At 46.3% G+C, this 226009-nt stretch overlaps 7 protein-coding genes across 15 annotated transcripts; 3 read left to right on the top strand and 4 right to left on the bottom strand.

Annotated features, from left to right (window-relative positions):
• Nucleotides 1-11345: 11345 nt before the first annotated feature.
• LOC126521356 (uncharacterized) lies at nucleotides 11346-35004 on the top strand. Of its 3 annotated transcripts, XM_055065929.2 has the most exons (9): nucleotides 11346-11475; nucleotides 12281-12452; nucleotides 16320-16408; nucleotides 17420-17633; nucleotides 24495-24716; nucleotides 27435-27566; nucleotides 28643-28734; nucleotides 33351-33558; nucleotides 34838-35004. In XM_055065929.2, the coding sequence occupies exons 2-9, from the start codon at nucleotides 12354-12356 to the stop codon at nucleotides 34934-34936; spliced, it is 1155 nt and encodes a 384-aa protein (XP_054921904.1). In that variant the 5' UTR covers nucleotides 11346-11475; nucleotides 12281-12353; the 3' UTR covers nucleotides 34937-35004. The 3 variants fall into 3 exon arrangements, with proteins under 3 accessions (XP_054921904.1, XP_054921905.1, XP_050025999.1); XM_055065930.1 differs by lacking the exons at nucleotides 17420-17633; nucleotides 24495-24716 and adding an exon at nucleotides 22835-23042 and having other exon boundaries at nucleotides 11347-11475; XM_050170042.3 differs by lacking the exon at nucleotides 24495-24716 and having other exon boundaries at nucleotides 11348-11475.
• Nucleotides 35005-41882: 6878 nt separating this feature from the next.
• LOC126521357 (chitinase-3-like protein 1) lies at nucleotides 41883-51824 on the bottom strand. 5 transcript variants are annotated; one of them, XM_055065716.2, is made up of 10 exons: nucleotides 51655-51822; nucleotides 50665-50688; nucleotides 49292-49333; nucleotides 48361-48495; nucleotides 47408-47643; nucleotides 46397-46518; nucleotides 46173-46287; nucleotides 44923-45084; nucleotides 43778-43894; nucleotides 41885-42659 (listed from the first exon to the last, which is right to left on the bottom strand). In XM_055065716.2, exons 1-10 carry the CDS (start codon nucleotides 51713-51715, stop codon nucleotides 42510-42512), a joined length of 1164 nt encoding a protein of 387 aa, XP_054921691.1. In that variant the 5' UTR covers nucleotides 51716-51822; the 3' UTR covers nucleotides 41885-42509. The 5 variants fall into 5 exon arrangements, with proteins under 5 accessions (XP_054921693.1, XP_054921691.1, XP_072144610.1 ...); XM_055065718.2 differs by lacking the exon at nucleotides 44923-45084 and having other exon boundaries at nucleotides 41883-42659; nucleotides 51655-51824; XM_072288509.1 differs by lacking the exon at nucleotides 50665-50688.
• Nucleotides 51825-52033: 209 nt separating this feature from the next.
• On the bottom strand, nucleotides 52034-72105 carry LOC126521564 (uncharacterized). The gene is made up of 10 exons (XM_050170261.2): nucleotides 71980-72105; nucleotides 71836-71877; nucleotides 71700-71744; nucleotides 69851-69988; nucleotides 65868-66109; nucleotides 60427-60545; nucleotides 58698-58812; nucleotides 57662-57817; nucleotides 55287-55406; nucleotides 52034-52817 (listed from the first exon to the last, which is right to left on the bottom strand). Exons 1-10 carry the CDS (start codon nucleotides 72095-72097, stop codon nucleotides 52674-52676), a joined length of 1239 nt encoding a protein of 412 aa, XP_050026218.1. The 5' UTR covers nucleotides 72098-72105; the 3' UTR covers nucleotides 52034-52673.
• Nucleotides 72106-72607: 502 nt separating this feature from the next.
• LOC126521563 (uncharacterized) lies at nucleotides 72608-91696 on the bottom strand. Its single transcript, XM_050170260.2, has 14 exons — nucleotides 91333-91696; nucleotides 89513-89572; nucleotides 84238-84297; nucleotides 82573-82608; nucleotides 81882-81941; nucleotides 79705-79746; nucleotides 79460-79597; nucleotides 78566-78706; nucleotides 77760-78001; nucleotides 76213-76334; nucleotides 74819-74933; nucleotides 74082-74252; nucleotides 73096-73212; nucleotides 72608-72631 (listed from the first exon to the last, which is right to left on the bottom strand). Exons 1-14 carry the CDS (start codon nucleotides 91337-91339, stop codon nucleotides 72608-72610), a joined length of 1335 nt encoding a protein of 444 aa, XP_050026217.2. The 5' UTR covers nucleotides 91340-91696.
• Nucleotides 91697-96697: 5001 nt separating this feature from the next.
• Nucleotides 96698-117188, top strand: LOC126521361 (uncharacterized). 3 transcript variants are annotated; one of them, XM_055065926.2, is made up of 8 exons: nucleotides 96698-96807; nucleotides 97854-98027; nucleotides 99707-99795; nucleotides 107380-107587; nucleotides 110465-110596; nucleotides 111696-111787; nucleotides 116158-116365; nucleotides 117025-117188. In XM_055065926.2, the coding sequence occupies exons 2-8, from the start codon at nucleotides 97929-97931 to the stop codon at nucleotides 117121-117123; spliced, it is 927 nt and encodes a 308-aa protein (XP_054921901.1). In that variant the 5' UTR covers nucleotides 96698-96807; nucleotides 97854-97928; the 3' UTR covers nucleotides 117124-117188. The 3 variants fall into 3 exon arrangements, with proteins under 3 accessions (XP_054921901.1, XP_054921903.1, XP_054921902.1); XM_055065927.2 differs by having other exon boundaries at nucleotides 96805-96876; XM_055065928.2 differs by lacking the exon at nucleotides 110465-110596.
• Nucleotides 117189-118596: 1408 nt separating this feature from the next.
• On the bottom strand, nucleotides 118597-159022 carry LOC126521562 (uncharacterized). Its single transcript, XM_055066069.2, has 9 exons — nucleotides 158845-159022; nucleotides 156735-156859; nucleotides 155958-156162; nucleotides 155142-155317; nucleotides 134472-134524; nucleotides 134200-134402; nucleotides 129741-129865; nucleotides 125132-125336; nucleotides 118597-119244 (listed from the first exon to the last, which is right to left on the bottom strand). The coding sequence occupies exons 1-9, from the start codon at nucleotides 158893-158895 to the stop codon at nucleotides 119065-119067; spliced, it is 1323 nt and encodes a 440-aa protein (XP_054922044.1). The 5' UTR covers nucleotides 158896-159022; the 3' UTR covers nucleotides 118597-119064.
• Nucleotides 159023-195348: 36326 nt separating this feature from the next.
• LOC126521561 (transient receptor potential cation channel subfamily A member 1 homolog) lies at nucleotides 195349-225459 on the top strand. Its single transcript, XM_055065925.2, has 22 exons — nucleotides 195349-195707; nucleotides 198209-198383; nucleotides 203630-203706; nucleotides 204189-204368; nucleotides 205538-205732; nucleotides 207139-207247; nucleotides 208062-208257; nucleotides 208951-209134; nucleotides 209749-209856; nucleotides 211984-212072; nucleotides 212758-213016; nucleotides 213874-214019; nucleotides 215627-215748; nucleotides 216799-216969; nucleotides 217993-218093; nucleotides 218673-218872; nucleotides 219349-219481; nucleotides 219540-219671; nucleotides 220378-220578; nucleotides 221472-221711; nucleotides 222768-222938; nucleotides 225158-225459. Exons 1-22 carry the CDS (start codon nucleotides 195615-195617, stop codon nucleotides 225350-225352), a joined length of 3477 nt encoding a protein of 1158 aa, XP_054921900.1. The 5' UTR covers nucleotides 195349-195614; the 3' UTR covers nucleotides 225353-225459.
• Nucleotides 225460-226009: the final 550 nt, after the last annotated feature.

Here is a 226009-nt window from a genome sequence, read left to right as displayed (position 1 = left end):
GATTGCGTTGTCCATGGGCAAGAAAGCCCTTTGTAAACAAAACGCAAAGGTACTGTCTGTATAAACTTCTGAAAGAAATTTATTAGCTCGCTCTCTGCATTGCTTTTTTTTTTGCGATGTAACCGTGTACACTATCAACATTGAATCTCTTGGTAGCTCGTTGTCACGGCGTTACACGAAGCGATGAATTGAAATCAAACGCGTAGTGGAACAGTGCGAAGGGCCTGCTGAAGCGATCATGATAAGTACGCATAATCCCCTAAAACCCGTATTTAGCGAGTCAGTATAACTTTCCTGCGGAACTCAAAACCCTGTGAAAGGCACCGATCGACTGGGCCCCGCAGGTCGCAGGTATACTGGTCGATGTTCTCGTTTACCAATAAGAAAAAAAGGAATAAAGAAAAAGAAACGATGCCGAAACGATATTACATGGGTCTACAATTACTCCATCACAATCTAGCTCTCATTATGCCAGGCGTAGGTGTACTCGCACCCCTTGCTGAAGAACCTGCTCACCGCTATGAAAGATCAACGCCAGGATACGGAACATGAGCAACAACAAGTGTTCTCGCTTCACCGTGAGCTTTTATTATTTTTTCTTTTTTTTTTTTTGGCGGCAGACATATACTCGCTTATCAAGCACCACCTACACACCGAAAACCTCTCTACTCCCGTCGCAAAGAATACCGCAGTTACTGACTCGATCCGAAAAGTGTTCGCTGCGCGACTTCCATGAGAGACGAGCTGCTCCGGCGAACTTTGCCCACGATGCGCTCCATGTTCTGGGCTCGGGTGCCTGGCCGAGGGACCCGCGATCCGAGTTCGCCACCGACGTTTGCCGGGTCCCAAATGCAGTTGGCGGCTCGCGGTGCGCGCGATGGCGCAACGCTGCGGCGTGCACCGCGGAGCCCGACAGCCGCCTCGGTCGAGCCCTAGGGAAGAGAGCGGCGCACGGAGGGGAAGCGCGACACTTGCCCTTGCTGTAGCCGGTGGCCCCCTGCGTGGTCATGGCTGCGCTGGCGGACGAAACGGCTATGGCGATGCGGATACGACGCGGGCAGCCCGGAAACGTTTACTTCCTCACCTCCCGCGCGGTCACCGTTGGCGAAGAGGAGGAAGCACGAAGCCGATGCCGGAAGTAGGCGAAGAGGAAGAACTGTACGGCGCACGAAGTTTACCACGGGCTTAACACGAACGTAACAAAATTTTAGATCCTTACCCCCATTTTCTGAACACATAAGCAAAGTCTGCCCGACTCTTGGCCAATCCCCGCGAGTGGGTAAGCGCCAATCTCATCAAGGACATCATCATCATCATCAACGTTGGTTTGGTATTCTTGGGTGCCTCGACTCGCGGACACAGGGATGAAATAAACTCGCGCTGCAAATCAGTTCATTCTTTTAGGTTTTACGCTATTTGAGTTTGCTAAATTTCGACCTCAATACGTCAATTTTCGTTTTGCCAAAATTAGTGTTGGTGTCTGTTGTATTTATTTGTTCTGATATACTTCCTTTTTATAAATATGTGTACGACAAATTCTGGATCTTTTGTTTGTAAACCACCTAATTTCAATGTTTTAAGTCTTTTTAAATCTAATTTTATATATTATAATTTTGGGAGTTACCCGCTGCTCGACCAATCTCCCAAAGTGGGTACGTGCAATAGATGCACATGCCTATACATCTACGTCGTCAACAAACATAGAGAAACTGGTATGTTCGAGAGGGCACGCGTGGTGGCGGTGCTTATGTGAAGGCGTCTTAATACGCGACGCCGCCTTGGTATCTCACCATCAGATGCCAACTTTGCTCTTAATTCCGACCTCACTGATCACTGCAGGTGCTGTATCTTGAAGGAAAGAAAAGGAACTGAACGGTGAAAATGAAAAGATTTCCACGCAGTTCGACTGTCAGTGTGCAGTTTTCCGCAAGTCACGTCGTCCCACGCCCAAGCACGTGTTCTGAGAATGTCCAATCATAAAGAGACACGCAGGAAACAGGACGACCATCCCGCACTACAGTGCCTCCCCCCGATCGGGGGACGGGCTCCACAAGCCTTTACGTGTGACGTGCTCCTGGCCTTCGTCGTCGAGTCCGATCCGCTATTCTGTAACTGTGAGACTCCCACACGCACACCGGGCCGACCGTTCTCAGAGTTCTATCCGCTCCCATGCCTGAATTATCTTCGACCCCAGCCAAGGTGTCGCCACTCTTTTCAATGAAGACGTCACGTCCAGGGAGTCGTTCGGTGTGTTTTGTTGGACTCCTGGGTGCGGCGAGGGTGTAATCTTAGTGAGCCTGGTAAGACCCACTAGAAACAAGGGGAGTAAAATCAGCTGCTGATCTGGAGTGGTGCACGCCTGTTAAGTAAGTGAGGAGAAAGGAAAATGGGGGCGACGACGATGATGTATAGCGTTAAACTTCCGCAGAAAGACTGAAAAGGAAGTCCGGAGAGGTCAGCCGAAGAGATATGATTGTGGCCCGCTGCTCCTCGTTAGAGTGAGGAGAAAAAGGAAGATAGAAGGAGGATGTGAGATGATGAAACACCACCATGAATCGAACCCACAATGCATAGTTTACGCAGTTGGGAGAGTAGTTGCATGCCACTGGATGGCGCGTGCGCTATGGAAGCGTTGCGTGCATGATATTTGCATACAACTCCCAAGCCTTTACAGTGAACCCGCAGCACTGATTGGATTGGATTGGAAAAACTTTAATAAATGTCCTGCAGGACGCACGTCAGCGCGCAGTGGGCATCTCCCACGCCGGGACCGACAGGGAGTACCTGGCGGCCACTGCGCGAGCCGGCTGGACGCCACATTGCTGGTCTTGTAGGGGCGGGCTTCGTATGATCTTCTCCCACTTGTCGGAGGTAGAGTCGGGCGGAGCGTTTCTGCACTCCCAGAGCACGTGTGCGAGTGTCGCCGTGACACCGCACGAGGAGCACGCATCGTCGGGGTAGACGTCCGGGTAGATGATGTGTAATGTGGCGGGGTTTGTATGTGTCTGTAACAATCGTAGCGTTAGCACATGCGGCCTGTTCAGTTTGGAGAGTGGGGGCGGAAAGAGACGTCGTCCCAAGCAAAAGTGTTTGGTGATTTCATTATACGTTACTGGGGCGTCCCTGTTCGCCTCCAGCTCATCGAGACGCGGTTGCCCGGGGGTGACGGCGCGATCGGTAAGCGCGCGCGCAGCGTCGTGGGCTGTCTCGTTGAGGTTGGGCGGGGCGCCCGGGATCCGACCCAGGTAGGCGGGAAACCAGATGACGGTGTGGTGTTTGAGGGTGCTCGGATCAGCGCCGCGGAGGGCGCGTAACGCCTGGTCGGAGACGACTCCTCTCTCGAACGCTTTGATGGCCGGTCTCGAGTCGCTGAATATTGTCTTTCGCTTTTCATCGAACATTCCCAGGGCTATGGCATCTTGCTCCGCCACTTTGGGGTCACGTGTGCGTACAGTGGCGGCGTTTAAAGACTGTTGCGAGGACGAGACCGCTACCGCGGCGAAGGCTCGGTTGCATCGGTAGGCGGCGGCGTCCATGAAAGCGACGTCGTCTGCTTTCTTGTCTATGGGCTCCCGATCACCACGCCGACGTATCGACAACTCGAGCTCGGGGTGCACAATACGCTCGAAGAGATCGCTGAGGCTCAGGAGAGAGCGCAGATGACACGACTTACGATGACCAAGACCGGCCGTCACACCTTGCGCGAGCTCGGCTACTTCCCACCAAACACCCAGGATCCACCGGAGTATGCGCCGGTTCCCCGCGAGCTCCGCGACCTGATCACGATCGCAGCCATTCCGCGAAACGTACATCCGGAACACAATGGAGGCATGCGCCTAGCCCGGGCCACCGCATTCCTCAACCACATCACTGATAGTTCTGACCATTTTGGGTTTATTTTAAATGTGCGGCTAAATATAAGCATATTAATGCCTTGGCACTCTGTTCTCGTAGAAGTGAGACTGCAGCAGCTGCGAATTCAACCCATGGACTCGTACTTGTTGTCCTTAGTTTTTTTAAGTGTTTGATTTGCACACGTAAAAACAATCACAGAGAAGAGGAAGAGAGCTAGCTGGGCACCTGTCACCCGGAGGAGCACAATGCCTGCTGGCTTTAAAGGAGTTGTTAGTAGAACGCCATATATACTCGACAGTGGCGTAGCCAGAAATTTCGTTCGTGGGGGGCTCACTTTGCAGCTCGGCCTCCTCTTTAGAATTAGTCGCGGGATATATATATATATATATATATATATATATATATATATATATATATATATATATATATATATATATATATATCTGTCATTCAACAACCTTGTTTACATTTTCGTACATATGCAACGACCAGGGGAAAATCTCAATGACGCTGTCCTTTGTTAAAATGTATTGCGCAGGAGCAGCTGTCACCGCTCGTGTATTGCGAGCACATGTAAAAAAGCAGGAGTTCTGCAAAATATACGAGGGCGAGTCAAATGCAAGTGAGCCAATGCGAATATATGATAAACGGGGTACTTTATTTAAAAGTAGTCACCATGAGTATTTAGACACTTGTCCTACTAACGAGTCGCGTAATTCCCGTCTCATAAAACTCCTTGAATTGCTGCCTCAAAAATCTGTAAATGACTACACCTCATCTTCCGACACGAATCTGGTTCCCTTGAGCAGTTTTTTTCAAGTTTTACCAAATGTGGAAGACGCAAGGCAACAGGTCTGGGCTGCATGAGGGATGTTGCAACGTTTCCCACTTGAACTTTGCCAGTTTCGTATTAACCACATCAGCGACGTAGGAACGGGCAATGTTGTGAAGCAAGATGTTTCCAATGCTCAATTTTCCACGCCGTTTGTTCTTGATTGCGACACGCAGCCGATCCGACCTTTCACAATATCTGAAATGATTTAGAGTCTCTCCAGGTTTAGAAAATTCGATCAATAATGGCCCCTAACGATCTAAAAAGAAGTCAACACTTTTCCGGCAGAAATGACGGCCTTTGTTTTCCTTGGGAGGGGTGAATTCAAATGCTTCCACTGTAAGCTTTGCCGTAGTGTTTCAGGCTAGTAGTAGCGGCACCATGAGTCATCCCCGGTCACAATTGCAGACAAAATGTCGTCACCCTCATCTAGGGTTCTTTGACGTGCACTTAACTCTAAATACACGGGTGTTTTCGCATTTCGCCTCCACCGAAATGCAGCCGCCGTGACCGGGATACGATCCCGCGACCTCCGTGCTCAGCAGCCCAACACCATAGCCACTGAGCAACCACGGCCTTTTCAATTGTGTTGGGGATGATTGCACGGTGGCTTTGGCCCGGCCATGGATAGTCTTTGTAACTTTCATGTCCTTCTTTGAACAGTTTGCTACAATGCTTCACAGTGGCCAATGAAACGCAATGTTCAACGCATACGGCAGCCATATGGCGAATAATTTCTTTTTGGGAAACATCTTCATTTGTCAAAAACCTCACGACACCAAGCTGTTCAACTTTTGGAGTGTCCATTATGTCACGTAACCCTGTTCAACCCAGTGTATGAGAACATTAAAGAACATTTAACCTCACCTCTGTATGTCACTTGTAAATGAGATGCGTATGTGCTACGCGCATGCCTCGAAAATAATGAACCGAACCATTATTGAGCGGGGCGGCTTGTCTCACTTTCATTTAACTCGCCTTCGTACATTAGAAATTCGAAGATACAATGGAATATACAAATGTGAAGACACAGCGTGGTACAGGGCAAAAATTGGCAATGGAAACAAAGTTCACTGCGCATATAGAGAAAACCTCGCAACAAGATGTTTAAATATGCGTATAAGTCTCCAATAAATCTACGTACCTAAGAAAAAGTCACTAAATATAATGCGTCAAACAAGGCAAATAAACAGGTTGCGCAACCACAGATTCACAGATCACAGCACCCCCCCCCCTCCCTCCACTCCCAAAATGTATCGCGTGCGGCAGAAGGCGGCGCGCTTCCTCCCCGCTTTTCTCCCTTGCGCACACAAGCGAACGCGTTGCAATCCGTCGAGTCCCCGCAGTGCTGGCGGCGAGCGACTATGCATTGTTTCTTTTTCTCGTCTGCTAGCCAGAAAGCGTCCAAAACTCTGCCAGGTGAAATTGCAGTCGGCCAGAGAAAAACGTACTTAATTAAAACTTCTTTCTGGGCGAGTTGGTGCATACTTGGCATAAAAATTGTAGCAGCGCAAACACATGCAACCACTAAGTAGCAAAGACGAGACACAAGCGCTGTGACACAAGCGCTTGTGTCTCGTCTTTGCTACTTTGTGGTTGCATGTGTTTGCGCTGTTACAATTTTTATGTCAAGAGAAAAACGAACGCGCATCCAAGTGCGCCGCGCGGTTGTCGATGCAGCACGAGAAAAACGCATGCGCTCTGGCTGGAACGGCAGCCCGCGGGTTGCGAGAACAAAAAAAAAAAAAAAAAGATGAGAAAGAGACCTAATGTATCCTCGCGAATTAAAGTTTAGGTAGAAAAATCAATAAGAACTTAGTTACAATGGTGGCTTTAATGTCTTGACATGGATGCTTTGGCGCAGGTGAAAAAAAAAATCATATTCTTTTCTGTGGCCTGATAGCACAAATGAACCACCACAACGCTTTGTCTCATCGGACCTCGCTGCGTGCTTTGTCAACTCGTATCCCGATGTACGACTTTAGAAAGGTCGATGCACCTTTGGCGTCAAATGTTTACAACAGCATTAAACCCACAAAGTTCCGGAATCGAACATCTAAAGCACGACTTTGGAAATTTCAATGCAGCTTTCGCATCAAAATGTTATTGGAACTTTATACCCACAAAGTTTCAGAATTGAAATCCAAGCGCTCCGTAGATTCCGCGGCCTCCACGAGATGCCGAGACGAGCCCGCTCGCCATCAAAACGCCCTTGAAATTTTGTGCTCGGTGGGGCTCCTTGCGTTACGATATGTGACTCCCCATGCATCGGCGTTTCCGCGAAATCCAGCCCGATTTCGCAATGTTCGCGCTAAAATGTCTTTTCGAGCGTGAATTCAGGACGTTCTAGACAAAATCGAGCATGATTTCCGGCGCCGAGAGTTGTTTTTCTCGGCGGCGCATGACAGCACGAAAAAATTTCGGGGGGGGCTCAAGCCCCATAAGCCCCCCCCCTGGCTACGCCCCTGATACTCGACTGTCACGGTGCATAAAAAGAAAAATATATCACACGGGGACGAGTAAAATTGTGGTCGAGGAGACTGCGGTGGCACTCGAGGCACTTTCCTTGGAGTTATCCTACGAACTTTCTCTCCTTTTCCCCCCGCTTATTTGTAGATCTCCATGGAGTATTTTTTTTTTCACCTTTTCATCCGATTTACCGTCCCTGTTTCTCTCAGTTTCTTTTTAATGACTCCAGGTTGTCCCCTATTTGCGCTTTCAATCACCCCGTTCAAGCGACAGGCAACTCCCTCTCGCGACATGTGTTGCAAACACGTCACACAATAGTATACAAGCAGGTGGGCCCGCTGCTTTCGTCGAGGTTTACCTATTAAACCTGTTTCACATAATGCGATTTTCGTCGCAACGGAAGTACGCTTTCCGTCATTTGCGATGAAAATCGCAGTCGCACTGCCGACCCCCCGATTTTCGGCTGCGACCAACCGGTTGGTCGCGCAGTCGCACCGTCGCAGCGATTGCTGCGATATTCCGTCGAAACTGCGCGGAGAGCTGTCATGGAGCTATTTCGCCGGTTTGTTTTGGAAAATGGCTTCTCGCACGACAAGTGCAATGCGCGGAGACGTGGATTACCGAATTCGGTACGTACGCGAAGGGAGAATAAAAAAAACTTGTACCGCGGATTCCATTCTCCCATTTCTACGCGTCCGGTGATACGCTACGCAGCAAATGAAGTGCATTTTCACGTTTGCTTCGTACACCTTTGCGAGTTGCCACGAGACGACATGGCCTTTTGGGGTCTTAACAATTTTCTCTTGTTGAACAGCATACAAAAATCGCGCGTACGGAGCAGCTCAAATAATTTCAACCTCGGCAGGGCAAATGACAAGACAGCAAAGTACCCAAGTTTCAACATTGTGCTCAACGCGATACCGTTCAGTTGCATTTTCTTGTCGGTTTTCAAGCGTGAATTTCCTGATGCATCTTGGAAGGTTATCTTACCTCACTTACTTGTAAATGTAAGAGAGCAAACATGTAGGCTATCGTAATGAATGTTCAACGATAGCATTAACTCCGTGGCTTGAATAAACAGCGTCGTTAATTTGTTTTTGAATATTTCATGCACGTTAAGCTACATCTCTGCAGAATATTTTTCCTTGCACAAAAACCAATAAACATTGAATATGTTGCGGACTTTGTATCCTTACTGCACCTGTATAAACATTTGCTTTGAACGGTAATTAACTCTACCGTTAGCAAATTAAGTGAATTATTCGCTTGCTATTGTGGCACAGTGACAACGTACCGTCATGTAAAACTCGTGCAACAATGCGAAAAGCAGGCAAAGAGCCTGTTCTTGTGGAGATGAAACAGTAGAAGACGACACGTTCAAGAAAAGTAAATCAAAACCGTGCAGTGAAGTCAGCCAGTTGCATCCCTTTCTGTGAATCTTTGAATTTTTTAAGTACAAAAGGTTCTTGCACGTTCACAGCTGATCAAGTGTGCAGAAACATCCATGCCTTACATGTTTCTAATAGCATTTTCTAAATAGTTTGTGATCACATATATAAGTGTGTAAACCCATGTAACGATGTCCACTGTGATTACTACTTTATAAGTATTGAAGTACCATGCTACTTGCAAGAACTGGGATTTTAAAAAAAATTTCTGCATTTCAACCATACGCAATATGCAGTTTATTCAATAAAGGGCCACAAACAGCTTTTTTGCTCTGACACACTTATTTGTTGCACTTCTTACCTATACACAGGCAAGAAAAAAAACACAAATCTGTCTTGTTCTTCAATTTGTTCACTTGCCACTGTGGCTATGGCATTCTGCTGCGAACACAAGGTGAGGGGTTAAGTTGCTAGCCGTGGCAGTCACCTTTCGATGTGAGTCACAAGTAAAAAGAAAGCTCTTGCACTTAGATTTAGTTCATCCTTTATTGAACCCAAAGGCCATTGCATAATTAGGGCATGCATATGCAAAATCTAACAAGAAATAATAGCAACACCAACCGAAAGCAAAGGGCACAATTGTAAAACAAGCATTTTTCCTGATACTTCGAATGCGGAAACATTCATTACATGAATATGTATTGTTCAACAGCACTGCACAAATAAGTACGTTTCGATGGGGGCGAAATGCGAAAACACCCGTGTATTAGATTTAGGTGCACGTTAAAGAACCTCAGGTGGTCGAAATTTCCAGAATCCTCCACTACGGCGTGCCTCATAATCAGAAAGTGGTTTTGGCACGGAAAACCCCATAATTACCAAATAAGCATGAGCAGTATCCCGGTAATCTATCAGGTAGCTGATTCTACAGATGTATAAATGTCAAAATACATGAATGCTCGTACTACATACACTATGCACACAGCACAAAGTAAACCTTCTTCAAGAGTTGTCCCTTCTGGCAGATATAAGTGGGTCATAAGCAGCAGAAACTTTATAACAGGGCATTGTGCAATACTGCTTATGAAAGCATGAAGAGAGTGAAGAGGCTTTTAACAGTAGTACCTCATGCTACTCTAATAAGAGGAACGATGAGCAAGAAAATTTCAGGTAAGAGTTGGAGGTATATTTGGTCCAGCCACACCAACAACACAGGCATACTGAAAGAAGTACTAGAGTCTATGGGAAAGCTATATTAGACAGAAATCAAGAGGGATGCAACAAGCTCTCCACAACACTGCACACTTTCTTGGCCAGTCTGGCCTCTCGCATTCTGATAAATCAGCTTATATCCACGTCGGAAAAAAGACTAGAGTCAAGAACTACCCCAGATTGCACATTGTACTCCACATAGCTGGGAAAATATATCCGCAAGTCAACATCCACAAATCCTCAGCTAGTGTGGGACCATGGCGGCAGAGCCAATACGTGGGTGAAACAATTATGCCATGCCTGGACGCAAATTCTACAGCTGGTCAAAAGAATAATCTGGTCAAAAGAATAGCCAAGAGACACAGGACAACAAAGTGGCCGAGAAGCGTGTCTCTTAGAATGTCATGATACCACGTACAGGTTCCTACAAAAGTGACGGTAACTGCTCAACAAATTTGATGCGTCGGCTTTTGCGCCTTTAGAAATATTCAGAGAGGACTCCCATATATATATTCACAGCACAGGCACCGCGATGGACTAACCAGGCTAGCGCTAAGGTTGTATTTCACAATACAATTTTCATTCCACGTCCAGTATTCATACAGATAATTTGCGGCTTCGTCCAGGGGCAGACGCAGGCTTTCGGGTTGGTGCTTGTTGTTGTGTTTGGTGCAAGAATATGGCTAAGAGCAGGCACCGCATATGCGCAATTACGAACAATATGCACACATCATTTCTCCAGAAGCTGACGCTGAGCACGGGTAGCGCGTGGATCTTGTAGGGCTGACACGACGACTTCGTGGCAGCAGAATTCCAAATACTGCATATGCAGTGAGGGTAGCAACATGAACTTGTTGATAGGTCATCTGATAGATCAAGAACCACAGCATGCCAAAGCTGCGAACAGCTGTTTACGTGCCCGTGTAGCACTGAACTTAAGAAACCGCCATTGCGCACTCCAGAACAAATCTTAACCTCAACACGTTTTTAAATTACAAAACGCGCATATTATTTGTTCCTCACAAAGAAAACTCACCAATATCATAATGCAAACGTTTTATTCATTACAATAAAATAATTATGCAGCGTGTGCAACGAAACCTTGCAGTAAGCAACCCTGGGCTTCGCACCAGTCGCATTGTTGAAATCGCAATCATGTGAAATGGGCCCTCTTAAAATCGCATTGCGACGCCTGCGACTGCACCGATTTTCGTCGTTCCAGTCGGAGCATGTGAAACAGCCTTTAGTCGGCGCCTGTGTCGTGATTGACGTGCGCCGACCAACGGTGACATTTAGTACACAACCCTCAAACATGTACCTTAATAATTCGAGGTAATGAATTGTTAGCTCCATGGAAGGCCTGCTTAAAGGTGCATTTCTCCCGACTGAGTGATTGTTAATTAACTTTCCATTTTCCCTACGAACCGTGACCTAAAGCCTCTCACTATTTCGTATTGTGATAAAACCAGACATGGAGTTCGTAATGATTTATCTGCGCTTCTTCCGCGCAAAGCGAGCCTATTTGACTGGATGGCAGGCCGACGTATTGCTCGTTTCTTTCCTCAGCAGCTGTGAAAGGAGACCAGCATTTATCTTTCCTTGGTTGCTTCCAGAAGGTTCGAAGAGAAAGAAAGAGCGGTTCCTTGGAGCAGACTGGTTAAGATTTGTTCAATATTGGGCATAGCGGGACCGCTATTTCAAGAATTGCAGAGGGAAACTGTGAGTGTTGCCAAAGAAATCTGTGCCGTGGAAGTTCGACATAAAATAACAGGAAGCGCTATCTGCTAAGTTATTTTGCTTTGCCATTTTCTCCTTTTCGCTTAGCACGTTTCAGGAAAGTAGCGATCATAGACAAAATAATATCGGTGGAGTGCTGGCTTTTTAAAAATAGCCACAGGGAGAACATATGAAACAGTGAAGAATAGTATAGATAAGAAAATTGAAAAGGTAGTGATGACAGAACAACACCTTCAGGCAGTGCATTCAAATCATGAATACGTCTCGGGAAAATTCAGAATTTGAGCAAGCGGGTCCATACGAAAGCCGCCTGTACGTTACGGCTGTACTTAGGACGAGATTTATTGGGTGTTTTACGATACAGGCATGCGTCTTACTCGAAATACTGTCTCGTGAGTTCAGAGGTAGTTTTATTTTATGTGCCCTGCCACACCACTTACACCAATCATGGCTTTCCTCTTACAATAGTTGGCAACCGTAACAATATTGCGCATATATTCCTAAAACATTCTAATGAATTTTTATAATAAATACCATTGAACACATCGCAGAAGTCCTACTCCTCGCGATCCCGCATAAGCGGGCTATCTCCGGAACCTCAAGGTGCATCCGATGCTTGCCGCTTTCAGAGCGTCACACATTCCTACATTAAGGAGATTCTCGGAGAAATATGACTGTCGTTCTATGCGCAGGAGAAGCGAGCACCTTGAGTTGAAGATATACGCTGAAAGATTTCGCGGAATTTTCGCGCCTGATCACAAACACTGAGTCTCATCTCCACCACCAGGTGCCAGCGGCTTCTCCCTGCGTGTGGACAGTTAACGGCATCTGTCGACGGCTGCGCATCGCCATTTTGAAAAATGAGCCACGTCCTCGGGGATGCCGCGTATCACAACGAGGAGAGCAAGAAAGAGTTTCAAAGTGCCAAGGACAAGCCCGGCATTCATATCTACAATCCCGTAAGTAGAATTGAACATACACGACCAGTGCTACACCAGCACCCCACCTCTAGGGTTGCAACTTGGGGCATGACAAAAAGGAAAGAAAGAAAAAAAGAAAGAAAGAAAAAAAAGAAAGAAAGAAAGAAAGGAAGAAAGAAGGAAAGTAAGAAAGAACATTAAATTAAATTATGGGGTTTTACATGCCAAAACCACTTTCTGATTATGAGGCACACCATAGTGGAGGACTCTGGAAATTTTGACCACCTGGGGTTCTTGAACGTGCTAATAAATCTAAGTACACGGGTGTTTTCGCATGTCGCCCCCATCGAAATGCGGCTGCAGTGGCCGGGATTCGATCCCGCAACCTCGTGCTCAGCAGCACAACACCATAGCCACTGAGCAACCATTGCGGATAGATAGAAAGAAAGAAAGAAAGAAAGAAGGAAAGAAAGAAAGAAAGAAAGAAAGAAAGAAAGAAAGAAAGAAAGAAAGAATTTGGAGAAGCTAAATTGAATAAATTAAAGAATAATAAACTTCAGAAGGTAACAATGAATTGGAGAACAAACAGGTGCTGATGATATTATAGTTATAATTAAGAGGAAAGAGTAGGGCAAGTCTTGTGATGCTCAGTTGAGTTAACCGGCGGAATAATTAGAGCATTACAGTGGATTGTCCAGGGAAAAGAAAATCAGCCTTGGACGTTGAGAATTAGGTGGTGGGATAAAATTTGAAAATGAAGGCAATTTTATTTATCTGCGGTGAGGTCCCCCTGTTTTGTCAGCAACGTATCACCTGTGTTGAACAGCCGCAGCTCTGTGAACGTTACTGATGCAAAATACACGTTTTTTTTTACCTAATGTTCAAAGTGCACACAGAGTTAAAGAAAGAAGAGACAAGCAGGAAGTGAAAAAGCGCTCTGTCGCTCTCGGCACGTCACTTACTTCTGTGATCCTACGTGTGCTGTGAACACCATAAAAATTAACCGTCACTACAACTCACTTAAGCTTTCAGGATTTCACGTCATATTTCTAGTTCACTGCTTATATCACCGAATAGAAGGGTCGATCTCGGAGCCTCATGTCGCCTCATGTTCTCGCGCTGTATCCTGGTGGATTGAATTATACAGGCAGGAACACCATGACCCATTGCTCAAAAAATATACTAGCCATCGCGTGCTATCATCTAACTTCCCACTGATGTATCGTTCCGGAAAAGCTCGGCTATACATGCAGCCAGGCGTGTTGTGGTGAATAGCACTAATGTAGTTGCCGCATATTCTCCCAAAACATACACAGACACTCTAAGTAGCTTTGCTTACTCAGTGCGCACATTAGCAGTGCCTCGATTCTGCTTCTGCCATCGCTCTCAGTAGTAGCAAGCGCAAAGTATGGACCGCGCACTCGCGTGAGTTTCCATGAAGAGAGAGAGAAAGCATGCAAAGAAAGGCAGGGAGGTTAACCAGAGGCAGTTCCAGTTGGCTACCCTACATGGGGAGAGGGTGGCAATAGGGAAAAAATAGGAGAGCGGAAGGGGGAAAGAGAAACAAAGACGATCACAAACAAACCGCTTCCTCTATAGAGCAGTAGGGGGGATCTTAAAATCTATCGTGAAGCCCCGTAGACCACAGGAATCTTAGTAGCGCGAATAAGACTTTCTCCGCGGATGTTCTTTGGGAGAACTGGCCTAGAGCTCTCCTTTCTGATGGTGGACAATTGTCCAATTGGTCCATCTCTCTGCACATCACTTAGTGTATCGCACTGTACATGTGCCCTAACTGTGCAAGCCCTTATCAATGCAAGCTAAGAAACGCCGTCGCTGCTTGAAAGTAATTGGGAAAAATTAATCAGCTACGAAGCCTTGCTACACGAATAGTTCCAGTTGGAAATGCGTTATGCATGTGAAGGCCTGTATCACAATCAAAGCATAAATGTGGCATAGGAGACCTTTTTAGTTCTCGTGATAGAGAGAAAGAATGCAAGATGAAGTCACGGCTCCAACGTCAAAATAAAGCACTTTGCATTCTCGACCAAAAAAAGAAAAAGATAGTAAAAATGTGGGGGGGGGACCTAAAATATGTATAAAACGTCGTGAAATCCCATGCAGGCGCGCTCAGAATTACAATTAAGAACGACTCGTATCAGACGCGCGATAAATACGGCGGTGTACGCGGACTCGCTTGACTTGATAAGCGTCACACCTACAAGGGATGAGATCGTGCATGCTTCTAGTTGTGGGGATGGTCACACAATTGAGTCAGGGACTGCTAGAGCGATCATCATTTCCCCAAGTGACAGTTTTCAGTCAGATTTTGAACCTCTCTGGATGACGTCATACGCCGAGCATATAGAACCACCTCATATACTGCTTCCCGCCACACTTAGGACCAAAGATCGGCGACGTCCCCAACCTTAACGAGGCGGCACACGAGGCTGCGCGCGCACTTACAGACCGCGCGGCTTCGCCCCACCCCTCGGAGAGCAGGGACGCCCCCACTATATACAATCAAATCACTAAACACTACTACCTACAACGTAGAGAGTATAGCACACCACACCGCAAGCTCACTCGAGCTCAAGCGGTTACAAATGTTGCTACAAACAGACACATACCACACGCAAAACATACTACACCACTACATGCCGGAGCTCTACAAGTATAATTGCACTAATTGCAATACCTCACTTAGCGTCTATCATTTACTCTGGCAGGGCTCGCAAGCTCACATAAACTCCGAACCGAGCAAGCGCAAGTTTGAAGAAGCAATCCGGAGCGAAGAACTCGCTCCTCAACTCTGGGCCGTCCAGCAGGTCCACGACGCAGCCAGGAAACTCAACCACCCGGTTCCGTCGTGGGAGACGCCCACTCCATGAGAGCCCAAAGCTCTCGTGGCCTGCAGGACCTTGAATAAAGTTGATTTCCTTCCTTCCTTCATAGTATTATGTGATACGGAAGATGTTGACAGTGCTTGCGTGCCCTGTAACCTGCCTCTCCACGATGGAAGTTGAACAGCGCAAGGAGAGTATCACAGCTGGTGGGACGATGATCGGTAGAACAAATCCGTATGCGCAACGACGCAGCTAAGTGGTTTTGCTCAAAGCGGCGAGCCTAGATCAGCTCACAGTGGGCATGAGCGTGTGTACCAGGCTGGATGGCTGTTGCTTCCGGAGGTGCGAGGTAAAGAGAACCATGCACTAGATTTCTCGCATTGCAGCATACTAGGCCACGAGAAGGCTCATTGCAGTGCGCCCACACGTATTAGGTATAGGAAACTGTGAGCCGACAAGATGGCAACGAGAAACGCACACGATGGATGAAACACTGCAAACGCCTCCTGCGGTGCCACCTCCGTATGTACTTCAATAGTATAGGAAATGAACTCACCTGCTGAGCGCGCTTCCTGAAGCTTTTCTGCCAAGACAGAACCAGAGCCCTATAAAATGCGGTCATTCATGCGCATTATAAATGCTTGCTCAGCACGGAAGTCTATCTGCGGCCGCGCACGACAAGAAGCTGATCAGATTACCAACTACAACAGGACAAGTAGCGAACCAAGTTACTGAGAACTCCTGCTTCAAAGAAAACCAGAAAAATCGAATTTGTGCGGTCATGTGGAAGGAATTCACGCGACAAGTCGCTTTATCGCCTTTTATTATTACGTGGACAAATGGTCACCTGAGAAATGCCCGAGCACCGACTTTTTTTCTTTCCTTTCTTTCTTTTGTGATGCTTAAGCAGACACGTGATTGAACGTCGTCATCCAACCCCCCCCCCCCCCCCCCCCCCCCCCATTTCCACCCATTTCCATACCTGAATTCTCTGAGCCCCTTACCATTGGTCATAGGCCCTTGCAATAAAGATGTCATTCCTTCATTCTTTCTTTTTCAGAAAACACCGGTAGAACTGCATCTCCCAGGAGGAATACAGAAGTTCAACGACGTCTTCATGGAATGCACCTTTCGGAAGGATATGAAGACGTATACTGGCAACATTTGTTTCAGTCTTCCTTTTTCGCTTAATCTACGCGATTTATTTAACCCACCATGCACGTTACACTACGCTTTTGCAGGGCACTAAAACGGCATTCGTGCATTTAGGGAAGTGCTTAGTGTGGCAGGCAAAATGCTTTTACTTTACGAACCTGCTGCGTTGTAGAGGGATGATATTAGGTTCACCGGCTTCTCACTCTGGATTTAATTTTCGTTATCGCTGTATACACCGGACGTTATTTCACGATCTTAATTATTACAGTTCCTTCACTCACGTTTGTTTCTTAAAGGACGTGACCAGGTGTATTCTTTCTTATTCAGACATGCCCCTTCTGTCGCGGAAGAAAAATTGGCAGCAGAAAGAAGGTAGACGATACTTAAAGCCTGCGTCATTCGTTCATCAGTGGTGCCGTCGTTCCTTTTTTGTTTTATCTGATTCTTGGTACATGCGTGCAGGTAAAATACGCGTCACTGGCCGTATGCATCGCGTCTGTGGCGGATTTGCACCGTCAGCGTGTATGAAAATATACAGCAGCAAGACAAAGAATTTTCACTTTAAGAGTGTTTTGATGTGCCTGCATATGTGCACGCACGAACTATCAAGCATACTTGAGTTGCGGTAACAATATCGACTATTACTTGTGAACCTGCGCTTGGCGATCAACGAGTCACTTCATAAATGTGCCCAGTGAATGTCAAAACAACAATAGAAGATAACCCACCATGTGACGACATACTCATATTGCCCCAAAATCAATATCTGCCTTGCAGCTCCTTTTTTTTATAAAGAACTTGACTCATATTAATTAACATTGTAGAACATGTAGACCCAATTAATGTCCCAGTATGTATTCGATGTGTTCTAGAGGTCATTATTTTCACTTGTTCTCGAGATTTTTGAGGCGTTATCTCGGCTTGTAGAACTGTAACAGCAGTGCCTGAAGTGGGGGTACACCAGAACGTATGCTAGAAGGCATCGGGGTGGCGCCCACTGCGCAGCGTGTCCTTCGAGTACTGGTGGAGTGCGCGGATGGACATGCCGCTGTTGGAGCTGATCACGGAGCAGATCAGGCCGGGGGTACTGAACCACACGCTGGACGACTACGACATCAGGCGCTACATGATACCCGAGGTCAGCTACAAGTTCGAGCTGGGCAAGAGGCACGAGCTGCAGTTCCACCTCGGGATGAAGGAAGGATTCCCAGTGTACTCGGTCAGTCGGTCGTCCTGCAGACGTGTGTGTTAGCAGCATGCATGAATTTGTCAGTCACTGTGGCGTCCCGACCAGCTCGACCGTTGAATTAACGTGCGGGGCGGAATGCGAAGGGGCTCGCGCACCGACATCCAAGATCTCGGCGCATGTCAAAGCACCTGAGGGGGGTCAAGAGTCAAAAGTCAAATGCAAAACGGCTCGTATATAGGTATCTGAGATTCGGGGGCACATCAATATACCTCGGTGGGGGAAGAGGCAAAATTCATCCGAAGCTTCCACTACTATACACTCCTTTCGCATACCACACCCATAACGTTCGGGCACAAAACGTATTGCAATAATAACAGTGCAACCAGGGAAAAAAATCGATTCTGCCCGAGAAAACTATATGAAAGAAAGGCGCGTGAACACTGTACCAGCTCAATAATAAAAAAAAGCAGGCAATCATGTCGGGCATTTATAAGAAGTCTGCACATGCTACACAAGAATATCGCCCATATAAGCGTGATTACAGTTATTGTCTGCTTGCAAGTAGGCATGAGCAATTGTGCCTTCGTAGAACTTTTGCAACCTTATCATCAACGACTGGGTTCCAGCTCATAATACTGCCTAGGTTCGGCAGGCGGAAACTGATCCAGGGCAAAATAAGTTCAATTATAACAACGGGCAACCAGCGGAACTGACTTCGCATGTCAACAGAAGCGCCGTAACACGCCGCACAGTGAGCGCAGGAAGGCGTTTTCAATACAGCAAAAATTGTGAGTTCGCGTCAATGAATTCCCCGTTTATCCGAAAGCACACGTGCCTAGCTCCTCACCTGACTGGGAAACGGCGTGCTAGACCGCAGAAGCGCCTGCGCTTCTGACAACGCACATGGTTGTGGACAGAGTTAAACTATGGTTAGACTATGCATACTTCGGCCCTATATAAGCAAGCGTTGATGCAGGCGCGCGTTTCTTACTGGTCAAAGTGTCGTATCATTTTTCATGTGATTCCTACCGGCCGTCGTAGGCACATTTCAGTTGCACACTCAAGACTGCTGTAGCACCCTCTGGCCAGCGCTGGTTCGCCATACCGACCCACCCAAACCCAGAAACTATGCTTATAAGAACGGTAACGTGCCACTCCTAACAAAAATATTTTCTCTTTATAAGGTACTGCTTTCTTTTTTTTTGCAGGGCAGTATACCGACGAATTGTATTATTTAGTAATGCTTTTTATTATAATGTGAGGAATTAGCGTCGTTACAGGGGAATTTAGCCGCTCCACCACGAGGCGACGATACCGCGAGCTCTCATTTTAAGTATTCCCGCGATGACGCAAGCAGTGACGCAAGTACTATGTACGGTCAATGACTGAACTGCGGCGAGTAACGACGGAAAGTCAAAACTCCGCGCACAGGAATAGAATCGGCTAACTTACGTTTCGAGTTTAACAGTGAGTTTGGTCACAGTGAGGCCGTTCGTCCGCATCTATCGAACGGACGCGTCGGTTCCATGGGTAGGCTTATAATTTCACTCAGCAGTACTAGTCACTGGGCTGTTTGTTACACATTCACTGGAACCCGTGCGCAGAAAGAGGACGGCGAAGCAGCAGCTCGTCCACTCCTCTTTCTTCGTCCGTGTTCCAGGCTGCGCTCCGCCATGTACTTACTGATCATAACTTCACGTTTTATTTTTGCGGCTTCTTGCATAGATAATTAAAGTTCGAGGCAATTCTTTGTCGCTTGAACACGCGCCGTTGTCGCGAACGCAAAGCGGAGTCTAATAACTTCGGGGCTAAATTACAATCGACACTTTAGTTTCACCGCGAATAATTGTTATATGCACAGAAATGCCTCCATAATTGACAGCTTCTATAGACTCACATATACTTAAAACTAATCATGGAATTCAAAGCATGTATTGGGCCAATAAAAAGAAAGATAGTACCATTCGTGCATCATGTGGCAGTTAGGCGCGTATATACTATTTACTAGACATATTTTAAAAGAAAAACAAAGCCGTCCCATAGAACTTGGATATCATATCAAGCGCTAAGCAACGCGAACACAAGCAAGACACATATAGACAGGACGGGCCCTAGACATCAACTGAAGGTTTAATAATTTATTTCTCTATGGTTTAATGACGAAAGAACAGCAACATACGCACTTGCGCAGAAACCTTCAAATAACTCTAAAGGATTCCTGTGCCGCTTTATATACTCTTTCTTTTGCATGAAATTCTAGTGAAGGCGTACTCACACATTTAGCAGCTTCGTTGCTAATGCACAAGGCCTCGAAGATTTTCCTAGCTTGCTGCATCGCAAAGCTGCGCGGGACACGGATGCCCTGAAAGTCTGGCATGCATGCACGAGCACCGCCGGAGATCAACAGCCAAATATCCGCCCCCCCCCCCCCCCCCTAACAGCATTACCAACCTAACCTAACCTAACAGCATTAACAACAAACTGATAAATGCATGAGGAAACCTTCACTGGCCTTAATTGAATGAGCAAGAAAAAGAGTATCTCAAGTGGCACACAAATTATTTAGAGTGACAAGTGCGCCTTCTCCTTCTTTTTGTAGGTTTATGAACAAGTATGTATGTCGCTGTGTTTCGTAATTAAACTTTCAGTTTATATCTAGCGTCCGTCTTGTCTATATGTCTCTTCCTTGTGTTCGCGTTCGTTAGCGCTTGTTATGATGTCCGCGTTCAGTTATCACTAACTTTCCCAAACTTCTGCGTTGAATGCTACCATAAAAGTGATGCTTGTTTAAGCTCGCAGCAGTTTGGAGGTGCGGGTTTATGTCTTTTGTTCTGGAATTAACGTGTTCAAATAGTTATTATGGTGAAAGTACCTACCTCTATATCAACACTGCTACGTTTCTCTTTGTTCGTAAAGTGCAGCAGATGAAGTAGACTTGTGTAAATGTGTAACTATATCATCTGTGATAATGCGCTGGCGCCTTCTGTTTAGGGAGCGCATTTCGATTCATGGACGTAACCTTGACCCGGCCTACTGTTCATTAACGTGCACCGAAATATTGCTGTAGCCGAACTGCGAGGCTTTGACACCACAGAATTGTACTTAACTCTGCACGCAATATGGCACGTCATCTAAAGAAAAACTATGTGACTTACGAAAAGTGAAGAAGCTGCAGCGGCAAAAACCACGCGTTCTACTCGGATTTTGTGTTCATTGAAGGCTCAGTGAGTCTACTATACTTTGGCGTGACTCTAGGACTCTTGCGTAAAGCGCCAGTTCTCGACAGTAGGGTTCAATGGATCTTGACGGCAGACTTAAGGACATTGAGGTCGTTATTGAGTGACCTTTTTTTGTTGTATATATCGACTTTTTCACATCTTAATAAAAAGCGAGAACAGCAACAACATTGTTATTGACGAACAACCAGAGCAATAGAGATTCACTCGACGGGGTAAATCAATATTAGCAACAAGAGGTGTCGGCCCGTCTGCTCTAGCGTTGCTGTGTTAAATTACATGAGCGCTGTCAAGGGCTCCTTCCTCGACATCGATTCAATTAAATACTGCTGTGCGCTCTAAGTCCCAGAAATTCTGACATATCTGTATTCTGAAAAGAACAGATTATGTGGCACGTCAGAATCACAGAAGAAAACTGCCATTTGTGGTGCAGCACGCAGTGGAGATTAGTCAACGTCCTAGCATGAAATCGCTGTGCGTCTCGATCATCTGCAGACAAGATTCCAATGATCCAACGTTATGCTTCTGCCAATCCTTTGCTGGAAACATTGTGGCTATGAAATGTAGTGAACTGGGTGAAGTACTGTCGTCATTACAGCAAAAAAAAAAAAAAAAAGCGAATTGTTGAATCCGCTTTTTTTTCTGCCTCAGTTCATATATGAAATGATTGCCCCCGGCTTACATCGGCGATTTTCACGCCAACCCTGCACTTGTTTTCTGATTACTTACCTCTCCTTTCATGTGTCAGATGCTTCCAACGTCTCCTATAGCTTCGCGCCCTCATCACTTGTAAAATAAAGCTGCTGGAACGCTTTTCTGTCCGCAGTCAAGGGATGTTTCTTCAGGACACATATTTATGTCAAGAGGTCGGTGAACCTAATAAGAGCCCCCTTTGGACATCCAAGCAAGGTATTAGGTTACCTTGCCTGGAACAGGCAATAGACATTACATTGAAGACACGTTCTTAAGTTGCATTATCAGCATAAAGAAAAATACACAGAAATATTGTGGCCATGAATCACGCACAAGATTCATGGGCATATGCAAAAAGTGCTATTTTTACCGATAGTCTGTGTTATGATACTGACAAGGACACGTAACCTTAGAAACAACACAGCGAAAAAAAATAATCCTTTAAGCGAAGTTACATAGTGAGGATACAATTCTGTTTCCGAAATAAACGGGCTGAAGCATGGAAGGTCTACCCCACGGTTAAACAGTACATTTAACAATACTCGATGATGCAGTTTGATTACTTGTATTCTTGTAGGTTTTAGTGGTGATGGATGGCTAAAGTTTTTCAGTCTCAACGAAGCTCATTGTAAAGCGAAGCCACAGGCTGCTGTAATCGAAATAATATTGAGGCGTTTACCTGTTTCGTCACCGGTGCGTCAACACGAATCGCGACCCATGCGCCGCTTTTCTGCCCTCTCGTACGACTACAGATTCTTCGTGAACAGCGTGCAAATGAAGAACAGTCATTGAGGAGATAGAGAAAGAATGAAGATGAGAATCTGAAACTGTACTGACTGAATAGCGAATGATTTGGAATGGCATTAATTGCAGTAGACAGCGTAGAATTCACGGCGAACCAGCTTTTGCAGTTCTTGAGTGGCGCGATATAGAAGGCAATAGAAAAAACGACGCTCGGATTGCAACGGGTGGCGTCAAGCAAACAGCATTAGCCTCGTTAGTACGGTGCTACGTGGAGATAGCTAGTCGTGTTTTCTTGTTGCAAACAGCTTTGCGGAACTGACACGTGGTTTCGTTGACTCCAGTCCTACTTTTGTTAGCTTTACGGAAGTGAACGCTGTAGCGTTCAGTCTCATCTCCTAAATATTCTTCCAGTACACACCATTCTTTCTGCTTGTTAGCAGTTTTCATTTTGACGCTTCGCGCACATCACGCGTTGAAGTTTCAAGCAAACGCCACCCGAGCACCCGTGAACACATATGTTTAAAGTGCTACCTCGTTTAAGAATCCAAAACGTTTCAGCGTCGTGTACGAGTGGTGGTGGAGTAAGACGATGGACTTCCCGCTGTTCGAAGTGACGAGCGAACAGTACAGGGAGAACAAGCTCCAGTACTACATCGAGGACTACAACACCAAATCCAAGGACGTAGGCAACAGCGATTTCTACTACGTCATTGGGCAGGAAACGCGCACCAAGTTCTATTACGACGTCAAGGACCGCTACCTCGTGGTCAGTACACGATATATGTTACGTTGTCTAGAGGGGAAACGCTCGCTCTTCCACGTGTGGTGTCCGATAGGCTGTACTTTCATCAGAGGGAATTGCGTTTGTGGCACAAAGGCAGTTGTTTCGGTGCACGTTAATGACTAAAAGGCAGCAAGAATCGACTGGCCGCTTTTCATTCTAATGGGTGCAAGACCAGATGAATTGTTCAATGCTCAAATTATTGAGCTCAACAAAAAGGGTACTGAAGGAATACCCTTAATTAAACCAGGCTAACAGGCGATTCCTCTGGACACTGTAAAACATTTACACACTGCTAAAATATTGTTTTTTCTTTAATTCTTACAGGCTTCCACGCAGAATAATACGGCAATTAAACGAAATGAAGCAGGCCTGCTTCGCACACACTTTATGAACAAAGAAAGTGGTATGAAAGTATCTTGCGGGATTACGTGCTTACCCTATATGCTACTCTTACTTTTGAGAGATCTAGCACTGAAAAACTGCCCTGTCAAAGTGGATGTCTGGTATATCATAAACGGCGGCTGATTGAGCGCGTTTTATTTTTTAAGTCAAATGCAGTCATGTTACGGCAGTAAGTGAGGACTCTGCGGCAAAGTTTATAAAGCCAATATTCAAAATTTGTTTGTCTTGTGGGATGAAGACCCACTGCCCCCACGTGGCAGCGCCAAATTGTAGTTGGGGCCAGCGGTGATCACAAGAGGTGCTTGATGGCAGCTGTCGATGCGGAAGCCGCAGAATATGGGCAGCAAGATGATGAGGTGAGCGAGTTGTTTAGCATTCGTTTACAATGTGCCAACGTGTCACCATTTTTTTTTTTTTTTGCTGTTTGTTCGTTCCTCTTGTGTTAGGCGTTTAATATGGGGAGCTGTCCACAAATTCTCCACGGATGCTCTCTGATGAAACATATTTGACCAGGAAATTAAGTGTCTCCACCGGAATTGGCCTCTCTAACGCCACATTCTCCCGGCCGGTGCGGACATCTGGGCTGTTAAAATCACATGATAAAATAAGAAACCGCGTGATGAGGCGGAGCGTCTTCTTGCGTTAGGAGTAGTCACCCGGGGGATAGCTTGAGAAGTATGCAGCTTGCAGAGTCGACTTCTATATATGCAGAAATGATGTCACAAGAAATACGACATACCCGGAACGGACCGGGCGCCTGCGTGCGGCCATGTAGCGAATATCGACGGCCAAAAAATAGGTATTATAATTTTCGGATCTCCGTAGTAGCCGAAGTGAAGTTTGTCCGTATTATCGTGCGCCCGATATCGGTGAAGCGGACGCAGCTGTCAACAAGTGCGTGGCACTCCTGAGGGTAAGAAATTCAGCACTGACCTATGGAACCGGTGTTGAGAGGCGAAGCACCTAAGGAGCGTTTAAGATTAGGTTCCAAGGCGCGAAAAAAAAGCCTTAACCACTCACTTGTGCGTGCAGCTCGAGCCGCTAGATTCTGAAGGGCATGAAGAGTCTGAAGAGCCTGAACAGCCTGAAGAGCCTCAAAAACCTGAAGAGCCTGAAGAGCCTGAAGAGCCTGAAGAGCCTGAAGAGCCTGAAGAGCTTTCCGAGGACACGGAATCTACTGCTCCTAAGTTTCGCCTGAAGAGTGTCTATCAACCAGGGATCGGATATCCAGAGAAGCTGAAGAATATATTGTCCGTGAGTGTGATTTACTCGGCCCCACGATCGTGGGAGTTCTATACCGAAGGGGTTGAGACGGACCCCTGGTCAACTACGTGAAAGCTTACCGGCTGCTGCAGGTTGCATAAAGAATGGCTTAAGGTCCGCAGCTTCACAGCGTGTTGAGTGGAGCCTATTGGAGTTAAGAAACTGGTGTTTATCGTAGAAGCCTGGTAACAGGATATTTCTGTCGAGGAAGCAATGCTCACTGCTTCCTCGTTGGTACACTCAATGCAGGCAAAATCTCTGACTGCGAAGTGCTAGGATTTAGCCGAATAGCGAAGTAACTGGACAACTTTGGTGCGGCGCGTCCTCATCTTGAGGAAGATTGTCGTGTAATATAATGTACACGCATGGTGCGTTAGCTGCCCAATTTACATTTGCCGTGACCGTGGCACAGATAATGCACAACGGGTAAGCCTATTTAAATAGGTGCAGGTAGGTAGGCGTGCAAAGAAACAGTCGACGTCCCGAGCTGTTGCTCGCAAGGGGCATGCAGTACGTCTTCTCTGGTGAAAGTGTCAAACCTACCTATTGACACCATGCGTGGGCTATATCGAGCGTTTCCTGTGACGTAGGTGTCTGCTGCTGCAGGTGGTTTTGACGCTCTAGATAAAGTTAAGTTTAAAACGTGACGCCAATATTAAAAGCAGTTATGTGAGTGCCGACGCCTTTATAAGGTATAAATTCAGCATGTGCACATGTATGACGCTGGCATAGTGACTCCCATGCAAGCGTGATTTGGCGATATCAAGAAAATATCCTAGTGACGTCTTCATAAAGTTCTAGAATAGTTCATAAGGCAAAACCTCCAGCCATGGCGCTGTGTGCAATTTCTCTGCTTCGATAGCTGCTATCAACTCCATAATGATGATTGGCGATTGCCTCCCGATCAGGTCATTGACTGGCCGTAGAAGACTGGATCACAGCGTGACTTAGAGGCTTCGAAAGCACATATAATATTGTAGGAACAATATCCTAGCAATTTGTCTCGCTTCATGTGAAATGATGTCCACACAGAGCGCATAAAAGTTTATAAAAATGCCTTTAGACTGCCGCTTAGCGGTTACTTGATTTTTAAGCTATTTCTATCTACAGAAAAAGCGCTGTTGTGGAGGTGGGGGGGGGGGGGGGGGGGCGACGCAGCAGCAGCAGGCGGGAATGGCTTTGCATGCTTAGCCGGCAATTGTTCCACCTGAGCTTCTTATAAATTTTTAACAAGGGTGTATCAACAGACTTTGCGAAACTGTCATCTTCAGTCACGTTTGATATGTCATTTTTATCCGCTATTGATGCGCTAACTTCTACTTTCATTATTTTTGAGATGACAAGAGTGTGCACCCACTTCTACAAAGATACTTATTATTCAAAACTAACCATAGTCAGCGCATTTAAATGGATGAATTCGATTCAAGTGGGTGTAGTGGCTGCATACGGACATCATTTTGTGCTTTTCACCAGTGATTGATCAGTGAAGACCTTCCATGAAGATTTTTTTCACAGGAATTTCCATATTTCTAAACTTTCTCCTACGTACGTTATGTGCACGATTGACCACCGCCGCGGCGGTCGCCACGCTGTCATGCCAGTCGCTGCCTTTAGTGGTGGGCGCCCGAACACTTAGCGATTCTCTTACGCACGTGAGAGCAACAAACTTCAAAAGTACAGGCTGTTGATAGGTGAGTTGGTGCTCTATTGTGTGATGTAGTATTGCATCACATAATTCAGTACCAACTAGCTAAATATTACGTCCTTTGGAGCTGCTTCTAGTTCGACGGCCCCTACACTGTCAAAATGTTTACACCCTTAAGGGTGTTGTCTTGTCGCACTGGTAACACCTTTATCACTAGGGCCAAGCAGAAATTTATAGAGGACGACAGCGGAGCCTTAATAGACGTGCGATGACGAAAGACATGTTTGACATCTTTCTGACAGCCTCGGGCGCATAGAAATATCCAACAGGAGAGTTACATATCTCTCCCTGTGAAATTCTCTTGTCGGATATTTCTGTGCTCCCAAAGCTGCCAGAATCAACACGTAGTTTTAAACTACGTGCTTGTCATCGCAAGTCTAGTTACAGCTCCGCTGTCGGGCTCTATAAATTTTCGTAAGGCCCTAACGGTCAGTGTGTTACCAGTGGGACAAGAAAACGCTCTTAAAGGTGTAAACATTTTTAGAATATACCGACAGCTCTTTCTGTTGATCCAAGAATTCTCATCTCGTTTGCCGCCCTCGGTGTGCTGCGCTCCCGTTCGCTATCCTTTATTCGCATCCGAACCAGACTGCACCCGCCATGTGCTGCTGCTGCTTGGTGGGTTTTTGCCTTTGTTCATGAAAGGAGGGTGCGAAATGTATTCAACGTCTCGGTCGTCTTCCGTGCGCGGTTTGCACTACACGTCACGTAAGAGATGTTTCGTGGGTACGACGCCAGATTCCAACACAATTTGATTCTAGTGCCACTGAGTACAAATGTAGCGAGGCAGTCTATGACAGTCTGGTATGCTGTGCCGTTTTATCGTAGTATTCCGCATGGAAGGCAAAAAACGTGTAGGTTACTGTGTACGTTATTCCCTTTTTGTGTTATTTGCTGAGGAAGAGTTATGACATTGGCGTCACGTTGGTTGAAATTAACTTGTCCTTAGTGGTTAGTGCATCCTACTTCTTTCCTCGCAACCTAATGAGTTACTGTATTTCTAGGTAAGAATCGACGGCAGGTATTCTCTGTTTGAGCTCCTCGAAAGGTACGCTGACGCCTCACCCTACGACCGCTTCTACATAAAAGGTGACCTTGACATAAAATCGATCAGAATTCCTTACGAAGACCCTCTGGTAAGTATAACGGAGCCTCAGTACTATTTGCCACATGTTTGATTGCTTTCTGTGCTTTTGTTGGAGATCTTTGTAACTGTATCGCAAATAATGAAACGCTCTAACGTTTATTCACTTTGGCTGCGAGTGATTATACAGATGACATGTGGTCGAAAACGTTTATTTCCGTTTCAGGCACCTTAATCAGATCGAATCAAAACAACAGATACGAGGAACACTCAAGCATTTTTCTTTGTGATAATTGTTTGCTACTGGCCTGCACCTTGGCTAATGAGATGTGCGCTATCTTGTCTTGACCAGTCGATGATGAAAGAATGATGATTTAGAAAAAGATAAGGGGTGGTATGGTGTGACATGACAAATGAGGCCCAAAGTGGCATACCACGTTGGGTTAATTATGGCTTTCGGGTGGGCTTGATGGGAACAGAAAACAATTTTGATTTGCAGGTTATTTAGAAGGGCATTGCTTCGCGTCTTTCTCCCACGGTGTATGTGGAGAAAGAAGAAAGGAGAGAGTTTAGTGTTATCTGCAGTGCAGTACTCATTTAACAATTCCACCAGTACGTGCGTTGGGAGACTAAAACAAGAAAAAGTTGTATGCGCTTTCATGTGATGAGGGCATGTAAGCCTCGACGAACACTGCGTTTCTAGAGAGCATAAATGAACAGCGCGAAATACAAAATGTACATTAGAGTCGAAAAGATCAAGTGATCAAAATGCGGGAATGCGTGGAAATAAGCTCCTTTGCAGGCTGACAAATAATGTAGTGACTTTGCGGGCTTTTGCGTGAAAAGATCGTCAGGCTTGTCAAAAGAAAGCAAGGGACTTCATTTTATTGCACTTATATTTAAAAATAATTCTTTATCTGAATCATCAACACTTAAGCAGTAATCAAACAGGACCCTAGCTCTCTCGGCATCCAGTTGACGAGATTCCTTGATGAGCATGGTGCATGGCATAAACTAGCGATGACCATACTGTTGGGTGGAGCTACACACGTCTGAATCATTACCACTGCCCTACGTGTCCGCGTTGTTTGCGAATACGCTTTTTGATTCTCGCACATTTCTTCGCAGCCGGTGCCTCTGTCCCTGCCTCTCACCTCAGCGGGAATACTGAAAGGTGACCTTTACGAGATAAAAGGGAAGAATCCAAGGAACGCCGAAGAGTTGAGTACACTGACAACACAATACACGGTGGCTGCCACAAGGATATGTTAGACCCCGTTACCGCGTTTCGAGATCCTCTTCCTTTCTTTCTTTTATTTTTTCTTGCGACATATTACCTAGTCTCTTTCCGGTCCTTGGATGGTTTAAGGTAGGTTCTAAGCATGCGAGACGTGCTTGCGAGCTGCAGCTAGTAGACAATATACACTAGCTGGCAGGCGTGTTATCGGATTTTGGCTGGGTGGTCTGTGCACACGATAAGCATACAGCGTACACAATAATTTACAGTGTTCTCATTTAGTCCGGTCTGAGGCTTTGCGAATGATAAATTGCTTTTCTGTATAGTCAATAGGTCGCCAAACGAACTGAAAGCGATGCAGAACAGAAGTCACGCGCCTGCACCCCTCTGTTGAGGCATGATTTAGACATTAGTGTGGTTATGCCAAAACATCATATACGTCAATTCGCAACGCCCGCGACCTGTAGGTGGCACGCGTTGTAAGCCAAGGTGGCTGTTCGGAGGAGGATCACTGGCGAGGATGAGGGCACGAGAATGTTTTGTGTAGCACGCTGTGACGAATTTGCGGCAGCATGCCGCTTTCACTGCGTGACATTATGAGCTTTTTCGAAACGGAACTGCGGTCATATACCTAATTAAAAGTGAAATATCCGTGGACGCGTAAGCACTTATGAGTTGTGAACGCGCAAGCATTAATGTCTAATTGAATGCCGCTGAGTGTTCCTTGGGTTTATGAACTCCTCGAGGGCAAGCGAGCGCGTCGAAGCGCTCGGTGCGTTCTGATTTGGTTTTAGCGAGGCGCAGTTAAAACGCAAGCGACTGCTTGCGTGGATAACGCAGGCTTCCGAGAGCGAAGGCGACATGGCGTCGCGGCGATGCCCTCTCCCCTCGCACAACACCTGGTTCGCTAGCGCGGCCAGTGGGTGCTCCCTCTCGCCCGCTCTGCTACGTCGAGGCGCACTGGTGACGTCGCGTCGCAGCTTACGGCAATGCAATTTTAGGCACCGTTCCGCTGCTACAGACGACAGACGCCGTTTTTTTTCGCTCACTGGGTCATTTCACGCTTTCGCATCAATAAGTACAAAAATAAATACTGGCTAACCCATTTGCTACTAGTGGTGTACATGACGGTACAACGAGAGGATTTTAAGGGTAGTGGCTTAACAGCCACCGCCCGTGCCCTACTTCGCGCTTTGTCACTCAGAAAAAAAAAAAAAACGCTGTAATCTGTAATACGTGACAAGTAATACTGTTTCATCTCTCAGCTATTTCAAACGCCCTTTAAGCATGAAGTGGTTATTCAAACACTTGCATATGTGACCTTTATGAACATTACGCAGGTGAGGAAAGTCATTAGCCGGTGTCCTCAGTAATCTTTATTATCTGAACAATCGTTATTTCACATACTTCATTATTGTATGCTTCCACTCCGGGCAAATGTAGTGCAACTCACTCACAATGTGACAAATACTAATTAAAGAAAAGAACTGCAGTCTATTCGGAGACATAGTGCTTCGAGTTCATGCAAGCCTATTAGGAAACAAGCAGCTTTGAACTTAATGCATGCAACTTTTCGTATGCCGCATGAATTAGAATGCGTTGAGCATATGCTAATATATGTAAGCCTATTAAGCACACTAGAAAAAAATTATTCGCTTAGTTTGACTGCCCAGGATCATACAACCGGTGCGCCGACAAACACAAGAAGCAAAATATAAACTAAAAGAAGTGCAGACACAGCCCCGTGCGCCCGCGTCTGTCTATTTATACTCTCTGTTCAGTTCAAGCTGCAATATGGTTCTCAAAGAAGAAGCCCGCCGCCAATTCCTGGAACGGCCTATAATCCGCCTTAAGCTTTGCTCTCCATAGCATCACGACCTATTTCTCTGCGGATTTTGCCAGAAAGAAGACTGATATCGCTCTGGAAAAATCAATTTGTGCACAGGGGCCTTGCAGCACATGCGCTTACTACTGCACTTCTTGACCGTCGCACGCGCGAAAGAGGTAAACAAAGGCATGTGCTTGCACGGCAGGTGTTGGCAAAGCCCGGTGAGAACGTGGCCATGCCGTGTTGTCGTCGGCTCGTCCTCCTCGAGCCGTTTCTCTCCCTCATCACTACAGCGCGCTACCGCCTACTGGCATTGCGAATATGCTCAGCAATTCACTTCAAAACATCTGTTCGAATGCACGAACACAGAACCCCATATTCTCGGGACAGATGTACGCACCTTGCGCTGAAGCTTTCCGCAGTCGACAGAAGATCTAGGACACGTACCCTTGCGCATGGTGGAATTTAGAACGACGCATCACATTGCCTTTGCTCATGCAGACGGTCAGGTCTCCACGGTGACCGGCGCGCTGACTGCAGGACGCGGGTTCCGGATGACGGTCATTGCAGGGCGTCACTGAACTTTCCGAACGATGCGGGATTACATTCATTTCTATAATTTCATTTTTTTACTATGCGCTAAGGCTACCCACCTTGAAATAAAAGAAAGATGAGAAAGACGCGATTCACATTCGCGATTGCAACTGCGATTGCTTATCGCAAGGCAAGAGTGCCCTACACCGGCAAGTTTCCAGATGCGCGCTAAATGCGATGACTTGGCATCGCTGCTATCGCGCGCTGAAGCACGAACATTTCCAAGCTTCGATTTAAATAGTACTTGGCGTTGGGCTAGTTGCTGCCAAAGACTGAATGGTCCATTCCTTATGTTCTCCCGTCTATATGATCTTCTTTTTGGCGCTAAATGCATTATATTTAGACTTCTATCTTCTCGAGTAAAACTCAGACAAGCTGTGAAACATGGGCGCATCTCTTGTCGTTTCATACCGCTGCATTTACTTCGCAGCCTAGCGTTTATCACTGCGTACGTCATAAGCATCACCCAGCACTTGGAGTAGCATGTCAGGTCATCAGTCAGGCTAACATCTCCAGCATATTATTAAAGCTTGTATCTCCCTCTCTCTGGCGGCTTGTGGCAGCGACAATGATGTCAAGAGTGGTACCGTCATCTGGCTGGTCAGGAGTACATGTATAGCAGCAATACCGTAGTCTCGGAAACTGCATGATGCATGGCGCAAACACCGAAGAGAAAATCTTTGACGCAATAACGCCGTAATGGCTAACCTAGTTTCGGCAACGACCATACTTTCGCAACTTTTGCTAGCTGAAAACAGCTCGGCGATGACAGACGAGAAGCGAGGTAAACACGGGCATTGCGCTTTGCTTTGCAACCCGCTTTTGTTAACGCTGTTTTTGACAAATGGGTTGAGAACTTGGACTTTAAGCCACAGGCCGGCTCAATTGTAACTTCGAGCTTCCATCGTGTGCAGGCATTAATGTATGAAGTTTCGACAAACTCAGCGCTTTTCACGGAATTGAGCACCAATCGCTATAAAACCTGGTTGATGTGTGTTAGTAAAGGGCTGCACGAGCAAATTTTTTCATCGCACAGTGTTGCAAGGACGCTGCTTTCAAGGCGCCTCAGAAGTAGCAGTTCGTCGACACAATCGCGCCGAACAGCATCATGAAAACAAGAGCAACAGAAATATCGGTTCGATGCACGGTCCGTTGCATGAATGCATTAGTGTGTTCAGTCAAGTTGAGCGAACTATGTCAAGACCTGGGAATGTGTGTTTACCACAGCCGCGCAGCTAAGCTGTTAAGGCTATGGGCTCTTCCACTGTGCACGTGTAGAACAATTTTGTTTCACACACACTCATGCAATGATCAACAATGCACTTTGAGGAAAGTTTGCACTCTTCGGGGCTTATCTTGTCCCCAGATAATATTCGTCGCTTATCTTGCGTACCTTTAATTTCTTTAGCGCTGCAGGCCCGGCACTTACAGGTCACGAGCGGCATTCGCGTTATCAGCGTGGCATAGCATTATTTACAGGAAAGTAAAGATCACAGACCAGCCGTGGTTGCCTAGCGGCTATGGTGTTAGGCTGCTAAGCACGAGGTCGCGGTATCGAATCCCGGCCACGGCAGCCGCATCTCGATGGGGGCGAAATGCGGAAACACCCGTGTACTTCGATTAAGGTGCACTATAAAGAACCGCAGGTGGCCGAAATTTGCCATGCCACCCCCCCCCCCCCCCCTATGGCTTGCCTCATAATCAGAAAGTTGTTTTGGCACGTAAGACCCCATAATTTGTAAATGATCACAGAGTTTTCAAGAAAGATAGCGCAAGCAGGACAGATATGACGCGATTGTCGTATGGAAAGAAGCTCCGAAGGGTGTAAGCGTTCTTATAGTGCGGTCGAACAAGAAATGCTTGAGGACGGAGCAAACGTTTCGACAAAGCAAACTTGTCTGACCAGTGCTTCAGTCACACGGGACACTTTCCATCGCGATTGCCTGGTCTTTGCAAGCTGCGGAAGAGAGCCAAACGCAATGGAGAAATTCGATCCTAATCGAACTTGATTGCGATCAAAAGTGCCTGCTGTTACTGGAGTATAAAACAAGTTGGCTCCATGCCCAAGCCATTTTTTGTACGATACTGTTGGTCACCTCAAATGTCCATGTTCCTGTGGAAATCTGTCTTTCGACGAATATCAACTCAGTTTCATTGCGTTGTCTATCCTACGCCAGGTTTCGGCTCGTGTTCGGTGACCAGTCGCTGCAGGTTCCTCTCGGCGCCGAACACGAGGAGTTCGCTCTGGAGGTTACGGGCGAAGAAGACGGCCTTTGCACGGCAAAACTTAACGGTGTCGAACTGCCGGGCGTCATCAGCATGGGTCCCTTCCTCGCAGACAGAATGGTCTTGGAGGGCGACGTGGACTTCCACTGGGTCATCATTGTAAGGAAGCTTCGCGAAGCTTGCTTGGAAACTTGTCTCCTGACTTTTGCGTTCTGGTAAAATGTGCCTGAATACCGCGAAATATCATGTTTTCGTTGCGATCAAAAGATCGATTCCGTATAAGAACGAAGCTGTGAGATTCTATGTTTTCGTCGCGTAATACGCAACCGTACGTTGGAACACTGGACCTAACCAGATCGACGACGCAAGCGATTACACAAATGGGACCTAGAAATGAAATGTTGTATGCCTCACAAGTTCAGAAGAAGCCACACGAGCATGGTGCACTGGATTCGCCTTGGTGTCGCATTCACCAATAGTTATAGACATACGATAGGTACCAGTTATATTAGCCCAAACTGTGAATACTGTGAGGTGCCAGAAACACTTGAACATATATTTTGCGTGTGTCCCGCGTACGCGCAAGAACGACAGCGACTTGTCTCATCCATTGCAACGATCCATAAGAGACCGCTATCAGACGAGTTTCTTTTAGATCCTTGGCCTAATGCAAACAGCGCAGCCCTGCTAACAAGTGCTGCTGTAGCTTTTCTCCAAACCACTGGGCTGGATGCAAGGCTTTAGAGATGCCACAACTTTGCGAATTTGTATATACGCATCTCGTCCTTATACCATCATCATTCATCAGCCCTTTCCCTCCCCGTCTCTTTTCCCCAGTGTAGAGTAGCAGGCCAGAGCAAGTTATAGCTCAGGCCGAGCTCTCTGCCTTTCTGTCAATAAATTTCTCTCTCTCTCTTCTACGTTTTCCCACTAAGTGTTGTATGACAACAAGCTTCACGGTATAACTCGAGGCCGTTTTCTCGGTGTACTTGTAGATATTCTGACACCAATTGTAGTGACACTTGGGAATATTGCTTCTATTTTGTCAGTATCGAGCGCTTCTACGCATACGCCCAACCTATTTGTCTGTATTTTTCAAGCGATGGAAGCGTGAATAAGCAAATTATACTGAAATAAAAACTGCGGGAATACTCAAGGTTTGTTCAAGCTTCTAACGATTCGAAGTTTCAATTAATCTGGCCTCGCTCAGCCATCAGCTAAAGCCTCGGAATTAGCTAAGGTTGTAGAACGACCGCACCCGAAAGGCATGGGTCCCGGGTTTGATGCCCGGATGAAATTTTTGTAACTGCGAAGTTGAGTTCTCGGACATATCGAAATGGGTCCCTTTGTAGCATCTTATGTCACTCATGATGATGTACATTTTTCTTTGCTTGAAACTTCCTGCGCCTTGCTTTTAAATAAACATGTCTTTCAACAGACCAAACCTGGCGGGCCTGAAGCAGCGATCGAAGACAGCAAAGAAAAGGATCCAGCAAAGGAGGAAACCAAGGAGAAAGATGAAGACTCCAAGGCCTAACATGACAGTTGCGGCTTCAGCAAGGCATATCTGCCTCAATAAAATAAACTAGGGTTGGAATCAACAAACTGTCTAAATCATTAAAATGAACGCGACATTTGCAATTGTTTCGAGAATATTATGCGCTTCAGCTTATGAAAAATGTAGCTTTGCGAGAGCAAGAGAGCGGTAATAAAACAAAGGCAGGGAAATTAACCAGACAGGGCCAGGTTATCTACCCGTCACTGCGGAAGAGGGAAAGGGCACTAAAAGATGAGTAGAAGTTTTGAGGCAGAGATGACGGGCTCCGGACTGTGCCCAATGTTATATATCGTGCGTGTCCCGGAGAAACAACAATAATGCGACGTTCGACATGACCTGACGTTAAAATCGACGGCTGAACCGCGAAGCGATTTGTAGACGCATCCTCTCTGAAACCAATGGGTTGATGTTCGTTCATGCAGTGCATGATGTACCGTCCTGCCGGAGTGTCGTGGTTCTTGAGGCATTAATTTCCCAGCTAAAACCTCGAGAAGCGCACTTTAAGTATGTGATGAGGTATCGGCGATTCTAAACTAAAGTAAATAAAATTCAACTTTTCAGAAGAAGCGCATAAATGTGCTTCAAGTTTTAAACATCGCGCGTTTAACAGTCCGTAGAATACAACATAGGCATGATAAGCGATGCACGTGAGGATATTATCAGTGAAGCTGCTGCTTGGAGCGACTGACACACTTAATGTTGCGTCTGAAGCCTGAGCATCAAGAAAGGTTATTGAATTAGTCTGAACGTGAACGGGCGTTATTTTAGTTCTCATTGCAGACTGTTAAGGTACAAAACTGAACATCGTTCAAGTGGTGTTCACGGGATGTTCACGTGGATACATAAAAGCGCAATTAGTCCTTAATCTTAGGTGACAGTATCATCCGTGCATTAACATTCATACCCACAACCCCATTTTCTGTCGTAGTTTTCCCTGTATTGATCTATTCATGTCTCTACAACTTGGTTGCTTCCCCGGCCCATGCTAAGAAACGAAAACCGGTGCACCATACACGAAATGTGCTGCTAGCATTCTAAACAGGACGCTGTCATGGAGACGCAGGAGCTATAATAGTGCAGCATAGCGAAGTCGCAAGCAATATGCTGGCAAAAAACGAAAATGCACGAGTCGGAAAGTGTAACAGCACACGTGACTTCATTGTCGGTTATAAGGTGTGCACTGTTAAGCACGCATATTTTATGCGGATTGTATTCCATAATGTAGACGGTTGAGAGAGGGCAGGTTAATTGAACACCGATGAGAGAGGGCTTTAGTCAACTGCAAATAAATAAGACAAGAACGATATATGGCAGGCCAAATGGTGCTCTCCGCCCCATTTGGTAGCTATGAAGGACATATAAGATTCTGAGAAAACTCAGTTTCAAACTTATCACGGTGAGGTAGTCCAAAAAGAAGTGTAACACCTTCACAAAGTCACAGTAAAAGCACTTCATGTTGTTACAGTGAGCCACCTTTATCTCGGGCTACATTTGTTTATGTTAGTGCCGCTTTTTCAATATTCTTTTCCTCACTGCACACATATAAAGTATGATGAAGTCTTGGGCTGCATTTGGTTACGTTTCACCATACCAAAAAAAGAAGACTATTTGCGTTTATTCCTTTCCCACTTTCTCGAAAGTCAGCGATTTTATCCCACGCGTCTACACTTGAGTGAGACGCTCTTCGGTAATAAATTTGGTACGGCACGTTGAAAATTATTAACGCGCCTTTGATCACTTGGTGGCCTGCGACTGGTCAAGAATTGGGTAGCGACAAAATCGTTGTACGACAGAGCGAGAACAGGGTATGGTGAACGCCGATGCAATCGCCCGTTTCTGTAAAGTCGAGGCGAACTGCTGAGTGAGAGAAAGTGCGACGATCCTTCTTCGTTTTCGATGTCGCGGGAGCGGCGTTACATGTGTCTCGTGTTGCCGAAGTTGATTGCCGCTCGCGTTGGCGCCCTTGTTTGTGCCGTACTGGTGGTTGATGATGATGAAGTGAACACAGAAGAAGACGACATAGTTCAACGTTCTGCAGCAAAATGGTCCGAATGTTTCCAGCCTGTGGCCATTGAATACGCAAACACACACACCGATTCAGCAGAAAGAACTTTAATGGATATCGAAAACATCAATCGAAAACATTTCACCTAAGCTATTATAATGCTTTCGTATTCCCACACGTAAGCAGCCTTAACTGTCTCTGCTGAATTCATTCTTTCTTCGTTTACTTGTTTACGAGTGCTTTCGTCGAGGTTGAAGCCGCTGTTCCAAACCAAGCCTTCTTCCAGTCCTTGAGGGCCAGGTCGCACGCTTACGAATGCCGAAAGTAACTGCACCGTGACAGAAAAAGAACGTTTGGCAGTCATCTAGGCCCTTAATAAATTCCGGCCATGTTTGTATGGCTGCCCATTTGATGTCGTCACGGACCACCAAGCACTTTGTTGGTTGTCGTCACTGAAGGACCTCTGAGGCCGCCTCGCACGTTGGGAACTTCGCTTGCAGAACTACGATATTCGCGTGCTCTACCGCCAGAACTCTGACGCCGACGCCCTCTCGCGTTCTTCCTTGCTTGACGACAATGCCCACTGCTCCGTATACCAGCTTGCCGTTTCTTCCATCAACCTTCGCACCATCGCTTCCGAATAGCACAATGATCGCTGCATCGCCTCGCACACAGACTTGCCCTCTGATACATCGGCACAACCAACCACTCGCGCGTTACGTCGTCAAGCCCACCATTTCGCCATTCGCGACGACTTACTCCAGCAACGCAATTACCACGCCGATGGCCGCTAGTGGTTTCTAGTAATACCCCGCAGTCTGCGTTCTGAAATATGCGCGTCATTCCACTCTGACCCAAAGTGTGCACACTCGGGAGTATTCAAAACTTACATGGACATACAACAGCGTTGCTACTGGCGCGGGATGCACAGCTACATTTAGAAGTTTGTTCGCTCGGGCCCCGATTGTGAGCGCCGGAAATCTTTACCGCGCCTCTCGTCAGTCCGCCTGAAACCATTACCTTGCCCTACCCGGCCGTTCGAGCGTGTTGGCATCGATTTGTAAGGGACAATTCCCCTGACATCTGCTGATAACCGCTGGGCCATGGTGGCTGTTGACCACCTCACCCGATACGCCGAAACTGCCGCTCTCCCATCGGCTACAGCGCGCGATGTTGCCTCCTTCCTGCTTCGCTGATTCATACTTCGTCATGGTCCACCACACGAGTTGCTCAGCGATCGCGAACGTGTCTTCTGGTCGGAAGTCGTTGAAGCCATCCTCAAAGAGTGCTACGTTGGGCACCGCACAACTACTGTTTACCATCTGCACACCAATGGCCTCACAGAACGCTTTAACCATACGCTTGGCGACATGCCCGTAATGTGCGTAGCCTCCGACCAAACAAATGGGGATGCTATTATTCTGCCCTTCACAACCTACGCCTACAATACCGCCACTCAGTATACCACTGGCTTTTCACCCTTTTTCTTATTGTACGGTAGGCACCCATTGCACACAATCAACACAATCCTTCCGTACAAGCCGGATGCATCTGAATGTGCGTCTATTTCTGCCACAGCGGGCCCTTACTAAAAATGACCAAGAGCACCAGGACAGCGTTTGCGGTGACGCCATGCACATTTATGCCCACGTTCCTCCCCGGAGCGCTTGTGTGGCTCTCGGTCCCTTCCACTGCACCTGGCTCTCGTTGAAACTACTGCCCAAGTACGAAGGCCCCTATACCGCGTCGTCGAACGCACATCTCCGGTCAACTATGCGATCGGGCCCGTTGAACGGTCTTCGAACATGCGCCGTCATGGACGAGACCGTGTTAACGTCGACCGCCTCAAGACCAACAATGACCCTCTGATAGTCGCAAGCTGTTAGGTGGTCGGATGGCTCCCTTTTCGTTCCCGGGGGTAATTGTAGGGAAGGATTGGAACGATATAGCGGGTCGTCCCCTACAGCGCTTTCTAGTGGGTCGTCGTCATCAGCGCTTTTGCTCGTGAATACCGCTCGTGCTGAGAGGCCATGCCCTGCGCTAAAAGTCGGCCCCAAGCGCCGGTGACTAATAAAGACTTTGCAATAGGAATGTTAAAGTAAACTGCAGGTTTTAATGTCACGGAATGGCACAGTGGGTTACGAGAAACGCCATAGTGGAGGGATCCGGATTACTTGACCCCCTGCGGTTGTTTACAGCGCACCTAAGTCTAAGTACACGAGCGTTTCTGCATCTCGCCTCCATCGAGGATGAAGCGATTTTAATGAGTAGAAAAGATAAGTGGATCAGGAGAGGATGTCGCTAGCCCTCGATACCTGATTGTGCTAAGGACAAAGGAGGACGTAATAGGCATGTGACTATGCTTTAGTACAACGAGTCGCAACATGCACGTTGTCCGATATGTGGATGTGCGCTATTGATGCACTACGTGCAGGAGTAATATCTCCTCGCAAAACGTCCTCGCGCAAACACGTTTTGCGCGATCTTCACACCACACATGCTCTAGGGACGAGCGTCTAATCCCGTCTCACATGGAAAGTTCAGCAGGTCATGGCGCGTTGGTCATGATCGTCGAGATACGGCCGCCGCCCGCCAGCGCAACCTTTAACACAGCGCTGGCTATCAATGCTCCCTTAATTGATCGACTATATCATCAAGGTCATGTTGAGGCGAATAATCAACGCCCTGTACCTGCTGCTTCCTGGCTTAAATACACCAGTGGCGCTAACAGGTGCGAACATTAATTATTTAGGCTATAGACAGTCTCCTGGCTAAACTGCAGTAACCACGACATCTGCACGCGAAGACGCATACGCTGTGAATTATGCATATACGCTTCGCCCAGAAACAGTGTACTGTGCAGCTCTCATCATCATCAACTTCACCATACCATCACTCTACTTCGTTTTCATATCTTTTCATCGTTGCTTCCCCAAACCCCTTGCCCAGGAGGGGATCGAGTATTAGGCTACACTCAGGCCGACCTTTCCACCTTTCTGTCATTAAAGATCTCTTGAGTGTTGTAGGCTTTCGTTGGAAAGCAAGATGAAGAGGGTATATATATATATTTGCCTTGCTTGCGAAATGCTTCCGTACACTAAGTTTATGGGCGTGATGCTAATGAGTGACCATCACCACGTTAGTATCACCGTTGGTTCGACTCCCAGCGGTGGTGTTCAGTTTTCTATGTCTCTACTTTCATTCTATTTCCTTCCTTTCAATTCCCCTCCCCGTATCATAAACAAACACACACACACACACACACACACACACACACACAAAAAAAAAGCAATTTCGCTATAAGAATCTGAGTTGGAGATGCATTGCTTGTCCTCTGTGGTCACTGTTTGTTTCTTCAGCCCTGACCTGGTAAGCAAGGTGATAACCTTGATGTGCATTAAAAGATGAAAAATGAGAAAAGAGAGAGAGAAAGATAGAAGGAAAGAAAGAAAGAAAGAAAGAAAAGGGGGACCTATGGCAAGTAGGTTCGACCTGATTTGGAGCCATCTGGCAAAACACGAGCGTCGCTTTAATGTAATGGAGGGGTGAAACGTGATTTCGCCATATACGGCCCAGGCCAGAAAGTGCGGCAAATAGCCGGGTCGGTATTAATAAAAGAAAACGCGTTTATGCTTATGACTGTTCGTAAGAACAGATGCGAACCAATCATCATGCTGAACAAATTATCAGCGAAGACGTCCAGGCAGTATCTAAGAGCAAATGAAATATGAACGAATAGCTTTGTGAATTCTATGCATTAATTTGATCGCTAAGAAAGACGAAGGGAACAGTGAACACGTGCAGAAGGGCATGTCGGTGGGCTGGCCGGTGCTTACTTAATGACATGACGTAGCACAAGGGCATAGCCACAAAGAAGGCACACAGAGAAGACGTCACAGACCCGCGTTTTTTCTTTGTGTTTGTGTCCTTGCGCTACGTCATGTCATTAACCAATCATGTGCTTTCTTCGCCTATTTTCTCTAAGTAATTGTTTTGTTTTCAGAATGTAGTTAAACTCACTGGCCCTACTCGGATTCTACAACTATTACCGGCATACGAACGAAAAAACCCAGACTTGTGTGTCTTGTAAGCGGGTTTAGCGCTGACCGACGAAATCTAATCAAAGTATCTAATATACGGCACCTGATCTCGAGCGTATCTCGTATGCTTTCACCTCCGGTCGACGTAGCGCATTAAAATTACTGCATTTGCGGGCAAGTCTGAATGTTATAGCGGACACGTAATACAGTTCGGAAGAACAGGCTGTATGGAGTACTGCGTTCCAGGAAAAATCCTATTGATACGAATTGCCTGAAATTCACACTGACCTCAAGAAAGGTCTGCTTTAACAACAATATTCCTGCTTGAAGGAGTACCGATGTGGCATTTTCAACTGTTTGTATTTTTCTTCGAAAGATATGGGGGCGAGAGATAAACTTTTATTGTAGTACCATCACTTTATGATGGCCGGGCCTAAGCCTCCCATGAGGGGACGTCGAGGGCTTGCCTCGCCGCCGCCTCACGGGTGTGCTGGGCCGCCCAGGTTTGGTCGTCGAGGGCGGAGCTCCGAAGAGCCTAACGCAACCTCGACGAGAGGGTCGTGGTGTTAATGTGTGTGTACTGCGCTGGGCACTCCCACATCATATACGGAAGCGTAGCCGGGTGAGTGCCACAGCATCGGCAGTTGGGGGTAGTTTTTTCATATATATGCTGGTAGGCTTTTTTATGAACCAGCTTTCCTACAGAGCCAACTTCAGTTGCGAATCACAAGTGTGTGTGTCATGACGTTATAACGCACCTCCTGGGAAACGTCACCGAAGCTGGTTCGCATAAATGCTATTATAGTAAATAATTAGGACTCTCTGCCAGTATTTTTTTTAGGTTTCGAGGCTTAGTATATTTATTTAACCAAATAAAGAAGGATAAAGGTATGGAATATTATAAAAGAAAAAGCGAAACGACTAATTTCAGAACGCACTGTCAGCCTTCCTCGAGTACTGCAAGTTTCCTATACAATAATAACTAGAGGGAACTAGAGTCTATACGGGGACTGCAAACCTGGCGGTAGGGGAATGATGGTTAGTACATGGGCTTCTCGTCCTTATGGCTTCGAACGGCTTTGAGACTCTGTAGCTTTGTTGCGTTATAAATGTGACATTTCGCCATAATTCTGCATGTGCGCACAGTGTTATTTTCTGCCTTTAAAAGTATGACTTCGAAATATGGGCCGACAAAGGCAGATACCGTGCTGTAAGTAAATCCGCAAGAACGTACGAAGCTACAAGCACAAAGGCCAGACGCATGTTCACGTACTGAACATCATTATATATTATTCCCATGGTAGCCGAGCGATCCCAGCGCCATAATTCCCCCTAGTAACTTTAGTACAGTATCTACGGTGTACTGTACTCGAACTGCCCGCTCTATTGCAGCTGCGCACCAACAAGTGCGAAAAAAAAGAAAAAAAGAGAGAGTCGTGTATGGCGAGACATGTGAGCATCTTCATTTCAAGGACTGCCAGTGATGCGGTTGGGTGACGCATGCCGTTCATCGCGTTCTGACTTGATCGAGGACGTGTCGCAGAGCCGTAAGTCGCGGGAACGTCTCGTTCTTTTGGCACAGGCCCTGGTAATCCTCGTAGTCCACATAGTAGGCCGCAGCGCATACGCTCGGGTTTACCTTCAGGGCAAGTCGCATCTGGTTAAAAATGCAAAAAATAAAAATGAAAGGAAAGAAAGAGCGATTTTAGTTATGTAAATTTTCAGACATTTTACGAATAATTTACGTCAAGCTGACAAAGCCCAGAGTATAACTTTTGGTATAGTTAGTCCCATATGTCAAATTCCCCGAGCACAGCTGCCTGGGTCGTCCTTAAAGAGGGGGGGGGGGGGGGTGGAGTTGGTTGGGAGGAGGAGGAGGAGGAGGAGGAGGAGGAGGAGGAGGAGGAGGAGGAGTTCGTGTGGAATTCGACCTAACTGTGCATTGAGGGAGGCGCATAAAATAAACTAGTCATTGTAGTGATCAACATTTTCAAGTTTATTTACGCATGGTTCAATTCCTTTGTACAAAAAGAATCTCCTTGTAACATTTGATAACAACACACAAACACGAAAGATCTAAACGATACATTCGGTCTTTCCTTTTCCCTTATTTATGCGCTGCAGCTTGTTGCTTACTTTCTAAAGCACTTCACCCACAAGAATACCAAAAGAAAAAGTGCGACCCATTACAAAGTTCAAGAACACGCATTGGTAACAGGCAATTAAACTCTTTTTTTCTTTCAGCTGTTCTTGCGAATTGTTGTCTGAAAGGTGCATTCGGTTGTGCAGTCCCCGTAATCGACACTTATGCTCCAGCCTAACAGTAACTTGGGACTCCGTTCACTCCTTGATTTACTGTATATTTACTGTAAGGTATTTGGTTGCATATGATCCACCGTGGTTGCTTGGTGGCTTTGGTGTTGCGCTGCTAAGCACGAGGTCGCGGGATCACATCCCAGCCACGGCGGCCACGGCGGCCGCGTAACGATGGAGGCGAAATGCGAAAACACCTTTGTACTTAGATTTGAGTGCACATGAAAGAACCCCAGGTGGTCAAAATTATTCCGGAGTCCCACACTATGCCTTGCCTCATAATCAGATTGTTGTTTTGGTACGTCAAACCCCATGATTTATTTTAGTTATTCATTTGGTAGAGAGAGGGAGATAGAGAACCCTTTTATAATTTGCTAGCATATACAACTCCGTTTACTGCTACTCCTCCTATTCTTGTTGTATTCAGATTTTTTTTACCCCGCACGCGTGAATCGATCTTACCATTTTGGTGATGCTGTCCGGCGTGAGGAAAGACTGCCACTGGTTGTTTCGGTAGTGGTACGCCGCGATGGCCCGCTCGTCCTGAATGGGGCCCACCCAGTCGTCTCTGGAACATGTCTGCACGTAAAGTGGCGTCGTGTAAAGACGAGGCCTTGCTCTTGCGGAAGTGCACACATATTTTGTGACGTCGAACTGACTGCTTCACCGACAAAGCACAAACCTGCTTAGCTTAGGTGATCACACGGTTGATGGCCTTTGATGATGGACACACGTCTCAATATCCGTCTCATTTTTTTTTCTTGCTTATACAACTAACCAAGGCAAGATACCGCTGATTTAGGGACATATAACCTAAAATCTAAGAACATGTAACCTATTGTTAATATGCATTTCCGTTGCGTCGTATCCGTAGCGATTTCGTGTACTCAAGATAATCGACGTGCCATCATATCATACTGCTACAGCATTGCAATAAGACAACGTTATGCATTGTGACGAAGAATACAACATAGGGGTCTTAATCCATTTTGACTTCACAGTTGCATACAACCGGCAAACAGCCTGTAAACATTTTAATTTGTTTGTCTACCTGTAAAAATACGTTGAACAGCACGCGTGGCAGAAGCGATGGTGACTACGATTTTTAATACGTGTTCTCAGAAGACAGTGACGTCTCGATATACGTTGTCATTCGCACTTCAAGCGCATAGTGTAAACCTCTTCGGCGCTGTAGAACGCTTTGCAAGTGTTTACGTATTGTTGACGTAATGCCTCAGCGAGCGCAAGGTGTTCGAGTTCGCGCGAGCGACTGCTACAAACCAGCGCATGCGATTTCTGCCTGAACCAAGCCATGCACTGCAAATTTAATATACATGATATCTAAAGCACTTGGTTGCATGTTAAGCACAACCAATTCTTCAACTATTTCATGTTTCCCGCTTTGTGAGAACTTCCGCTCTCAACTTCTTGTGTTATCGTCTATTCTTAATTGTATACATATATATGTTGTGAATGTATGTTTCAATGCCCTAAACGGAACGGCTCGAATACAGCCGCTTTTCGGTTTGCCTGGTCTTAACATAAAATTTAAAGCCTCGCTTCGTCGTTTAGCCTGAAAGTGAAGGCAAGCGCAGTAGAGCACGTGCCTTGTTGTAGGGAATGAGCGTCTCGCCGTCACAGGGCGCGCCCACGTTGTTGGTGGTTGTCTTGAGCGTGTAATGCAGTGAAGCCAGACTGAGCGAGAAACACAGTTTGGGCAGTGGCTCCACGCCGTTCTGCAGCTGCTTGGTCCACTCGAGCGCCGTCACCTGCACGCATTATCGTTACACGACACTGCAGCGTGCCTTATCACTCCAGAAGGCAACGGAGCACTGGAAGCTGCTCGTCCTACATCCAACTTCATTTCGGACAGTTCTGCGGAGCGCTGTTCCAGGAGCGTGCATCGTTTCGGAGAAAAGCGCCGATCATGCTACTAGTTAAATTATTGAAGAACCAGCGATAGTGCGGCTGGGCTGCTTGTTCGTAAGCCTGGTGTCAGTGCGCCTTGGCGTCGAGGAGCTCGATGTTGTTCTAGGTCACGAGGGTACAATCGGTGATTTTCTGTACCATATCCCTTTTACACGCGCTGGTGCATTCTCTCCTTTTTTTATTTTGCCGTTCTTTTTTCTTTGCTACCTCTTGGTATTTACCTTCAACGTTATGCATGTGTGCATGATTAAAGTACGACGAAGTTAGATACCGCGCTGCGTGTACTGACACGCGTACTCGTTTGTCCTTTTTCCTGGAACCACATTTCACGTCCTAACACATTAACTGCTAACGTTAGCGCTCAGCGCAAGACGCGCATTTATGTGTAGGAAGCTTCTCAAATGTTATCGCTGGCTCTGTCTACTGCTTGTGTAGTCGCCAAGCCCTGTGTAACCAGATTGTGTGCGCGACGTGAATATGTATGCACATTCTAGCACTTACGCGAGCACCAGCGATTACGTTGGAAGGTTCATTGAACCAAGCGTAAATAGCTGACAAGTCTGATCCGCACATCAGAGTTCGCCGATCGACGAGTGTGCTCACAGCTATCAGTGCGCCGAGTGTTGCTTGTTTTGATGGGCACAGTTTCGTACGATGAACGGTTAGTTTTGTGACTTGCGTTGTACCACTGGGGTTATTACCCGTCTGCACAACGTGACAATATGCGTCTCTTTTCAACGTGAGTAGTATCGGTCTTGCTCTGGTTTTATTTCCTAGATTCGCTATTTCAACTAATATTATGTCGTGCCCTCTGAGAGTGCACGGGAGCAACGGTTCGCCATTGCAATCTCGGAGGCCACGATTCCGTTAGCCCCGATGCGGCCTTCGCTGCGCTAGTCGTGACGATCGTCACGATTCGGATACTTACCACGGGCACACTGTCGGCCAGGTCGCTGTACTCTCTAAATGACGTAGGTAGAAGAGCACTGCATGTGGTCAAAGGCCTCGAGTGGTGCGTCTCCAGGATGGTGTAGTCGACCACCCTGCAAAGAGAAGTCATTTCGTCAACCCGGTGAATCAGAAAGTTATGTACGCAGGCTTATGTACCTGTGCCCCACTTTTCTCCGCGTTTGTGTAGTGAAGAAATCTTACTTGACGATCTTCTGCAGATTCTGAAGCAATTCGACGGAAGCTGACTTGTAGTTCTTCACCTGGATGGCGAACATCAGTAAAAGCGACCGCGGCTGGTTCTCCTTAAACGCCTCGTGGAATTTCTGCATTGAAAGTGGCACCCAGCGCTGTTTCTATTAAAAAGATTTATTACTATTATTCGATGCAATAAACGTTGCGTATGCGAAGACCTGATCGTTGAGACGCCGAGTAGAGGAGTCCCATAAACGATGTTAGATTCATATATACCCCGAAGAGTCCATCGCGTATGTGCGAAAAGTTTTCTTTTTCTTTTTCATACCCCTGAACAACTGGGGAGGTATTCTGCAAGAGTCCACCTGTGGACATGTCCATTTCGTCTGCTGCTCAAGTGCTGATTGGCTGTGGCGTCTGGTTGCTGCGGACGAGCAGCCCAGCCCAGCCAGTCAGAGCTTCCACAGCAGAAGAAATGGACGAGTCCACTAGGTAGACTCTTACAGATTACCTCCCCTACAGACGGTGGCAGCGGTATAAAAACATGTCGAAATACTTTATCAGATTACTCATCTCTTCTGAGACGCTTCTGGAACATACAACGTACTTTATCGTATCAAAGAGTGTGCTGAACTGCGCTAGTTGGTGCAATCTTAGAAGGCAATCGAACAGCGCTTCAGAGAGAAGAAAGTAAAGACAACAGCCACATCGATGTGCTAGCATGTACTAACTGAATGAGCAGTTATTTATAGGTCGAACTTTTCTTGCGTTCTTACCAGGCTTCGTCCCAGCACTTAGAGGAAATGGCTGTGTTTCTACAAGCCGCAAGCACGTGCTTGCAATTTTCAGCGTCGTTGCTTAACAACCATCACCATAATGAAGTTTTCCAAGAGCTTTGAAAACACAGTGCTAGGCTCCAGCAATCTTTAAGCTCGCTCTAATTCCTGATTCAGTGGATCTCTGCCACCCTTAACTGCCGGCAAGGGCATTTTGTCCCTGCTTTACTCGTGCGAGTCTCACCTGAAGCATCTTGTGCAGCGTAGGTAAGCGGTCGTTGGGGACATGTACCCCGAGGAAGGCGAGCCCGTCGAACTTGTTCTTCGTGATCCACGACGAGGTGGTGATGACGAAGTGTGACAGCGCGAGCGGGTCCTTCCACTTGTCCACGCACTCGCGGATGTCCTCGTGGCTGACGGCCACCAGGTGGTTGCCAGAGCCGTTGGCCGCCATCGCGCTGAACAGCTCGAAGCCGGAGCCTGAAAGGCACCGAGAGATGATAGAGCGACCTCATTCGTGCGAACGATCTCAAGTTTATTTCCGTGAACAGGTATCGGTATGGAGGACAGATTCAGCTGAGTGTCGCTCATGCGGTCCACACCGCTAGGATTTCGCACACTAAGTCGCTGCAGAGAATGACGTTGATGTTGAATTTTTTGATGCGTGCCTCGATGAGATGGTAGCGACGCGCGATCAGTTTGAGTTAATCATAAACTGTGGACTTTAATGTACCGAATTAGCATAGTGCGTTGCCGTGATGGAGGGCTCCGGAGTTATTTTGACCACCTGAGGCTCTTTAACGTGCACCCAATTCACGGTACGCGTGAGCGTTGCGATTTGGTCCTGTTGGTTGTTCGTCGTTTCAGGGGAACGGCGCAGGAATCTGCCGAAATGGTTAGTATGTCCTCCTTGTGCTTCCTTTTGGCCGATTCCTGCGATGTCACCCTGCAACGGCATCCGGGTTCCCTTAACATGCACGCAAAACACGACAAACGAACGATTTTGCATTGCGCCCCCATTTGGAATGCGTCCACCACGTCCGCGAATCGAGCGCTCTACCTCGTGCTCGTTAGCGCAGCGCCATAGCAGCTGAGACGCCGTGGTAAGTGGTCAGCTTGCGTGCAACGGGACTTCGATGCAGTGGTTTCGCGACGCGTTGTGCGCAGACGCTGCGGCTGGGAAAGATTACCACGAACCGTTGGTCTTTGGCACCAGTTTGTCCTCCTGACCGTTGTACGTGAGGTCCATGAAGACCACAAAGTCGCAAGCTTCATTCGGGAACTGCTGCTCCACGCTGGTCTTCTCCGTCATCACGCAAATGAGGTTATGCGCTGCAAAACACGTGTCGGCGGGCTTGGCGTCAGTCAGCGAGCGAGATGAGGAGAACATTCTAAGACCCTTCACATTCGCGATCGTTAGTACGACATGTTTTCTAGTGCTTAGAGCGAAGGAACTTGTCTGTGCGTGTCTCGACTTCTGTCTGTTCTGCCCAAAGTTTCCGCGCTAAGCTATAGAAAAAGTAACAAGAGATTCGAGGAATGGTACAAGCTGGCATCATCGCAAATTGTTTAACAATTAACAACAGCAACAACCTCAACGAGTAGCCACTTCGCTGCCAATTAATCAACATAGCGCCGATCGAGGAAATACACGAAGAAATAGATGAAATACATTGGGTGATATTTTGTTCTCTCCTGCGCATATTCTTTTGTGCTTGGCATGCGAATGTACAGTTTAGACAGTCCTATACTTTGGTCGTGTATGTTTTGTTTTGCAGTGGTGTTGACATGTCGAGGCGCGTGTTCTCCGAGATCCTCCAACTTCTCCCATCCACTCTCTATCTGTACTACGTGACCACCTTTCCCCACTACACAAACATAAACTTTTTTCCGCTTTGGCACTCCTAATTTAAATGCATTAAGAAATAGATTGTCCAAATAAAAGATCTGCTTCATAGAGTAGGTAGATTATAACTTTTTCCTTTGAACATAAAAAACCACATCGAATATAGTGCACTGAATGTGGAGAAATACAATTTCTCAATTACCATTCATTTAGATACAAGCTTCCGAGGGCAAAACTTCTTAAATCGCGAGCATCGCCTTCCCTTCAGTCGGAGGTACTTACGGCGCCCCGTTCGCTCTTCTTCAGGCTTGCCAGTTGTCGCCTCTGGAAGGGCATTGGAAAACACGGCGCTTACTAATGATCTAACTACGCGGCTGCATTTCCATATAGCTGATCACTTTCAGGCATACTTTCACTTTTCCACGACCTAACCTTCAGGGCAACTCATCCCTGCAGCGGCGAGGCAGTGCTGAGATGTAGAAGCAAAACAAAGCGGTAACAGGAAGATGCGAGACGAATTGGCCGACATGATCAGCACTATGGTTCTCTTTTTGTTTGCATCTTGCCTGGCAGCATCACCGCTTTTTCAGTTGAGGTACGTTGATACGACACATTTGTGTTATCGCACTACCGCAGACGCTGAATTGCTGTCGTAAAATACCAAGTCAGAAATAGTGACTTATTTGATGGCTTCTCGCACTTTAAGCGACCCGCACCAGACACCGTCAGAAAGAGTGGTTATTCATTAGAAATCGTAAACCGGCGTCATGGGATCGTTCTCCTGCAAGAATCACACACACACACACACACACACACACACACACACACACACACACACACACACACACACACACACACACACACACACACACACACACACACACACACACACACACACACACACACACACACACACACACACACACACACACGTACACACGCACACACGCACACACGCACACACACACACACGCACGCACGCGCACACACACGCACACTAACAAAGACAACAATAAAAGGTTTAATGGTAGCCGATATAGCTGCAAGTGAAATCTCAAAAGCACTTGTGCGAGGACGCAACCTACCTTTCCCAATCCTCCCATGCCTTTCTCCATATTCAACCAGACGATCCACGTGACATTCATGTCACGATCTTTGCTTCCCCCCCTCCCATGTCATTCGTGCACTTGCTTAAAGTAGCATTTCCAGCGGCGGTTTTGCGCACTTGGGATTTCGCGGGAATTCCCGAGTTCGCGTTGCTGCTGGTTATTTCTGCACTCTATGCAGGCTGTTCACGTGAGGTCGTGGCGACTGCCTGTGACGTCGTTTCTGCCGAAAGGGAGGAAGGCTGCTCTGAGAATGAGAGCACGCGCGGGCTTATGCTTGGATTTTCAGCTGTTTCGATGGTTTACTTGGGTGCAGTACTTTTGCAACCACGATCGTCACCGCATGATCTAGGCACTGCGCTCGTCCGTTTAAAATGCTCAAACCTGGTGTGGAGTCCTTTAGTATAGATGCTGTGAGTGCCCCCGCGAGTGTAATTCAAAGGGGCGGAACGTGAAGTCTGAAGCCAACTACACGTGCTCTGCATGCTACTACGAGAGCATGACGCGGTTCCCTTTTCGGTACGTAAAACGACATCGATAGTTCCTTACCTGCTCCATGCCGAGCACGAGAATCTGCAAACGAAATGCATGGTATGTTGTGTGCCGCTACCTTTGTTTTTAAGTGCAGTCTATCTCTCCTTCCATTAATGTGAACATAGCGGACCGGTCTAGATCTAGTACATTGCAGTATTATACTTTATATGCTATATGTGCACAAGTTTTTACGCTTTTACCAGCAGATACTGCAAAAAAAAGAAAGAATTACTGCGACACTATTCTCCTGTGAGAGTGAACGAGACGACAATAGCCGAGGGGAACACGTCTCCTCCCAGACAAATAACCATAAAAAAGTGTAGATTGTGCCAACGGTGTAGTTTTCTTGCTCACCCGCACAGTGTGGTCGCATTTATGTTGGCCAAACCGATCCAACCTAACAGGCCCAAACTGGCTGAAAGTGGAGGTTCGAGATCCGGGGTTCGATCACCCCGGTGGCCACATTACGACGAGCGCGCAATGCAAAAAAAAAAGGGAAAAAAAAGAAGGGCAATGTTTAGATTTCCGTACATGTTAAATGGTCAAAATTAATCCGACGTCCTCCAGTACCACCTGGCTCAAAATCAGATCGTGGTTATCGCTAGTAAAAAAAAAAAAAAAGCTAAAATAATTTTATTTTTTTGAAGTAACGCCTCGATTGGTCCTGAGTACTGCGGAACGACAAATTAGTCACGTGATAAAAGTGAGCTAGTCCTCCCCCGCCCTTTCTACCCCACCCCATCGTCCCCGCCGTCTCAATAAATGTTCGGGATATGTTACTGAATGGTGACCAACCTGTAGATGCACTTAAAATGGTGACAATGGCCATTTCTTTTTGACAAACCAAGCTACAGGCTAGAGTGCGCAACCAGCTGAAGTGATAATTCGCAGTTGCGAAACTTGATAAAATTGAGAAAAAAGAGCATGTCTCGTCGTATAGACAACTTTTTTTTTCTTTTTAGCGAAGCACACAGGCATGCAAAAGGTATCGAAGGATTTGTTTACCTCCATTGTTGATCGGTGGTTTCAGCTCGACCAAATTTGCCACGGGACCTGCACAAAGCATTTACTATTAGACTAAACGTTGCACCGCATGACATGGTTGCGTAGTATTTCCGCTTATACGCGTACTTTCGTACCTCTGCGTGTTTGGATACTCTATACACAAACTTTTGCAGTGCTATTGGGGGCAATCATTTTTGTTAAAGACTGCTGGAAATGGGCTGGAGAAATGAAAGAACAATTGTAAATGATCTTCTTTCCTCTATACATCTAACACTTTTTTGTATACCGCGTTAAACCCACCCCCCTTAAAAATTAATAAAGATAAAAATAATCCTTTAGGGCTAATAATTCGAGTATCTTGCAGAATTTCAAAAGTAACGAAAAAGAAATCACTAACTTGACGGCAAGCGTAACGCTGTGAGGCGGTGTACAAAGTTTGCTGTGCAAGAGATTGGGGTCCTTTTTTTTTCTTCTTTCTCTACAAACTCTACAAAGCATTTTCAATGTCATTGTTCTTGGACAGCAAATGAGGTTTATTACGGAAGCTTTATGCCGAAATACGGCGCAAAAAGGACACGGAACCGGAACAGAGCTAAAGCTATCTTCGTGAAAGTCTACCGCAATGTAAGTACGCATGCGCGAGGCCAATTAGCGCACACGCAATACACGCGAGAAGCCCAGCTGTAGATAATAAATATACCGTCCAGGAATTTTTATTTCCAGTCATGAACTCCCCACGATACACTGCAATCGAACTACTATCAGTAATGCGTTACGCACTATTTATATCAGCCTGGTACGTTTCTGTCAGCACGAGCGCAAATTACGCCCCTTCTCTCATCGACGTCTTCGCGCGTCCAAGACATGTAAATGTGTACCAAGTGGCTGGGTAAATGTTCATGTGTGGCTAATTCTTATAGAAAGATTGCTTTACCTTAGTCGTTCGTTAACTCGCCTAAAATCTCGGCCGATGCTTCTACTAATCGGACAACGCTCTGTGCGCACCACGGTACAACGATTCAAGTGTGCTCGCCTCTGTTCAGTGTCTGGGCTATTTCGGATAGCCGCGAGAACTTGGGTCGGCAGAGGCCCATGGAGTCTTCGTATTCGAGGTAGAATGCAGCCACGCACAGACGAGGGTACAGGGTTACAGCCCTTTCCACCTGCGTGAAGGTAAGTTCACATTAACAGTCAAGCACGTCTTGTTTTCTTTTTGTATTTTTTTGTTTTTTTTTTTGTTTTTCTTAACAGGCAATAAATAGCTCGTACGTGTAGACTTCCATGCAACTCGAAAGTGGTCGCTCAATGTGGGCGCAGTTCGTGGAAAGCACTCGCTAAGGTTGGTTTCTCCACAATAAGGGCAATTGTAGGAAGAAGTCTGCTTACAGACGTTCATTTCAGAGGCGGCGTTTAAGCGGTAACGTGCTCGCGTGTGTGCGCGTGCGCGTGTTTGTGTGAGAAAGAGAAATAGAGAGAGATAGTGTGGGTGGGTGGATAAGCGCAGGTGGCTAATCGGAAGGGCTGGTTCATGCGTGATCTTTCTAATTGGTTAGATTAGCCGGATGTAGACTTCATGAGCACTTTCACGACGCCGTGGACGTCGTTTGAGTGTCCCACCTGTTGACTACACAACTGCACAATTGTACGCCTGCTGCGGACGACATTTCTGTTACAGATGTTGGGCGGAAAGTGTCTTGGCAACCAAGTCTTTTTTCTTTGCATCTTCGCTGATTCAGCGTGTTCTAGGGGTGGCTAGAACTAAGTGGCATTTTTACAGGTATTTACCTGGAAACGTGGCCTTATAACAAGGCTTCTGCATTGAAAGATAAGTATCCGTCACTAATGACTCCCGCGGCAGCAGATTACTGCTTCTTGTTTCTTGCTATAAAAATGCACTTATGTTTTCCGGTATCGGAAGTCTTCAGTGAGGTCAGTGAACGCAGAATTGACATTTATATTTAAGGAAATTCTTTGCAACGCAAGAATACGCAGACAAGGGGCAGGGAAAACAGGCCAGAGAAGCGCTGCAGAAGTGTTTTGAAGCAACACGGGATCTTTTTGAAGCAACAAGTGATCCGATCTGTTTTCTCGCCCTTTGTCTGCGCTTTCTTGCGCTGCTTGGAACTGTCTTGAATGCATACAAACACGCCCAACTTTCGGCGCTTCTGAGCAGAACTGACGCTGAAACCATAGGATCGATGAACCAGACACGATGTTGTCTGTTTTACACGTGGACAATACGACATGGCACGGGATTGGTGGAGGGTGAACGCGATCACGTGTCTCTTATCGTGAAAAAAAGATCTAATTCTGGTGTTTCACGTGCCGAGACCACAATCTGACCACGAAGCACGCCGTAGAGGAGGATTCCGGTTTAATTTTGACCACCTGGGGATCGTTAGTTTCCTATCGTGTCTCCCAGAAGCTAGACATCGCTGTGTCTGCAATTCTTCGTTCCTGTAATTCCTGCGCCGATTCTCGCGATACCTGTATGCCATAACTTTATAATTCTTACTTGGCCAAATCATTACCCTGTTAAGCTATTGTAACGTGAATTCTACATGGTACTGTAGAGTGGCCAACTTTGAAAGCACAGTTTAAAAGGAAGCTCTAGCATCGCTCTGATCTAGATACATTGGAATACGTGAAATTGTTTGTGCGGCAACGAACCCATTTATTTTGCTGAGGTTTGGTACATTTAGGTAAAAATGTAGGGACGGGAAAATTTATTTAGGCCTTTATTTTTTTTTTTACAAGAATTGTTGAGAATTGCAAGATAAAAAGAAAGCTCGACTATAAAGAAAAATAAAACGGAGACAGAACGCTAGTACAATACTCTAAACGGCACCTAATGATATTGTTGCGTGTGGAAAGACACAGACAGAAGAGGCTATTTACAGGCTATTTACACTGGAGCCAGGCAGCCAGGCCGACACTCGCTCGCGCCAAGCGCACCGACCAACTTAATCGTCATTCTCGCGGCGGCTCGTCTCTGGAGCATCGCTCGATGATATCGTAATAATATATATAAAGCGGACAAATTTGATTTTTATAGCATGCTCTGAAATATATTCCTTAATTTGTGAATATGCCTTCTGCAACACCCTCGTAAACATTGTAACAATATTGCGTAAGCTGTCGATTCGTATATCAAATTTGTCCGCTTTAGATGCCCTAACTGACGCAGCTTACAGAAATGCGATACGTGTTTTTTGTACAGAGTTACGGATTTGTAAACGTCGTGCTTATAGTTTCTTGGAACTAACTGTTTTTCAGCAATTTTAGTAAAACATTCTAGACCTTAAATCAAAATTCTGCTTCTATCATCAGAAGAATTTAAACTTTTCTCTCAAATGCAAGAAATCTCATTCAAATTGGTCAAGCGATTGTGTAAAAAAGCATTTCTGCGTTTGAGATGCACTTGAATAGCGAAACAGGAGTCGTTCTCCAGCTAAAGTGTTCTCCTAACAGATTGCACCACGTCAGAACTCAGTAAACTGACTAATCATTTTGGGGGTTGGCACGAGGTCCGGAAAGCTCTATGTATTTGTAGTCGCCGTCCACTACGCCGCCTAATAAATCCGCTCTGAAAAAAAAAAAACCTGTTATATGGTACAAAGTTGCGCGTTCACCTTTTCGCGAAGTGTGCCCTCTTCGTCGAACGTCTGCCAGGCGTTCTGGTTGTTTCGATAAATGCCCAGCGCCCCGTCCACGTGCACGGGAACCTGGTAGCCATCGTTGCCCGAGCAGACCTGCGGGGGGCACGCATTGTCCTCAGTCTGCGTCTACGAGTATTCTAGCGTCGTAATGTGCTAGTCTCATTATAATATCAGTGCCATAAACCCGTAACAGGGGCGCTTATTTGTCTATCCTCCGCGAATTCAGCGACTTCGTTATGTTGCACCTAAGGCGCTGCAACAACTTACGCTCTAAACAATTTTACACCCTTAAGCGTGTTTTAAGCTTGTTTTCTTGTCGCACTGTTACACCCTTACCGCCAGGGCCTTAAAAAATTATAAAGGACAACAGCGGAGCTCTGACTAGACGTGCGATGACAAAAGACGTAGTTGAAAACTATGCAATCATTCTGACAGGCTTGAGCGGACAGAAAGATCCGACAAGAGAATTGTCAGAATGATTACATAGTTTTCAACTACGTCTTTTGCACATCTCTTTAGAGCTCCGCTGTCGTCGTCTATAAATTTTTGTAAGGCCCTAGCATTAAGGGTGTTACAGTGCGACAAGAAAACACCCTTAAGAGTGTAAAAATATTTAGAGTTCCTAGCTTTACACCTTGATAATAAAGCTTTCGGACATAGTGGGATGTTAAATTAAGGTATCTGAGTGCTCCAGAAGTACCCAAGAGCCAACTTCGTGGAAGATATACGGATATTGTGCCTTATTTACTGTTTGATAACGAAGACCAAAGATCCACTCGCTAGCACTATAGTATGCTATGTGGTACAATATGACACAAAGCGTTCGTCGATTCCGGAGGTAGGTTTTTGCTCTACGCAAACAGGTAGCCGACAAATATAAAAAAAAAGTAAAGCGACGCATTATAGAACGACAAATGTGCTGTGTGAGCGAAGAAGCATCGGTAAAGCGAATCGCAAACTGCCAGGGCCGTACCCAGGAATTATTTTCTGGAGGGGTTTCGCGGGGTACGCATAGCGGCGGGCAAGATTTCTATTCACTTATGTTGAATTCCAATGGCGGAGTCGGAGCAAGTTTTTCTGCTCGTTTCGGAGCAAGTTTGTTCCAATGACAGAGTGAGGGCGGGAGTAAAGTGTTCCAATGAGAGAGTCGGAGTGGATTCAGAGTGGGAGTCACTCCGTGGAGCAGAAAAAGATGCTCCGCCAAAATCGGCGGAGTGGACCGGAACTCTGCGTGACGCATTTCCTTTACCACGTTTGTCTGCTGGGAGACGCCACCGGTCACGACTCGCTAGGAAGCAAAAGCTGCTGCACGCATGGCGAGATATCCATTCCGCACTTTTAAAAAAACTACAGATGAACGGCGCTGAAGAGAGAAGTGACCGGTGCGGCGGTGCTGGGAGCAACAGCTGAAGGCAATGACAACACGCAATGCATCCTGGGTAACTCGGCATAGAAGTTCCGCTTCCGCCTTGCTCCGGCGGCGCAGGTTGTGTTCCACTCGCGGATTTGGAGGCGTTGCTCTACGCCAGAGTCGAGTGCTCGCTCGCGGAGTCCGTCGGCTGCTCCGACTCCGCCATTGGAATTCAACATTAATTTTACGTGTAAACCAAGAACATCGCTGACATACATAAGACAATAAGGTACAATGCGTACACTGAGACGGAAATATAGTGACGTATATGTAAATTGTGCTGAACAGTATGGCGCCGAGGCGATAATTTCGGGAGGTGTCAGTACCCCCTAACCATCCTCCCAGTGGCGGGCCTGCACATGGTCTGTTTGTTGGGGGCCGCATTACGAAGTCGATTGTCGCGCTGGTCTTTAATGCTATTGCGGGGTCTCAATAGACTCAGCCGTTCCATGATCATCGTTGTTATAATCAAACACGTTTACGATTTTAGCACGGTTGCCGGAATCTCTACGGTCGAAAATGTGGCGCTGAGGGTCTGCGGGAGTTGCAAGCATGGCGATTTTACCCACCTGAGAATGACGGGCGCTATACGTAGTTGCCAAAACTACGTTTTTCCTGCTTCAAACGACTCTGCCGCTTTCCAGTTGGTCACATTCGACAAGCTACTGCGTTATAAAAGCAACAATTCGCAATAATTATGAGCCTGCGCAGAACGTATTGCCTTAATGCCTTTAGGAAAAAAGTATAGAAACAAGTTATGCCAATATTATGTCAAATATAGCGCAATGAATAAAGTAAAATAAGAAGTGGAGTGACAAGCGTCAAGATAAGACGAAATCCGTGTACTACCCATAGCTTCCACCGGGGTTCTCTTTAGTAATCTTATACAAAGCGCTCTCCACAGAGAATCACCCTTTTTCAAGGATCGGAAACATACGTCACGATAGTTGGACCACCGCTCATTCTTGCAGGTCAGGTTCGTGTCTCCTTTCCTCGTCTTGAAGTTGAGGGCGGCCATGTTGAAGGAAATGCAGAGGTGCGCTGACGTGTCGTTCTCCACATGCAGAATTCGCATCCAGGCAAGGGCCGTTCGCTGGGGTCAGAGAGAGAGAGAGAGAAAACAACAGCAGAAAATAAATTCAGTCACGAAATCCCGAACGTTCTCTGAAACACCCTTGTTCGTGACATTGCTTGTAAGGACGTACAGAAAAACAAGCTCGCATCTCAGGTCACTTTGATTCTCGCCAATAACGCCGACAAGGGAGAACCTATCCCAAATCAACATTCGCGACACGGCATGACATAGACACCTAGGAGGCCCCTCTGAAAGCTAGACAAAACAGCAGGAACACGTCTGAAAAAGCCTGCAGCACTTTTTTCGTTTCTCGCTTCTGGATATTCCTGGCTGGAGTGACTTGAAACTGATAACTTGTTGCGTATTCCTTGCAAGAGTTTCAGTATTTTTTTAACTTTGAAGCCTGCGTTGACGAGAAATGGGCCGCTAGGAATGTGTCATGATTGTTCGGGTTGAATATGACGACGGCTATCATTAGGGCTAACAACCCAAGCAGCGACTTCATTAGCCAACACTTCGCATAACAAAAATGCAAATACAAAAGTGCGAGAGGGACGCGTGCGCTTCCATTCAACTGAGGTTTACTTATCGGATGGTTTTGCCCTTCGTAATTCATCATGGACAATCCTTGAGAAAAAAAAAAACTTTGCCGCAACAACGCTTTTATCATGTCTACGATTCGCTGATGGGCAGCGTCATGAATGGGATAAAGTTTGTCATGTGAGGTCTACAATAAACATTACCCATGCTGTCTATAAACAACCTATAGAACTCGCCGGAAGACGTCTCTAGTACGTCTACAGGCTGTCTTATTAAGGCTTTCTTTTTTTTTTTTTTTTAGGACGGCGCTCATGGTTGTATTTTGTGAAAAGGGGCATATAGATAGCGGAACCCTTACGATTGGAACGGAAGATGTGAGCGTGCTGTCCTCGAGGAAAGACGAAGGCAGCGACAGCTTGCACTGACCCTGGCGCTTGACACGGTGCGTCTCCAGGATCAGATAGTCCGAGTACCTGCGAGGCCGGGCAACGGCTGTCGTTAAAGACGCGCTAAAGAGCGCGCACCAATTTAGATCAGTTCGTATTAGTAGAGATGTCACTTAAAAAGTATATTTTCATTGATTCCGTGGACAGTGGTTGATTGCAAAAGGAGACAAATATAGCCGAGCAACTTCTTACTTTCTTTCTTTGTTTTAATTTCGCGCGATACGTCAGCGGCGGTATACACCAGTATGGCTTCAAGTATTTCAAAAGGTTTACCCACATTTTTGGCAGTTTTGCCACAGAGAAAGTGCTAGGTTGTATCTTTGGTTCCAGCATAGAATCACAATATACTTATTTAGCTATTTACGACCAAAGAAACGCTGTGAAAATTCGTGATGCGGCGGCAAGGTGCGGGAACGTCGGGGTGACGTCGTTGCCTGCTTTTTGTTTTTGCGTCTTCTCTGACATACGTGGTGCCCTCTCGCGGGGTCAGTGGCCGTTTTTCTGTAGCGCAACCGTAATTCACAAACACGGCCTGGCTTACTATTCGTTTTCATTGTCCCTTTAAAGTTATAAGAATGAAATAAATGTAGGTTACATAATCATACACAAATGATTCAATTTAGCGTTGATAAGGAGAACACTCGTATTTGTGATAACAAACGATTAAATCAACCGATTATCCAGTTATGAGGCAATCATACAATATAACATGAGGCTTGCGTCCGCTCTTCTATAAGCAATCTCTTAACACAGCGCTGATATGCATTCTGCTTGGTTTACGGCTTTCGAGACCAGATGGCGTCTGGTCTTTTTCCGCGCGCTGTTTTTGACAGCGTTGCCATTGTTTTTTGCGGGAATTCTGCTAAAGACACATTCGAAGCTCGATACAATCTGGGCACGAATTGGACAGCAGCGCATCGTTTCTTCTAGGTCGTCAGCACAGTGCCAACGCCACGCCGTTTACTATATACACGCAGCGCATCAACCTTGATGCGACGGTTGATGCGGGCTACAGCGGGCTACAGCTTGTTTCCGCAGAGTGCGCCTCACCCGTGAGCGCAGCAAACGCCAAGTGTCCTTCTACGCGCTCACTTCCTTGATTTAACAAACTAGCCATTCACGTGAATTCGCTAGAGTCACATGACTCACAGGACTCGTAACTATGTTACATGAATTCGCACTTTATTTTCTTGTAAGTGCATGCGTGGTCTACACTGCCTCCCATGTATAAAATGGACGCAGTGGCACAATAAACTTAGGTGAAAGGTTGCGCTTGGTGTGTCGTCTTCTCTCATGTCCGTGTCGTTTTTTTCTTTTTTTGTCGCGCAATATCATTTAACTAATCGACTTCACCCACTCAAGCTATACCGATGGCTCGCGGGTGATGCGTCTTACCAGCGCATGATCCATGTTTACAAGAAATGCGGTGTGTCCGAAAGATGATATCAAGAGCTTACTGTCACATCGGTGTAAAATTATCTTCTGCTCAAAATTTCCACAAATCTGCTAAAATGCTAAGGAAAGCTTCATTCTGAAATCCCCATAAGAGCTTTCTATAGATCCGCCAAAATCGCACTTATGCCGACACGAACATAAAGGAAAACTCGCTACGATTACGACGCAGGGTGGTGGTATACATACCTCGCGATGTCTTCGAGTTGCTCGGCCACGTCCTCGGCCGTCTTTTCGTGGTCCGTGATGCTGAGGCCCACCACAATGAGGAGCTTGCGCTCAACCCTCGCGAACTCATCGTGCAGTCTCTGCAAGCAAACGTGATGGTATACGAGGACTGCATAGCACGATGCACTCGTGCATGTGGCTGTGAAATGTGTCCGACATTTTCTCCCTAGTCCTTATTTCTGTGTGTTTTGTTTCTGACACAATTTGAAATGGAAGAACTAAGGGAAAAGCCAAAGAAAACCGTTGCAGACATACGAGAGATAAGTGTACTCACGGACACAACTGAACTAACTGAAGCTTATATTGATCACATAAGCCTGCAAAAATAGCACCAAGTGCTTTCGCCATCACAAAGGCAATCTCACGGTAATCGCGATCGCATGTATCTCCTCATAGCGCCGTTCTAAAACACTCTATATAAAAGAAGAAGCAATGATACGTCTATCTTCGTATCTTCAGTCATCTCAATAGGCGTAGCCAGGGGCGTAGCCAGGGGGGGGGGGGGGGGCTTATGGGGCTTCAGCCCCCCCCCCCCCCGCAATTTTTTCGTGCTGTCATGCGCCGCCGACCAAAACAACTCCCGGCGCTGGAAATCATGCTCGATTTTGTCTAGAATGACCTTAATTCACGCTCGAAAAGACATTTTAGCGCGAACATTGCGAAATCGGGCTGGGTTTCGCAGCAACGCCCATGCTTCGGGAGTCACATATCGTAACGCAAGGAGCCCCACCGAGCACAAAATTATGAGGGCGTTTTGATGGCGAGCGGGCTCGTCTCGGCATCTCGCGGAGGCCGCGGAATCTACGGAGCGCTCGGATTTCAATTCTGAAACGTTGTGGGTATGAAGTTCTCATAACATTTTGATGCGAAAGGTGCATTGACATTTCCAAAGTCGTGCTTTAGATTTTCAATTACGGTACTTTGTGGGTTTAATGCTGTTGTAAACATTTGACGCCAAAGGTGCATCGACATTTATAAAGTAGTACATCGGGCCATACAACGAGACAAGCCAAATCAACATACTATCAGACAAGTTGACAAAGCACGCAGCGAGGTCTGGTGAGGCAAAGCGTTTGTGGTGGTTCATTTGTGCCGTCAGGTCACAGAAAAGAATATGAACATTTCTTTTTCACCTGCGCCAAAGCATACATGTCAAGACACTAAATCCACCATTGTAACTAAGTTCTTATTTATTTTTCTACCTAGACTTTTATTCGCGAGGATACATTGAGCCTCTTTCTCTTTTTTTTTTCTTTTGTTCTCGTAACCCGCGGGCTGCCGATCCAGCCAGAGCGCATTCGTTTTTCTCGTGCTGCATCTACAACCGCGCTGCGCACTTGGATGCGCGTTCGTTTTTCTCTGGCCGAGTGCATTTTCGCATGGCAGAGTTTTGGATGCTTTCTGGCTAGCAGACGAGAAAAAGAAACAATGCATAGTCGCTCGCCGCCAGCACTGCGGGGACTCGACGGATTGCAACGCGTTCGCTTGAGCGCAACCTCTCCGGAAAATTTTGTCTCGCCGGTGTAGGATACCGAGCAGTATGCGTATGGTTTTCTGTGGACCAAGCGTCACACGTTTTCTTCGCTATTCCTTCGGCAGCCACACTAGGTGCCCAAAGTAAGCATTTGATTGTAGCCAACATGATTTCCTTTGCGTTACTGTATTTCGCCGCACCCCGCCCCAAAAAAGAAAAAAAGAAGACATTGTTGCGGCGCAGCGAATTGTCGCATGGTGAAAGTTCGAGTTTGTTACTTCTTTTGCGGAAAGTAACGGGCCACGGGACGCTTCAGTTGCCGGATACTATTGCGATAGCAGCTATATGAAGACTCCAGAAGCATTCCTGCCGTTGTCCTCATGTTCCGTATAAATAAAGGCCAAGGGCGATAACATCGTGGCCGCGCGCCGCATGCTCTATGTGCGAATGAAAGCGGAGGTGGGGGGAGGAGGAGGGGGTGAGCTGACGATGAGTCTTGTGTGCGCAAGGGAGAAAAGTGGGGAGGAAGCGCGCCGCCTTCCGTCGCACGCGATACATTTTGGGAGTGAAGGAACGGGGGGGGGGGTGCTTTGATCTGTGAATCTGTGGTTGCGCAACCAGTTTATTTGCCTTGTTTGACGCATTATATACAGTGACTTTTTCTTAGGTACGTAGATTTATTGGAGACTTATACGTATATTTAAATATCTTGTTGCGAGGTTTTGTGTATATGCGCAGTGAACTTTGTTTCCAGTGACAATTTTTTGCCCTGTATCAAGCTGTATCTTCATATTTGTATATTCCATTGTATCTTCGCATTTCTAATGTACGAAGGCGAGTCAAATGAAAGTGAGACAACCCGCCCCGCGCAATAATGGTTCGGTTCATTATTTTCGAGGCATGCGCGTAGCACATACGCATCTCATTTACAAGTGACATGCAGAGGTAAGGTTAAATGTTCTTTAATGCTCTCATACACGGGGTTGAACATGGTTGCGTGACATAATGGACACTCCAAAAGTTGAACAGCTTTGTGTCGTGAGGTTCTTGACAAATGAAGATGTTTCCCAAAAAGAAATTATTCGCCGTATGGCTGCCGTATGCGTTGAACATTGTGTTTCATTGGCCACTGTGAAGCGTTGTAGCAAACTGTTCAAAGAAGGACGTGAAAGTTACAAAGACGATACATGGCCGGGCCAAAGCCACCGTGCAATCACCCCCAACACAACTGAAAAGGCCGTGGTTGCTCAGTGGCTATGGTGTTGGGCTGCTGAGCACGAGGTCGCGGGATCGAATCCCGGTCACGGCGGCTGCATTTCGATGGAGGCGAAATGCGAAAACACCCGTGTACTTGGGTTTAGGTGCACGTCAAAGAACGCCAGATGAGGGTGGCGCCTTTTTGTCGGCAATTGTGACAGGGGATGACTCATGGTGCCGCTACTAGTAGCCTGAAACATTACGGCAAAGATTACAGTGGAAACATTTGAATTCACCACTCCCAAGGTAAACAAAGGCCGTCATTTCTGCCGCAAAAGTGTTGACTTCTTTTTAGATCGTTAGGGGCCATTATTGATGGAATTTTCTAAACCTGGAGAGATTCTAAATCGTTTCAGATATTGTGAAAGGTTGTATCGGCTGCCTGTCGCAATCAAGAACAAACGACGTGGAAAATTGAGCATTGGGAACATCTTGCTTCACGACATTGCCCGTTCCCACGTCGGTGATGTGGTTAATACAAAACTGGCAAAGTTCAAGTGGGAAACGCTGCAACATCCCTCATGCAGCCCAGACCTGTTGCCTTGCGTCTTCCACATTTGGTAAAATTAAAAAAACTGCTCAAGGGAACCAGATTCGTGTTGGGAGATGACGTGTAGTCAATTACAGATTTTTGAGGCAGCAGCCCAAGGAGTTTTATGAGACGGGAATTACGCGACCCGTTAGTAGGACAAGTGTCTAAATACTCATGGTGACTACTTTTAAATAAAGTACCCCGTTTGTCATATATTCGCATTGGCTCACTTTCATTTGACTCGCCCTCGTATATTTTGCAGAACTCCTGCTTTTTATATGTGCTCTCTGTTGCGACTATAATTTCCGAGCAATTACTCGCAATACACAACCGGTGACAGCTACTCCTGCGCAATACATTCTAACAAAGGACAGCGTCATTGAGATTTTCCCCTGGTACGAAAATGTAAACAAGGTTGTTGAATGACAGACACACACACACACACACACACACACACACACACACACACACACACACACACACACACACACACACACACACACACATATATATATATATATATATACATATCCCTCGACTAATTCTATAAGGAGAGGCTGAGCTGCAAAGTGAGCCCCCCACGAACGAAATGTCTGGCTACGCCACTGGGCGTAGCATATTCACGATTCTGATAATGAGGGATGGATGTTGAAGTCTGCAGTACGCACTTTCAATTATTCAAAGCTTGTTTATTGAATATATATTCATTTTCAGTTAATGAACATTCACCTTTTGTACAAAACGGTACACCAAAACACACTGCTGTAAAGCCCGCTAATGTATAAGAGGCTTCCCGGTTTAGGTATAAATGTGGGAATGTGGGATTGCTTCTGTGCTGGATCATGAGCTTGATGCTTGAGACGGGATTATGATGTGACGAATAAGCTTCAGTCGTTAGACCAGCGCTTGTCATGCGCGCTGTTTGTCTCGGGCGTACCCATCCTTTCTCTTGCATTTCCTTTTTCGTTTTTGGATTCATCATGCATTCAGTCTTGCATTTATTTGTCTGTTTAGGCTATGTTTGCCAGTCTAATCTTTCAGTCTCAGCCTTGCGTTAGTTTCTCATGAATCCAGCACTCAGCCCTGTCCGAAACTGCAGTAAGAAATATTGGGCTTTCTTTGTTAATGATTATTCCACCATGACTCCGCTATGGATAAAGCGCATATACATGGAAAATCGGCAGCCACTTTGAAGCAGCACCAAGTTCGTAATACTGCGGAGAATTTGGCTCATTGGCACTGCATTATTTTAACCAAGCAATAACACAATGACGAGGTGATAGGACCGGATACCGCAATCCGCTGTACGATCAACAATATTATTTGAGAAAATAAGTATGCCATATAATCAAGCTACATGCCGCAGTCATCACACATGCACAGGGAGATAACGATTCGTATCAAAAACGAGCAAAAAATTCAAACAGTCAGTGCAACACAAACGAAGGGCTTCTCGCACTTGATAATTATCTATAAAAAAGGCTGTAGGCTGCAAGAGGCATGCACTAGAGGCATTCGATAAAGACAAGCATATTTTACGAGAAGCGTCTACACCCGAGGTTTTTTTTTTTTCATGATGGCTACACAATGGCACTGACACACGTCCCGCTTACGGGCTATATTTTCTTCGGCCTCAGGTTGCGCGTGAGGCGATCCTTATGTCTAAGCAGAATAACAGCTTCGTGGAGTGATGGGGAGCACCCACACGTTTTGCAAGGGCCGAAATCCGCCCTTGGTCCGTTCTTATTACATTGTACTGATGTTCCCTGAGCCCATAATTAAAGTATGGGCCGAAGTAAAATTGTTGGGATTAAGGTTGTACAATTTTACCGCTCTGTGTTTGCGCTTCAGTTATATAGCCGGGTACCAAGCTACAAGCGAAACACACAGAGATAGAGGCTCGCTCAAACGAGGTGTACCAGAGCCGCGGGAGGGAGAGACAGCTGTTCAATGTGAAAACCGATCAAGTTGCTTCTATGACGGCAACTGCCAGGCCTAGCTCATTATTCGCATTGAAAAACCATGACCTCCGAGATTGGGGAGTGGGCGCTCAGAGGGTATGCTAAAAAACGAATAACGTTGCGTGGAAGGCTGCGGCGATGCGCTGCCTCTGCACGTTCCGCGCAAACGCGGGCGCACCTTGACGATGTGGAAGTAGCGCCTGCCGACGTCGGCCGCCTTGACCTCCTGGTCGAGCAGCGCGATGCCGTCGAAACCTTGCAGGTTCAGCCACTCGATGGCGCTGCGCGCGAAGTGGCCCATCTTCGGTGGGTTTCGCCACAGCCGCGCGTAGAAGTCCGACAGCTGCTCGGCCGACACGCCAACGAGAAGAGGAAGCGATGTCCTTGCGCGCAGCTCCTTGAACTGCTTGAAGCTTTGCTCTGCAAAACGCGCCAGCCGCCGGTATCGAGAACTGAGTAGGACCACAGCCAGGAATCCAGAACTACATCGAGAGGCACCGCTACGACGTAACCCCAAATTGAGTAAAACTCCGCGTAGTCGCGATGCCGAGGTGTAACATGCCGAGGAATAGATAAATGAGCTTTTAGAAACTGGCGTTTTTTTTTTTTCTGGATGCAGCCATCCATCTTAAATCACTCCGCCTGTCTTCCTTCTTTCCTCATTCTTCGTTCATCATTGCTTCCCTTCAACGTTTTCCTTTTCTACTCAACTTGAGATCGCAAACCAAGGTGAATATCAACATCACATATAACTGACATGAGCAATGTGTATAAAATATACCGGTTCGGTTCGGGTTCAACGCTCCCCGTTTTTGTTCCGGTTCGGTTCCGTTTCGGAGAAATACAAATTTATGACGGTTCGCGAACGTGTTCACATACCGGTTCGGCGCAGTACATTCTATCCTGCCCAATGATGTACTATCGACTTGTCCGCAGGGCACATGTGCAAGTTTCATCAACAGGAGGCAGAAATTTATGAATGAGTTATACAGCTGCGTGGAAATTTTCACGTACATATTAACGACAGAGATAATTAGTGAGAATCCCTGCTTGCGTAGCTCCAACCCATTTAATTTGACAGCAGCACAGATGATTAATTTTCGGTTTGCTTGAGGTGTTTACTGCAGGACTGATGGTGAGCGAACTGTGGCATTATCTATGGTGCGGGAGAGAGAGCGAATTCACATTGTACTAGATAAACTACAACTTCAAGCTTCTAGTGTGTAGCATAAACAGAAGCCATCATCTAACATATTACTAAGCTTGGTGCTTTTATAGAAACAGGTGGGGACACTGATCCTTCTGACAGATGAACGAGGGTGGTTAGTGCTAAATCATACGTAGATTTTTCTTGCGCATCTGCCCGTGGTGCGTCGTCTTGCGCTGGCCAAGGGCGTACAAAGAAGTCACAAGAACGCACGTTGTGGCCCACGAATAATTCCTACTATTTTAAGAGCGTTGTAGTCTGCTTATCTAAGCACCAAACGTGCGCCATTTGGGCCAGATTTCTCGAGAGGCCGATCACGCAGATGTTGAAGAGAGCAGACGAAATGGCCGAGCCTTGCGGCGTGCCCCGTGGGCCCCGGGGCACCTTGTGGGTGACAAAGTCGCCGATCCGCAGCTTCGCTTTCCTCCCCGTCAGGAACGAACGGACGGTTATATAGCCTGGGGCCCAGCTCGAGGTCTGCGACGGAGGACAGAATGTATTCGTGGAGAACGTTGTCAAACGCTTTCTCGAGGCCGAGTCCTAGCAGATCGGGGGTGGTGTCCCGGCTCACCGAGTTGCCGATTCGGGTGGGGAACGCCTTGTCCGTGGTGAGCCTGAGGTCCATTTCGTTGGCGTGTTGCCACAGACCCGGGCCCTTGCTCGTGTCGTAGACGTACCCCTACACTCCGTGCTGTGCGTTGAAATCCCAGGCGACGACCAGGGGATGGGTGCCAGCTAGGTCGACGGGCTTCTTGAGTACCGTTTTGAACTGCTGTCGCCAGTCCCTAGGATTGCTGTAAATGTTGAGTATGAAGACGCTGTTTCTCCGCTGGTTGCGTTGTCTCATGTTGAGCAGAACCTCCGCCATGACGTATTCGACCTTGCAACTCGCCAGCTTCAGGTCGTGAGACAAGCGTGTAAGCCTCCTGTCAACTAACGTGCATACTCCCCGACCTTCGGGCTGCACGGAGACGGTACGATAGCCAGAGAGGGATGCGGCAGAGGCGAGGGTTTCCTGTAATGCTATTACTTGTGGTTTGATAGCTCTTGATTAGCTCTGTATGCTCTTGATTCGTTAGGCTCCCAAGGCCAGCAGGTTCTTCGAGTTGACAATCTTGCGGTCGAACTCCTCCGGGCCGTCACTCGGTGCGATGCCGCGGATAACGCCTTTGCACGTGGAGTTGGGCGCCGCTTCGTGCGCGTTCACCTCGTGCTGCTGACCGCCAACGGCGATGCACTCGACCCTGACGTAGCGGGTCGCATTCTCTCTGCGGGGGGTAATGATGACCATAATATTTTGTTGTAAATTCGGGCACATGGTGTCCACATGGGGCCGAAAACGACCGCTTTCCATATGGCCTCGGCCACAACTGTCGGCCCCACCTTGTTGACGTTCAGACCTCCCCTCGGCCTGACGATCTTCACCTCTTTGGACAGCGGAGGCATCCTTCCACCCCGAATAATCTTCCTTTAGCGCTGCCATGGTCTCGGCGATCCTTTGCGGTCACGTTGTCATATGGCTTAGCGCCGGTAGAAATGGCACCAACTCGCTCGACGGGCGCCGATTTGGCTCCGGAGCGCCTGGCAGCAACTATTTGCCATCCGAGATCCTTGGAAAATTCCTCGGGAGTCAGAAGCTCCCCTTCCACTTCACATTCCATCGCTGCAGACACAGGCGAGAAAAGCTGGCGCCGCAGCAGCACTTCCACGCGCTAAGCCAAGCGAGGCTAGGGTTAGCGTCGCAGCGGCGTGGTCTGGACGGAAAAGGCCGATAAAATCGCAACAAGGCCACCCACCTTCAAGAGTCGGGTGTCTACGGGATTGCCACAACTTAACGAGTCCGTTCGCACTAAAATAATCGAACTGGGCTCAAATTAAATCACCGAAATCATCTTCAGAAGCGGGCGAGGGTCTTCGCCGCTTTTTGGCACGTTCGTCGTCGTCGTTAAAACCCCTCCATACACGTTTCTGCCGACCAGGTTAAGTACCGCCAACCTGCGCTCTTCCTCCACGCTCCTCTCTCACTCCCCGCCTTGGCTTCCGGCGTCAAGCGGAACTAACGTAGCTGCAGCTTCCTGTTCCGAGTGGAAGTGACGTTATTTTTTTTAGCATTGTTTACTTTCGCGTCGATGGAGAGGCTTTAATTGCACCAGCTGCGGTTGAAACTGTGAATGCGATTCCATCCAAGAACCACTGCCTATTGTAACCAGCAATCTGCTCGTGTTCGCTGCTTCGCGTCAACCTGCGACGGGTTGTGGCACGAGCGACAACGTACAGTGGAATGTAGTGCCTGGTCGCTTGGAGACCACTGCCGTTTTTCGTGCATTTGAAAAACAGCAACCGCGAACTACTACTTCAGCGGAATACAACAGCTTGTCCCCTTTGCATTCTTCTTATGGTGACTGCAACAGCTTTGCTGAGCACGCGCGGGCGTCTCAGCATCGTCTAACAGCATTCAAAGCGGAAATTCCCGCAGCGCAGCTCCAGGGAGCGGAAACGCCGGAAGCGAAAATGCCGGAACCGGATTGGGTGTGAGGGGAGAAGGCGGCGCACAACAAAGGTTGTCGCTACTTAAGAAAGCGGCGGTGGCGCGTGGATGCAGGGGCTTTAGTCGTAGTCGTCGTCATTTGCCCTTTTGTGTGAAGGAAATATTTCTAGGAATACCCAGATATAACAACATAACGAGAATATTCAGTTAATAGTAAATTGTGGCGCTATTCCAACCCCATAACTCCGGTAGACACAGGTCTAGCCATATGGGCAACCAAGAACCTGTACCGTGTTCTCAAATTCGTTCACCTAACCACCACAACATCTTCCGTATTTACTTAGCTCGGTTTAAACGGACTTTAGATAGGCGGCACATGCTCACGAATCTCGAGTTTTTACTACCACCAAAGGCCCCGCCAACAGTGACATCATTTTATTAACGTAGTTTTCTTGGAAACACTCACCGTCCTCCTTCGGCATGAACCACTTGTGCTCCGAGAAGAACACCATGTCCCGGTAGATGAGGTGCGTGCAGTATTCGGTCGGATAGTGGTCCATGTCAGAGAGCAGGTCGCCCGCGACGCACAACACCGCCGGTTCACCTGCACCGCCGGTCGCCTGTTACGCGCACACATCGGGCAACGCCTTCGTTCGCAAGGCGTTCAAGCCGAGATAACCAACTCGCGAAACCGACTCACGTAAACGGCCAAACGAATAGACGTACTGAGTTCGGAACGTACCATAAAGACATCGAGCAATGCTGCTAGAGGGCTGGGATTTCTATGAAATTTTGTTAAATCCCGGTAATTTCCTAATTGCATATCTTTGCAATAAGAATAAAGGTAGTGCTTGTACCTCCTTTTGCGTAAGTAATTGCCTGTAAATGAAACACATTAGTCATTGCGTCCATACATCTGAAGAACATAGAAGGTAGCCTTTAGTTGCTGGCCGTCCTATAAATGTACACTAAAGAGCGACACCAAGCTTATTATACTGATACGCTATTACTTAAAAACTGTACTTTAATTAGTTTCGTGGTAAATTGTTCATTACTAATAGAAAAACTAATGGGGGCTAAAGTCCGGTTAGTTGAATTTCGCACCGAAACCACAGTGGTGGTGCGCCGCCGTGACGTGACGCATTTCAGCGTACTTTCGTATTTCAGCCACTTTGAGGAAAAGTTTTTGAAACTTTATTGCTTCGGTCTTTGGATCGTTTACAATGCAATGCAGACCTACCTTAGCGATAAGCAATTAGACTGCAGCGAACGCTGTCAAAATCTATGACATTCTGTCGGTGTGGCGTTGCCGCCCACTTTCAGTTTTAAAGTGACAGATACATTCCTTAAGCTAGCTAGTTCGGCCACCTTGGGTGGTTGGACGATCTTGCATAAACAATAGTGACACATACCGTGTGGCCCAAGTTGTCTACTAGCTTGAACCTTTACGTATGTTCTGGCTGCTGTTTTTTCGAGCAGATAACATGGGTCACTGGGAATGGGCTCCACTCGCTGTGGTGGCGTAGTCGCCTAGGCTTTGCGCCACTAAGCCCGAGGGCACGGTATCGAGTCCCGGCCGTGGCGGCCGCATATTGATGGGGGCCACATACATGAGGTGGTCACGATTAATCCGGAGTTCCCTGCTCATAATCGTATCCTGGTTAGGGCAAGTAAAATGCTAGAAATAATACTTTCTTTAATGTGCTCGAACAGTCTTTGGCATGGCGTATGTGGCATTGAATGTGTCCATTCTTTGCCAATCCACCATAATGAATGTGCCGAGGGGACACAAGGGTCATATAGTTATAAGTGTATTAAAGCGATAGCGCTCCATCAGCAACAAGTAATGCGTGTCGAGCTCTGCCGCTTGATGCACAGCCATCACAACGAATTTACAGCCATCGATACTACGGATAGTAGGGGTTGGTTGCTATGGAGTTTTGACTTGGGTGCTGTGATTGCAACGAGATATACTGTGTCTTGATATCAAGTGGCATTGTTTTCGGCAGTGGGATAGCTACTTCGTGTGTCCTGCTGATGTGCACAATACGTTTCGTCGTTCACGGATGACATAGGGATATGAAGCAGGTTACACAAGAAAGCTATGGCTTACATTCACTATCATCTTCGATTAATTCTGCCAGAATTCTTTTTTGCTTTCACGCCTCCTACCATGGTAACAGCGTAAGCTTTGCAATTGCCGAAGCATAGCTTACTGACGGGGTTTAACTTCAGATTCCGCCTCAGCGACCCCTCAAAAGGCATTTCTTAGAAGACTGGGAATAAGCACGCCAGCATAAAAATAGCGTACTTACTCGGTAAACTTCTGGACCTTTCCCGATCTTGAGAGCGGGGTGGCGCTATGAACAGCAAAGAAGCAGCTTTTATTCAGGAGCTGTATCTCCATAAGCTGAGCATCTCGACACAATGTGCCGATCAAATTTTTCTAACCTTTGTTTTCAACTCCGTAGAATTCCTTTTCCACGTGGTGCTCTGAAATTATAAAGCAGAGCAGGAGAGAAGTCTTAGAAAAATTTCCGTACTTTTTGTGTCATAGTTTAAACAAAAGAGAACTAGGTGGACAATATGGCGTACTCTGAACTTCCCGAATGGCCTGCAGCCTGGGGAAGCGGTTGATGCCGTCACAAGTGGCGGCACTGTCGTCGTGGTCCACATGAAAGACGGCTACGCAGACGCCGTGAAACACGTCCATCGCACGGCCCACCTAATGACGCGAAAAGGGGAGGCGGTGTAGAGCAATAGAAAAAAAAAAAGATGTGCTCTTCCTGATTCTTATCGAGAGTTGATGTCAACGCAAAATGCTTTGCAATGAATTAGCGTACAGCGTGCGCAAGCTGCTGCTGCCATACTGCGCTGCGCAGCCGGGCGAACTCTTACATTCCTTTGAATTAATCCGCGGTCCTTCTCGCGTAACTGCGAATGTTGCTTTTAGCAGCGACGTAGTTTAGAAATTCCATTCTCATGGAAAGTTGCACAATTACACTGAAAGAGTAGTAAAACTGTTTTTTCCTCATAAGGTTGGCAGCAATGTAAACATATGATGGGAAAATAAAATCAGCTCTGGAAAAATGTGCAAGATGGACGTAGACGGTTTTATGAAAGGAAAATTGTCATTCACCCTACAGCAGAACCAAGCCGCATAGGATACCAATACAGTTCATTCAGCAAGAGAGCGTAGCGGTCATAATGAATTCATCTTGGCCTAACTGAACCCGGAGCCAATGCCCTAGACCATGCAAAGGCGTTTAAACAAGTTTACCTTTGAAGTACTAAGTCCTTTTTCCGAGAAAGCCGCATGAACTTATTTTGTAGCATGGCACTACTTTGAGGAAGGTGACAGTATTCGATTTCATAAACATTCGAGTCGATGCATTGCAGAATTTTGCTTATCATTCATACGAATTCTCGAATCCGTTCTATTTTAGGGGAGCTCACACCTAGTGGTATCCTCTTTCCTAAACATGTGATTGTCGCTGGTACTGTGCTGTTTGAACAAGAGTTGCCAAACATCTGGCGAATTATAAATTTCTATAATCTTAAGCCCCCAAATTTTGTCGCCGCCACCGGCAGGAATAGAATGGATGATATTCTGCGAGTAGACTTGAACAATGCTGATATATTTCCGGGATGCACCTTGCACTCGTGTAGTTAATGCCAAGTTGAAGTCAAAGTGTCCGGAAGATGACGTGCCTTTTTCTTGATGGCGTCCTCGCTGTCATAGGCGAGCCACGTCTGCGGCTTGCGCCTGGAAGTCGACAGGGCTACGCGGTCCTCGTCGGGCGTCACCCAGACATTCGTGCCGCACATCTGGGAGTAAACGAAAAGCTATAGTGGGCCTTCTGTGCGTACATCGAGCAGGCGCGAACATATGGCGCGTCCCGAAAAGTTAGCCCGCGTGAACAGGCTTCATCAGAACCGGATAACTGCTTGCTATCTGCATGCCATATACATCCCGTTAATCCATTTGCACACAATGCGGCGCTGCCGTTCGGACGAAAAGAAATTTGATGAGTATCTTTGACCTTCATTTTCTCCATTGCAGCAGGTAACCCTTTTCCGCGAAAGAAATGGAAATAGGCTCTTGAAAGAATGCTCCACCAGCGTTAAGCGATTCAGTATTGGTGCTTGGCGTCCCTTTAACCTCGGTCCGTGGGAAGTTATAGTGTGCATTGCTCTCGATTACCTAAAATACTTATTACGGATATGAAGCCAGATGCGCACGGTGCTGTGTATGGATATTATTTTAATCGTATTGTTATGTTCAGATTTTGCGAAAAAATTACTATTTTTCAGTGTGTCGTCTCAGACAACGAGAAGTACCCGTGAAGTAGGAAGCACCCGCGAGATGACACGACATTCCAGGATATACGATCAACAGGTGAAGGTACCACATGATCGTTGTTTAAACAAAAAAAAAAAGGAGGGGAAGGGGCGAAAGAAAAAGAAAGAAAGCGTAATTTTTTTTAAAATATGAGGAGACGCTTACTTTCTCCACGTACATGGGGGATGCTGCTGTCAGCATTTACCCAGGGTGTTTAAGCAAAAGGTGCGATTTGTTCACGTTTGTGACATTCCAGCCACTTGCCACTTTGAAAGCGATTTCGTGTGTTAGCTCTCTTCGGGTATGGGGATGCCAAAAAGGCATTTTATTGACTGCGTGGGTACTTGTTGCTCACCTGTCCGTAATTGATCCACTTGCGGCCCGTGCACCATCCGCCAACGGTCGGTCGGCTGTTGGCTGCCACGTCGAACGACATGGTGGACATGTCTAGTGAGAAGCACATGTTGTGCGTCCCATTCAGGCCGTCGTCTTCTTTGACCATCTCCATCCAGAGCAGGGCCGATTTCTGCGGTACGCGCGGACATTTTGCGAGGAAGTCTGTTAACTTGAATTGGGAGACGCCAGTGCAGTCGACGAGGAAGGACGGGCAGTTTTCAAGGAATAGTAACGGGACAACTGCCGCAGATAGGAGCTTACGAAGAAACGTGACGTGACAACAACAAACACCCGTCCATCTGAACAACAACCAAGAAGGTACGAGTAGGTGCAAGAGCCACGTACAGGATTCAGGAGTAAGCAAATGGCCGCTTTCGAGAGGCGTGTTGCCGGGTCACTCTAAAATTCCGCATTTGTGATAGCGAATTAATGTACTGTCGGCGTCGAAACTTTACGGACGGCGGGACCTGAGAAAAAGCTGAATAATTCTGAAGTCTGGGTAGGCAAAATGAAATTCAGATTTCAAACGTATAGCAGTAAATGCGAACCGCATAATGGTGCACTGTTTTACTGGCTACGGTCACGAATTGCTAAGTATTTCAACGTTTCCTCAGGTCCCATATCTGTAAACCATTGACACCGATTGTACATAGGTTCCACAACGTCCGGCCTTATCTGTATGCACGTGGCACTTACCACAGGAATGCTGCTGGGTGTGTCGTCGATCCGAACGAAGATGGACGGATAGACGAGCCTGCAGAACTGCTCCTCTTCGTGATAGTGAGTCTCTATCACGAAGATGTCTGCGGCGCTGAGTCATGCGAGTGAAAAAGAAGTATAAAATGTGTCATGCCGCGATTTACGCATATCCTTCGGTAATTGTGTAGTATTTTCGGTGTCATTATCAATGTATCCAGGTTAAGTGTAGGCTGTGCAGCGAAACGCTCAATCTCGAACTGAAGTTATGTGGAACTACAAGATGACGCTGCCCTTGAGGCATGCTGTTTTTGTTGACGCTTGAACGCAACCATTCTCCGTTGACCACCAGCCATGTCAGACTGTATGCGCCGGAACCTGTCCCAACAGGAGCCAACCGGAACGCCAGTTGTTTGCTGATGCTGCTGAATGTGTGCTGATGCTGTTCGTTGGACGAGTGCATCAGCTTGCAGTTTTGTCAACTACGGCAGTGCTTCTTTTTCTGTCTGCATAGTGCATTCTCGTATCATCGCACCGGGTGCATACCATGCCTTTCTGCTCATTGGGAATATGATACCGTCGTGTGCCACGCGAACACCCATCATGTGACCATATTTACTTTAACCACGTTTAACGCTAGTCGCAATGGTGACGTGTAATAGCAGTTAACGGCTCAAGTGGTCGTGCTCGTCTATGTCGTTTCACGACGTGAACGTGTTGCCCCCGATGTAATCCTCGTAATGTCACTTCCGCCCGCTACCAGGACGCTTTCGGCACATATAGTCGTTGATAGATTGAGCATCCCACTGCCATTTGCTAGGATCCGAAGAGGAGGCACTATTACGTTTCCTAGCACTTAGCAATGCGCTACAGTTGGATGAATGGCACATTTTCCAATCATGAATCTGCATTGCATATTCGCTCATCTGAATGATAGTTTCAACGTGGCTTTGGCTGATACCTTAAAGAACTTACTATCATCACTGCGGTTTCAAGTTATGTGTAGTTGGGATAGTAGATACAGAAATAGTTATAGGAACTAAAATATATTGGGAAGATCAGATAGGCGTAGCGACAGGTGTTATCTTGCCATAAAGGGAAATATATATGACCCAAATATTTATTTATGCACTGACAAATTTACTTTATCCCCTTTCTCCCTCGATTCACCAGACTTCTCTTGCATAGTGTCGCGTCCGATAGTGCTTCTATCTTTTTGCTTTCGTCATCTATTTGTGACTGGAGGAAGCAACCATTCAGTGAAGTATGTCCCACCGTCTTTTTGACTTAGATGCAACAACGGGTAGCTAGCAATAACGTCACCAAACTACTTCCGCTGTTTACACCAGTGCCTACGCGCATCGCATTCAAATGGGCTGTGAAGAAGCGCTTACCGGAGATAATCCTTAATCCTGCCCATGATACTCTTCTGCGTGTACTGGTCATGCGATGCGTACCCAGAGTAGATAAGGGCAGGTTTAGGTTCTCCCAACTGCTTCAAGGCATCCTGGACGTTCTGCTCGAGCCACAAGGGAGAGGTGCGAAGGATAGATTAACGAACATACGCCACATGTTGCTGGACTAGAATCTTGTCGTTTACAGAAAGGAGTAACATTGGCATAGATCCAGTTGTAGCTTACGCAAGTGTGCAAAAAAAGAGTTTCGACAAAGGCGTGAACGTTTCGTGTTGCCTCTCGCTTCACTGAGTCTCGGAAGCTAGTGATGACGCGACCTCCAACAATAGGCGCGCGGGAATGCAGCACGCATGAAGCCACCAGCCGTCTAGGCTCGCCCTTAGACTCTGTGCCCGCTGCAAATTACCCCCAAGATATGGCGCGCGGGCCGCGTATCCCCCACCCCCTAGCGCGTGCTTGATCACGTGAAATGCAACAATGGGTGCAAGGCAAGATGGCGTGCATCAAGCCACGATCCCACCATCGTTCTCAGCTCATCCTCGCACAGTTTCCTTACCCCCCACATCTGATCGCACTCGGACTTCATACGGATCACGACGGCGACTGGGAAATTTCATCTGGAATATGTAACTACCGTCGGAATAAAAGTCGCACTAGCCGCTTTCAATACACTGTAATCAAAACTTAATGGTGATGATGTTGTTGAGCATCAAACCCGGGCTCGATTCCAGCCGTATTCTGAGAAGGTCGAAATACAGAAAAGTCCGTATATAGTTAGGAATTAGAGTCTTTTAAGTAGCCCTGATGCTAAAAGTTACCCCAGAGCATTCTTCTGCGGTGTCTCTCATAATCAAGGGGTGGCTAAATTAATAACAGCTCTCACTCTCCCCTGCACCCTCTCTCAACTCGCACTCTCATGTAGTAAGGATAAAAGACTCAGAACGATAACTTTTGCGTTTGTTCACCAGCACAAACAGAGGCACTTTCTTTTTTACTTGATTGCCTGCATCAGAGCGAGAACCTGTGTGACGTCCTTGTTCAAGCTTGTTGATTCTTTGATTCATCGGTTTTAACGTCCTAAGGAAACTCCGGTGCTACGAGAGATGCCACACTGGAGGGCTAGGGATTAATTTTGACCACATGGGGTTCCTTAACGTGCATATAAATGTAAGCACACTAGACTTCTTGCACTTCGCCCCCATCGAAGCGAGGCCACCGCAGTCGGGAATCACGCCGCCGACCTCGTTCCCAGCAAAAGAACACTATAATCACTGAGCCACAACTGCTGACATGTTCATGCTCGTGTTGTTGCGCACATGCACCCGGAGTACTGCGTTACTGAACAAACTCATCCAACTTTGCTGAGCGTATTGATCGAGTGCGAATTGATCGGTGCTCGCACCGATTAATAAGCGACGCGAACCCACGGAAACGTTTTTCCAGAGAGCTAGAACGGCAGAGACTGCATACGGTCACGGCAAACCGCCACCGCGGCGGGTGTAGAACAAAGGCCGCGCGCGCCGCACCTTGAGCACCGCCAGCATGCTCTTGTGTCGCGTGCTCGTGATGAGCTGTCCCGTGAAGGCGACGCCGTTGAGCTCGTTCTGCGAGATCCACTTGGCCAGCTGGGTGCACACGGCCGCCAGGTTGCGTTCGTCTCGGTCCCCGTAGTCCAGCATCTCGCGCACCATCGCCGGGTTCAGGGACACCACGAACTTGGTCGTCACGAAGCGCTCGCGCAGGGACATGAACTCGTCGAAGCCGGTGCCTGTGTGGAGAATGTAGAGTTTAATTAATAAATAATAATAATAATAATAATAATAATAATAATAATAATAATAATAATAATAAACGCCACCACCACAGATCAAATGAAAATATCGACTCAGCTAAAAAGCAGGCATTGTGGCCTAGCAGGGTCTTAAGCTGTCTTAACCTGTAGTAGAGAACATCGCAATGACTTAGACATGTTTAGTGATATGTCGTCTTCAGGTAAATTTTTGTTGCGTTACCTATTTTTGCTTTCTTAATGGAGTTAAAAGGTGCGGCGCTACCACGCACATTGCATCCCGTTACAGATGCGATCAGCCCAGCTTTAACTACTCAGTAAGAACGTTGCTCATTGATTAAGTTCGTTGTTTTTAAGATATGGTTTCATGATGATGAATTAAAGACATCATGCGTCTTGAAACATGTCCAGTTGTTGCTTGCATGTCTATATAGGGCGCTCGCCACATGTAATCGAGGAACTCTAGAAAATAGGCTAGCGTTGATTAGGTAGCGTTCATTTTCAGACAAACAAAGATAAAGTCTCCGGGTGAAACAAACGCACCGTTCTTGGCAGGCACAAATGTACGATTCTGCTTGCTCAGGGTCATGTCTCTGTAGACGAGATGGGTACAGTACTCGGCCGGCATCTGTAGTTTGTCCGTGGCGTTGTCCGACATAAAACACAGCAGGTGATTGGAAATGCCTGCACGCAGAGTTGAAAGCGCGGCCATTTCAGTGCTCTGTTGCACGATAAGCATCATAACGAAACCCGCTAATATAAAGGACGAAATGCGAAGTTCCAGCGTATCATTGAGGCAGAATGCGTTCTGCTTTCCCAAGCAAGTGATCTCAAGTTTATAAGTATTCTTTGTGAAGTTACTTTGTCTTACGTGCAACGAAAAGCTAAATGAGATTGTGTAAAACCGTTTCAGCACTGAACAATGTCCCCAATGCGCGCTGCCTTGTTGTGTAAGTGTTCCGTAAGTATATCAGTGCAGCTGGGGGGCGTGTCACACACACAAGATTTAGTTTTGGAACTGCCTAACACAAGGAACCAAGCACGCAAATAATCACGTGTTTCTCAAAATCACGTTCTCAAGTCATCTGCTGCAAACAAAGACGAGTATAACGTCATGTTTTCTTTTTCCTCGCAGAAGGAGAGTGGAGTGGAAGCGGGTGTTGTGGAGGTTGTGGAGATTGCGTCTGATATTGCTGTGCGCGAAGCCTTTACTTCGTGCATGCGATCGTAGCGATAAATACGAAAATAAGGTCTCGAATACGACTCCTAGGCCACTTCACGACAGTTCTCACGCGTCTAGATACAAGTGACATGCGCTCGCAGGCGCAGTGAACTTCAAAACATTGCTTTCTTTTAGACAACAGTGTTTCTTTTTATATACGTGGAGAACTGTACGTTGTTGAGTCATAGTCCTTAGACTGACCACATCTCTCTTACCGCTTGGTTTCAAACCCTTTACGGGCTCGTTCGACTGTTCGGTAGCGCTTGGAATCGCTTTAGGCTTGAGGGCCTTTGCAGAATTGTTCTTCTTCTTCTTCTTTTTCTTCTTTGTATTCTTGAGCTTCTCGTTGAGAGCTGCAAAGATGACGTCATGTCAAATTGCGAACGTGATTCCTTAGACATTCTAATAGCCACGCATGTCCCGTTCCACTGAAATTTCAAGCCCGTATTCGAATACTTACACTTCTGCTTCTCGGGGACGCGCTCTTGGGCACGAGGGCCATCTGCGTGCGCAAGAAAAATAATAATGATAATGTATTAGTGAGCAATTGAGACAGCGAGCGCTAGTATGCTGAAAATGCTGTACAAGTTAGGCACATTCGCGCTGTCGATTTACTAAGCAAGACGTTTACGTCGGCTGCAGGTTTGCATGTATTCCAAGCTGAGTCTCGACAAAAGTTCAGACACACAAACCTTGTCAAGTCAGTTTCTGAATGAATGAATGAATGAATGAATGAATGAATGAATGAATGAATGAATGAATGAATGAATGAATGAATGAATGAATGAATGAATGAATGAATGAATGAATTCTGAGGTTTTACGTGGCAAACCACGATTTGGCTATGAGGCATAAGTCATAGTGGTGGTCTCCAGAATAATTTTGACCACCAGGGGATGCTTAACGTGCCCCCAATGCGCGGAACACGGGAAGTCAGTTTCTCTTGCATGGCAGGGCTGATACGAATCTGATAAAATCTCCTGGTTTCTTTATAGATGGGAAGTTTTTATTAAAGAAGCGCGATGAATAAAGTTACCATATCCTTAAGCTTGCCAAAGTACATACTGCTTTTATTCCTTACACATGAGCACGGTCGAATGTGTAGCTTCCTTCAGCATATTCATGGGTTCGTGTTGCAGGCTGAGTTGTGAAATCTGAAGAAATTTGTTATGTCCATACAGAAAAGCGTACTCTTTTTGACGGGAAACGTCTTTCAATTCTGTCAGCATAGGGGGTCGCTTGCTAAAACCGCACGTAATGAAAACGTGTCATACTATTATCGCTTATGTCTGTGCAACAGTACTACCCACGCTCCTAGCTTTTGTATCATTGCATTGATGGAGAAAAAAAAAAGCCGCTACTCGACCATGCATTCGTGCCTTTATGTCAGTGTCTTTGACAGAGATTCTTTGTATTCTTGTGTCAAAATAAACATTCATTCATTCATTCATTCATTCATTCATTCATTCATTCATTGCTCGCGTGCACAGAGGGCGCCGTTGTCGTGCCACGCATGACGCAATTGGAACTAAATTTAGCCTCTCGCTCGGCGTTCAAAGAGGCACAGCGCGGCGGTACGTTTGCCGATCCGACCACAAGTAGTCCCGTTTGAGAGAGCTCAATCAGCATAGGTATAATTAATCAAACTCAAGCCTGCGCTCATTAGCAGCTATGGGGCTTACAAGTGTACAATTTGTTGCAGAAATTTGACGGTTGCTAGGCTATGGCGCCTCCGCGTTCGACACGTAATGCCAATAAATGGCGTGAAGAGACTCCGACAGCAAGACAGAGGAACGCCAGTTTTGCGCCCACCACCTTTGACCACGGCGGGCCCACTACGAATAGGTAGCGAGTACGATTGCAAAATTAAGAACGTAGAACCCCCCTTCCGCCTCCCCTCCCCCCTATAGGCATCATAAATTTGTGATTTGAGAGTATAAGCTTTGTAAGGCGTGAATAATTTCACTTGCGTACTTGGTTACGCAATTTCTGTAACTTAGGGCCCACACACCCTCAGAAGCTCGCACGAGACTTTTCACGTAAACCACTGCGTTGTCGATACAGCCTACTCGATAATTTAGGTATTTCTTTCGTTTTGCTTTTGGGGGACTAAAATTAGAGAGTACGGAAGCATGAGTCACTTTTCACGACAACCGCTAAAGAAAAACGATTATACAATTGACACGCGGCCCTGCAGGCCCTGGCTTCAAGTCAGAGTGTTTTTTTTCGTCCACCCCTGCAAGCACACTTGCAAAAATAAAGAACACAGGAAAAAATCGAAAGGAATTAAAACCAATGTTTATTTCCAGGTCGTTAGCATCTACTAAAATAAATTGCTTTTGAGAAAGAAAAAGAAGAAAAAACGGGGAATTCACTTGTCACTCAATATAGGAGCCTAGTACAACAGGCTCGTGGCGAAGTGTTGAGGTTTGCGAACGTGACGTGATCTAAAAGAGAGCATTTTCTTAGGAATGGTGTCCCTGAGAATCTCGAAACGGGAATAGTACAATATGCGCGTTACATCATGAGCATAATGCATATGGTTTCTTACGTTTCTCTCCTTAAAAAAATAAAGATATCGGCTCGGGGGATTGACTAAAGAAGTGAAGAAATGCTTCGTTACACAAAATGACTTACGCGTCCTTGTGTCTTTCTTCGTAGTCTTTGTTGCATGTTCATTTGAAGACTTGGGCTTGCCTGTAAAAGCACTTTTGTGATTAACATGAAACCTACCGGAAGAACGCTGCGCATCGAGAGTGTTACCGAAGGGTTGTCTTTCTTTTCCTGGCAAAATTATTGATATTACGTCCCTATGAAGAGACTGCTGCGTCTCTAAAGAGACTGGATTATTGAACAGAAATTTTCGATAGATAAATAAGGAGTGGTATGCGGCAACAATCGACCCATGTACACACGCAAGCATGCAAATGCAAACGCACATACTCCAAAATGCGCGGCTACGAAAACTTATGGCGCACGCGTCACGCTCACAAACGAGCTCCGCACGCACACACGTGCGCGCGCTCACATGCGCATGCGCACTGACGCACGGGAGATTTCAATCACGACTGCCGCAAAAGATTAGGCATACAGTCGGTCAACTGCACTGCACTGCTTAGGTAGCGCTCGCTAGGACGCTTTCGATTTTTTGCTGGATGCTTAGGCTGCGGGGATACTCGTCTTTTTCGTCGATCCCGTGTCGTGAAAACGTCGGTATAGTGTATTTCACATGGAGAACAGGCAAGCGGTACGTGCGAAGAGAACAATGCGTCCATCCATGCACGTCTATTCAAAATCGCAAAAGAATCGTCTGAAAGAGACCGCTTACGAGTCCTTGACATCCTGGGCTTGAAGGTTGGAGCTTCTAAAGAAATGAAAGCCAATAAAGAGATCTTATTTTAATTTGAAAAAAATAATTCGTGCTCAGCAATGGAGGCTGAGCTTAGGAATCTGAAAAATGCTTCGCTGTGTTAGTGAAATGGCTTGTACTGAGGCAAAATACAGCTGCAAGAAGCCTGTGCCGGGAACGTCGTACGTATGTGGCTCAAGATTAGTATAGATATGTTTCGCTACTAACAATAACAGTCATTTCGCATTGTCTTTTTTTTTTCCACACTAGCTTGTTTACGCACGTTGAGACTAAAATAGCATTAGTATACCAGTGCCGCATGTTATGCTACCAGAAGTCGTCAAGGGGGATATGCGCTGGAATCTGTGCGAGGTAGTGGAAGCCTCGTTTCGCTAGGCCTCCTGAATGAAGGCGAAGCAGCGCTAACAAATATAATATGCTAGTGCTAAGGGGCAGAAAGTGAGTAGCAGAGATTATGAGGACAATAGAACGTTGAGGTAGTCGATAATCATTTTTGGAGACAGAACGGCCTCAGTACGCATATGCCATGTCTACCAAGGTTTAGCGTACAGCCTACCAGGTTAAGGCGTGCAGACCACGTGGTTAGCAATTTCTAAACGCACACAAACGTGATAACGTATAGTGTAGAGTTTGACACGAAGCATTTGAAGAATAATAACCTTGTAGCACAAAGTTCACAACAGTAACAACAGAACGAACACTTCAAGTGCTTGAAGTTTATTATCATGGAATAATAACTAGTCTGCTCTCAAGTCTTGCTTAAGTACTTTAATTATGTATTCACAAGATAAATAATTTTATTCATGAAGTTACTAACCATTACACTATCATTTTTGTACCACTGCGAAGTTCTAGATCCAAACAACATAATGCTGTCACGGGAAGATTGAAACAGTATGCAAAAAAAAAAAAAGAATTCCGCCTCCATCTCATTTTTTGGAAGTGGATGTACAAGGAAGCTGCTGCAGACGCTACACAAGCACCACCACCACAAACGATGTACGTGACGCGCGCAAGCAAGTGTGCGCAAGTGCTCACTGCAAACAAACAAAATCACTCGCGTGCTATTCCCCCCTCCCCCAGCCTTCTCAATTTTCTGGGAGGGCAATTTTACGAATTTCCCAGCCCGCAGGTTGGTACGTAGGTATGCTCGAAGGATGTAAACGCGCCAGAAGGACAGCAACGAAACAGATGGGAACACTGGCTCTTTTGCATCAAGTAGGGGAGAAGTTCCTAACCCGGCATATGATGACAACCGCTTGTAAGAGTTCTCACATCGAGTAGTTTTTACCACTAGATGTGAATTTGGACCCTTGAATCTCTGGACCCTTGCATCTTATAAGTGGTCATGCGATATGTAGTCATGCATTCACTGCCGGATATGTCTTGTTCTGTTATGAATCTCAGACAGAAGAGACGGCTTTGTGAATAAAAAAGTAGGAGTCTTTAATCCAGTTATCTTCGTTCCTGTCCTTTTCTTTTTCCTTAGGTCGTCGTCTTTCCTGAGGGTGATCTTTTTCAGTGTCACCGATGTTCATGCTGACTGCAAGCCATCCCTCCAACTCGGAACAGCCGAGTTCGCATACATTTTTCTGTGTAGGCATTAAACTTTTGAAAACGTACCTAAACGCCGTATGTCGAGACTTCCTTGCATGCCCACGGCCTCTGAGTCCTTATGTGGCCCTGGTTTGGAGAGATGATAAAAAAAAAACGGAAATAAGGAAAGCAAAATGAAGACGAGAGAGAAATGGTAGGTGACTTGGTGAAGAATACAGTCTATGCAGACCGCGTGGTATTTTAAAGAGGCTTTCGTACGAAAATTATAGCACACATTTATGCTAATCTCGCGCTATCCGCTAGCGCATTCGGCCCCGGTGTGAAAGCCACGTAGCATCTGTAAAAACAGTGTATGTATGTTTTTTCAGGGCTGGCATTTCTAATGTACATTCCAATTAAATGTTCTACAGCATTCTAAGTCATTTAAGCTTTGTTAAGGGCACCCTCCTACAAATTTCCTTTTTTTTCTTTTTCTCTAGTCAACCCATAGTGTCACCGTTCCATTCAGCGAAAGGCGCCCGGCGCCTTTTTGCTTCATTGGCGAAGAAGTGTGCCATTAGACTCCTCCCTTCCTATAGTGAAGCCACTGGTATAACGCAATTTTAAGCAGTAGCGACAGGTAATGCCTATATTTCTACAACAGACAATGATTTTGAGATGGACTGACATAGTGCCATCGCTGTGTCTCTCAGCTAATACTATCATCAATATCGACTCCAAGAAACTACATCGAGATCTGCAGATGATGACAACTGCCCGTGACAGTTGTCGTATATAAAAGTTGCAATATATATATATATATATATATATATCGCGACGGCACAGTTAAGGGCTGACCGTTATTGAGCCTGAGAGACGCGGCGACGACGGACACTCGGTCCAGTCCACTATGATGATGTGACTACCCACACGATGAAGAGGAGCACACACATGATGGTGATAATGTACAGATGATGAAGAAGTGCTCAATAAATGCGCCCACTAATTTCCCCTCCGCGAGGGCGGCCATCCTGGCCGCAGCCTAGAGGTACGGGAAACGGCGCGTAAAGGGCTTCATACGAGAAACGTGGACCACTTTGGTAGAGCGGTAACGGCGGTCAGTTGAGGGAACAATAGGGGTCACACGATATTTAACCATTTCCAGGAGCGTGTATGGGCCAATATAGCGGGACTGAAACTTTTAGCACAACCCAGGAGTGTGAACTGGTGTCCATAGCAGCACCTCATCGCCGGGGAGATAGAAAACTACGCGATGAGATGCGTCATAATGATCCTTGCGATCCTGTTGTCTCGCTTCGGTCTTGAAGCAGGCACGCTTGCGACGATGGTCAAGGCGGGAAACATATTCTTCGCAGGAAGATGGAGATGCACTGACAGGGGCAGAAAAGAAAGAAAAGTCGAGAAAGGAACTGGGCGAACGGCCAGAGACGAGGTAGAATGGCGAGTAACCGGTTGTGCGTTGAACGGCGGTGTTATACGCGAAGGTGACGAATGGCAAAATTACGTCCCAGTTTCTGTGATCTGGTCGAATATAGGCGGCTATAATGTCAGAGAGCATACGATGAAACCGCTCAGTTGGTCTGAGGATGGTAACCTGAAGTAGTCTTGTGAGTTGTGCCAGAGTCTCTGAGCTCTGCGCCTACCAGTTCTTAAAGAAATGTCTTCTGCAGCGAGCAGACGAAGTGGCTGGTACTGTTCATCACCAAGCGAATAATCGGTGTCGGTCATATGTACGACACGTTGCCCACAACATATAGCAGCAGAAGCAGAGGCAAGGAAATCCCATCCTAAAATGAGCTGGTGGGAGCATGGCGACAGCACAGCAAACTGTATGTGGTGGATAATGCCGTCGATCATTACACGCACAGTACAAAACGCGGAAGGGCGTATAGAGACCCCTTCAGCTGCAACCAGCAGTGGTCCATCATAAGGCGTTGTAACTTTTCTGAGACGCTTACACAAATCAGCATGTATAACAGATAAAGTGGCACCAATGTCCACCAAAGCTTCAACTTGCACATCCTCAACGAACACAGACATCATATTACAAGGGCGCACTGGAGGAATTGTAGTAATGTCGGTTTCCTCCGAAAACTGCATTACTTAGTTTTCCGGGCGACGGTCAGAGGTGAACGTTGCAGGCCGGAGCGGTGACGAGGAGCGGCGGAAGGGCGAAGGTGAGCGGCGTCTGGTGCTGCGGTAACCATTCGATGTCTCGGTTGCTGCGTGCGGAGATGTGGAACGGCGCGGAGGGGACGCGTAACGCCGGTTTTGAGGAGATACCCCAGCAGAATACGCATCGCGTTCACTCGTGTCGCACCCGCAACGCTCATCTTGTTGGCGCTTGCAGCAAAAACGGGATATGTGGCCACGATAACCACAGTAATAGCATATAGGGCGAGAAGGTCGCCAAGGCGGGTAGTAGGGGCCGCTCGATACGCTGTGAGATAGCGCGGTCAGATGGAGCGATGAAAGCTCAAGTGGTATTGAGGGGACATTGGCCGGAGGAGCGACACCAACCGGCGCGTATGTGAGTAGAGACAACGTTGAACGGACGCCGGTTGGAGGCGCGGTAGCAACCTGGGCGTATGTTGGCAGGCGGCGAGCAGCAGGAGGGTCAACATGCGCAGAGCAAATGATGGACGCGAGCTCCTCCTTGATGGCGTCGCGCAACGCTGCACCAGAAGGCTGAGGAGGAAGTAACAACGGAGATGAAAAGCCAAGGGATTGAAGTTCCTCTCGGATAATCGCCCGGATCATTACACGCAGCTCAGGGTCAGCCATATAACGGTGTTCGCAGTCCGACTGCAAGCGTACGGACTCGAGCTCGTCGAGGCGCTGGCACGTCAAGACGATGTCAGCGACTGTAGCCGGGTTCCTCACGGCTAGCGCGTTGAAGGCCACAGTCCCAATGCCTTTAAGAATATGAGTCCGACTCAGCCATAGCATCATTGACTGGACGAATGAGTGCAAGCACATCCTCGATGTTCGATGTGTAGGACTCACCGGAGTGTTGTTTACGAGCATCCAGAGTTTTCTTCGCAAGGGCGGAGCGAACCGCCACCGTTCCAAATATTTGTCGAAGCTGCCACTTGAAAGTGGTCCGATCGGAGAAATCAATCTCATGGTTGAAAAACCAGGTCTTCGCCACACCCGTCAGATAGAACGAGACATGGTGGAGCTTGAGTAGGTCATCCCACCGATTAGCAGAGCTTACGCGCTCGTAATCGTCCAGCCAGTCCTCAACATCTTCGCCGCGAAGACCAGCGAACAGATGGGGATCACGCTGCTGGCCACTGATGATCAGATAAGGTGCGGCTTGCAGTGTTGAGATTGTTACAGCAGAAGCGCCAGGCTGCTCGTCCAGCGACATGCTGGCGGACAGTCGGCACAAGCGGCGACCTGAACGTAGCTCCAGGGGGTATGCCAGGCTTGTAGAGGTCGGGGGACCAAGAAGCACCTCCACCACTTGTGACGTCACAGTTAAGGGCCGACCTTTATTGAGCTTGAGAGACGCGGCGACGGACCCTCGGCCCAGTCCACTATGATGATGCGACGATGAAGAAGAGGAGCGCACCCATAATGATGATAATGTACAGATGATGAACAAGTTCTCAATAAATGCCCACAATATATATGTTGTCACGTGGTAGTGACGGTTGAGGACACAGCAACAAAAGTGTGAATGGCGAAACTAACTTTATTGGGCGAACCTGTGCCCAGAAACAAACAGGCTACACTCAATGCTCAATGAAAACGGCGAACCCAGGCGGCGATCGTCGAAAATCTGATCAGCGGGTCAAGCGCGTCGGCTTTTATACATCAGTCGTCGAATGTTCCAGAATAATCCCTGGGACCCGCGTGTCTTCCACAGAGTTCTACACTATTCGTGTGGCGCATGCATGCAATCAGATTACGCAAGGTTCAGTAACAGCCATCGGATGGAACATCAATAGCATTCGAGAAACTTCCGCTACATGCAGGCGCGTCCTGCGCTGTGCGATAACATGTTAGGCGGTGAAACGTGGTCGCCCGATAAAGATAAACAAGTACACATGTCAATATATTGCAACGGGGGTGTTCGCCTAGCAGCACTAGTAATAGGTTGCAGCGCTAGGCCTAAACAGTTCGTCGCTATATCGCAACTGGAAGCAAACACTCCTCGTCGTCTTCTTCTCTTGCACCAGCACACCAGCACCATGCCCACTGCCCAGTGCCTTCAGTACAATATATATATATATATATATATATATATATATATATATATATATATATATATATATAATCTATTTAGGTGCGGACACATCGCAACAAATTACGTCGCGAGCGCGTCCAGATAGTGCCCCTTCACGCCTCCTTCTTAAAGAGACCAATGATCGCAGTGTCATACGGCGAGAAATAAGCGCAACATTCCAGCGAAAAGTAGACTAAAAGGAAGTGGTCTCGTCGCCATTACAAGTGGCGCGCCCGCACGCACACACACATAATGGGGCACAGAAAACAACGTCAGAACAGCGGACATTTTCCCTAGAAAAGCATTGCCGCCTCTCCGTGAGAGCCTTATGAATGGAGGGTCATCTCGTTGCGCCTTTTCGAAATATGGCTGAGGAGTATATCTGCACCTAAGGAGTATATATTGCACAGTGTTGTACGTTTACGTTCGCCTTCACGTCAAAACCAAGAACCTCACGGCCTACACAATGTATTCTTACACGAGTTCTGCGCTACAAGCATGTTTTAGTCAAAACACAGGATTTAAAATGCCTGTGTAATGTAACCATGCAATAAGCGTCAATCAAAGCAGGTCAAAAGATGCGAACGATCAGTACGTATCGGACAATCGCCACAGTTCTTTGAGAGTCATCGCTTTTAGAATATTCGCCTGGCCATTTCAGAGCCAACTAGTGTTGCGATGCGGTCTTGTTGGTTTGGAATCTTGGAATACTGATGTAACGCAAACAGATGAGGACACAAGAAGGCGCATGAGCACACACATTCCTGGCATCGTGATGTGTGTTCATGAGCTTTCCTGTGTCCTCGTCTGTATGCGCTGTGTTAGTATTACGTCTCAGAGCACTCCAACTCTGTTACTGAGGTAGTATAGGGCTGCTCTAAAGCTGTCTTACGAGAATAAACCAATCCACCAGTGATGATTACAGTTTCTCATCGCCATTGAAACTGGCTTACGATCGCAGCGCAGATTAATTGCTGCCTTTATGCAATCATTGCGGTGCTACCAGAGCGCACTGGAACGACAAGTGGAATACGTCATTTCTATATAAAACAGCACTGGCCGTAGAGGTACCGCGAAAATTATGCAAATAGTGTGGACATTGCTTACATTTTGAGACATCGACGTTGTCTTGCATTTCATGCGCGTCGTTGTCGGCCATGAGTCCGCCTGGAATTAATGCAATGGTTTCGTCAATAGCGAACGCTTGTCCAAGGTTCGTATGAGGTGTGCTTGTCGATAGCTCGCTCTAGTCCAAATAAAGCGTTGTAGTGTCGATCGTCGCTTAGAGACGGATGTACAGTTCACCAAAAGAGGAATCGTGACCACTGCAAAGCTGTGCAGTGGACGACCGGTACGCGAATGGGGTTTTCAATTGTTAAAAACATACTGCAACATTCAATGCCCTATTAGGTTTGGTCATAGTCACTCTTCAGATAAGAGGGACATCACCTTAGGAACAGTGGCGTGTCGGTTACCATCATCATTCTTTCTTAAATTGAAGTAAATGTAATTTACTAATATGTACGAGCACTCTAACATATATGGAGTTTAATTTGGGTCATGAAGTTACTGCAGAAAGAAAAAGGCTTACGAACACTGTCAGAACATAGTGCATGAGCTCCTTTTCATGTCAGACGCTAGGCTCATCGCAATCAATTTGGTGCTAGACGTGTGTCTTAAACCACAGGTGCGAAATGCATCAGGCTAGGTTTTAAGCGAGACTTGTTGGCGATAGGTTACGCGTGGTCTCCGAGATCACAGTGGCGCACAAAGGTGGCCGTTGTAATCTCGGAGGCCACGCTTCATGGCAAAGTGCGCTGTTTGTGCCACCTGAGGAACTTGGACACACAAGCACTATAGGGGACTTATCTGTGTCTTCTTCGCGTCTACTAGGATGTATATTTGCGGCCCTCAGTGGCATAAGTAACGCTTTGCGATGAAGTTCCGAAGGTTTTCATCACGAAGAGCCCGAAAAGCTTTCGAAGCCTTTAGCGACAGAACTTACTGGAACGTTCTTGTGACAACACGCACTTGCTGCAACAGGGGCAGCTTGGACTATACTTGATGGCGGCACATAATCAAACAGTGCTAGAAGAGGCGATAAAAAAAAGACTAAACACACGTGGCGCTTACGTGCAACAGAACTGAAAGTTGGGCGCGAGCTGGCAATTATTCATTGTTAATCTGCAGGGCGCACAAAATACAAAGGTCACAGTTAGAGTTAACACGCAGGTGCTGACTCAGAACTCAGTTTATTCTGATTTTTTGAAAACGTGATACATACATACCCCAGCAAAATACAATGAACACGTGTAGAATAATGAATAGAAAGTTAAAAACAGCAACAGATAGCGGGGAGGTCACGAGGCGTTTAAATATACCTGTTATTTCGCGCGCTAACAGAACAAAGGTGTCACAAGAAACAGGTTCACAGTGAAAGCGTTTACAGTGGTTGGCTAAGTGTAAGTAATCATCTTTACCAAATGATCGGAGATGCTCTTTTAAAGGGGTGTTAACACACCGACCAGTTTTGTCTATGTGGACTTTACCGCAAGTTAATGGCAACATGTACTGCACCACACCCGTTTTGCGTCTTACAAACTTTGAAGTTCCTTTCAAAGTACAAACACTGTTGAGAGCAAGCGCGTTTGTTAACTTACTTGTGACCCTCGTCTTTTGTGCACGTAGCGGCTGACCAACGAATTGCAGGAAGGTTGAAAATTGAAATGGTTGGTACATTCTTTTTCTTTGTCCCTTCGTTAAGCGTTCCTCCAAACAGCTAACAATGAATGTTTACTTGCAACTCATGTCTGCCCAACGTGTGTTTCGTAGCTTCTTAAATTGCGTCTTCTCGTTCTGTTGAATCATTGATACCACCTCTAGCACTACGAAAGAAGGACATAAGAAGCCGCGACGATTGGGCATACTTGACATTCTGGAGTGGAAACTCTGGTGAATGAAGAATCCGAATATGACGGACAGCACGAGGGAGCACAACACCACCACCGTGCTCTCCCACGTGACCAAGTGGCCGAGCGAAGACCTGCGATAGATTGACGCCACGTCGATAACTTGCAATGCGGAACTGCGTGATGCACGTTTCCCTCACGATTCCTCTGGAATCTTGAATTGGATTGCGGTGGATTTATTTGAGTGAGTTGGACAGTGTCGTGCCTTTGCTAATAGGTCAATTTTTGGCGGCATTCGGACATATTGGTGCAACAATGTTATAGCGCTGAAAGCAAGCATGTGCACATTTAGAAAATAATGGAAGAGGATCTTTTGGGATAATAAAAGCGCAGACACCAATGCGCCATAGGCTGAATAGTTCATTTTGTTGGAGTGCGTTAATCATAGTGTTACAGAACATGTCGAACCGCTCATGGAATCAATATTGGAAGCTACTTGTATTGTTCCGTTTCTACGCCAAAACACGTGAGTGTTCAGAGAAATGGTATTGACGTATACTTACTTTCACATATGTAATTGGCACAACTCTGTAGATATTTTTCGAACACGTCCGTGTGAACTTTAGCGACGTCGTGAGCTTCACAAATTACGTTAACTGGTAAATATGGTTTCACATTGTGAAACCATATTCCGCAACCATTGTGACGGTTGCGGACGCTAGTATAATTTGAAAAGTCATCGTGAGAATACTTACGGTCTTTCATCGAAGGCTGAAATTAAAAAGACACTACCAAATATAGTACTGTTCGGCCAGCGAACTTGAGCAAATAGTTTCACCCATTCTTTAATTTTTATTTTATTTTATTTCGTGTTAACAACGTGATCGTACCTTTTGAAATGTGATCATTTGGTAAAAGGCACAGTGAGTGCCATCGGAATAAAAAAAAAAGTACGTGAAATATTCGAAAAGGAAGCAATGTAAGGATGAAGAGTCCTAAATTTCTACACTTTTCTCGACTTGTGAAGTTCTAATTAGGGGCGGACTTAAGAGGAAGCTTTAGCTCGGGTGCTCCGATCTAAATACATGTAAAAGGAGAATTCGTTTTTCTCGGCAACCACTCCACCAAATTTGACGAGGTCTGTTGTATTTAAAAGGAAAACTTAAAATCTAGTGACTGTTGGTTTCGAATTTCCGAGTTCGGTCGTCAATTTTTTATTAAATATTGGCAAAAATCAAAAATTTTCAAGAACAAAACTATGAAGTTTACAACTCTATAACTCAACAACAAAAAATTATAATACAATTGTATGAGATGCATTTAATAGTACATCTAAAGCAGACAAAATTGATGTCGTACACATGAATATAAAAAATTTAGTAATATGGAAATACAGCTTCTGCAGAACCCTTGGAACCAATGTAACAAATTCACGTAAAATGTAATGACATATCGAATTTGTCCGCTTTGAATGATCTAATGGATGCCATTTAGAAAACCGCGATATCTGTTCTTGATGCAGAGCTATGAATTTGTAACCTTCGTGCTTCTACTTTTTTCAAATAGTTGGATATTTGAAAATCTTTTTAACAAAATTCAACCCTTGAATAGAAACTCCGCTTCCAACAGTCACTAGAACTTAACTTTCTCTCCCAAATGCAACAGATTTCATTAAAATCGGTCCAGGGGTTGTCTCAGAAAAGCGTTTTTGCGTTTTACATGTATTTGCATAAGCCGCGTCGGAGTTGGGCCCGAGCTAAAGCTTCCTTTTAAGAGTTTATGTAAACGGGTGTGGAAATGAAAACAAAAAATGGTGGTACGGGTGGACGGAGAGATTGCGTTGTCCGTGGGCAAGAAAGCCCTTTGTAAACAAGACGCAAAGGTACTGTCTGTATAAACTTCTCAAAGAAATTTATTAAGACCGCTCTCTGCATTGTTTTTTTTTTTTTTTTTTGCGACGTAACCATCTACACTATCAACATTTAATCTCGTGGTAGCACGTTGCCATGTCGTTACTCGAAGCGATAAATTGAAATCAAACGCGTAGTGGAACAGTGCGAAGGGCCTGCTGAAGCGATCATGGTAAGTACGGAGAATTCCCTAAAATGTGTATTTAGCGAGTCAGTATGACTGTAGTACGTAACTCAACACCCCTATGAAAGACACCGATCGACTGGGCCCCGCAGGTAGCAGGTGTACTGGTCGCTGTTCTCGTTTACCAAAGAGAAAAAAAGGAATGAAGAAATAGAAACGATGCCGCTATATTACATGGTTCTACAATGATTCCTTCACAATCTAGCTCTCATTATGCCAGGCGTAGGTGTACTCGCATCCCTTCCCGAATAACCTGCTCACCGCTAAGAATGATCCACGCGAAGACACGGAACATGAATGACAAGTGTTCTCGCTTCTCGATGAGCTTTCTTTTCTTTTTTTCTTTTTTAGGGGCAGGCATATACTCGCTTATCAAGCACCACCTACACACCGAAAACCTCTCTACTCCCGTCGCAAAGAATACCGCAGTTACTGACTCGATCCGAAAAGTGTTCGCTGCGCGCCTTCCATGAGCGACGAGCTGCTCCGGCGAACTTTGCCCAGGATGCGCTCCATGTTCCGGGCTCCGGTGTCTGGCCGAGGTACCCGCGATCCGAGTTCGCCACCGACGTGTGCCGGGTCCCAAATGCAGTTGGCGGCTCGCGGTGCGCGCGATGGCGCAACGCTGCGGCGTGCACCGCGGAGCCCGACAGCCGCCTCGGTCGAGCCCTAGGGAAGAGAGCGGCGCACGGAGGGGAAGCGCGACACTTGCCCTTGCTGTAGCCGGTGGCCCTCTGCGTGGTCATGGCTGCGCTGGCGGACGAAACGGCTATGGCGATGCGGATACGACGCGGGCAGCCCGGAAACTTTTACTTCCTCGCCTCCCGCGCGGTCATCGTTGGCGAAGAGGAGGAAGCACGAAGCCGATGCCTGAAGTAGGCGAAGAGGAAGAACTGTACGGCGCACGAAGTTTACCACGGGCTTAACACGAACGTTGGTTTGGTATTCTTGGGTGCCTCGACTCGCGGACACAGGGATGAGTAAACTCGCGTTGCAACTGAGTTCGTTTTTTTAGGTTCTACGCTAAATTTCGACCTCAATACGTTAATTTTCGTTTTGCCAAAATTAGTGTTGGTTTCTGTTGTATTTATTTGTTCTGATATACTTCCTTTTTTTAAATATGTGTACGACAAATTCTGGATATTTTGTTTGTAAGCCACCTAATTTCATTGTTTTAAGTCTTTTTAAATCTAATTTTATATATTATAATTTTGGGAGTTACCCGCTGCTAGACCAATCTCCCAAAGTGGGTACGTGCAATAGATGCATATGCCTATACATCTACGTCGTCAACAAACATAGAGAAACTGGTATGTTCGAGAGGGCACGCGTGGTGGCGGTGCTTATGTGAAGGCGTCTTAATACGCGATGCCGCCTTGGTATTTCATCATCAGCTGCCAACCTTGCTCTTAATTCCGACGTCACTGATCACTACAGGTCCTGTATCTTGAAGGAAAGAAAAAGGCACTGAACGGTGAAAATGAAAAGATTTCCACGCAGTTCCACTGTCAGTGTGCAGTTTTCCGCAAGTCACGTCGTCCCACGCCCAAGCACGTGTTCTGGGAGTGTCGAATCATAAAGAGACACGCAGGAAACAGGACGACCATCCCGCACTACAGTGCCTCCCCCCGATCGGAGGACGGGCTCCACAAGCGTTTACGTGTGACGTGCTCCTGACCTTCGCCGTCGATTCCGGTCTGCTATTCTGTAACTGCGAGACTCTCACACGCACACCGGGCCGACCGTCCTCAGAGTTCTATCCGACCCCATGCCTGAATTACCTTCGACCCCAGCCAAGGTGTCGCCACTCTTTTCAATGAAGACATCATGTGTAGGGAGTCGTTCCGTGTGTTTTGTTGGACTCCTGGGTGCGGCGAGGGAGTAATCTTGGTGTGCTTGGTAAGACCCACTAGAAACAAAGGGAGTAAAATCAGCTGCTGACCTGAAGTGGTGCACACCTGTTAAGGAAGTCAGGAGAAAGAAAAATGGAGACGACGACGATGATGTATAGCGTTAAACTTCTGCAGAAAGACTGAAAAGGAAGTCTGGAGAGGCCAGCCGAAGAGATATGATTGTGGTCCGCTGCTCGTTGTTATGGTGAGGAGGAAAAGGAAGATAGGAGGAGGGTGAGAGATGGTGAAATATCAGGATGAATCGAACACACAATGCATAGTTTACTCAGTTTGGAGAGTAGTTACATGCCACTGGATGGCGAGCGCGCTGTGGAAGCGCTGCATGCATGATCTTCGCATACACCTCCGGAGTGTTTACAGTGAGCCTGCAGCACTGACAATTCTGTCCATTCTGGATTTATTTTAAATGTCCGGCTAAATATAAGCATAATAATGCCTTGGCACTCTGTTATCGTAGAAGTGACACAGCAGCAGCTGGGAATGGAACCTGTGGACTCCTACTTGTTGTCATTACTTTTTTTAAATGTTTGGTTCGCACACGTAAAAACAATCACAGAGAAGAGGAAGAGAGCTGACTGGGCACCTGTCACCCGGAGGGGCACAATGCCTGCTGGCTTTAAAGGAGTTGTTAGTAGAACGCCATATACACTCGACTGTCACGGCGCATAAAAAGAAAAAGATATCACACGGGGACGAGTAAAATTGTGGTCGAGGACACTGCGGTGGCACTCGAGGCACTTTCCTTGGAGTTATCCTACGAACTTTCTCTCCTTTTCCCCCCGCTTATTTGTAGATCTCGATGGAGTATTTTTTTCACCTTTTCATCCGATTTACCGTCCCTGTTTCTCTCAGTTTCTTTTTAATGACTCCAGGTTGTCCCCTCTTTGCGCTTCCAATCACCCCGTTCAAGGGACAGGCAGCTCCCTCTCGCGACATGTGTTGCGAACACGCCACACAATGTGATAGTATACAAGCAAGTGGGCCCGCTGCTTTCGTCGAGGTTTACCTGTTAGTCGGCGCGTGTGCCGTGAATGACGTGCGCCGACCAACGGTGACATTTACTACACAACCCTCAAACATGTTCCTTAATAATTCCAGGTAATGAATTGTTAGCTGCTTGGAAAGCCTGCTTAAAGGCGCATATCTCCTGACTGAGTGATTGTTAATTAACTTTCCATTTTTTCCTACGAGTTGTGACCTAAAGCCTCTCACTTTTTCGTATCATAATAAAACCAGACATGGAGTTCGTAATGATTTATCTGCGCTTCTTCGGCGCAAAGCGAGCCTATTTGACTGGATGACGGGCCGACATATTGCTCGTTTCTTTCCTCGGCAGCTGTGAAAGTGGACCAACATTTATCTTTCCTTGGTTGCTTCCAGAAGGTTCGAAGGGAAAGAAAGAGCGGTTCCTTGGAGCAGGCTGGATAAGATTTGTTCAATATCGGGCATAGCGGGACCGTTATTTCAAGAATTGCAGAGGGAAACTGTGAGTGTTACCAAAGAAGTCTGTGCCATGGAAGTTCGACATAAAAAAACGAGATGCGCTATCTGCTAGGTTATTTTGCTTTACCATTTTCTCCTTTTCTCTTATCACGTTTTAGAAAAGTAGCGATCACGGACAAACCAAAATCAGCGGAGTGCTGGCTTTTTACAAAGGGCCACAGGAGAACATATGAAACAGTGAAGAATAGTATGAATAAGAAAATTGAAAAGGTATTGATGACAGAACAACGTTTTCAGGCAGTGCATTCAAATCATGAATACCGTCTCGTGGGAACTGAGAATTTGAGCAAGCGGGTCCCTACGAAAGCCGCCTGGGCGTTACTGCTGTACTTAGGACGAGATGGCTTGGTTGTTTTACGATACAGCCATGCGTCTTACTCGAAATATTGTCTCGTGAGTTCAGAGGCAGTTTTATTTTATGTTCCCTGCCACAGCACGTACACCAATTCTTGACCCGCCGTGGTTACTCAGTGGCTATGGTGTTGGACTGCTGTGGTCACGGGATCGAATCCCGGTCACGGCGGCCGCATTTAGATGGGGGCGAAATGCGAAAACACCCGCGTACTTAGATTTACGTGCACGTTAAAGCACCCCAGGGGGTCGAAATTTCTGGAGTCCTCCACTACGGCGTGCCTCATAATCATAAAGTGGTTTTGGCACGTAAAACCCCATAATTAATTACACCAATTCTGGCTTTCTTCTTATAATAGTTGGCAACCGTAACAATATTACGCATATATTCCTAAAAAATTCTAATGAATTATTATAATAAATACCATCGAACACATCGCAGAGGTCCTACTCCTCGCGATCCCGAAAAGGCGGGCTATCTCCGGCACCTCAAGGCGCATCCGATTCTTGCCGCTTTCAGAGCGTCACACATTCCTACATTCAGGAGATTCTCGGAGAAATATGACTGTCGTTCTACGCGCAGCAGAAGCGAGCACCTTGAGTTGAAGATATACGCTGAAATATGTCGCGGAATTTTCTCGCCTGATCACAAACACTGAGTCTCATCTCCACCACCAGGTGCCAGCGGCTTGTCCCTGCGTGTGGACAGTTGACGGCATCTTTGTTGACGGCTGCTCATCGCCATCCTGAAGTATGAATGACATCCTCGGGACTCCCGCGTATCACAACGAGGAGAGCAAGAAAGAGTTTCAAAGTGCCAAGGACAAACCCGGCATTCATATCTACAATCCCGTAAGTAGAATTGAAGATATACGACCAGTGCTGCACCAGCACTCAACCTCTAGGGTTGCAACTTGGGGCATGACAAGAAAGAAAGAAAGAAAGAAAGAAAGAAGGAAAGAAAGAATTTGGAGAAGCTAAATTGAATAAATCACATAAAATAATAAACTTCAAACGCTAACAATGAATTGGAGAACAAACAGGTGCAGATCATAGTATAGTTAGAATTAAGAGGAAAGAGTAGGGCAAGTCTTCAGATGCTCAGGGAAGTTAACCGGTGGAATAATTAGAGCATTACAGTGGATTGTCCAGGGAAAAGAAGAGAGAGAGGAAAGTGGAAAGGCAGGGAGGTTAACCAGAGGGGAAGATCCGGTTTGCTACCCTACGCTGGGGAGAGAGGGGAGAGGGAGGTAAAGTGATAACAAAGTAGAGATAAAGAAAGAAAGCAGCACTGACATACAATCACAGTCGGTCACTGTCACCGCATACTGTCACCGCACAGCACAGTAGCACTTGCAGCAACATGAACCATCCGTTCATGCTACAGCCGCTTGTCCAATTCTGTTGTCCTTAAAAACTGCAACAGTGCCCTCGTCGCCCTCTGCTGCGATGGCTTGTGATGACGGCATTTTAAAATAATTTCCTCTCTTAGAGGTCTACCGTCAAAGCGTGCTATCGCGTTTGTGAGTGATCGTCTCTGTAAATTATAGCGAGGACAGTCACAGAGAAGGCGTTGAAGAGTCTCCTCGTCGCCCCAGTCATCACACGAGGCGTCGTCGGCCCATCCGATTCGGAAAGCAAAAGACTTGTTGAACGCCATATTCGACAAAGCAGTGTAGCTTCGCGACGAAATAGTCCAGCTAGAATGCAAAGGCGTAGAGAAGAGTCTAGGTTGTGCAGCCGGTTGTTTTGAAAACCTCCTGCATTCCACAAGGAGAAAGTGATATCACGGCTGAGTATTCGAAGCTTTCTAGCGGCATCTGTCCTTGATAATGGTATCGGCTCCTCTTCGTCGCTTTGCAGAGCCGACCGAGTAGCGTTATCAGCGTGTTCGTTCCCTATGACTCCGCAGTGACTTGGAAGCCACTGAAATGTCACGTGGTGTCCTTTCTCAGTTAAGGTATTAATGAGTTCTCTAATCTCAAATACCAGTTGTTCGTGTGGTCCGCGCCGCAGGGCTGATAGCAGAGATTGCAGTGCAGCCTTCGAGTCACTGAATATTGACCATCTTCGAGGTTGTTCTTGGTTGACAAGACGAAGTGCAGCGCGAAGAGCTGAAAGTTCCGCAGCCGTCGCTAACTAACTGCGGCCGCGCATGACAGGAAGCTGATCAGATTACCGACTACAACAGGACAAGTAGCGGACCAAGTTCCTGAGAACTCCTGCTCCAAAGAAAACCAGAAAAATCGAATTTCTGCAGTCGTGTGGAAGGAATTCACGCGACAAGTCGCTTTATCGCCTTTTATTATTACGTGGACAAATGGTCACCTGAGAAATACCCGAGCACCGACTTCTTCTCTTCTTTCTTTCCTTTTCTTTTGTGATGCTTAAGCAGACACGTGACTGAACGTCGTCATCCGTTCCCCCCCTTTCCACCCATTCCCATACCTGAATTCTCTAAGCCCCTTACCATAGGCCATAGGCCCGTGCAACGAAGATGTCATTCCTTCATTCTTTTCTTTTTTTTTCAGAAAACACCGGTAGAACTGCATCTCCCAGGAGGAATACAAAAGTTCAACGACGTCTTAATGGAATGCACCTTCCGGAAGGATATGAAGACGTATACTGGCAACATTTGTTTCAGTCTTTCTTCTTTCGCTTAATCTACGCGATTTATTTCACCCGCCATGCAAGTTACACGTATAGGCTTTTGTCGGACACTAAAACGGCCTTCTTGCCTTTAGCGAAGTGCTTGGTGCGGCATCCAAAATGCTTTTACTTTACGAACCTGCTGCGTTGTAGAAGGGGTGATATCAGGTTCACCGGCTTCTCACTCTGGATTTAATTTTCGTTCTCGCTGTATATACCAGACGTTATTTTACGATCTTAATTATTACAGTTTCTTCACTCACGTTTGTTTCTTAAAGGACGTGACCGGGCGTATTCTTTCTTATTCAGACATGCCCCTTCTATCACGGAAGAAAAATTGGCAGCAGAAAGAAGGCAGACGATACTTAAAGCCTGCGTCATTCGTTCATCAGTGGTGCCGTCGTTCCTTTTTTGTTTTATCTGATTATCGGTACACTTAACATACGCGTCACTGGCCGTATGCATTGCGTCTGTTGCGGTTTTGCACCGTCAGCGTGCATGAAAATATACTGCAGCAATACAAAGAATTTTCACTGTTTTCACTGTTTCACTGTTCAATGTTTTGATGTGCCTGCATATGTGCACGCAGGAACTATCAAGAATACTAGAGGTGCGGTAACAATATCCATTACTTGTGAACCTGCACTTGGCGAACAATGAGTCACTTCATAAGTTTGCCCAGTGAATGTCAAAACAACAGTAGAAGATAACCCATTATGTGACGACACACTGATATTGCCCCAAAATCTATATCTGCTTTGCAACTCTTTTGTTTCTAAAGCACTTGACTCGTATTAACATTGGAGCACGCGTAGACCCAATTAGTGTCCCAATATGTATTCGATACGTTCTAGAGGTTATTATTTTGACTTGTTCTCGAGCTTTTTGAGGCGTTATCTCGGCTTGTAGAGCTGTAACAGCAGTACTTGAAGTGGGGGTACATCGGAACGTATGCTAGAAGGCATCGGGGTGGCGCCCACTGCGCAGCGTGTCCTTCGAGTACTGGTGGAGTGCGCGGATGGACATGCCGCTGTTGGAGCTGATCACGGAGCAGATCAGGCCGGGGGTCCTGAACCACACGCTGGACGACTACGACATCAGGCGCTACATGATACCCGAGGTCAGCTAAAAGTTCGAGCGGGGCAAGAGGCACGAGCTGCAGTTCCACCTCGGGATGAAGGAAGGATTCCCAGTGTACTCGGTCAGTCGGTCGTCCTGCAGACGTGTGTGTTAGCAGCATGCATGGCTTTGTCAGTCACTGTGGCATACCGACCTGCTCGATTCCCCGCCTCGGCCGTTGCATTCACATACGGGGAGGAATGCGAAAGTTCTCACGCACCGAAAACCAAGATTTCGGCGCATGTCAAAGCACCTGAGGGGGTCAAGATTCAAAAGTCAAATGCAAAGCGGCTCGTATGTCGGTATCTGAGATTCGGGGGCATATCAACATACCTCGGCGGGGGAAGAGGCAAAATTCATCCGAAGCTTCCACTACTAAACACTCCTTTCGCAGTCCCCCTATTTGCTTTGGGACGTTAAAATCAATCAATCAGAATCGTGTTAGAGCAACGATGCAGGTTACTTAGATACAGAACATTCCACTCCTTGGGATGTGAAATTTTGAGTAGCTTATGTTACTCTGGTAGGTATAGTATACCGAAGTAGTACATATTGAGTGGCGTCCTGTTGCTGCGCGCGAAGTCGTTGGTTCGTGTCCCTGCCGCAGCGCTCGTACTTCGATCGACTATATATATAGGACTGCCTGAAAACAATTCAGCGTATAAGGTCAAAATTCTATGCCCATTACTTTCGCATACCACACCCATAACGATCGGGCACAAAATGTATTGCATTAATAAAGGTGCAACCAGGAGAAAAAAATCAATTCTGCCCCAGAAAACTATATGAAAGAAAGACGCGTGAGCACTGTACCAGCTCAATGTTAAAAAAAAAGCAGGCAATCATGTCGGGCATTTATAAGGTGTCTGCACATGCTACACAAGAACATCGCCCATATAAGCGTGATTACAGTTGTTATTGTCTGCTTGCAAGTAGGCATGAGCAATGGTGCCTTCGTAGAACTTTTGCAACCTTATCATCAACGACTGGGTTCCAGCTCATAATATTGCCTAGTTTCGGCAGGCGGAAATTCATCCACAGCAAAATAAGTTCAATTATAACAACGGGCAACCAGCGGAACTGACTTCGCATGTCAACAGAAGCGCCGTAACACGCCGCACAGTGAGCGAAGGAAAGCTTTTTCAATACAGCAAAAACTGTGAGTTCGCGTCAATTAATTCGCCGTTTTTCCGAAAGCACACGTGCCCAACTCTTCACCTGACTGGAAAACGGCGTGCTAGACCGCAGAAGTACCTGCGCTTCTGGCAACGCACATGGCTGTGGACAGAGTTGAACTATGGTTAGACTATGCATACTTCGGCCCTATATAAGCAAGCGTTGATGCAGGCGCGCGTTTATTACTGGTCAAAGCGTCGTATCATTTTTCGTGTGATTCCTACCGGCCGTCGTAGGCACATTTCCGTTGCACGCTCAAGACTGCTGTAGCGCCCTCTGGCCAGCGCTGGTTCGCCATACCCGACCCACCCAACCCAAACCACTTTGCTTATAAGAACGGTAACGTGCCACTCCTAAAAAAAAGATTTTCTCTTTATAACATACTGCTTTTTTTTTTTGCAGGGCAGTATACCGAGGAATTGTATTTTTTAGTAATGCTTTTTATTATAATGTGAGGAATTAGCGTCGTTACAGGGGAATTTAGCCGCTCCACCACGAGGCGACGATACCGCGAGCTCTCATTTTAGGTATTCCCGCAATGACGCAAGCAGTGACGCAAGTACTATGTGCGGTCAATGACTGAACTGCGGCGAGTAACGACGGAAAGTCAAAACTCCGCGCACCGGAATCGAATCGGCGAATTTACGATTCGAGTTTAACAGTGAGTTTGGTCCCAGTGAGGCCGTTCGTCCGCATCTATCGAACGGACGCGTCGGTTCCATGGGCAGGCTTATAATTTCACTCAGGGGTATACTTGTCACTGGGCTGTTTGTTACACATTCACTGGAACCCGTGCGCAGAAAGAGGACGGCGAAGCAGCAGCTCGTCCAGTCCTCTTTCTTCGTCCGTGTTCCAGGCTGCACTCCGCCATGTACTTACTGATCATAACTTCACGTTTTATTTTTGCGGCTTCTTGCATAGATAATTAAAGTTAGAGGCAATTATTTGTCGTTTCAACACGCGCCGTTGTCGCGAACGCAAAGCGGAGTCTAATAACTTCGGGGCTAAATTACAATCGGCACTTTAGTTTCACCGCGAATAATTGTTATCTGCATAGAAATGCCTCCATAATTGACAGCTTCCATAGACTCACATGTACTTAAAACTAATCATGGAATTCAAAGCATGTATTGGGCCAATAAAAAGAAAGATAGTACCATTCGTGCATCATGTGGCAGTTAGGCGCGTATATTCTATTTACTAGACATATATTAAAAAAAAAACAAAGCCGTCCCATAAAACTTGGATATCATTTCAAGCGCTAAGCAACGCGAACACAAGCAAGACACATACAGACAGGACGGGCCCTAGACATCAACTGAATGTTTAATAATTTATTTCTCTATGGTTTAATGACGAAAAAACAGCAACATACGCACTTGCGCAGAAACCTTCAAATAACTCTGAAGGATTCCTGTGCCGCTTTATATACTCTTTCTTTTGCATGAAATTCCAGTGAATGCGTACTCACACATTTAGCCGCTTCGTTGCTAATGCACAAGGCCTCGAAGATTTTCCTAGCTTGCTGAATCGCAAAGCTGCGCAGGACACAAATGCCCTGAAAGTCTGGCATGCATGCACGAGCACCGCCGGCGGTGATTGGCCAAATATCCCCACCCTCCGCCAATGACTTAACAGCATTAGACACAAATTGATAAGTACGTGAGGACACCTTCACTGGCCTTGCATGCACAAGAAAAAGAGTATCTCAAGCGGCACACAAATTATTTAGAGTGACAAGTGCGCCTTGTTGCGTACTTCAGGGTAGCGTATCGTACTGCTGCAGAGAAGTAGCGCCGCCTGCCTATCGAAGCTCGACCGACGTTACTTATTGGGTAGCGTGGCATTGTCGGCGGGCTGCAAGCATCCGGTAGACCATGGCGACCAAGCAAGGGCGAGACGATTTCTAGTGCGAAACTTGCACGATTTATTCAAACGTAGATTAACGAAAATGAGAAGAGCATGAAGTGATCAAAAGTAGATTTCGGAGCCCCTTAAATAGGCTCTCTACAATGGTGGGCGGGATCTTGCTTCCGTCGATGTCACGTGACCGGCACAGAAAGAGGGCCCCTCCTCCTCTGGTTATACCGAGTCTACTTCAAGGAGGAGGTCGTCCCGCCTGCTGGAATTGTAGACGCCTGTCCGTCTCTTCTGCGCGTTGCGGGTTCGTGGAAGTTTTCCTGTAGTTTGTTCTAGGAAAGGGTATCTCTACACTCGCACACACACACACACACGCACACACACACACACACATATAAAAGAGGCCTGTACACTGCGGGGCTTCCACCAGACCGGCAGACACTCGAAATGGTCATGGCGAATTAGGAAGACACGGTTCATTTCGACAGGCCTGGTGGAAGAAGGTCGGGTGAGAGAAAGTTCTTTCTGCACGTGGTGCGGGCCGCCAACCATTGCAGGAGAAGTTCCGCCTCACTTCGACGAACAAGGTCACATGAGAGAAAGTTCTTTCTGCCCGTGGTGCGTGAAGCCAAGCAATGCAGGAGAAGTCACGCCTTATTTCGACGAAAATAGTCGGATGAAATTCCTTTTTGCACGTGGTGCCAGACGCCAACCCTAACAGCCTTCTTTTTTTGTAGGTTTATGGACAAGTATGTATGTCGCTATTTTTTCGTAATTAAGCTCTCAGTTTATATCTAGCGGCCGTCTTGTCTACATGTCTCTTCCTTGTGTTTGCGTTCCTTAGCGCTTATGATGTCCGCGTTCAGTTATTACTAACTTTCCCAAACTTCTGCGTTGAATACTACCATAGAAGTCATCCTTTTTAAGCTCGCAGCAATTTGGAGGTGCGGGTTTATGTCTTTTGTTCCTGAAATTAACATGTTCAAATAGTTATTATGGTGAAAGTAATTACCTCGATATCAACACTGCTGCGTTTCTCTTTGTTCGTAAAGTGCAGCAGATGAGGTAGGCTCGTGTAAATGTGTAACTATATCATCTGTGATAATGCGCTGGCGCCTTCTGTTTAGGGAGCGCATTTCGATTCATGGACGTAACCTTGACACGGCCTGCTGTTCATTTACGTGCACCCAAACATTGCTGTAGCCGAACTGCGAGGTTTTGACACCACATATGTGTACTTAACTCTGCATGCAATATGGCACGTGCTCTAAAGAAATGGGCTCGCTCTTAGCGCAACTCTGATCCCTGTAACTATGTGACTTACGAAAAGTGAAGAAGCTGCAGTGGTAAAAGTCAAGTATTATAGTCGGATTTTGTGTTCATTGAAGGCTCAGTCTACCATACTTTGGCGTGGCTCTAAGACTCTTGTGCAAAGAGCCAGTTCTCGACAGTAGGCTTCAATAGATTTTGACGGTCGACCTAAGCACATTGAGGTCAATATTGAGTGATTTTTTATCGTTGTATATATCCACTTTTTCACATAATAATAAAAACAGAGAACAGCAAGAACGATGTTATTGACGAACAACCAGAGCAACAGAGATTCACTCGGCAGGGTAAATCAATATTAGCAACAAGAGGGGCGTTGGCCCGGCTTCTCTGGCGTTTCTACAAACTTATGAACGCAGTCAAGGGCTCCTTCCTCGACATCCATTCAAGTAAATACTGCTTTGCGCTCAAAAGTCCTACAGATTGTGACATACCTCTACTCTGAAATGAACAGGTGATGTGGCACGCCAGGGTCACAACAGCAAACTGCCATTTGTGGCGCCGCACGCAGTGGAGATTAGTCAACACCCCAGCGTCAAATTGCTGTACATCTCGGTCATCTGCAGACAAGATTCTAATTGTGATCCAACGTTATGCTTCTGCCAATCCTCTGCTGGAAACATTGTGGTTATGAAAAAACCTTGAGAAGTACTGTCGTCATTGCAGCAAAAGAAGATTGATGAAATTGAAAAATATAATTGCTGAAGCTACTTTCTTTCGGCCTCAGTTCAAGTAAGACATGATTGCCACCGGTTTACTACGGCTGTTTTAACGCCAAACGTGCATTTGTTTTCTTATTACTCACCTTTCCTTTCATGCGTCCAGATGCTTCCAACGTCTCCCGTAGCTTCGCGCCTTCACCACTTGTCAAAAAAGTTCTTAGAACGCTTTCTTGTTAGCAATCAAAGGGTGTTTCTTCAGGACACATATTTATGTCAAGAGGTCGGTGAACCTAATAAGAGCCCCCTTTGGACATCCAAGCAAGGTATTAGGTTACCTTGCCTGGAACAGGCAATACACATTACATTGAAGACACGTTCTTTAGTTGCATTATCAGCATAAAGAAAAATACACAGGAATATTGTGCCCATGAATCATGCGCAAGATTCATGGGCATATGCAAAAAGTGCTATTTTTACCGATAGTCTGTGTTATGATACTGACAAGGACACGTAACCTTAGAAACAACACAGCGAAAAAAAATAATCCTTTAAGCGAAGTTACATAGTGAGGATACAATTCTGTTTCCGAAATAAACGGGCTGAAGCATGGAAGGTCTACCCCACGGTTAAACAGTACATTTAACAATACTCGATGATGCAGTTTGATTACTTGTATTCTTGTAGGTTTTAGTGGTGATGGATGGCTAAAGTTTTTCAGTCTCAACGAAGCTCATTGTAAAGCGAAGCCACAGGTTGCTGTAATCGAAATAATATTGAGGCGTTTACCTGTTTCGTCACCGGTGCGTCAACACGAATCGCGACCCATGCGCCGCTTTTCTGCCCTCTCGTACGACTACAGATTCTTCGTGAACAGCGTGCAAATGAAGAACAGTCATTGAGGAGATAGAGAAAGAATGAAGATGAGAATCTGAAACTGTACTGACTGAATAGCGAATGATTTGGAATGACATTAATTGCAGTAGACAGCGTAGAATTCACGGCGAACCAGCTTTTGCACTTCTTGAGTGGCGCGATCTAGAAGGCAATAGAAAAAACGACGCTCGGCTTGCAACGGGTGGCGTCAAGCAAACAGCATTAGCCTCGTTAGTACGGCGCTACGTGGCGATTGCTAGTCGTGTTTTCTTGTTGCAAACAGCTTCGTGGAACTGACACGTGGTTTCGTTGACTCGAGTCCTACTTTTGCTAGCTTTACGGAGGTGAACGGTGTAGCGTTCAGTCTCATCTCCTAAATATTCATTCAGTACACACCATTCTTTGTGCTTGTTAACAGTTTTCATGTTGACGCTTCGCGCACATCACGCGTTGAAGGTTCAAGCAAACGCCACCCGATCACCCGTGAACACATATGTTTAAAGTGCTACCTCGTTTAAGAACCCGAAACGTTTCAGCGTCGTGTACGAGTGGTGGTGGAGTAAGAGGATGGACTTCCCGCTGTTCGAAGTGACGAGTGAACAGTACACGGAGAACAAGCTCCAGTACTACATCGAGGACTACAACACCAAATCCAAGGACGTAGACAACAGGGACTTCTACTACGTCCTTGGGCAGGAAACGCGCACCAAATTCAATTACCACGTCAAGGACCGCTACCTCGTGGTCAGTACACGATATATGTTACGTTGTTTAGAGGGGAAACGCTCGCTCTTCCACGTGTGGTGTCCGATAGGCTGTACTTTCATCCGAGGGAGATGCGTTTGTGCCACAAAGTCAGTTGTTTTGCTGCATGGTAATGACTAGAAGGCAGCACGAATCGGCTGGCAGCTTTTCATTCTAATGGGCGCAAGACTACACGAATTGTGCAATGCTCAAATTATTCAGCTCAAAATAAAGGGCACTGAAGGAATACTCGTAATCAAACGAGGCTAACAGGCGATTCCTTTAGACACTGTCGAACATTTCCATTCTGCTAAAATATTGTATTTTTTTCTTTAATACTTATGGGCTTCCACGCGGAATAATACGGTAGTTAAACGAAATAATACAGGCTTGCATCGGGCACATTTTATGAACAAATAAACAGTTGTCAAGGTATTCTGCACGAGTAAGTGCTTACCTTATGTGTGATTCTTATCTTTGAGAGATCTAGCACTTAAAAACTGCGGTGTCAAAGTGGATGTCTGGTATCTTGTAAACGGCGGCCGATTGAGCGTGCTTTATGTTTTAAGTCAAATGTAGTCTTGTTACGGCAGTAAGTAGGGATATTGTGGCGAAGTTTAATTAGCCAAAGTTCACAATCTGCTTGTCTTGTGGGATGAAGACCCACTGCCCCCACGTGGCGGCGCCAAATGTAGTTGGGACCAGCGGACGATCGCAAGAGGTGCTTGATGGCAGCTGTCGATGCGGAAGACGTAGAATATGGGCAGCAAGATGATGAGGCGAGCGAGTTGTTTAGGATTCGTTTGTAACGTGTAGTGCAGCGTGAACGAACATGGGCGAAATGCGTCGGCGTGTCACCGTTTTTCCCGCTGTTCATTCCTGTCGCGTTAGGCGTTTAATATGGGCAGCTGTCCATAAATTTCCGACGGATGGTCTGTGATGAGACACATTTGACCGTGTAATTAAGTGTCACCTACGGAATTGGCCTCTGTCACGCCACATTCTCCTGGACGGTGCGGACATCTGGGATGTTAGAATCACACGGTGAAATAAGAAATTTTGTGATGAGGCGGAGCGTCTTCTTACGTTAGGGGTAGTCACCCGGGCGGTAGCATAAGTATGCGGCGTGCAGGGCCGACTTCTATATACGCAGAAATGCTGTCACAAAAAATTTGACATACCGGAACAGATCGGGTGCCTGCGTGCGGCCATGCGGCAAATTTCGACGGCCAAAAAATAGGCATTATAATTTTTGGATCTCCTTAGTAGCCGAAGTGAAGTCTGTCCGTATTAACGCAGCAGCAGCAGGCGGGGTTCGCTTAGCATGCTTAGCCGGCAATTGTTCCACCTGAGCTTCTCATAAATTTTTCATAAGGATGTATCAACAGATTTTTAGAAACTACCATCTTCAGTCCCGTTTGATATGTCATTTTTGTCCGCTTTAGATGCGCTAACTTCTAATTTCATTATTTTTGAGATGTCAAGACTGTGCGCCCACTTCTATAAATATACTTAATATTCCCCACTAACTATGGTCAGCGCATTCAGCATTTCCATTCAAATGAACGAATTGGATTCGAGTGGGTGTAGTGGCTGCAAAAGGACATCATTTTGTCCGTTTCACCAGTGATTGAACAGTGAAGACCTTCCATGAAGATTTTTTTCACAGGAATGCCTGTATTCACAAACCTTCTCTTAAGTACGTTAGGTGTACGATTGACTACCGCCGCGGCGGTCGCCACGCTGTCATGTCAGTCGCTGCCTTTAGTGGTGGGCACCCGAACACTTAGCGATTCTCTTACGCTCGCGAGAGCAACAAACTTCAAAAGGACAGGCTGTTGATAGGTGAGTTGGTGCTCTTATTGTGTTATATAGTATTGCATCCCATAATTTAGTACCAACTAGCTAAATAGTATGTCCTCTGGAACTGGTTCTAGTTCGACGGGCCTTATCACTAAACATATTTACACCCTTAAGGATGTTTTCTTGTCGCACTGGTAACACCCTTACCATTAGGGCCTTGCAGAAATTTATAGAGGACAACGGAGCTCTGACTAGAAGTGCGATGGCAAAAGACGTGGTTGAAAACTATGTAATCATTCTCACAGGCTTGGGCGTATAGAAATATCCTACAGGAGAGTTACATATTTCTCCCTCCCTGTGAGATTCTCTTGTCTGATGTTTCTGTGTGCCGAAGGCTGCCAGAATGAATACATAGTTTTAAACTACGTGCTTGTCATCGCAAGTCTAGTTAGAGCTCCGTTGTTGGGCTCTAAAAATTTTCGTGAGGCCATAACGGTCAGTGTGTTACCAGTGCGACAAGAAAACGCTCTTAAAGATGTGGACATTTTTACAATATACCGACAGCTCTTTCTATTGATCAAAGAATTCTCATCTCGTTTGCCGCCCTCGGTGTGCTGCCCTCCCGTTCGCTATCCTTTATTCGCACCCGAACCAGACTGCACCCGCCATGTGCTGCTGCTGTCTGGTGGGTTTTTGCCTCTGTTTGTTCATGAAAGGAGGGTGCGAAATGTTTTCGCCTTCTCGGTCGTCTTGAGTGTGCGGTTTGCACTACACGTCACGTGAGAGATGTTTTGTGGGTACGACGCCAGATTCCAACACAATTTTATTCTGGTGCCGCTGAGTACAAAGGTAGTGAGGCAGTTTATGACAGTCTGGTATAAGCTGTGCCATTTTATCGTAGTATTCCGCATGGAAGGCAAAAACGTGTAGGTTACTGTGTACGTTATTGTTTTTTTTTGTTATTGCTGAGGAACAGTTATGACATTGGCGTCACGTTGGTTGAAATTAACTCGTCCTTAGTGGTTAGTCATCCTACTTCTTTCCTCGCAACCTAATTAGTTACTGTATCTCTAGGTAAGAATCGACGGCAGGTATTCTCTGCTTGAGCCGCTCGAAAGGTACGCTGATGCCTCACCCTACGACCGCTTCTACATAAAGGGTGACCTCGACATAAAATCGATCAGAATTCCTTACGAAGACCCTCTGGTAAGTATAACGGAACCTCAGTACTATTTTCCACATGTTTGACTGCTTTCTGTGCTTTTGTTGGAGATCTTTGTAACTGTATCGCAAATAATGAAACGCTCTGATGTTTATTCACTTTTGCTGCGAACGATTGTATAGATGACACGTGGTCGATAATGTTTATTTCCGTTTCAGGCGCCTTAATCTGATCGAATCAATACAACAGATACGAGGAACACTCAAGCATTTTTGTTTGTGAGAATTGTTTGCTACTGGCCTGCACCTTCGCTAATGTCATGTGCGCTATCTTGTCTTGACCAGTCGATGATGAAAGAATGATTAAAACAAAGATGAGGGGTGGTATGGTGTGACGCGACAAATGAGACCCAAGGTGGCACACCACGTTGGGTTAATTATGGCTTGCGGGTGGGCTTGATGAGAACAAAAAAACAATTTTGATTGGCAGGTTATTTGGAATGGCATTGCTCCGCGTCTTTCTCTCACGGTGTTTTTGGGGAAAGAAGAAAGCAGAGAGTTTAGTGTTATGTGCAGTGCAGTACTCATTTAAGCATTCCACCACTATGTGCGTTGTAGACTATAACAGGAAAAAGTTGTATGCGTGTTCATCTGATGAGGACATGTAAGCCTCGACGAACACTGCGCTTCTAGAGAGCATACCTCAACAGCGCGGATGTTTAAAAAAAACACAGCGCGGAATATAAAATGTACGTTAGAATCGAAAATGTCAAGTGATGAAAATGTGGCAATGGCGGGGAAGTGAGCTTCTTTCCAGGTTAACAAATATGGTTGTGACGTTGCGGACTTTTGCGTGAAAAGCTCGTCAGGCTTGTCAAAAGAAAGCAAGAGACATCATTTGAATACACTGATATTTTAAACCTACTCTTCTTCTAAATAATCAAGATTTAAGCAGTAATCAGATTAGGCCCTAGCTGTATCTCTGCATCCGGTTGACGGGATTCCATAATGAGCTGGTGCATGGCATAAACTAACGATGACCAGACTGTTGGGCGGAGCTACACACGTCTGTGTCATTACCCCAGCCCTACGTGTCCGCGTTGTTTGCGAATACGCTTTTTGATTCTCGCACATTTCTTCGCAGCCGGTGCCTCTGTCCCTGCCTCTCACCTCAGCGGGAATACTGAAAGGTGACCTTTACGAGATAAAAGGGAAGAATCCAAGGAACGCCGAAGAGTTGAGTACACTGACAACATAATACACGGTGGCTGCCACAAGGAGCTGTTAGCCCCCGTTACCCCGTTTCGAGATCCTCTTCTTTTTCTTTCTTTTTTTTCTTGTGACATATTACTTAGTCTTTTTCTGGTGCTTGGATGGTTTGAGATAGGTTCTAAGCATGTGAGACGTACCTGCTAGCTGCAGCTAGTAGACAATATACACTAGCTGGCAGGCATGTAATCGGATTTTGGCTGCGTGGTCTGTGCACACGATAAGCATACAGCGTACACAATAACTTACTGCGTTCTCACTTAGTCCGGTCTGAGGCTTTGCGAATGATAAATCGCTTTTCTATATGGTCAAAAGTCAATAGGTCGCCAAACGAACTGAAAGCGATGCAGAACAGAAGTCACGCGTCTGCACCCCTCTGTTGAGGCATGATTTAGACATTAGTGTGGTTATTCCAAAACATCACATACGTGAATTCGCAACGCCCGCGACCTGTAGGTGGCACGCGTTGTGAACCATGATGGCTGTTCGGAGGAGGACCACGAGTGAGGATGAGGGCACGGGAATGTTTTGTATAGCACGCTGTGACGAATTTGCGGCAGCATGCCGCTTTCACTGTGTGACATTATGAGCTTTTTCGAAACGGAACTGCGGTCATATACCTAATTAAAAGTGAAAAATCTGAGGACACGTAAGCACTTATGAGTTGTGAACGCGCAAGCATTATAGTCTAATTGAATGCCGCTGAGTGTTCCTTAGAGTTATGAACTCCTCGCGGGCAAGCGAGCGCGTTGAAGCGCTCGGTGCGTTTTGATTTGGCCTTAGCGAGGCGCAGTTAAAACGCAAGCGACAGCTTACGTGGATAACGCTGGCTTCCGAGAGCGAAGGCGACATGGCGTCGCGGCGATGCCCTCTCCCCTCGCACAACACCTGGTTCGCTATCGCGGCCAGCGGGGTCTCCCTCTCGCCTGCTCTGCTCTACGTCGAGGCACACTGGGGACGTCGCGTAGCAGCTTACGGCAATGCAATTTTAGGCGCCGTTCCGCTGCTACAGACGACAGACGCCGTCTTTTTTCGCTCACTGGGTCATTTGACGCTTTCACATCAATAAGTACAAAAATAAATACTGGCTAACACATTTGCTACTAGTGGTGTACATGACGGCACCACGGGAGGATTTTAAGGGCAGTGGCTTAATAGCCACCGTCCGTGCCCTACTTCGCGCTTTGTAACTCAGAGAAAAATAAAGGCTGTAAGCTGTAATATGTGACAAGTAATAGCGTTTCATCTCTCAGCTATTTCAAACGCCCTTTAAGCATGAAGCGGTTATTCAAACCCTTGCATATGTGAGCTTTATGAACATTACGCAGGTGAGGAAATTCATTAGCCGGTGTCCTCAGTAATCTTTATTATCTGAACAATCGTTATTTCACATACTTCATTATTGTATGCTTCCACTCCGGGCAAATGTAGTGCAACTCACTCACAATCTGACAAATACTAATTTAAAAAAAGAACTGCAGTGTATTGGGAGACATAGTGCTTCGAGTTCATGCAAGGCTATTAGGAAACAAGCAGTTTTAAACTTAATGCATGCAACTTTTCGTATGCCGCATGAATTAGAATGCGTTGAGCATCTGCTAACATATATAAGCCTATTAAGCACACTAGAAAAAATTTATTCGCTTAGTTTGACTGCCCAGGATCATACAACCGGTGCGCCGACAAACGCAAGAAGCAAAAAATAAGCTAAAGGAAGTGCAGACACAGCCCCGTGCGCCCGCGTCTGTCTATTTATACTCTCTGTTCAGTTCGAGCTGCAATATGGTTCTCAAAGAAAAAGCCCGCCGCCACTTCCTGGAACGGTCTATAATCCGCCTTAAGCTTTGCTCTCCATAGCATCCCGACCTATTTCTCTGCGGATTTTGCCAGAAAGAAGACTGATATCGCTCTGGAAAACTCGGTTTGTGCACTGAGGCTCGCAGTACATGCTCTTACTACTGTACTTCTTGACCGTCGCACGCGCGAGAGAGGTAAACAAAGACATGTGCCTGCACGGCAGGCGTTGGCACAGCCCGGTGAGAACGTGGCCATGCCGTGTTGTCGTCGGCTCGTCCTCCTCGAGCCGTTTCTCTCCCTCATCACTACAGCGTGCTATTGCCTACTGGCATTGCGAATATGCTCAGCAAGTCACTTCAAAACTACTGTTCGAATGCACGAACACAGAACCCCATATTCTCGGGACAGATGTACGCACCTTGCGCTGAAGCTTTCCGCAGTCGACAGAAGATCTAGGACACGTACCCTTGCGCATGGTGGAATTTAGAACGACGCATCACATTGCCTTTGCTCATGCAGACGGTCAGGTCTCCACGGTGACCGGCGCGCTGACTGCAGCACGCGGATTCCGGATGATGGTCATTGCAGGGCGTCACTGAACTTTCCGAACGATGCGGGATTACATTCATTTTTATAATTTCATTTTTTTACTATGCGTTAAGGCTGCCCACCTTGAAATAAAAGAAAGATGAGAAAGAAGCGATTCACATTCGCGATTGCAACTGCGATTGCTTATCGCAAGGCAAGAGTGCCGTACACCGGCAAGTTTCCAGATACGGGCTAAATGCGACGACTTGGCATGGCTGCTATCGAGCGCTGAAGCACGAACATTTCCAAGCTTCGATTTAAATAGTACTTGGTGTTGGGCTAGTTGGTGCCAAAGACTGAATGGTCCATTCCTTATGTCCTCCCCTCTCTATGATCTTCTTTTTGGGGCTAAATTCATTATTTTTAGACTTCTATCTTCTCGAGTAAAACTCAGACAAGCTGTGAAACATGGGCGCATCTCTTGTCGTTTCGCACCGCTGCATTTACTTCGCAGCCTAGCGTTTATCACTGTGTACGTCATAAGCATCACCCAGCACTTGGAGTAGCATGTCAGGTCATCAGTCAGGCTAACATCTCCAGCATATTATTAAAGCTTGTATCTCCCTCTGTCTGGCGGCTTGTGGCAGCGACAATGGTTTTCACAGTGCTTGCGTCAGATAGCTGGTCTGGAGTACATATATAACAATACCGTAGTCTCGGAAACTGCATGATGCATGGCGCAAACACCGAAGAGAAAATCTTTGACGCAATAACGCCGTAATGGCTAACCTAGTTTCGGCAACGACCATACTTTCGGAACTTTTGCTTGCTGAAAACAGCTCGGCGATGACAGACGAGAAGCGAGGTAAACACGGGCATTGCGCTTTGCTTTGCAACCCGCTTTTGTTAACGCTGTTTTTGACAAATGGGTTGAGAACTTGGACTTTAAGCCGCAGGCCGGCTCAATTGTACTTCGAGCTTCCATCGTGTGCAGGCATTAATGTATGAAGTTTCGACAAACTCAGCGCTTTTCACGGAATTGAGCACCAGTCGCTATAAAACCTGGTTGATGTGTGTTAGTAAAGGGCTGCACAAGCAAATTTTTTAATCGCACAGTGTTGCAAGGACGCTGCTTTCAAGGCGCCTCAGAAGTAGCAGTTCGTCGACCCAATCGCGCCGAACAGCATTATGAAAAGAAGAGCAAAAGAAATATCGGTTCGATGCACGGTCCGTTGCATGAATGCATTAGTGCGTTCAGTCAAGTTGAGCGTAACTATTTCAAGACCTGGGGATGTGTGTTTACCACAGCCGCGCAGCTAAGCTGTTAAGGCTATGGGCTCTACCAATGTGCACGTGTAGAACAATTTTATTTCACACACACTCATGCAATGATCAACAATGCACTTTGAGGAAAGTTTGAACTCTTCGGGGCTTATCTTGTCCCCAGATAATATTCGTCGTTTATCTTGCGTACCTTTAATTTCTTTAGCGCTGCAGGCCCGGCAATTCAGGTCACGAGCGGCATTCGCGTTATCAGCGTGGCATAGCATTATTGACAGGAAAGTAAAGATCACAGAGTTTTCAAGAAAGATAGCACAAGCAGGACAGATGACACGATTGTCATGTGGGAACAAGCTCCGCAGGGAGTAAGCGTTTTTAAAGTGCGGTCGAACAAGAAATGCTTGAGGACGGAGCAAACGTTTCGTCAAAGCGAACTTGTCTGACCCGTGCTTCAGTAACGCGAGGCACTTTCTATCACGATTGCCAGCAGCTCTTTGCAAGCTGCTGAGGGAGCCAAATGAAATGGAAAAATTCGATCCTAATCAAACTTGATTGCGATCAAAAGCGCCTCCCCCCCCGGTGACTGGAATATTAAAATAAATTGGCTTTATGCACAAGCCATCTTCTGTACGATACTGTTGATCACCTCAAGTGTCCATCTTCCTATGGAAATCTGTCTTTGTTTGGACGAACCCCGACTCAGTTTCATTGCGTTGTCTATCCTACGCCAGGTTTCGGCTCGTGTTCGGTGACCAGTCGCTGCAGGTTCCTCTCGGCGCCGAGCACGAGGAGTTCACCCTGGAAGTTAAGGGCGAAGAAGATGGTCTTTGCACGGCAAAACTTAACGGTGTCGAACTGCCGGGCGTCGTCAGCAAGGGTCCCTTCCTCGCAGACAGAATGGTCTTGGAGGGCGACGTGGACTTCCACTGGGTCATCATTGTAAGGAACCTTCGCGAAGCTTGCTTTGAAACCTGTCTGCTGGCTTTTGAGCTCTGGTAAAAGGTACCTGAATGCCGCGAAATATCATGTTTTCGTTGCGATCAAAAGATCGATGGCGCATAAGAGCGAGGCTATGAGATTCTACGTTTTCCCACTATGTTTTGTATGACAACAAGCTTCACGGTATAACTCGTGGCCGTTTTCTCCGTGGACTTGTAAATATTTTGAAACCAATTGTAGTGACACTTGGGAATGTTGTTTCTATTTTGTCAGTATCGAGAGCTTCTACGCATACGCCCAACCTATATGTCTGGATTTTTCAAGCGATGGAAGCGTGAAAAAGCAAATTATATTGAAATAAAAACTGCGGGAATACTCAAGGTTTGTTCAATCTTCTAACGATTCGAAGTTTCAATTAATCTGACCTCGCTCAGCCTCGGAAAGCCTCGGAATTAGCTAAGGTTGTAGAACGACCACACCGGAAAGGCATTGGTCCCGGGCTTGATGCCCGGAGGAAGTTTTTGTAACTGCAAAGTGGAGTTCTCGGACACATCGAAATGGGTCCCATTGTAGCATCTTACAGCACTCATGATGATGTACATTTTTCCTTGCTTGAAACTTCCTGCGCCTTGCTTTTAAATAAATATGTCTTTCAACAGACCAAACCTGGCGGGCCTGAAGCAGCGATCGAAGACAGCAAAGAAAAGGATCCAGCAAAGGAGGAAACCAAGGAGAAAGATGAAGACTCTAAGGCCTAACATGACAGTTGCGGCTTCAGCAAGGCCTATCCGCCTCAATAAAAATAAACTGGGGTTGGAATCAACGAACTGTCTAAATCGTTAAAATGAACGCGACATTTGCATTTGTTTCGAGAATATTATGCGCTTCAGCTGATGAAAACTGTAGCTTTGCGAGAGCAAGAGAGAGGCAATAAAACAAAAACAGGGGGATTAACCAGACGGGGCCCGGTTGGCTACCCGTCGCTGCGGAAGAGGGAAAGGGCACTAAAAGATGAGTAGAAGTTTTGAGGCAGAGATGACGGGCTCCGGACTGTGCCCAATGTTATTTATCGCGCGTGTCCCGGGGAAACAACAATGCGACGTTCGGCATGACCTGAGGTTAAAATCGACGGCTGAACCACGAAGCGATTTGTAGACGCATCCACTCTGAAACCAATGTGTTGATTTTCGTTCATGCAGTGAACGATGTACCGTCCTGCCGGAGTGTCGTGGTTTCTGAGGCATTAGCTTCCCAGCTAGAACTTCTAGAAGCGCACTTTAAGTATGTGATGAGGTATCGGCGATTATAAACTAAAGTAAATAAAATTCAACTTTTCACAAGAAGCGCATAAATATGCTTCAAGTTTTAAACATCGCGCGTTTAACAGCCCGTAGAATACAACATAGGCATGATCAGCGACGCACGTGAGGATATTATCAGTGAAGCTGCTGCTTGCTTCGACTGACACACTTAATGTTGCGTCTGAAGCCTGAGCGTCATGAAAGGTTATTGAATTAGTCTGAACGTGAACGGGCGTTATTTTAGTTCTCATTGCAGGCTGTTAAGGTACAAAACTGAACATCGTTCAAGTGGTGTTCACGGGATGTTCACGTGGATACATAAAAGCGCCATTAGTCCTTAATCTTAGGTGACAGTATCATCCGTGCATTAACATTCCAACACACAGCCCCATATTGTGTCGTAGTTCTCCCTGTATTGATTTATTCATGTCTCTACAACTTGGTCGCTTTCCCGGCCCATGCTAAAAACGAGAACCGGTGCACCATAGACGAAATGTCCGGCTAGCATTCTTAACAGGACGGTGTCATGGAGACGCCGGAACTATAACAGTGCAGCATAGCGAATTCGCAAGCAATATGCTGGCGAAACGAAAAAGCATGGCTCGAGGAGTGTATCAGCCCACGCGACTTCATTGTCGGTTATAAGGTGTCCACTGTCAAGCACGCATATTTTATACGGATTGTATTTCATGATGTAGTCGGTTGAGGGCGGACAGGGTAATTGAAGGCAGATGCGAGAGGGCTTTAGTCAGCTGCAAATAATTAAGGCAAGAACGATATATGTCAGGCCTTGGTGCATATCTCTCCGCACCACTTGGTAGCAATGAAGGACAGATAGGCTCCTGAGAAAACTCCGTTTGAAACTTATCACAGCGAGGTAGTACAAACAGATGTGTAACACCTTCACAAAGCCACAGTAAACGCACTTCGTGTCGTTACAATGAGCCACCTTTATTTCGAGCTACATTTGCGTATGTTAGTGCCGCTTTTTTCAATATTATTTTCTGCACTGCACTCATATGAAGTATGATGAAGTCTTTGGCTACATTTGGTTACGTTTCACGATAGTAGAAGAAAAGAAAAAAGAGACTATTTGTGTTCGTTTCTTTCTCAGTTCCTCGAAAGTCACCGATTTTACCCCACGCGCCTACACTTGAGTGAGACGTTACTCAGTAATAAATTTTGTACGGCACGTTGAACATTATGAACGTGCTTCTGATCACTTGGTGGCCTGCGATCGGTCAATAATTGGGTTGCGATGACATCGTTATACGACAGAGCGAAAACAGGCTATGGTGAACGCCGATGCAATCGCCCGTTTCTGTAAAGTCGAGGCGAACTGCTGAGTGAAAGAAAGTGCGACGATCTTCCTCTTTCTTCGATGTCGCGGGAGCGGCGTTACATGTGTCTCGTGTTGCCGAAGTTGATGCCGCTTGCGTTGGCGCCCTTGTTTGTGCCGTACTGGAGGTTGATGATGCCTTCTCCTGCCCTCAGCTGCTGTTCGCTGAAGTGCCTTTTGTTCTCCTCGGCCGGCTTGGGTCCCAGGCAAGGTCCCTGGTACTCCGGATGCAGGTAGCACTGCGCGTCGAAGAGTAGTAGCATTAGAAAATGTACAGTGTGCGCCAATATGAAAGAGAAGAATTCAGAAATACGGTGAAGCGGCCATGTTGGATGTTTTGTAAGCACCACGTAATCGATTGAGGACGACTTAGAACGCCGCACGAGCGCTGACGCTCAAGTGAAAGTGCATTCAGAAATGCATGTTAATATGAATACTACAACAATGGAAAAAAAGAAAAAGAATATATTGTAATGTGAGGGAAAATACCATGAGCCATAAATGGACGTCATTTCTTCGTTAGAAAGCGTTACGGAAGCACGTGCCATGTTTCAGCTGATAAACAAAGATCATCCTTTATTCTCCCTAAGTCGTACTTATCCGTTTGGCCGCCGCTTACAATGGCACACTGAAGATTTGCGTTTAACGCCAGGAATTTTTCTCTCTATTTTGCTGAATTCAGAAAACCGCCATGATTCACATTCACATAACAAGAACTATGGAGCAGGAAAATAAAGCGAAGTTCGAAGTTAAATCGGCGCCAGAATTTTTATCTCAACAGATTTGTTATTCCTTCATATATTTGTGCATGTTGTTGTATTGGTGCATGCTTATTTGTACAGACGGTGTACTCCGTATGATCACGGGCTCGTATAGACAGTGTGGTTGGTGTGCGGCAGTGCGCGCTTCTGCGATATGGTGGAGGTCGCTGGTTCGGGACAATTGCTTCATAAAATGTCTCCAGGATCGGCCCACTTTGCTACGATCACTCGCTCGCCAAGATCGGCCGTGATCGTGGCGGCATGACGACGACCCAGTAACGACGATGGAATGACGAAGGAAGAATGACGTCGATGGAACATTGAAGCCGGTGTGACGACTGAACGACGTCAAGGATGAAGATTCTGAAATGATGACGATGGGTTAACGCCGACTACGTGATGAAGATTCTGAAATAATGACGATGGTGGAACGCTGACTACGTGATGCAGATTCTGAAATGATGGCGTTGGTGTTACGGTGAATACATGATGACTACGGCATTAGGACAAAGGTACGACGACGACGGCATGACGGTGGTGTGACAAGAATCAGATAACAGAGCTAGAATGACGACGATTGAACGACCACGATTGCGTAATCATTACTGAATGACGACAGCATGATCCCTATGAAAAGACGAAGAAGGAATTACGTTGATGGAACGACAAAGGTGGTACGATGATGACGGCATGACAACAGTGGGGTTGACGCTTACGAAATGGCGACGATGATAGGACGACAGCGTGACAACGACAGAACAACCACGACGGTGTCAGGACCACGAGCACATAACTAGTATCGCACACTAGTAGACAACTTGGCTCATTGGGTCGGCGTAAGATAGATATATACACCGTATTTGCGGGTTTATAAGACGTGGTTTATTTTTTCTCAAATATTTGGTGGTGCGTCTTATACAATGGTGCATCTTATGTATAAAATTTGCACTAATGAAGATAGGAGGTAGGAGCCCTCGATGACGCAAGGCGATCACAGTTTCGCCATAAATGGGCGGCTACAGCATGCATCGTTTGGCGAGGTGGCTAAGTGAGCCCGTGGGGCGTGGAACGCGGTTCTCGCCACAATTATCACTGCAGGATTCAGGAAAGCTGGTGCGATTACACCGTCTGCTGACATTGATGCGGACGCAAGCAGCGAATCAGAAGATGATGGGTATTTGCCGATGACGCTGTCACCCGAATTGGCCGAGCTCTTGGACAGCGTGTTGGAAGACGAAGATGTTGATGGCGTCGCATAGACAACGTTCACTTGACGTGAATAGCAATATTTCATTTTGTGCATACAGAAAATGGTTTTAGTTCTTTAGTTCTTTTCTTGGTTTGCTTAAATATCTGGTAATTAGGGATGCGTAGAAGTTTAGCGTGCCAGAATCGAGTAAGTAAGGCATTTCGCGACAAAGAAATGTTCGTGCGAACTCGGTAGTATCTCGTTGCAAAGCATGCACTATTGTTTTGAGACGTGTGTGTTATACATATATGTGTCTTATATATAAACTCTTTCGTAAAAATTGTTTTTTAGGGCATGTGGCTTATAACCGGATGATAAGATAATCGAATCCCGGTGCCGCGCAATTTTCCACGGGATTAAAGAAAAAATCCGCGTGTTGATAAAATTGCATAAACAGGCCTGGAGTGCGGCCTGATCCCGGTGACCAGAACCAGTAACGCACTCCCTCACCAGAGCAGGATTGGCCACCCTGGTGCAGTACTTGGCCACAACCTCCTATATGAATACAACAATCAAAACCCGGCCCTCATTCCCCATCAGCTGCGAAGCAACTGACCACGGCGGCGGTCAGACCTGCGACGCAGCAGAGGGTGCTAAGAATCCCTCGTTCCGGACAGGCCGCCATTGGAATCTGAACCTGGCAACGTTTAACGCTAGAACGTTATCTAGTGAGCCGAGTCTAGCAGTGCTACTGGAGGAATTAGAGGGCAGTAAATGGGATATAATAGGCCTCAGTGAAGCTAGGAGGACAAAAGAAGCATATACAGTGCTAAAAAGCGGGCACGTTTTGTGCTACCGGGGCTTAGCGGAGAGACGAGAACTAGGAGTCGGATTCCTGATTAATAAGTCTATAGCCGGTAACATACAGGAATTCTATAGCATTAACGAGAAGGTGGCCGGTCTTGGTGTGAAACTTAATAAGAGGCACAAATTGAAGGTCGTACTGGTCTATGCCGCTACATGCAGTCATGGTGACCAGGAAGTCGAAAGCTTCTATGAAGACGTGGAATCGGCGATGGGTAAAGTCAAAACAAGATACACTATACTGTAGGCAACTTCAATGCCAGGGTAGGCAAGAAGCAGGCTGGAGACAAGTCAGTGGGGGAATATGGCATAGGCTCTAGGAATAGCAGGGGAGAGTTATTAGTAGAGTTTTCAGAACAGAATAATATGAGGATAATGAATATCTTCTTCCGCAAGCGGGATAGCCGAAAGTGGACGTGGAGGACCACGAATGGCGAGACTAGAAAATAAATGGATTTTATACTCTGCGCTAACCCTGGGCATCATACAAGATGTGGACGGGCTCGGCAAAGTGCGCTGCAGTGACCATAGGATGGTAAGAACTCGAATTAGTCTAGACTTGAGGAGGGAACGGAAGAAACTGGTACATAAGAAGCCGATCAATGAGTTAGCGGTAAGAGTGAAAATATAGGAATTCCGGATCAAGCTACAGAACAGGTATTCGGCTTTAACTCAGGAAGAGGACCTTAGTGTTGAATTTATGAACGACAATCTTATGGGCATCATTAAGGAGTGTGCAATAGAAGTCGGTGGTAACTCCGTTAGACAGGATATCAGTAAGCTATCGCAGGAGACGAAAGATCTAATCAAGAAACGCCAATGTACGAAAGCCTCTAACCCTAAAGCTAGAATAGAACTGGCAGAACTGGCAGAAGTTAATCAACAAGCGTAAGACAGCTGACATAACGAAGTATAATATGGATGGAATTGAGCATGCTCTCAGGACCGGAGAAAGCCTAAAAGCAGTGAAGAAGAAACTAGGAATAGGCAAGAATCAGATGTATGCGCTAAGAGACAAAGCCGGCAGTATCATTACTAATATGGATGAGATAGTTCAAGTGGCTGAGGAGTTCTATAGAGATTTGTACAGTACCAGTGGCACCCACTACGATAATGGAAGAGAGAATAGCCTAGAGGAATTTGAAATCCTACAAGTAACGCCGGAAGAAGTAAAGAAAGCCTTGGGAGGTATGCAAAGGGGGAAGGCAGCTGGGGATGATCAGGTAACAGCAGATTTGTTGAAGGATGGTGGGCAGATTGTTCTAGAAAAACTGGTCACCCTCTATACGCAATGCCTCATAACTTCGAACGTACCGGAATCTTGGAAGAACGCTAACATAATCCTAATCCATAAGAAAGGGGACGCAAAAGACTTGAAAAATTATAGATCGATCAGCTTACTGTCCGTTGCCTACAAAGTATTTACTAAGGTAATCGCAAATAGAATCAGGAACACCTCAGACTTCTGTCAACCAAAGGACCAGGCAGGATTCCGTTAAGGGTACTCAACAATAGACCGTATTCACACGATCAGTCAGGTGATAGAGAAATGTGCGGAATATAACCAACCCTTATATATAGCTTTCATTGATTACGAGAAAGCGTTCGATTCAGTCGTAACCTCAGCAGTCATGGAGGCATTACGGAATCAGGGTGTAGACGAGCCGTATGTAAAAATATTGAAAGATATCTATAGCGGCTCCACAGCCACCTTAGTCCTACATAAAGAAAGCCGCCAGGCAGGGAGATGCGATCCCTCCAATGCTATTCACAGCGTATTTACAGGAGGTATTCAGAGACCTGGATTTGGAAGAATTTGGGATAAACGTTAATGGAGAATACCTTAGTAACTTGCGATTCGCTGATGATATTGCCTTGCTTAGTAACTCAGGGGACCAATTGGAATGCATGCTCACTGTCCTGGAGAGGCAAAGCAGAAGGGTGGGTCTAAAAATTAATCTGCAGAAAACTAAAGTAATGTTTAACAGTCTCGGAAGAGAACAGCAGTTTACGCTATGTAGCGAGGCACTGCAAGTGGTAAGGGAATACATCTACTTAGGGCAGGTAGTGACCGCGGATCCGGATCATGAGACTCAAATAATCAGAAGAATAATAGGCTGGGGTGCGTTTGGCAGGCATTCTCAGATCATGAATAGCAGGTTGCCATTATCACTCAAGAGAAAAGTGTATAACAGCTGTGTCTTACCTGTACTCACGTACGGGGCAGAAACCTGGAGGCTTACGAAAAGAGTACTACTTAAATTGAGGACGACGCAACGAGCTATGGAAAGAAGAATAATAGGTGTAATTTTAAGGGATAAGAAAAGAGCAGATTGGGTGAGGGAACAAACGCGGGTAAATGACATCTTAGTTGAAATCAAGAAAAAGAAATGGGCATGGGCAGGACATGTAATGAGAAGGGAAGATAACCGATGGTCATTAAGGGTTACGAACTGGATTCCAAGGGAAGGGAAGCGTAGCAGAGGACGGCAGAAAGTTAGGTGGGCGAATGAGATTAAGCAGTTTGCAGGGACAACATGGCCACAATTAGTACATGACCGGGGTAGTTGAAGAAGTATGGGAGAGGACTTTGCCCTGCAGTGGGCGTAACCAGGCTGATGATGATGAAGATAAGATAAAATAGATAGATAGATAGATAGATAGATAGATAGATAGATAGATAGATAGATAGATAGATAGATAGATAGATAGATAGATAGATAGATAGATAGATAGATAGATAGATAGATAGATAGATAGATAGATAGATAGATAGATAGATAGATAGATAGATAGATAGATAGATAGATAGATAGATAGATAGATAGATAGATAGATAGACAGATAGATAGATAGATAGATAGATAGATAGATAGATAGATAGATAGATAGATAGATAGATCTTGTGGTGTCCTTTGGTGTTCAAATATTCAATAGATTTTTGCACAGAACCTACAAACACGATGATAAAGTTCCTCCTAAGCGCTCACCACAACGCACTCGGTTTTAAAATTTAAAATTGAAAGCTTTAAAAATTGCACCCCTCATATACAAAAGCCTAAATTTACCCTCCATGTCACCTGTAAATATTAGTATCGGGTCCACTCGGACATTTCATATTTATTTTTATCCTCTTTTTCTCCCACTCTCTTCTGGAATCTTTTAATCCCATTCCCCATACCTATACAGAGTAGCATGCCAGCGGTTATATACGCGCCGGCAAAATTCTCTGTTTTCCTAATAAAGAGCCCTCTCTCTCTCTCTCTCTCTCTCTCTCTCACTCGGTATAGGGAATTCTGAGCAAGTCCTCACCGCTCGTCCCAGTGCTAGAATGCACTGCGAGACCTGCGGGATGTTCCTCCGCTCCCAGAGGTCAACAGTCTGGAAGACGTCGACATCAGGCACGCCCCAGTTCTTGGCCGCATTCTGGAACATCACGATGTTCTCCATCTTCTTGAACTGGCCGCCAGTGGTGTTGATCTTTGGAATGCTGCCCGGGTTCAGGGCGTTCATAAGCCTGCGGCAGAACAGAGAATATTGGAAGGCGCGTGCGATGACGTGAGCTTGTGTCGAAATCTATGCCCGATAGCTGAACGTTTCATAACAGACTGGCACACAGGCCTTCATTATGGACAAAAGTTCTACAGGCCGTAAGGTCTGAATCCGAGCTAGTTGGTAAGGTAACATTTTTGAAAGGAACAGCTCAAATGACGGGTGAAGGCGAGTTCGGCACGCCCCACTCATTAGACTGTTCATGTGCGTGTGTTTGCCACTATCTTTGACCCGTCTCTCTTTGCACTGTTCCACACGTAACTTATGCATCTGAGTTAGGAAGAAGGCTCGCAGGCTGTTGTTTAACCATAAGATTACTTATGACAACCCATTCGGTAACAGAAAAAAGAGTGGATGTGGATTGCTGTAGTCAAACTACCCAATGTGGTTGCTAGCCAAACACGTAGCGATAACCTCTTCCCCTTTTAGGAAACAGTCCGGCATGTTTAGTTGGCATTAGAACAAAGTGCAAGCGAAAAATTATGCACGTTAGCATTCATGTCTATGGGGTTTTACGTGCTAAAATCGTGATCTAATTATGAGGCACGCCGTAGTGTGGAGACACTGGAATAATTTTGATCACGTGAGGTTCTTTGTCGTGCTCTAAGTTCGCCGGTGCACGATCCTCCTTGGTTTCCGACCCCGTCGAAATGTGGCCGCAGCGGCAGGAATCGAGCCAACGGCCTCGAGCTCAGCCGCGCTACGCCATAGCCGCTAAACTAGCGTGATTGGGCACAATCATTGCGTTTCATGGTTACAGGGAAGGTGCCAATGTGCGTCTATCACTTTGCTGGCATGCAGCTGAAGGTGCTTTGCTGAATATTTGTTAATACAATGCACATGGCATGTACACTCGACCACAAAAGATTGTGGGCCACGCAATTTCATAAAACGTTCAATTTCCGAGCAGCCTGCAACACTAGTGAGTAAAGCCGAACACCACTATATCCTTCACCTATATTAGTAGAGGCTGCAAATAAGAACACTTGGCTGCGTTGTGAGGCTGCACAGATATTCAGCTTTTTTTCTCATATTTTGTGTCCCGTAAAATTTCGTTTACTGTACAAAGATGTATCTCAATTTAGCCGTGTGTAATACCTGACACGTCAACGGCTGGCACGTCAAGGTCTGCCCACTCTCACTTTCACATCGAGCTGGCTTCGCAAAACACCCACAACCTCATCACCATCCGTAACATTGCAGAGACCCATCTTCCTCCTCTTGCGAGGCGGGGCATAGCAGTTAATTCAAGATTCGGGCCTAACCTCCTTTCAAAAATGTTTTACTAATATTCAGAAAAACAAGTTCTTGCAAGATAGGCACGTCATCCATGCGGAAATCGGAAAGAAAATTACGGGGTTTTACGTGCCAAAAGCACGATCTGATTATGAGGCACGCCGTTGGGGGTGACTCCGGAAATAATTTTTACCCTCTGGGATTCTTGAACGTGCACCTAAATCTAAGTACTACAAGGGTGTTTTCGAAGTTCGCCCCCATCGAAATGCGACCGTCCTGGTCGGGATTTGATCCCGCGACCTCGTGCTTATCGGCCCGAAATCATAGCCACCAAACAACCAGGGTGGGTCGGGCATCAGAAAGCGGATATACCTACGCCAACTATCCTTAATGCGAGAAACAGGCATGACATATGGTGCTACCATGTCGTGCTAGTTAATGCACACAGTAGCCAAGGCTTGCCTCCTGGCAGACGCGCGCTATATAGCACGGCGCAGCGTGCGTCCTCGAGGCGCGTGCCTGTCGCAGGTTGCGATTTGTATCACCCGTATTATGGCGAGAGGAGGGGGTGGTTTCTTGCTACCCGCAGCACCTGTTCCTTGGGACGAATGCGTCCACCCTCCCCCTTGTCAGGACGCCAGAACTCTCGAAGCTCGGGGTTAGACTTGGCAGCACGCGGCCATTCCGCGGGTCTTGGCTCCGGCGCGCTAATGAAAACATATCGCGAGGCAGCACCAAAATACGCCGTGGCCTCTGTTTATCCGTCTCCCACGCCCACGGCCATAAGCATCCCGTTTCGAGAGAATGGGAACTGACAGTCTGGCAAAGGCGAGAATTAGCGAGAAATGCGAAGGGGCGAATGCGATCAGGGCCCGTAAGAAACGCCAGTATGCACTCTGTCGACAAGCAAGCTGATTTGACGTGCGGAAGAGATTTGATGCAGAAAAATGTCCTGTTCATTATTTTTGCACAAGATTTTTCGTAATGCACACCTGAAAAATGAACTTCTTAGTGAGCCAATGCACGTATTTTTTCGTGTGCTTGTCGACGCCAGAAAGCTGACGTCTCCTTTTTGTCACCTTATTTTTCTTTTCCTTTTTCGCTTTACTCATTCATCCCGAAAACTGCCAATGAATGAAACCGCTTCCTACACTCCACCGTCACAATTCTTAACACTCCTGCATTTAAATGTGTCACTGAAAATTATCGTACGTGCTAACCGCTTGTGACAGGTGCGATTTCTTGTCTTTCACCTCTACCTTCTGTAAAGCGTTTAGCCACTGAACGTATTGAAATAAATAAATAAATAAATAAATAAATAAATAAATAAATAAATAAATAAATAAATCGAATTGAAGAGAAGAATCAGACTGAACTTGAAGAATCAATCCTATTGAAGAGGCCCGCCAACGCGATAACATGGAGATGCTTTTGTACGTTTCCAAACTTTTAGCGCAAAAAGACAACATTCGTACAGAAGTAACACAGACATGAGCGATAAGTGATTACGAAAAAAATGTTTCAACTAGAAGACTGCAAAAGAATGAGTACAGCTGAACAGGTGGTAAGATCGGGCTTGTGGGTTTACTGTTTCTGGAATGTAGCCGCACGAGAAAAACACGGTACGTAGAAGACACGCAGCCCACCCAAGCACTTGCAAGCTGCAATTCCCTAATCTCATCCCAACACCTTCTCTAATATGGTATCCTGCATCCTGTGTTTTCCTCGTGGGTCTAATTTTCACCAATGGAACAACAGCTAGTCCAAACTTAGCTGCGTATATCCATCACTCCTTGTTGCCCATAACTATTCAAAGTAAACGTAATGCATCGCCACAAGGCTTTCAGTGGGAAACGCTAAAATGAAAGCCCAAAACAGGCATTTTTCAGGTCCTCCACGCTCATTTGGGCCATATTTTCGTCTCTCCTGTAAAGGTCTCAATTTCTTTTGTGGCTGCAAATGATAACAGCTCGTGTTGCTCAAGACACTCGAAAAACATCACGATGCTGCTGTAACATCGCGAATAGTGCAAAAAGAAATGGCCCAAAGAAGACTAGTGATCCCTCCCAACTGAAGGTAAATTATGCTAGTGGCTGCATATAATAATGTAGTTGGGTGTGCGGTAATGAGGTGTGAGTATTATTTCTTTCAATGGCACTAATATCCAATGAGCGGCAATGATGTCGTTGTCACTTTTGGTACGTAACTCTAAAACGCCTTCATAAGTTATAGCTATATTTTGAATATCTGCTTGCTGCACTGGGGGTTTGTCGATTCTCGACTTAATATTACGTTCGCAGCAAGATTCAGACCAGCCGAATTTTGCGGAACAGTAGTAAAGAGTGAAATCCTTTACTGTACTGGTACTATAAGCCCACCGATGAAATAGATCACGAATTTTTTTATGTACCTTCCATCGCTGTTTGGTATACCGCTGCTTCATTCTACGAAGCATGAGCTCAACAGCTGGGGCAACTGCTTACGTACTAAACTGTGCAAACATGTGCTAACAAATCTTCATTTTGGCTGCACAGCTCAATTTTTTCCTTGAGGCGAGCAGGGTGAAAAAAAAATACTTACTACGAAGGTGTAGCGGCGCTAGTAGCGGGCGCTCGCCATGGCTGCCAAAAAGGACGATTGGCCAAGGGCGAGTTAGAGAAAGAACGCACCAGGCTACCAGTATTACTTTCTTTTAAACCCTTGTACACCCCGATTCATGACTGATCCCACAGTGTGGTTGCACGAAGTCACTGACGAACACCAACAACAACGATCGAGCCTTGGCCAATCCACTCTCGTGGGCAGGTGTCATATGTTAAAGGCGACAATAACAACCACCGAGCCCGAGCGATGGCATGCCGCTTTTCCGGCCAGCCGCCGCTGTTAATCGCCGTTCACAAGAAAAAGTAGACGGCCCGCATCAACCGACTGCCTACAAAGGCAAGGACAACGGACACAGCCTTCGTCAGCCTTCGTAATAAGTCTTGTTTTTCGCGCTGCTCGCTACAGGAGTGGAATACCAGTTCGCCCAGCAAACCACGCTTCTTGAAACTGCGTATGTCATGTTCTGCTTTCAATTTGTGGCATGTGGAAGACTGAAGTCTGTTTCAGTGATTTCGGCTGTGTAACTTACTTGCATAGTACGACGCCATCCCGAAGCACTTCTTCGTATGGTGCCTGGGGTAGCCGCTGTTCAAGCACCTCTTCGATCCAGTCCAAGATCTGAGATTCCAGTTCGGGATCGCGCTTCGATGCAATCTGCGTTGGCGAATATGAAAACTGAGTCTCTTTTCTTTTCTTTTTTTTTAATTCTGTTTTGATGCGGGTACTAATCATGTCTGCGGCACATCATTTAACCAAGCTGCGATATATTATAACTCATTTAAAAAGCGTAGATGCTCTCACCTAAAAATATTTCATCAGACTTTTTGTTGCTAAATAAACTTCGAATTATTAAAATTCATCACATGTGGGAGCAAAGGACTAACCCATGCCTCCTTACAATAATTTATTTTAAAAGATCTAACAAAATTCTTTCCCTTGATAACAGCCTTGAAAATGCACATTATGAAGGATAGATTACAGTTCCTCGCCCCCTCGAGGCAGGCGAGCGTTGTGCGCCTTCCAGAGTTAGTTGCCAGCCTGTATCTGATCTTTATGTTTTTCACTTCAAACAAATACCGTTATCAATATATAATTCACCAAGCCAAGGCACAGTACTTAGACGTTGCATTCATGGACATTGTACTCCTGAAGAACCATTTTCCCTGAAGAACGTTGAAAAACATATGCTGTGTAATTGCGCGTTGACAGCGACACTCACTCAAGTTACTTCTTAACCTCGAGCGCACAACAGAAGTTCTGTTTGGAATTCTTAGTGCTTGGCACGCTACCCTAAATCGCCACTTGTTGACTTTTCTCTTTCTTCCTAAATTTGACGTTTCCTAAACATCTGCTTCGTACGCTTCAACAAACCTCACTAGTTGTGCGCGAAAGCGTGGCAGCTGCCTTGACAGTGACAGATGCCCTCGGCCGGTCTCGTTGAAGAGCCCAGGGCCGAGCGCTGCAGGGGAAGCCTGCCTCGCGAAGGCGGAACTAATGCTCAGCTTGCTCCATTCGAGCGAACAGAAAGACCCATTGAACGTGACTCGCGCTGAGTCATATCGCAGCAAAGGTACCCACGAGCGCACGAACACCCTCAGCAAACAGGGCGAGGAGTCAGTCCTTGAAGACAGAACAGTGGCACAAACAAAAAATGCTCTGAGGCTTATGTCTTGGCGGCTCTCCAGCAGCGGTGCAAAGCTGCCTGCGCTGACTCACACTTACACACATGTGGAGAGAGAATGTCTCTTCACTGCGTCGGCGTATACGGCAACGAACGGACGCAGACACTGACTCAGGAAGCGAGAGCCCCTGTTTATAAGTGGGCGGGCAGTAGATCAAAACTTGCTGCCACACAGTGCGTTAGGAATGCGCATACGTTGTAATACATTTCTGAACTTCTTGAATTGTTCTACGGTTGTGAGTGCGCCGCTCTCACTCTGGACTCAAGAGTTAACGATCAGTGTCAGCGCAAGCAAGGACTAAAAGCGAGGCAGTGGTAATGCTAACTTCAGAATTATTGAAGTCCCGGCAGTGTCAAGGAAACGAGGTGCCACAATGTGGCGGGCTTTACTTTCTTTACTTGACTGCAATAGTGGACGCCTGCTCGAGCTTAAACATAACAAGGTGGTTCCTGTGATCAAGTTATCCGATGGTCACCACGGAAAGCCTCTTATCATGGGGCAAACACTCTCACCTTGGTCTATGTTTGTCTTTGTCACAGCCAACAAAACTCCTCTGAGAGGACTGGAGAAAGCTTCAACAGTGTTATTAAAGTATTTTGTTGTTGTAACCGCAATCATACTTTGCAGCGAAGTTGCTGTCAACACTGTCAACACGCGATGTGCGAAACAAACTTTGTTTCGAGTGGCCATCTACTTTTCTGTCACAAGCGCCTTATAGATATAACCAAGAAATCAAAAGAAAACCGTCTAGCATTCTCGCTCAAAGAAAGCCCTTGTCTCAGTCCACGGGCTCCCTTGCGCGAACGTGTCAAAAGACAGTCTGGAGTGAAAACTCAAACAGAACAGAAGGCGCGCCAGTGGTATATTCCTTTTCTTCTTAAGCTGCATGGAAGAAGTCCCCAAAATAGACCGCTTTCTTAACGAACAAGTGACACGAGCGGCTTTGCCCCTTGCGAGCAGGGGAAGACGAACTGCCTCCATAGACGAGTGGCTAGCCACCGTACTGGGGGGTTTTACAACACAGGAGCTACCGTCAATAAAGAAAAGGACAAAAATGCATGTGTGTCTACGGTTACGCCTTGCCTTTTGGCTCGTTTCGCTAAGCGTTGTTCTTCACTCCTTGGTTGCACCAGAGGCAATAAATAACTCCTCGCAGACTGAGTCGTCTAGACGAAACCGAGAATCACGAAAGACAGTGACAAAAATAAGAAAGAAAAAATAGGCTATCGCAACGATGGGTGAATGCTGCTGGATTAGTGCAAAACGCTGCACTGAAAGAGATGCTAAAGGCTAAGATTAAATAAAATAGCTAAGGAATGGTGAGAACACTAAAGTTAAGGAGGAAACGGAAGTTAGTTTTCTGGCTTGTTTGACAGCTACCGTAAACGACTTTGTTCCGTTATTAGTTCTGCTTTTATGCTACCTGAAGTTATTAATGAATACATTGGTTGTACATATTATATAGATTTCTAATTTTAGTTCCGGATGTTGCATGGTAGCTAATATCCATCTACACTTATGGACTGCATTGCAAAATTTTTCTGTCTCTGATATAGGGCACCTAAGTATAAACAGTACGACAGAAGAAACAATCACCAAAAAGAGTAAAGAGCTGGTGCTTTTTGAAAGCCTTCGATGCTTGAAAAATGGAAAGCTGCCCAAGTCTGCCAATTTTAGCTCGGTCTTGAACACTCCTGGTAGAATATATTTATTTTTGTTTTCTTCCTGCGAGTCATAATTAAGACATTTCGGCAGGAAATTAGCTTTAGTTGCGGTCATTAAAGTAAATATAGGAAACAATTTCGAAAGCTCAGTGTCTTGAACTCTAGATATACGCACAAACGACACTCTCGAAAAATAAACAGGCACTTTGGCACTACACACGATAAGATTGAAAAAGATAAGAAGAGCTGTCATTGTTGCTCACGTGGAAGCCGATTGCCTGTTCTCTTTATGTCGATTCCGGGACTACGTCTAAGTATAAGCAGCCAGAAGATGCCACAGAATCCAGTAAATTCATCAGCTGTGCCCGTTGTTTTAACTCTGATGGATTGAGTGAAGGGCTTCTCAACTCAATTCAGACTGAAGAAACAAATTTCGACTGTCAACTGCCAGAGACTACTTTTGGGAGAGCAGCATAGAAAGAGCAAAACCTAACTGAACACCCGTGAACTTATTCGCAAAAGCCTATTAAGTTAGAATTGTTCGTGAGAGCTAATTCTAGCCAGTCTTGATCCCGGACCTTTCATTCGCGAAGCTGTCCGGCAAATGGCAAAGAACACCTACGAACGAGATCGTAAATTCTGCCGGCGCAGTGTCATGGTCACTACCGCTATATTATACATATAGCCGACAAGGCTACCCACTCTAATTCTTCACCCGACAGCCCTTCTACGTCCCTTCTCTTCGACTCCTCCTAATTGCAATGTATAAAGATATGTCTATGCCTTGAGGCTTGACAATGACATTTCTGCCCATTTAATATAACTGCCTTTTCGGGTAAAAAGCGAACGAGCTCCATATTTCTAGACACAACATTCCACCCTTCAACCTTTTTATGCCGAATCAAATCGTTTTTGTTCCACTCCTTCGGGAGACATTAAGCAAGAATTACCGGCGATGCCGGCAAGGTATGTGGAATTCTTGTATGTGCAAACCTTGCGAAGGATGCCCCACTCTAAGACATACCGCGCAGAAACGAATGTCACTTTACTGTTGGTAACATCTATGACTGATGATGAAGCACACGCTACAACAATCGCCGAGAGTAGCACCATAGCAACGGCCGCCATTCCTGTCCCGTAAGATAGAAATAAATAAAGAGTTGCGAAATGATATCTAAAAGTGGATAACTATATTCGTTATATTTCTGTTTTCTATTCGTGAAGTTTATTTCGAGGAGAAGCATGCGTTCTTCACACGTAAACGCAATTACACTGATTGTATTTTTCTATGCTTTTCTGGAGCGTTACCGTTCGCCATCGGTCGAGGTTAATCTGATTGCATCGGATGTCTATAACGGCCCTTCGAGGCACTTCATCGCCCCGAAAAAGAAGGCGTCGAACGCCTGCTTAACGTTGTCGGCTGTCGCACCCTGCCGCACGGGCTCCCTTCATTGTCTTCGCGAGCCGTATACGCCGAAGCCCGAAGGCGGCCAGGTTAAAAAGGAGTTCTTCGACGGGTCATCAGCCCGAGCGCAGCGAGACGATAAGGCTTGAGGGATGGAAGGAGCGGGATATCGCTCCTCTCCGAGCCACGAAAAGCAGCCGACGGCGAACGCAACTTCCTTTTCGGGCCGTTCCTTACCTTGCTTGCGATCTGCGCGCTAAGACCGTACGCCGGACCTCGGTAAGCCATGACGACCACACTGGGCAGCAGCAGCAGCAGCAGCCGAGGCAAGGAAAGCGCGAGGGGCAATTGACCACAGTGGTGGGTAGACGGTGACGGCAGTGAAGAGCCGGGGCAGACCACGACTAAGACCCACCGCCGTCCAGGGCTCCTGAAACCCCCTCACCGCCGGGCATGGGAGGCTGGGGGGGAGTGAGGAGGGAGCCTACTAAAGATAGACCACGCCTCACCGGAGGCTACCGCGGTGGCGGCGGATGCCGCTGCAAGCGCCCGAGAGCGTGCCCTGAAAAAAAAAAGAAAGAGAAAAGGTGGCGGTGAAGAAGAACCTTCGTCTTCGAGAGAGGGAAAAAGAACCCCGGCTCAGGTTCCCATAACGGGCTCCACCGCGTTGTACGGCACGGCTGTGGTGCTGCGCTCACCCTCCTCCTCCTTATTTTCGGCCCAGGGATTGTGCACCTTGGCCGCCGCCGTCAGCACGATTTCCGGGGCTCGCCACGACGCCGCGTCGTGATGCCAGCATGGCCGGTGCATTGCACCGAGAAATGGTGCATTTCACGAACAACGGAGAGAAAGAGGCATGGACGCAAAACGCAGGGAAATGGCAGGGAGACCAACCGGTACAGTGAATATGATTTGTTGCCCAGCAGTGGAAGACGGAAAAAGCGAGGGAGAATGACGGACGGAAATGTAAAAGAGCTACATAGCGGATGTACGAGTACACACACATGGCCGTCAGTGCATGTCAGTTAAAATCGGTCAATGTTTAACTCAATCTTTTGTCTTTAAGAACGCCTTCGAGTTTCTACAGACGTCTGGTGAAGTCGGCATTAGAGGATTATCTGTTCCGGAACGGGTAGATGAAAGAGACACTGACCTGGAGTTCTTTGTCACATATCATCTTGTTCAACTTGCGCGCTCGCCAATGAATGATTTCATTTCATGTCATTTATTATCACCTTGAAGGCCCGAAGGCATTACATAAGGGGGGGGGGGGGGGGGGAGTAATACAAACACGTGTAAGACTGGTTACGTACAAAACAACAAAAAAAGAAATATTGCTGTTTTGTATGACTTTAAACAATCAAAGAAAATTACGAATTTAAATAAGCAACATGGCAATACATAAAGAAATCAGAGTACATACTTAAGGAGAATAAGTGCGAGCTAGCATGACAGTTAAGGACTGTGAACTAGAGGACAGACATTGCATAACTGGGGCTAAACTGGTGCTCTTGAGTGATATCCCCGGTGAAGGGTGGCCAACCAGGCTCTGTCCTGATCAACCTCCCAGACTTTCAATTAGCCTTTGTTTTCTATTCTCTCATAGTGATGTTCTGCTAAATGCTCAGGTCCGAATTTCCATTTATCTCGGTGAACATCGTGGACCGTTGCTGGTATTTGACACGCTGATTTGAGCAATGCTTGGTGAAATCAGTATTGCCATCGTCATAGACGCGCAGGCGGAAGAATTACTGGCCTAGCACGCCAGGCTAATCCCACCTGTTGCACGACATGGCCACCATATCTGGAAGTTGCCCGACTATACTGCAGACGATTTTTTCCGCTTATTCGAGCATCATTAATAATACACTTCTATATAAGATGAAGAGAAATAGGGAATTCTTTATCTAAGAGTAGAGAGGTTTGTCGACATAAATGTATTCGCCGACATGCTACTCTGCAAATGAGGAACGTGGTAGGGCGCAAGGGCGATACAAGAAAAAGGGCAGAAGAAAGAGAAGAATAAAAGACAAAAAACACAATATGACTTGACATTTTGATTTCTCTGTGGATTTCCCAAATTATAAACGCTTCAGCATCATGGTGGAGTTAATTAGTCATTTTTCGAAGCTAACCCTCTTAAACGGGGGATACACGGAACAAGTAATGGGTTACAGGAGTTGCACTTGCCCGCCACAGAATTACCTGGCTGTCTGTAGCGGCAACCATCTTTAAGTCTGAGGTCTAAGCAAGGTGCGATTTTCCGCTGTACCGAAAAGGCACACGAGCCAGCACTCAGGCAGAACCACAGCCTTTAGGGCGTGGACGTTGCCTGCAGCCTCTTGCAGGCTGCCTGCATTGCCAGCTCTTCGAACACTGCAGTGGAACGAGCCCCACTCCCCCTCCCCTGCTGTATCACCCCAATCCTGATACCCGTCCTTTTTTTCTCTGTTGTGTTCCAATGGCATAGGCCGGATATCCCAGGCTTTCGACGGAATGCGACGGCACAAGTCCAATAAATGCTGTTGCATTTAAAATCGGAGGCGACAGAGGGTCCATTGACCTTCAGGGCAGGCGGCATTCCATAAAGCTCGCGTGCGGGCACGGCGAGAAGGAAAAGGCCGGAGGTAGTGTGGGCTGTCGTTGGACGTGCTCAGAATCCCAAGCGCGTATTCTCAGCGTGCCGTCTAGGTCGATCCTCCGAGAGATATCTTGTCCCGCCACGTGACGGCCAAGTGTAGTGCGCAAATCACGCAAGGCACTTCAGGGAGGTGTGGCACGGAGCGTGAAACGGCTCGCGTCGGGCGCCTGTATCGAGGTGGCCAAATCCTTCGCGACAGCTGTCACCGGAGGCGTTGACGAAGCCAACTACGTGAGCGCTCTCATCAAGTTTCGCTCGAGTCTCAACTTGCGGGCCCAGCTCTACGGGCGAGCTGTCGGGATTGTCAACGGCAAAGCGAAAAGTATTCGGCTAACAATGTGGTGGTCTTGGGCTGAAGAGTCAAGTGGGACGGTGCGCCACAGAAAAGGCACGGAGTTCTTTTGGGCCTCGGTGTGTACGAAAGGGCGCGAGTTGAAGAGTTATTTCGAGGTGCGAGCCCCGACTCAGAGCTGAACGAAGAAGCCTCCCCACCGGCTCGACCCAGGCGCATAGCTCGGGAAAAGCTGTAATTCTGTTGATCAGCGGCCCAGGTGCCCCCAAGCAAAGGCGCCAGTAAACACACATGCAAATATATTAATACGTGCTGTCTGAAACGTACACCTGCTTGCATGCACCCGGATCCGCGTCATCCAGTATCGGAATACACTCGGTGATGTCGAAAGTCTGAGAGAATAGCGTCTGCTCAGGTATGCGCTTGCCAACTTGCACACATCCTAGGTGCTCCAAGTGGTGCTGTGCATACCTTCAGACTAGTATTGTCTATAGGTTCGACCTGCAATTGGTTAGCCTTAGCGGCTCTAACCACAACGTGCTAAATAACAAGAGACATGCGAGCCTTATGCTCTGACTTCACGAGGTGAGAGCACAGCCCAGTGCACTGACCTAGGTCGAGTAGGACGGTTGTAAAGGACTCAGGAGAACTGAGCACATTAGGCAACGACAAGGAAAGCTGGGGGAACCCTGCGCTGAAGGGAGAGAACGCATGTATAAGTGGAAAATGAGAGCCTGGAGAGGTTATATGAATGGCAGTTGCATGGACAGGCAGATGGAGAAATGTAATATAGGCCGTGCACTGTTGTCGCAGTAAACAATTTCGGGTCAAGAACGTTCTACAGCGCAAGCAATCAGTCTAGAGAATGCCCGAAGGACCCTATTTTGGGCAGTCTGGAAGGACCAAAACCAGGGCTTCTTGCAGTGTCTTTCGTTTCATGTTGTGCTTTACATTGCTTTGTGGTGCCTTTGTTGCAAGATGCGTTTTATCTTCTTTTTCAGTAAAACATTTCCGTTCATAATTAACTTTCAATAAGTAATTTTCGTGTTGTTTTCACGGTGCGTGGAAGGATATGCGCGCCATGGTGTCACAGTATCAGAAGAACAAGAGCTTGCATTTCCACCGGTTTTAATCATTCAAGGCTGTACCTAACAAGCCTTATTATTTGTACACGAGGGGCCAAAGTCACAAAGCTTTTCGTTCGAGAGCGCTCTTTGCCATTGGCTGGCCGCTTGCTCTATGAATATCTCCAGCATCAAGATTGGCGGGAATTTTCTCTTGTATACCAACGATTCTAGCGTAAGAGCAGTTTGTCAATACGGGCCCTGAGCTGCGGAACAGTGCGCTGAAGAAAATATCAAGCATCCACTAGCCCGGGCAGTAGCGGCACGGCTGCAAATGAATACGCAGTAGCCTTCCGACGCATCTGATCCGTTGCAAGAGTAGTTGTCCGTGTAGGTGGTCGTTTTGATGAGTGGCCGGCATATTTAGTGAGTCGTGAGCACCGCGTGATGTTTTGTCGGTTCAAATATCCTGAAAATTCTTCTAATATTTCAATATAGCGGGAATGCTGCTCCACAAAAGGTGAACAAACGCAGAAGAAAAAAAGTTCATACAAAGTGAACTAAGGGCCCTTTGGTTAAACGTTGCTAATGAATTTGTCGTCAGAGAGCAAACGTGGATAGCTGATATTCAACCAGAGATTAAGAGAAATAAATAGAGAGTGTTCAGGTCATGTGATGCGTAAGCAAACGACAGGATGTCTACAGTAACCGAATGGCTGCCAAGATAAAGTAAGAGAGGCCATCAAATAGGCCAAAGGTTTGGCGTTGGGAGGAGATAACGGAAATTGTAGGCATAAGATTGAGTCCGTTGGGCAAGGCAATGGTAATTTGAGATCGCTGTGAGAGGCCGTCCACCTATGTGAAATAGGCTGATGTTATGAATGAATGAATTTTTTATGTTTAATGGCGCAAGGGCCAAGTATGACCAAAGGGCGTCATGTCCGTGGTAATGAGTTTGCAGTGTAATTATGAGTTCTATGAAGTGGTGTGACGTGGCTGTAAAGGGGCCCTAAAAATAGTCGCTCTAAAGTGCGTAAAGTCTATATAATAAGAATATGGTGATGACGTATGACATGTACTATGAACATTAAGATGCATTTCAAAAGAATGATACGATGTGTAAAATATATCAGTTTATAAGATTGGCTAGAGCACTACTGCCTCCTTAGAGCCCTTGAAACACAAGGGCCTGGAGGCACGTGCTATGCAAAACAATTATTGCAGCGGCATCCTCTGGAACGAGGATGCTCTACAAATTTAATGGGCTTATAACATGTAGGACAACATCATTTAAGAAGTTGAGGACTGCCTTGGTGTTAAAAAGGGGTTCCTTACCAAGAAACATAGCCGGGTGTAGAGCGATGTAATAATGGTATGCAAGCGGAAAATGTTTCTTTCTCTCCGTTTCGGCTTCCCGACACTCCAGGAGCACATGGAGGACGGTCAGCCTCTCACCGCGTCTACCACAGGTTGGAGGTTAACTTTCAGTAAATAGAAAATGATGGGTCCCAAATGTGTGTCCTATTCTGAGACGACAGAATAGGACATCTGTTCGCCGTGATATTCTTGCGGAGGGCCAAGAACCTAACTGTGGCTTTATCACATGCAGTTTGTTATTTACTTCTGCGTCCCACATGCGTTGCCAGTGGTTTCGCAGTTTCTTTCGTATGAAAGATTTCAGATCTGTGAGAGGCACCAAAGCAGTGGTATTAACAGCAGGGGATGCAATTGACGTGGCCATCTGGTCTGCCAGAACGTTACCTTCGATTCCCCTATGGCCAGGTACCCAGCATATAATGATATGCTGGTTAGATAGATAAGCTTTGCACAGGTCGGAATAGACCTCAGTGAGTACGGAATTTTTATGCTTGCAGAGTGACATTAAGGCCTTCACCACACTTAGTGAGTCTGTATATATAACGGCTTTTTGGAGTGTTGATTTCCTTATATGCTTTACAGCTGACCATAATGCGTAGGCCTCTGCCGTAAGTATACTTGTGTCTGGATGTAGTACATCGGATTCCGAGAAGGATGGGCCGACGGCTGCATAGGACACTCCGGCATGTGACTTGGAAGCGTTTGTGTAGAACTCTGTGCACGAGTGCTTGTACTGAAGTTCTAGGAAATGCATTCGGATTTCGACCTCTGGAGCATGCTTTGTAACTTTTAGAAAGGATGCGTCACATTCTATCACCTGCCAGTCCCAAGGAGGTAATAGCTTGGTTAGGCGCATTAGGCTATGCCCGTGTAGTGGGACGTGCATTGCATCGCTAAGCTCCTTCACATGCAGCGAGAAAGGCTGTCTTGTAGAGGAACGATTGCGGAAAAGTGTAGCACACGTCATATCGGTTACGGTATTAAAATATGGATGTTCAAGATCAGAGTGCACTTTAAGGAAACAGGTAAAGCTCATGTATGATCTCTGCAGGTGGAGTGACCACTCATTCGATTCGGCATATAAGCTTTTAATCGGGCTTGTTCTGAAAGCGCCAGTGGCTAAGCGGATACCTAGATGGTGGACAGGATCCAGCATCCTTAGCGCGCTCGGGGCGGCTGGGTTATACACTACGGCACCATAATCCAATCATGACTGTATTAGGCTACTGTAGAGATTCATTAGACACTTCCTGTCACTACCCCATGTAGTCTGGGATAGAAGTTTCATTAAGTTCATTGTTTTTAGACATTTTTCTTTCAGATATTTAATGTGCGGAATGAAGACGAGCCTATAGTCAAGTATAATACCTAGAAATTTGTGTTCTTTGTTGACAGGTAATCGTTGTTCACACAGTTCTAAACAAGGATCCGGGACCAGGCCTCTCTTTCTTGTAAAATGAACACAAGAGCTTTTGTGAGGATTGATTTTAAATCCATTTTTCTCTGCCCCCTTTGACACTTTCTTCAGGCCATGCTGCACCTGTCGCTCGCACACTGGGAGGTTACAGGAGTTGAAACCTATTTGAATGTCGTCCACGTAGACGGAATAAAAAATGGCTGGTGGTAATGAAGCACGAAGTGTTGTCATCTTAACAATAAAGAGTGTGCAGCTGAGCACGCCTCCCTGGGGTACACCAGTTTCCTGTATAAAAGGACGTGACAGTACATTGCCGACTTTTACCCGGAAGGTACGATTGGGCACATAGATTTCTATTAGGTTTAGCATTTTGCCATGAGTGCCCATTTCTGATGTCTCTCAACATGCGGTAGCGCCACCTTGTGTCGTACGCCTTCTCCATGTCGAGGAATATGGATAAGAAAAACTGTTTGTGTACAAATGCGTCATGGATATATCCTTCAATACGTACAAGATGATCGGTTGTGGACCATCCTTCTCTGAAGCCATACTGATAGGGATCAAGCATTTTGCTCAGTTCAAGGAAATGAATGAGTCGCCGATTAATCATTTTTTCAAATACCTTACAAAGGCAACTTGTGAGGGCTATCGGGCGGTAACTTACCATGGAGGAAGGATCTTTGCCTTGTTTCAAAACTGGGACCACAATGGCTTCTTTCCATACGGTTGGAAAGTATCCCACGGTCCAAAAAGTGTTGAAAAGTGTGAGTAGTGTAACTTGCGTATCATTGTGTAAGTTTTTGAGCATTTCATACATGATTCCGTAAGATCTCGGTGCAGAGTTCTTGCATGAGCTCAAGGCAGCTCTCACCTTGGCAATACTGAAAGGTCGGTTGTACGGTTCATTCTGTCGACATTTTCTTATGAATGGCTTACATTCTTCTATTTGTTTATATTTGAGAAAGGATTGTGAATAATGGGTTGAACTTGACACGCTCTCAAAATGCTCCCCAAGTGAATCTGCCTGGTCTTGCAGGGTATCGCCTTGTGTGTTTACCAAAGGGAGTGAATATGTTTGTCGCCCTCTTATCCTATTAACCCTGTTCCAGACTTTGGCCTCATCTGTATACGAGTTGATGCCCGATAAAAACTTCTGCCAACTTTCTCTTCTGGCATGTCGGCGTGTTCTCCTGCCTCCAGACTTTACTTTCTTGAAGTTAACAAGATTCTCTGCAGTGGGAGAAGCGTATAACGACCCCCACGCTTTGTTCTGTTTCCTACAAGCGATCCTACATTCGTGGTTCCACCACGGTACACGTCGTTTGCATGCCAAACCACTTACTTCGGATATGCATTTAGATGCGGCATCTATTATGAATGCTGTAAAATACTCCACAGCAGCATCAATTCCTAAAGAAGACATGTCAGCCCATGAGATACTAGTGAGAGTTCGAAATTTCTCCCAATCGGCTGTATCGATCTTCCACCTAGGAGCCTGTGGAGGATATTCATTTTCTTTAGATGTTCTGAGCAGTATGGGGAAGTGGTCGCTCCCGTAAGGATTGTTCGTGACTTCCCATTCAAGTTCAGGCAGTATAGAAGGGGAAACTATGCTAAGGTCGATTGAAGAAAAGGTTCTGTTTGCAAGAGAGTAATATGTGGGTTCCTTCTTATTCAGCAGGTACGCACCAGAAGAAAAAAGGAACTGTTCAACAAGACGACCTCACGCATCTATACGAGGGTAGCCCCACAGGTAGCTGTGTGCATAGAAATCGCAAAGAACAACATAAGGTTCTGGCAATTCATCTATAAAGGATTGAAATTCATGTTTGTTTAATTGGTAATGTGGGGATATGTAAAGCGAGCAAATAAAGATAAGTTTGTTTAGGAGAACAACTCGAACCGCCACTGCTTCAAGGGGCGTTCGTAGCTGTAAACGTTGACACGCTGTGCTTTTATGCAACTCCGCCCGATGATGCGATAGCATCGTCGCGATCTTCGCGGAAAGTAACATACTGTCGGAGAAAGTGTGTTTGTGTTTCGATTTTAGGTGTGTTTCCTGTAAACACAGCACCTTTGGATTGTGTTCGTGGATAAGTTCTTTCCAAGAAGACCACTGACGTTCCATTGAATAACTTGTGTATCCATATTGGAAGTAAATTGGGGCTGTGTGTACAGAAGCAGAAGTAGTGATTACAGAGATTACAGAGATTAGATTACAAAGCTCTTTAGAGGCCCTATAACGGGGGTTTTGTCCTTTCTGGAGCGTTCGAGGGAGCCTCGCCGCTCCTTAGGCGCTTGGGGCGCCGTGAGGATAGATGTAGTGTCCATTGCCTCTTGTGAGGCGCCGGACACGTGCTCTTGAGAGCGAGAAGTTGTCCGAGAGAGCCCCACCTCGGAAGGCAAGACCCCTGCGCCCACCCGCCTGGAGGTCGATGGGGCTCCCTGTGGGATTTGGCTGCGCCGGCTGTTGCCAGCGCTGGAAGGGGCCAGGGAGGTTGAGGCAGCCTTGGCTGCGCCTACCTTCGGGGCCATTATCGGTCCTGCGGGATCATTGCGTGTAGCGCAGGTTGCCGCAGATAATTCTTGTGGGGCCGGCAACCCAAGGGTAGCCTGGCCTGTTTGCTGGTTAGATGGAGTAGGCTTACCTACTTCCACTCTGGGGACAGGAGCCAAAGGTACCTAATCGCTGCACGCGCGCTGGGCACTTGGCAATGGCCTCTGCGACGCTGCCCCCCGACGCGCCGCATCAGCATAAGGTGTGTTGTGGAAAGGTGAGCACCTGTTAGGGGTGATCACCAAAGAAATGTTTTCTTTGACTTTGATGGTTATTGTCCTTTTCTTTTTTCCAGTTCGGACAGGAGCGTGAGTAGGCTGGATGGTCACCACTGCAGTTCACAGTGAGGTGTGCCACTGCAGTTGTCGGAGGGGTGGCCCTGGACTCCACACTTCGCACAAGTTATTTGACTACGGCAGCTCAGCGAGCCATGGCCGAACCTCTGACATTGGAAACACCATCTAGGGTTGGGGATATATGGTCGGACAGTTAACCTGATATATCCTGTTTCGATGATTTCTGGCAGTACGCTGGATGCGTGTGTTAGGACAAGATGCTTGGTGGGGATTTCCTTGTTGTCTCGTCTAAGTATAATACGTTTTACATTGGTGACATTTTGTTCTTTCCACCCTTCAAGGAGTTCAGTTTCTGTCATATATTGGAGGTCTGCCTCTGACACGACTCCGCGTGAGCTATTCATTGATCTGTGTGGTGTAACAGAGACTGGTATATTGCCAAATGTCACAAAACTGCCTAGTTTCTCATACTGATTTTTCTGAGAGATCTCAAGAAGAAGGCCTCCACTAGCCATATTGATCAATTTATAACCTGTCCCTAAGGCTTCGGTCAAAGATTTTGCTACTGTGAATGGTGAAATGAATCTGGCTTGTTTTTCAGAGTTCTCACTGTGTACTACGTGGTATTTCGGGTAGGTCTCTTTTGTGCGTGTGAAACATGATCTTAAGTCTTCGGCGCGTCCCCTCTTCTGAGGGTGACGATCAAGTAGGCGGGGAAATGCGGGTGTTCCCATAGTATTTTGGTTTGTTTTCGGCAGCAATGGCGGCCACCCACCACGGAGCCCAACTCGGGGACGCTGCAGAACTTAACGCGTAAGGCTGCAGGTGCCAACCGCACATTGTCACTAAAACTTAATATATTATACCCAAGGAAGAGCACATACACAAGGTTAACCCTAGCCGCCCTAGGAAAATTAGGAAGTGGCGGAAGAGATGATAGGACAGTAAAAGAAAGAAGATAGGAAAGAAAAAGATTGAAGAGGGGAACAGGAAAAGGCGACTGTCCATTTCCCCCAGGTGGGTCAGCCTGGAGGTGCCATCTACGTGAAGCAGAGACCGAAGAGGCGTGTTGCCTCCACCGGGGGGCCTTAACAGTCCGAACACCCGGCATCGGCTCAACCCCCAGGATCCCCGTTTCCCCGGACATGGCTAAGCCGCGCACGGCTGCACGCGGGAGGGTCCGACCCTCGTGTGCTCGGGTACGTGGTGTCGCAACACACCAAACGCCTGCTCACGCAGACGCCCCTGCGGGGAGGCTGATGTTATCGTTGAGGCACTGTAAACCACGGTCACTAAGAAGTATGAGGGAAAAGGATTATGATTGGCCGACGACTATTCACAGAGCGTGAACGATCTGGAAAGGCACTCATTACAGTATGCAGGGAAACTGGTTGGCTCTCTGTGCTTGTAATCGCGTCATGCGGCATTCTTCTTCTTAATACACCGCATGGTCTTGTCACTATACGTCAATATATTCATGACTTAACATGTTTGTGCCCGGTTCTGTTCATTCACAATGCTGCCCAGGCGCATTCGCTGTTTTTGCCACAATCCTGTTTGCGGTCACCTTCACGTTTCATGGCGGTTGTCGCTTTGACTCTGCGCATTTTTTGTCGTTGTGCCATATTGTTCGCGCAGCCTTTTCTCTCGCGTGCTATTTTGAAGCGACCTCCCCTTAGCACTCATCCATCCTGAGCGTCATCATTTTCACGTGTCTCTCTTGCAACGCTTCATTGAAACTTGGCGATTGTTTGCTTTGTGAAACGGACGAAGGCGACGCGTACAAACAAAGTAGACGCTTACTCCGCTAAAACAGAGACAGTGAGAAAAGCGATGTGTTCCTTTTCGCGTCGTCCGTGCAGTTTCCTCGCCTCCCTACGATGGCTGTTAAGCCTTAGAGGCACGACCTAGTAGAGGCTATTGCCAGCAACGAACTGTTGCCAGCAAGGAATTAGCCTACTTTATGCAAACCATGGAGTCATGACCCGAACCCGTCAGTTTAGGTCTGGTAAAGCGAAGAGTCGCTGAAAATCTGCCAGCTCCAGCTTGCCTATAGGTCTGAAAAGACATTTCTGAACTAGCCACGCAAACGGCTTTCGCTAATCACGGCACGCCGTCGCTAGTTGAAAGACAAATGAGAATGTGTATTCTTCATTTAAAGTGTCTGACTGCAATCATTCGGACTGCAGTGTTTTTATTGCTCGAATCATTCATATTAGTTGAACGCAAAGAATTCAATACTGTTAGGTGCTATGTGGCATATGCGCTGCCAACCAGGTGTTGGGTACAACCTTCTTGCCCTAATGCCGCAGAATATTACTTGTAATATACTGAGACTACTTGTTTACGTATAGGTTAGTTCTTTCGAATCCCTTTGGGGCCATTGACGGGGCAGCGAGCAAGCGCGCAATCAGGCGGCGTTTTTCTTATTACGTGCGGTACGAGTGAAACACGGGAGAAAATAAGTACGCAGGACATGGCGTACTGAAAACAACTGAATGGGATGTTTTAGGACACAATAACAGCTTTTCCATCGGAAGGTGAGCCTTTTATTTAAAAATAAAAAAATAATGGGTATGCTTCTATAATTTCACGTGTAATTAGCACATCTAAATTATCCTGTTGGCGGAAGAGGACTGATGAGACCTAACAGCGGGGGTCTCATAATCATTATGGTATCAGTTTCTTTTTAACAGATTGTGATAACTTAGCCTGCGACACCCTGTATTATTTCCCACACTTTAAGTACCGGTCGCGATGCCCAAACAAAAGACGCAAAGGTTATGCGGACATTGAGCTTGCGTTACAAACAAACAATTCGGCAAGTACAGATACGCACTCTTTAACGGTCACAGCGGCAATCGTAACTTGACATATTCTAAAGCGTTCGAGCAGATGAACGCATCGTTTGCTTGCGCTCTGAATGTTCCGCGCAAGCAACGCACACATCGCTGTAGCCGCTACACTTGCACGTTTCTCAAGAACTTCTTTTGTTGCTTGATCCTACGCTAGGAGGCGACATGTCCCTGCACTTGCACTTAAGCGACTGACATGCCTTCATTTCCTTGCAAAGAAGAGTGACAGAATAAAAACAAATTAGCATGCACTTAGCATGCTCTAATTTGTGATGATCTGCAGACAGAGAACGTGTAGTATTATGACATATTTGCCTACAGTGCGAGCCACAGAAGTGACGATGAAGATGATGATGATGTCGGACCTCTGTCATGGTTCGCACCCGCTAAGGTGTATAGGCCATGAATTGGGCGACAGGACGACATGACACGGGTCGGCACGTTGTCGACCTTCCTATGTGCCCAGTATACGTATTCTTCATGCTGTAGGTAAAAAATGCTATTGTACCGACTCGCCCAACTATAGCTACGCATCTTTCGTATATAATGGCAGACACGTGGAAGGACAGACGAACAGCTCCTGCACGCATTCTACCCAAGCTGGCTTGATGCGATTTATTTGGTTGGACTCTAGTTGGATGTTGAGTTCTTTTGAACATGGCACATACCCCACCACGGTAATTGGCCACGCAAGTGAGAAATTAAGTGAGGTAGGTAAATGAGAAATCAAGTTACATAAACTAAAATGAATGTAATAAAAGAAGCAACATAATAAACCTCTTTAATGAGTAATGGCCCCTACAACGTTTTTCTCGACACCAGACAAGTGTCTCTGCTTTTTTTTTTTACTATCGCCTACGTGATGTACTGTTTGGGGTGATGTCGTCACTTGGCTTACTTACGGTATAATTCGGTGTTGTACCTTATACTTAAAGTATAATTACGGTCAAGCTTACGCCGAACCAAGAAGAGCGTCTTTGTGGTTGCTGACATTTCGCGGTCAATGCACCTGCCGCCGCAAGCACGTGCGATCAGTGCGTGAGGTGAGTTAGAAGGTATGAAGAAAATGAGGAAGATGAAGCATATGATTGCGTTGAGCATGTGATATTGTTCAATCAGCTTCGGAACATTAACTTTCCAAAATACCTTTAAGCATGGATTGCAGAATATTTAAGGAACAGAGAATTTTATTGATTCTGAAGCGGCATTTTTTCGGCTACGTACGCGCAGACAAGAGTTGTTCCACAAGGGGCAGTACTTTCTCCAGCCTTATTTAATATTCTAATGGGCTCCATCTCAAGTCATGATGATGTACATACTTACGTGTATATTGATGACATTACCGTTTTTCTCGTTGGCAAATGACTTCTAAAATCTTTATAACCTATTACAGACATACTTGTCTGTTATAGAAAGATGGCTTGATGCGATGCATTTCTGTCCCAACGTTAACAAATGCTCGGTGCTCGCATTTCCATCAAAAGACCCCATGTATATTTCTCTCTCGTCATCTCGATACCATCCCACAAGTAGATACTGTCAAGTGTCTTGGCGTGATATATGACTTTTCTCTGTCTTGGGAGGCGCACATTGACTATATTGCAGCAAATGGTGTTCTTGCGGCTGGTTTTGTACGCAGGCTGAGCAATAGTCGATCACTAATGCAAATAAGAATGTTGTTATCAATATACCGCATGTATATTCGCCCGGTATTAGAATTTGGGTGCGTGTTGTACTCTGGAGCACCTGCATATGAACTTCGCCCCCTTGTTCTTCTGGAGAAGCAGGCCTTGCGACAAACCTTTGCGACAATATTTAGGACCACATAAATTCGTAGCGAATGAAATTTTACATCTGAAAGCTATAGGATCCCTTCTCTTGTACTGCGGTTTCGATTATTAGCTGTACAATCATTTTTAATGCTATATGAATCCCCTATAAGGCGTTCACAAAGAGTTTTGATCTCCTAGCCGGATTTGTCTTTTGGCTTGTACTGGCCGCGATTCCACACACCTCAAGTTATTTTTATGTAAGCTCTCCTAGATCAGTTAAACGTCCAAATTCGTGAGGTGCCTCCTGTTTGTTGCAACACCAATTCCATTAAAGTCCAATTCGATTATATTTTCCGCAAGAATTCAAAAGCACTATCTTACCGCATGCGAAGCTCTATTTTAAAAGATTACTTTCTGCACACACTGATCAAGACAGTTATTGCCACTGACGCTTCCGAAAATGAAGAAAAGTGTGGAATCGAAATATTTGCTCATATCCTCGATTGGTCGCTTTCTCTTCGCCTCCCAGACTTCGCACCGATTCTTCTAGCAGAATTTTTACCTGTAATTTTAGCCCTTCGTAAGCTAAATACATCAACATGTTCTAAAGTCGTCGTGACGGACTCTGTCTCTGTCTCTGTGCTCCTCCCCCACTTCTTCTGATGGCTCCCAGGTTTTGCGAGCTTTCAAATCTTTAGTGCCCCGTCATTTCGCTTTGATTAGATTGGTTTGGGTACCAGGACATGAGGACCTAATTCTAGATGAAATGGCAGAATTGTTGGAGAAAGCGTCCCTGAATAACCTAGCAAGTGAAATCCTGCCGGCATCAGCTTTCATCATAGGGGCTAGATTTCGGAGGCAAATGACGCTGCGTGAATTTCACTCCCCTTCTTTAACAAACTCTACAGATTTTAGGCACTTGTCACATTATTGGGATAGTAAACTCTACCAAACACGAGCACTTGAAGTCTCAATCACTAGACTACGCTGCTGAATTCCATGTTTAAATTTTTACCTACACAGAGCTGGTCTGGCTCCCTCACCTAACTGGCCCTCTTGCGGGGAACATGAAACAATCGATCATTTTCTCGTTGATTGTCAAAGATATTCTGAAGTGCGAAAAAGAACATTAGAAGTGCCGTTCCGCCTTCTTAGACTGAAATGTGCAAAACTTACTTTCTTTGGGGGCCTCTACCCTTGAGCTCAGCGACAGGAAGGTTGGCGATGCCACCCTAGATTTTATTACAGGGTCAGAAACATTTCGACTATAAGATCAAAATTTGAGGTTTTATTTATTTTTACAAAATCAGCTATATTAGCTGTATTTTTGTTTTCATTTATTCCGACATTCTATTAAAATCATAAGCTATAATCTATCCATACCTATTCATCAATGGTATTTGCTGTAATTTTCTAATTACTCTTTCTCATTGTTACATGCAACTACCCTAGTCCTACCCGCCGTGGTTGCTGAGTGGCTATGGTGTTAGGCTGCTGAGCACGAGGTCACGGGATCGAATCCCGGCCACGGCGGCCGCATTTCGATGGGGGCGAAAACACCCATGTACTTAGATTTAGGTGCACGTTAAAGATCCCCAGGTGGTCGAAATTTCCGGAGTTCTCCACTACGGCGTGCCTCATAATCAGAAAGTAGTTTTGGCACGTAAAACCCCATCATTTAATTTTTTACCCTAGTCCTTGAAATACGGCGTTACATGCCGTAGGGAAGGACTTAAATAATTGTTGTGTCATAGTCAAGTGTCTTGTAAAGTGCGCTGCAGACATTTGCGCCCCCGCACAATGGATGATGATGATGTTGATCATTGGCATTCTCTTTGAAACGGGGCGGGGACAGTCACTTTGCTTGCTTGATTTAATCAAATTTTAGTACAAGCATGGCTATATAGTCTTCTGCCTACCTGGTCTCCATCTGAACTATCGTATTTAAACCATATTTCACCATATTGTAGCATTACTTGTGCTTGCAAAGGCTATGTTTCTGTGAATCTCTTCTCTGCTTTTCTTTGCGCCAATACTCTAATCGTCTCTTATCTCGACAGCTGACCAGCTAATCCTTCCATCTGCAGCCAGCCGAGGCCCCAAATAGCAAGGCGTTATCATACAGATCTTCCCTCCTCCATTCTTCCCGTTTTTTGGAAATATCCATGGTCTTTTTTGTTTCATTCCTTTGAATCCCACCGTCTCTATTTCTATCACTTTTGTTTTACTCCTGGTTGTCTAGGGGACTGTTATATAGTGGCGCCACCCTTGAGACAAAATGCGATGTCGCAGCTTCACCATCACCTTTGAGATGAACGACCATGCACTGAAAGCCATAGTTGCGCTTAAAATCTCGGAGGCATTGTTTGTAAGACAGAATACTTGTGCCTTCGATTGCAGGTTGCGCCGTCAGACGTAGCGAGTGCAGTTTCAGGTCACATGGCTGCAACAGTTTCTTCTATAACTAGCCAAGTACTCTTGCGTCAAAGCTGCCTTGTGCACTGGCTATGCAATTCTCGATTGGTAAAAACGTTCAGAATTCCCTTTTCTTCCTTTCTTTTCTTTTTTTGTGGAGCCCGATTTAGTGCTGGAAAATTTAACCATGCTGTAAAGTAAATTCATGCACATCGAGAATGGATTTTTGTCCTAAGTATTTGACCACGGAGAAGCCATGTATGTTTAATTTCACCTGGTATGTTAGAATACATGAGTAAGGTTTTAAGCTTTTGAGGTAGTCGTCCTAAAATGAATATACCGAAATAGTGCACTAATAGTAGATCTGAGGTAACGAGTACGATTCGGAGTGTACAAATAGTGGCCGTGCTTTTGGCCTCGTAATGACAAAAATGTTCTCTCTCTCTTTCTTTTTTTTTTTTTGTACCGTAGAGAAAGAGCTGCTGGTCTTTTGTCGGCAACTCAAACTCTGTCTCTCTCTATAAGGAAAAGACCAGTAACTGTTGCTTGTGTTCCTTTGTTCCTTTACGAGAGTAATGTCTATCTTGATCACGAGTGATGCGTTCGGTCTATCTCCCTTTCTCCTTCCGCAGGCACATGTTTGACGTCAATGTGTCAGTGCACAAATAGTCGTTTCCCGCGTTTGTTTTAAAGCGAAGCTTTCTTCTCATGACTCCTGCACCTTAGTATCCGTTTCTTCTAGACTGTGCAAGTACACAGTGACGTCTTCGAATGACAGAAAGCTGAGCTAGCTGGTAAGGATTGATAATGGAAAAAAGGGTAAGGCGTTCAGACAGGGACCCAAGAGAAGAGAAGTGGACAACACGAACGCGTGTTGTCCACTTCTCTTGTGTCCGTGTCTGCACGCCTTACACCTTTTTTGCACACTGACGTCATATAGTCTTGTATCAGCTTATTTAATGCCTTATTCGGACCACACATACTGCACCCTTTCCGCATCCCTAACTCCCATAAATATCTAAATAATCCCCGATCGACTGTGACGTCGGACTAACTATTGTGCGCTGCATGTGTTCTTAATACACTCATGGCGATTTATGACGCATGCGAATTTAAACGCACGGAAATCGTCAGCAGGGAAGCCCATCGGCAGCGAAAGTAATTGCGTTTCAAAAGTGCTCGCAGGCCCAGCCACAAGAGAGAAATTCCCGACAGTGTTTCGGCGTCGGCGCCAGCCGGTGTGACGTGGCGTCGACCGACGTAAGCCGGATTTCATGCTTTGTTAGCCACTTCGGGCGTCGGCGCTGTTATCTGGCATGGAGGGACTTCGGCGTCGAGCGAGCGCTATGGACTCGCTCCCGGCGTCGCTCCCGGCGTCGCTCCCAGCGTCGAATTGTTCTTGACGACGCCTGCCAACGGCACCTGACGCCGGCTGACGCCGGCAGAACGTCAGGAATTTGTTCCTTCTGGTTGGGGCTTAGATGACGCGATACCTACGTCGACATTCGACACATGCCATATGTCGTGTTTCAGTGCATCGCTCTCCAACACGAAGGAAGCTTCGCTTACGTAGACATCAGGGATGTGTTCTGCGTAATTATTCATGTTTCGTTTGTCTCACACGTGCTGCATTTTTATCCATCGTTTGCCCCATGCTTTCTTTTTTCTTCGTAACAAACATTCAGGTGTGTTTAGTTTTCGTTCCGGGGGATAACGTTCACTTTTTCACGTAGTGATGTGTCTGCGGGCAGTTCATGCTAGTACCAAGGGGAGATGCAGAGTGTAATTAAGGGAGGTGGGCGGCTCATCGTAATCGGGGTTGGGCTGGTAGTGCTGATTACTGCACGTTAAATTTTGGCATTGCGCGAATTCTTTGCGCAATATACAATCATATACCAAGACGAAGTGATATGACCGAGCAGAAGCTAAGTGCCGGCGTGTGCCGCATGTGTGGTGTGGAATCGAGCCTATTGTGCGCCCTCCCTCCGCCCCTTTAGAGACAGACGAAAACCGACGCATTGAGCATGGTATGCACGATGGTTCTGTACCTAATGGTGCCTGTTACCAGCGTTTGAGTAGAGCACGGCAGTGAGCGCTTGTGACATTAAAATCTGTATGGTATGGTATGGAGAACTTTATTGGGTCCTGAAGGTCAACCGTACGTTGATGCGGGCCGCTCCCACGTTGGAACTGTCAGGCCGACCCCTTCAGCCACATCACGGGCCTTCTGGACTGCCCGTAATTGGTGCTTCATTACGTTAATTAAGCTTCCTATCGTACTTGGCGCGATATGACCGAGTAGGCATCCCCACACACCACGAGCACAGTCGAAGCGAACGACTGGGCACGAATACAAAATCCGCCATCCATGGTTAACTATTCGAATGAGCATTATAGGCTTGTAACTCTGTCAGTATTTACAACGCTAATTTGAATTTAGCTGTGCTAGCCGCAACGTATTCAACCCATACGCTACCCTTTGACAAGGACGTACCGTGACAATGTTTTTGTAGCCCAGAATGTCATATGCCAGAGCAAAATGTTGCAATAGTCGTACGTTGTGGTTCGAGGGCCCACAATCGAGATTTAGGCATTGTAAACTTCAAAGTCTTATAGTTTCACTGGTTGGGTTATATAAATATTACGCCCTATCTTGTTGGCTCAAGCGAAGTTCGACAAACTCTATCGTAATGTTCTAGCTCATTCACGCGAATTCACCCGCTGCCTGTTGGAGCTACCGGCCGCTTGTTAGTATCAAAGGACAGGTGACGTCTCTTCTCGTTTGTTTCTTCATAATCATCGTCGTCGTCATCATAATCGTCATCAAAGCTATTTTGATCCTGTTGCAGGACGAAAGCCTCTACCTCTCGGAAACCACCTTGCGCCTGCAAATTTGTCTATCTCATCACTCCATGAATTCATCTGCCACCTCTTACTGTGGCTCCTTGACTTCTAACCTTACACGTCAATTTGTTTCCGAATATTTTATGTTAATTACAAAATGGAAAACACAAAAGAAAAGAAAAATGAAATTATGGAAAGTATGGAGAATTAAAAAGATATATAATTGTGAAATAAATGAAATGGTAGAAAGATAATTTGGTTCATAAATGTGATGACACGATAGAAAAAAATGCGGATAATAAACATTCACAAAGAAGATTAAAATAAAGAAAGACAAAAGGGCTAAGGAAAGTACGCCTGAAAGTAGCCTCTCCTCTAAGGCTGACTGCATGGCGTGATGTACGCATGCGGTAAGCTTATAACACTGGACAGATGATGCCAACCCATGCGCTGGGTCTTTTCGTGCACTTGTCACCCGAGCTTGCCCATCCCGACTACTCTGGTGAACGGTGTGGGAACTAGACTTCTGCGAAATCAGCTTCAATATGTGTTGAGTTGGCTATGTAGCACAGATTTATGTTGTAGGCTGTGCATAAAGTGTGATGAGAGAGAAAATAAGCGTCGATAAGAGATGACTCGAAAGATTCATGAAGAACCACTTATATCATCAGAAACTTAAGGCTCTCAATATTGACCTTGTTATTATGGCCTCGTTGTTAAACGAATTATTTCCTCCCTAGAGTAAGATCGGGGTAATGACGCTGAATCACAGACTTTACCAGTCGCTCTTAATGATTTATTTAAACTATTAGCGTCATTTGTCACGTACAAAAATACTCGGAAAAGGAGCAGTATTGTTCTTGCCATTGTCTTTGCGAATAATTAAGCGACAAAAATGGGAGAACCTCCAGCCATGCTCCTTAATCGGGCATATCGTTCTCTATTTTTGCATGGCTTGAATTGAACTGATTTGAATTATGGGATGTTACGTGCCAAAACCACGCTTTCATTATGAGGCACGCCATAGTATGGGACTCCGGATTAATTTTGACCACCAGCGAATCTTTCAACAACGCTGAGCTTTCTGATACACAGCATGGCTAAGAGATGGCAAGTCGGGAGAACAATAGAAGGGCAGCTGTACCTGAAAACAACTTTAAACGTTATAAATGCTGACAAGAGGTTGTAGGTATGACGGAACGGGGTAAATACGAATAAAGAGGGAAGAAGAGGGCTAGGCGTAACTTTTGCTCGTTTCCATTTGACAAAGGTAAAGGAACATTTGAAGGGGCGACGGAACCCTCATTATAATTTTAGTCCATCCATAATCGCCCACGACACGTCAAGGCTACCGGTATATAAGCGCAATGGGCAATTTAAGTTACAGAGTGAACTTTGGCCTGCATTCAAATAAAAAGAAACGCAAAGGAAGAGGCAATGAGGGGTCACAGGAAATGTCAAGATAAAAGTGTCATTTTTTTAAACAATAACTTAATGTGTACAGTCTCTTGTACGGTTGCATCAGGCTCTCGCACGGATGCTTTTTCCTCTTCGACTTGGGGCAGCAGCTTGGCGGCAAGCTGACACGTTATCTTGTTGTTGCGTGTGTCGAGCAGCGTGCGGGTCGGGAAGCTTGGCGAGCGCTTCACATGTGCCGGGTGTTGCCGAAGTTCTGGCCGCTCTGGGTGGCGCCCTTGTTGGAGCCGTACTGCAGGTTGATGATGCCTTCGCCGGCACGCAGCTGCTCCTGCGTCCATTCGCGCTTCTGCTCCTCGGCGGGCTTGGGTCCGAGGCAGGGTCCCCGGTACTCGGGGTGCATGTAGCACTGCGTAAGTGGAAAGCAACATGGCTCTCATGTGAGAACGAAGTCAGAAGGGAAGAAGACAAGGGAGAAAAAGGCCCTAAAGCCATTACTAGATTAACTTTCTGTGGACGCTTCTGCTGCCTGAGTGGCATTATTTCGCTTGCTTTGACGTATCCTACTTATCTTTTTTTATTCATCGCTATACTAAAATGCGACAATGCAACATCATTGCTCATAAGCTAACCGCGTGATTCCTCTTATTATTATCAACAATAAATCTCTCCCGGGGAAGTTCGACACATCCTCGCGTCTACTACTCGCAAGGCCGCTGCATCATCGCTGCTGCCGTGTTATAAATTTAGCATCGTACCAAAGAGTTAGGTGCCACATTCTTGTAGTGTTGTGAATGCTATGAAGCGTTCTGCGGTACAGGGCCGTGACGTCACTCGCAGGCGTTTCCGCCTGCCCAGACAATAAAATTGTTCGCAGTCGTCCCGGAGATGACAGGGTCTACGGTATACGTCATCGCGACTGCGTCACTGCCAGTGAAACTTGAGAAACTTCTAATTTTTTCCCGTGTGTACCCTGCAGACGGTCTCACGCGGCTGGATGCCGTGAGAAAGAATGAGTTGCATTTGTATTACAGTTCGCGTGTACTTACAGCGCGGCCAACGGCCATCAGGCACTGTGCAACCTGGGGGATGTTCCTCTTCTCCCACAGGTCAACGGTCTGGAAGACGTCGATTTCGGGCACGCCCCAGGCCTTGGCGGCGTTCTGGAAGTGGGTGATGTTCTCCATAAGCTTGAACTGTCCGCCGGAGGTGTTGATCTTGGGGATGCAACCGGGCATCAGCTTGTTCATCAGGCTGAGAAGAGAAACGTAGGAAAACAATGTGACACGGCACCCTGGCATGCAAGGATAATTCTGCTCAGGTAATGAAGTGTTAATCGAGGGATCGCTCATGGGGTATGGCAAATTTTTACCAATGACAAATTCTTATTCGCTCTGAAGCGCGAGAGACAGCGAAGAATGGCGCCCGGGATTTGGAAAAGAGCGAGTAACAATACGTTTAAACTACGTTTCACGGTCTCTGTTCTGTGCAGAAGGGTAATGTCTTGCTCAGGTTTGTATCACTGACAGCTGATAAACATGCAGTGTCCGCGGCGCTATTTGCCATTTCCTGTATTTGATGGGCGTGACATACTCATAGCTTTCGTTTAGAGGTTTTGTAAAATCTCAACGTCGTTTATAAAAACCTATACCTTTATAACTTCTCAACAAATAAATCGAAATTAGATCATTTTAATGAATGCATTTGAGAAGGAGAGTATGTTGTGCCAAAAGTGAAAAATAGATATCCGTATCAGATTTTTCTTGAGCCTTGCCGGGCGAAAAGTAGATAGAGGCTGACAAAAAAAAAGCTCAGGGTGAACTCACTTGCAGAGGACAACGCCGTCGCGGAGGATGTCTCCGAAGTCACCGTTGGGCAGGGGCTGACCAAGGATGGCGCTCATCCACTGCATGATGCTCTCCTCCAGAGCTGGGTCACGCTTGCCAGCGATCTGCGATGTCGTGGCACACGCTCGCACTTAGAATGATGTCTGCCACAAAATGTGTTACAAGAACAAAACTGTGTACGGAGCGGATTTGAAATGCTGATTGCAGATACAGTGGTGAGCTACTTTGAATTGATGGCCGGCCTTGACGTCCAAACACGTTTGCTATGCGACGTAAATGTACGCTTTTCGTAGCATTGGAAGGGCTAGTCAAGTACTTGTGTTACGCTGAAAACAGGTGATGGGTGTGAAGGAAGTCGTAGTCTATATTGAAGTTACTCATGTCTCAGTCCTACTTAAGATTAGCGCGAAATCTCTAGACTAATAAGGGAGCTGTGGCGAAAGAAATATGACTGAGCCTACGTATTGCGACCAAACGACATTCAGAGGCAAAGCTCATGACGAAGATGTTCCGTGTCGTTCCCTTTTTGCGTAATCTTTTTCCCCAAAACGTTATCTCCTTGTTTTTCGACATTTCATGGCGCTCCTTAAAGTTATCACAATGGGCCTCATATACTTGCTGTAGCATCGCATGGTGAGAGTGCTCGACTAGCCCGCTTTTGATTAAAAAGTATTTGGCACTGAAGTTTCTTGAGCAGACCTCGTGTGCGAGCCACTCCGTAGGAGAACTTAGCCACCCATTCGTCGCAGACAAGCCCTACATTATCTTGTTTAGTGGGGCCTCCGTCTAAGCTACAGCCGATAGATTCCGCATCTTTTGCCATGCTTTTGCTTTAGTGCCAGGAACTTCTGACAGGAAAGCAGTTAAGCGGTCTCGAGAGCTCGTGTCAACGTTGTCGTGTCAACGCCATGTTGTCAATCTGCAACATCGTGGCTGTCAGCGCGCGGTTCTTGGCAGTTTGTAAACGCAGCTTGTGTTGAAACATTTCGGAAAACGTATAGGCTGTGCAAAGTGGAGAGCCTTGCTAGTTCGTGGCATCGTCATTTTGCTCCAACTTGGTCAGTGGTGAAATGTCAGCAGGCGAGGATGCGCAGACGTGTTGCTATTTTTGGCGGTGGCGGCTGCGGCGCAAGGCGTCGCGTAGGCGGTCGCGCAGCACGCTGCCAATTTTGGTGACCGAGTAATGTAGTCGCTAAATTTAGACATTCAAAAAAGTAGCGGCATCGCTCTTTCTCGTTTCACACCGTCTAGAGAATTTCGGGCAGTCGGCCATTTTTCGTGACGATGTGTCTGGCAAGCCGGCGTCGGTCTTTGCAATCGCGGCGCAAAACTCACATCGCCAGCGAAGTTACTTCCAACTTCACCTGACCAAAGTCATTTTTCTTTTTCGCAAATGGCTGAAGGAAGCCGTAAGAAAAATATACCTGGTCGTTCGCTTCAGCTTGGATATGCTTATCGCGATGTCCGTGCAATAGCGCAATCCACCTGGGTACAGATGGCGCCAAAATCCACCTGTCATAAACTCCCCTTGACATTTGTTTGGGACAACGCACCAATCTTGAATGTTCCCGACTTTCTGCCCTTAGGATTGAAGGGTAAGCCGCAACTAAGTTCATACATATTTCGGCAGCCATCAAACTTGCAGTTCCTAGCTTTCGGGCACCACACGCTGAGACACACTATAAGCTGACAAGTCACAGTGCATACAGCGTCTGCCATTTTGAATATCATACGTTAGCCAGGACTAGCATTCTCCAAAAAATCGTTAGAAGTGAACCAATCTTCCTGCGTATGAGTATCCAGCCAGTTCTCTTTTTTTTTTCGGCAGTTTTCTTTTTACACTTCAGGAGCAGGCCACGCCCCGTCGCTGTACATTCGGTCTGACACAAGCGTCTTTTGACAGCTTCTCCGGCTGCATCGACATCATCGCCTTTCACCGAATTCACCACTGTTCGCGTTGTCGCAGACTAGATGCAGTCACTATAGTTGTTGCCGAAGAACGCTCGTAATCCGACAGGCCTTAGCATCTTCTTCGTGAGAGTCACCCACATCATAGTCCATCGCCACGGCAGAGTACACGTATACTCACCTTGTTCTGGACTTGGGCGCTGAGTCCGTAGGCGGGTCCGCGGTTAGCCATGGCTTGTGTGTTGTGTGTTGGTAGCGTGCGCTAAGCGAAAGGTTGTTCCTCGGTGCGTTCGGGGCGAGCACTGGACTCCGACTGGGCACAGTGTTGGGATGCGCTGCGGCCAAGGTGCCTGCGGGACCTCCTAAAAATACCCCGTCGTCACGGGCCGCTGTCAGCGCCCGGGGTCCGTGCGGAGCCACGCGATTGGTCGGAGATGATGTCACAAGCGCCCCCATAACGGGGCCGCGATGGAAATTAGCCAATGACGGCCCCTTTGGCTCAGGAGGGTTCGGCTTTCCGCGGAGCGCGCACTATGGCGAGCGATGCCACACTCTCTCTCTTTCCCGGTAAAACGGTGCAGCGCTGTGTTAAACTGGAGCTGGCGTCAGATATTTGAGGGATGCAGTTTGTCATTCTCTCGGAACGCGAGAACGCTTCCTAATTGGTTAGCACATTGACTGCAGCAAATTGGCTACTTTGATTGGACAGGGCACCAGCGCACGGACCGACCGGTCGCCAACCGTTATCACCTCCGACGACCAAGTTCATGAATCTGGCCCCTGACAGTTAGCTCATGCCAACTCCAGCGCCGCAAACGATGCACTGTTTTACTTAGAGCGAGGGTAGCTGGAGTTCAGTTGTGCGGTTCGAGAGAAGCCAGTCGAACGGTGAACGCATGCAGTGTATCGGAAAGAGAAGTGAGAGAGACGAAACAAAACAACATTAAAGCGGGACCCGTGGCCTCGTTTGTTGTGGGGATGACTGAGACCTGCGGCCTCGCTTTGACGTCACCTCTGCGCGTTCAACGAGTGAATCACTGCAGGCATTCCCTCCGAGTGATAAATTAGGTGCTAAGAACGTGTGGCAACGGCAATTGACTGACACTGGCTCCTCTCTAGTTATATTAGCACCTTAACTATGGTAATAAAAACGTCACTCAATACTACTCACAGTTGCAAATACGCATTTCTGGTGTCTTTCATTGAAAATTATGTAGACATAAGGGAATAAAGGTAAAGCGTATTTTAGGTGTCGTTAAAATGTACGCTAAAATTTAATTCCGCGTTTTGGCTAGTTTCCCCTGTTGAATAACGTTGAATTTTTCTGATTAGCGTGCTATGGTTAGGATTCAGGTTGTTGAAATTCGTCCTGGCACATTTAAAACATGTATTCGGGAACAAGGTTACACGTTTGTTTAGGAATGCCAGTGGGGTTAAATTAAATTCAAGCGTAGTTACTGCTCACTGTGATCTCAACAGCGAATTACCTCAGCTTATTCTCGACGTGGATTTTACTTCGTTAGGGCGCCATCTGACATTTTTATCGGTGTTCATCGGCACGAGCGTGACGAATTGATCCACTAATTTATATTGCTACAGTAACGTATGCTGCATATTCTATGAGTCTTATTCTTTCGACTAAAATTTGCTTCTAATAAAGTGTGATGTAAATTGCTACATCATGCTTTTCCTTTAGTAGTTATCTGTGGTTCTTGTTGCTGTAAGTCGCTTGCATGTAAAATGAATTCGTACCACATTCATACATGTACGTATACTTCTAACATTTCTAACATTTAAGTAAATGTGATCATCGTTCAATTTGGCTTTCTCAGTGGTTTTATACGCAGCAGTCAACGCTAATGTACCGCCATGCACTAAAACGGAAGTAGAATATATATGCTCCTAACGCCTTTCCACCAAATCGCACATGAGCACAACGTTTTCAAGTCCTATGGCAATGTTTTTTTGTAACTAAATCTAATTTATTGGGATTTACTTGGTCGTATTCAAACACGCTGAACTATCTCAGAAAAGGTCGGCAGAAAATAGTGCACACTCGATGCACTCTGGGAATCGATGTTGTGCGAAGCATTTTGCAGGTGCCTGGTTACCTAGCATTGTTTGGAGTTTCGCAAAGCGTTCCCACGTAAACGAACGTGTTTCTCTAAATTGAGTAGTTGTGTTTGTGTGGGTTGCGAGCGTACGTTGTGTGTGACGACAGCACCACGATGACGACCACGTTGAAGACTGCTGTATCACGGATATTAACGGCGTGATTGCTACAAAGGGCGTTCGACGCAAGTTTATGCACCCCGGTTGATGGATTCCACATAGGTACTAGTGATAAACACCGATTGTGATGCGATCTGCGACTAAGTGTTATACAATCGTACGCACGTACCTATGTCAATGTCAAGTGGTGTATGTTAAAACGACGATAACATTCGTACTGCAGCGAAGAAACGTCAAAACAAGGTTAACTCGGGCGACCATAAAATTGGTGCAACGTCGCGCAGTTTCTACGTAGCGTTAGCTGCTACGAGGAAAGTACTGGGGAAATTGGGCCGGCCCCGGAGATAGTGCAAACACAGCGCCTCAAAACGAGTTGTCACAAGGAAAAACGACGAGAAATGTTTCAAAAAGCTGGCTGGCTTTGGAACGAGCGATGTGTGCGTGAGTGAGTGAGTTCCTCGCTACGGCATGCCTCATAAACAAATAATGGTGTCGGCACGTAAAAGCCGAGAATTGATATTGACACCGGCAGCGCGTGGGATCTGCACAATTCTTTTATTTCTTTGCGTCCGTCCGTCCGTCCACGTCTGTATGTCTGTCTGTCTGCTTGTCTGCCTGTCTGTCAGTCTATTTGTGGATAAACTAAGCACGTGTAGCCTGATTACAAATCTGGCCGCTTGTTCCTTCGACTTCAAGATTAGATACAGCGACCATGATAGCGAAGCCAGCTACCGAATAATAGCGTTCAGACCAGGCGCCCTGAATAGCCTTAGCGTAGATCGTCCCGATTAACATCTGCCAAGCTGACGCGTGTGCTCTCTTTTTGCTTTTGTGCTGCAAGCCCTCTGACTGCACACATTCCACCAGCGCGACTTTCAGAATTCGTCACACGGTTACGCAGGTTACATGTTTCGCAAAACTTAACTTGAGAGTTGATCTCTCCACACGAAAGACCAAAAATACCGCGAGTGCGCCAGACGCGTAAGACGGGGACCACTGCGCGACAGGTGCGTCACAGAAATAAGACGGAAACATAGCAGACAGGAGGAAGAAGGAGAAACTGCCCCACAAAATCCATGCAACGTTGATAGCTTGCCAGAATTTCCCTGTCTATTAAAACGCGGAAACAGTGCGTGATCTCCACGCGATTGGCGCCTTGCGATAGCCAGCAAGACCAGCGGTCGACCCGCACACCACGAGCAACTCGCTTTCATCCGTAATAACATGGAACACATTACGGCCAGGCATCGGAGCGGGGTCACCGGGTTTGATAAATCCCAAATGACACCATGCTGAAAATACGTCAGAAATATGTTTCGCGCAGTTACTGCTTACGCTGCGCGCGCGTACACGCCAATAGGCGTCGGTGTCTTCTTTTCTGAGATGCAAGTTTGACACTTTCCCATTACGGCTTATTCGCGACAAATCGGGAGGCCGGTATAAATGAAATAAATCAAATTAAGCACAAAATATAAACAAAAATTAGACATTCACTTAATAAAATTGAAGAATAATGCGTAATCGATTTGTCAAACACGGATAATAGACAGCAACGAAAAGTGATTATAGAGGCAGAATTAGGGTTTCATTTATTTATTCACACTACGAATTCTAGGTCACTGTTCTTGGAGAAAAACTAGCTACTTGCTTCTTACTTGTATAGCTTATGTATATTGCGTACGTGCGTACTAAGTATGAGCGAGTCATTTCACACATCCCCCTTGTCAACTAGAATAGCCGGCTAGGTGCACGGGCAGCATAAAGCGCCCGTTAAATAACGTGGCTCTACTTCACGCCGTGAAAAATTTGGAACAAAGATGACAGTTGTAATAGGGTGTCCTTAGAGTGCAGCCAGGCATAAGGCGCGCCTCTTTTTGTTCATTAACAACTAACCGACAGGCGCCCGTCTGAAATGTTCGTGGCGTGTTCGGCAGCGGATCCTCACGTGACCGTCTAGGACGGAGCGCGGATACATCTCTGGAAAGAGAGGGTCCGAAGGCAGAAACCTGGCGGCACCCTCCTCTCCTAACCACCCTATTGTCCCAAAATAGGGCGCTGAATCAGTGCGCGGGCGCGATTACGAAACCAGGCGCCGGTCGCCGACGGCGTCTTCGTGTTCTCCTGCCCCTTGGGCCCGCGGCAGACAAGCGAAACACGCCGGTATAAATAGTCGGCTCCGGACGAAAACCGCAGATGCGCGTGGTCTGGCCGGGGGACTGGGAGGAAACCCCACGGCCGTCCCGACCTGCGCGATTGCGCGAGTTGTTCGGTTTAATGAATCGTCACGAGAGCACCGTCTTTGTCGTCGTCACCGCTTAACGAGCGTTGAGCCTCGCTTGTTGCGTTGAAGAGGAAGCCCTGGCAGGGCTGCCGTTTGTCTCTGGGTTGGCGAGCGCCAGACGGTCAAGGCTGAGTGAGGTTAGCTCGTTCAAGCAGCCTCGCTTTGGCTGCTGCCGGGGCATTATCAAAGAACGCTCGAACGGTTGGTAAAGAGGAATGTTAGCTCAAGCTGGAATGATAAACTACATTTCTGGAATAGCAGGTGACTAAGATTTAATGAGAGTGGAGTAATGCTAAGCCAGAAAAGACGCAAAAACGAAAGACGGCCTTTAAAGTCAGGTGATTGTTCCATTGGGACTTCACGAGATTTAGACAGCGTCTTCTCGGGAGGTCTGCACAGCAACGGCAAAACACATCACGCGGATATTGTTTCTATCCTAACGCACACAGGAGAAAACAAGCCGTCGAAGTATACCATCTAAACACACAGCATTCAAAAGCAGAGAAGCGAAAAAAAAAAAGAAGGAGAGTTGCAAGCTCGTCAAATCGCTTGGGGGTCTGGAGGTCCTGCTCCCTTCATAACATATCAGTGTACAAAACGTTTATATAGCCTTCTAGTTGTAACCACTACGCGCATTTCCAATGCTCGAGTGCTCGCCGGCTCTTTAAGCATACAGTGACGCAGCCGGGCACGCAGCAGCGCTCCGAGAGAGGCACCCGACGCTGGGATGTGGTGCACCATCCGGATAACGCGCGCGGCGGCAAACGCCAGCGCCGCCACCGACTCAGGAAGGGAAAGGCGAGGTGTGACTGCGACGCGGCGGCGAAGCTCCCACGATAATGCAGGAGCAATCGGCGGGTTTCGCCACTCGTGATGTGCGACGCCCACGAAATCAGAGCAAGCACATTGGCACATACTCAGTGACCCCAGCGGCACACACACATGTTGGCACCAAAGAGGTTCATTGAAGAGCGACGTACACGCAGTGGCACATACCCACAAGAACTGTACACTGCACTATCTGCAGGATTGACCCACCACTACGGACGGCGCCAACGGCGTTAAGCTGAGCAACAAGGTAAATAAAGCCAATGCTTTAAAAGTATATCAGTAGAATAGCCAATCAGTTGCCAATCAAGACTTTTTCGTCTGTCAGTACTCCGTCTGTTTCTTCTCATCCGTTTCTTCTGTCAGTCCTCCGTCCGCTGGTGCGCTGTTTTGTTCACTAAAAAGGGGACGGCAGAAACAAAGTGCTTTTCCAGAATCTACATTAAGTGAAACTTTGTTGAAACGTACCAATTAAACACTACGCAAGATAGGCGTATACATGATGCGTGCAATTGTAATTTTTTGTTTTATTTCCAGCTATGCGCTAGGAACTGTTCCCGTTCATCTCCAATCGCAGAAGTTTAGTGTCATTTGGCTTCGTGGTAACGCGCATGTAACTTGGAGAAGTCGCTTCGGTTCCGTGACACTTGCGCAATCGCCACACAGTCCCAAAATGCAAGACAAAGAAAGCTTCGCTTTGAATAGTATGGATGAGCAGCTCAATGGGAGATATCATGAATCGGCATAAGTCCCATTAAAAGGATAATGCTCGCGTAATCTACCATTAATACCTTAATCCGCCAGCATTAATTGCCCACCTATAAAACAAAGCTAAACCGAAAACCATACATGGCGAGCCTTTACTCTTCTCTGGCTTGTGCGGTCCGGCGCGGCGCCGCTTGAAAGTATTCCTGTCTCGCGCTGCGGAATGATTTCGGAATCTTTTAGATCGTACTTTGCGAAATTTACGCTATGTCCGTTCATATAAGGTCGTCAGGGAAGCCTTTTGGTGCGTCGGTAACTACAGTAGGCGGAAATATGTCTTGGGGGCGCAAAAATGTGACGCGCTTTATCAGCCGCGGTGTACGCACATTATCAGTCGCGGTGTGTGTATGTGTTGTGAACTATTTTGCTTGTATCAGTTTTAATTCAACAAAGAAAACCGGTGTCTCTGTATTACCAGCATTAAATGATAAATCAGCTCACTGTCTGATCGCTTGGCGCTGTTGCATACTCCAGGGTAGCGTATCGTACTGCTGACGAGTTGTAGCGACGCCTGCCTATTGAAGCTCGACCGACGTTACTATTGGGTAGCGTGGCGTTGTCGACGGGCTGCAGGCATCCGGTAGACCATGGCGACCGGTTAAAGACGAGACGATTTTTGGTGCGAAACTTGCACGGTTTATTCAAAGGTTGATGAAAGATGATGAGAAGAGAATGAAGTGTTCTAAAAAAGTACATTTCGGAGCCCCTTAAATAGGCTCTCTACAATTGTGGGAGGGATCTTGCTTCCGTCGACGTCACGTGACCGGCAAAGAGTCTGATTCGGGGAAAGAGGGCCCCTCTCCTCCGGTTATACCGAGCCTCTGGTTATACCAAGCCTGCTGCAAGGAGGTGGACGTCCCGCCTCCGGTTATACCAAGCCTCAGGTCCGGGAATTGCAGACGCTTGTCCTTCTTTTTTGGGAGTTGCTGGCTCGCGGAAGTTCCCCTGTAGAGCTTGACAGTTCGAGGAAAGGGTCCCTCTAAAGTCGCACACACACACACAAAAGAGGCCTGTAAACACTGCGGCGCTTCCGCCAGACACTCGAGATGTCCTTGGCGAATTAGGAAGTCACGCTTCGTTTCGATGAGGCAAGGTGGGTGAAAGTGCTTTCTGCACGAGGTGCTAGACGCCAACCGTAACAGCTTAGGAAGTAAACATAAGAGCGCATGCTCGTGCAAGGCCAACCTAAAAGCGACCACGAAACATCTAAGCGGCAGGCGCTATCAAATATCTGTGATGCACCTGCATCGTTCTCACGCATTTCAAGTCTAGTAGGCTTGAAATTACTACATGTCTACGCTAGCCTTCCTGCATGAGGCCGATGGCACTGCTCAACACAGCGATCAGTGAGGTTGGCGAACCAGCACGACACATATATAAACTGTGCTCTTCGGCATTGCCTTTTTGGCCTGTATGAAGCCATGGTATATGAGAGGGATCGCATAAAAAGAATGCGATGGCTATTATTTAGGACAAAATTACCGTAATACGTGTGAGTGCGTCGTAGAGAGCAGAACGAACACAACCGAAAAAAAATTCGGTTATCATCCTCTTTCCCGAAAAAAGTTATTATTATTATGTGATATTGTGTTTTCAGCATTTGTAACAGTCATGTCCACTAAAAAAAAGAAAACATTGTGCAGTCTTTTTTTTTTCTCCTGCGGACTAGCTGTTCAACGACATTTGTAAGGGGAAAGAAGTCTTATTCCTCACGTTTCCGCGCTGCCGGTGCCAGCGCAGTGTAGAGATGCCTGACAGGCGCGACTCCCAAAAGGTCCTCTCCATCTTCACGACGGCTGAAACAACCGGAGCATTGCTTCGCGTGGTTGCGTCACAGTGACGCGAGCGCGAAGGAAAACCTTGGCATACGCGCTCTATTGAACGCCTTTGCGTCTTACCGCCAAACCCACGCTGTCTGCATCGTGGGAGCGCCCGCTTACGCGCTCTGAACAACGCTTCTTGGTGCGCGCCGACTTTCCACGATGCGCCCACGAAACATTGCAAGCAACTGTTGTGCTAATTCGTGTCGAGCAGGAAACGTTGGTTCAGTGCCAGCGCTATAATTATTATAAAGAGCACTTCTGAAACTTGTACGTGTGAACCGGGGGCTATCAGTGACCTGAGTTCTAAATTGAAACGACAGTACAGTTGTGCGTACGTTGGCGGAGGCTTATAATACTGCATCAAGGAAAATTAAAGCTGATTTATGCGAAGGGAGCCATCTATTTTGCTTCGCTGTACTGACTTTAAGTTTCTCGAAGATCGAGTGTGATTGCGCTTAGTTCGATACTTTTCTCTTGTATTTATTTGCGCATGCGCTGTATCTTTATAATGTCTGCTTTCGTCTCGAAATAAATCGGTTGTAAGTGCGCGCCTGTCCATGTTCTTTCAGTCGTCCGTGTACTTACTGCTGTGCCTGATTCACCTCAATGAGAACACCTACTGTACTGGAGAAAGTAAGTAAAAAGAAGAAGAAACAAAATGAAAGGCTTTTCGCATGAAACTACTGCTCCAAGCACTTGCGATAGTTCTGACATGTACTGCACACGGTGCCGCTAATGCACCTGATCTCGCTCGCCAGTCGCCGCGTCAGGAGCACGTGGACAACTTGCACAAACGAGGCACAGATACTACTTCGGCGCCATCCGATATGCAGTAGGAGAACGACGGCTGTTGCCTCTGAGATTTCGATGCAAACCTTTTGGGTGGTGTTGTTTCGGCTTCTTTGTATATTGATTAGACATATGACATGCGGGAGGCTTCAGACAAGCTGGCACGAGCATGTGCAGCGACTGAATAAAACTTCCTGTCGCCACTAAAACAACAGCTGAGCACACATCTCGGAGGCACACATGACACAGAAGAGGCCTCACGAAGCAGCGCCAATACTAAGTATATCTATCGCAAGTAAAAAAAAGATACACGTACGTTGTCTGCGCTAAACTGGCGGAATGAAAAATTGTGCAGAAGCCGTCGACGATTATTATCAATGTACACGAACATCTCAAGGTTTCAAGAAATTAACTCGCTTTATTTAAGGGACTGGTGCGCTCGAACGCTTATACGTGCTGCACTGAGCATAGTTGGATAACGTTTGCTGTTCCATTTAGTAATACCCCAGATATCAGAGCCGTCTACCAGCACATCTGTAGCGGTAGTACAGGTGGCTATACATATAAGCCGACTCGTCGTATGTCTGTTGTTTCCAGTGGCGCAAACGCCGGCGTCGAAGGTGACTGCTATTCTCCTCTCTCGCAGTGCCCACAGGGTGAGAGGGCAGCGGGAGAAGAGGGGGAGGTGTCATTCCCGAGCGCTCCACCGCAGCATCTAAACCTTCAAAGAGGTGACACACCAAAGCTCTCGCTCGACAGAATGCGCTAGAATAGTTGGCTTCGACGGAGAACACGTCCCTCACTCAAGTCGGTTGCGCGAAAGCGCACGCTCTTTGCATTGGTGGTTAAAGCTAGTTCGACCACGACAAACCACAACAAAAAGGAGCGAATAGCTACAGCAATATGATATTCGCATCGCGGTAATTTTGTGCTGATTTCTTTATAGCCGACACAGAGCTGTAGGCGAGTTAGCAGGATACAAACTCAGTCTTTTGCATAGGGTAGGAGTTGAGGAGGACGTCGGGATGAAACACTTGGGAGGTTTATTTACATTATTTACAGTGAGAGTCAATTAACAGTCACAGTCATTACGGGCCGGCAGCAACTCGGACGCTGCGGCCCGTGGCAAGAAGCTCGAAAGAGATGAATCAAGGAATGCTCAAGGAATGCTCTAGGAATGCTCTCCTTCTGCTCCCGGTCTGCGTCTTTTAAGCCCTTCTGTGTCTCGAAGACACGTCACGTTCGGCCAATGGGAGAGCCCGCTCAGGTGACGCCATTTTCGGCCAATCGGCGAGCCCGCTCGGGTGTCGTCATTTTCGGCCAATGGTAGGCGCCCGTGCGATGGAGTCACACCCGGCGAAGAGAGTCGCTGCTCGTGTGTCTGTCCCAGGGCTTTCTTCTTCCTGCGGTCTTGCCTTGCTGACTTGCAATGCGCTGTCACAATACATGGATGGGGGCGACGCCGCCAGGTTGTGACGGCGCATTACAGCCGTCTTGCTTCGGGACCCACTTTCCCGCCACAGTGCCAGGCTCTCGCTTCACTTTCGGGAAGAGCCAAGCAGTGAATAGCTCCACCGGCTGCACACGAAGTGGGGTCCGCCAACTTGTTTGCACGTGCCGTGCCTCAGGAATGTGGTATCCGTGTTTCTGCGCTCCTTAATTAGCTGTGGTGCGATTCGATGTGGTCTGGGGAACTCGAAGTAGGCTCAGAAAACGGTCCTGTATCTAACAATAGATGCAAAGAGCGCTTGTGGAAGCGAAACACGTGTGATACAGTCTGCATCATTATTTTCTGGCATTGGCCTGCACAATTATTTACTCTCTCACCTGGCTATGATGACACTTCACTCTACACCGTGAGCAGGAAAAAAAAAATCTCTCAGATTGTGCAGTGCCTTACTGACGAACTCATGTGGCATTGTCATCGGCCACACCGGCGGGGGCGAGAGCTCTCATCAGAAGGCTGATGAACTTACGGGTATAAGCTTCAGCTGGTAAGTAAAAAGCAAACACTGAAAATGTTAACGAAGGAGTTTCCCGAAGCGGCTTGGAAGCTTCTACAATAATTACTAGGGGTGGGCGAATATTCGGTATTTGCAAATATTTAAAGCTAACCAACTATTTCTCAACTACCGACCGTTAAAATTTGGTTAATGGTCTCCTTAAACTGAATCAAAAGAAAAGAAAGAAAAAAGAAGGTCGCGAATTATCGGAAGTGAACCAGCTACAAAAGATTTAGAAGAAACGCAACAGCAAGATGGGTAATACACGCTGTGTTTTCGCTTTTGCATCGTAATCCTGCATGAAAAACCTGTGATTTTTGGTTGTAATCTATCATTCAGTGTTTTTGGCATTCTAGTCATGCAGCAGTTTTACCGTTTAAGTTAGAACCAGTGGTGTCTTCCATGAAGCGGGCCCTTTTTCTTGTCCCTAGGGCACACAAGTACGTCAACAGCTTTCTGTTTTCTTTTTCCATAGCTCGACATCTTTTTGCGACAACTATTTAGTTAACGTTTTTGGGAAGATTGTATTACAGCAGTCATTCTTCATAAAAGGTTTGTTTGCAACCAGGCTCTAAAGTTGTTGAGAAGCTATTCGTTCGTTCAGTCTTTTAATAATAGTTAATTATCTTCTCTTTGAAACCGATTCTTTGTTCTTGATAGTTCCTGTACCTTTTGCACTAGTCAGTACAGACGTGGTACCTAATTATACCTAAATAGGTTTTGCTTGTGTTGTTTGCGTTTTGCTACTCGATATTCTATTCAATAATCGATATTTAGTATTTGTATTAGATTCGTATCCGAGAAAGTTAATATTCGCTCACCTCTAATAATTACTGTCAGTTAAGCACTATCAATGTAGAGATAAGCAGAGCAAGGGAACGACATGAACGCTAGACACAGCTGAGTATGGTTGACTATCTAGTCATAGAGGAAGACGGAAAGACAAGAATGAGAGAGAGAAAGGCATAACATAAATTTCTGTGCTCAAACACCCGAATGTTCGCCACTGCAAAGTTAGCTAGGTAACGGCAGATATATGTTGAAGAGGCAGTCCGTGTACTAAAATAACTGGGCACTCTTTAGCACGTTGCTGCAATTACGATCTTGGAATCTTTAGCATAATTGCTACATTCAGTTGCGTCATTTATTCCTTCTCTGTTGCGGCACTGAGGGAAGCAGGACGTACAGTAACTCTGCCGACACCTCTGCTGACCTTATGTCAATGGAATGACGTTATGAAACCTTACGATTAAAGGAGGAAACTGCTTAAAACTTAAGCGCCGAAAATATAAAAATTATATTCAAGCTTAGTATAGCTGCATTCAATGTTTGTTTCTTTCTCTTCTCGGCGTACCCGCCGTGGTTGCTTAGTGGCTGTGGTGTTGGGCTGCTAAACACGAGGTCGCGGGATCGAATCCCGGCCACGGCGGCCGCTTTTTGATGGGGGCGAAATGCCAAAACACCCGTGTACTTAGATTTAGGTGCACGTTAAAGAACCCGAGGTGGTCGAAATTTCCGAAGTCCCCCACTACGGCGTGCCTCATAATCAGAAAGTGGTTTTGGCACGTAAAACGCCATAATTAAATTTCAAAAATTAAATTCTTCTCGGCGTGTCCGATACGGCGCATCGTTTCTCTGAAAGGCGCAGTATTTCAGCAAGCCTAACTGAGTTGTTTCGGCTTTATAGACGCGGCGTTTGCGTCAGGCATAGGGAGACAGCAACATCGCAGTCCTCGGGTTGCAATCGGCCATTTCATCAGCTGCGCAAATCCCGGCGAGACACATCACTGTGGTGACGGACGCCAGTTGGCGTAATTGGCGGTAATGCTGTCCGTTGTGTCAATGTGCTTGAACAAGACGCGACGCGTAGGTACCTCGGACCATAGAGTTTCATGCAATTACTAGAATGAACTGTTGCGCATGGCGCAAGCATGGCGGTTGAGCCAGCATGGGAGTGATGGGCAGCACATGGATTTGCCTAAACTTCGTCCTTCTGGCTTTAAATGGCTTTGTGACTTTGCAAGGCGATTATGTTTAAGATAGTACTTCATTATAAGTAATGAAATCAGGGCTAATAAAGTTGTCCCATGGCAGGATTCGAGCACAGGACCTCTAGCACAGAAGCTCTATATTGAAACCATTACACCACGGATGCGTGGACAAGCGAAACCAGCGCAATTAGCAGTGATTATGCGTGTTTGCAGAGTATTATTGCCCTCTGCACTAAAAAAAAAGTATATAGAGAGAGGGAGATAAATGAGAGGCGAAAGGCACGAAGGTTAACTGGAAGATAGATATACAATTTGTGCCCTGCACTGGGGAAAGGGTTAGGGGAGACAAAGATAACGAAAAATGCACACACACAGAAAGAGAGGGAGCTTAAATAGACAAAAAAACAGAGCAAACAATAAAAGGAAAGAAATGAGGAAAAAAACACGCACACACACGAAGGAACTCAGGAGTGTCACAGTCGTTCAAACAGGTCGGTTGACCGTAGAAACTTCAGTAGTGCATCGCTTTCTGGTGTGAACACCGCATCAGTCGGCACTCTAATAAGAGTTGGCAAGCCTCGACGACCGGCCACTTTCTGAAAAGTATAAATTGTTTTAAAGTTTAGGGGTCAATTTAGGCACAGATGAAGCGTAATAAACGAAGCCACTAGAACGTCTGAAACCACAAGCATTGTGATCGCACAAATTCATGTACTACCCATCATTCTCGTGCTGGATGAATGACCGCAGCACCAGGGTTCTCTCTGGTGATTGTAGGAAACTCTGTGGTGCGGACGGAAAGTGTAACTAACAGCTAACAGGTTTCTTTCACCACGTCTTGTTCCACCTGCTCAACGCTTCGGCGAGCGCTGATTGATGTTGACGTAACAAATTTTCTTGATAGAAGAAAAAGAAAAAAAAAAACAGCTGCCTGGCCTCATTGGAAAATTATAACAACGAATATGATAACCACGAAGTTGTTCTAAAGAGAGGAGGGCATCTGGTCCGTCGCGAAAGACGAAAACTTTGTCAACTATATGTAAATTACTTTCTTTAAATTCCTTGTTTTAAACAGATGTTTTAAACGTAGTACATGACATGTCATCAAATGTCTTGGCGACTCTGTCTGAAGAACAAGTGGACGGAACTGACGAGGCCCAGCCTCAACTTTCTAATGAACAATCGCATTCCCAACTTTAATGCTATTTATTTTTACGATAAACTGATGCCAGCAATCGCCTACAGAACGATCTCCGTTTCTAGAAATATCATGATCAATACGTGCCTCATATATCCTGCTTTTGTAGCCGCAATTAGACCTGCATATTTGCACTTTCAAGAGGTAAGGAACCTGCCATGTTATCCCTATTTGATGTAGTGAAGTGTCGGACGCCAATACGCACTGCGCTCGTTTTCTTGTAACCGGCCTGCCGATAAGCCGTTATCCACTCAGACGTGTCGCAACGCACCGGGAATACCTTAGGTTGCATATCTTTGTCCCACCCCTGTCGGTGTGAGCGACACACCTCTACCTGACAGATAAAGCTGTTTGAGGGTAACTGGGACAATGGTCAAGAATTTCAGAATCCATAGTTGCAGAATATAAATACAGTTCTTAATAACAACTACAATTGCTATTGCAATAACTACACCAAATAAGTACGGTTGCTTTACTGAGTATGTTATAAACTCTTAAAATAAAAGGTCAGTTAAGAAAACAACACTAATAATTTATGTGACTGGTTGTATTTTACGGCCCAGAAACGAACGAATGGTAGACAAAAGACGCAGAATCAAAATCTCGAGGTTAATTTGGCTACCGGCTATTCTTAAACGTGCACCAAGGTAGCATTACTACACGGGCAATTTGCATTGTGCCCGTCGTGGGAATGCAACCGCTCTGTCCGGGAACCGAACGAGCGAATTCGTACTCAGCTGCACGACACTTTAGTGACGTTAGTCCCTCAAAGCACCACGACAGGTATTCAAATCAACGTTCGTCAAGTTTTCTACCTAGAGAGGCGAAATTGAGTTGCATGGCCTACAAATAAGAAGTATGAGACCTATAAAAAAGATCATTTGGCTGATGCGAACCAAATAATGGCGATGAATTGCTGTCGTATATTCTCTAGTGCTATAGTGCCGGGCCCACCAGACGTCAGCACATCTTTAAGTCACGCATGTTCTTGCAGGACTGGTACTTACACTTTCGTCAATGTTCTGTCGCTTTTAACACGGTGCTCGTAAATGTGATTGGAGAAATATTTGTAATAAACAACTGTGTAATGTTCTAATGTTTAACCTAACGTTCAGCGTATTTCCCGTCCATTCGGTTACCGTCCACTAGAAAACCCATATGGGTTTCCTGCATCTGCAGATGGTAACTAATAGAAAACGCCAAAGGAAACCCATGCGTGTATGCCCTTTGTCGGTGCTCACCACTTTCGGTTGGGTGACAGCTTTCCCGTTCAAAGAAGTTCCTTCACATTGTCGATGTCAGCAAAGCTCGTTTGCTTAATCTTCTGTGTATGTCAGTCGATAAAAACAGGCCAAACAAGAACACCATTCTAGAGAACTTTCCACCTCCTGCCCCGCCTATTTCTTGCCCACCACAGTCAGTCCTGCTAACACGGGTCTGTTCGCGTGAAGCCAAGTGTTCGCTTGTCTGACACGAACAACAAGCCAGTCGGAGCTCGTCAGTTGCTGTTCGGCACGCTCGTGAGGTGTTGTTCAAACGAGCCCGTTCCAGAAAAAACAACGCCTGCTTCTCTCGACTCTTATTGCGTCCTTAAGGCCCCCCTTTCTTATACCACCTGCGCGCGAACTTGCCAACAGACACTTCAAGGATCGTTGAACAGCCCAAGCCTGGGCCAGCAGATCGGCTAGGCAGCCAAGCCACCAGCCTTGAGCAGACGGTGGTGGCTCCGCCGTGGTTGCGAATCCGCCACAGCGCTACCACGTCCCCAGATACCCCGGCTGAAACAGGGGTCGACAGTTTTTATATCTCCGGGTCCATCTCCCTGCCGGTTGCGCGGCGGCAATCTCGCAACGCAGAGCCGGACTTGCTAACTGCGCAGCCAAACGGCCCGCCGCCGCCACCGCCGGTCTTGCCTTCCACCGCCAACGCCTGCATGCGTGGCGAGTTGGGTGACCTAGAAGCCGGCCAGAAGGGCGCCTATTTCCAGAAGCAACCGTCGCGCCCGGCGTCCCAAAATCTCGGGTCTCCGGCCCCCGAGGCGCGCAGGCTAGGAGGCAAATGCGTGGGAGGTACTCTCCCCCAAAGACAAGCTTGCAGCGCCAACCCCCCGTTTGCCCTTGCTTGCCCCCCCCCCCCCCCCGCCCTTTTCCTCCCCTTCCCCGCTGGCCCGAGTGTGAAAGCAAGCAGGCGGCGGTATACAGTTCAAACTTTCCTCTCTTCTTCCGTGAGGCTTCGAGCTTTCGCTTAACCGCTCGAGAAACGCAAGAAATGCACGCGTGAGAGAAAAATTACCAAGCGGCTCGAAACAAGGTCAAGAAAGAAAAATGAGATATGGAGAAGAACGGAACGGCTAGGGTGCGACGCACTGTGCCGATATTTCGGTGCCGTTACGCAATCGAGCAGGATACGGAACGTGGGAATGTAGTGAGCGCATAGAAGAGGGGGCATTATTGTAAGATGGGTAACTTGTGTTTGGACAAGATAAATAACGGGATCCGACAGGCCCGATTCTTTATTAGTTACGACCATATGTAAAATATCTGTTTTATTTACATTTGTTTGGACAAGACATATGCTAGACCTAGACCTAGAGTGGCCTAGATTGCGCATCCAGATGAAAAAGTGTGGTCGACTGTACAGCATATCTTAACTGGCTTCCGAATAGCGAAGTCCAGTGTACAGCGTCATGGTTCAGTTCGCGACGTCCTTAAGTGAGAAAGTGACTCATCATAGAAAAGTTTGGTTGATAGTACATCTGCGCCGTAATACCAACAATTTTGGTCATTGAGCACACCGCATATCCCAGACAAGCCTGCAGTCAACTGCGATGGGGTGAAGGCATGCTTGTTCTGGCCTGCAGCGCGACTCAAACTTGAAGAAGCGGCAGCGCAACAAATACGCTGACGGAGGCGAGACGACAAGGACGAGCGCCAAAACTCGCCCTGGTTGCTTAGTGGCTATGGTGTTGGGCTACTAAGCACGAGGTCGCGCGATCGAATTCCGGCCATGGCGGCCGCATTTCGGTGGGAATGAAATGCGAAAACACCCGTGTACTTAGATTTAGGTGCACGTTAAAGAACCTCAGGTGGTCTAAATGTCTGGAGTACCCTACTACGGCGGACCTCATAATCAGAAAGTGGTTTTGGCACGTAAAACACCATAATTTAGGACGAGCGCCAAGCTTCCAACGACGTTGTTGTGGATGATTCGCGAATATATGTGTGCTGTCCGAGCCAGGGGCCAGCTTTGCAGGTTGACCGACCCAGCGGCAACTCAGCAACGTGACTGCGGCACAAAGCACAGGCGGTCTTTCGTTGAATGCGCAGAAGGTGCAGTCTACCAAATTCTTTTAAGGTGCGGAAAAGTGTACGTTGGCCAAACTGGGAGATCTGTTAACGATAAGTTAAGGGAGCACGCAAACAACGTAAAAAGTGCTCGCGAAGGAAAAGATTCTGAAGATTTTCTGGCAAATCATCGTCTGACTTGCAATCACTGTTCGCCCGAGCTTGAAAACACTTCCGTTATCAAGAAGAACAGAACGCGTGACAGGGAAACTGCAGAATCTGAACGTGTTTCTAGACTTGAGAAGTGATGTGTCAGCATGGTCTCCATCACTATTTCAGACAAAGAGCTGGCATACTTACGCATGCGCGGATGATGACCCCTGGCTCGGACAGCACGTATATATTCGTAAATCATTCACAATAATGTTGCAAGTTTAGCGCTTGTCCTTGTCTCGTCACCGTCGGTGCCTTTCTTGCGCTGCCGCCTTTTCAAATATGTGCCAACACACCTAATTCTCCACATTTATCATACTTGGAGCCACGGGACATTGTCTGCCCATTGAGGAGAAATGCCTGCGTGTTGCGCGCTAAGAATTGTGACAGTTTCGTTGTCATGGTGTCGTTGGTTCGACATCATAACTTGTAGCGCAGAAACACACAGACGGAGAGAAAAATAGACGACAGACCAGCGCTAAGTATACAAAAAAAATGGTTTATTATCAGCGACCTGGGCGTTCATACTGAAAACTCGTCGCCATTTCACATGCGCTATTCGCTTTCCTAGGAAGGATAACTTGTCTGAAAGGTGCACGGATTAGGTACTCACATCCATGCAACCAAGCCCCGACATTCTTTCTGCCTCTATAATTTCACGTGTAATCTTGTCACTGCTTCTGGTGACAAAACTGCACTGAGTAAAGGCGGTTCACGCCCCCGCGAAGGGCAGTGAACAGCAAGCCAAACATTCCGTGCGTCGTTTTTGACATCGTTACTGTGTTCTTTTAGTCAGTAATTGATGCAGCGTACGTCTATTTTTTTTTTCTCCGTCTTTGCTAGGATTTTTTGTGATGGCGATAAGAAAAAGCTCTTTTTTTTTAAGATCCTAATGCAACTGTGCCAATAACTTTAGTATGTTGCCCGCGAGTGTACGTGCCGTCAGTGTGCTTGTGTGATCACTGCGCATATGTTTCTCAGTCAACTTGCTGGAGTAGCGTCTCAGGTCATCAACCAGACAAAAATCTCCAGCTTCTTATTAAAGCCAGCATCTTAAAGTGCAGCGACCCTATGTTAAAATGGGGCACATGCGATAGGCGACGAAGCTGCTGGGTTCAATGACTCTGTTGCGCTATTTCGAATCGCTTCATTAAGGTCATTCTTGATTGTTTTCATTGTTCTAACTTTACGCTTTAAGTTCATAACTCAGCGCATTGACTCCTTTCATTTCTTCTTTTTTTCTGTTCTTTCTGTATATCCGCGACACTACCAGACGTAAGCGCTTCTCGCAGAACATATTTACCGACAGTGTTTAGCTTGGTAAACTGGGCGTGCTTTAATATTGTGCTTGCCCTGCATGCACTTTTACCAAGCTCATCCTCTCAGCTCCAAGATTTCGATTTATTTTTCGGTGTAATCTTTCAGGACATGATTGATTCACAGAGTGATTCAAACGCGATAATCGCACAGCATGCTGCCGCCGCACGTTGTGCCACCAGAGGGAACCGAAGAGCCCAAGCTGATGCATAGAGGGGTACGATGAGGGCGAGAGCATTTGTGATGCCAGGCGACTGCATTTGGAACCTCACGCGCTGACCCAACGCTCACCGGTCGCCAAACAAGGGCCGGCGCCCATGAAACTCAAGCATCGCGTTTGAATCGCTGAGAACTGAACTACATAATGCATTGAAATGTTATTGAATCCTACTCCTCCAGGAAACTTTTTTTTTCTAAACAAACGCAATCTTGCGCGCACGCTCTAACCTGCTGGCACGCCAGAAACGAGGAGAGAACGCCGTTTGCAAATTTTGTTTGATTGGCTCGCGCCACGTTTCTCAACGTCCCGGAATCCGATCCAACAGCGTCACCGCGGAGGCAGCTGTCGCGCTGGCGAGGTCGGTTGGTAAGCCTGCAGGTAGAAACGGGCCGTGCTGCTGCGCAATCGGGGATGAGGATGGCGCTCGGACGCCCGCCGGGAGGGCTTCTTCCGTGTTCATCCAACGGCGCAGAACGATGCCCTTCGCGCCTCCCGGTTGGTGTTCGTGCGAAAGGCGCTGGCGAGAAGGGGCCCCTTGTTGTGGCACGCTCGTCACATCTAATGGCACGCGACCAACTCGCTCTCGCGCGCGGGGCTTGCGCGGAACGCGCTTCCAACGCCTGCCGAGCAACCTCGGGCTTGAGCGTCGGGCCCCGTTTACAAAACAATGCGACCGCGCAGGGCGCCTCGTAGTCAGCGTCATCGTCGGAGCTTGCGCTGGAAATGGCCCGTTGCTGCAGCTAGGGAAACGGCGCGCTTGGCGCGCGTGGTCGAGGAGCTGTAATAGAACGCGAAAAATTCGCGCGGACCTGGCCGTATACGGCGGTTAACGAGGAAAATTGTAAGCGTAAAACACAACAATAACAGCGACACTTCATGAATATTTGGCGTGCCTGGTGGAAAGAGAACTTTTCGCATTTATGCTTCCCGGTGAAAGCTTCGTATAGGCCAGTTGGCTCTTGATCGTAAGTTGCGCAGCAGAGCTCTAACAAGACGATAAGGGAAAATCTCGGTTATCTTTACGTGAAATCGTGTTTCTCGGTTCGTGTGTTGTTAGAGCTATGTAGCGAAACTTTCCATACACGTCACCTTGACCCATCCGAACAAAACAGGGCCGTTCACGTTTCACCTCGAAAAGTGGTGGCTCATCATTTACTTTACACACCTACGCTAGAGTAAATGCGTAGAGTATACTCTCGCTCCATTACGTACCGAATCAGCTATATATATAATATGTAGAACCAAAACTGGCCTAGCTAGAACTGGTCAGTCAGCAGTCTTTCACCAAAAGTATTTCCATCGCGCACGCAGATGTACCACTTATTCATGAACGGAGTATCAATTGCCGAGCTGATTTTGACGAGACATTCCTTTTGTCTCAGAATCAGACCAGTCGAGACCTCGCAAATAACTAACAGTGCGCTTCGTAAATTGCGAGGACAGCAAGTGCCCAAACCCGTCACACTCCCACAGACTCTTCCTTTTTTCTCCTCCTCTGTAACGTTTCACTAGAAAGAGCGTTCTTATTGTATATATAAATGGATTCGGTATAGGCAACGGTGCCGAGTGGCGAGCTCGTTATGGCTAAATCAGGTCATTGAAAATTTTGGTCTAAAATGCGGGTGCCTCTGCAATTATGATTTATATAAAATAGCCTCTTCCTTTAAAAAAAAAAGGGGGGGGGGAGCTGTCTACAGGGCGTGAAATATCAATTTAAGAACACTAATACGACACCTAGCTATTCTTGATTTGCAAACAATAGCACAGTCATCCGTCGTGGTAGCTTAGTGACTATGGCGTTACACTGCTAAGCTCCAGGTCGCGGCTTCAGTCCCGTACACGGCGACTGCATTTCGATGGCGACGAAATGCAAAAATACTCGTTTATTTATGAAATCAAGAGTTCGACGAAAACTCGTCTTTTGGTCGGGATTGCTCATAGTCAAGGGTAAGACGGACGCCGACCAATAACATTAAAATAAAAGAAACCAAGACGTTTCGGCTCCCATACGGAGGCCTTGTTCACAACAAAGCCCCCCCGTATGGGAGCCGAAACGTCTTGGTTTCTTTTATTTTAATGTTATTAGTCGGCGGCCGTTTTACCCTTGACTACTCGTTTATTTATATTAAGGTGCACGTTAAAGAACCCTAGGTGACCAAAATTAATATGGAGTCCCCTACTGTATAGCGAGGCTCGCAATCAGGTCGCGGTTGTCGCATATAAAACTCCAGAATTCTATAATTAACAGCATAATCACTTCAGATATTTACGCAGCAATAAGCGTTTCATTCGTGATTCCGGTTCTACTTTACACGTCGAGCATGCCTGTCATTTTCTTCGGGGCACTGGCAAACCTCCTTCTGCGTGGCGTTCTTCGTTTCTGAAGAACGAGCAGGCCGCGGGTCAGCTACGCCGCTGGAGTTGCACTCACCGCTCCATTATCTTCCCGCGGGACAACCACAAGCGCAGCCTTGAAGAAAGAAACACGGCAGTCTTATCGCGAACGATGGGATGACACCATATTCCGGGTGCCCTAAAGCATGTTGTTCGCTTTAGTGCGCACCAAGGTCGGTTGCTATTGCTCGCTTCCGCTCTAATTGGGCGTCTAGCACAGAAAAGCGCCTGGACGCGCAGATGCATCGCTTTGATCACTACACCCCAAGCACGCGGCAGAGGTGTCTCAAGGCGGATGTTCAACCGTCAAAGCACCGTCTCGCGACTTTAGTTTTCAGAAAACCCTTTTTAGCTATTCCTTTCGAGTGCTTCTGCACCTCTTTCACACTATATGGCTCCTCAAAACTACTCAAGGACATTCCATATGCCCACACAGTTCATCTTTTTACCCCTTACCCAATGCAGTGTCAATGAACAGTGGGGTTCAACGTCCCAAAGCGACGCAGGAGTGGTGAAAGACGCCGCAGTGGTGGGCCCCAGATTAAATCTGACCAGTTATATTTCTCTAAGGAACACCCAATGCTCGGCGCATCAGTGTTTATGCATTTCTTTATCCATGTGCACCGGCCGCGATTGGGGGTAGAACCCGCGACTTCGCGATTAGCTGCAAAAAAACGCGAAGTCTTGGATAACGAACTACACTCTATACTCCGCTAAAGTTCCGTTTGTCTTCTGTATTCCAGTTTGTGTCCAGTGCAATATGAGGCCAGGTCTTCGGACAGAAATAGCATTTTTCGCTCGTGGTGGTGCTCGTGTCGCTCGTCGTTAAAATTTGTTTCCGTCCATGATATCGAACTGCCGAAATCTGGGGAATTCTCGTACGTTTATAGATTAAGTTAGCACACTGAGTATTATGGCGATTCTATTCTTCATTCGCTCGGCCTGCTTAATATTCTAGCTATCTACCTGGAAATGTGTACACTATAGACCCTCGACTGAAGCGGCGTCCAGTGAAATCCTCACAGAAACGGGGCTTTCCGGCACGTCTGGGTGTTCGTTCTATCAACACGTGTATCCCAGAGAAACCCGGTCTGTGTAGATGAAAGAAGAGCAAGCGAGCAACAAACACCGTACGGACTGTTTCGAGAATACGCCTTCCGACTGACAGAGACCAAGAACGGCTCGGAAGGCGCCTGCGGCTGAAACAGCGGCAACAGCAGGCACGTATACGCGTGTGCCGAGTGGGCGCAGGCGTCCAGGTCACCACGCTATTTTTGCGCACGTCCCTCTACTCCACAGAGGCGCAAAAGCCCCAGCGGCCTGCTACTGAAACGCTACCAGTATGCAGCATCGACGACTACCTCTCCCTCAACTTCTCTCGGCCCCTCTCCCCATCGCCATCAGGCTGCCAGCTTCAACCTCTTTTCAGACAGCTCAACACCTGGCTTCGACTCCGGGCCCGACGCCACGTTTCTTGCCGCAGTATCTGCAATCGTTTCTAGTGTTTGAGACGAAGTGTGTCTGCAATCTTTCCTTTTGTCATTCGTTTGAATGAATCGCGTGCATGCTGCAGGCGGTGACTATCGCGGTTCACCTGACTCATTCTGCTTTCTTCTCAAGCTCCTCCTTTGCGCAAGAAGCTTTTCCGTGCGCTGAGTCGTTACTCGACTCCCACTTACTGTCGTTATTTCTGGGAAATTAATTAATTATGTGTTGTAATTAGAGGCACTGTTACTGCTTGTGCGCCTTCTTCCTTGCAGAAAAAAAATACATAAAGGCAGCTTGGCATTCATATTCAACCGTGGCATTGGCGCATTATACAACATCGAGTACTTTCGCCCATACAAAAGCCGGCAGAAGAAAGGAAGAATTACAAAGAAATAAACTCTGCTGACCAAATAGTGTCAGTCAATTTAGTCTTGAGGTCTACCAGACAGCTTTTCTTAGGATTACGTAATCATGTCTCTTCCCTGTCCCTGTAGCACACTTGTATAAACGAGCGTGTCATAGTTGTCCTTGCCTTGCGTTGTGTTCCTTTGATCTTTTGCCAGCACTTCAGCGGTTCAACTCGCTTTTGCTATAAACCATGGATATAGCTCAGCTGATTACTAGACGGCCGCCCAATATTTGGCCGATCCCTCACTGTATAGTACGTGTTGTAGGCTTTCACGGCAAGAGCAACAGCACTGGCACAGAGGTGACAAGGATGATTTGCTATATTCACGGCAAAACTTCTGTGATTGACGTCTTCCGAGAAGGTGCGATAGCGACAGTCGCGATGAACTTCTGATGGATACCTTTTTTTTTTTGTATCATAAGGATATAAAATGTAAGATTCAGGATGAATATGATAAAACTGAAAAATTACCACAGAACGTTTTCTTTATTCTGCATTCTACAAGCAGAGTAGTCGAAATGACATGAAAATATAATAAGAATAATAAGTCACTTAGATGCAGAAGAAAAGCAGCATGCGCTAGAGTGGCACGGCAGCGAGCAGCGGCTTCCCTTGAAATAATTCACTGAACACCTGCGTTTGCTGCAATGAATAACGTTTCCCGTTTGTTTTATTACTTCACGTGCCGACCAGCAAGTTAGAGAAGTTTACACATTGGTCTTGGCGCAAAGAAAAATAGTATCAAGCAAGAGAACTGGAAAAAGGAAAGACACAGGAAAAAAATTCACCTACGATTATGATACTCCCTCATGCGAAATTCGAGCGCAACTGTATACTTGTTTTCGCTTCGCGATATGTTGGTGGCGCGGACAATCTATCTCGTGCGGTACCCTGCCAACGGACCGAAGCGCGACTGCCTCGCTAATCGTGCCGCGTCGCCGCGATTCAAAGCAGCCGCCGAAGACAGACCTCCGCTCATGCAGCGCTTTGTTTCCATACAGACGACGCGCGCTACTCTGGCGCCGTCTCGTAGCCATCGTCACCGCAAAGCCCATCGTGTGCGACCCTACGATTTTCTTCTCGTGCTTTCGCCATACCTTCCTCCTCCGCTTTCCACCTCACGGTTCTGATGCGCCCTCTTCCTCCGCTTTCCTCCTCGCGCTCTCTTCGCTATGGCCGGACAGGCCGCCATTGGAATATGAACCTGGCAACGTTTAACGCTAGAACGTTATCTAGTGAGGCGAGTCTAGCAGTGCTATTGGAGGAATTAGAGGGCAGTAAATGGGATATAATAGGGCTCAGTGAAGTTAGGAGGCCAAAAGAAGCATATACAGTGCTAAAAAGCGGGCACGTCCTGTGCTACCGGGGCTTAGCGGAGAGACGAGAACTAGGAGTCGGATTCCTGATTAATAAGAACATAGCTGGTAACATACAGGAATTCTATAGCATTAACGAGAGGGTGGCAGGTCTTGTTGTGAAACTTAATAAGAGGTACAAAATGAAGGTTGTACAGGTCTACGCCCCTACATCCAGTCATGATGACCAGGAAGTCGAAAGCTTCTATGAAGACGTGGAATCGGCGATGGGTAAAGTCAAAACAAAATACAGCATACTGATAGGCGACTTCAATGCCAAGGTAGGCAAGAAGCAAGCTGGAGACAAGGCAGTGGGGGAATATGGCATAGGCACTAGGAATAGCAGGGGAGAGTTATTAGTAGAGTTTGCGGAACAGAATAATATGCGGATAATGAATACCTTCTTCCGCAAGCGAGATAGCCGAAAGTGGACGTGGAGGAGCCCGAACGGCGAGACTAGAAATGAAATAGACTTCATACTCTGCGCTAACCCTGGCATCATACAAGATGTGGACGTGCTCAGCAAGGTGCGCTGCAGTGACCATAGGATGGTAAGAACTCGAATTAGCCTAGACCTGAGGAGGTAACGGAAGAAACTGGTGCATAAGAAGCCGATCAATGAATTAGCGGTAAGAGGGAAAATAGAGGAATTCCAGATCAAGCTACAGAACAGGTATTCGGCTTTAACTCAGGAAGATGACCTTAGTGTTGAAGCAATGAACGACAATCTTGTGGGCATCATTAAGGAGTGTGCAATAGAAGTGGGTGGTAACTCCGTTAGACAGGATACCAGTAAGCTATCGCAGGAGACGAAAGATCTGATAAAGAAACGCCAATCTATGAGAGCCTCTAACCCTACAGCTAGAATAGAACTGGCAGAACTTTCGAAGTTAATCAACAAGCGTAAGACAGCTGACATAAGGAACTATAATATGGATAGAATTGAACATGCTCTCAGGAATGGAGGAAGCCTAAAAGCAGTGAAGAAGAAACTAGGAATTGGCAAGAATCAGATGTATGCGTTAAGAGACAAAGCCGGCAATATCATTACTAATATGGATAAGATAGTTCAAGTGGCTGAGGAGTTCTATAGAGATTTATACAGTACCAGTGGCACCCACGACGATAATGGAAGAGAGACTAGTCTAGAGAAATTCGAAATCCCACAGGTAACACCGGAAGAAGTAAAGAAAGCCTTGGGAGCTATGCAAAGGGGGAAGGCAGCTGGGGAGGATCAGGTAACAGCAGATTTGTTGAAGGATGGTGGGCAGATTGTTCTAGAGAAACTGGCCACCCTGTATACGCAATGCCTCAGGACTTCGAGCGTACCGAAATCTTGGAAAAACGCTAACATAATCCTAATCCATAAGAAAGGGGACGCCAAAGACTTGAAAAATTATAGACCGATCAGTTTACTGTCCGTTGCCTACAAAGTATTTACTAAGGTAATTGCAAATAGAATCAGGAACACCTTAGACTTCCGTCAACCAAAGTACCAGGCAGGATTCCGTAAAGGCTACTCAACAATAGACCATATTCGCACTATCAATCAGGTGATAGAAAAATGTGCGGAATATAACCAACCTTTATATATAGCTTTCATTGATTACGAGAAAGCGTTTGATTCAGTATAAACCTCAGCAGTCATGGAGGCATTGCGGAATCATGGTGTAGACGAGCCGTATGTAAAAATACTGAAAGATATCTATAGAGGCTCCACAGCCACCGTAGTCCTCCATAAAGAAAGCAACAAAATCTCAATAAAGAAAGGCGTCAGGCAGGGAGATACGATCTCTCCGATGCTATTCACAGCGTGTTTACAGGAGGTATTCAGAGAACTGGATTGGGAAGAATTGGGGATAAGAGTTAATGGAGAATACCTTAGTAACTTGCGATTCGCTGATGATATTGCCCTGCTTAGTAACTCAGGGGACCAACTGCAATGCATGCTCACTGACCTGGAGAGGCAAAGCCGAAGGGTGGGTCTAAAAATTAATCTTCAGAAAACTAAAGTAATGTTTAACAGTCTCGGAAGGGAACAGCAGTTTACAATAGGTAGTGAGGCACTGGAAGTGGTAAGGAAATACATCTACTTAGGACAGGTAGTGACTGCGTATCCAGATCATGAGACGGAAATAATCAGAAGAATAAGAATGGGCTGGGGTGCGTTTGGCAGGCATTCTCAGATCATGAACAGCAGGTTGCCATTATCCCTCAAGAGAAAAGTTTATAACAGCTGTGTCTTACCAGTACTCACGTACGGGGCAGAAACCTGGAGGCTTACGAGAAGAGTTCCACTCAAATTGAGGATGACGCAACGAGCTATGGAAAGAAGAATGATAGGTGTAACGTTAAGGGATAAGAAAAGAGCAGATTGGGTGAGAGAACAAACGCGAGTTGATGATATCTTAATTGAAATCAAGAAAAAGAAATGGGCATGGGCAGGACACGCAATGAGGAGGGAAGATAACCGATGGTCATTAAGAGTTACGGAATGGATTCCAAGGGAAGGAAAGCGTAGCAGAGGGCGGCAGAAAGTAAGGTGGGCGGATGAGATTAAGAAGTTTGCAGGGACAACATGGCCACAATTAGTACATGACCGGGGTTGTTGGAGAAGTATGGGAGAGGCCTTTGCCCTGCAGTGGGCGTAACCAAGCTGATGATGATGATGATGATGATGATGATGATGATGATGATGATGATGATGTCTTTCATCCGCGCTCCGCGTTCGCCCTTTCATCCTTTCGCTGTGGTCGTTCACTCGGTTACGAGGAACGTTGACGCTCGCCCTAGGTAGAAAATGTGCCTAAGAGCGGCACTCTAAAATGGTTCTGGCATTGCGCAAGGAGGTACAAGGAAATACATGCACTAGGAACGACGGCGTCAAATAACTGTTTGTCTTTACCAGCTCAGTTCATTGGCTATGCCAGTCTCCTATATTGAGCACGAGTGATTGGATTCGATTCCCAGCAGCGTCAGCCGCGTTCCATTGCGACGAAATGTAAAAACTCCCCTGTACCGCGCTTTTGGGGCAGGTCAGTAGACAACAATGGAACAAAATTGACTGAGAACACTCCACTACTGAGTCCTTCATAATCTCTGTGTTGCATCAAGACGGCAAGTTGGGCCAGTCAATTAGGCTTTATACCTTCATTCTGTCCGTGTCTTGCGTTGCGCTGTAACGAATCTTGCTAGGAATCTCTGTGTTGCCTTGGGACGTTAAACCTTTTAAGATATTCCTTCCCTTCTCTTAATCATTTCGTGATCATGTGCGATGAAGCCTTGCACATCTTAGTGTCTGCCTGACGTGCACAACCTTTCAACTAAGGGAAGTAACAGAAAAGTATCAAACAAGAACTGTTGAGCGTGAGGAGTTAACCACGCTGCTATTCATGGAAGTCATTCATTCACGCGCGTTACCTATGCACCCTCGGAGAAACTAATTTTACCATTATTTTCGCTTGCTTATTCTGTTGTATTCACATCTGCAAGCTGTGATGTACCCACCGTGGTGGCGTAGTGGCGTTGGTATTGCGCTGCTAAGCCCAAGGGCGCGGGATCGAATCTCAGCCGCAGCGGCCACAGACCGATGGGGTCGAAATGCAAAAACGTCAGTGTACCGCGCATTGGATGAACGTTAAAGAACTCCAGGTGGTGAAAATTAATCCAGTGTGCCCCACTACGGCGTGACTCATAATCACATCGTTGTTTTGGCATGTTAAAACTGCAAATGTCATTGTTTTAGGCTGTGATGTAAATAGTGACATGAGTTCCATTTCTTTTCTTTTCGTTTACCTGGCAGGTGTGCCTCGTTAATGTGTTCAGCCACACCTTTCGCCTGGCTCACCTTGGTTCCAGAAGTACTGCCAATCAGAATTCAGTAAAAGAACAATGTCGGTACTGTCTTCCGTAGATGTATACAAGGTGGCCGCAACTATAGCGGTACATTACGTTACATAGCTTTCAGACAGGAGGTATGAGGGTCATGGAAATTGAGCTTGAAGATGGCAGAATTATGCTTCTTTTTTTTTCGGTTGAAACTTGCAAGCTTTACTATCTTTTTAACTGAGGAATTTGTTTTAGAGAAGCTCAAAATCTACTCCACTATCGCGAAGCGTAATCCTGGCCGCGCACTTCGCGCTAGCGCTTGGCAACCGCCCAATGCGTGGCTGGCTCTCTCTCTCTCCCATTGCTCTCTCTCTCTCTCTCTGCCTCATCCTCCGACCAGCACCTCGCAACGCGTACTCTAAATCGAGCCTAAGTAGAAGCAGCCAAGAAACTGAGAGGCAGACGAACTGAGGCTTTGGAGTACACTGCAAGCCTCGCGCTTGGAACCTCTGCCATTGGCTTCTCTGTACGCCACCGCAGTACGTGCGTCCCGCGTAAACACGAAACGCGAGAGGAGTGCTGACCACGTGAGGCTGCCGCTATTTTTGGCGGCCGCCTCACAGTGCGTCCATATAAGTTGGACCTCGGCGTGCGCAACGCGTACACCCTGCCTCAGTTGCTATGGTCAAAGTATACTGGTTGTTCTTTCTTTAGCCTCCCGTCAGAACAGCTTCGGCAACGGGCCCCTCTACGTGCTTTCGGTTTGCTCGTGCAGTAAGAGGCGGATAGGGAGACACGAAAAGCCTTTCTATTGTGAGAGCTTGGTTACACCCGTTGGCGGTGCGTCGAGAATGAATTTTCTGAAATTTATAAAAAAAATCAAGGTCATTCCACCCTGCGAAGGTGGAGGACCAGCGGAGACGTAAACTTCGTGGTAAGAAAACTTGTGGTAAAGACTTACTGCATCACTCGTTGTCACTTATTAACGACGGCCACAATGGCTTTATGGTCGCTATGATATACACTGATCGGCATACGTGCAACTGCGGACACATTGTTTGGTAATGTCAAATCTATGCACGTACGCCGCTGGGTGGTCGGTTGCGCCGGATCGGTGTGGCATCGCAAGCGGAATGCCTGTAAAATGAAACGTGTAAACTTCACTCCCACTTCGGTCCCGACAAACCCGCATTGAAATCACCGACAACGACCAGAGGAGTAGTGTCATCGTTACCATACCCACGCAGAGTGAGTAACCATGAACCTTTCGACATCGCATTCCTACATCGAAGAGACTTTTGCGTCTCTCCGCCGCATTCTCCGATTCCCAACACGCGTCGTCCCATCTGGCCTGCACTTACGGTCAGCCTCTCGCGCACGATCTTCGGTGGTGTTTGCCGCGGGTCGCCATCGTACTTTCATCTAACTTCGCGCCGTTGCGCTTCGTGCTGCTCTTCGGGAGTCCTAACAACGCGTCGCTTCCCCATCGCAACTCATACTCAACGATACCCAACTAGGTTTCTTTCAGGCAGCCGATTACTGTTTTCAACCTGCTATTCTGGAGTATGTGTGATTCCAAAGAATGTAAGCACTGTCCGCTTCACTTTGCCGAGTGCTTGTAGCCGCTGCCTAAAAGGGCTATGAGCTATTATTGCAGATTTTGCTTCCTTACGGGTTATTAGTGCTTAAGAGGGTATGAGCCATCGATAACACGAGTATGAGCCATTGATGATGATAGTTTTTGTGTGTGGACACGAAAATTCTATGGCACCTTAGCCATATGCAGCTCAGCTGTAAAAAAATATGTGTTCCTGTGGTCGTCGAAAAGCTCACGGATAACTTTTGCACCAGGGAGAGTGGCGCTTGGCTTTACATGTCGTTACATGCACTTCTTGCAGAGCCCTGAGTCTCCAGACTGTAACCTGTGCCATGTAGCTGAATCTATAGACCATGTACTATGTGACTTGCCCTCAATACACGACCAATTAACATGCTGACTGATGGTCTTGCAGGTCTAGAACGCCAATAGTCGTCAGGCAACATTATATCCAGCCCATTGCGTGACTGTAAATGTAGTTTTCAGGCCATCCAACTCTCGTGTTTAATCATCTTCGACAATACGAGCGTAGACTCTAGGCACTCAGCAGACCTTTGAATTGTGTTCTTTGTCTCTTCTATTTATAATCATAGTCACCCACCTTGCACCTCTCACTTTCCCTCTTCCCTTTTCCCAGTGCATAGAATGGCTGGACAGATAAACGTACCTAAAGAAGACCCCTCTACTCTTCCTACTGATAAACTTCTCCCTCCCTCTCATGTCACTTCAACGCGAGTTCCCAACGACCACTTTCTGCAAGGACCATTGCCGGGTGCAGCATTTGACTGGCGAAATGTGCCTCAGACTCTGCCTTACGGTTTTGTGAACTTGAATGCACCGTAGAGAACGACGAAGAAACCAGGGCATGAACTTGCTAGAGACACGGAGCATAAATAAAAGCTAAGCTAGTTTAGCTTAGTTAAGCTACTTAGTTGGCATCGCGTTTTATGCATTCTTTAAACGAAATAATTTTCGGCCGTTTCACACGCCTTAACAAGTAAATGTTTCAAGATTCTGATATGGATTTTTGCTGGAAAGCCACGGAGCTGCAAACTTGTGCTTTCATTATTTTAAAGTTTCGAACGTTTTGTCAATTTTTCTCGAATACTTGAGAACCTAAATCATTCTTGGAGTAACTAATGTTTGACTTTACTCGCTTAACCGAAATAAATTGGCCTTGTAAAAAATGACGTAAAAAAAATCGCAGTTCCGCCCGCAAGCTAAAGCACCGATTGCGATAGCAAATTAGTAGATAGCTATACGAAGTAACGATAGTAGTTTTATTGGCCGTGTAAACTTGTAAAAATTCGCTTACTAAATAAATTAATAATGATATAATGTGTAAGCGTGACTGAGCGAGGACGTAGAAAAAACAGACACACAGAAACACCGCTGCCTTTGTGTGTTTGCTTCTTTCTACGTCCTTGTTCAACCGCGCTTACACATTATATCATGGATTCAAACCAACTAGCCCGTCAACGTGTTTTAACTAACTTAACCAGCACGGTGTCACGCGCGCACAGGTATACATGAACACATTTCGCTCGATGAGCGCGGAAGCTTTATGTAAAAATTCTGGAGTGAGGAATCGCGGCTGGAGCAACCAAATTGACCTTCATGCCTGTCTCGCTTCAGCGCAAACGAAACGTCGAAAGCACAGTGCATACGAAGCTACCGGCACTACGCGCACTCTGCAAACATCGCAGATTGCTTTGAAGATGAGGCCCGCGCGGGCGCACACTTTGGTCACGTCGCCGATCGCTTTCAAGACCCACGAGCGTCGGCAACGCGTCCCTACGGCGTACGCGATTCGCGTGGCCAACGCCGTGGTAGACGCCGCGGTTGTCTCCACTCTGTACAGAGCGGCGGGTGAGGAGGACAACGAGGCACCGCAGCAGCCGCCGCAGAAGAACACGCCTTCCCTCGCCTCACGCCCCTGCGTCGCACGCCACAGGAGAGGGCAGGCATCCGGGCCGCGTTCCTCGCTCGCGCACGCGAGATTGAACCGCGTTCGCCGGCTCACCCTCACACGCTTTCACTACTCATACGGAACTTCACGGCGACGGCGACGGCAGAAATGCGCCTGGAGTGTCCATATAATTGACGATAAAAGAAAACTCGGACGATCTTTAGAAGACGACTAACACAGGCGCTTGTATTCGTCTTCTAATTCTAGTCTTTGTTTTCTGCGCCATTTTTCAAATTGTGTAATCACACCAACTAGTCCAGCTCTCAGTCATGAAATGGCCATTGACCTAAATATGTGCTACGGCTACCTTCAGCATGCATTTGTACAAGAAATCCAACAGAAAAAGCCTGGCAAAGCTTCATGATACTGTGGCGTGGTCACCAATACTAAGACTGAGACCACTTTTTAAACGTGCAAATCGTATTTCTGGTTATTGCGATATAATTATACGGACACTCCAGAAGAATTTTCGCTGTCGTCGTCACCGTTAGGTTCCGTCTAAAGTCCAAGTGCGATAATATCCTACGCGCCCCGCGCGCCATAAACTGTGGCGGGTGCGAGGGAAAGCGTGCGAGGGTGAAAAGAGAAGGATGGTGGATTGAGGCGCCCAATGATGGAGGTCACGTAAAATGCGCTTGCCATAGAGTTAGTATAACAACTCTAGATGAAAAGCTGGCCCGAAAAAGTGGGAACCACTAGGGCGCTGCCCTGTTGCTACTGGTCAATGTGGCCAGCGCAGTCACTATTGAAAGAGCTGAAAGCAAGTACAGGTCACCTTATGCTTTGTGATTTAAAAACACACACCTGATGGCTTTATGAAGGTGATGCGTTAATATTAAGTTTACAGAAAGCGCTTGCTAAATGCATGACTTATGTGAATCAAGATGTACGCATTCATGCAATAAAGGATGACACGAATTTCGGTTTCGAATCTCTGTTTTTTGGACGCGTAGTAGTTTCGTACAATGCGTTGGCGGGCTAGTTGGTGCGGATCCTTAAATACTTTGTTTAGCGCAATACAACAGATACAAGAAAGGCGACAGGACTAGGCGCCTTGTCCTGTCGCCTTTCTTGTGTCCATTGTATTGCGCTAAACACAGTATTTATAGTTTCGTACAGTTTAGGTTTGACATACGATCGCGCGTCTACATCGGACGCTACGGCACATTCGTGCCTTTTGTGCCACCGAAGCCCCGAAGTGCTCTGGCATAAAAAAAAAGCTGAAAAATAGCCTGATGCCGAATATTTCTGTGCCACGAAGCAATCAAGAGGCAAGTGCCTAATACGGACGAAATCGAGTGCATGGACCCACATATTAATAGCGTAGGCGTTTTATTAACTGTGCAGTTTTTTCAACACTTCCTTGCATGCCATTCCATATGGCATATCTTTTCTGGTCACAAGTGTGCAGCGAATCTATTTGCATGATCGACTCCGGGCCTGTGAAACCATTCACTTGCACTTGATTGTTTTACATGTATCCATAAACTGCAGATATGCACATCAGATCCCTACGAGCATTTTCAAAATTCAATTATTTTAGACAACAGACACATATGCAATAGTGACATAAACTCAAGTACCACTAAGCAGCTGGGACGCATTTTTGTTGAGTATACTCGCAGGTAAAATAAGTAGATCATGTGGACAGCTCCAGCTTATTTTCCTTAAATTAGTGTGCACAAGGAGTATGCAAAAATAACTTTTTTCTCGCGCACCGATTATTTTGCTTTAAAAGCAAGAGAACCCACCCACCACGTTAGTGTAATATATGTTGTACATGACACTAATACGTGCTTTAATTTACCAAGTGAGATGGGTTACTTTTATAGCTCATTCAGTCAAATCACACTGCAAGCTGCATTCACCAAACTTCTATTTCATTTTGCAAATGTTTAATCAAACATGTTTCCCTGTTATGCAGATATGCGATGGCAAGCCCTTCTGTGTGTTCGAAAGGTAAAATTTAAGCTCTAAATTAAAGAAGACATTTCTAGTTAGAAACAACAAGCAAAATGGTGAATGCATAGTATCAGAAGCTAAAGGTACAGAAAGTATGAGAAATGTCGAATGATTTTAAGGAAAGAATCGTATTTGAAAATGCAAAACTCTTTAGTGGAGGTCAAGCAAGTCAATATAGGTAGATAACTCTGCAAAATTATGCGAGTGATGGGATGGCAAACCATGGGTCAGGAAATGCGTTGTTTTTCTGTAAAACAAAAGGTGATGATTGTCATTACATAAGTCAATTTAGCATCATGAGACTGCTGCTCGATAAATTCCGAAACAAACCAAAAAACTAGACACGCAAAAATAAAAAACAATTTAATGATGCTCTCTCCACACTGGGATAAATAAAAAGAAACGGATCACATCTAATGTGGACATATCAGACGCCTTGTGAAACACTAAAGGAAAAATTCAGTTTCGAGCTATGGCACTTGCCGCATAGATGTGAGGGGCCTTGCAACAATAGTGATAGTTACCACTGCATTTGAAAATTGAAAGCACTCATGCAGACAAGGATGATTCTTTATATTTTTGGCTACCACTTCAAATGCCTCCACCAAGTTTTAAAACGGTGCACGCAGCCGTACTAATGATCTCACAGCAACACCTGCCGGTAAAAAGCAAAAGCAGTCAAAGTGCTGGCGTATTCTGGACACTATGTTTGCAAACTTCTAGGCAAGAAGAGTTCAAGAAGCAGACATAAGAACTGCATTTATTTCCATAATTCCCATTTGAATGGCCTTTTCTTTTTGCTTAGGCAATGCCTACGCCTAGCCACAGCAGCTCCTTCATGCAGACTCCGCAAGCCAAGAGGTCGTGGAGGCAAATGCAGGTAAGAGGCAACAAGCAATAGCACTGGTATTGACATTCATCTATTTTCTTTCTTTTTCTTACATTTAGGCAGCCAGCACACCTCGAACAGCCACCTTGACTGCGGGTGTGTCACCCTAGTCGCCAAGGAAGCATTTGAGGGAAAGCGACCGGCAATGTGAACAGCCACTTCTCTATGTAGACGATACTTTTTCTCTCGGATGACTCCTACGCTTTGCCACGCCAGCTCACCTGTGCAGACTCCACCAACAAAGATACCACGGAGGCACGTGCAGGTCAGAGGCAAGAAGCAGTGGGAGCGCGTGGCACCGAGATTAAGTGCGCGATGGGGCGGGGGATAGGAGGGAGGCAGGTTAGCGCGCGTCTCCTCAGCTAGCCGGGCTCTGACTGCACATAGCTGTTCGCGCGGCTAAGCGCGTAAGCCTGCTCCAAGATAGGGGTCGTACGACTTTCGTACGACCTCTGTCTTGGAGGTATTCTCAGGCAGGTGCAAAGGTGTGGCGAGCCGAGATGGTTTGTTGCTACATGTGCGTTGTCTTCCCAGGCACCTAGTGCTGGAAGTCGCATCATCTTAAGTTTCGGAGACGCGTTGAAGCGAGAGGTCGCAGAGACGCTCGCTCTCCTCTCTCTGCGTTCTTGATCATCCCCACGTCGTGACTGCGATTTTCGCGGTCATCGAGTCACATCTGTTAATGTTTGCCTTTGCATGCGTGACACCATGCTTTAAATTTGATTAATAAGTGAGTATTTACTGTAGTTTAAACAGCCGATAAAACTAGAAACATTAGTTTGCGTAGTTGTCTAATGCATTACTATCGTTATCAAGGCTTCGCCTTTCAGTCAAAATAGAGACTTTTTGGATTTTTGTCAGAAAGAGTGCTGTATAGACATTGGGAAATAACTGATAGGGGAAAGCGGCGATAAGAGTAGGTAACCTTAAATCTCCAGCTCCTGCTTTGTTGAATTACCAAGGGTTACATGAAAGCATGACCATTATATGAAATGAATGCAACCGAAGACAAAGGGATTGTGGATCATAGCTACAGTAAAGAAACTGAACGCCCTCAATGATATTAACATTCAAAGCGTGTGCTTTTCTGAAGAAGAGGCTGCCCACGAAGAACTCTTGTTGTTACGAGACTGCAGCCAGCAACCTGGGTACAAAAGATATCCGTAATAAAAAAAAATGATGACGGAAAGAATACGGGTCCTTTATGATGGCTGTTGTAGTTAAAGTAGGGCTCGGATCATACGCATACCAAATAGAGGAGACGCAAGATCCGAGACTCGAGTTTGGTGTGCTTCTGTTGGCTCAGAAGTCTCTGTGTGACGTCCTTTGGCAGACATGCCAACCAAGTAACGTTCACGCAGTGAATAAAGCTTAACACAAGCGCTGAGTCGCGCATGCACAGATGTCTCGATGGCCTTTGTATCTTTAACGCGATATGACGTAGTGGAAATTTACTCCACTCCACGTATCCATTTGATCATGTCACACTGTATCACATAGCTTGCATAATAACCTATGTGGTCACAATTAGGGGTTCCTTTATCTCTCATCAGTGCTTCACTCGTGGCCCCTTGTGGACGTTCTTTCTCATGTCCGCGCGGTTTCGCACTACGTCGTCTCCGAGGCTGACGTGTTTGCTCTTGTATGTGTCACCCTCCTCCACTCCCTTTACACTCAGTACGCCTTCTTGACGTTTACTAGTAGGCCAAGTGTGGCGTAACCTCGTACGGCACTGCGCTGCTGGTCGTCGCGGCAGCGCGCTTATCAGGAACCCACTCCACCTCCACAATCCTCCCTTTGTCGCCCCAGCACGCATTTCCACTATCTGCACCTACAGCGAAAACCGTCGTCGCTTTCGTCGGCTCGGCAATCTCCTCGTGTCCGTGCTGTTCCCCCGTCGGTGGATACGCCCGCCAGCGTAGCCTGCGAGGTGTGTGCAAGTGGACGGCACGTTCCCAACGGCGACGTACGGCATGATGGCCTCACTACCGCCCCCACAGATTTGAACTTCAAGCAACGGGACCGGTGCAGTGACCTCATTGTTTGCTCTGATCGTGTGAACGCAAAGTTGGTGGGCGTTTTGACCTGGCCCAAAGAAGTGTCAGCCGGTGTCATCATGCCGCTGTTTCCAAAGAGGCAGCCATCGCTGCTGGCCATGCACCTCCCGCTAAGGTCCACGAAGTCGATACCCACCATGGACCTCTTTCAGGTATGCGCTTCAGTACCTCGACTTCCGCGGTGTCCCCAGAACCGTAGACTTTTCCCAAAGAAACCGCTTGCGTCACATTTAGTGTCGGTGTCTTTCGAATGAATGAAGTTTTCTTGACATCTGAACTCGTAAGTCGTGCTGCTATGTACAATGTAGTGACTTCAAACTCGGCCGCGGCAGCTCCATCTTGTGTACAGTGTTGATAGCGGCATTTGAATACCCACCTTTGTTCAAACTATTTAGGCATTCCACATGTTCAGTTTTCATCCAGAGACGTCCACGAGAAACATCCGTCATATGGATGTAGCTTTGGGGCGTTAAACCCCGTTCTTGGCGTTCTTGCGTTAAAACAATTTAACTAACCTTTCTAATATAAACATTGCTTTATCAGCTCATACCTCCTTTGGGAAGCGATGGTGTTTCTCATGAACACTTCTTATCGATTGTATCTTGAAGAAAAACATTGTAGGCCAACCTCTACATCCGACTGCGCAAAATCTTATTCCATATTTTTTAATCATACCGTTTTTCCAAAGTTCACAAACAAGCGTTCCTTTTACAGAACTTGTGTATACTATCGCCGACCTTGTAGATAATGTTCTTGCTCATAAGCATGATGCGCAAATGCAACTCAGCAACACAACGCCAGGGAGCCGAAACGTGATGTTCCATTTCGGGTGGGTGCCAACTTTGGATTTCATGGACCACTCTGCAACTCTCATATATCGGCATAACTCGTTTGCTTAATTAGTATTAAAGCGCTTCTAGTTGTAAAATCAGTCGCCTTCGTCCTGCCATCTGCTAAGCTCTCGGTTACCTAAGCTGTAAAAACGATTGCTCCGGAAAGCCGATGGTGGCACTTTCGACCAGACGATGAAAAATTTCCATCAACGACGATGCTTCTATCCGTGAATATCGTGTGGGGTTTCCTTCTCATAAAGCTCGCAATTGTAGGTAGCGCCCGCCCAGCAAGTTCTTTGCCTCTTTGTCATGTGTATTTTGCTTTCAGGTTACAACGTATGCGTTACCGACTTGCCCGAAAATTGCCCTTCCAGGGTTTCCTTGCTTACTTCCTGCCATAGTTTCAGGCGACTGCCAACATTTTCTTTTTTCACAACGCCCTTTATAAAGGATTTCGCCTCCCATTTAGATAAGTATACCTTAGCAAGTTTCCACTTTTAAAATAATCGTGACTATAATCAATAAATTCGTGTTGTAAACGTGAGACGGCGCGAGAATAGTGCCTAAATGTTTCATTGTGGAACGTTTATTTACTGAGGCACCTGCAACGCTCTGTTCTTGGATTTCATCTGTTCGTTTCTTTCTTTCGTCGGGGGTATTGTTGGGGTTTTTTAAGGAATAAACCAATACTATCGTTAAATAAAATAGGCCATTTAATACCTTTGGGTTTCATTCACTCTTCTCGTTTAACTGTCCAAACTGCCGCAGCGGCTGAAAGCCCGAGACATGCTGCGACCATAGTATAAGTTGCTGGTTCATTTTGCGGGTATCTTGTTGTCCCATTTGTACGGGCACTGGGAGAAAAAACTTCCTCTTACATATATTTAACTGCACGTTAAGGGACCCCGCGTGATCGAAACCTAATCGTAACCTTCTATTAGGGTGTCCTTAATGAACCATATTTATCTTTCCCACGTTAAACACCATCAAGAAATTACCTCAAGAAGGTCCTCTGCCCATGCTTGGCTTCACTTCCTTCAAAGTGACTCCAGGCAACAGCAAACAAGCGTGGTTACATGTCTTGCATAATTTGCAAGAAATAAATCATTGCTAGTGATAACAGTGAAGGGACCCTGTGCGTAGTACTAGCCGCTGTTCGCCATACAAACAATGCAAAAGTAAAACTGCCAGCTTCTTCTAACATACCAAGTAGTGCGTACCAACAGTGAGCCCTTTCTCAATGATTTCGCAAATTGAGGAAGATCAAATGCAGGCAACTGCACAACGCAAGAAGGATATCTGTACGAACTGCGTATTAACAAAAAATGGAGCAACAAAAACACACGCGATCACGCAACAGTGAGCGAACGAGGCAAGCCACAGTGAGAAGCCAAAGTTACGGCAAATGTCCTCGTCAGTGTGGTTGTCGTCGTCAGGACTCGTCTTTGTCATTTTGAGCTCTGACGAAGACAAGACTCCCTGCACAAACGTCGGCTCCGGTCTGATGCTTCTATTGTTACTGTTGTTAAATTCCAATTATCATCCCCCTGTGAACACTTTCTGCTGCTCGAACACAAATACGCGGAAGTACACTTTCGCAATTATTTAGAGAAGCTAAGACGGAAGAGTCGAGTATTTTCGCTAATATATATGCGCAACTAGTATATTCAGGTTGGCTTACACTATCGCTGGCAATCTGTGTCCTAATGTTTGTTTTCCGTATACTGCCTCGGTCTTAAGACGTATAATCCCCGGTACACTTGCGCATGAAAGTGTTCCGGTGCCCCATAAAGATACGGCGCTCCCGCTGAAACGTGCAGGCGATCGCCGAGGGCAAGGAGGGTGTCTTGAGCCAGTACCTCGAAGACCTGAGTGACCCTATCCGAAGACTGAAGGTCAATGACCGCGACAAGAACACGGGCGCAACGCTGCTACACCAAGCCGTCAAGATGAAGAACAACTCCATTCTTGACATGCTGCTCACATATGGCGCTGGTACGTTCGCTGTATTATACTCCTTATCCCAAATTTGCTCTGTACGTGAAACAAAAATTGATTTGACCACAGTTATCCGTGTAATAACGCAGAGCTGAATCTACAGACTCTTCAGAAGAGCCAACTTTTGCGAGAGCTGGTAGCAACAGGAACAGACTTGAAAAAAATGCCTTCCTTCATACGGCATGGTCAAGTTCAAGAATATGTCACCAAAATATGTCCTTGACGTACTGAATGAACCTTCCAACTATCCTGCGATTTAAAAAAATATATTTGGGTAGACACAAACCGTGTTTAAAGTTCGAACTATCATTAATAATTTTAACGCAGTTATAGGTGTATGTGCGGTGATCGAGTACACGCCTAAATTATGCCAGCCGTGCTAGCTCAGCGGCTTTGGTGTTGCGATGCTAAGCACGAGGTCGCGGGATCGAATCCCGGTCGCAGTGGCCAAATTTCGATGGAGACGAAATGCAAAAACGCCCGTGCCCTGTGCTTTGGGGACACGTTAGAGGTCTCCAGGTGGTCAAAATTATTCCAGAGTCCTCCGCTACAGCGTGCCTCATAATCAAATGGTGATTTTGGCACGTAAAACCCTAGAATTCACTCATTCATTCATGTCTAAATTATTACCACGCACTACTCGTACGACTATTTTGAATGGCATCCTGTCATTCATTTTTCATTTGTTCCGAAGTCAATTTCTCTCTCTCTCTCTCTCTCTCTCTCTATATATATATATATATATATATATATATATATTAATGAAGAGATCGGCACGCTATCCTCCTTTCGCGCAGTGTCACTAATAAATTAAATGTTAAAAAGGTACTTGCCACGCAGCTAAATTTCCGCGCAGTGCGAGTCACACTTGTTAGATTTGACAGTCATCATCTGACACCATCTTTCGCGAAAACAAAAGCACAGGCCTTTGCTGCAACAAGACCACGCATGGTCAAGCCGTATGCTCGGTATGCGTGCTATAGAACAAACAAATCTGAAACCCAGCAGCTACCGCTGTGTAGCCACTGCGGTCGCTCGCACAGTCCGCAGTCGGCCACACGACCATTCTAGGCTTACACTAGACACATTTGCGTTGAAAATGCAGTTCTCGGGATGGTGCGCGCGTCTTAATGACTTATACACCCTGTATTATATTGCGAAAAGCAGTTATTAGCTAGAAAAATTGCGATCATGTTCGCTCGTCATGATTTTCTTGAGGAACGCGTGACATAAACAAGCAAGCAAGCAAGCAAGCAAGCAAGCAAGCAAACAAACAAACAAACAACCAGAAAGGCAGACAGACAGACAGGTAAGCAAGCAAACAAACAATGTGTCCGACCTGGCATCGAATCAGCAATCATGCAGCTTCACGCTGAGCATTCTAACCAGTGTGGCACAGTCACTTCGCGCAATCATACAGATAATACTTGCATTGGACGCCAATATACGGTATGCCAACGGTTTTTCGTTGGGCATGTGTCTCGTGCACCATACCACAGCGCCGGGCTGTGCGGAGCGTTGAACGTTACGCGTGCTTGCGGTGCTGGTGTGCAATTCGTAATCGCGCGATGTGTGTACTTTGCGTTGAACAGAATGTCTGCGAGATTCCCAGATTCACGTAGTAAATGCGTAGACAAGAAAAAAAATGAAAGAAGAAGAAGCGCTCCGAGAGTACAGGTGAACACACTAAAGTCCACATCGCGGAGCTCTCGATGACAGGGCGAGTTTCGCATGTACTGCTTCCATATGCTTGGCACTTGGGCAGCACGCGTCAGCTGCTGCATGCAAGATGCTTGCTTCTTCAGATTAGGGAGAAACCCCAGGGGTTCCCCGGGAGTTTTTCGAGGTAGCACTGGAGTTGTCTCAAAGTTTCCCGCGGGTTCTTCTCAAGACCATGTGATATTTTCTACACGTATTGAAGAGCCAGTGACTCACAATTTTATAAGTGTGTTCAGGCGAGATAGTTGGTTTCACTTTGTTTATTATCGCATTCAATTGGAACGGTATACCAGGCGTGCCGCCGGGAAAACCTCTCCAGTTATTTTTTCTTTAGACTACTTCTCTCTTTCTAGTTGGTTCGACATGATTACATTTTTTCTTTCAAAATAAAAAAGAATAGTAAAGTAAGCTTCTTTAGGGCCAGCTATCGCAAAATACTATAGATTCACTACCGAAGCAAGAATTATTTTGTATCATACAGCGTGTGATTTTTTTCGTGTTTAGTACGTTATTCGTGCTCGCTGTGTCATTATTGCTGTTCAAGTTTGTTGTTGTTGTTGTTGTTGTTGTTGTTGTTGTTGTTGTTGTTGTTGTTGTTGTTGTTGTTGTTGTTGTTGTTGTTGTTGTTGTTGTTGTTGTTGTTGTTGTTGTTGTTGTTGTTGTTGTTGTTGTTGTTGTTGTTGTTGTTGTTGTTGTTTCGATGAACAACCTTCCCAGATCTCTCTGGTGTCTGGCTATAGCTAATTGACTCAATGCATTTGGTTCACTGCGTTCGATTTACACTTTAATTTTTAATTTCCGTCTTCAGGACAATTTGCAAGACGTTGACTGTCTATCTATCTATCTATCTATCTATCTATCTATCTATCTATCTATCTATCTATCTATCTATCTATCTATCTATCTATCTATCTTCATGATAACGTATCACGCAGTATATACATCTGCAGGAACACGAGAAAGCTTGCAAAACTTGGACTACAAACTGAAACAAAAAGCCGCAAGAAAAGGCTGTGATTCGTTAGAATATGACGAGTACAAACGCTAGGAGTGCCAGGGCGAAATGCTGCCAGCCCTCTGACAGCTGGAGACGTTGACAGATTGCGGAAGGAGCCCACTTGTCAAGCGTTGGCCGACGCGAACTCGCCGGGTATATTCCCACAGTTTTTCTGTCGGCGCTGAGCTCATCTATGGCACTCGTCTAGGTGCTGCAACATGCGGTATCGCTTACTTTATGGACCTCTTTTTTACCTGCACCTCTGCTTACAACTGCACTGCACCAAAATAGGAATCGTGTGCGAAAAAAAAAAATGCTCTTGTTTTGAAGGCACGCACGCAAGCGCGCACTCACTGCGACACATGCACGCAGACTCAATAAATCAATCATAGACAAAGAAACAACAAACTAAAGGCTAGAAAAGGCAGCATCATGCAATATGGACAATGAAGAACTTGGTTAAATTTTACAGAACAAAGGCATTTCCTTTTTTTTTCAAGAGTTGTTGAGCAATGTTTGCAAGCACGTCCTGATGTCATTCTGTCTTTACAGAAATTACTGGACTCTCGCTTTTTTGGATTTCCTCAGGACACGAAAGTGGTGGTATTGTAATTAATAATTCTAACAAACTCCAGAGTCCAACGACATATTGCCTAATCTGGGCAAATTATGACTTAACAAGACAAAGACGCCAATTCGGATCAAATAATTGTTAATAAAGAACATTTCAAATCAAATTTCGGCCTTAGTGCTGTTCACATTGTGAACAAGACACTCGTGCAAAGTTCCGAAATGTCATCTTTAAAACATCTTTTTTTTTTTTTTTTTGCATTGGTCGATGTATTTGTCCTGCTTCATCGCAATTCTGTTCCAAAAGACTTCTTTGACCAAACTGAACAATCAATTGGCTTGTAAATGCCAAGCTCTGTCATCTTTATTGCCCCTTCCCTCCCTTCCCAATGCCGCACGTTCAGGTGTAAGCCACGCGCCAAACTTTACACTGTAGTCAGCAGGCTTTCCTCTTCTCTGCCAGTATATTTCTACCTCTGAAGCTGACTTTCCGACAGTGCACAATTTTTCGAAATTGGTAAACATTGATAAAATGAAGACCACATCTAGTACATTGTTCTTCCCTCGGCACATTCTTTCCACGCAATCAAAGCGCACGGAAGCAAAAAGAAAAAAAAAGAAGAATTAAAAAAAAATGTGCGAATTGCATAACAATCACCAAGTCAACAAGGTTTTGTCCGTCATATTTCGGACAATAGTGCATTGTGGGAAATAATTTTTGGAAAGGCCTTATTACACTAGCGAGGACAATTAGGTCCCGCCTGTATCTCCATTTTTTTATGCACCAGTACGTCGCGCTGAACTTGCACGCCTAGTACCTCGGCGGCATTGTCAGCGTGCGTTGATAAATAAAGAACGTCTAGTTCAAGAGTTAGCCTAGGAAATAGTCCAAGTATAAACGTCCATTGCGGCTCCGTATTCAATAAACAATATTTCCTTTGGCACCGCCACGTCATGCTCACCTCATAATTGCACTCTATGATAACGTAAAACATTAAAGCAACAAACATACGAGCAAAGTACTTTTACTGAAGAGAAAACTTAACATGATTCTTGTCTTACAATAAGGAAAGTAGGCGGGAAGCGTGTTAAGAAGCATGCTACGGGTTCAGATAAACATACGAAAACCTCCGTATAGGTGTTCCGTGGCGCATATCCGTCGTAGTGAGGCAGTTGATTACATTTAATAAAGAATTATGGTATCGGAAATGCTGGCAACAAATACATTATGTTGCCAGTTTCTCCACATCGTATGGTTTAAGGAGGGTCATAGGTTAAGTGAATCCTCACAGCTGTTAAGCAGTTCGCTACCACACGCCAGGAGCAGTGCGCATTACTAATAGTGCGTCTCTGTCCATCATAATGAGGTTCTGTTGGCAATTACGCCTAAACCGATCCCCCTTATGATAGTACGCTCACGAAGCGTCACTGCTCCCCAGCGAGTATGATAAGTTCGTCTTAGTTGCTTTTGTCACAGCCAAGCAGATGCATATCTCAACGAACGGCGGTTATCTTAGTGGGCATGCTGAACATTTTTCTTTTTCTCTCTCTCTCCTTCGTCGAAGCCGCTGACCTTAGGCATTAGTTGCGTGCGTCAGGTACTCCTTTATCTTGGTGGACGCCTACGGTTTCCATTGTCTCCAAACACGACCTGTTTGTTGCCTGACGCCCACAAAACCAATCTGACGGTATAGCGTGGCTTTTAGCACCAGGCGATTTCAACCGAGGCATTCCACTGTTTACCTTTATACTTGTATTAGAAGTCGCATTTCATCATTCCGAAAAAAGAATTATTTATCCCACGGGCAATACAAAAAACACATACACGTGATGACAATGCTTTGACATCAGAGACAAATGCGCGCAACACATTTTGGGACCTTTAGATATATCTCGTCGCGTCCTTTCTCTTTCTTGAATACTGCTTCATTTTGTTCTTCTTTTTATTCTTTTTCAGATCCAAATGTTAAGGATAAGATGGGTTTCACACCACTACATTACGTCGCCAAGTTTGTGCGGCCGGAAAAAAGAAGGGTAAATTTCTTGACTTTCTCACGACAGTGTCTCTCTGCAACTTGCCTCTAAACTCCCTCGTTTTCTTTTTTTCGTTGGTTACAAAAAAAAAGCGCTTGTCCTGTTCAGTTCTTTTCTTAAGTCTCTGTGCCACTGCGCTTATTATAGTACGACAAGTATACGGTTTAACTAATTTAAATACTATATATTTAAGAGGAACTGACGCTTGGAAACATAAGGTGCTAAGCAACCACGGGCTGCAACTTTTTTTTTTCTTAAAGGCTTAACTGCTTCTCCACGTATGAATGCCTCAACTTCCTTTAACTTAGGCACAGCGGAAGATATCGCAATGTTTTTTTTCGTTCTTTAGCTATCTTTTTCTGTTCCCCGCCCTGCTTCTTTCAGAAATGTTCTTTTCCCATTGCGCTCCCTGCCCCACTTTGTACGGAGTCTTAATAACGACGCCCTCTCTCTGTCTTTCACCCTGGGTTTCCTACACGCAGAGCATAATCCTGGCGTGCGAGGATTCAGCTTCGCTCATGATTCAGACGCTCATGTCGGCTGTAGGCACTGGTGCCAACGCCATCGACGCTTGGGGCATGACACCGCTGCACCATGCATCCTTATCCGGGAATAGCCACGTGGTGCGCTGCCTACTGCCCTACCCTAGCGTGGACAAAGAGGTGAAGCTCACTTCCACAGACATCATTCTCACATTGTGTGTATGGTTGTTTTGTGCATTAATAACATGGCCATTTTGTTAGGTCGGATAAGCTCTTTCGGTTCGAAACGGCATTACGAAGTGCGGCTACGTAATGCAAACGCATCTGTTGACATTTGTCGGCCCGAGATCGTCGCCTTCGGGCAAGTTAGACAACTCACTCCATTCACGCTTTGCGTCTTTCGTATAAGCCGGTCATTTGTTTCAAGCTAACACACAGCTCCTCGGCATTTTCGAACCTGTTTGCTGCGACAGGACCATACTCCGACCATCTCATATCATTTGGCATTATGCTTTATGCGTCGAAACGAAGCTCGGTGGACGTGACCATTTTGTCTGGTGTTGAAGTTCGGATTAGGTGGGCAGGGGTACGCGTCAAAAGAAGGTATAGTGCCCAGCCAACCAGCACTTCAGCAGTAGATGAACTGGACATGTCCATTAGGTGGACGCTTCCAGAAGCCCCCTCCCTGGATACATGTATGCACCTGGAAACAGAACGAGAAAACGGGATACGGCAATGCCGTTTCCAACATGGTATATGGATGGGAACACCTGTTACACGTAACATACAACCTCGGTTCTCAATGTCACAACGTTTATATTTTATTCTACCCTCATGAAAAAAAAGAAAAGACATGCAATCAATAAAGTGTGAGTTTTGGCATTACTCATTGGAAAAAATTAACAGCGTGAGCGAAAGGCCTAAAAAACGCACCTGTCACTTTATGTTCCCTAGTTTGTCGCTCGCGCTGTCATTTGTTAACAGGATAACCAAACAGTCTTATGTCCAGTAATATATAATGGGCATATGAGATCATATATGAGGCCCATACTATCACATTAATTTATTGCACATCAGCAGTCACAGGGAATATAGTTCCTTTTCTTTTTCTTTCTTTTTTTTTCTTTTCTTTTTTTTTCAATTGGGACATGCATTCTGTTGCATTTTCACGTCTTCCACACCCCATTCCTGTACACGAGGCTGAATACAGGCGCCTTCAGGCCCTCCGTCGCTGAACACTAAAACAGTCGCAACGAATTTCTAACTAGCCAGAATCGTGGTCGCCGTTACACGGTGCTCACCGCAGTTGGAGCGTTCTCGAGAGCACTGTGTCTCGGCCCCGCGCGTAGGTGACGGACAAGCAAGGCCGCACGGCGCTCCACAACGCGGCCACTCTGGGCGACGCCGAGGTGGTGCGGCTTTTGCTGAGTCACGGCGCCAACATCCATGCCGTGGACAAGAAGGGCCTCACGCCGCTGCACATCGCCGCCAAGGAGGGCAGCCTGCAGGCCGTGCGACTGTTCTGCCAGGAGATACAGAAGGAGGCGAGTGCCGTCCATCTCTAATACACTCTACAAACAACGTATTATTATACTCCCTCTCGGCAACTACGTGCAGTGCAGCGAATCCTAGCACTCTCTGTCAAGTGGTGTCCAAAAACTGACGTCAGTGACGCGTTTTCCGGCTCTCGCAATTGCTTCCGCCGTATGCAGTCGGCAAAAAGGATGACCTTCGAGATCTGTATGTGTTACCCAGATAAGGGCCGTCGCTAGGGCATGGATTTGTACGCTAGATATTAGTAAAGAGAGCCGGCTAGGTGTTGCAGAGGATAGAGGAGGGCTTTCCGTGAAACTTCCGCTCAGTCGGCGTTCACAGGCGAGCGCTGGCGGATCGCTTCTTGCGTTTCTGGCTGACACCGTAGCTGTCGCAGCATTGCGTCAAGTTGTTGAGCTTTAGTTAAGCACACAGCATACAGGGACAAAGAGAAAGTATAGAGACCCCAAAGGAGTGACTTCAAACTGATTCGTTGTTTGCGTATCGACGGGATTTCTGCAAGGAAACCAAACAGCAAACCCAGAAAACGACATTCAAAAAGTACGCACAAAGCGCTTACGCAATCGCTTCGGAGCGTATTGACTCGCTGATGCCAGTGGTAACAAGGCAAGAGGGCGACTGTGCTAATAATGTCGAATCGATATCCAAACAGACTGAGTTTAACAAATTGTGACACCATTTTTTTTTATTTTTGCTCATTTGCACAGTTGTAGTCTTTATGCTTCATCTTTTCTTTAAACGTCTTCAATGTTTAGGCAATTTCAGTGAAAAAAATTCATGGCCTATACATAAGATATCTTCTTCTGACAGTCGGCAGGTATACACTTCTTTTAAATAAGACAATGAACGAACTTCAATAATAGTTCATATAGCATCTCGGTTAGCAGTAGTTAGTAGATTACTTAGGCAAATATCTAACAGCATTTATTGGACGCTTCATATTTTGTAGTACAAACTTGCGTAAGCCTGGTGAGTGGCACCAGAAATGGACTTCTGTTAGCTTCGCTCTGCTGCTGATAATATCACACGACCTGCATATTTTCCCCATTTTTTCTACTGCCCACCTCTTTCTAGGACCTTTCTTCTCTTTCGTCTCCTTCTCTGCTTTATCAATAAAAAGCTCTCTCTCTCTCTCTCTCTCTCTCTCTCTCTCTCTCTCTCTCTCTCTCTCTCTCTCTCTCTCTCTCTCTCTCTCTCTCTCTCTCTATCTATCTATCTATCTATCTATCTATCCATCTATCTATCTATCTATCTATCTATCTATCTATCTATCTATCTATCTATCTATCTATCTATCTATCTATCTATCTATCTCTCACTCCCTCACTCACTCACTCACTGGTTATGGACATCAACGTTTTCAACGCACACTTCTTCAATGTTTCGCTGCATGCAGGATATCCCCGTGGCTCTCCTCTCAAGAAGAGACAAGCAGAACAAGACGCCCCTGCACTACGCCGTAGAGAACAACCACATCGAAATCGTGCGCTTCCTCTTAGAAAAAGGTTCGCACACTCAATTTCACACGGTATGACATTGGTCAAGAAATTTAACGAGAAGAATAAACGAAGCAGACAAAGATTAAGTTAATGGGCCCAGTCACGTCACTCAGTCTCATCGAATCACCAACCTCTTTTCAACTCGGTGCCGTACGGTGCTCAGCTGGTGAGAAGGACGTCGCACATACAGGGTACTGGCAGCCGCGGATTCCGCATTGCGTTGATTAGCAGAACGAATTTAGTCACATATACGTGCGGCTGCATATAACTTCGCGTGGTCAAAATTAATCTGGACCTCTACGCTCCAGCTTTTCTCAAAGTCAACGTGCAATTCAGGAATGTCAGACGAAAAAAAAAAATTTTTCTTGCACCAAGGTTTTCGGTGATCAGTACTGGAACGGAAGGTAGATTTTATGAGAACACATCACAATGTACAAACTTATGACCAGTTATTAAAAAAATGGTTCATTTGCTCTAGAGACATCATGAACATCAGAAAGGCAAAAATTTCAAATAATCACAATCGTAAGCCCCTAAATATATCCCAATTTATTAAATATGCTAGTTATATGTTTTATTCTCACATATTTTGATGCCAATTGGGAATTCATTGAAGAGAAATCATTTTAATGCGTTTACAACGCCTAGAGGCAGCATCGGGGCATACGCGTAGGCGGCAGTCTTCCGCCGAGAAATGAAGCTTGCGAACGCGTTGGCAATGAAACAACACGTTACGAGTCGTAAGCTAGCATTAGATTGTGGCTTGACATTGCCCGCCCGAGTGTTTACTTGCAAACCATCCGGCTTGGCGCGCGCGCAGGCGTCGACCCGAACTGCTCGTCGTCGACGGGCCACACGGCGCTGCACCTGGCCGCCATGCGGGGCGGCGTGCCCATGTGCCAGCTGCTCATGGACCACGGCGCCGCCACCGACGTGCTGGCCGACGGCAACAAGACGCCCCTGTTCCTGGCGGCCACCAACGATCGGCCGCTGATCGTCGCCTTCCTGCTGGACGAGTGAGTCTGTAGTCAACCCGCGCGGGACTCTCGGTTTTCAGGCCAAAGCGACCCAACGATACATATATCGCGCAAGCAATAACTATATCACGTTTTAGGCTTTTAGAACAGCACTTCGCGGGCCCGCGCATTTAAAGGTGCGGAGGTTGCACAGAGAGTGACTGGTGACCATAGCTATAGTAACTGACAACCGCATCAAATAGCATTTTCCCTCGCGCACTAATAAACGCGCAAGCTTTACTGTATATCCTTCGATGGTCCTTTCAATGCGAAGAAAAGATAAGGACAGTTCTTCACGGTGGCTCAGTGACTATGGCGCTGCGCTGCCTTGAGGTATCTAGATCGATTCCCGCAGCCAAGAACACCGCATTCCTATGTGGGCAGATTGCCGTGGTTTTGATGCAGCGTAAAGAACCCCTGGTGGTCAAAATGACTAAGATGTGACAGAGGCAAGAAAACAGGGTGATCGCTACAAACCGCCGTTCAATATCAATCCGGGGCTTCTCGACTACGGCGTCCTTCACAACCCCATTTGTGAAGCTTCGAAATGATGAACCCCACAATTTGCATTGATTTTAATAAAAAGATAAGTAGGCCCCTCACGTGCAGAAGCAGTAGTAGTCGCGTGCGTCTTCAAGACGCTTAGCTGCATACCGAAGCGTCCCTTGACCCAGTGCGCGGGGTCCATCGCAGAGGCGCCGGCATCGAAGATCGCGACGTGGAAGGCAACAGCCCCCTGCTCGGTGCCGTGGACAGCGGTAGCGTGGAGGTGGTGCGGTTGCTGCTGGATCGCGGCGCCGACATCGAGTCGCGGAACAACGACGACCGCAACGTTCTACACATGGCCGTGCTCTCCAAGAACGAGGATGTCCTTCAGGTCAGGTCTGCAGCAAACGAAAACCACAAGTGTTGGGAGCAGCGAGAAGAAGAGATTACAGCTATGCTGAGAGCTGCACGTTTTTGACTCTGCTTGTTAGGATCTGTGCGTGTGAACACCGTGCACCCTCCCAGTGCTGCAATACATGCAGGGCTCCTATACGGTGCCTATTCGTGATTTACCTTCATATGCGAGGCAAATCGCAAGTTGCCCACAACGGTTAAAACTTAGAAGACACCCTCTTATGTGGCATGAGTACGAAAAAAGGTCCTCTCTTTTCTCTTTTTCATTCCTCAGAGCGTATCAAAAACAATTGCCATGCTAGATATCTGTGTTTGAGGAATCTGCGCTTGACAAATTTGCGCGGAGCAATATCTATACCTTCGTCGGATGTTAAATGTTATGGGTGCAAGAATTTTTGAAATTTCTCGATATGTTTGTGTATCGGTTTTGAGTTCCAAGACATTACTTTCAACAACGTACCATACATCGAGAATCTGTGTACCTACTCATAAGATCAATAAAATTTTGGGACATTCAGTTTCTTTTAACCATAAATATACGGGCAAGTCCAGTGTGTTTGATAGAAGCGTACTCTGTTTAATACCTTGCAGGTGCTCCTTGGTGTCAAGGGATCGGAACAACTGATCAACAGGAAAGATTGCGACGGGGACACTCCTCTTCACCATGCAGCGCGCAATGCATTTCTCGATATCGTTCAGGTGGGCAGAAACGGACGTGTTTGGAAACAAAAATTCATCGAATGGGAAATAGTTAGATCGTAGAGCGCTGTCTTGTATGGTTAGGGCGTTTTGATCTAGCCACTTCAGTATGTTTCAAAATAGCATCGGTCTAAATAACTTACGACATCGCTATTAAGATAATTTTCATTCTGCGGCGCCGCGAAATAACTTTTTCTCAAGTTATGCTGACCTACTGCATTTTCATATAAATTGGCAATAACAAATATTCAATTCTTTGTCGTTTTCTTTTCCTTGGTTTTTGTCTTCTTACCATTCTTTTCCCACCGCCACGCTATCGCATTAACGATCACTCGAACTCATTTATGTCTGTCCTATCATACACTAAGAAATAGATGTGAAAAAATAAAGAAAAAATGAAAATTTTCTGTGTTACTACAAACAGTTTGTTTCGATGGAAGCAACAGAGATTATCTTACTTAATAAATGGCTTTTTTTTTTACCCATACCGTAAAATGTAAAATTTGTCATCAATACTGTGAGCTATATCAAATTTGTTCGTCTCTTCACTATCCTCAATTGACATTTATGTGCCGCTTCACCAGACGCGCCAGTATATGCAGATAGACCTCTTATGCGCGACCCAATTGGTATTTTTTCTGAATAAAATACAACTGTAATCCGGAAAAGCTATGCTGTTCAGGTCATGGCTATTTAAACTCGTAGAGTGGTTGCTTGGTTGTGTCGCGTAGTGCCGGGTGTCTCGGCGAAAGTTGTCGTGTCAATGGTCACATCCACCGTGGCCACATCGCATATGCCCCACATAGCGTGTTTGTCTGTACACGTGTAATCTGTTACAACCGCAACCCAGCATTTGAGTTGAGTTGAGTTGAGTTGAGTGTTTGAAGGCTACCGGTGGGATTAGCCTTGCAGTAGCTGCCGGCAATTGCTCCACCGTAGCGGCACCTAAAATACATAAATCATAGAAATCAGACACGGACCTCACAACTACACATAGTCACTCCTAAGGTCACCATGTGGAGGCCAAATCCGTGTCCTGCAGGTAATTTAAAAGAAAGCGAGAAACCTCCTTCCTATCTAACTGGTTCCCGCGCGGGAAAACAATGTCCTGAAGAGAACTGTGGGGAATTCCTGTCTTTTTGAGGGACACGAATAACACGCTCCTTTCCGCGTTATACAGAATACAGCACATAAGGTAATGTTCTATGTCACCGCACACACCACAGTTTGAACATAATGGAGACAACGTCAGGCCAGTCTTACACATCCACGCAGGGGTACGAGCAGAGCCCGTGCGAATGCGGAGCAGTAAAGTGGCTTGGTTTACCCAGCATTTGACTCTTTCGTGCCCCATTAAAGCTATATGCAGTTATGAGGGGTGTAAAATTTACTCCCTAAATAAATTGAACTATCTCACAATTTCTTTCTGTAAAATTACAGCAAAAGGATAAACCTGCTATTTTAATGAAATCACAGAAATACAAGCTATCAGAGAACAGGAACGATATGTTACAAAAATTGCCGTACTTTTTATGTTCTTTTCTTTTAACTTTAACTGTGGAGTTACCACAAAAAACTACTGATGCTTACTGTCACTCACAGGTAGTCCGTAGATTGGTCTCACCCTCGTGATGGCAGTTTCGCACGTTCTTACTGCCTTATTCATTTTGCTTTATATTTCTAAATTCCAAGCAATGACAGTTTTCTAAACAAAGCATGGTAATAAGTCCATAAGCAAACGCAATACCATTGTACTTGCATTTCTAATGAAATATTTTGTTGAAACTTATTAATGTTGCTAGGACGCAAGGCCATTTGAAGCCACAAGGACGAAGTTCAGGCCAATCCATGTGCTGTCGGTCCATTTCTACGCTAGCAGGATAGCCATACTATCAGATCCCGTAGACGCTAGCGCCAGAGTTTACTCTATGAATGTTTGAACTCTATGAGTCCAATCCACCAAATGCTACCGCGACGTCTTCAGAGGCTTTCCGCTCGATTAAATCACAGGTTTGTAGCCGCGTGAAAATTTCCGCTGTAAGAAACTTGCGAAAGTACACGTCTCCAACCATGGTCTGAGCCAGTTGAGCTGAAAACTTGTCTTTTCTTAATTATTATTCTTTACAGGTACTCTTAAAACATGGCGCCAGAGCCTCTGCAAAGAACTCGAGTGAAGAGACAACTCTTCATGCAGCTTGCCACTACAACTTTCCAAAGTAAGCATTATAGTGTTTACCGTTCGATGCATAACGCACTAGTTGTAATTTTTTATTGCCTGGCGGCAATTTCCCATAGCGGCAGCAGCAAACCGAAGTATAAGCTCAAATGGTAAGCGAAAATAATTACTAGCAAATACGGTCATTAAAGTAGCTTGGTCCTATATATTGTGCGTAATGGACTATTTCTCAGAGCTAAAAATTGTGAAAGTTCCAAACAGAATATAGGCCATTAAAAAATCATTGAGTTCTAGAAGGCCTCACGAAAACCTACCTGTGCTCGAGCTCTCGGTCTACTTTAGCGCCTTTTCTTGTATTACTTGTTCATCATAGCAAAGAAACTGATGTGGCGACGACATTTTCGCTAGGTAAAGAGAGAGCAAAATCTATCACAAACTACGTTCACCTAATTGTTCTGAGAACGTCTTCAGTGTCCGCTTTGAAACGTTTTGCGGGGAATACTGACGCTGGGATCATGAGAGTATTTTAGCATAACGTTAGCTTAGTGCCGATACCGTTTGGCCGATAGCGTTATGGCCGATACCGTCTGCCGCTGACGGCGCATACGCGGTCAAGAAGAGGTGCTACAATGGACACGCTATATGATTTAAGGCACTATTGACACGCCGTTCACTATGACGACGTACGAAAACGCGACAGCTCGCCGTTTGTGCTCCACACACAGCGTGGTGCGCGAGATCGTGAAGCAGGACGCTCGCCTGGTGAACGAGACGGACATCCACTGGAACACGCCGCTGCACGTGGCGGCGCAGGGCGGCTTCAGCGAGACGGCCGCCATATTGGTGGAGGCCGGCGCCTACCTCGAGGCCAAGAACTACTACGAGTGGACGCCCCTTACGGTGGCCTGCAAGAACGGCGACTTCGACACCGTCTCCAACCTGCTGGGCGCCGGGGCGTCCGTCAACAGCGTCGACAAGATGAAGGTCGGTACGAGGCCAACCTTAACCACGTGACTTAAGGGGCCGTGAGGCCAATATTTCATTAGGCTGAACGTGTAGGCTAGCGTCTCTAAACTACCTAAACATTTCTTCTATATATATATATTACGGAAACTTCACGGAGGGGGGTCCGTATACTCAGTCCCACTTTCATGCTATATTGAGTGTATTTGAAGAGAATGATGTGCTTGTTCGTTGACATTTATCGTCAAGTGCACATGCCTTTCGCACCTACTTGAGCTCTTCAAAAATATTCTTGTTCTGCTCATTGCCCCATGCAATTGTCGAGAAAAACAAAGCGCTTCGTGTTGTATTTAAGTTTCTCGGTGCGCTCAAATATACGAAACGCGCTTCACATACCTCGACTTCTGTGTAATCCTTCTGATATTTATTTTCCATTGGAGTGAATTTTAGTATATTGCTATAGTTCATCCATTACAGTAACTACAGATTCGAAGTTCTGTTTTAGTGAAAGGACGTTTGGTTTGCCAACCGTTGTATTATATTTGTGTAGCTAATGTTACTTTGTCAAATGGTAAACTGACAACATCGTTCGTTCTTCGAAGCTCTGTCGGGTAGCTTAGAAAACTCGTAGGCCCTCGTGCTATGCGTCATACTGTGTCGCATAGCACGATATATATATATATATATATATATATATATATATATATATATATATATATATATATATATATATATATATATATATATATATATATATATATATATATATATATATATATATATATATATATATATATATATATATATATATATATATATTTGTAACAACTGCGCTGCGACACTATGGCAGCGGCAAAGGTAAAGCGTTGCTTCCTCAGAACAGGCCACTTCACATCGCGGCTCAGTTTGGCAACGAGTCGGTTGTGAAGCTCCTGCTGGATCGCAAAGACGTCAGGGACTTTGTCTGCAAGAGGAACGCCAACAAGGAAAACTGTCTCGACATTGCCATTGAGGAAGAGCACAGGTCAGGTTTCTCCTCTGCCCTACCCGTATTTCTCCGGTTTGAATTCTTATATTGAATAAAATTAAATTATATGGTTTTATACCAGCCGCCGTGGCTTAGCGGCTATGGTGTTGCACTGCTAAGCATGCACGAGGTCGCGGGGTGAAATCCCGGCCGCGGCGGCCGCATTTCGATGGGGGTGAAATGCGAAAACGCCCGTGTCCCGTGAATTGAGGGCACGTTGAAGATCCGCTGGGGGTCGAAAGTAATCCGGAGTCAACCACTACGGCAGGCCTTATAATGAAATCGCGGTTTTTGCGCGTAAAACACCAGAATTAAATTCAAATCCGTAGTTTTACGTGCGGAAACTACACATACACACACACACACGCGAGTGTGTGTGTATATATATATATATATATATATATATATATATATATATATATATATATATATATATATATATATATATATATATATATATATATATATATATATATATTTATAATTATTATTTTTAATTAAATAATAATTTTAATAAAATTCATAATAAACAATAATGAATTTTTATTCATAATTAACATTTAGTTATTAATAATAAATTGATAATAAGTAATAATTTTAACAGAATTATTATTAATTAATTATTTAAAAGGGGGGCGTGACAGTAGGATTAGAAGAGTATATAGAGCATATAACAAAACATAATAGGCATACATTATTAACATACAGTGTAAAAATGTATACACATCTTATACAAGCATTAAAGCATTATACAAAATAACAGGGTCCGTAATGTACATATTAGAAAAAGACAAACGATACAGTTCCTTCAATAATCAATGAAAAAGTGTAGCCACTCCCGTACTAATACTAAACAATATTAAAAAAATACAAGAATAGTAAGCGAAATGATGAGCTCATAAACAAATAACTCGGAAAAGAAACTGGAATGAACTAGAAAGAAAAAACTGAAAAAAGAAGAAAAAGCATCATGCACTTTATTGAAAGTTAGGCGGTGGAATCCATGAATACTTTGTTTAGCGCAAAACGACAGAGACAAGAAAGACGACAGGACAAGGCGCTACTCTCCCGTACTAATACGGCGGTGGAATACGAACTGATGAGCTGGCGGAATTTATCGGGATTAGGCTCGGAGACGATGAAATCAGGAAGAGCGTTCCACAATCGAATGGCACAAGGAAGCGCCGACCAGTTGAATGCTTGTGTGTTCAGGTAGATGCGTGTGAAGCTGAGGTGATTATATAATCTGCGAGATGTGAAAGGTGCGACTTCTAGTCGTAAAGAAGATTTCCTATCCGCATGAACGTACTTGTGAAATAATGATATGAGTGCAAAATCACGTCGATTACTTAGGCAACTATATATATATATTCGTAACAAAAACGCCGTCGAAAGATTGCCGACAGCGAGACTAAAACTTCATCTGTGTTCCAGCAAGCAGAATGTACATATCGCATAAGTGTACCTTTCATGACCCCAAGAAAATGATCATGACCCATCTGGGGTTGATGAACCACAGTTTGAGAAACACTGCACAATAGGTTGCAAATGGTCAGCCTTACTCACTGAAAATTTTAAAACTGAGTAATGTCTCCAATTCACAGGGATGTCGTCGAAGCGCTGCTGAAGAGCCGGTTCTGGAAGGAACTTCTTCAAAACTCGACGGAGAGCGAACAGTACGGAACTCATCAGACTCCCCTGCGAAGCTTAATTCGCACTATGCCAGGTCGGTATGCCTGACTTCTTGTAACTCCTCGGCTAGAGGTTATTTCATCAAAAATTTGTCCTGTATGTAACATTTCTTCTCATGATTTAAAAGCGCTTACATCTGAAGTGCAGCAGTACCTTAATGACCAGTGCCCTGCAGTTTGGCACGTGAAACTCCAAATAAGGCATGACGTCACGGGTAGCGAGAGTGATAATCCCAGAAGCAGTAGCTGAAACAGTGAATGGAAGTATCGATCAGTTTAGTGTGCAACCTTGTGCGCAGAAATCAAAGGAAGACTACAAATAAAGCATTGTGCCCCCCCCCCCCCCCCCCCCCAGAATTTGACAAAATCAAATCAGAATCAAGTCGGACCATGTAACGATGGTGGCGATCACGATCGGTGGCCTTCGAATTTAATCCGTTTGCTCAAGCGCATCCTTTATTTACACACGCGTCATCGTACATTCCGGAGCAGTGCGAGTGAAGCTCGCATCGGTTCGTGAAGATAATTAAGTGTTCCCGATGTGCGTATGTTCTGAACGAGACCGGCTCATCTCGCTGTCGAGTGGCGACAACGTCAACGAACAAGCGCGTTTTGCGCGATATCGACAACACGATCACAGAGACGTACTAGAGGAAAGCGATCGACCAAAAGTGAAAGAACATGCGCATGCAGTACCAACACAGACATAAGTGAAACATGCTGAGATTCGTTCAACACCAGAAACAGATAAAGTATCTGACAAATCAAAATTATTTTATCTCAATTTCTCTGCGATTTATTATCTCAAGCAGATCAGGCAATCAGATCGGGTTTTGGTAAAATGTACGACCATGTGAACAAAATGCGTGTGCCTCCGCTGTTGTCTCTGCCAGTATGGAGGCGAAGGACTCCCTCAAGCCATCCTTGAATGGCTTTTCCCTTCGCCTCCCATCAAATCTATATGCGATAAACCAATAAAAATCAATCAATCAATCAATCTACACGGAACTGACAGAGGCCTCAATGTTTGCCGTTCACAGCAGACTGCGATAAGCAGTTTTTATTCGACTTGCTTCTCTGCGCAGACTTGGCCACGCTCGTGTTCAACAGCTGCGTCATGGTCGAAGCCGGCTCTGACGAGGACCCTAACAAATCGGTCACGTACCAGTACCAGTTCCTGGACGACGCGTTCTGTGGTTGCGGGGCCGACGACTCAGGTGACGAGAGTGACTCGGACTCAGACTCGCCCGCCCCAGGCGAGTGCTAATTGCTAAGTGGACTTGTGGAGCAGTGGTGTTTGCTGCAATTACAGCTACGAGAATCTCAGTACTCAGAAACACTAGTTATTCCACTACATCAGATGCTCTTTCTCAATAATGTTACCAGTTTGATAGAGAGAGCCAATCGCTCCTCAGAACATAAGCGTGATTGTACTAGAATCATTTGGGCAATCTACCACGCCGCTCATCATTGGACAAGGCTTTGAAGGTGTTATTACGTTCTCTGAGAACAGCTTGCGCATGTGTGATCATCTCTGACATCATGGCATTTGCTTGTGCACTATTGTGTACAGGGAGGCATCACGTTCTCCTTCCCGTCTCCTCATATCCCCCTCCCCCTTTCACGGGAGAGAGGGATGAAGCACAGCGCAGCTTCTTCAGACAGAAATATTCACGTCCTCAAAAGTAAACTTGGACATGCCACCAGAAAGCGGAGAGAATGGGACAATAATAACGAAGCATCTAAAATATCAAACGTATCATAGTTATCTACTTATGCAAATTGTTCAGTAATAATTGTGATGCGCATCTAATGTACGTAAGTTAAGACACGGTCTTCTATTATTTAGGTTTGAAAAATGCAAATATGTTAGCACGATAGGTGACATCGCGTCACAGACGATTTTCGGTCATTCTCACTAAGCTGGCAATGTGAAAAATGGGTTCATTGTAGCCTGGCTAAACATGAACATTTTCTTGATCGAATGCTAATTTAAGTAGGTATGTAAGCAAGAACAGCAACGATGTATGAAGGTACCGAAATTGTATTGCTCTGATTCATCCGTCACTTTTGGTAGAGATAAAATAAAACCATTAGTGTCGTGGCAACGCTAAGGTATATCACGCAGTGCGCAAACGCATGTGATAGAAATCTTAGCCAGCCAGCGAGTAAAGAAGAAAAAAGAACACATTGTTCATAAGATACTTTCTTTCATTCACTCTTAACCTCCTTAATATGTGACGAATGTTATTGTAACACGTAACTTGTCTCTCTCGCAGTGAGGAAAGTCTACGACGACAACGGCAACGTGCTTCCTAGTACGCCTCTCTATTCTAAGGATTTCGGTACCCTCAAGCAAAACCACCCACTCATGATCATGGTGCGTAATAAACGCGCTCTTATGAGAACACTCGAAGTGTCAATAAAGTACAACGTTCTTCGAATGAATTCACAGATCTCGTATTGCACCTCATTAAATGCTCAGAGCCTATAAGAGAGGTCATGAGAATCCTTATGGAAAATCCAAAGAGACAACATTGAAATCGTCATTGGCTAATTCCGCCTCGGCTAGAGACCTAATTGGTGCATACGGCCCGAGACAGCCAAGAGGACACGGATGGGAAAAAGACCGCGTCAAATGACTGTAATAACTGGTCAAATCTAAGAGCCACTAAATGACTTAAGGAGTTAGCATTGTCTAATTTTTAGTCAGTTGTGTACTGTTCTTGTCCCGCCATATGCTGATGTTTGGTCTGCTGAACAGAGGCAGCATTGCAGGCACGCACGGTCGAATCACCGTCGGCTTGTTCCACTACGCTGCCGTCATTAACGCAGTTAGACAAGCAACACGAGAGAATTTCCCCATGTCGGATACGCATTGCCGTTACGTCGGAGATAGAAAACCCAGGACTGGCGGTTGCAGTGCTTATATGTGTGCATCCTCGGTTCTTCCGCGCAGGCAAACGAAAGGCGGCGCGCCCTACTGGGCCACGAACTGTGCAAGAGCCTCCTGCTGCACAAGTGGGAGAGCTACGGCCGCTACGTATACTACAGCACCATGTGCATCTACCTGCTCTTCCTTGGATGCCTCACGTCGTTCGCCATGGGCACTCCGGCGCCATGCCCGCTCGACTTCCCGCACTTCAACACCACCTGCTCGTGAGTGGCGTTGGCATCAGGGAATCGCTATACCTTACTTTAGCATACTGTTGAACTTGTAAAAAAGTTGGTAGACTGTGAAGGAGCGAGCTTTTGCGTCATCAGGATGTGCAGTATACATGGGCATACACCTCGAGGCTTATAAACGGCAGCGCTAATTTGGTTGTTTTTCTTTTAAGTGTGCTGATTCTTCAAAGATAGCATTTCACTGGAAGTTCCACAACCGCTACGATCCGGCAACCGCTTGCAACATTTCGAACTTTCGAAAGCGCCATGCCTTATACCTTTTTCAACCCTTCCAACTATGCCTGTTTCTTATGCGTAACTGTTACAAGTTGAAATGAAAACCAGCAGAAGTAAATTGTTTTGACAATAATTACCTCCCTGAACCAGTTTTTCCCTTTCCTCTTTTAGCGAACAAATGGCGTTCTCTTCTTTCTTTTTCTCTTTCTTTCTTTCTGGTTTTATCTGCGCAGGTTTATCTCGCGATACAATACCTGCGCCGTCATCGGTGAGGCATCGGACGAAGGACAGTACATGCAGACGGACTTCGCTAGGAAGGCTAAAATTATTATATTCATGGTGTCTCTCGTATTTCTACTGAAGGAGGTTGGTCTTTTACGTACGGTTGTCCGACAGAGCGAATACAGGAACATTACGGTCGCAGGTCTTCCAAATGTACAACACGCGTTGGAACTACCTCGATCTCGAAAACCTGTCGGAGTGGAGCTGCTACGTCTGTTCCCTGCTCTTCGTTTTCAACTTCACTGACTGTTCGGCAGCAACCGGCGTCCCAGAGGTAACGCTCCCTTACTTTGCAGTTTTAGAGCGCTGTCTGATCCACATTATGCTCTCTGCTCTCACCTTTTCTTTTGCATATGTTTTTGGCGAAATTGACACTACCAAAATACGAGCGGAACAACTTGATGCACTGAAGACGTTGCCGTAAAGCCTTGATGGCACACACAAGCGCTCGCTAAATACCCAAATCAGCCAGTAAACCAATCAGTTGATCCTGTGATGTCCTTAATTAGAATTCTTGTGAGCACTCCCACCCTCGCAGTTTTATTGGGAAACAGTGCCAAATAAGAACTGTGCTTCGCTGTGACAGATCGTTCTATCGCTCTCCAGACGTCAAGCAACGTGAAATCACCCGGTGAGGCCATTAGAGATGGCATAGTCGAAAGGCATCAAATTATGCAATAATATCCCACGCAAATTTACTCAAATGTGTTTTGTTTTCCAACTGTTCGAGGTACATGCATTGCCTACTGTCGCGTTCATTGCCCTCGAAAGGCGAGCACATGCCTCGCGCGAGGGGCTTTTTGAAAGGGATCTTCACATCCTCGAAAAATGCTGATTTTCAAGACAAAAAAACTATTTGGATGAGCTTAAAAGAGTATGAAAAGCCTAAAAAAATGTTTGGCGAGCTTGCCATGCAATATAAGCGGAGATGTGTAGGTGTTTCAGTTCTGTAACTAACGCCAAGTTCGCATATCCTGCAGCCTTGGCAGTGGCACCTGGGCGTCGTGTCTGTGTTCCTCAGCTGGGCCCTGCTGGTGATCTACATCAGGAAGCTTCCCTTTTTGGGAATCTACGTCGTCATGTTCACGAACGTTCTGAGCACCTTCTGCCAGTTCTTCATGGTCTTCTTCCTCTTCATTGTGGCCTTTGCCCTGACTTTCTTCGCACTTCTGCAGAATCAGGTATGAGGTAGCACCAGAATAAGAAAACGGGGACCATTCGAAGCTTCTCCCAGGTACAGTGACCACCATGTTTAAATGCAGCGCGTGACGTAATTAAGTAGTAGCGGCGTACTAGGGAGTGCTGCCCATGGCTCAGAGTGGTCCAATCTGTCGCGGTGACGCTTTTGGGGGGATCCGATTTTCACTATTTTTTTTTTCAGGCTAAACTTTGAAACTGGCCTCGATAGGAAACACTTTTATTTTCTTTTTACTGGTACAAATATTTCCTTTGTATCGGAAGAATAAATAAAAAGCTCATTTGTTAAAAAAATACGCACAGCTGAGCGCTACAATGCTAAACATTTCATTTTAGTTATTTCTCTTTTTAAAGTACCCTCGCGGATCGGCTCAAGACGGGCTTAATTCATAGAGAGGGGAGGTGTCATAAGAAAAAATACTTTCAGAGCAATTTCACAATCTTCCCAACACTCGATTACGTGCTGGATGCAGAAAAGCATAAATAATTTCGGCCATTTCGAAAGTTCACGACAGCTTTCAAGATAGTGCTGACGAATACAATTAATAACGTGCAATTTTGTGCAACATTGTGACAACACCTTACGGCACAAGATGATATCAAGCTCTTCATATCAAGATCAACTACGGGTTGTCCAGAGGGTCCACGATGGCGCCATAAGGCTCGGCCTGACGGTGCCGACGTGGACGCGGCCCGCCTCGGTCAGAAAAGACCGGGCTTCAGGACTCTAATAAAGTTCTGTGAATGAATGAAATGTAACAACGCCTGCACTACCTGCTCAATGCCTAGCGCTAAAGTATATCCATGGTTCGCCCACGTGACAACAAAATAACAGCAACAGTAACATTCAAACACGTGTTCTCGTTTCCCGCTGCAGGCTCCGTTCGACACTCCGTGGAAGGCAATCATGAAGACCACAGTGATGATGATTGGCGAGATCGAGTACGACAGCATATTCACCGAGAACGTGCTGCCGTACGAGACCTCCTCGTACATCCTGATGGCCATGTTCATAGTACTCATGACCATCATCACGTCCAACTTGCTCGTCGGTTTGGCAGTCGACGACATCAAGGAGGTCCTAGAGCAAGCCGAGCTTAAGAGGCTCGGAATGCAGGCAAGTATAGCTGCTCTTGCAGGAGAGAAACAAACACGCACAATCCTCGTCAATTTCCCATCGAAAACAGCAGCACCATTCAGCGCCCCTTCTCTGTCCCATATTTAAACCCTTCGCGGCAAATCGCGTGAAAGTTGACCGATGTTATTCTAAATATAAAAGGGTACTCAAAACCGACGAATAGAAAGCTTGAAGACTGGTTTGAGGAGGAAGGAAAACCAGTTATATATCAACAGGATTGCGCATAACTATGATTCACATCATAGAAAGCCGTTGTCGCTATGTCGTGCAGAACATTCATGAACAAAGTGTTTCTCGTACGTGTTATACATGCATCGACTCACTTGATTATTCGTTCGATAATCATTCTGTGATCACCAAACGTTCAACAAATACGGTCCACACAATGGATAATTAATTAATGGCTTCAGTGGGAATACTGTGTTCGCAAAGTCGAAGCCAGCCAGTGCGCAAGGCTTTTCTGCTTGCTCGAAAATCTGTGCCCAACACTAGTTTTCAGAAATACGTGCTCAAACAAGTACTGAGAAAGAATTAAGTTTACTGAAACGGTAAAAATGGTTACTGGCACGCAAGTGCATTTCAAGACGCATTTCAATGCGCCTTTCTCTGAAAAATACGAAACGGGGTACTTGCCCTCCCACGCCTCATCTATTCCACATTTGATGTTACCCTGGATCCACCCCTGGCGCATTTTTAATCACATCTCTCGACACTTGATGCCGGACACTGATATTCTAGCAAATGGTTATGCTTTGCATACAGATTTTTTTTCAATTGCAACAAGCCCCTGAAGTTACTAAATAGGAAATAGATTTCGAAAACTATTGATCGTACTGGCGAAATCGAACAAATTCTTATGTTTCTCACTCAGTCGAACTTGAGCCAGCAAAAATTGTCGCTTCGCATCCAATTTCCTAATTTTAATACTCAGAGACAGCCGTCGCCGAAACAACGGTGTGTTCCGTGCTGTCGCCGTTTTACACCGCATGCAAGTTTCGCGAGTCTAGGCTCCGATCAATGAATATTCGCACACAGGTGAAGCTCGTATTGACAGTGGAAACAATGCTGCCGACGTGGGTTCGACGCCGGGTCGTCGTGCAGAAGAGAACTGTGAAACCCAACAAGAAGACCAAGCTGGCCATCTTGTTGCGGCGAATGTTCGGCATCAACGTCCAAACGGTTCAGCACAAAGGCCAAGACGAGAAAGTGAGTGAACGCATGGGCATTTCGCTGAAATAAAATGCGCCATTAATTGGAAAGTGTAAGGAGGATGGAAATATATAGAGTAGATAGCTTAAAGGACAACTGCAACGAAATTTCAAACCCCTCAAAAAGCCTAGTTTAAGGTAGTGCAGATAGATACACAGGAGTCTTCGTGCAAGATTAGACGTTTGAAATACGAAGGGAGCATCACGAAATGCACGCAAATATACCTGTTCTTGTTACCTAAACTGAAAAGAAGAAGACGCCGCCATTACCTCTCGCCGGAGGTGACGCATAACTTAGAGCACGCGGCTTCTCGGCATGACCTCCGAGACAAGGCGGCGCGCTGCTGCCTGTGGCGCGCTGAAGAATCTCGGAGGCGACGTGCCGGGACTAACATCATAGCGACAACTACCAGGTGCACACCTCGTCTGCTTAGATGCTGTTCAAAGGCAGCTAACGAAAAAACTATGCAATTGGTCAGTCCTGCGGCTCTGCCTGGATTGCTTTAGTGGTTTTTAGCTACTAAATTTAGCTATACCAAATTTAGCCAAAGTGAAACTTCACTGCAGTTGCCCTTTAAGTGGACGCGCGTCCGGAGCGCTACCCTGTACGAATGGTAAAAGGGGTTAAGAAGCGAAAAAAAATAAGAAGAGGGAGGAAAGCACTAGCAATGTCAACACATGGCACTGCTCATCAAGCCTACAATCGGTCGCTGAGGCCAGTCGATTTCACAAACTGAAGTAACAAGTGGTTGCTTCGTGAGCCTGACACGCATAGGGCTATGTTCTAAAAATCTTTGTTTAGGAAAAAGACCTACGATCTCGCAGGTTTAACACAGTACAGGCTGCGCCTGCTGCGCGGCCAACAGTTGCCTTCCTCCCCTGGGAAAGAGTGTTATGGCACTAAAAAAAAAAAGAGCCTTCGCCTCCGCTTCCCATTCACGAGCTGTTTGTTGAGCTGACCGCCCTAACGACGTAATAAACGTCTTGTTCTTGCTCAACGTCACCTCGTTAATGCCTGGGCCCTCTCTATTAATTAATCTACCCAGTCAAACTCTAAGCCGCTTTGACTGGAGCCCCATGCAACCGTAATCTTTCGCAAAATACACCCCTAACCAGAGGCGACGCAGTAAGTCTGCATCAAAGCGGGAAAGGCGCGATGGCATCTGCAGCTTCAGGGTCAAGTCAGTGGAGACGAAGACGACATTTCGAAACACTCGTGATGTTCCAAGAGGTTTGCGTCTTTTGTGTGGGAGACCAAACGGAGTCTCCTCGCAGCGTCTGCTCTCGACAAGAGAAAGTGCAAGGCGTGCTTTGTAGAGATATTACCCGAACATAGGAAAAGCTTCATGTAAATTTAAGGCACATAAAACAAGAATATTAACTATAGTACTATTTTCTTTCATTCACGGTAGCTGCTCTAGAATGACCTTTCGAATAAACTTCAAAGTGAGGCTGTGTTCCATATGTAGACCATTTGTATTTGTATTTGTACTAGAACTCTGTACCTTGAGTAAATGACAGAATGACTGTATTACGCTTTTGCTATCTTGGACTGCGCCAACTTTCATTACGATGATCTGCAATGCGTTTTCGTTTGGTGCATGTATCTGCTTACTTTTCTCCGTGCTTTTTTTTTTTTGCAAGTGTTTTGTCAGCATTTGTTTGTGCGCGCTTTCTTTGTGACCGTTTCGTGATGATCTGCCTTTGTTTCTGAGCAATACGAATCTCTAAAGAGTTACAACGCTCCGCATGTATATTTATGACCACTCCTGTAGGAACCTTATGTAACGCTCATATTGATAAATAATTATCAGTATTGATAAATCATTATTTTAGTATACAACCAAACCCAAGCCCGTTCCACATCGAGGAAATTTAATACAGGTTATTCACCTATATTTCTGGCCATGTAGAGTACATTCGTACCAAAAACAATGGACGTTAATCATTCAAAATTATTATAATTAACTAAAGAGTAGTTCTTTATAATAACGATATACCGGAAAAAATAATGGAAACACACTCCCGAAATAGTTCTCTAATATCTAAACAGAATCAACGTTGCTCTTTAGTTTTTCTTTATCTGCAGACGTAGTTTTTCTTACGTTGCCTAAGGCGTTGCAGAAACCTGTAAATATATGCTTCTCTTGACAGCGCTGTCCTTCACATTTTACGGGCCATTAACCTAACCTAATCTATCTGCGACTTCTTGCCCAGTACACGGTAGAAAAGGTCTACGAGCACCAGGAGGCCATGGAGCGCATGCTGAAACACCTCGAGGAGCGTATGAACATTCTCACCCAGCAGGGACACCGGCTGGAGAAGGCCCTCAACGCGCTGTCGCATCGTCTCGATGACGATTCGGACAGCAGGTCTCGCTCGGCAAGAACTTCATTGTCTAACGACTTTTGACCACACGGGTCAGCGGTGGTTCATCGCCAACAGAGTATTATGTTCGCGTGTTCGTCCCGACATGCCTACGCTTTGAGCGTATGTGAATAAAGAAGCCGTTTCGCAAATGCTCGCTTCCTCTCGTTCGAGAAGCGTTATGCATACGAGCGAGTGTTCTTCCGATGTATTCTCTCGTTTTTAGCCCCGACTTTGTTATTCAGCCACAGTATGTTTACCCCGCCGTACAAAAATTTTCCTCCTTAATTTGCCCCTCCTTGCTTTATTTATTTTTTTCATTCTTTTTCATAATGACATGTAATTTCGCCTTACACATCACGTACTCTATATAAGTTCTGAATATTCCAAAACAACTTGCTGTTGGGCTAGTCGGTAGCACATCAAATAGGCATATTCGCAACCAAGCGCACATCCACACGCACAGCCACACTAGATACGTCCCCCCCCCCCCACACACACACAGCGCTGTATGTGGGGGATGTATCTTGTGTGCCTGCGTGGTTGCGAATGTGCCAGTTTGCGCTCTTTTAATTATCTAAGTTCTGAATTTGTATTTCCGACTATATTTCGGAATAATCCATCCGATTCTTGACCCGTCCGCTATATAGTAGGAGCCATATAGTTATTGTAAAACAACAACAACGAAGTTCCACAGCTCTA

The sequence above is a fragment of the Dermacentor andersoni genome, chromosome 6 (genome assembly GCF_023375885.2).
Source record: "Dermacentor andersoni chromosome 6, qqDerAnde1_hic_scaffold, whole genome shotgun sequence".
Taxonomy (NCBI): Eukaryota; Metazoa; Arthropoda; class Arachnida; order Ixodida; family Ixodidae; genus Dermacentor; species Dermacentor andersoni.
Note: the sequence above shows the minus strand (reverse complement) of the source record. Positions and strands in the feature narration are given on the sequence as shown.

What these genes read in the sequence shown, in the direction of transcription:
- LOC126521356 (XM_055065929.2), top strand. Translation starts at nt 12,354, where the DNA reads ATGAGCCACGTCCTCGGGGATGCCGCGTATCACAACGAGGAGAGCAAG. An exon ending in AGCTGAAGAATATATTGTCC is followed by an intron (nt 24,717 to 27,434) that starts GTGAGTGTGATT and finishes CTGTATTTCTAG; the next exon opens with GTAAGAATCGACGGCAGGTA. An exon ending in ACTTCCACTGGGTCATCATT is followed by an intron (nt 33,559 to 34,837) that starts GTAAGGAAGCTT and finishes GTCTTTCAACAG; the next exon opens with ACCAAACCTGGCGGGCCTGA.
- LOC126521357 (XM_055065716.2), bottom strand. Translation starts at nt 51,715, where the DNA reads ATGCTTTGTGCAGGTCCCGTGGCAAATTTGGTCGAGCTGAAACCACCG. An exon ending in TCGTGCTCGGCATGGAGCAG is followed by an intron (nt 49,334 to 50,664) that starts GTAAGGAACTAT and finishes ATGCCCTTCCAG; the next exon opens with AGGCGACAACTGGCAAGCCT. An exon ending in CGGACAGCATCACCAAAATG is followed by an intron (nt 42,660 to 43,777) that starts GTAAGATCGATT and finishes ATTTTTAACCAG; the next exon opens with ATGCGACTTGCCCTGAAGGT.
- LOC126521564 (XM_050170261.2), bottom strand. Translation starts at nt 72,097, where the DNA reads ATGGACGTGTTTCACGGCGTCTGCGTAGCCGTCTTTCATGTGGACCAC. An exon ending in GGCCATTCGGGAAGTTCAGA is followed by an intron (nt 71,878 to 71,979) that starts GTACGCCATATT and finishes TTATAATTTCAG; the next exon opens with AGCACCACGTGGAAAAGGAA. An exon ending in GCTACTTCCACATCGTCAAG is followed by an intron (nt 60,546 to 65,867) that starts GTGCGCCCGCGT and finishes GTTTGCTTGCAG; the next exon opens with AGACTGCACGATGAGTTCGC.
- LOC126521563 (XM_050170260.2), bottom strand. An exon ending in CACCCAGCAGCATTCCTGTG is followed by an intron (nt 74,253 to 74,818) that starts GTAAGTGCCACG and finishes CGCGTACCGCAG; the next exon opens with AAATCGGCCCTGCTCTGGAT. An exon ending in AGTGGATCAATTACGGACAG is followed by an intron (nt 73,213 to 74,081) that starts GTGAGCAACAAG and finishes GTTTACTCCCAG; the next exon opens with ATGTGCGGCACGAATGTCTG.
- LOC126521361 (XM_055065926.2), top strand. Translation starts at nt 97,929, where the DNA reads ATGAATGACATCCTCGGGACTCCCGCGTATCACAACGAGGAGAGCAAG. An exon ending in AATCCAAGGAACGCCGAAGA is followed by an intron (nt 111,788 to 116,157) that starts GTTGAGTACACT and finishes ATCCTACGCCAG; the next exon opens with GTTTCGGCTCGTGTTCGGTG. An exon ending in ACTTCCACTGGGTCATCATT is followed by an intron (nt 116,366 to 117,024) that starts GTAAGGAACCTT and finishes GTCTTTCAACAG; the next exon opens with ACCAAACCTGGCGGGCCTGA.
- LOC126521562 (XM_055066069.2), bottom strand. Translation starts at nt 158,895, where the DNA reads ATGGCTAACCGCGGACCCGCCTACGGACTCAGCGCCCAAGTCCAGAAC. An exon ending in TTCGGCAACACCCGGCACAT is followed by an intron (nt 134,525 to 155,141) that starts GTGAAGCGCTCG and finishes TTTTTTTTTCAG; the next exon opens with GGCACGCTCTCGGGCGCTTG. An exon ending in GATGGCGTCGTACTATGCAA is followed by an intron (nt 125,337 to 129,740) that starts GTAAGTTACACA and finishes GTTCTGCCGCAG; the next exon opens with GCTTATGAACGCCCTGAACC.
- LOC126521561 (XM_055065925.2), top strand. Translation starts at nt 195,615, where the DNA reads ATGCCGCTGTTTCCAAAGAGGCAGCCATCGCTGCTGGCCATGCACCTC. An exon ending in GCTGCTCACATATGGCGCTG is followed by an intron (nt 198,384 to 203,629) that starts GTACGTTCGCTG and finishes ATTCTTTTTCAG; the next exon opens with ATCCAAATGTTAAGGATAAG. An exon ending in GCGCTTCCTCTTAGAAAAAG is followed by an intron (nt 207,248 to 208,061) that starts GTTCGCACACTC and finishes GCGCGCGCGCAG; the next exon opens with GCGTCGACCCGAACTGCTCG.